Source organism: Globicephala melas, chromosome 10, assembly GCF_963455315.2.
Source record: "Globicephala melas chromosome 10, mGloMel1.2, whole genome shotgun sequence".
NCBI classification, from domain to species: Eukaryota; Metazoa; Chordata; class Mammalia; order Artiodactyla; family Delphinidae; genus Globicephala; species Globicephala melas.
Window position 1 is genome coordinate 75883652 of NC_083323.1, and position 255428 is coordinate 76139079.

Sequence of the window (255428 nt, forward strand, 5' to 3'; positions counted from 1 at the left end):
GTGGCACCAAAGGACATAGTCTTTTTTTAATTTGCTAATGGCAACGTTTAAAGAGCAAGCATACATATATTTCAAAAAGCGAAATGTCATGAATTTTGGATGGCATTATATATTTCCATTTAAATTATAAAATATCTGTTGGGATGGAACATAAAAAGCCTTGTATTAACATGCCTTAGGAACAATAGGGACTGCTTTTTAATTCTCTTTTTTTAGGAGAAGGAAGAATGATCAAATGGCCAGTGCTCAAAAGTCCTCCTGTCACCCCCACCATCACTTAGGTTAAAGCAGGATTGTCCAGTACTTGTCTAGACTCTAGAGCATTGAGTTCATCACTCACAGAGGAAAGAAAAGTGTTTGAGGCTGCAGAAACAGGAAGCGGCGAGGCCTTGAAGAAGAGTGTCTCTAATTTGATAACTTTTTTTAACATAAGGCAGGACACACTAAGTGCAATGTGTTTCATTGGAAGCAAACAAAGCAAACCTATTTGGATTTTCACATTTTAATTTCAGAACACTCTTGCTTGTGGGAAAGCCACTTAGCCAATTAGTAGGTCTTTCCTCATCTAAAGTAGAATAATGTGTTTTTGAGTGGGTTGCTATGAAATCACGTTAAGCTGTTATCAGATTCTGTCTCCAAAGTCTTTTATTTGTTTGGTTGCACTGGGTCTTAGTTGTGGCACGCGGGCTCCTTAGTTGTGGTATGTGAACTCTTAGTTGCGGCATGCATGTGGGGTCTAGTTTTGTGACCAGGGATTGAACCTGAGTCCCCTGCATTGGGAGCACAGAGTCTTATCCACTGTGCCACCAGAGAAATCCCTCCAAAGGCTTTTTAAAAACTTCTTCTCCTTCAGCCATCCCTCCCTCACTTTAGGTTTATGATTTAGGAAAGACAGTTTAGTTTCAAGTCACAGAAATTTAACTCAAACTAACTAATTTAACTCAAAAAGAGGAATTAACTAACTTGTATAACCATAGTGCTGACGTGGCCTTGGCCTCAAAAAATAACTGGAACTAGGGGCTCAGTTAGCATCAGAACTCTCTACCTTTTATCTGCTTCTCTCTGCATCATCTACCTCATTATCTCAAACCCCTGTATTCTTGTGAATGAGGAGGGTGGGCAGTGGGTGAGGCTGTTGGGAGATCTCACTGAGCAAGCTTCCTCAGGGCAGATGAGGTTGAGGGAATCTGGGGAGGAACTGACCCTAAGTTTCCACCCTATTTCCCTGGCATAGGAGTTTCCTATTGTTGTTTTAACAAATTACCACAAACTTCGTGGCTTAAAACAACAAAAATGTATTATCTTACATCTCTGTAGGTCAGAAGTCCAACATGGATCTCACTGGGCTAAAATCATAGTATCATCAGGGTTGCATTCCTCTCTGGAGCCTCTATGGAAGAGTCAATACCCTTGCCCTTTCCAGATTTCAGACCTCTCACATTCCTAGCTCTTGACCCCCTACCGACATCTTCAAAGCTAACAATGTCACATCTCTTTGACCCTGACCCTTCTTCTGGTCATCAAATGTCTCTCTAACCACAGCAAAGATAGGTTCTCTGCTTTTTAAGGACTCATGATTAGATTGTCCCACCTGGATAACCCAGGACAATCTCCCCATAGCAAGGTCTGTACCTTTAGTCCTATCTACAAATCTTATCTTTTGCCATGTAAAATTCACAGGTTCCAGGGATTAGGGCATGGACATGTCTGAGGGGCCATTATTCTGCCTGCCACACCACGTTAAGATGATTGGTCTAGGGATGGACCTGACCCAAATAGGGCCTTTGACCTGACCCAAAGAGGGCCTTCTCTGAGAATTTTTTAACTTGAGTTAGCCAGGTAATTTTCTCTCTCTCTGGTTATGGAACTGTAAGTATGTGAGTCACTGACTCCAGAGATCATTTTTCCTACCACTTGGTTTTAGAGAATAAAGTAGAATCCTCATTCAGCATAAAAAAATTCCCCAAATCCAACAATTGTTCCGTACTTCTAAATGTACATATATAGTACATAATCTTAGATTCTAATCTCCATAGTTAATCACTCCCTCTTTTCCTTGTTGCCCTTTTCACATGATATTATTAAACTATTATTTATTGAGTACTTGCTACATGTGAGGCACTGTGCTAAGCATTTTATGATGTAGAAACTAAGGCTCAAGGGGTTTAAGTAAAGTAGTACGTTTACATAGCTAGTATGTGGCAGAGCTGGGATCAAAACAGGCTATTTGGCAAACTCTTAACCTATACACATATGTTTGTTCATTCATTCCCTCATTTATTCAACACATATTCATCAAGTACCATTAGGCCTATGGATCTTAGCCAGACACTCTATTTGCTAAAGGGAGGGGGTACTGTGGACATGACAGTAACATGCCTTTCCCCCTTAGCCAACACTGAGCTCACTGAAGGTACTAGTGGTGTCTTATGTAGCTAGTTATCTCTACAACCTAGTCTGATGCTTGTTACATAGTACCACTCTAGTGGACTTGGAGTTTCCTTTTCTTTCACTTGGAAAAGCTGGAATAGCAAGGATTTAACCAGCTCTGAATAGGTACAATTGCAATTAGGATTTGCAGTCAAACCCAACAAAAACATAATGAAGCTGGCCTGGCATAGGACTCCTCATCATGATAGCTGCCAAGTTACTTTGCTAGGGAGCAGGCTGGCTTTGCTCTAACTTATAAAATCCCTAATGAGAGAGTTTATTTTGAATTAAATTAATAACTGGAAATTATTTTAATAGTTCTTGCAAAATATCATTCAAACTATTTTTTTTTTTTTTTTTTTTTTTTTTTTTTTGCGGTACGCGGGCCTCTCACTGCTGTGGCCTCTCCCGTCGCGGAGCACAGGCTCCGGACGCGCAGGCTCAGTGGCCATGGCTCACGGGCCCAGCCGCTCCGCGGCATGTGGGATCCTCCCGGACCGGGGCAAGAACCCGCGTCCCCTGCATCGGCAGGCGGACTCTCAACCACTGCGCCACCAGGGAACCCCCAAACTATTTTTAATAGCATAAGCATCCAATATCATTTTATGCCAACATTTTGATCATCAATCGTAGCAAAGCTGCCATCATTAGTGCCTTCAAATCATAGTGGAATGTGCAGATCTAATGTTAATATAAAATACACAACTCTGATGGGGAAGCCTCTTTGTCATATTTTGGAAACTGTCCATATTTTGCAAAGACAATAAGGTAAGCAGCTTTAATCAATTTGCGCTATTCCCCAGGCCTCAAGCTTAAGACAAACTTTGTCAACAAGTGCGGGGAAACTGTCGGCAGATGGCGGAGTCAGGTGGTTCAGAAGCCAGCAGTTGAATCTGGCAAGATACTGACAGCCCGTTAGAGGGCAGTGTGACAACACAATTAATAGTAAAGTCTTGTTTCTTCTTCCTATACTGTTTTCTTCCCTTTACTCCACACCCACACACCAGTGGAACTTAGCCCTTCCTTTAATCCTCCCACCCCCAAAACATGTGGCATATTTTACTAACTGTTTGAGATAATAGAGTGATTTTACATCACAATAATGCCAACAACAAAATAGTACATGTTAGGCAGCCCTGTTCTTAAATACTTCACCTACCCTGTCTCTGGGAATTTCTCATTAGCCTCTTTTACATGTGCACTTCAGGTTCCCAAAATGTTGTTTGGCATTCTTAGAAACTCTTCAAACCTCCTTTCTCCTCTGTTTTTCAGGATTCCTTTTCATCTCCCCTATACCAGCTCAGAGCCCACACTTTATGACGAAGAGAAATATAGCTTTTCAGCCCTTGGTTAGCTGCCTTTGCATATCCAAAGGCTCACTGGTACACTGTGGTATAAACAGAAGGGACACCTATTCAGGATTTCTTCCTTCAGCAGCCAGGCCTAGGAGAGACTTTGAACATCTCTCCTTTCTAATTCCCAACCAGTCCATCTAACCAGTAGTGGGCAGCATGAGTCATTTTGAGTTTTAAGAACCAGTTTTGGGGCTTCCCTGGTGGCGCAGTTGTTGACAGTCCGCCTGCTGATGCAGGGGACACGGGTTCGTGCCCTGGTCTGGGAAGATCCCACATGCCGCGGAGTGGCTAGGCCCGTGAGCCGTGACCGCTGAGCCTGCGCGTCTGGAGCCTGTGCTCCGCAACGGGAGAGGCCACAACAGTGAGAGGCCTGCGTACCGCAAACAACAACAACAACAACAAAAAAGAACCAGTTTTCTAGAAATGCTATACAGTTGTGATGGATGATAAGACTTACACATCAATGACACAGCAAAATTAGTGAATAAGGCAGCATATCATAAAGTACTAAGTATATTATATATAATATGTATAAAGGTTTATCCAACAGTTGACTTTTTGTTTCTTTCTGATGGCTTTTATTTATTCTCATTCCTCTTCAGTTACTGAATGTTTGACTAAATGGATAAATGTATGTATGAATGAATGAATGAATAAATGTTTTGCATATTAAATATACTTCATCTGGGCTAGTCAGGAACTACGAAGTGTTGTTTTAGACTTAGTATAACATGAGGGAAGAAGTTCTGAATTAATTATCCTCTTTAAGAAGCTGTGACCTTACTCCCAACTTCAATCTATGAAATAGGAATAGTAACATAACTACTAAGGATGTGACCTACTACCAAAACAAAAGTAAGTTTTTAAGCAGCATTAGCAGTACTAGTAAACTAATGCAAAGGTAGAAAATTATATACATCCAAATCCCTACAGCAGTCTTAAATGTGTGCCTCTGTTCACACCACTGGCAAAAACAAAAGCAAACAGAACAAAAATGAAAACAAAAGAATTAATTACTATATTAAATACTAAAGACAGAAAGGTGATCAAAACACATTCATTGGCATTCCTCAAAACTCCTCAAATCTATTCCCTTCTCATTCTTTCCTCTCAAGAAGAAAATCATCAAGTAACCAGAATTAATATGGAAGTCAGCACATAGGAGATGAACCTAGCCTGGGCTTCCTAGATTAAACGATGAGTAGGAGTTGACCCGTCAAAAAGAAGGGAAAGAACTTCCAGACCAGACAGAGGGAGCAGCCTGTGCAAAAGTGAAGAGAAAGGAAAGGACATGAGACATTCTGGATGCTTTAAACAGTTTCGTGTGTCTAAGTATAGGGCATGAGGTCTGTGAGGAAATGGTGAGTGACAAGGCTAATAGCCGGTCAGACCGAGGTGAACTCTTAAGAGTGAGGAGCTAGAGATGTATCCTGAAGGTAATGAAGAAAATCAGAAGAGTGACCAAAGAGAGACATAATCTTATGAATTTTACAAAGATCACCCCCATCCCAGTGAGTTGGGGTGAAGTAAGGGAGAACAGGAAACCACATAGGGAGTACTGCAGTAATTCAAGTCAGAGATGATCGTAATATATCCTAGGGTGGTAATGACGGAGATGGAGACACCTGAACAAATGTAGAATAGATGCACTTGTCCGGAGAACATAAAGAAGAAGAAAAACTACCAAGGGCAGAATGGGCAATAGTATTATTTAAGAGGAGACAGAAGAAGGATGTTAAAGAAATAAATCATAAAATAGTGACCAAAAAGATAAAAGGAAAAGTAAAAGAGAATAGCTTGTTCAAAATGTATTTAAACCTCTTTCTCGTGGGCTTTTTCTTTAATTTTTTTCTTTTGCTTCAGAAGCTAAAAACTAAAGGCTACATTTCCCAATATATTTGCAACAAAGTGCTCCAGATTAATTTTAGTTCCATAAAACAGATGTATTCACTCACGGCTTAAATTCTGAACTAAATTGTGAGAGGATGGAGTTACACAAGGCATCCATTTTGCTTGTGCAGATCCTGGGAAGCATGACGTGGCTCTGGAGCTGATGGTTCTGATAATGCTTTCCTGATTCTCAGATACTGGCTGAAGTGAAGAGATCCTGAGAGCCAGCTCCTGATTGTGGTACATATATCAGTAACCCTAGGTGTCCCAATTGTTCTGGGAGTAATTCCTGGATGTCTAGACTAGAGCCTGTTTTTCCAGTCATTCTAACAGATTCTTAAGCGTCTAATTCCATGTATTAAGTCTCTTTCTGCATCAATTTGATAGATAAGTGTATTCATTCTCTAGGGCTGTTGTGGCAAAGTACCACAAACTGGTTGCTTTATGACAACAGAAATTTATTGTCTCACAGTTCTGGAAGCTAGAGTCCAAAATCAAGATGTCAGCAGGATTGGTCTCTTGTAAGGGTTGTGAGGGAGAATCTGTTCCATGCCTCTCCACTAGCTTTTAGCGACCCGAAGCATTTCTTGTTTTGTGGCAGCATAACTCCAATCTCTGCCTCCATCTTCACATGGCAATCTGCTCCCTGCATGTGTTCTCATCATCTCCCTTCTGTGCATGTCTGTCTCTGTGTCCAAATGTCCTCCTTTTATAAAAGCACCAGCCTTGGGCTTCTCTGGTTGCACAGTGGTTAAGAATCTGCCTGCCAATGCAGGGGACACGGGTTCAAGCCCTAGTCCAGGAAGATCCCACATGCCGTGGAGCAACTAAGCCTGTGCGCCACAACTACTGAGCCTGTGCTTTAGAGCCTGTGAGCCACAGCTACTGAGCCCACATGCCACAACTACTGAATCCTGCACACCTAGAGCCCGTGCTCCGCAACAAGAGAAGCCACTGCAATGAAAAGCCCGTGCACCACAAGGAAGAGTAGCCCCCACTCACTGCAACTAGAGAAAGCCCACGCGTAACAACAAAGACCCAACGCAGCCAAAAATAAATAAATAAATAAATTTATTTTTTAAAAAGAAAAAGTACCAGTCTTATTGAATTAGGGCTCGCTCTAATGCCCTCATTTTAAGAGGAGACAGAAGAAGGATTTTAACTTGAAGGCATTTTTAACTTAACTACCTCTGTAAACATTCAATTTCCAAATAAAATTATTTTCTGAGGTACTGGTGGAATATCGTTCAATCCATAACAAGGAGTATGACCGAAATATTTGGTATTCTTCTTTAAATGTTCATGTAGTTCTCATAGTTCCCAGCTTCCTTTGCAACTTGGTTGGGGTCACGTGACTAGTTCTGCAATAACTATGAGCAGAGGTGTTGTGTATTTCTTCTGAGCTGGCACCCTGAACATGGAATTCTTGCCTCCAGAACTGTGAGAAAATAAATGTCTGTTGCTCAAGCCAACCAGTCTGTGGTATCTTGTTATAGCAGCTTGAGCTGGTTTCTGGTAAGACCCCTCTTTCTACCTTGCAGATAGCTGTCTTCTTCGTCGTCTTTTTGTGTGTGTGTTTAAGTGTTGATCTTGTTTTAAAAAATATGCAACGTTTCACAAATTTGTGTGTTATCCTTGTGCAGGGGCCAGGCTAATCTTCTCTGTATCATTCCAATTTTAGTATATGTACTGCCAAAGTGAGCACAATAGCTGTTTTCTCAGTGTGTTCTCACGTAGCCTTTCCTCTGTACACATGTGGAAAGAGAGAGCTCTCTGGTGTCCCTTCCTCTTCTTATAAGGATACCAGTCCTATCGGATAAGGGCCCCACAAGTATGACCATTTAACTTTAATCAACTCTTTATAGGCCCTATCTCCAATTACAGTCACACTGGGGGTTAGGGTTTCAATATATGAATTTAGAGGAGGCACAGTTCAGCCCATAACAATGTCATTAAATGAATGATATAAAATATAAAAAAGCTCACTGCAGAACGTACTCTCCAGATGAGTACCACAGTTAATAGCGTCTTTCTGTTCATACTTTTCACTGTCCAGATGCAAACATATAATATAAATTAGATCATACTATACATACAGTTCTATTTTTTCACTTAGAGTGAAAAAGTTCCTTTTATTATAGTTTTTCTTCACTTATTACTGTATTACAGATGTTTTCCATACCAGTGCATAAAAATAACAAAATATTCTTCCCAATGGCTGCATAGTAGTCTCTTATAAGGAATATTATAATTTATTTAACAGTTTTTCTCTTGGTAGATGATAGATCACTTAGAATTTTTTATTATGGACAATGTTGCAGAAAATATCCCTATACATTTGTGTATTCATAATTATGTTAATATTTCTGAAAAGTAGACTCCTAGAAATGAAATTGCTAAGTCAAAGGCTGTGCATCTTTAAAATCTAAATAGATATTGTGTGCTAGTTTAAGTATGTAGGAGTACCCATTTCCTCATACCCACCCTTGGGTAGTATCAATAATTTTACTTTTGCTAATTTAATCAGGTTAAAAAGGATTAATCTCCAAAATATACAGGCAGCTCATGCAGCTCAATATCAAAAAACCAAACAACCAAAGAAGATGTAGCACATATATACAATGGAATATTACTCAGCCATAAAAAGAAACGAAATTGAGTTATTCGTAGTGAGGTGGATGGACCTAGAGACTGTCATACAGAGTGAAGTGAGTCAGAAAGAGAAAAACAAATATCATATGCTAACACATATATATGGAATCTAAAAAAATAAAATAAAAAGGTTCTGAAGAACCTAGGGGCAGGATGCAGATGTAGAGAATGGACTTGAGGACACGGGGATGGGGAAGGGTAAGCTGGGACGAAGTGAGAGAATGGCATTGACATATATACACTACCAAATGTAAAATAGATAGCTATTGGGAAGCAGCCACATAGCACAGGGAGATCAGCTCGGTGCTTTGTTTCCACCTAGAGGGGTGGGATAGGGAGGATGGGAAGGAGACGCAAGAGGGAGGAGATATGGGGATATATGTTTACGTATAGCTGATTCACTTTGTTATAAAGCAAAAACTAACATACCATTGTAAAGCAGTTATACTCCAATAAAGATGTTAAAAAAAAACACGGAAATTTCCTGTTCTTTATGTGTTTGATTAAAAATCTATCCAAAAAATCTTGATGCCAGTAACACTATCTCTATCCCAGTTGTGACAAAATGTCTCCAGACTTTGCCAAATGTCCCTGGGGAGGGAGGAGAAAGGAGATAAAAAACCAGGTTGAGAACCACTGTTCTGGAGTGTGTGTAGGCAAAGAATAGGAATACACCCTGGCCACCCCCCAATTTCCTTTCTCCTTTACAAATATTTTGCTGCTTTGGAAAGGCTTTTTATGGATACCTTAATTCCTTTCTCTCTTCCAACTGGATAGCTGTTTCTGTTTTCATTCTAGTCACCCCAGGACAGGCTGAAGACATACCCTAGAGACACTTGGTGAAGTCTGCAGCTGAGAGGGGAGCAGGAGGGTGTGAGGTCATGGGAGCAGCCCAGAGACGGAGGTCTCCTCTAGACAGGGCTTGTGGTGTCTGGCCTGAGCACAACACTGAAGACTAATGTTCTTCCCTCAGTTTTGACGGTTACAGTGGTTCATAAAAGGGGGGTGGGCAGGTACAGGAAGAAAGGGAAGAATCAGAATCATTTGGGAGAAAATTATACATCCTTGTCCACCTTCCGGCACGTAGAATCAGGCACATCAAAATTGCAGCAAGGTGTGGGATAGGTATGCATGTTTTCAACTCCACACAGAGTAACAGTCAGGTGTTACTTCCTCCCACTCTCTCCTTCCAGTTGAACCACCTGCCTAAGAGGTTTTCTGTGATAGACAAATGGATAAAGAAGATGTGGTACATATATACAATCGAATATTACTCAGCCATAAAAAGGAACGAAATTGGGTCATTTGCTGAGACATGGATGGATCTAGAGACTGCCATACAGAGTGAAGTAAGTCAGAAAGAGAAAAACAAATACCGTATTTTAAATTTTTATTTAAAAATAATTTTATTTAAATTTATTAAATTTATTTAAATTTTAAATTTTATTTAAAATGGTACAGATGAACCAGTTTGCAGGGCAGAAATAGAGACACAGATGTAGAGAACAAACATATGGACACCAAGCGGGGAAAGTAGCCGGGGGGTGGGGGTGCGGGGGTGATGAATTGGGCGATTGAGATTGACATGTATACACTGATGTGTATAAAATTGATGACTAATAAGAGCCTGTTGTATATATATAAAAAAAGAAGTTTTCTGTGATATATAACCTATTGAGGTGTAGCCCTCAATAACAAGTTAAAGATTTTTTTTGAAGCATTATTCAAACTAGTGAAAAATGATGAAAACACTAATTTGAAAAGATATAGGCACCCCTTTGTTCATTGCAACATGATTTATTATAGCCAAAATATGGAAGCAACCTAAGTGCCCACTGATAAATGAATGGGTAAAGAAGGTGTGGTATGATATAGATAATGGAATATTACTCAGCCATATATGCCAGTGCTTAAAGCATGATGTTAAATGAAACTAATAAAACCTCAGACTACAAACAGTGGGTCCCTATTTTATAAACAGATACCTATAATTTGGGGATCAAAAATGAGCTGTGAAGGTCTATACCTTGGATTCAGGGTGGACATATTTGAGGAATTTACTCTGGTGTTTTTAAGGGAAGGAGAATAAGGGGACAGAATTGAGGGGGCAAAGGCAACTGGGAGGACCATAGAGCAGCTGCACTGTCAACTGTTATTTCCAGCAGAGCTGGATTAAGGGGTGGACCAGTAGGGGAGCTGTCCATGTTGCCATTGTAGGGGATGCTAAGGTATCAGTGAGCACTGTTGTGGTGGAAAACAGTGATATGGAGAAAATTGTATTTACCAGAATTCCTCTTAGGAACAGAATGTGGTTAAAATCAGTTGTCATAGCTCGAAACCCCCAGGGGGCACTCTTTAACAACAGTACATGGTCTCTAAGCTGCTTTTAGTGAAACTGGGTCCAGCTGATTTCCATCTTTTTATTTTGTGAATAGTAAGTATTGGGTTGGCCAGAAAGTTTGTTCGGGTTTTCTGTAAGATGTTACGGAAAAACCTGAACGAACTTTTTGGCCAACCCAATATATACAACTCTCTTGCCAAAACTGAAGAACCCAGAATACAGTAGAAGAGTTTGCCAGCTGCCCCAAAAGTCTTATTACTCAGTTCTTCCTTCTCTAAGTAAATGTTAAACAAGCATTTCAGTAGCACTAATTTTAAGAGGCACGAAATTATTACTGTACCTGGGAACCTGTATATCCCATTGGTCCCTCATCCCTGGCCTCCTTCAGAGCTCATAAAGATCAGGATTATTGGCAGAAACTGGAAGAATTTTTCTTTGTTGTAAGCTGGTTGTTATGTTGGCCAAGGAAACTTTTGAATTCTAAGATCTAAGCAGCCTATGTTGTATAATTGGGGCTCAGGTGACAAATAGTGATGCAAAATGCAGGAGCTGGGGATGCTCTCTTCTGTGTGGAGCCAAGCTTAACTGCCAGATAATACCCTGCAGCTCAGAGGAAGTTTGAATCTGCCGTGCTGCCGCCACGACTAGTAAATGATGGCAGGTGGTGAATGTCAGTAGCTCCTTAATAATGTCATGTTTCTTCTTAACTTCTAAATATATTTTTTAGGCTTCAGAAAAAAATGGAAAATACAGGGAAGAAAAGTTAGGAAAAAAATCACCCAGGATTCCATTTTATTTTTAAATTTCAGACATTGATCTTGGCTTTGGCTGCTTGAAGTCTGATTTTCTGCTCTAATCTCATACTGGTTTCATGGTTTTCTTGCTTTGGGTTCTGAATTGTGAAATGTGTAACTTGTTCTATTGCACCTTTTCTATTGTTGCTTGAAAACAGTAGCTCAGGTCCTCTGTGGAATTTAGGACTTTTAAAATAAATGAAGGTCTTCCCTGGTGGTGCAGTGATTAAGAATCCACCTGCCAATGAAGGGGACATGGGATCGAGCTCTGGTCCGGGAAGATCCCACATGCCGTGGAGCAACTAAGCCTGTGCAACACAACTACTGAGCCTGTGCTCTAGAGCCCGCGAGCTACAACTACTGAGTCCCGCGCACCTAGAGCCCATGCTCTGCAACAAGAGAAGCCACTGCAAAGAGAAGCCCGCATACCGCAATGAAGAGTAGACCCCGCTCACCGCAACTAGAGAAAGACCCAAAACAGCCAAAAATAAATTAAAAATATATAAATTAAAAAATAATAATAATAAAATAAATGAAAATACATTAATGAAGGTCACTGATGCAGCCCTTGGTCTCTCTGTGAGAACACCAAATGCATGAAGGAGCTCTGGAAGTTGGAAAGGTGAGAGATTTTATCAGCTTGTTATCTCTTTTATTCTCACATGATTTTTTCCTACTCGAATTCCATTAGCATTTCTTGGATCTCTTAAATAAACCAATCATTAATAAATATCAAAACAACCAGGAACAATAATAATTCCTTTAATAAGTTTGAAACAATGTGTAACTTTATAACGTTTTAGATATTGATTTGTTCAAATTTCCACTCTGATTAAAATAGGATGCTTCTCCTGTTTTTCATTTTATAAATCTTACATTAGGTTGAATCACAGATGACAAGTGTGGGATGGGTCAGAAATTTTCCTCGTGAATGTTGACATACACATATTTTGTGACAGTATGGCTAATATATTTAAAAATATCCAGAATATTTTGTTTACAAAGAACATATCTTCTGATTAGAGGAATGACAAAATATGGGGATAGAATTATTTGTATGCTAAGAGAAATTTTAAAAGAAATTTAAAAGGAAACCTACTTCAGCATATTCAAAGTAATCCTAGACCTTAAATATTGACACAATAAGCAACTAGCATATATACCCTGATACCAAAACCAGACAAAGATGTCACAAAAAAAGAAAACTACAGGCCAATATCACTGATGAACACAGATGCAAAAATCCTCAACAAAATACTAGGAAACAGAATCCAACAGCACATTAAAAGGATCATGTGGGGTTTATCCCAGGAATGCAAGGATTCTTCAATATATACAAATCAATCAATGTGATACACCACATTAACAAATTGAAGGATAAAAACCAAATGATAATCTCAATAGATGCAGAAAAAGCTTTTTACACTCATTTATGATAAAAACCCTCTAGAAAGTAGGCATAGAGGGAACTTACCTCAACATAATAAAGGCCATATATGACAAACCCACAGCCAATGTCATTCTCAATAGTGAAAAACTGAAACCATTTCCACTAAGATCAGGAACAAAACAAGGTTGCCCACCCTCACCACTGTTATTCAACATAGTTTTGGAAGTTTTAGCCACAGCAATCAGAGAAGAAAAAGAAATAAAAGGAATGTAAATAGGAAAAGAAGTAAAACTGTCACTGTTTGCAGATGATGTGATGTGATACTGTATATAGAGAATCCTAAAGATGCTACCAGAAAACTACTAGAGCTAATCAGTGAATTTGGTAGAGTAGCAGGATACAAAATTAATGCACAGAAATATCTTGCATTCCTATACACTAATGATGAAAAATCTGAAAGAGAAATTAAGGAAACACTTCCATTTACCATTGCAACAAAAAGAATAAAATACCTAGGAATAAACCTACCTAAGGAGACAAAAGACCTGTATGCAGAAAACTATAAGACACTGATGAAAACATCAAAGATGATACAAACAGATGGAGAGATATACCACATTCTTGGATTGCAATAATCAACACTGTGGAAATGACTATACTACCCAAAGCAATCTACAGATTCATTGCAATCCCTATCAAATTACCAATGGCATTTTTCACAGAACTAGAACGAAAAATTTCACAATTTGTATGGAAACACAAAAGACCCCGAATAGCCAAAGGAATCTTGAGAAAGAAAGATGGAGCTGGAGGAATCAGGCTCCCTGACTTCAGACTATACTACAAAGCTACAGTAATCAAGACAGTATGGTACTGGCATAGGAACAGAAATATAGATGAAGGGAAGAAGGGAGAAAGCCCAGAGATAAACCCATGCACATATGGTCACCTTATCTTTGATAAAGGAGGCAAAAATATACAATGGAGAAAAGACAGCCTCTTCAATAAGTGGTGCTGGGAAAACTGGACAGCTACATGTAACAGAATGAAATTAGAACACTCCCTAACACCATACACAAAAATAAAATCAAAATGGATTAAAGACCTAAATGAAAGGCCAGACACTATAAAACTCTTAGAGGAAAACATAGGCAAAACACTCTGTGACATAAATCACAGCAAGATCCTTTATGACCCACCTCCTAGAGAAATGGAAATAAAAACAAAAATAAACAAATGGGACCTTATGAAACTTAAAAGCTTTTGCACAGCAAAGGAAACCATAAACAAGACAAAAAGACAACCCTCAGAATGGGAGAAAATAAATGAAGCAACTGACAAAGGATTAATCTCCAAAATACACAAGAAGCTCATGCAGTTCAATGTCAAAAGAACAAAAAACCCAATCCAAAAATGGGAAAAAGACCTAAATAGACATTTCTCCAAAGAAGATATACAGACTGCCAACAAACACATGAAAGGATGTTCAACATCACTAATCGTTAGAGAAATGCAAATCAAAACTACAATGAAGGGCTTCCCTGGTGGCGCAGTGGTTGAGAGTCCGCCTGCCGATGCAGGGGACACGGGTTCGTGCCCTGGTCCGGGAAGATCCCACATGCCGCGGAGCGGCAGGGCCCGTGAGCCATGGCCGCTGAGCCTGCGCGTCTGGAGCCTGTGCTCCGCAACGGGAGAGGCCACAACAGTGAGAGGCCCGCATACCGCAAAAAAAAAAAAAAAAAAAAAAAAAAAAAACTACAATGAGGTATCACCTCACACCAGTCAGAATGGTTGTCATCAAAAAATCTACAAACAATAAATGCTGGAGAGGGTGTGGAGAAGAGGAAACCGTCTCGCACTATTGGTGGGAATGTAAATTGATATAGCCACTATGGAGAACAGTATGGAGGTTCCTTAAAAAACTAAAAATAGAACTACCATACGACCCAGCAATCCCACTACTGGGCATATACCCCGCGAAAACCATAATTCAAAAAGAGACATATACCACAATGTTCACTGCAGCTCTATTTACAATAGCCAGGACATGGAAGCAACCTATGTGTCCATCCACAGATGAATGGATAAAGAAGATGTGGCACATACATACAATGGAATATTACTCAGCCATAAAAAGAAACAAAATTGAGTTATTTGTAGTGAGGTGGATGGGCCTAGAGTCTGTCATACAGACTGAAGTAAGTAAGAAAGAGAAAAACAAATACTGTATGCTAACACATATATATGGAATCTAAAAAAAAAAAAAAAAAAAAAACGGTTCTAAAGAACCTAGGGGCAGGACAGGAATAAAACCTGGGACGAAGTGAGATGGTGGCATTGACATAGCTAGTGGGAAGCAGCCTCATAGCACAGGGAGATCAGCTCCGTGCTTTGTGACTACCTTGAGGGGTGGGATAGAGAGGGTGGGAGGGAGACATATGAGGGAGGGGATATGGGGATATATGTATACGTATAGCTGATTCACTTTGTTATACAACAGAAACTAACACAACATTGTAAAGCAATTATACTCCAATAAAGATGTTATAAATAAATAAATGCTGTAGTGCTTTACAATTTTCAAAAAAAGAAAGAAACCTACTGTCAGTATATTCAAAGTAATCGTAGACCTTAAATATTGATACAATAAGCAACCAGCATATAGGAAACACTCAATATTTATTTATTTATTTATTTTAATGGTGGGAGTATGGCATATTAAGCTGGTCCTTAGTAAAGGCACTGGGGCTTGCCCATGGTGCTCTTAATGTACAAAGCCTGGATGTTCCGCCAAATTTTTCTTGAGCAACGACACCAGGAAGTTGACAACTAAGTGGATGCTGTACACAAGCTCATATGTTATCTTCACGTGGCCAACAGCCACTGCCAGACACAGCACCTCCTTCATCTGGAGCTTGATCATGGACTTCATCAACTTTGACCACCATGTTCTCATTGTGGGTCAGCAAGGAAAGGAACTTGCCAGCCTTATTCAGGCCTGGGCCCAGTATTCGTGGGATCTGCTCGATCAGAGACTCTGAAGCCAAAGAGGCATCGTACTTCTTGGCCAGCTTCTTGACCAGTTTCTTATACTTGTTGAGTTTCTTCAGCACCTTGATGTCCATGCGGGGGATATCCACAGCCTTGGCCTCATCACAATACTGCTGGTCCTGCAGAACACATACGGAGAACTTGGGGCAGGGAGTGGACTTAAGCCTGACAGTGCCTGAGAAGCGTTCCTCTTACTGAGAGTCACAGTTCTTCAGGCTGATTTGAAGGGCCACTGGCTCCAAAACCTTCCGGCCCTTGCACTGGTTCCCATACAGGACTTCCAGCACGCCTCGTAGAGGGTGTCGTGGGAGACTTTGCTGCTCATGGTGCCTTGTGCCACGATAACCGGAAAAGAGCAACACTCAATATTTAAATGTTGAATGAGTGAATGACTCAAGACAAACTATCTCTTTATACTATTGTTTTTTCCTGGGACAATTTAAGTTGCTTTTCTTTATATATTTTTATGAAATAATTTTTATTTGTATGAAGAGAGATGAAGTAAAGGAAAGTTGCAATTGGCTTACAAAACATCTCAGGAAAATAGCTGGGTTAAACTCCATAGAAACATTAAAAAATTTTATTTGAAATACCTGTACATGTTTTGTGGGTTTTGTTTGTTTTGTTTTTCTCGGCCACGCTGAGCGGCATGCGGGAATCTTAGTTCCCCAACCAGGGATGGAACCAGTGCCCATTTCATTGGGAGCACAGATGTACATGTAGACCTAAACAGAAGTTAGAAATATATTACAAAAACTCTAGTTTACCCTTGTCTAGTTTCTCTATTAACATTTTACTTCATTAGCTTAATTATTCTCTCTCCCTCTTTCATCTCTGAACCATTTGACAGTAAATTGCAGACATGATGCATTTTTACCCTGAAATACTTGAATATTTTCAAGAACAAGGATATTCTCTTACATAACTACATTGCAACTTGCTGAAACAAGAAAATTAACAGATATAATGTGATGATCTAATCCAGATGTTATTAATTTCTCACCAATGGCCTCAATAAAAACTTTATAGTAGAAAAAAATATTCTGGCCTAGGTTCGATCCAGGATTACATACACATTGCATTTAGCTGTAATGTCTCTTTAGTCATTTATTCTGGAAAAGTTCCTCAGTCTGTCTTTGTATTTCATGACCTTAACATTTTTGAAGAATATAGACCAAGTATTCCGAAGAATATTTCTCAGTTTGGGTTTGTCTGTTATTTCCTTATGATTAGGTTGAGGTTCTTCACTTTTGGCAGGATTACCACAGAAGCGATGCTGTGTCCTTAGTGCTTCAGATCAAGAGGCCCATGATACCAGTTTGTCCTTACTGATGATATTAACTTGGTTAAGGTGCTGTCCACCAAGTTTTTCCATTGTAAAGTTATTTTTTTTCCCTTCTGTAATTAATAAGAATTTTGTGGGTACAACTTTGAGACTATGTAGATATACTTGTCTTCAAGAATTTTTTACCCGTTAGTTATAGTATCCATTGATGATTCTTACCTGAATTATTACAATGTTTTGTCAAATGCTATTTTTTTAACTTTCTTATTCCTTCTACATTTACTTGTTTGCATTCTATTATAGGGAAGAGTTTTTCTTTTTACATTTTTATTTACTTGTTGATTGACTGATTGACTGATTTTTGGCCACCCCATGCCGCATGTGGGATCTCAGTTCCCCAACCTGGGATCGAAGCCATGGCCTCTGCAGTGGAAGCACGGAGTCCTAACCACTGGACTGCCAGGAAATTCCAGGGAAGAGTTTTACATTTTTCCTCATTCATTCATTCATTATCAGTTTGAATCCATGTGTTCCTATTTTATTCAATGGATTTTAATCAATTACCATCGTTCCTTCCCCTTCCCCCTCCCACTTCAATGACATGTTCAACTGTCCCAGATTTTGCCAGCTGGAGCCTCTTCAAGCTGACTCCTGGGTCTTTTGACATGTCCCCATCATTCTTTGGGTACTTTTTCACTTTCTGGCATTCTAGAGCTAGAGCAGAGAAAATTCAGTTTTCTCTGCTCTAGCTCTAGAATCAGCTAGTTTTTCAGGGAGTTCTGGTTCCTTTTAGTGGAAATGGTATTTAGAAACCAACATAGGTATGCTCATTGCTACAGGGTTGTTATTGCTTCTAGACCCTCACAGCAGTCAGCTAGGAAATATATGCTCGTGTACACACACAAACACACACACATACACATATGTCTATAAATGTATTATAACTATCTATACCCAGTTAGCTAACTTTATAAAATCATGTGTTCATACTGATACCTGTAATTCTAGTCCAACAACACAGAATTTAGTATCACGTTCCTCCTTTTCCATATTGAAACTGCCTTCTCTGACACTGAGAAATTTGGCTCCCATTATGCTCAACCTATTATTTGCTCAGTTGAACTCAGTAAAAGTAATGTTAGAAATGCTAAGTCATACCACTGGGTAAAACAAACCAATGACCTAGAATTCAGTATTTATAATTCGATTTGCCTTTAGTTTAAGCATGTATAGTCAACATACTGTGTTCAAAAGTGTGTATTAGTTCTAATTTTTATCTTCAGAGTGGTTATGTTATTCATTTGCTATTATTTGACATATGTTCATTTGTATTTATATTCCATTTCAGATTTTTTTTTCTTTTTTCTTTTTTTTTTGCAGTACGCGGGCCTCCCACTGCTGTGGCCTCTCCCGTTGCGGAGCACAGGCTCTGGATGCGCAGGCTCAGCGGCCATGGCTCATGGGCCCAGCCGTTCCGCGGCATGTGGGATCTTCCCGGACCGGGGCACGAACCCGTGTACCCTGCATCGGCAGGCGGACTGTCAACCACTGCGCCACCAGGGAAGCCCCATTTCAGATTTTTTCATTTTTTATTATGTGTGTTTGTGTATATAAAACACTAAGATGGCTCAAAAGTCAAAACTCAACAAAAAAGGTATACTCAGAAAAGTATCAAGATTTTTTAGCAAATATTTTTTCTTTATTGAGCGTTCCTTCTCCTGTATTTACAACTGTGAGCCTGGAGCCTTTGGTTCATTCTCCCTGTAGTCTGTGCCTGCCTGCCTTCCACTCCCGAAGCACACACACAGACATACATATACACAAACTGATGGAAAAGATATTGAAAAACTACAAGATGATCTTTAGGATGAGGTATGTTTCTTCCACCTTTGGACATGATTCTATATAGAAACAATATACTTAATTTTGTTCAGTGTATGATAACCATATATGTAAGTGATCTAAAAATAATTTTTCTTGTGAAAACACCATAATGGACTACATGGTCCAATCTCACTGTATAAAAGCAGAGTTTCCTTTATTAAGACAAAGCAACCTGGATTTGTTTTTACTTAAATACAAGACCAAAACAACACATGAATCATTTCCTCTATAAAAGAGTGACTCCAGACTGGGAGCTCATTATCCAAACCCTGTGTCAGGTCCACTCTGCCAGCCCCACTTCCTCAGGACATGTATCTTTCATCACCTCTGGCTCCTCTGGAACAGTAACCAGCTGCCTCTAATTGCCTCACAGACCAGGTGTGGTGGTGGTAGTGGTGGTGAGAGTGGGCTGAGACATTATTTAAAAAGCAAGAATCCGTCATGCGAAGGTTAACTAAGATTTTCACCATTGTATTTTGAAGTCCTTGACTATGTTTTAAACGCTATCAGGAATCTAGCTTTGTTATTAAAACAATTTAGCTATATAAAATGTTGATTTCTTTTCCTCTCAGCCTCTATTCCAAAGGTCTATACCCATAACAATTTGATGTTTTGGAAGAACAGTTCTGTTCATTTTTGTAATTTTATATAACCTAGCTTTTGTGCAGCATGCAGGATCTTAGTTCCCCGACCAGGGATGGAACCCGTGCCCCCTGCAGTGGGAGAGCAGAGTCTTAACCACTGGACTGCCTGGGAAGTCCCACCACGTAAGTATTTACTGAGTGCCTACAATGTGCCAAGCAACCCCAAGTACTGCGGATTGGGGACATCAGTGGTCAAAACATAAAAATCCTTACCTTTATGGAGCTTATGTTCTAGCAGGTGTAGACAGACAATAAAAAATAAACAGCTAATTATCTAATTCATAACAAGATGTTAAGAGCTACGGGAAAAAAACAGATCAGATTAGGGCAGCATGGGGTGCTGTTGCAGCAGAGGCAGTTAAATGAGGTGGTGGTGAGATCCGAGCAGGCTTTAACTTGCAAAAGCTGTTCATTATGCAGACATCTGGGGAAGGAGCACTGCAGGAAGAAAGAACAGTGTCTGTGATGTAAGGCTGAAGTGTACTTGGCTTGCTTCAGTAAAAGCAAAATGTATGGTACGGGGTAGGAGAGTGGGGGGTGGCAGAGACATAGAACCATGTGAGGGCAAAGGACTTTGGCTTTTATTCTGAGTGAAATGGGAGCCCCTGGAGGGATTGGGGTAAAGAAGCAACATAATTTTTTTTTTTTTTTTTTTTTTGGCGGTACGCGGGCCTCTCACTGTTGTGGCCTCTCCGGTTGCGGAGCACAGGCTCCGGACGCGCAGGCTCAGCGGCCATGGCTCACGGGCCCAGCCGCTCCGCGGCATGCGGGATCCTTCCTGACCGGGGCACGAAGCCGTGTCCCCTGCATCGACAGGCGGACTCTCAACCACTGCGCCACCAAAGAAGCCCGAAGCAACATAATTTGATTTGTGTTTTAACAGACTCCCTGACTGCCTATTTAACAATGGAAGGGTGGAGGGAGGACTGGAAGACTTGAGACTAATTAGAAAGCTACTGAAATAATGTAGCAAGAGATGATGATGGTTTAGGCCAGAATGGTAGATAGCGGTGGAACTGGTGAAAGAGAATCTGAGTCTAGGTATATTTTGAAGGTGAGCTAATATAAATTCCTGATGTACTGGCTGTGTAGTCTCAGAAAAAGAGGAGTCAAAGATGAAAGCTTTTGGCCTAAGCAACTTGAAAAGCAGAGCTGCAATTAACTGAGATGGAGAAAATTATGGATAGAGTAGGTTTTATGGGGAAAGATCGGTTGTTCGGCCTGACTGGAGTACATTCAGGAAAGGATGGGAAGAGAGGAATTGGAAACAGATATAGAAAATTCAACTATTGCTCCAAAAGGGAGGGGAATATGGCAGCTGGCAGGGGAAGTGAAGTGAAGAGATTTAGGTTGGGAAAAATTATAACAGATGTGTTTGCTGATAGGCATATTCAGTTAAGAGGGAAAACTGATATCGTATAAGAAAAGGATAATGGCCGGAGCAGCATCCTTGAGAAGGTGCGTGGGGGTAGGATATGGCACTCAAGTAGAGACCAGATTTAAGCAAGAACATGGATGGGCAGGAAGATAGACTACGTGGAACCTGTGCTGGTAGATGGGTAGATTCGGTTGTGGGAGGCTGTGGAAGTTCCCTGACAATTTAATTTTCTGAGTAAAGTAGGGAAGAAGGTCATCAGCTGGGTGGAGGATGAGGGAGAAGGTGTTGGAGGTTTGAGGAGAAAGGAGGTGTGAAATGGTAATCTAGTAATGAATTTAAAATGAGACCAATCAGTATAGCTGTTCATTTTGTTCAGCTGCATGGCTGTAGGCATGGAGAAGACAGAGTTGAGTCAACCAGGTTTTGGTTTTGCCAAACAAGTAAGACAAAGCTAGAGAGTGAACTGAATGCAAAGGAGTGACTGTAATGACTGAACTGTAAGGGAGGGTTAAGGGAGGAAGAGAGGACATCAAGAGCTGAGTGACAAATTACTTAACCTCTCTAAACCTGCTTACTTATATGAAAATGTTAAGAGTGCTGTTGTGAGGCTTACGTGGGATAATGTGTTTATAGAATGCTTAACATAGGACCAAGCACTGAGTAAATATGCAATCAGTTTCTCAAGTGAGGTTTCCCATCAGGATCACCTGGGGAATTTTTGAAAATACTCATGCCCACAGCCCAACCCCCACAAATAGAATTTCTGAGGGTGAGGCCGGAGCATGGCTTGGTTTAACTACTCCCCAGGTGATTCTAATGTATAGTCAGGGTGGCAAACTTGCCTGTTAACTAAATGATCTCTATTAATAATACTAACAATCACTTACTGAATGTCTCCTATGGGCCAGGCAATATACTATAGTATTATCTCATTTAAGGGCCACAACTTTTCAAGGAGGAGTACGTGCCTGAAGTGACAAACAGTAAGTGACAGAGCCAGGGATTTCTAGCCAGTTGTCTATGACTAAGTCCCTTCCACTATAAGCTTGCTACTCCAAGAATGATTTGAGGAGCATCACCACCACCAGAGACCTTGTTAACAACAAATGCCTCATCACTGACCTTGCTAAATCAGAATCTGCATTTGAGTAAGATCTTCAGGTGATTTCTATGTATATTAAAGTTTGAGAAGCTCTGAAATAGGCCACACTGGCTCTCTCCGCCACAATTTCCATTCTGGTGTAAGGTGGATGCAAACAAGTTATATCGATGGACCAAAGGCAACAGCTGATGTCAACTGCTTGTAAGTATCAATAAATAGTTCTTCAAGGCCTGAAAAAGGTAATAAATGTCTAAAAAGGATTATCTCTGGAAATATTTTACTTATGAAATAATGCTGAATAATATTATTCTTGAAATATTTACACAGGTTTTGGTGGGATTGGAGGTGGAAAGGAACATCAGTACCTTAAGGAGTAACTTTTTTCTGAATCAACCAAAATTTCTGACAACCAAAATCATTGTGAACTGAACATATATAATCCTAGCTCAAATAACAGCTAAGTCTTTCGAATTCATTTAAAGATGTATTTATTTACAAGATACAAGTATTTAATATTTAATAGGAATTAAAGTGCTTAATTTTACAGTTTCCAATTCTCTGCCTTTATGACCAAATATACATATGTTACACAATATATACACTATCTGCAAGTATTTTACATTCATATAGCTAGAAGAGAAAAATTACTTTTTGTGTATACTTTCTCACATTTGAGTTAATTCTAAAATTTTGCTAATATACATTTCAAATTGATCAGTCAACAATTCAAAAACCCAGATAACACTTATTCAAGAATATCAGTCAATTGTCACTCATAAAATGAAATGCTAGTTTGGTACAACAAACAAGAACCTCCAAAGTTTTATATACAGACATGATTGCTAATGAAGGGAGACACCCCTCCCCAAGCGATACATTTCAACATCCATATAATGTGTAATATATAATGTAATTCTGTTATCATAATGGTCCCCATAGACTATTATGTCTCTTCCCAAACCCATATATATATATACATATATATATATATATATCACTCTATGTATTTGGTATTCACTTATTCAAATATGCTACAATATTTCTTGATTTAATTTCTCACTAAATCTACCTAATCACACTAATTCAATCTATAATGAATTTTAGGAAGGGGTAAACATCATGTAACTCTCAGTGACCCCCCAATGAGTTAAAAACTATCTTGTAGAAGCCATGTGCTATTTCATCTCAAAAGACAGAAAAGACACTATTTTCTGCCAAATGTTCAGTCCATAAAGTAGAATACAGACCATGATTGACTTTAGAGGGATTTTTTATGTCAGTAAACAGTGCAGAAAATAGTCCAATAGAATTATTTCTTTTTTTTAGGTCTAAAGAAAAAGTAATGACAAGATACTAGTGGTATAATTTAGAGGGCAAGGTGAAAGGCCCAGGTGTAATGGATCCCATCAGTGTGCAATTACATAGATTTACATCTTGTAGTTTATATCCCTCTGCAGTTTAAGTGTTTTTCATTTATCTTAGCATATATTGCTCTGATTTGGAGTCCAAGGGACTCTTTCTGTCCACCTCTCTGTCTGTTCTTGCTTGTTTCAGTTCCTAATCTTATTCCTCTCTACCACATCAGTAAAGAAAGCAAAGTTACCCTTTCATGACAACATGATTACAGGGCATACATAAGAATGAATTATACTAAAAATCCATGTATATAATTTATGTTAAAATATTTAAGTTAAAAAGAATACTTTCTATAAAAATTTCGTTCCTATGGAAAAACAGAATTGGAAATCAACATTGCTTTTACATATATACATGTATGCATAAAGTCAGAGAAAGGGTTTTAAAAGTATATCTAGTGGTCTTTTATATATCATACTCCTATTTTCTAAATCTGGAGACTCTATAGTAGATAGTAATATGAAAATAAAAAGCAATTTGATTTTACTAAAATTGGATGAGAATGAAAAAGTAACATGATCCACTACAGATGTCCAGTATAGTCCTAAGAATAAGAACAGGTTAGCCACAGATTTTATATTAATATATTCTTGAAGAATACAAAAGTTAAGAATGAAGACATTACGACATTCTTGCCTTTTGAATTAATTTTAGCTTATAAATACCATGTGATTAATCTTAGATCCGCTAACAGGAACATTATGTGATGTAGAAAGATTTAATGTATTTTCTACTGTGCATTATAGCAAGGATACCTGGAAAAGAAAAAAAAAAAAAAGAAAAAAAGACCTTTGTTCCCTAGAAGTTTATTTGCTCCTGTTGGTGTCTTTTCCTCAGGATATATCCAGCTCAGGAAAATCATTATTACATATGCTCAGAATAAGAACTTAAGGCTTTGAGTATAACCAGAAATGAGATCTAAAATTTATAGGGGAATTTAGATCTGTTTCCTGTTTCCACAAAGACAATAAAAAGTGTGGTAATTTAAAAAAACTGTTGTTGTTGTTGTTTTAATTTGGGTAGCTTACCCAGTGAGTATAAGTACACCAAGCTACATCAAACTTCATGGAAAATGAAATGTGTAGTGCAGATGTGCTTTAACTGTTTTAACCACCCATACATACCCTTTGCAAAAAAAAAAAGTCTTTAAAAAACTTTAAAGTAAAATAAAAAGGATTTTGATGGTTACTTGAATCCAAGGAATAATGTTGTCCCTCCCCCACCCCACCCCCCGCCACACATACGTTCTTTTCCCTGTACTGAGCAATTTGAATCACAGTATCACTCCTAGGAGTTAATTTTCTATACCCTTGTGGCTAGGAACATTCACATTAAAAGTTCAGTGTAAAACCTACCCTGTAGAGTTTTATTGCTTGCATACATGATGGCATTATAGATACCATTATTACAAAAGTGGCTGGTGGCATTTTTCATTATTGGGTCCCACTTAAAACCTGGAGATAAGTCTGCACTACATTTCATTGGTAGACTTTCAATAAAGCAAAATTTATGTTGAGAAAACTGGAATGTTTTATAAGAAATAGCAGTTTTATCAAAGAAGTATTTTGTTAAGTTTAGAGAAAGGGCACTTTAAAAAAAAGATGATTTAGAGAAAATAAAGAATAAGACCAGAATGGAATGTTGGTTTTAATAGTAAAACAACCAATTATTTTTCTAGGTTCAATTTGTCATGACTGCTCAGGTGTCTCAGAAAGCAAAAGACAGATTATTCTTGTAACCAGACAATCACATTTTGAGGTCTTTTGGTTGAGTGTTTTTAAATGGCTAAGAGTATTCCTTTGCCTTTCTCCAAGTAAAAGCATTCATGATTCTTTAATAAGAAACAGGTAAGGCTGCTTCATTGCTTCTCTTTGTGCTTGGCAAAAGAACATGTGGAATGTGAAGATGGTGACTGGACAAGCAGAAATTCTCTTCTAATACTAATATTTCTATTTTTTAAAACAAATTAAAGATAATGTTAAGAGCATGATAATAAATATTCTCTTTACATGAGTATTCTTTAAATAATCTAAATTAAATAACATTTGATATTTATTGAGCCAAAGCTTGAATGTGTTCATGTTACTTCCATTCCAGCAGAACTTATTTGTAGGGAAAGTGTAATCTTCTTGTTGTTCAAAATTGTTTTCAAAAATAATCTGGCTCATAAATCTTCTAATTGGCTTTTACATTTCCATTTTTCTATCCACATTTACAGAAGTCACCTTCTCCTGTTAATCATTCTACATTTTTATTGCTTCTCTTTTCTTGAGATTAAGAAAACCAAAGCATCACCTAGAGCCGTAGTTCAACCTCAATAACCACCCCTGAACACAAACACACACATGGTTGGCAACTAGAAAAGAGAATCAATGTAAAAAATTAAAAATTTGTCCTTAATTTAATAGGGCCTAAGAAGCTACCTTTATCTTTTTTTGGCTCTAAGTATTTGGTTTAATGTTGATGGATCATGGCTGGTGTTCCTTTTACAGACGAAGGCAACCTAATCATGCCCACTATAATTAGTTTATCTGCTCCTTAGGGGTGTGGGGGGAAGAAAAGAGATACTTCAAATATTTCTTAAAAAAAAACAGGGCCTGAATAGATGTGTGGCAATCTCAAATTCTGAGTGAAGCTAATCTACATTTAAGGTGTAATCCTCAAAGGCCGAGGATAGTGGGGCCATTCTTGTCGATTTCTAGCAGACAGATGCATTAAAAAGTGACAATATTTGGAAAATGACAGAGTAAATGAGAAAAACAAAAAAAGAGAGAGATATCTAATTTTGAGGAAAGGATGAACTTAAATAGCCAACTTAATGTGAGATTTTAATCACAATTACAATATAATAAAAAGCAGCCTTTGTGACAAGGAATCACATTTTGTCTATTAAAATTCCCCAGAGGATAAAAGGGAAAAGAATGCTCAAACTGTCGTCAATCATCTTGTACCCCCCAGAAAAACCTGCCATTAAAATATTGCTTTTTTATATTGTATTTTTCCCCACTCTTCTTTAATGAGGTGGTTTAAAGAGTTGAGGATAAACTTTCTTAATTACCTATCCATCCCCCTCAATCATAGGTTATCCCATGTGAATTTAGTTTCATATCTGACAAACGAATAGGCCCACACAGTTATCTTAAGTGTTAATTATATATAGTCCTCATTTAACCACAATTAACTGTCTTATGGGAAAGAAAAACATAACAATAAATGTAGCTTCCATATGTCCCAGTTCTGTGTAAGGTCAGGTATCTTGTACATGCTGATATTAACTGCTGCAACAATTAGAGGATTGTAAAAGGTAAAATAACCTGTATGACTTGACCATCCCAGTGACCAAAATGCACTTATCTCAGAATAATCAAGACTGAAGCATTAATTAAACCCTCATCTTATATTTAAGTAGGTATTATTAGCACCTTCAAAGAGAGGCACTGTTTTAAATAGGCACAGAACAAAGAAAAATAGTACTTTAAAAATACTGTTGGAATTCACTAATATATCCCATGCCACATAAATTACAGCTTTTTATTATAAAAATATCAAGACCCTTAGATGTCAATCAGTTAAACATAAATCACCAAAAACATTTCTTAAGTTTCGAACACTGGTCAATTCCAAGATAAAACATGCTGTGTATTTAAAAAATAAATTAGAGACAAATATGAACCTAAAGTTGAAGAGAAAAGCATGTATAATGTGTGTGTGTGTGTGTATATATATATATATATATTTGTATTTAATACTATATATACATAATTGCTATATACTTAAGATATTTTATTCTTAGAAGTATTTCTACAAAAACAAGTATCTTAATAAGTTGAAAGTTTGAATACCAACAATTTGTTCTTTTTCTTTTGTTTTAAAAGAATGTACATCATTTATGCAGCTTGAGCTTTATAAACTAAATTAAATAAGTTAATAGCCTAAACTGTCCCTGTATTTTTTATTTTTAACGTGGATCTATTTTGGCAACATGGAGGTATATCTTTCAAACTGTTATAAATCCTACATGTGTAAGTGAAGACATTAAAGGATTTCTTAAATGAAAGTGGCCTTTTCTAACCTGAAGTGATAGAATTGATACCAGTTTTTTCCAAGACAAAAGTACATATTCAAGGAATAGCTCATTAAAAAATGCTCTATTTTTCACATTATTTCAAACTTTATGGGTAGAATGGCTCTACACATTAATTTCAGTAAGAGTACATAAACATAGGAAAATAGTGCCCCCAAAGATGCATTTATGAGCCTGTATTTTTCAACATAAAGTGCTAAGAGATGAAAAAGGAGAGCTGAGAATGTTTTGAGCTGTAAATCTTGAGACCCCCCTCCATACTGCAGTAGGCCCTGGAACTCAGCATTCTGATTTTCTCTTAGGTTCAGGATGATCGTCCAAAGTGGCTGGATGCTTACTAGGGCCATCTGGCGTCTCACCTGTGACAGCTAAAAGGATGATTTTCAGCCACTTCTGTTTCAGTTCTTCACTGTCTGCAGCAAAGCTGTGCACAGACTTGGACTGGGTCAGTTTGAAACTGTGTGGCAGGTCTGCACTCCTCAGCATATCATCCACAATGTAGCCCAGGAGTGGAATAGTGGCCTGGGCTCTGACATCCTAAGAAAAAAGCATGGTACATAAAGAAAAAACATGGTGAGATGTGATCCGGCGCCCACTAAACCCCCTTTCTTACAACCATTCCACAGACTCGCACTGTGAACTCTCCATGGAGAGAGATGGGGATCCAGTGCTTTTAGCACAGTGCTTGTGTATGAGGCCACCCGTAACGTCACCTGAGTGAACTGATGAATGAGTGCTGACACCTAAATCAGCTAGAGTTCATTGACCCCACACCTCTTTCCCTGTGAGGGAGCCCATTCAGTTCTTCATTCAGTGTAAAAGGGAAGAATAGTCATCTTACTGTACAAAACCAGCAAATGTTAATGATGATTTCATTATCAAATGCAGTTCTATTTGTTGTTTCATTCATTCATGCATCAATTTACTTATGGACAGGAAAAGAATGTAGGAAAAACAATGAAACAGAATAAAAAACCAAACAACCCAATCAAAAAATGGGCAGAAGACCTAAACAGACATTTCTTCAAGAAGACATACAGATGGCCAAAAGGCACATGAAAAGATGCTCAACATCGCTAATTATTAAAGAAATGCAAATCAAAAGTACAATGAGGTATCACCTCACACTGGTCAGAATGGCCATCATCAAAAAGTCTACAAATAATAAATGCTGGAAAGAGTATGGAGAAATAGGAACCCACCTACACTGTTGGTAGGAATGTAAATTGGTGCAGCCACTATGGAAAACAGTACGGAGAACAGCTCTAAAAACAGAGCTACCATATGATCCAGCAATCCCACTCCTGGGCATGTATCCAGAGAAAACCACAATTCAAAAAGATACACGCACCTCAATGTTCACTGCAGCACTATTTACAGTAGCCAAGACATGGAAGCAACCTAAATGTCCATCAACAGATGAATGGATAAAGAAGATGTGGTATATATACATACAATTGAATATTACTCAGTCATAAAAAAGAACGAAATAATGCCATTTGCAGCAACATGGATGGACCTAGAGATTATCATACTAAGTGAAGTAAGCCATATAAAGACATATATCATAAAATAAATAAATTTTAAAAAAGACATATATCATGCGATATCGCTTATGATATATATGGAATCTAAAAGAAAAAAAAAAAGACAACAGATGTACTTATTTCCAAAACAGAAAGAGACTCACAGACACAGAAAACAAACTTTGGTTACCGAAGGGGAAAAGGGGGTGGGAGGAGGGATAAATTAGGAGGCTGGGATCAACATATATACACTACTATGTATAAAATAGATAACCAACAAGGATCTGTATAACACAGGGAACTATACTCGATATTATGTAATAACCTATAAGGGAAAAGAATCTAAAAAAGAAATATATATATATATATCTGAATAGCTGTGCTGTATACCTGAAACTTACCCAATATTGTAAATCAACTATATTTCAATTAAAAATACATACATACACACACACACATATCTCAGCATTTTTAGTCTATTTCTAAAATAAAGTTTTACTAGCACTTAATGTAGATATAGGCTAAAACACAAGAGGTACATGAAAATTTTTATATGTTTCCAGGTGAGTGCACAATTGATTTAAGTGTTGTTGGTTTTTTAAGCACAACACGATCCATAGTGCCTGGTGCATGTCTGCTGTTCCCATATATTTATCTCAGATTCGTTCACATAAGGTCTCAAAAAATTGTTATTGGATAATGTTAATCCAAGGTTGATTTAAATTCACCTTCTCACATTCCTTTCTTTTTCAAGTATCCCTCCATGCAGGGAAAAAAAAAAGGCTTACTAATATTTCCCATCATTAAAAATGCTCCTTCTTCTTGCCTCTCCCTCTGATTCAACCTCTTCTCCCCGTGCCCTTTCCTAATTCAACTCACATTTTCTCAAACCCACTAAATAGGAATGAGAGAAGGGGGCAAATGATTCACAAGCTGAAGAAATTATTGGCTATAGAAGGAATCAGTCTAAATAAACTTGAATTTTAGTTACTTATTATTTTTCAATTATAATGAAAAATAGTGAAACTGTGTGAATTCTCTTGTTCTACAGAGAAGTAATGGAAGGATTTTAAGTTCAGTGTCTACTGGCCTCCCTCCGTCCCTTCAGAAAGATGAAGTTTAGATACCTGGGGGGCACCATACATGTACAGCACAAGAGGGTCTTGTTTGGGGATCACACACCAAGCTTTCTGCCAAGGTTTTGACTTTTCCATATATTGAAGAAAACTGCACACCACACTGTTTCCAGACACTTCTGCAGATTCGATCTAGAAAATACGATGGAAAGAAACAGTGAGAGAGAGTGAATGAACACAAAATGAACCAGATAGAGAGGTAATTCAACTTAAGGTAACATTCATAAATTACAATGTGTTTACATAAAATGTCTCCTGGGATTGTCTAGAGAAGGTTATCTGCAATTATTATTTAAACATTCATCTAGATCCATGATGAATTAAGTCAATTTTAACTGTATTACCAGACCTGTAATTTAAATAAAATTAAACATTTATTGACTGCTTACTATGAAGGCACTTTTCTTAGCTCACTACTTATATCATTTAATCCTCACACCAACACCAAAAAGTTATTACTTGCATTATTATGAGGTTTAGAGATGAAATAGCTTTCCTAAGATTTAGGAATTGGTGTGCTCGGATTTGAGTCTGGACCCAGAGTCTGAACTCTTAGCCACAATGCTATACCAACGTCACTATGTAAGAATGCAATAGCAAAAAGGCAAATACTTACCAGCAACCTTTGTTCTATACCTGAGATAATTTTAAAGTTTTTTAAATTGCAATAACTCTTTGTGGAGCCATGTACGGTTTTCTGCTTTGTCTCCAAATACGTAAATCACTGGCTAAAAAGGGAACAAAACCCTTTGACTAAATGATGGTTTCTATTACACATATCATGGAAAGTAACTGGTTTGCATCTATTTTCTATCTCTCAAATCCAGTGTCATCCACTGAACAGTGCTGGTTTGCAAACTGCTTTTCTACCAGTTCGAGATAAGCACAGAAAGCAAGAGTAAGCATTTAGAAACTTTTATAGCAATCTGACTTGTGATGATACCCAAGCACATAATTGTGTATTTTACAAAAATACTGAGCTGTGATGGTTTAGAAAGTAAAACTGGCCCTTCATCACAGATAGTTTAAGAAGCATTGACTGGCAAACAATGGACTGCTAGCCCACCACCTGTTTTTATATGGCCTGTGAGGTAAGCAGAGTTTTTACAGATGACCATTTAAAATCAATCTGATGATCTAGAATACGAAAACTTTGGACTCCAACTAAGTGAAATGTTATCTCCCCTCCCCCAAAGGAATTCCATACTTCTTATTACCATATTACAAAAATTATACTAAATTATTACTTTTAAATTTGTCAATAAAAATTTGAGAAAATTTGTTTTCTCTCTTGTTTTAGAAGTAATATTTTCAGTTTTGCCTTTCAGCTTGCAAAGACTAAAATAGTTTCTCTCTGCCCTTTTACAGAAAAAATTTGTTGATCCTTGGTCTAGAGGACATAACAAACTAGTTGTTATGAGTAAGTTTCAAATATATATGTATGTGTGTGTGCATATGCACACATCCACACTTATCTTCTACTTACGGACTTCACACTATAAATACATTTGATTAAATGTGTTAACCTAAAAAGTAATTGATTAATTTTCCTCTAAGTACAGGTTTTTCTAGAAAACTACCTAGAGATTTTTATTTCATAGATACAGCCTGAAATGCACTTCTTAAAACAAGTTATTTGACTCATTATTCTATGCCAGTCTCATCCATTGCTGCTGTTCAGTCTTTCGAGACTGTGTTTCTGGAAGCTACTGAAGCATGTCTTTCCACCTTCCCTGCCAGAGAAAGTCCACTCTGGTCTGCCATACAAGCAACATCTATATCCTAGAAGAATGCAGAGTTATAGTTTGTGGGCCTGTACTTTAACCTCAAGTGGACCTTGAAGTTTATGATCCTTCTTCAGTTAACAGAAATGACTTTTTGTATGTTTATACAGTGTAGGGTTCAATAAACACTCATTGATTCTTAAATAAATTGTAGAAATTCTTAATAAACCAAGTCTGTCTATGATTTTAGATACATAAGAGTTTTTTTTTGATACATAAGAGTTTTGATCATGAGTTTATTCTTCACATAATTCCAGGCTATCTTGAACTTTCTGTCAAAAAGCCCTTATTATGTAGTTTATTACTTATGTTGTTAATATCTTTGGGTGTAAAACTTATTTCAGATACTAGTCGCATTACAGTTCCTAGGTTTGGGAGGTCTGAATTTATCTAAAACATGAATCAAACTTACTTGTGAGACATTTCAGTAATATTTCAACGTAGTTCTCAGATTACTGTCACTGGCCATTAAATGATTCTTTTAATGCAATAAGTTGGAAGAGTTTTTCAGGTAATAAGACTTTAATCTAAATTTTAATAATATCATACAGTATTTTCAAAGCCAATATGATGAAACTGAGAGAAAAGCTTTCCTCTTAAAAAAAAAATATAGTAGTAAGTTGGGCATTAGAAGAGATGTCAATTAATACTCTAATATTTGACCACAGCTACCTTCACAAAATCAATACACAATCAGCCCTCCATATCTGTGGATGTAGAACCTAAGGATATGGAGAGCTGGCTGTATCACGCCACTGTATATAAGAGACTTGAGCATCCGCGGATTTTGGTATCTGTAGGGGTCCTGGAACCAATCCCCCGCAGATGCCAAGGAAGGACTGGATTTACTCTCAAATGCACATTGGTTAACATAGCACTGTCCCTCATCTTTCTGTACAACTGAGCATGACCGCAAGAGTCAGCAATAGAACAAAAATATAAATCTTGCTCATCATAGTCCAAATTATTAAATACTAAGAGAAATAACAAAATATATTATTTGTATTCTTCAGAGTTAAAAAAATTCTGTTTCTAGTATAAAAATCTGAAAGATATCCAATATTTAATATTTCATACCTCTAAAATTCCTTTTCTTTTCTTTTCTTCACTGTCTGTGAATCCACTTATTATCTGATAACAGTCTTTACAAACTTTGCTCAATTTACCACCATCATACTCAAGTTGAGCTTTATAATCAGAACACTTCCAACAAACCACCTTAAATTAAGAAAAAATAAAGAAGAGTGAATAATCATATTTTAAAAATAACAAGATTTAAGCAATAATCAGTTATAGGTAATAATAAATGAGAAAAAGTTAAATGTAAAGGGCAAATTTTTATCAGACTAACAATATCCCCATGAACATTTGGAGTATTTGTCATGTATTATAATGCTGTTTGTGATGGGCTCTGCTTGCTCATCCTTCTCTTCCTGGCCCTAAAGGTAGGAGCTCTTCAAAGGCTTGGTCCAGACCATTACACTTCATACCTCTGGACGTTTTATATCTTCCCCAAGTGAATTCATGGTCTACCTTGCTCCCAGCTTTCTCCTTATCACACTTCGTCCCTCCCAACCTGTTCCCCTCTCAGAGTACTCTCTATCGCTGGAAATAGCACAGCCTCCTAACCAGTTATGGCAAGTCAGAAACCTAGGAGTCATCCCGATACCTCTCTCTACCTCACCCCGTAGATTCACCATGTTATAAAGTCCTGCTGATTTTATCTCCTAGATATTTTTTCAATCTGTCCATTTTTCTACATCTTCCTTGCAATTACCTGAGTCCAAGCTATCAATGTCCTGGTTTGGACCATTATAGCCTCACGACTGGTCCTTGTAGCATTCCTACTGGAGTCCAGGCCACTACTCTAAGATCCCCTCCAAGCTATTTTCCAAATGGCATCAGATGCTTCCTTAAAAATGCTAATCTGATATATTTCTCTTCTATTTAAATTTCTTTAAAGTCTTCCCTTTGCTCTTGGATAAGGAACAAATTCTTAACCATGGCCTATAAAGTCCTGCATGATTTACCTCTCTTACTCTATCTTCAGTGACACTGGCTTCTTACAGCTCCTAGAGTGCTCTGTTCCCTCCCTCTCTCATCTCTGCTTCAGTGAGTTAACTCTTGCTCATCCTTCAGATACTGACTCAAATTTCACTTCCTCAAGGAAGACTCCTCCAACTTCCAGAATACAGCCCATCTCTTATCACTGTGCTATTAAAGTTCCATGTGCTTTTATTTTTTTTTTTAGAAGATGTTGGGGGTAGGAGTTTATTAATTTTTATTTATTTATTTTTGCTGTGTTGGGTCTTCGTTTCTGTGCGAGGGCTTCCTCTAGTTGTGGCAAGCAGGGGCCACTCTTCATCGCGGTGCATGGGCCTCTCACTATTGCGGCCTCTCTTGTTGCAGAGCACAGGCTCCAGACGCGCAGGCTCAGTAGTTGTGGCTCATGGGCCTAGTTGCTCCGCGGCATGTGGGATCCTCCCAGACCAGGGCTCGAACCCGTGTCCCCCGCATTAGCAGGCAGATTCTCAACCACTGTGCCACCAGGGAAGCCCTCCATGTGCTTTTTGCATGCACTGATCACAATTTGTAATCATATACTTGTGTGATTTTTCGATTAATGTTTGTCACCCTAACTAGGCTGTAAGCTCTATGAGAAATTGTCCTTGTGTATTTTGCTATTTATAGTACCTGTTTAAAAAATAACCTTGCAGTTTAAAAAATTATCTTCTTGGGGACTTCCCTGGTGGTCCAGTGGTTAAGAATCTGCCTTCCAGTGCAGGGGACGTGGGTTCAATCTCTGGTGGGGGAACTACGATCCCACGTGCTGTGGGGTAACTAAGCCTGCGCGCTGCAATTACTGAGCCTGCGCACTCTAGAACCCATGTGCCACAACTAGAGAGCCCGTGCACCACAACTACTGAACCTGCATGCTCTGGAGCCCACATGCCACAACTAGAGAGAAGCCTGCGTCCTGCAATGAAACATCACACATGCCACAACAAGGATCCCGTGTGGTGCAACTAAGACCTGATGCAGCCAAATAAATAAATAAAATTATCTTCTTGCTTCTAGAAGAATATTTTCCCTCATTTATAGTGGACAAACTATATTTAAGAAATTAAATATTAGTAAAACTTTCGGTTTAGATTCATATCATGTAAAATTCATAATAAAAAATTGTTCATTGTTTTCTCATACTTCCAATGAAATTACACTAGGATTTAAAATTAGACATGTCTGTAACTGCAAATTCATATCAACTAATATTTATTTTCAAAGTATGTCACAGTACATTCATATTTTTGTTTGTTTACTGAAAGCAAGTATGTCAATATCTGAAATCATTTCAAGCAAACTCAATGAGAGATTTAAAAAAGTCTTACACTGAGGGGGGAAAAAAAAGATGTTTGCTACCAATTTGATTTTGATTATAAAACTGTCTCACTGAGTCAAAACTTAGGTAAAAAGGAAGAATAAATCTGCAATGTAATTGAGAATAATCTGAATGTACTATCAATAAAAACTGTTGCACGAAAGCATACTAATAATACATTCAGTCATGACACTACAATGCCTACCCTTCTCTATGCTTATGTGTTGCTTTTTAGAAGAAAGTATTAATCTTCAACTTGGTTTACAAGGCCCTCCAAAACCTACTGCTACTTCTCTCCAACTTCAGGTCATGCTTTCTTCCTTCTCACTCTTTCCATATGAAACAATTCAATCCCTGAAAACCTGTCAACTGCCTTAGCTGGCTTGAGTTGCTGAATCTTGTTAGAGATATTTCATTCCATTAAATGGACTAGTGTGTCCTTTTAAATTTATAACCATAAACCTCTAATAGGCATCTTTGTTTCTTTGGTAGGCTCATTTTTTCCTGCCCAGAGACAACTATTACATACTTAGCTCTCTTTCTCAAATCTCCCCCCTCCCTCTTACTTCCCCCTTCACTTTCAGATGATGACTCTTCCTCATACTTCAATGAATATATAGATATTATCAGACCTAAATTCCCTCATTTCCCACCACCAAATCAAAAACACACCCACATTTCCACTCATCTTTCCCTTTATCCTTTCCGTTATAATGGAGGGAAGTTTCCCTCTCCCCATCAAAAGTCTGAACTTCTACTTAAGCTACAGGTTCCATCTCATATTTTCTCAAAGTCATTGACTCCTTTGGTTATTATTTATCTTTCTATTTCTTAGATTGCTCATTATGCTCCAGCTACATGACCTTTTGGCAGTCTCAAGAATAGATCAGGGCTTCCCTGGTGGCACAGTGGTGGAGAATCTGCCTGCCAATGCAGGGGATATGGGTTTGAGCCCTAGTCCCGCAAGATCCCACATGCTGCACAACAACTAAGCCCATGTGCCACAACTACTGAGCCTGTGCTCTAGAGCCCGTGGGCCACAACTACTGAGCCCACGTTCCACAACTACTGAAGCCCGCATGCCTAGAGCCCATGCGCTGCAACAAGAGAAGCCACTGCAGAGAGAAGCCCATGCACCACAACGAAGAGTAGCCCCCACTCACTGCAAATAAATAGAAAGCCTGTGTTCAGCAACAAAGACCCAATGCAGCCAAAAATAAGTAAATAAAGTTATTTTTAAAAATAAAAAAATTGGGCTTCCCAGGTGGCACAGTGGTTGAGAGTCCGCCTGTTGATTCAGGGGACATGGGTTCATGCCCAGGTCCAAGGAAGATCCCATATGCCATGGAGTGGCTGGGCTCATGAGCCATGGCCGCTGAGCCTGCGCATCCAGAGCCTGTGCTCCACAATGGGAGATGCCACAACAGTGAGAGGCCCGCGTACCGCAAAAAGAAAGGAAGGAAGGCAGGAAGGGAGGGAGGAAGGGAGGGAGGGAGGAAAGGAAAGGAAAGAAAGAAAGGAGAGGAAGGAAGGAAGGAAGGAAGGGAGGAAGGGAGGGAGGGAGGGAGGGAGGGAGGGAGGAAGGAAGGAAGGAAGGAAGGAAGGAAGGAAGGAAGGAAGGAAGGAAGGAAGGAAGGAAGGAAAAATTTAAAAATTAAAAAGAATAGATGAAGCTCTATCTTACCTCAGGGCTTTTGACATACAACTCTCACTGCCTGAATGCTCTTCCTGCCTTCTTTCTTTTTTGTTTTTTTTTTTGCGGTACGCGGGCCTCTCACTGTTGTGGCCCCTCCCGTCGCGGAGCACAGGCTCCGGACGCACAGGCTCAGTGGCCATGGCTCACGGGCCCAGCCGATCCGCGGCATGCAGGATCCTCCCGGACCGGGGCACAAACCCGTGTCCCCTGCATCGGCAGGCAGACTCCCAACCACTGCACCACCAGGGAAGCCCCTGCCTTCTTTCTTATGGTTAGCTCTTTCTCACCTTTTAGGCATCAGCTTAAATATCAAACGCCTCAGATAGGTCTTCATTTTTCTAACTAAAATTGGTTCCAAATCCTCTTCCATTACCGTTATTCCCCATTTTAACTTCTTGATTTCTTATTGCATTTATAGTCATTTGAAATGCTTGTCTGTTAATCTGGTCTGTTTTCTCCATTAGAATGTGAGCTCTGTGAAGCTGGCTACCATTTTGCTTACCAGTTTTTCTCCAGGACCCAGCACAGTGCTTTGCATAAAGTTATCACCAACAAAAGTTTATCAACTAAGTGATTTATTGAATGATTTCTTTGTGTTTTTCCAAGTTAATGATTTTACAACACTTATATAGTGACTAACAACCTTAATGACCAAGAAAGCTCACATACATGTCCACATGCTCGACAATGATGCCTTCTCCTCGTCAGGGCATTAAAAGGCTCCTTGCATTTCATACACATTGTAACTTCATTATCTCGGATCCATCTTGGGGCTCTTTTTCCTAGCTCAGCAGTCTAAAAAGGAAAGAGATTCAATTTTAATGGCAAAAACTGTCATTTCCATCCATCCATCCATCCGTTCATTCATTTATTTATTTTAAAAAGAATTTTAACAACATTGCTCATACCATGTTCTGAAACTCAAGATCCAGAAAAAGAGAGAGAAAAAAAAAAGTTCAAAGACATTGAAGCAGCATGAAAAGGCACTCTATTGTATTCATCTAAGAAGAAATGAGATCCTGTCCAAATAGCCAGTTTTGGCAATGCACAGGGAAAAGACTGGGTAACAAAATAACTAGATAGATCTTCTGCAACTGCAAAGAGAAAAGAACTTAAAGAATTTAATTCAACTTACAGAAACCTCTGAGTGAATGTCATTATCCTTGGCAATTGCATTTCTGAAGGTTTCATGCCTCTGATGGAAAGCATCAATAGTCTCTTGAAGTGCCTAAAATATACATGAAATTCAAAGCAGATATTAAAGTATCACATGCAAATTAATAAAAACACTTTATTAAACAAATATTTAGGATGGAAATCACCTTAAAAATTAAATGACCTTATTCTGATGACTACAATATGTGCATAATACAACAATATGTGCACATCTGGTACACATACAGAGGTTACCACAAAACAAAAATGAAAATACAAATCAGGTTTACCTTGATCCATTCTTCTTTGTCTTGCTCAGAACTAAAACAAACAACAATGAAAAATTAAAGTGAATAAAGAGAACATTAATGAGTTATACCTGGTGCATACAACTGTATTTATGTTAGTCCAACTTTCTGGAAAATTCAGGGATGTCCAAGAAGGAGTTATAATAAAAATTAAACAGAATCTCTGGCAATTGAACAAATGAATTCATAAACATAGTTTTATACCATCCACTTACTTTGGTACACATAACTTTTTTTTTTGGTACACATAACTTTTGATGGAGAGAGTTAAGTTTGGCTTCTATTAGTTTAACCACCATCATCTAGTTGTATATATCAGGTATCTGTAGATCTAGCATTATACTAGATATAGGCCTAGTCTTCCAATTCACCTTTATGAAAACACATGAGGCTTTGAAAGGCTGCTAGTCACAACCCATCTTAGAAAAGATTGCAATTATCCTTGAGACTATAAATTACCTGTGTAAAGCCTTAGGGAGCTATGTAACATTTCCTTTGGTAAACAATTTAATTCTATTTTGCTAGGCTTCAGGCAATACCATACCTAATTCATTATAGATAAAACACAACGAAGATTTAAATGCCTGTAGGAAGGAGGTTTCACAGATTAATGAACCCCAGTATTTAATAATTTTCTGTTGGGAAAAAATTTCCCTTTTAGCAGACTTTGTACTCAGTAAGATCTCCAAACTGAGGGATTGTGAAGAGTGGGCTCTATTTGTTTGCATGTATTTGGTAGGCATGGGCTAAGTCTGAGTCCCTGTCCCAGCCTGAATGTCACATGCCACAGTCCCACAGGTATCACATATGTATAAGTCTGTGATCATACCATCCATGTGACACCATCCATCTTTCTCACAAAAACTGAGTATCATGATGTGCCAGGAATACTGCTGGAATCCGTGCATGTCAAATGTAAGATTCTGCTTATATTTCACCTGGGGATCCTGAACCAAGAACCTTGGTGGGGGCAGGGGCTTTAATCTTGCCCCTCAAAAAAGGTTTCTCCCTAATGCTATGCCCCGCCCCCACAAAATCAGCTCTATTGCTCTGGAAGCATAGTTATTTGCTAGCTGCTTTTAGCCTTTTAAATGCAAAGTAACTTGACAAGTCTTTAATGCCTTTTGTTTTACTTTCTCAATCATGGCAGATTTTTAAATTTACTCCTTTGTTTAATTTACTCATCACTATATTTTTATATCCATTTAGCAATAGAAAACCATTGAATAAAAACTACATAAAATAATTTTGTTTCAAAAGTTTATATTCTTTTGAATATGGAAGGGGAGGCAGAGTGTGAGAGGTCAGTCTTCAGGCTGACTTATTTAATAAGAAAAGTAGAACATTTTTTTCTGTGTTGGCTTCAGAAGTGAATTCTCTTTAAATATCACCAAATATATACCCAATTTGGGGTTCCATGTAATCCTTCAGACTTTCTGAGAATTTCAGTGTTTGTCTACATTCTTGAGAGAGTCATAATAGACCAGAAGATAAGTAATCACACTTCATTCAGATCTTCAATTCATCATATAATCATAAATACAACTAAAGCAATGAGATTAGGGGAATAAGAAATTTAAGAAAAAATGAATGTGTTTTCAGTACTAATTGGAATGTATCCAATAGTGCATATTGGAACTCTACAAAATGATAACTGCCTGTACTTAAGAAAAGTTTTCATGAATCAGCCCCATCCTGAAGCAAAAACAGCCCAACCTGCTAATGGAGGGGGGCTGGAGTCCGTCTCAACTCAGGCAACCCAAGAATCCTTGATAATCTCTCTTCTGCTGTTCAGACACATCTCTTGGGTTTGCAGATTTGGAACTATGCTGATATTCAGAGCCAGCAGAACCTTCATTCATCTGTAATGAAGACTTCTATGATGATCAGAACAATTGATGAGTCTTCTCTGTGGCCAGGGCCAATCATTCAGGGAGTCAACCACTGAGTGAGGACTTAGGTCAGGGGCTTCCAAGTACAGTAACATAAATTGTTCTCTTGGGTTTGATGTCTGGGGTCCAAATCCCACCATGATAAAGTAGGAAAACCATAACATCCAAGCCAAGTCCTCTACCATTTGAACTCATGCTTGAAATGCTGCCTCCTAATCCTCAGGGCAGCCTCCTGGCAGCTCCCTAAGTAATACAGCTTCATTATATATTTTCTGCGGGAAATCAAAGAACTGGCTAGGTATTTCTTCAAACTTTCCTAACCTGCCACATGTTCCATATCTATAATCACCAATTCCCTGGCTCCCTGGGTACAGATTCCTATTAAAATAATTTATTCTCTTTTGAAAATGTGAAGTTTAAGCTCGTACATAGTTACTAAACACAAATATCCAGGATGAGTTCACCTAAGCAGACAGAACCACATGCTATTGGTGCAAAGGAATAGAAAGGAACAGAAGGGCTCTCTGATTCTCCATGGATTCTAGGGTATGAAAACCATCAGAGCTGGGATCAGTAGTTAACCTCTGATCTGTGAACTTTTGGTGGATCTCAATTTTCACCATGCTAGGTTTTTTTTTTTTTTTTTATAGGATAAATGGATGACAGTTTCCTAAAGCAGATATTTTAAAACCTGACAGCACTCTGTCTTCTAGAGGTTCATGCATGAGGTAGCTGTGATCTACTACAGTGGTTCTCATGTTTTGTTCCGTTTTTTTTCTTTCCAAACAGGGTTACGCTAGGGGGATGGATGCTAGGCCTCCAGCTCTTTCTCTCCCACTCAATAAGCATATAAGAAGAGCCACCCCTTCCAGAAGTCCTGGTTGCTAGAGGCTACTAGAGCCCCAAATGGCCCCCCTTCATGTATCCTCAACTGTGGCAGGAGAATCATCTTTTCCAAAATGCCTCCCAAATGATTGATTTCCAAAATCATTCTCTCCATCAAAGTGCCATTAGGTCCTATAAATGCAGAGTCTCTGAAGGACAGATAGTTAAAGCTTCAACATTTATCATGAAATAATAAACATCAATAAACATTTGTGGACCAAAAGGAGGGATGGCGGAAAAAGGTTAGAGAACTTTTTCCTAGAAGACTCAAAACTTTGGCTTGAATGCAACAATTTGGTCACTTTAATTTACTGAATGCTTACTGTCTGAAAAACCACTATCCTAGGCACTACAGAGGAACCAAAAGGGAAGACATAATTCTTGACTTTCAAGAGCTTACCTCTTTACATTTATGTCCAACCAGATATGGAATAGATCCTCAGAATTATTTTGTCCTACGATTTATTCCGATTCTTTTGTAAAGTTGTGAGAGAGGAATGGTTCTCTTACCTGGCTTGCAGTTCCAGTGTTCTCTCTTTCCCAGATACCTGGAAAGTGTGTGGATATTCCTCATTGTGAGTCTCTACAATTTTCATTCCATCAATGCCAACCCTGGTTCGAACTGTGAATTTAGAGCCCACCAAGCTGAATCTTGGCACGCAGTACAGCAACATGTTGTTGAACTGCAAGAAGGCAGAACACATGTCAAAAAAAAGGAAAACGAAGACAGAGGAAAGTGACCAATATTGAAAGTAGCCCTAGACAAAAATTCCAGGGAATACCATACTTTCTATGTGAGAAAAATTACTTAAATACCAGAGAGCTTTTATGCTTGTATCAGAATTGTCATATTTTAAAATTTGTAACATATATTTCCCCTCTGTGTTGGTTCATAAATATTTTATTAATATTTAAGTAAACCAATCATCATTTTGTATTAGTAAGGAAATTAGTTAAGGAAATTAAGCTCAGCAATAATTTATTAAGGACCTCTATATACAAGAAACTGAAGTTCTCAACCATGTAAGTTGAAGACAAAAAAATTTCTAACTGTTATGTCAGGCAACAAGTCTACAACAGCTGTTAGAGGAAAAGATTAATATTTAGCAATTATTTTTACCAATGTGTTTAATGTTGTTTAAAAAAGTGGGCAAATTTTTTGCAGTATGCGGACCTCTCACTGTTGTGCCCTCTCCCGTTGCAGAGCACAGGCTCCGGATGCGCAGGCTCAGCGGCCATGGCTCACAGGCCTAGCTGCTCCGTGGCATGTGGGATCTTCCCAGACCGGGGCATGAACCAATGTCCCCTGCATCGGCAGGCGGACTCTCAACCACTGCACCACCAGGGAAGCCCCTGCCCCACATCTTGCTTAAGAATTCTTCATGTACGAATTAACAGAAAAGTCATTTATTTTAGCAAAAAGTCTTTATTTAAAATGAAGAAACTTATTTTGAAACTGAATCAAATTAGTGCCTCATTTCTAGTCAACCATGAACAGCTCCTGGTCTTCCCTGGTGGTGCAGTGGTTACGCATCCGCCTGCCAATGCAGGGGACACAGGTTCAAGCCCTGGTCCAGGAAGATCCCACATGCCGCAGAGCAACTGGGCACGTGCGCCACAACTACTGAGCCTGAGCTCTAGAGCCTCTCTAGTTTAGCCCGCATGGCTAGAGCCCACGCTCGCAACAAGAGAAGCTACCGCAGTGAGAAGCCCGTACACCACAACGAAGAGCAGCCCCTGCTCAACGCAACTAGAGAAAGCCCGTGCGCAGCAACAAAGGTCCAACGCAGCCCAAAATAAATAAATAAAAAATAAATAAATTTATAACAAAACAAAACGATGAACAGCTCCTGCTAATCAGTACCAAGCAATGATTTGGGGAAGGCAGTTAATTAACTTTTAAATATGTTAAAACATGCAAAAGGATGAAACTCTAAATATGGGGGTTAATTTGTAGGCAGATTCCTAAAGAAGGTCCATATTTATCTTTCTACTTCATATTTATTGTTTCTAACACTGTTTCTAGGCTTAAATATATTTTTGTAAGACGAAAGCAACTGGGAACTTAAAACACTTATGTAACCTCTCATGTCTCAGGATAATTATCTGTAAAAGTCACAGGTTGTTGAGAGGATTAAATGAGGAATAATGTCCTGTTTTGTCAGGTCCTCTTTTTAGCTCCAACCATGAAAGAAATGTTGATGGATATTTAAAACATTTCAACATGTTTATGTGACAATGTCCACTGTACTCATTCTGAAAGCAAATTTTTTACAGTTTGTTCCTCATACATTATTTTGCAACTTCCTATAACCAACATCATAAATTTCATTTCCACACTGGATAATGTAGAAATAAAAGGGCACTAAATACATTTTTTTTTTTTTTGCGGTATGCGGGCCTCTCACTGTTGTGGCCTCTCCCGTTGCAGAGCACAGGCTCCGGATGCGCAGGCTCAGCAGCCATGGCTCACGGGCCTAACCGCTCCGTGGCACGTGGGATCTTCCTGGACCGGGGCACGAACCCACATCCCCTGCATAGGCAGGCGGACTCTCAACCACTGTGCCACCAGGGAAGCCCAATACATTTTTATCATACATATCTGAGCACCACATTTCACATTTACATTTCTAGAAGGGAACATAATGCTTCATCATTAATTGTCCACTGTATTCTAAGTATGGCAATCACAGCCTCATTGTAGTACACAGAATTTAAAGATCTGAAAATACCCTTAAAGGTTCTCATCATCATCCCAGCTTGATTAAGGCAACAGCTTGCTAACTGTTCATGTTAGTATTTCTTTCTCTCTTCTATAAGGCCTTCTCAGGAGGGGATTTGGTCTGAATGGTACTGCAGGAGTTGTAAAGCGCCACCAAAATGGACAGGACTAGCCAATAAATACCCTTTTTCTTCTACTTAGAGGTGAAGGTGATAATGCTTACAAAGAAGATGCCATATACGTAAAGGAATTAAGTAGCTAGTCCTGTTCCCTCGGTGAACCTGGCTCCTGTGGCAAAAGCCACCATCACCTTCTCTGGGTTTTGCTGGTGCTAAAACAGGGAGTTATAACAACTGTAGCACCAAGTAGACTGACTTTCCCTTTTAGTGAAAGAAACTCCTTTTATTCCATGCCCGCTGCTCAGAAGTAGTTATTGACAAAGCAGTCTCTGGCTGGCAAGCTCTAGAAGTGCTAGGCTGTGCCGAAACCTAGAAGAAAGTCTCAACTTTATTAAAAATGTAGGGAGGTTCCTGTTTCTTGATCTCTAGGGTTCCTCGACTAGTTATTTTAAGTCTCTTTAAAATATATTATTTGATTGAAATAATTCAATTTCATGTCTCACAAGTGACAGTTCATTAAAGTTTGTTTTAGAAGGTAAAAATACATTGTTGGAGAAAATTTCCAGTGCCCGGCCTGTATTCAAAGTTTAAATAAGTCAAGAGAAAAAAATATATATAACTGTCAAAAGGTATAAGGAAATAAGGACTAGAACTCCAAAGAGGCAAGAATAAAACCTCCTATCACTCTATGGGATAATTCAGTGATTTTTTTTTTTTAACTTTCAGATGTCAGGTGTGGTTATTTACTTACTCAACAGAGTACCCTACATAACATAAAAAGCATGATGTGGAGGCAAGTAAATATACAAACACATGATGATCATTTGAAAGCTGAAATCAAATTCTAAATATAACTTGGTTTTTCAGATTTACACGTGTAATATCCCCAGAATAGGAAATAGAAAACTATTTTCCTTCTAGAGAGAAAGGAGAAAAAGTAAAAGGTACTTCTGAAGTTTCTACATATAAGAAAAAAAAGATGCTCCATGGGAATAAATGTGTGCTGGGGAGAGGAGAGATTCTGTGACAAGTACAGTACTAGAGGGGAAGGACTGAAGGAATGAACACTACAAGAACTGCTTCTAAGATGGTCTTCAAAAGATGAATAAGGCTTTCCTAAAGTTTCTGCTGTATGACTCCATTCTCCTGGAAGGCAATGACACGATATGTTTGATAGCTTATAATAACTGGAACAAGATGGGTACTTTTCTCTAAGTCACTACTGTTGTAGTCCCCCAAGGCTCTTTGCCATCCGTCCTCCAAATAGCTGTTTAATTTGGCTCTGAATTAAGGTATTCAATCCAAAACTATTTCCAGAATAATTCTCAAATGTGAAAATTAAACCAAGGCCATTGGTTAGACACAGAGCTGAAAGTTTAACTACAGAAACTGTGACACTGATGTTGAAGAGGGGAAAGGAAAATTACCTAAGCACCTACAGGTAAAGACAAAGGGAAGACACTGACTCCCAGGCATTTTGCCCAGAACAGTATATTAAGCATGTCTTTTTAATCTGGATTTTTGATGCTTTGACATCTTGGGGCCTTGCTGACATTGGAGGACTGCCCCCTCTCACGACTACTCAATTCTTTGAAGACAGTGAGTGACTCACCTGCAAGCATGACTTCCATATGGAAACCAACAGATCCAGAACTCACACCCCAAGCACCTCCTCTATTGAGCGCTTACACTCCGAACCAGTATTCCCCTTCCGTAAGAACCCTAAGGCTAGGTACCAGTCAACAGTCCCTGTGTGCTAGAGCCTGATGAAATTATTTAAACTAGCAAACTCTAAGCTGGTTTTCTCTGCCTTGCCTATTCCTTCTCGCAGAAACCACAGTACAGGCTCTTGCCCACATTTGCTGCTAGCTTTCTCTGCCTTCTGACCAACTCTGGTGCTTTTTCATGTAGCTCCTTCCATGGTGTGGCATGCCCCCTCCTTTTGGAATCTGCGAGTATAACTATCTTTTCAATGGCAATCATCTCCTGATGTGTTGGCCTCACCATATTTGAATAACAAAACCTACATTTCAAAATAAACAGCCCTCTGGACCCTAACATGACATCACATGTCCCTGATTTACATTTAGGTCTCTGTAAAGCTTCTGAAAGGTGAAGTTCTTCTTTTGAGCTCCAATGAAGATTTTTTTATAGTTAATTTGTAAAATATCTATAAATTTTTAAAGTTATTGAGATATAATTCATATACCCTTTTAAAATGTATAATTCATGGTTTTTATGTAGTTGTAAATTGTGCAGCCATCACGACTATCTAATTTTAGAACATTTCCTGACTCTAAATGGAAATCCTGTAACCATTTCCTCCTCCCCACCAGCCCTAGGCTACCACTACTTACTTCTTGCCTCTATGCATTTGCCTATTCTAGACATTTCATATAAATGGAATCATATCACACAGTGTGGTTTTTTGTGAATGGCTTCTTTCACTTTACACAATGTTTTCAAAGTTCATCCACGTAGCATGTATCAGTATTTTATTCCTTTTTACTGCCGTATAATATTCCAGTGCATGGTTATACCACATTTTGTTTATCCATTCATCAATTGATGGACATTTAGTTTGTTTCCACTTTTTGGCTATAATGAATACTTTTGCTATGAACATTCATGTATAAATTTTGTGTGGACATGTTTTCAATTTTCTTGAGTTATACAAACTTGAAGTAGAAACGCTTTCAAGAGAGATACTGAATATCCTTCTGCATGACAATTAGTTCCTGTAAACCTTCCTTTCAAAGGAAGCTGTAACCAGACAACAGAAACCTCTAAGCCCCCAACAACTCATACTAAGGCTAGTGAGATGACTGCCTTGCAGCAGAAAAGTCAGATGTGAATAACATCCTGAGAATGTGTCATGTGCCAGTTACCGGGCAGCCTCTTTACCAATGTGTCTGTTTCTTTGCCTATAATAACAATCATAGTAATAGCTAACATTTACTGAGCTATTACTCAATGTTAGCTCATTGTTAGCTATTATGATTATTATCATATCATTAGATATAGAAAGGAACTGGAATTAACAGAGACTAAAATATAATGGCCTGGATGCCCCAGGGAGAGCTCCTATATTTTCAATAAGTTCTAGACTAACTGTCATTTCCCAGAAGTTAAGGAAGGGATGGAGATTGATTGCAGTGAAAAGGAACTATGTAGCAAACTCATGTACTTTTACATAGATATTTGAGGCACGAGTTTTACAACTTTGTCTATATATTTCTTCAACTAGAAGAATTAAAAATAGTGGTCTCCACATATACACTGATGGCTACTATCATCATGGAAATGTTAAATCATCTTCACTACGAGTTACTGAAGTAAATTATACACGGTAAGTACACAGAAAAATTATAGAAAAATACTTGTCCTTGAAAGAACAAGTTTCAGTTACTAAGGACATTCCCTGATGTGGAATCCTGACAGTACTGACTAAACCAGATATAATTGTTAGATATAATTGTTCTGGTGAGAGCAAGCAAGCATCCTACTTTTCCAAGATGCATATAACAATGTTTATGGGTTATTCTTATGTGACTTGCTCATACTATAAAACTCACTAAGAAAAGGTAGCGTTCTTGTGCCGATGTGTTCCGAGCAGCTAGTTTGAGGATCTGTCCTTCTTTTATTAGTTCATTTGAAGGATTTACAATGTCTTCTTCTTCTCCCAACATTTCATAAATCTCTAAGAGTTTCTTTAGGTTCTCCTAGGAAATTAAAACAAAACACAGCAAGATCATATAAAAGGAGGTTTCACCTTAGTTCCTTTAATCAATGACCTTAGCTAAAATATACATAATTCAGAAGGGATTGGAACTAAGCATAAATTTTGGTATAAAGTATGTCAGTTATGACCAAATTAAAACCTGGGAGAAGAGGGATAACACTAAACATTTTATAAACAATGTTTTTTGTTCACTTGTATCAACTCATTTGGGTCCAAACCTGTAGATAATATCAGACTATATTATTGGCAATTATCTAACTAGAATATTCCCATTTCCTCTGGAAACCACTTACCATTTTTCTTATTGCACTATTAGAATGACTTGCTGCTGTAGATATAATTTCAAGTGATTCTAAATGGAAAAAAAGAAAAGTAAATACATTTTGTCCTTACTATGTTACTAGATAGCTGAATAATATACAGTACAATAAGAAGAAATCTGAGGCCGAAGATACACGATAAAAGCAGGGGGCAATTTGCATTTATAAGCTGGATACTTTCAAAAGTTCATTTGTAAGCAGATTATTTAGAACTTGAAGGGTATCTCCTCATTAAAAGTCATATACAGTGAGTAGGCTCTCAGGTACCTTTAATCGATAAGGGACCTTCAAAATAACAAACACCCTGACACTAGCTTGGTACAAGGAACTTTGTCAGGGGCTTTCATATATATTAGGTCAATTCATTCTTATGCAACCTTGAATGGAAAGTATATTAGCTTCATTTGGCAGATGAAAGAAGTGGAGAGTGATGTGACTTGGCTAAGGTCACAAATTATGATACTGAAGGGCTACATTAGAACCAAAGTCTTCTGACTCAAATTTCTACAACATTTCAGCAGTAGTAAGTATTTCACTAGTTTTATGAGCAAATTAACCACCAAGCACAATCATTTTTCCCTGCGAAAACACACTCACATTTCTAGTCTAGGTGAAAGGGAATTTTCTGATGCCAATGTTGATGGAGGGTTTTGTTGCTAGGGCAGGTGGTAGCGAGAGATGGGAATGGGAACTCTGATATGGGCAAGGTAGGAGCTTCGGGACTACTGGTGAAGAGATGTGGAAGCTAAGGCTTCCTGCTGGATTAACCTGAGGGAATGTTCTCAATCCTACAACACGTCCTGCTCTCTTCCTTTCTTTCCTATCTTATGAATACTGGTTGGGTTAATTCTGTTACCACAACAACCTCATTATTCTGAACCAACTTTTCTGTCTTCTTCGTTCTACTGCTGAACAAAATGCACTTGTGTTGCTTTCCCCTCTACTTTTAGGTCTCTAAAAGTACTTCTGTGATTTCCTTACAATTTTAGTGTAAGTAGTAATGGGAAACCAAAAAGAGTAATAGAATACCCTATTACGTTGCTGACTCTCTGATTTTTGACATAGCTACCTTAGCAGGAGTCAAAGTCTTTTGAGTATAGAAGAAGCAGAATTGTTATTTACATTTTAGAGAACTATCCTGATTTTGACAATTCTTTGCATTCCACATAGGATCCAAGGTAAAGGGAGACAAATTAAGATGGGCTGGGGCCACCACCCAAGAGACTAGTTTGAGTAGTAGCAATGGTGATCCAATCTCCAATCCTACCACTACTAAAACCAAGCACTCAGGCCAGGTGAGTGGAAAGTGGAGATGAAGTGGAAAGTGGAAGAAGACAAGTTAGGATAATTCTAAACTTTAGAGGAAGAAAGGGGAGATGAGAAGTTCCTGTGGTCACCAACTCACTTGGATGGTGGGAGAAACATCACAGATAGCCTATGTTCAGAAAAAGACCCAGTCTCTAAGACCAAACATTGTGTTTTGTGTTCATCTCTCAACAAGGTTCACTTATAACAGCAGACAAAAAATTATTAGAGAAAGTAGCAATGCTTTAAGATTGTACACCAGTATTGTTTGTACATGTTGATTACTAATCTAAGTTAAATCTTCTCTTCACAGTTAACTGATTTTTTTTTAAAGTATACAAGAAAACAAAATTCTTATTGAAACTCTTAAGCCCTAAAAAGTCTTCCATTATGATCTAATGTAGCACAGGAGTAGAGCAGGAATAAAGTTTTCCCAGGGAAGATGTTAACTGACACTAAACAGCACCATTGCCTCTTCTGTCTTAGAGTAGAGAAAGGTAGAGAGATATCACTTTGCTTAGGCTATTTTTACATAGTAAATATCATCTTAGTTTTCTTGGTATGTATCAACCTACCTAATTAATCAGCAGCACTAGTAATTCTGAATGGTTGTATTCTTCCTGTGAGAAGGTAATTGTGTATTGCTATTCCAGATGTCTCTAAGACTACAGTTTTATATTTCAGAGTTAATGATTAACGTGAAACCAGCATGAGAAATGTGATTTGCATTGCTCCAAGCCTATGATTTGGGCTCAAAAGTGTTTGCCTAATTGAGGTACTGATGACAATTTCCAGTGAGGTTATTTTCTGGCACCAATATTTTACTAAAGTGGCTATGAGACCTATCTCACTTTGAAATCACAAGCCTACTTGGCCACTAAATTATCCCAAAATGGAAAGGAGGGGTGGGGCCGGGGTGGGGGGAGTATTTACTTTTAGCATCATTCCAGTCCGGAGAACCAGGGGGCAATTTCCTTAGGTAGTCCTTAAGGAGCATCTCATACCGGGGAATCCGCTGAACAGGTTCTAGCATGTGATGCTGCAAAGTCAAGCTCCCACAGATCTTCTGTTTCTGTAATGAGAAAGGTTTTTAAAAAAAGATTTAAAAATTAGGTTAGCCAGTCTAAAAAAGTTCAACGTAACATAGAATTTTCATTAAGGGCAGCATTTCACTACGAAGTGTGGTCTGTGCATCACCTGCATTAGATATACCTGGGATGCTATTAAAAATGGAAATTCTGAACCCCATCGCAATCTATGAAACCACAATTTTGAGGCATATGCATAAAAACGCCTCCAATTCTTCCATTAAAGTTTGAGGACCACCAATCTAATGTTAAGAACAGAAAGAAAAATCAAGCAGAATTTAAGCAAGAAATTTCCAGATTGATGGCATCCACTTCGATTAGTCACTACAAGGGTTTGTCAGGTCACATTATTAAATCATACTCCAGAGATTTTCAAAAGAAGCATCTATTTAATGAGGTTCACTAAGTAACACTGCATTAAATGACTCTGGACTCAGCAGAAACTATTTCATAATAAGGCTACCATAAATGTCATTTCCTTTTAACTTAAAAGACTCCACATGTAGAAAAGTGACAAGATGAGAAAATTTTAATTTTTCATTAGGTCATGACATTCTTTTCCATTAGAAACCAAACTCTAAACAGATCTCCTTTGCTTAGGGCAAAACTGAGTCTATAGAACATGCTTTCAGTAAGCTGTCAACATGGAAGGAGAGAAAAAAAGATTACTTGAAAAATAAGGTGTGTTCCTGTTCATATTAAACAAAGAAGAAACCCTCTTACTATATTTATTGATGACCATGATCAGGGCACTCCAGGGTAAAAAATATTGTATTAAGACATGATGTTTGCATTCAAAGCAAACAAGAAACTAAAAGCTTCATAGAGAATGGAATATTTACACATAAACTCAGGTGAGGTCAGGCTTTGGGCAGGGAAATGAGGAATACCAGGGGGTAAGTGCAGGAAGAGGGACCTTGGAGAACAGGCCCAAGACAGTGGGGCATGAAGCATGTTTAGTGAAAGGGGGCAGTTGAGTTCTGCTCGGAAATAAGATATTTATAGGGAAATAGGGGATAAGGAAGAAAATGTAATCTGGGGCAATAATGTCAAGCTGGGTTTAGATTTACTTCATCTAATGCAGGTTTTCATGCAGGGGAGTGATATCATTAGATATGACGGCTATTAAGATTAACCTACAGCAATGTGGCTTTAGGCAGATGTCGGGAAACTAGTTTGGAAGTTATTGTAGACCAGGAGAAAAGTAAAAAGAGCCTGAAATTAGCATGGAAGCTGAGGGTTAATGGCTTTCCTTAATAAAGTGTAAGATATTAATATTATAAGTTTAGTTATTGCATTTGATTTTCTCCAGCAAGCCTATGGTATATATACACACACATGCATATATATGTGTGTGTGTGTGTGTATATATATATATATATCTCCAGGAAAATATTACTGATCCCCAAATTTTTACATGAAGAAACTGGCTCAGAAAAGTTAGGGGAGTTTTCTAAGGTCAAGTGGCTCTAAGTGGCAGACTAGAATCCTAAACTAGATTAGTTGATTCTCAATCTACCATTCCTTTCACAACTCCATCCTTTCTTCATAACATGGAGAAGACAGACGTTGCTGAGATAGTTTTAAAATTTTATGAAACAACGATAATGACCACCATTGTGTAGTGAGCACTTACTATGCAAAAAGCTCCATGCTAAGTCCCTTGAAAATATTATCTAACAGGCAAATGAACACATACAGAGAATGAGGAAAAGTGACAAATCAAAGATAAAGCCAAGTGGTCAAATTCTGGTGAATAAAAGAATATTGGTGCTATGTGATAAATCCAATCACATAACCACAAGCTACTCTATGCAAGGCACAAAAGGTCAAGTGGAAAAATGATTGTAAGCTAAAGACAGGAATGGAAGATGTTGACTTTGTATTGACAACAAGATGTTCATACAGAATTGTGTAGCCAGCACTCAGCATTTTGTAACTGGAGTTCAGGGGTAGAGGAATACACTAGAAATAATGACCCTATAAGCATCTGTATGACATGATGGTTAAAGGCTTGGGAAACTATGACAATATTGAGAGTGTGGAGAGAAAGAAGACTATGAAGGGCAAAAACCTTGTATTCTGCCCACATTTCAATATTAACAAAAGGGGTTAGTGAAAGAACCAAAGAAGGAGCCAGTGTTCAGAAGGGTAGATGAGTGCTTAATCATGAGAGAAAAGAGACGTTCAGTAAAAGGAGTGAAGGGGAAGAGCAGGACTTTTGGCTATGGCTGAGTGAGGAGACTGGCAAAATCCTCCCTTTAAAAAGCTACTTCATAATGAGAACCTACTATAGCACTGGGAACTGTACTCAATGCTCTTTGGTGACCTAAACGGGAAGGAAATCCAAAAAAGAGGGGATATATTTATACCTATAGCTGATTCACTTTGCTGCACAGTAGAAACTAACACAATGGTATAAAGCAACTATATTCCAATAAAAATTAAAAAAAAATAAAAAGCACCTTTAAAGCTGGATAAAATTGATTTTAACAACAACAGCAATCATTTCAGCACTTTGGAAATTGACCAAAGGCACAAAACTATCTGAAAAGTATTTCTTTTAAAAACTGCTGAACTTTGGGTAAGAACAGCAAGAAGCTGTGGTATTCTGGCCTGGGGCTGCCCCTCTTCCTCTCCCAGCTCAGTCAATGTGAAGATTCTGCAAGGGTGGGGCAGGCTGTGAGGACTGGCAGTTTCTCTGCTGAAGTTGAAGAGGGCTCATCTGATTTACAGCGGTGAACCATATGCCCAGCAACACTGTCAGTGGAAGTGATGGTCTCTGAGGTGGGCAAGTGGGGAAGACCAATGACTTTAATAGCCTGAAGCTGTGTTGTGGTCAGACAATCATTTCCTTGGCTGAGGCTGTGTGAATAACCAGCAGAGACAGAAGAGAGCCCAAGCCAGCAACCTCCTGGCCACTCTGAGGTTGTGGAGATGCAGACAGAAGATACAGATAGGAGATGGGAAAGGGCCACAAGGACTTTGGAAATGGCCCGATCTTTAAATAAGTGCGTGCCCCTCCACACACAATTATAGGGCCATCAGCAGAGGAGAGAAGCTAACTGGATCTAGGTAGTTAAGCACCTGTGTTTAACAACTGTTTGATCTTTAACCTACACAGATAGAGGGGCAACCCCTATAAAGCCAAGATCACATACAAACACAAGAACATTCAACAAAAAACTGAATAGAGACATTAGTGGCTGCATACCAGAGGAGAGATAAAGTTCATAGATTTAGTCTAAGCAAGTTAATAAACAAACAAAAAAAACAAAAGTAACCGCAGCCACTCTCAGTAGGGAAAATACAAATCTAGAGTTCCCACAAAATAGGTTATCTAAAATGTCCAGGGCTTCCCTGGTGGTGCAGTGGTTAAGAATCTGCCTGCCAATGCAGGGGACACGGGTTTGAGCCCCGGTCCGGGAAGATCCCACATGCCGTGGAGCAACTAAGCCCACGTAACACAACTACTGAAGCCCGCGTGCCTAGAGCCCGTGCTCTGCAACAAGAGAAGGCAGCACAATGAGAAGCCCACGCACCTCAACGAAGAGTAGCTCCCGCTCACCACAACTAGAGAAAGCCCATGCGCAGCAGCAGACTCAACGCAGCCAAAAATTAAAAAATAAATAAACAAACAAATAAATAATAATGTCCAACATTCAGCAAAAACAAAAAGAGATATTCAAATAAACAGTGAAGTATTAACCTACACTGAAGAAAAAAGGCAGTCAAATAAAATTGTCTCTGAGTGAACTTAGATATTGGATATAGCAAAGATTTCAACATAGCTATTATATGTATGTTCAAAGAAATAAAGGTAATCATATTTGAAGAACATGAAAAGTATAACAACAATACATGCATACATAGCAATTTTCAAGGAGGAATCAGACAGTATAAAAAAGAACCAAATGAAAATTCTGGAGTTGAAAAGTACAATAACTGAAATGAAAAATTCACCCCAGAGACTCAACAGAAGAAATAAGATGGCAGAAGAATCAATGAACTTGAAGGAATATTAATTGAAATTATACAGTGTAAAGAACAAAGAGAAAAAAGGAAGAAAATTGAACAGGTCTCAGAAACTCGCATAATGGGACTTCCTTGGTGGAGCAGTGGTTAAGAATCCGCCTGCCAATGCAGGGGACACGGGTTCAAGCCCTGGTCCGGGAAGACCCCACATGCCGTGGAGCAACTAAGCCCGTGTGCCACAACTACTGAGCCCACACATTGAAGCCAGCTACTGAAGCCTGCGTGCCTAGAGTCCATGCTCCGCAACAAGAGAAGCCACCACAATGAGAAGCCGGCACACCTCAACGAAGAGTAGCCCCTGCTCGCCACAACTGGAGAAAGCCTGTGCACAGCAACGAAGACCCAGCGCAGCCAAAAATTAATTAATTAATTAATTAATTAAAAAAAGAAACGTGGGTAATGAAAATATGAAATTCAAAGAAACAATGGCTGAAAACTTCTCAGACTGATTTAAAAAAATCTACACAACCAAGAAGCTCAAGCTACTCCAAGCAGAATAAATACAAAAAAGATCCACATCATTTTCAAACTGCTAAAAGCCAAAAACAAAGAGAAAACTTTGAAAGCAGCAAGAGAAAAGTGATTCATTACATATAGGAGACTGTCAATACAATTAAGGGCTAACTTCTCATCTGACACAAGGGAGGACAGAAAACAGTGAAATGACATTCAAATTGTTGAAAGAAAAAAGCTATCAGCCAAGAATTCTGTGTCTAGCAATGCTATCATTCAATAGTGAAGAAAAAAATATTTTCCAAATAAACAAAGCCCAAGAAAATTCATTGCTATTCACTCTGCCTCACAAGAAACACATCATTTTCATGCTGAAAGGAACTTATTCCAGAAATGGTAAATATATGGGTTAAAAACATATTTGTAGGGCTTCCCTGGTGGTGCAGTGGTTGAGAGTCCGCCTGCCGATGCAGGGGACACGGGTTCATGCCCCGGTCTGGGAAGATCCCACATGCTGCGGAGCGGCTGGGCCCGTGAGCCATGGCCGCTGAGCCTGCGCGTCCGGGGGAGGCCACAACAGTGAGAGGCCCGCGCATAGCAAACCCCCCCCCCAAAAAAATATTTGTAGACATTTTTCTTTTTTCAAATTGAAGAATAGTTGATTTACAATGTTGTGTTAGTTTCTGGTGTACAGCAAAGTGATTCAGTTACACATATATATTCTCTGTCCATATTCTTTTCTATTGTGGTTTATCACAGGATATTGAATATATTTCCTGGTGCTATACAGTAGGACCTTGTTGCTTATCTATTTTACATATACTAGTTTGTATCTGCTAATCCCAAACTCCTAATTTATCCCTCCCACACCCCTCTTTCCTCTTTGGTAACCATAAGCTTGTTTTCTATGTCTTTGAGTCTGTTTCTGTTTCATAAATAAGTTCATTTGAGTCATATTTTAGATTCCACATATAAGTGATGTCATATGGTATTTGTCTTTCTCTTTCTGACTTACTTCACTTAGTATGATAATCTCTAGGTCCATCCATGTTGCTACAAATGACATTATTTCATTCACTTTTATGGCTGAGTAGTATTCCACTGTGTATATATACTACATCCTCTTTATCCATTCAACTGTCGATGGAGATTTAAGTTGCTTCCGTGTCTTGGCTATTGTAAATAGTGCTGCTATGAACATTGGGGTGCATGTATCTTTTCGAATTAGAGTTTTCTCTGGATATATGTCCAGGAGTGGGATTGCTGGATCATATGGTTACTCTAAGTTTTTAAAGGAACCTCCATACTATTCTCCATAGTGGCTGCACCAATTTACATTCCCACCAACAGTGTTGGAGGGTTCCCTTTTTTCCACATCCTCTCCAGCATTTATTTGTAGACTTTTAAATGATGGCCATTCTGACTGGTGTGAGATGATACCTCACTGTAATTTTGACGTGCATTTCTCTAATAATTAGTGATGTTGATCATCTTTTTATGTGCCTTTTGGCCATCTGTATGTCTTCTTTGGAGAAATGTCTATTTAGGTCATCTGCCCATTTCTTGACTGGGTTGTTTGCTTTTTTGTTATGAGTTGTATGAGCCATTTGTATATTTTGGAAATTAAGCCCTTGTTGGTTGTACCACTTGCAAATATTTTCTCCTAGTCCATAGGCTGTCTCTTCATTTTGCTTACAGTTTCCTTTGCTGTGCAAAAGCTTATAAGTTTGACTAGGTTCCATTTGTTTATTTTTGCTTTTATTTTTATTGCCTCAGGAGACTGACCTAGGAAAACACTGGTACGATTTCTGTCAGACAATGTTTTGCTAAATTCTCTTCTAGGAGTTTTATGGTGTCATGTCTTATATTTAAGTCTTTAAGCCATTTTGAATTTATTTTTGTGTATGGTGGGAGGGTATGTTCTAACTTCATTGATTTACATGCAGCTGTTCAGGTTTCCCAACACCAATTGCTGAAGAGACTGTTTTTTCTCCATTGTATATTTTTGTCTCCTTTGTCGAAGATTAACTGACCATAGGTGTGTGGGTTTATTTCTGGGCTCTCTATTCTGTTCCACTGATCCACGTGTCTGTTTTTATACCAATATCACAGTGTTTTGATTATTGTGGCTTTATAGTACTGTCTGAAGTCTCGGAGGGTTATGCCCCCAGCTTTGTTCTTTTTCCTCAGGATTGCTTTGGCAATTCTGGGTCTTTTATGGTTCCATATGAATTTTAGGATTATTTGTGTTAGCTCTGTAAAAAATGTCATGGGTATTTTGATAGGGATTGTATTAAACCTGTAGATTACTTCCGGTAGTATGGCTGTTTTAACAATATTAATTCTTCCAATCCAAGAGCATGGGATAGTTTTCCATTTCTTTGAATCATCTTCAATTTCCTTTATCAATGTTTTATAATTCTCAGAATATAAGTCTTTTACCTCCTTTGTCAGGTTTTATTCCTAAGTATTTTTTTTTTTGGCTGCAATTTTAAAAGGAATTATTTTTTTACTTTCCCTTCTTGATATTTCATTGTTAGTGTAAAGAAATGCAACAGATTTATGTATGTTAATCTTGTATCCTGTTATGTTGCTGAATTCATTTATCAGTTTCTAGTAGTTTCTGTGTGGAGTCTTTAAGGGTTTTCTATATACAGCATCATGTCATCTGCATATAATGACAATTGTACCACTTCTCTTCCAATTTGGATACCTTTTATTTCTTTTTTCTTGTCTGATTGCTGTGGCTAGGACTTCCAAATACTATGTTGAATAGAAGTGGTGAGAATGGGCATCATTGTCTTGCTCCAGATTTTAGTGGGAAGGCTTTCAAGCTATTCACCATTGAGTGTTATGCTGGCTGTGGGTATTTCATAAATAGTTTTTATTATGTTGAGATATGTTCCTTCAATACCCATTTTGGTAAGAGTTTTTATCATGAATAGATGTTGCATTTTATCAAATGCTTTTTCTGCATCTATTGAGATGATCATGTGGTTTTTGTCTTTTCTTTTGTTGATGTTGTCAGCATCACATTGATCTGCGTATAGATATTTTTTAATATTCTCTTAACTTCTTTAAAAGACATAAAATTGTACAAAACAGTAATCATATCACTATATTAATGAGTTTAAAAAACATATAAAAATATTTATGTAACACAGGGGCTTCCCTGGTAGCGTAGTGGTTGGGAGTCTGCCTGCTAATGCAGGGGACACTGGTTCGAGCCCTGGTGCAGGAAGATCCCACATGCCACGGAGCAGCTAGGCCCGTGAGCCACAACTACTCAGCCTGCGCATCTGGAGCCTGTGCTCCGCAACAAGAGAGGCCACAATAGTGAGAGGCCCGTGCACCACGATGAAGAGTGGCCCCCGCTTGCCACAACTAGAGAAAGCCCTCGCACAGAAATGAAGACCCAACACAGCAAAAATAAATTAATAAACTCCTACCCCCAACATCTTAAAAAAAAAAAAAGAATCCCCACCCAAATAACCTTATGTGATCTAAAGAATTCCTTTTCAATATTTAAACTTCAGCAAAGAAGAAATGATTAAAAGTTTTGACTAGAGAATCAAACAGAAATTACTATGATACTATTAAAATGTATTATCCAGGTTTGATGAAATTTTAAAAGTCAGGACACATATATAAAATGACCAAAAAAACACCCCAAAATGAAATAAAACAGAATACAGTTGATCCTTGAACATGGGTTTGAACTGCACAGGTCAACTTATATGCACATTTTTTTTTTTCAGTAAACGCGTACTACAGTACTAATCCATGGTTGGTTGAATCCATGAGGCATAACCACAGATATGGAGGGCTGACAGTAAAGTTATACTGGGATTTTCAAACACACAGGGGATCAGCACCCATAACCCTTACGTTGTTCAAGGATCAACTGTAATTATGTTTCTAAAATGTCAGGGTTTATAGCAATCATTCTTTATATTCATTTATAGTCATTCCAACATCTCAACCTCTGAAAGCAAGCAAGAGAGACACAGAGCTGAATGGGAACTTACTTTGTAAATTAACGTGGACCCTGATAAAGCCAGACTTTCCTTGCTTCAAAAGCAAATGGAGAATTCACTGTTCAGTATATTGCACGTGCTCAATAAATATTTTAACTTTGCAGAGATGATTTCTGCATAATTCAGACCAGAATGGAATTTGGCCAGGTGTCTCAAATCTCTCAATCTAAATTTTAGATCTAGAAGACCTTATGATTTGTACAGAAAAAGTAATTATAGCCTTGAACAAAAGAGTCCTATTACCTGAATTTCTTCAATTATTGATTTGAACTGGGGAATACGCTCTGTCATGTTTTTAACCAATTCCATTGCGTTATCAAATCCCTTCACATATTCTCCATACATCTTAAGGAATGGGGCCAATTTCTGAAGGATGTCACCAATTCTAGGGGTAGTTTCCCTGTATAAAACATAGAAACAAGTTGTTAAGATTTCTTATAGAATGAGTGAATTAACAGGACTCCAAATGAAGTAATCACTTTCTACACGTACCCTGTGCTTTGTCAGATCCACTTTGCTGTGAGATTGAGAGAAAGCGAAAAAGCACCTTTTTACAAGGAGTTTAGGAATAACACAGTAAAGAGAGATGCTTTACTCTTGGAAATCTTGAAGCTCCAGATTACCCTTAATATCTTGTCTCCACTAATCAAACTATAGCTTGGAAAGGAGAGATGAAACCTTTTTCAACTAAAGACAAAAATGTACCACACGGTCTTTCAGTGATCTTTAACATAAAAACTTTGCGTAAATGTTTGTTTACAGCTCTGTGTAGCATTATTATTTCAAGTTAACAGCTGAATAACACAGGTTCTAGTATGACTGCCTTAGATATATTATTTGCTATCTACGCCTCTTACCATTCTTGCATTCTTTTCTCCAGCTCTGGCAATAGGAATTTACTATGGAAGGCATTTATTGATGAAATATTAGAAAAGATTTTATTCACCATCTCTGCTGGAAATGAGCCTCGATTTGCTTCTTCCAGTAGTTTGCAATAAAATACCTGAATAAGAGAATTAATGCAAACATTACTTCAAAGTTATTGGTTAACCATCTAGCACTGTGCTAAGGCACATAGTGGGCTCTTAGTAACTTTTTGTTGAATAAATGGAAAAGTTCGTGATTCAAGAAATCAATCATTTTTGAAATGTAGAAGTGAGTATATGCTTTAAGAAGAACCAGGAATTAGAATTAGGAAGCTTTGACTCTAACCTAGGCTATGCCTCTATCTGTGGGATGTTAATCTTTTCTGTTCCAGAGAATTTCCAGTTGAGGGTAACAGGATTTACCCTTCCTATCCATAGGTAGAGTTAAAAGATGGAAAACTATACAGATGCATAATAACTGTGGTATTTTCCACTCCTCTTTATATTTTGAGTGACTTCTATGGCACATATTACATATTGCCCTTTATTATAATTTGTTGGCATGTATCTCATTTTCCCTATTAAAACTGTACACTCCTTGGGGAGGTAGAACATTGTGATTTACTTCTCACAGTAGAAAAGGTGCTTAAAAAATACGTGGTCAATGCATGAACAAAAGAGTATTTCAGTTCTCACATGTTTTCCTGCTTTAGTAAATAATAATGCATGGTAACTTAAAACTCAGAAATGAGGATCAAAAGATCTTCTCTTGTACATAATAACAGGTATCTTAAAGACAGTAAAAAAAATTTTGCCGTCTTAGCTCTACTCTAGTAGGGCTACTATACCTCTTAATTGCCATTCTGTTAAATGTAGGCAGAAGGAGGTCTGTTCTTTCATAATGTCCAGATGGTTGTTTGTTTTCTAAATTCACCTCCATTGCATTTTCTTGAGAGGCAAAAAGAATACCAAATTATGTCCTTAGAGACTCCAATAGGATATTTTAGTAATTATGATTAAATTCTAGAAGGTCAGCAACAGTAGCTGACAAGATAATATGGATGGAAAAAAAAAGAAAGAAAAAAAAAAGTGCAACTTGGTAAGTGGAAAAAACACATTTCTACTATGGGAATACCTAAAAGTTTCAGGTCTGTAATCACCATGAGGAGAAACATTGTTTCAAAGGCACAAACCAACATGAATTGATTGACTTATGGCGAAATTCTTTGGAAAATGAGTATCTGAGTCACAAACACATTATCTCAGAGAACACAAGTCTTAATCCGGACCCTTAAGGCTCACCCTAACAGGCATGTAGTCTGCTCTAGGAACTGATAAAAAGGTGTGCCCAGGATGGCCTGCTCCCACGAAGTTCCATTTTTCCAACTGCAGTAGCGGGACATCTTCTTGCAACTAATTTACTCAAAGTTGGCAACTTTATCTTTTAATAAGAGGAGTCTGTATCAGCAGACAATCTACCAATTATCTTGATCTTTTATCACTGAAACAGGATTAAGAGGCCATCATGTTTAACAGTTATTCTTAATGATGCATTTTAAAACTTTCTTTGCAAATGTATATTTGAGATGATTCACAAGCATCTACCATGATGAAAGTACAAAATGTTTTTCACATATTCAACAAATATTTACACCTGGCACTGTTTTGAACGTTTTATGCAAGGCCGAACAAGCGAACTCTCAAAATTCCTTCTGGCCCTATGACTGCAGGAATTCAGATCATTTACAACAGCAAGTGAGACAAGAATCAGTGATGTATTCATGCCAGCATCAGAATCTCCTATTTACTAACACGGCCTTCAGGATCACAGTAAGTGGGCAAGAAACAGAGTAGTGTTTAGGATTGAAAGACACAGATAAATGCATTTTGTGACTCCTACAGAGAGTCCTTCAATCTGTTTTTTATGAATTATGAAAACTTTATACCTAATGAATTCACTGATAGAGCTGAAAATGTTAGAGATCTCCTTGAGGAAGTAGCTTTCACTTGCCAAAAATGGCTAGGTCCTTCTTGCAGTTTCTAAAACACTTAAATTACTAAGTTAAAATGATGTATAATGCCAAAAAATAAAATACTGAAAGGGAAAATATTACCTGATCTAAGAGGTCAAGTCGGCTGACGTAAGCTCTTTCTGTAAGCAAAAGTTCATTGGCTATTTTGTGAAGTTTTTGCTCATTAGTCTCCTGAAAACAGAACAGATATTCACATATCAGGAAATAAAGCTTGTACAGTATTTCTCAAGTAATAAATATTATCAAATGGTTTCATCAAGGACTTCCCTGGTGGCGCAGTGGTTAAGAATCCGACTGCCCGTGCAGGGGACACGGGTTCTAGCCCTGGTCCGGGAAGATCCCACATGCCGCAGAGCAACTAAGCCCGTGTGCCACAACTACTGAGCCTGCTCTCTAGAGCCCGCGAGCCACAACTACTGAAGCCTGTGCACCTAGAGCCTGTGCTCTGCAACAAGAGAAGCCACCACAATAAGAAGCCCGGGCACCGCAATGAAGAGTAGCCCTCACTCACAGCAACTAGAGAAAGCCCACTTGTAGCAATGAAGACCCAATGCAGCCAAAATCAAGCAAATAAATAAAACTTTTAAAAAACTGATTAAAAAAAATGGTTTCATCAAAAGTTTTCCTAAGCTTCTCAGGTACCCAATTCCTTTCAGTCATCAAGGAACATCCAACCAGAAATGAACAAAATTAGAAAACAGCTAGATTTAATCTATGATAACGTCTTTGATCTCTGTATCGATTAACACTATCTTCCACCTTTTCTTTGAAACTTCTTTTATCTTTTTTACTTCCCAGACACTATACTTTCCTCATTTTCCCCCTACCTCTCTCAGGCTACTCTTTGGACATGTTTTTATCACTCTCTCAAAGATCTTGTTTAATTATTAGCTCTATGCACAGAACTTTTTACCTTAAAAAAACTTTTTATTATGGAAAATTTCAATCATATATAGAAGTAAAGAAAATAGTAAAACAAACCCCCATGTGTCCATCACCAAGATCCAACATCAACTCATTGTTAATCTTTCACCTATTCTCGCACCCACCTCCCTCTATCTATATCACTTTTAATTAAATCTAGACTTTAATATTTCTTCAGTTTGTATTTACTTAACTCTTAAATATCTTTGTATAACCTTGCTAGTGCCATGAGGACAGGAACATTTTTTCGTTGTTAACTGCTCCATCTCTTGTATCTACTGCAGTGCTTCAATAAAACACTGGCACTCAATAAAATATCACTGAATGAATGAATGAGAAGCAGTCTCACATGACTAACTATTGCTGGACATTTATTACCACTCTGACATGTTGTCAATCTAAGACCAAACTCATCATTTCTGTAAAATCTCCATTCTACCACCACCCTCCAACCTTACCATCCTAGCAATGGTTCCATCCCTTTCCAGTTAGCTGACTTAAATTACTTTAAGCTTAGTTCCCTACCACAAAATCCAGTCAGCCACCAACTCCTATTCATGGCATTTTGTCTTTAGCATCCATCTTTTAAGCTCTCATGACTGCCACCCTGTTTTGCTCATACCTTATCTCAAGCCCAGGCCAATCAATAGTTAGTTGCCCAATTAACTGATTCCATTATTTTTTTTGGCTCTAACCCACCTTGAATACTATCTTATGAGGAATTTTTCTAAAACTCTGCTCTGGGGACTTCCCTGGTGGCACAGCAGTGGTTAAGAATCCACCTGCCAATGCAGGGGACACAGGGTCGATCCATGGTCCAGGAAGATCCCATGTGCTACGGAGCAACTAAGCCTGTGCACCACAACTACTGAGCCTGCGCTCTAGAGCCCCCAAGCCACAACTACTGAAGCAAGCATGCCTAGAGCCTGTGCTCCGTAAGGAAGAGTAGCCCCTGCTCGCCACAACTAGAGAAAGCCTGCGCACAGCAACGAAGACCCAACGCAGCCAAAAAATAAATAAACAAATAAAATTTAAAAACAAAACAGAACAAAAACTCTGCTCTGCTCTCCTAATGTTAGTTCCCATAGGAAAACCCAAAATTCTTCAATAGAACTCTTCTCACTGACAGGATAAAATCCAGACTCTGCGTACCATCCAGAGTTGTTTCTACCTAGTTACTTTACTGAAATACTTTTCTCATTCTAGGAGACTACGAAATATAATAAGAGTTTAGTAAAAACTTTAGTACCAAAGCAGACCAAAGTGTACTTTAAACCAGTGTCTGATTTGTGTAAATGCTACATTTTAAACTATGTATAAAATGCTATTAAGTTGTATAAATGCTTCATTGTGTTAAACACATATGACATCTATTTTATGCTTTATATGCAATATATGTTCTAACGTGGTAAGTTACCACGTTGCTTCTTACAGAACTGAGGTATTTTTATGTGAAGTCTTTAGGGTAAAGTAATATAATACGTTTAAATAATTTGTGGTCTCAGAAACACTGAAATAAGAACTATGTAGTAATCGGGACTTCCCTGGTGGTCCAGTGGTTAAGACTCCTCGATCTCATTGCAGAGGGCCCAGGTTTGATCCCTGGTTAGGGAACTAGATCCCGCATGCCACAATTAAGAGCCTACATGCTGCAACTAAAAGATCCCGCATGCAGTAACGAAGATCCTGTGTGCCACAACTAAGACCCGGCGCAGCCAAATAAATATTTTAAAAGAAACAACTATGTAGTAGTCAAATTCCATAATTAGTCAAAGTTTTGGTTTAACTTAAACTCAGAGTAAAGTACTAGCATTGTTGCTTGCCTACCTGGCATCCCTTCCCCGCTATCTCTTAATGGTATCCAGATTTGGTTAGTGCGTCTACCTACTATGTAGCCCTTTCTTTGGGGAAACTGACCTTATCCACAGATCAAAAGGGGAGCCCTCAATGGTGTCACACTCAGGAGTATACAGCGATAGGTTCAGGGGCCAATGAGACACAAGGGAATATGCACTGGCAGCTTTGGAAAAGGAGGCTCCCTACTCTTAGGAAGAACCATGAAAAAAGAGATCTCTCTTTGCTGCTCCACGTAAATGAGGGTACATGTAGTCTTGAGTGCTATAAGCAGCCATCCCATAACCACAGAGATGAAGCCAATAAACTTCCTTATTGTTTAAGCCAGGTCGAGTAATATTGGTGTTATTTGTAGCATCCTGATTAATATAAAAAACTTAAATACTAAGAAACATATGTAGTATATTCCATGAAACTGATAAACTTTCAAGAAATTTTTAGACAATCACTATTTATAGAGAAGTAAAATACTTAATGAACTAAAAATGTGAATTTCAAAGATGTAATTAAGTGTAATAAGTAAATACATAAGAATTACATCAACATTTCAGAAAAAGTGATATGCTGTTCTACACACTCACAGGAAATACTGACCTGCACCAACACTACAGCCATTTGTTTTGGTTTTTTAAGCCAGATTTACTGAGATGAAATTTACAATTAGTAAAAGTCACCCTTTTGGTGAATAGTTCTAGGAGTTTTGATGAATGGTTACAATCATGTCACCACCACCACAATCAAGATACAGAACATTTCTATCGAAACTTTTCTTAGGTCTCTGCAGTCAACCCCACTCCTCTTCCACCACCAGCTCCTAGTAATTGTTGATCTGGCTTGTTCCAGAGTGTCATGTAAATGAAATCACACAGCATGTGCCTTTTGAGTCTTGCTTTATCAAAATGCATTTGAGATCGATCCAAGTTGTTATTAGTAGTTCATTCTTTTCAAGCCCTTCATTTTATTCTAATAGTGGAGATATCTTTTTGACCCACTATACTCTTTTGTATATTCTAATTCTAGTTCTAGCTAATATCTTTAAAGAAAACAATCCAGCAGATTTTGTGCCATGATAAAATAATACATCTTTTGTAAGTCAGAGAATTCATTAAACAATAAGTCATAATGTCTATTATTGCTATGCAATGAAGTCACCCCAGAGGTCTTCCATATCCTACGAGATCTTAAATAGGAAGCTTCTAAGAAACAATCTTTTTGCTGACCGCAAATTATACTTTAGCTGAACGTGGCAAATTGTGGGTATCCTGGTCATATTTTGCAAAATCCAAGGGTATGCCAGCAGTTATTAGTAAAAGCTATATTTCTTCCACACAGATGGTCTTCTAACATTAGGTCCCTGACCTTGCCAAAGTCAACACAAAGTAAACTTGCTGACATATGGTTTAATCACTCACATATAAGGTTTGTGAAAAGTTACTAGGGATTTTGTGGTGGAAGTGAGGACATCACAGACTCATGGAGCCTTTCTTTAGGTTAATCACAACAATAATAGCATCACCATAATAAGAACAGCTAACAATTATTCACTCATTGCTTGTTATATGCCAGACTGTTAAAAGTATTTTACACAGATTGATTGGTCCTTACAAGTCTATAAAATGGGTGCCATTATTATTCCTATTTTATAGGTAGTATACACACACAACAAAACAAAATTCCAGAGCTTAAAAAAAGACATCCAAGGCTCAAAGAGGCCAGGAAACTTGCCCAAGTTCACACAGAACCCAAATGAATCAGATTTTATTCACATAAGAGAGTATGTGATTTTTGAGTAACTCTTCAGTAAATAGTTGGCTCTCATTCTAACCCTTCTTTGCAACAAAAACCAAGATTGTATTAAGTGCCTACAAGTGAACAGACTAACAAAATACCAACTATCCACTTAAAAATGGAATGTGCATTTTAATTTATATACTGATTATTTTTCCAACATAAATTTTATTTAAAGCAGACTTTTTAGCATTTAGTAATAATTATCAGGTATAAAAAATTCAGTCATATTTGATGTAACAATATGATGGCTTCCAAATTTTAAAAAATTAGTTTAGTTTCTGAAACTTACCTATAATGTACAGGGTCAACTACTCTATCAGACTTATGCTTAAATAATGCACAAAGTAGTTTTAAAGCTGCTGGTACATTGGGGCTGTAGCCTGATATTTTTTAAAATAGCACTTTACTAAGAAGTCATTTATTTTTGTGATTCTTTGGAAAACAATAATGGTTACACAATACTGATTTGATGAGTAATCCCATTGGATTCTTTTGCAGCTGAATACACAGGATTGACTTTTCAAAATAATTATAACTATGCTATTTAAAAAGTATCTTACTTTTGATATTCCTCTATAAAATAAAGGGATTGGTTTTCTGTCTTTTTTTACCTGCAAATATATACTCTATTGAAAGCTGATTCTCAGAGTATTGCCTCAAACAAAAATATACTAGAGTATACCTAAACTATCAGAACTGAGAAAGTAAGATACACTCCTCTTACACTAATAGACTATACAATTTATTTTCCCCTGCTCCTCTCTGCTTAATGCATTCCTAGGCTATTACTGTGTACCTTTATACCTCTGAGAATCTTTTCGTAGAGATCTGCTCCATTTTCACTTGGGTTAGGGTCAGCCTAGTTATTAGTCACTGTACCCACTGGCACATGAAGCATTGCAGTGTCAGTTCTGCCTCCTTCCTTGCAGATGTCACCAGCTCCTGCAGGTCTTTTCAGACCTTTTGGCATGACTCTTCCATATGGCGGGAGCCAGGACAAAGAGCAGCTCTCAGAGTTCATTAACTGTATAGGCAGAAAATGCTTGTGTGGAGCCAGCAATTCACTCTTCAGAATCTTAGTGCCATATGCCCTGCACATGTCTCAAAACCCCAAGCAGGGGAGTAGATATTTTGAAAAGAATTTCACAAATGCCAGTGAGTAACTGTTTCCTGAAAGATGCTTTAAGGGCAGAATCTTAAACTGTTTAAAAAGGAATCAGATATTGATACTATGCTTTATAACTCTTCAATACATGTTCTCATGTGATTTCATTTTAAGCAGGAAGTTTTTCCCCTAAAAACACTGAATCAAAACTACTAAAAGTTCTTATAGCCTTTTCCATATGTATATTTATAACATATTCCATATGTTATATTTAAAATAATATCTATATAAATTATCATGTTTTATAGGACCAGAATGGATGTTTCTTGCTCGTGCGGAATTTCTATCCAAATCTGTCATCAGTTAACTGTATTCTACCATGCAGAAGGAAGATGTGGTTTTGTATAGGTATGTGTCCCTGCATTCCCTAAAGTCCATTCTCTCATAGCAAGATGAGTCAACTTAGGAAATAAACACTTGATTTTGTACCACAATTCATGAGATGCATCAACATTTTGATATGTCATTTTTTAATGTATTTACAGACATCAAAATCTTCAGTGTGGTTCCAGGTGATAATTAAAAATTAGATCACAATGATATTTAAATGTCACATAATTAGTCTATCATCTCAAAACACAACTTAAAATCTTTAATTTTGTGTTAGACACCTTCATTACAGTATTCTTTCTCAGTATACTGAAGAGCAAGGTAATCAAGGGAAGTTATATCATAAGTGAGTGACAGGGGCAACTCCCACTATTTATTGGCACTATTCTACGTTCTTCACATGAATTATCTAATGTAACCCTCTTAATACTCCTGTGAAGCAGGTAGCGTTATCCCCTCATTTTATAGACGAGGAAGCTGTGTCCTAGTGAGGCTGGGTAACCTGCCCAAAGTCACACAGCTAGTAAGTGACTAAGCTAGGATTCAATGCAGGTCTGTGAAAACAAAGTTCGTACTCTGCTACCACCTTTTAACTAAGAGAACTCCCCCTGGATCTGGGGAACAAGAAAATGAAAAGCTAAGGGAACAAAACACAGATTTTGTGTTCTATTAAGATCATGCAATAATGCCATAAGTAAGGTCACGTGGTCTCAGGGAAGAGTTGTAATCAGGAAGAAATTTATCACCAGGTTCACATTACAAGAAAAAGAGAACGCCCACTATGACATGCAGGCATTATTCCTATCCCTGCTGCATAATATAGTGTCACAAGCATAAACAGTCTGGTACTTTAACATGATCCTTCAGGAAGCTTTGGGAGCAAAATCCAAGCCTAATTGTGACCAGCACCAATATTTTTCAAATCTATGTCCTCTATACTGTTTACCCAATTCGAAAGAGGAGAAGAGGCAAGTGAGAGCTTTTAATCTGAAGGTTTAAATTACATCCTTTTAAGAGAGGGTGGGGAGGAGGGAGAAAGAGCCTGCACTGGGACAGTTTGGTTACTTGCACAAGATCAGACAGGAAGTGACAGCAAAGAGAGAAGAACTTTGCTCTTCTTACACCCAATTTAGTATATATTAGACTAAACTGTCCTTTGGGTTTAGCAGAAATTAAAGATCAGACACCAAGAAAATGTAATATATACTCACAATCAATAACTGAATTAAACTATCCGAAGCCTAGGCAGAATATCAAAGTAATAAGGTCACATAAATATTTCTGGTGATGATTCCCCAGAGTCAAAACTTTGTACACAGTAGTGAGTGCCTCACATGGCATGAGGCATGCAAACTTATCTCTGTGTATCCTGTAAGGGAGCACCTTAGTTTAAAATAGAACTGAGAGAGAGGGGCTGGGATCTTCAGCAGGTAAGCTATGTTGAATTTTGGTCTATTAAGGGACATCTCAGGTCATGAATCTATTCATCTAGATTTACAAATGAGGAAACAGGATTTTTATTTTATGTTTTATTTAACAAACACAGCTCACATTGTTTCAAGGCACTGTTCTATGTACTTTACAACTATTTAATGATCTATGCCTTGTAAAAATGTTATGAGGTAGGTAATATTACCTCCATTTTACAGATGAGGAAACTGAGATACAGAGATGTTTAAGTGACCTGCTCAAGGCCACATAGCTGGTAAGTAGCTGAGCTGGGATTCAAACATAGAGAGTCTGGCTCTTGAGCCTATCTTCCTGACCACCAGGTTATGCTGTATCACTCTGTTTTGTTTTAGTTTTTTTTTTTACGCTACATACAACAACCACTGTGTTTTCAAGATCTGACCTTTCCTTTTCTCTCACACCCATACTGAATCTTTGTGTACCCTGTGACCTCCAGGCACCTGACTTTCCAGACTCTGCCTGAGTTCTCCATTTCTGCTAACAACAGGTAATTCATCCTCTCAGCCATGCTCCAAACCTTGGCTTTATCTTTGAGCTCTCCTTTCCCCTTTACCCCATGATATCTTAAGTAATGGTCATTTATTTATCTTAATCCTCCTTCTCGACTGGTAGTTTCCTCTTTGAATTTACTGCAGTGACTTGAACACAGTATATGTGCAATATAGATTCACTGTATTTAATCTGAATACCCAGGTTTACTGAGCTACTTAGCTATAATGTGCCAGTAAAGGCCTAGGTCTCCAGGTTAACTTCTAGTTCCACATTCTAAATGATGACCATCCTCACAAGCTCACCAATACCACCCCCCCACCGTCTCCCACCCTCTCAACCCCAGTGGTTCTCATGACACTGCTCTCTCTTCTTCTTTCCCCTCTCAGACAAATCTCTATGTTCCCCTTTCGATTATGCTTGTACTCTCTAGGGCTCAGTTCTTGGCCTTCTTCTGGTTCCTACACATTCTATTTCGGCAATATTAATCACATGCTTATGTACATCCTTTTACATTCCTACCCTCTTTCCTGAGCTCCAGATCCATATTTCATCTGCCTAATTAATATCTCCAAATGGATGTCTTGCAGGTACCATAAACTGAGTAGCATAAAAGTAACCTAATCAGCAACTCTACTCCCTCCCCTCATTCCAAACACAATCACTTTCCTTCTTGTCTGTCATCTCAACCAAGGCCTGCAGAGTTATACTAAAGTGCAGTGTCTGAGATCACATAGCTGGGAAGTAATGGGGCTGGGATTGGAACTCATCTCTTAATTCTAAAGCTTTCATCCTTAACCAATAACCCATAATGTCTCCAGAATATTCCATTTTTGTTTTAGGTATCTTTACCTGGACATCCCACAAGTCCTTTAAATTCATTATGTCTAAATCCAATTAATTTTTTTGCCCCCCAAGTATGTTGTTCTTTCTATTCTCTTGTAGTTCAGTAAATGGTACACCGTCTGCCTCTTCATCCAAGCTCGGAGTTGAACATGACTCATTCTCTACATCCAGCCACGCAGTTCTCAGCAATCTCTCTCCCTTGCCCTAACCCTCTGCTTCGTCCAGGACCTCTTCCTTTCACACCTGGACTACAACAGTTGCTTAGTAACCATGTTCCCTGCTCCATCTGTTTTTCCTTTCATCTGAGTCATTTTTCTAAAACCCACAGATGTATAATCATGTCACTTCCATGCTTTAATTAAATGCCTCTTAGGCCAGATAGTATTAGGCTTATGGAAAGTTTGAAATAACATGGGAAAATACCTATGTTTAATCCTACAAAACAGGATGCAGAATGACCATACATTATGCTACTGACATATTTTTTTTAAATATCAGCTGAGAAAAACAAGCTGGAATGTTAGATATCAAAGCATTTTTCTCTGGGTGGTAGAACTATGAGTGATTTTGTATTCTCTACTCTTTGCTGCATTTTCTTGATTTTCTATAAGGATTATTAATTTTTATTCAGACTTTAAAAAAATCTTTAAAAAAAAGTCTCCATTGTTTTCAGGGGAAAAAGTACAGCTTAGGCACACAAACCCATTGCAATTTATCCTTAGCTTACCTTTTCTTTTTAAGCCTATCCTTCTACTCCCACACTCATTTCACTAGCCCTTCTGGCCTCTATTATGAGACCAGAAAACCCCTAAACACGGCAGCTACCCTCTTGTTTCTACTTCTCACACCTGCTCTCAGCCTAGATGCAATCATCTTCCCTACCTCCCTGTTACTGCCTATTCTGGACCACCAGCACCTCCCACTCCTCCTTCAAGCCCAATTCTGCTGCTTCTCAGCAGCCTGCCCCTCACCAGCATTCCTCCAGGCACAGCTTTTTTCTCATCTGTGTTTCCCAAGCCCTTTTTGCAACATATCATGCTGATTTACTTATGTCTTTCTCCCCTCAGCAGACTGAGGCTTTGTGGAAAGGGCTTGCCTTGTTCATTTCTGTTTCCAGCACCAAGGAGAGTGAGCCTGCATACTGAATTTTTAAAGTGAACAATAGGTGGTTTTATTCAGGTGCAGGCTCTCTGAAGCACACTTTTTCTCATTTCTTTCTTATATCTTTCCAAAATACTAAACGGAGTCACCACAACATAAAGAAGTTTCTGGGGCTTCCCTGGTGGCGCAGTGGTTGAGAGTCCGCCTGCCAATGCAGGGGACACGGGTTCGTGCCCCGGTCTGAGAAGATCCCACATGCCGCGGAGCGGCTGGGCCCGTGAGCCATGGCCGCTGAGCCTGTGCGTCTGGAGCCTGTGCTCCGCAACGGGAGAGGCCACAGCAGTGAGAGGCCCGTGTACCGCAAAAAAAAAAAAAAAAAAAAAAAAAAAAGAAGTTTCTGAGTTCCCCATCAATTCTAACTGAATAATGAAAAGCTACCCTCAAGGCATTTATGAACTATCCACATGGTTAGTGAGGAAACTTTTCCATTATTCTACACATCATTTTAAAATGCCTACGACTTTAGTTGGAGCTGTCATTACAATACTAGCAACAATGAAAGATCGATTAGTAAAGCTGGATAATTTCTTCGCTTGTGTTGCCTTTCACTTTCTTGGAATTAAAGCTGATTTGGCAAAAGAAGAAACAAGAGGTGTAATTTAATACTTGCCTTCAAATCTAACAAGACCTCAACAGTTGTCCCCTTATCTTTCAAGAAGTGAACCAAAAGAAATTTAAAGCTTTATGCGGGCGGGGGGGGTGTATAAATTGGGAGACTGGGATTGACATGTACACACTACTATATATAAAATAGATAACTAATAAGAACCTACCATACAGCACAGGGAACTCTACTCAATATTCTGTAATGACCTATATGGGAACAGAATCTGAAAAAGAGTGGATATATGTATAACTGATTCACTTTGCTGTACAGCAGAAACTAACACAACATTGTAAATCAACTATACTCCAACAAAAATTAATTAAAAAAATAAAAAGTAAAGCTTTATAAAAAAAGGACTTGTAGCCCATCATAAGAAATGGATGAGCAAAGTAAGCATTATGTTTTACCTCTCAGAAAACTTTGATATCTCATATTACACCCTATAAAATTAATCAACAATTTTAAGAAATACAATTAAACTTAGTGAGGAGAAATTGAAGGAAAAAGGAAAAGTGAGTTAACTTGTATTACACCACTGGTTTTCTGTTTGCAATTTACTTCTTTTTGTTTTTAAAATCAAGCCTCACTTTCTTTCTTTTTTAAAAAATTAATTAATTAATTAATTAATATATTTTAATTTTTGGCTGCATTGGATCTTCGTTGCTGCGCGTGGGCTTTCTCTAGTTGCGGCGAGTGGGGGCTACTCTTTGTTGCGGTGCGTGGGCTTCTCACTGCGGTGGCTTCTCTTGTGGCAGAGAACAGGCTCTAGGCACACAGGCTTCAGTAGTTGTGGCACGTGGGCTCAGTAGGTGTGGCATGTGGGTTCAGTAGTTGTGGTCCACAGGCTCTAGAGCACAGGCTCAGTAGGTGTGGTGCACAGGCTTAGTTGCTCTGCGGCATGTGGGATGATCCTGGACCAGGGCTCGAACCCATGTCCCTTGCATTGGCAGGCAGATTCTTAATCACTGCACCACCAGGGAAGTCCTGAAACTTACTTCTGAATGTGCTTTTCCGTCATTTTTTTCCCCTAGGAGATAATTATCTTCCTTAACTTTTGAGTATGTTCAAAAGTTATAAACCCTCAAGGCTTATATAAAAACATAATAAGTAAAATAGCAATTAAAAAACCAGAAATAAGCAGGAAATAAACATTTACGTTTTTTAAAAAATATATGTTTCTATAAGTCTCTACATTGTGGACACCACCTTCATCTATCTGCCAACTTCATTACATAATTTCTTTCATTTTTGGTGAAAGGAAAGATTAACTTTTAAAAAATCTGCTTCTTTTACATTCTTGATAAAATTGCTATTATTATAGTTTTAATACATTGCTACTTTGAGCTTATGTTGGCAATAACAGAGATTTGTTATTTATATAAACATTAGTCTTAAAAAGTGCATATCTACACACTGATATTTGGCTTGCTGTATGAAATACAGAGGAAGGAAATACTTTGAATAAATCTCAGAAAAAACTACCAATCAACCCATGGAAATATAACCTGGATATTAAAAGACTCGTGAAAACCGTGAAGAGAAATTTTCATTTCCACGGCACAAATTGATGAGTGCAGCATTCAACACAGTGCATTTCTACTAAAGTTCACCCACTGAAGCCTACAAATCTGAGAAAAAATAACTATTTTTAATGAAATTCATTCTAACCCATTTACCTGAATCTCCTAATATAGTTTAAGCTATTTATGATAACCCAAATTCATCATGACAAACAAGAATTATAATACTGTTTTTATCCCCTGATGCCCTCAAGTACCATCCCTGAGCGCGCACATGCATACACACTACGATAGTCGTTGACCCCTACTTTTCCTGTACCTTACGGATTTTAGTATGTTTCCTTATAATATTGTATAGATGTTATGGAAAAAACCTAACAAACTTTTTGGCTCACCCAATGACATCTTCCTTTTAGCAGATTTCAATCTGTAATCTACTGTAATACATGATTAACCTTAATTTAAAGATACCATTAACACATTGTGGTGAAAACTAAAGGTATCATAAGGTGCTAAAATTTTTCTTTGATTCTGAGATTTTAAAGAATTATCTGATTACTTTGAGGTGTCTGGCTATATTTAGATCACTGGTGCAAAAAGTTTAAACATTGGAAAAGTGTTGCTTTGCTAAAGTATAGTAGAGTCAACAGTTTCAATGAGGTAGGTATTATCTTTTACATGGTAAAAATAACAGTATTCTATATTCACCACTGTAAGTGATTCTTGATCAAAATACATCAGATAATCAGTGAAAGAGTTACACAAGCTGAGACTACTTTCAAGTCTGTACTCAATTATTAATGATGATTGTTCAAGATATATTTTAATATGTATCTACTTTCCTGAACTATCTTTGCAATTCTATTGTACCCCCACTTTCCATCCCCCAATCCCTCATTCTTCCACTCCTGGTGCACAATGTCCATTAAATTTAATTCTGGTTTAAATGAAAGCCAATAAGACTATTCTGATGTAAACCTCTATATCAAGTTATATAAAGACTGAGGTAACTTTTTTTCAGTTGTCTGCATGAATAAAATACTCCATGAAATCTTAGAAGTTCAACACATTAGATGGTTTAAGAAGCAGCTGACAATCTGGAGGGCTATGCTAACAAAGGAATATACCTACATACAACAGCACAGAATTATTATATTATTATCACTAAGGAGAGACTTAAGATCAGACTCAGTTTATATTCTTCAACTAAAGAATTTTAGAACCCTTTAATTAGAGGATTTAATTGATTTGTTCAAGGTCATAATGTTGGTTAGTGGATGTATAAGAAGTAGCATCAAGATTTCCTGGTTCCAATTGTTTAGTCTACTATATACTACTAACTTAAAATTTTTTTAAGTTTATTTTTAATTGTGGTAAAATACACTTAACATAAAACTTATCACCTTAACACTGCTAACATTTATGTTTGCATTTTGGAACAAGGAAAGGCAATGTAACAAGCACTAATGCTTGCTACTCTAAAGCAGCAAAAGAGAACACATTGTTACCATGAAGAAATTACATTCTAATATTCGTTTTTGGATGGGAGACTCATGTAGTATTTAGATCAACAGCTCTGCAGAGAAAATTTCCTTTTTCTTCCCACATATAGCATGTGCCAACCACTGCTTAAATGCCCATTAGGAGAAAGACCAGATGTACTATTCCATGTCTCACTAATTTAATAGGAAGCCCTATTAAGTCTCTCCCAAACCAAAGAAGACTCATCTATGAAAATGTATACATAATAATATATGACATGGGAAAAAAAGTAGTACCCAGCAACCACAAGCATCATCACCAATTAAAATATTTCTCTTAATAAAAACAGCTCTTACTGTTTTACAAATACTTGCTGGTGGCATCATCCCAAGTGTAAAAGGACAGATGTGAGTCTTGAGTTCCTTGGTTCTAAACTTCTTTTCCATTCACTGTGATTTAAACACAGAGACACTAAAATCTACTACTATATCAAGATGTAAAGAGATTCACTTTGCAAAGTCCTGTTTCTTTAATGTTTCAGATATTGTTACCAAGTATGATTCACTTTCTCCCACTCACTTCCTTATTTAAACTTTCTCTGCTTGAGTCAGCATTTAAAATTAATTCACTAACTGGAAGAAAATAAGCTACTGGCTCTTTGCCTAGTTGTGATTTTTTTCAGGATCACTGTAAATTGAACTATAAGATAGACTTCACTTTAAAGTTCTGAACACATCAGTCAATCATTTTTTACTCTAATATTTTAGTATCAGTCCTTTTGAATTTCTGGCTATGTTAGTGCCACTTAAGATACAGCATCATAAAAAAATTCTAAATAGATTTAGGACTTGGATTTATCCTTTACAAATTTTCCTATAATTGTCCGATTTTCAATTATCAGCTCTCCTACAAAGATTGTTATTTATAATATATGAGAGACTAAACAATGGAAACTTTTTTCTTGTCTTCAGAATTATCAACAACTCCCCACTCCAGGGAATGCTATGATAATGCTTATATACCATCTTTGATCCAAGACATTCCAAGTGCTTTGTAAAAGCCATATTTATTGATCTTTCCAAAGCACTATATTGACCTGAATAAAGAATACAAATGCAATCGTCTTGTTACTGAAATTGTATAAAAGTTTCTGCTATAGCCCAGGTAGATTATGAACATATTTCACCAGCAAATCAGCTCTTCGTTAGCTCAGAAATGCTGCTCTGATTAGAAAGGAAATGAACTTCTAGTTTGCCACAGTCTCACTTCTCTCTAGTCTATTCCTCATGGCCGCTGCATTCATTGACATTTCCTGCAATTAGGCAGTTACACTTGTGACTTCTTGCATCAGGACACAATACCGGCCTGAGAGTCAGGACACAAGGAGTCTGGGCTTTTACTGTGAGCCTGGAAAATCACTTAAGCTTCCTGGGACTGTTTTTTCTTCTATAAATGAACTATGAACCAAGATGATCTTCAGCATTATATAATTTCCTGTTACTTAGACCATAAATATTAGGGATGCAGCCTTAACATTTGGGCAACAAAGAACATTTTCTTCCAATGTAAGTAAAAACAGTATGTTTGTGGTTTTCCTATATCAAAGTCTTCACACTGTTCTGAATCTTGAAATCATAATAGAGAGATCAACAGAAATTACATAGAAGAAAAAGTGGAATATCTCCTCAGAGTAGGGAAAACATGCATCATCAGCTAGAGCTTGAAAACTATTCAACCAGTGGTATGGGTGATCTGACTTATTCATCACATAAGTGCTATAAAATAGTTTTCAAACCATAGTGGAATAGTCAGTCAGTGCTTGAGACTTCCCTGGTGGTCCAGTAGGTAAGACTCTGTGCTCCCAGTGCAGGGGGCCTTGGTTCAATCCCTGGTCGGGGAGCTAGATCCCACATGCATGCCGCAACTAAGAGTTCGCATGCCGCAACTAAGTCCGCATGCCGCAACTAAAGATCCCGTATGCCGCAACTAAACATACTGCAACGAAGATCCCGCGTGCCGCAACTAAGACCCGGTACAGCCTAAATTAAAAAAAAAAAAAAAAAAAAAAAAAAAAAGTCAGTGCTTCTTCCTACTTATGCTTTACCTTCATCTCATGGTGCTGGTCCAGCTGTTCCAGTTCTAGGGGGCTTTCTCCATCTTCCCTCTCTTGTACCTTGGCTTCTGTGTCTGCCCTTCCTTCTTCCAGGGGGAGCCGTGGGCCGACATGTAAAGTCCTGCAGCTACTGTCAGAAGCATTTTCATCACAGTCATTTGTTGTGGGGGATGCAGGGTCTGTGGCTGTTTCCTGTCTTTCTCCATTCACTAAGTTTGTATCGGGCAAGGGCTCAGAAGTTTGAATAGGAGTATCTGGGCTAAGAGTGGCCGCTTTATCTTCCTCACATTCCATCTGGTTTTGTGCTGCTACCATACCGTTAGCCACACAAGTCTGTGCACCCTGAGACTGATCTGTATCATTTCCCTGCTTCTGTGGTGAGTGTTGGGAGAGGAGTTTTTGCTGAGGTGTGGTTGTCAATCCATGCCTTCTCGGGGTTCTAGGAGCATTTAGGTTCACAGCAGAATCTTTTTTCAAATCACTGTAATTTGATAATGAGCTAAAAGATAAAATACAAAGGAAGTATGAAAATGTTGGCATGGACAAGTTCTAGAATAAAAACAAATTTATTCTAGCTGTTTAGGGATATTTAGTGAAGACATTTTTTTTTCCCTCTGATGGTTTTAGAAACATAGGTAAGAATATTCCAGAGTAACTCTCTGTCTTTTAGGATGCTAAACATTTAAATAAAGATAAGCCTGAGCTTTATGTATAGGGTTGAAAACATTTCCTTGGGCTGTTTATTAATATAGCTAGTTAGTAAAGACTTAGATGTGTGAAATATTTAATAAGGCCATCTTATCCCAAGATTTTTACTTTCTTAACATTTTAAAAACAAGTATAGTTAGCCCTCAATTTATGGACAGGTTAGAAACAAAGGTTATTTTTCTTTGGAAAGCAGAACACATTTCTCAAAAATTTTATTGCACATGTTTCCATAGCCTCCTAACTTGTCTCTCTCTCTGCTTCCACACAGATCCCCTTCAATCTAGTCTTCCCAAGTTGGCCACAAAGATCAAACTCTCAGGGTTTGCCCAAACACTTGAAGGTAAAATCTGGCATCTTGATCATGGCCTATAAGACTCTATATACTATAGCCCCCACTAGCCCTGGCCTCATTAAATGCTATTCTCTCCTCACTCACTGTGCTCTTGTCATACTAGTCACCTGCTGTTCCCATCCCCAATAAGCAAATGTGCATATCTAAGGGTATTTGTAGTTGCCATTCTCTCTGTCCAGGGCAATCTTCCCCAAGTCAATGGTGTGGTTTACTCCTTCCCATCATTCAGGTTTCTGCTCAGACGTCACCTCAAAGAGGCTTAATCCTAATAGTATGTTGGAATTTAACTGCCAATATATTACAATGTTCCTATGGAAATATTTATATAGTACTTTAATCTAGGATTCCAGTGAGGACAAACACAAAACTCTGGACTTCAGTCTTGAAGAGATTCTTACGACCTAATGAGGAGAAAAAATTAAAACAGACTAATGCTCTGTGACAGTACAAAATGTGCTCGTCTTGTTCTCTGCTTTATCCCCACCTCTGAGCACAGCACTTGACATGTGACAGTGCTCAATAAATAGCTGAGGAGCAATGAATAACTCATCGTGATAGTGATCATGACAGTAATTCAATAATAGCAGCTAACATTTATTAACTGCCAGAAACTACATTAAGCCCTTTACATTGATTATCTTGTTTCATACTGATAATAATTCCAAAATAGGGACCCCACAAATAGAGAAATTGAGGCTTAGAAACTTATATAATGGGGCCAATGTAACGTGGCTAACAAATAATAAAGCCCGTGTTCAAACCGTGAAGTCTGACTCTAAATTCTGTAGTCTTAACCCCACATTATAATAATACACTGGAACAGGAAGGATGGAGTGAGAAACAGGTGAGCAGGCCACATACAAAACGTGGGAAGAGGGCTTCCCTGGTGGCGTAGTGGTTGAGAGTCCGCCTGCCGATGCAGGGGACATGGGTTCGTGTCCCGGTCTGGGAAGATCCCACATGCCACAGAGCGGCTAGGCCCCGTGAGCCATGGTCACTGAGCCTGCGCGTCCGGAGCCTGTGCTCCGCAACGGGAGAGGCCACAGCAGTGAGAGGCCCGCGTACCACAAAAAAAAAAAAAAAAAAAGTGTGGGAAGAAAGTCCAGGGCTGGCATCTTCGTCAGCACAAGCAGAGGTTATGGGGTGAGGGCTCATGAGGGATGTGGGGAAAGGGCACAGCAGAAAGGTCCATGGACAATGCTGAGATGTGTGTTACTGTCTCCCTTCACTGTACTCCTCCCAGATACTGCTGATCTGGACTGGAGAACGGGAACAGGGAATAACAGTAAGAAAGTAAGTAAGAAAGCAATAAGAGAAGAAAAAAGACACAGTAAAGTTTATCAGCACAGGAAGGAAAGGAAAAATCTGGTACGGGAAAATGTCATATAAAAGTTGGAGGTTGTCAGTATAAGTAAATGTGACACACTCCACCGTTGATATCTGCCTTCTAGGAGCGTATACCTTAGGCCTAATTTCTCCAAAAGTCCTTGAAGATTTGAATCAAACTGCCCTCCTTTTCCTGAACACATCAGTGTCCAGCAACACAGTGGAAAGATCCTTAGCAGATCCTCTGAACCAAACTTTGGACTTACTTAGGATTTTTGGAAAGGACCACTTTGGATGACAAGTAAGAATTTCCTGTAATAAGTGATATCCAGGGGATATGTGTGTGTGTGGAGGGGTATAGGATAAGGTGGGGAGGGAAGGTTTAGTAAAAGCAGTGGTTCAACCAATAAGTAGCAGATTCCTGTAGCTGACAAACCATGGGGAGAAACAGTTGGCCTTGCAGTGTCATTGGGAAAAAACAATGTTCAGTTTTGTGAGAAAATGTTATTTACTTCTTCTAAAATCCTAAAGTCTTTCATAGGTCAAAAATCCTAGTTTCTCTTACTCTCAAAAAATGAAAACAAAAACAAAAAATGGAATAATAAACCACAGTAAAAAATAAATAAATAAAGTTCACTTGCTCCAAATACATCCTCCAAATCACTCCTATTAATAAACCAGAGGGCTTCCCTGGTGGCGCAGTGGTTGAGAGTCTGCCTGCCGATGCAGTGGACACGGGTTCATGCCCTGGTCCGGGAAGATCCCACATGCCGCGGAGCAGCTAGGCCCGTGAGCCATGGCCACTGAGCCTGCGTGTCCGGAGCCTGTGCTCTGCAACAGGAGAGGCCACAACAGTGAGAGGCCCGCGTACCACACACACACACAAAAAAACGAAAGCAATAAACCAGAGCTACTTAGATTATTGCAAAGAGCAAAACTATGACGCATGGGTAAGGTTTTAATAGTGCCATATGGTCTTACATGACCCCACTGGAACAGACATTGGTTCTTCCTGTCAATTTACTGTGGTAAATCAGAGCCTGCAGAATCTCCCTCTATTCCACCAAGTGCTAGTTTAAGCTGTAATAACTGGGGTAAAATCAGACAGCCACACTGCAGGCACATGGACCTCACTGAACAAGGAATAAAAACTTCCATTCAAGTCCTATAGATCCAATGCAACACTAACCCATACTTTTTAGGGCCTGTTCCTACTGGAAATACCTCATTAAAAACATATAATTATTTTTCGTACTGGCAGTGGACTCTGCCACAGGTAACATCCCTTCAGCAGACTGGCCCAAATGCTCACATTACATCCTATCTGCTCTTAGCCATACATTACATCTCTCCTTAGAGCCAACCTTCAAGTTTTGCATCAAAAGATGACTTTGAATCTGTTAACGCTGGAAGAGTGAAAGAAAACTGATTTGGAAAAATATATTGAAAAAAGTTGATATGGAAAAACTGCATGTTTTGTGTATGGAGAGGAGGAATACAAACAGTGGGTTACCAAAAATAGTGAGGATCAGAGGACTCAGTCTTTGGAATACTGACCCATTCAGGGCTTCCCAAAGCTACCCCCAAATCTGAGGATACAGGCTCTGGCATGCACTATGGATAGGGGTCAGTGCTCCATCCCCTCCTTTTATTATGCAGTCACTGGACATGGCCCTGGGAATCTGCAAACATGCTATTGAATCAACTTGCCATGAGAAACAAAAGAATTTTCAATGGAAATAAATCATTCTAGGAAAGATTACTATAATTTAAGATATAAAAGGTATTAAAAATCCTACTTCTGAGGGGGAGATGTTGAAGTTTAAATATTTATGACTCAAGTTCCCATAATTGATTAAGAACAGAAACTACTTTTCTCTAGAATTTGTTAGTAAATATAGTCTCACAAATGAGGGACACTGCAGTTTTGTACTTGGTCACAATTTCCAGAAGATCTTAAAGTATTTCTAAGCTATGATTCATTACATAAATAATGCACCCTGCAAATAACTATTGAAATCACCTAATGGGAAACCATTCCCAAATATTACACTAGAATGAATGGAAATATTTGGCTTCAAGGATGAAAGTGAAGTTATACATACTGTTTAATTATATACAGACTTTTGGTGATATATAAAAAATCCTTCTGATAAAATTTTTTTAAAATTCTATTTAAGTCAGTGATGGGAATTCTAAGAAAAAAACAATTGAGTGTCATATAAGTAGAAAAGCAACTTATGTGAGCTTTTTTTTATCTTTAAGTGAGAAATATACATTTCGGCTACCTTTGTGAACCGTCAGGACTAAAGAATATAAAATTATAGCTAATAAATACGAATGGAAATTTAGCATGAATTTTGTTATTGCCAGTATCTCTTCACAATCCTAGTACAGTACAGGGGTATGGGGAGAGGGGAAACAGGGACGGAATGGATACAGAAGACCCACATTAAATAAAATGGGTCATAAAGAAGAGATGGGACAGGCCCACAGGAGTTAAATTCAAGCATATGAAGTGAGAAGCAAAGAAACAGAGACAACTTCCTGCGTTTCCAACCCAGATTATCTAGTGACCAATGGAATGACCCCAAGGAGTAACAATACACAGAGTGATATACGCAGATACGCAGGAAATGAGATCTACACAGCACACAATGTGATGAGAAGGCTGGGGCACAGAGCACTGCACACAGGTAATATATAATATAATATAATATAATATGAATGAGAATTCATATTAGGGCAAGATTAGCATTTTAAAAATTCACTCTTTCTAAAGGCCTACCAAACCTAATGGAATAAAATACTCTATTTTTTATTTTAAAATCTGTAACTATCATACTTTTTAAAAAACCAGCTTTCTTCTCCCCCCTGCCTTCTCCCATTGTAAGTTAGCTCTTACCTGCCTCCTTCAAAGCGACTGATGAGATCTGATATCTTACTGGGTTTTTCTTTTGAGACACAAGAAGCAGAGGCAGGTTTAACTTCCTCCATCCTTGGTTTTGCACTAGATAAAGCTTTATGCCTGGGGGTTTGGTGTATATTGGACGAAGGTGAATTCTGCAGGTGTAGTGGCTTTGGAGGCACTGTAGAAAAAGAATTAATAGAATTCAGTATTTCACTGATATTTGTTCCTTAACAAAAGAATTCTGGTGTCCTGAGTGTAAAAATCTTTACCATTATCAACCTTTTGTAAAGGGGTCTGTCAAATTTGTACTGAACCTTAACCAAGAGACCTTTATCTATCTTGATATTTACTCTGTGTCCTGTAGAAATCCCATCTCCAAGATTCAAGTGGTTCTTTTAATTTTAAGTGACTTTAAATATGGCTTTATTAAACATCTATGGATCTACATATGGCTATGACATTCCAAACTCTATTAGAGATAACATAGCAGTTATTTATCTACACAGAGAAAGGAAAGCACTAAATTTGAAACTAATTCCTAGACATACATTGCTTGCTATAAAACAGATTTTCTAATAACAGGGTGATAACAGATACACCAGAAACCAGAGCTAGTAGGTTAGACATAAAAGCCAATAAAAAACCCAACGAACAACAGTAATATAATATTGCACTACTTAGAGCATCTTCCCAGTTAAAAGCACCTTATCTCATTTGACCTTAGATGAAATTTTTTCTTTACAGTCCTCTGAGGTAGATCATTATTTGCCTCCTATGTCTATGAAGTCTTAGAGAGCTTAAGTGATTGGCCTGGCGTAACAAGGTTGATCATATTTCATAACTGGTACCCAGATTCTAGCTCCTTCCATTATTAGCACTGCTCCTCATAATACATCTGCAAAAGGTGGTTATAGAAGTTCTATTACTATTGTCTGCTACATTAATAGTTGCCTAGCATTAATATACCACAAATCATTTGGTTACTAATAAGTCCTCCACTCAATTAATAGAATAGTAACAGATCATTTCCAAAATACTAAAATCTACAGGTTTTCCCTAACAGATGAGAAATTCTGTAGATGAGAAAATATAATATGTCACAAATGTTTAATCAGTACAGGAATTACTTCAATTTTGAAAACCAACACAGTATCATTTTTCTCTTCAATTAACATTCTGGGTAAAAGAATATATAACTATACATGTTTTAACAAATCAACTAGAATCATCTCCTTTTTTCTTTTTTAAACCCTTTTCCTAAATTCTGGAAAAAGGGTGGGGAATCATGTCTTCTTCTAATTACATGCCCCATTTTCCCAGAGCTGTTTACCCTGGTTTTCAGTAATCTCATCTCCTTTATGAACTTAGCCAGCTGACAGCTGCCTGATGCTCACTGGCCCAGATTTCATCATTTCTGTGCCAGTTATCAATTCTTACAGAGAAGGGAGAAAAAAACATATACACACACACATATATACGTGTGTGTGTGTGTGTGTATATATATATATATATATATATATATATATATATATATATATATATATAAACACAATGAGCTACAGGTATAACAATTTACCTCTTTCCCTGTCAACACAAACCAGAAGAAAATTCCAGTGAAAAAATGAAATGCTTCTTTTTATGAAAATGATACTATTTTCCAAGACGTACTTGGGGGTGGGGGTGGGATGGTTAGTATAGTATCCATTGGAAAGGAAGAGGCTTACACAAGTGTGGCATTTGTTCATTTTAAGGAAAAAGTTCCTGTGTAGAACAAATATATACCAAATAGTAAACCAGGACAATATTCCACCCCCCCCAAATAGTTTTAATATTAGGAATAATTTCAATTTCCTAACTAGAATATTCAAAGAAGTGAATGTGTTCTTTATCATTCTGTGTGTAAAGATTGTTATAAAATAACTCTTCCATCTAGAGTTTACTCAGTGAACATTCCTTCTTTGATACTTGCAAGATGCAAATAAAATGATATGTATCAGCCAGTCAGTTTCTCAGAGATGACTCCACCGACTTTTCCCATCTCAATTATGCCTCTTTTAAACTGCATCATAGCACTGTGTACTTTTTCTCTAAAGTGCTTATAATAAATTATTATATAATTATTAAGTAGTAATAAGCAGCACTAAATAATAGATCAGCAATAAAATATTAAATACATTATAGATATAAAGCTTTCCACAAGTCTGGAGTCCTGTTAGGGTAAGGAATATGTTTGTTTTGATCATAACTATATTCACAGTAACTACCTGCACAGAGCTTGGCAAATTTGTGGACTACATGAAGAAACTAATGTGTCATCAAGGAGCTCATATTCTAATGGGGAGACAGTTTAAAGATGTTGATAAAGCAGAGCACGGGGTACACAGTTAATTTAGAGGCACAGAGGAGGCATCTATTTCAGCAAGAGAGACAATCCAAATGTGTATATTCACTGGTTTATGATACATTTTAAATAAAAGAGCACAAATGCTACATGGTATATGACAAAAATCCCAAGAGGGTCATGAATGGCTAAAGTGTCAGAAACACTGTCTTAGAGGAAAACAATGCATACTCTGATGAAAAGACATAACTGACAAGTGAAAATGATTCTTTTCTCTTACTCTCATCATTTTTGATTTTTCTTTTACACTATGGAGGTCAACATTTCCAAATGCTCTCTGGACATCTCCTAGGTGTCCTATCAGCACCTCTGGTTCATTATGTCTGAAACTCTACTTACTACTTCTTCCCCCTGCAGTCCAAAGGATGTAAACAGAAAAAAGTGTTCAATCTAACCAATAATCAGAGAAATGCAAATTAAATCCACAATACCACTTCAGCCCCATCAGATTAACCAAAATTTCAAAATCTGACAATACCAAATGTCACTGAGGCTGTGAAGAAATGTGAACTAATACATTTTGAGAGGGATTATAAATTAATACAACAGCTAAGATCTCTCCCTCCCTCCCTTCTCTCTCTCTCTCTCTCTCTCTCCATATATATATATATATATACACACACACACAAACTTACACGCATATATATATATTTCCAAAATATATATCATAGAGAAATTCTTACATATCTACATAGGGTTTTTAATTTTTTAAAAGTTTTTTTTTGATCCCAACAAATATTTATTGAATACCTATTAAGTTCTGTGCACTTGACCATATCAATGAACAAAGGGAAAGATAAGAAACAAAAAAAATAATAAGTAAACCATGTATCAGAAGGTAGTAAATGCTAAGAGGAAAGGGGAGGGGCTAAAAGAACAACACAGGGGATCTGGCGGGTAGGGAGTGGGGGAAAAGGGCATACTGCAGTATTAAGTAGGGTGTTCAGAGTGGGCCTCTTTGAGAAATTCAGATTTGAACAAAGACTTAAAGAAGTTGAGGGAATTATTTGGGGAAGAGCATTCTACCAGGTGGAGTGAAAGCTAGAGACTAGTGCAGGGCAATGTGACTGGAGCCAAAGGAACAGGCAGAGCAGGTATTGAGGTCAGAGGGAGGGCCTGAGAAGGCAGAACCTGTGGAGTGCTGTAAGGATTTAAATTCCTGTAGAGTTCTGAGCTGAGGGATGATATGATATAGCTTAAATTCCAACAGGACCACACTGGCTGCTAGGTACAGAATGTAGGGAAGTAGGGTAGGATCAGGGTAGGAACAGGGAGAAGGGTTAGTGATGCTGAAAGCTCGGCTTCTGTGCACTGGTGCCGTATTGAATCTCAGAGACAGAGTTTTGGGTGAAGTATAAAAGAATCGCTTTATTGCTTTGCTGGGCAAAGGGGGCACAGAGGGCACCTGCCCCAAAAAGCTGTGTCCCAACCTAGGAGGATTTGACGAGGAGTTTTATAGCAATGCGTCAAGGGTGGGATTGCTGATAAGATTAGGGTGTGTGCAGGGCCTGCACTCCTCTAATCTGGTCTCAGGTAATCTTGATGAGTTTCTCTGGTTCCTTTAATGCAGCCTCAGTTGGAATTCTCTGGTATGAAGAAAGCTGACATCTAAAAAAGCTTAAAGACATAGTTCTGTGTATCCCTTGAGGTGGAACCAGGACTTTTCCCCAAGGCTGCACTGTTGTTTCTTGGCTGCCTCTCCCTTGTCTTTGCATCCCTTCCCTTCCCGGATTAGCAAAGGATTAGCAACGGTTGGAATCTGTCCTTTGGAACGCAGAGAAGGTCATGAAGGCTGGAGTCAAGAAATGGGGGACAGAAAGGCTTCAGTGCCCAGGAGCCCCACAGGGTCTTGCTTGGTTTCATTATGAGGTTACTATATAATGGTGTTTAAAATGAGGCAGTGAGAAATAGATTCCAGATATATTTTTAAATTAGTTTTCCTGGAAAAAAAAAAAAAGTAGTTTTCCTGAGAGATTAAACGTGAGGTTTGAGAGAAAGAAAGAAGAATCAAGAATGACTCAGACATTTGGCCTGCCCAACTGGCAGGATGGAACTGTCATCAACTGACACAATAGGTAAAGCAATTTTTGGAGAGATCTGGTAGTCTAGTCAAGGACATGCTAAGTTTGAGATACCTAGATGACTATAAATAAAATGGGCTCTACTATAGCCAATTTTACGGATAGTAAATAAACCAAAAAATTTAATTATTCAGAAATTTCCAAGTATGCAAAATAATTATTGAGAATGAAAAAGAAACTAATTGCCACTGTCTACTGAAAGAAAAATGCATAAGGAAAAGTTATAAATTAAGTTTTATTCAGGGACCTTACTAAGGACTCAAGCCAGGGAGACAGCCTCTCAGCCCTGAAGAACTGCTCCAAAGAGGTAAGGGAAGAACCAAGATATATATGAACTTTTTTTTGCTGGGAAAAACATGTAATCAAGCACAGAATGATTACTGCTCATCACAAAGAATAGACAGACATCTCATGTTAATGATTTTAGTGCTTTTCTATGTAGGGAAGATTCAAGAATCTGGGGTCATTGAAATTTTTCCTTAGATAGGTATCTTAACTTTCTAGGGTATGGTATATCCAAGCAAAGAATGCTTCCTGTTTTTCTCCATCCTAAATTCCCCTCAGGGTGTGCAGTCGGTGGGTTATTAGCTTGATTCCTGTAGAATTGGCATGGCAGTGACACTTTTTTTCTTTACACCAGTTGAAGTTTGGGGACTACCATTTGTAACATATTATACTTTAAGAATGAAACATTACACATAGAATGCTTTACTTTAGAAGCAGATGAAATGAATTACTAAGTTGAGTAAATTGAGTGTATTTACTTAAATTCTTTGAACAATAATGTGGCTTTCAAAGTTGACGAAAATTTTTTAAACATTAAGGCTTAATGATTGAGAAGTGACACTATGTGGACTTTATCAAAATAATTAACTATGGAGAATGTTGTGGATCAAAGCTCCTAAGAGAAAAAGTACAACTATCTTTAATTGCTAAGAAGTTTCAATTATATAATACAGTATTATTGACTATAGCCACTATCTAAATCCTCAGGATTTATTTACTTATAGGTAATTAATAAACACAAAAACATAAACTTGATGTTGTTCCAGACACATTACTACATAATCACCACTAATAAGTCAGTTCTCTCCTTTTAAACATCACCAAAATAAATTGTAACCATGATATTATCAGCACTCCACATGAGAAGCAAACACATAAATAAGATTCAAGTATGAGCCATTTTAGGATCTAGATCAGAGTTTCTCAAACTACTGACATTTCGGGTCAGGTAATTCTTTGTTAGGGCAGAGGAAAAGGCTGGTCTGTGCATTGTAGGATGTTGAGCAGCATCCCTAGCCTCTACCCACCAAATGCCAGTAGCAACTCCCAAATGTTGTCGCAAGCAAAAAAGCCTCCAAGTAATACTCATGGGGTCAAGAGGGGTGCAACAGGCCTGCAAAATTATCTCCAGCTGAGAACCACTGATCTCGAATAACCGTCTTCAACTGAATGAAAATTCCATAATGGACCTTGAAGCCTCAACAGCCTCATCATGCATAACTTATAAGGGATTTGCAAGGAAGTGGGCAGAAGGGTGTCAGTGTGATAATCCCGAACTCTGAGCAGGAAGTCTCCGCTAGCATCCCCTTCATTTCTCAGCCTCAGTCACCAAAATGGTCCTAAGGATTTGGAGAAATTAAAAGTAGCTTCTCTCTACTAGAGGGTGGGAAATACTATCTGTCAGCAATAAGTAGTGCTCAGTCTATTCGGCAGCTGATCTGACAAAACCAAGATGTAGCCTCATTTCAGGACACTGCTCTCTTTATGGCACACAGTCTAAGTTTTAAACAAAGAACAGCCGAAACTAAAAGAGACATGATGATGGAGCAGGATTCATTCAGTAAGTATTACTGAAGGCCTACTATGCTGTGTGCTAGGCACAGGGGATGTAGTAGTGTAAAAGGCAGATAAAATAACCAACATGGATGAGTTACATATATACTAGACCAATCTGTAATGAATGAGAAAAACCAAAGCAGGGATGATCAAATATGAGATTTAAGGGGTGATGGTGGGGTTAACATTTTAGCTAGGGGGGCCAGGGAAGGGCCAAACAATGAGTGAGAATATTTTGAAAAAGAAGTATAAAGTACTCTATGTAGTTTATTTACTATCTGGAAATACTCTGTCGTTATGTAAAATTATATATATAAACCCATATTCAAGATAGGAAGTAATTATATATATTTAAATAGCAATACATTGACTTCAGTATAACTACAAACAGCAAAAAGCAAGGTCAGTGTTTTCTCCCCTAAAGAATGGGATTATTTGGCACATGGCAGCTCAGAAAGGACACTGCTAGAATTTATCTCAATGAACTAAAAAAACAATGAAGTAATGCAATGCATCTTTCCAAAACAGTCTTTATAAATAATGAAATTCATGCTTTTGATCTGGGCAATTACATAAAATTAAACTGTATTTATTTCTTATATATATTTTTTACCTTATTTGAGGTCAGCTCAGGTCTAATGAGCAATATGGAATTTTGTATTATGCAAATAAAATGGCTTAAATCATGATCAGAAAAATTTCTATTTTCATATTCACAATGTTATAAGGAATATGGCCAAAGATTAAGGTTATAAACTCATGAATGAGCTAGTCATTTGAATCTCTAATTATCTGACCTTGTTTGATAGCCATATCCCATACCACCACCAATAGAGCTAGCAGTGAGAACAAAAAGAAAAATATCCCATAACCTGGAAGACTCCATTTTACCCCCATTAAAGATCTCTTTCAGAAATTCTTAAAACATAAGAACAAGAAAGAGACCAAAGTAAATACAAAATAATCCAAATAAAAATTGATTTTTCCAAAGTATAGTGATTCTGAAAATGTCTAGTATTGTTTCTTGGCTGAATGTTCAGCATTTGATATAAATGAAAAGATATTAGAAAGAAACTACACATTAAGCCACAGTGTAGCATAGTTTTGTGTTTGTTACACTTCAAAAGGCCTTGCTCTCAATCATCAGAATTATAATTCTGTGCTTCTTAAAGTTAATGCACAGTTTACTAGAAATTTATTTGTAAAAGAAAGTGGTGACTGAACAAAGCATTCAGAGATTTCCACCATATAATTTTTCCCCTTGTTGGATGCTCAACTCCTGGATAGAGGGACTCTTTTAATTTCTGTGGATGACTTTACTAGGAAGCCTGAAAAGCCCCAGTTCCTTAATATTGCAAAATCACATTCTTGCTAAGTATATTAAAGCACTGTTTTAGAACAATCTGTTTCACAGACCCTCTGACATCTAGCAAGTCATGATGACTTTCCGACACACACGTTAATTTGTTACATATTTATTATGCAAACGGTAAGTTAGGCTCTTGTACTATGTCACGCATAATGCATGAAGAGATCACGTTTCCACTAAGGGGACATGTAAACAATTTATGTAATATGAAAAGAACCATAACAGAGAAATATATAAGATGTTTTAGGAGTAGAAACCCCACCTGAGTAGGTTCACAGACTGACTTTTCTCCTGAAAAAATAAATGCACCCAGTTCCTCCCATTTAGAGCTTAAAACTCTTTCTTAGTGATCATCATTCTTCTGTGTTGCCTTCATCAATGAAGAAAGCATACAACCTGATCAAAAAAACCCCATCAGCATACCTTGTGGCTTTGGACTTGCAGCTGAGTGTTTTGCTGGAGTTTTCCCATTTATTCCCTGAGCCTCTTCATCATATACATTCTGATCAATCAGTGCGGTTGTGCTGCTTTTCAAGCAAGGTGAAACTATAGTGATCTTTGGACAGGTACTGCTGCCTGGGAGAGTTCAAAAAGAAAGAACAGGTAAATGCAGAGGTGGAACATAACTACATCTCAGGACTTAATTTCTTCTGACTCCATAAAACAAAAACAGTCACAGTTACAAGAGTATGCATTGAAATAATTTTCCCACGTGTGCTGGCCTTGACAAAGAGATTTCCTGAGAAAGATCTCATTCCACGTGCTTGAGAAACCTTATAATACACGCCGACAGAGACTGCTGACTACTACACACACACACACACACTCTCTCTCTCTCTCTCTCTCTCTCTGCTCTCTCTCTCTCCCCCCCCCCACCCCCCGCCCCTTTCCTTGCAGGGCCATGGAAAGGGCAGAATGCAGCTGCTATGATGCAGGTGAAGGAGAGGACCAGAGGGCCCCAGCACTAATCTGTTAAAAGCGTTCCTTTCCAGCATCCAGTCAGTCACCAGTCATTGAGTGGTTCAAAAGAACAAAGCAGGAAAGCATGAACATGACAGCTGACCTAAAGACTCTAGAAGAATGGTTTGATTAAAAATGAAGAAATCACACACACACACACACACACACACACACACACACACACACACACACACATGACCCTCTTTCACTAGCTTACTCAGACTCCAAATCAACGTATTATTAATACCCATGTTTTCAAAAAAAAAAAAAAAAGAATGACGAGAGTATGTAGATAATATTCATATTTAGTTACAACTCAAAAATCTTTGAAACACTGCAGTGCTTTAAAAAACTGAAATACATCATGAAGCATAGATGGAGAACAGATCAATTCTTAGTTCAATTTCTGATACAAGAAGTTAAATACTGAATTTCAGAGACTTTTAAAGAAATCATAAGCCAGTGTTTTCTCTTTAAACGCATGCTAAATTTTCCTTTCTTCTAGTTGACATGGTGATATTAACAACAGATTAGACCCTGTTTAGGAGAAAATAAAATTTCTACCAGGAAATTCACTATCGTTAAATAAAAGTATGCCATTTAAGAAACTATCATTTGACTAAGAAACAGTTACATTTTTACAGAATCCAAATATTTAAAATGAGAACTATTAGAGATAAAAGGCGTTAATAATTATTCAAAACAAGAAAAGCTAATAAAACCCAATCAACTTTTTGTTGAGTAAAAAAATTCCCTTTTACTTCAATTGATTGGGTAATATTGATTAAAAACTACAATACTGCTTTATTTTCTGTTCTCCCCTTAAAATATATCTAGGTAAAACAAATTTTAGAAGATATTAATAGTTCCAAGTATTGTCTGAGAAGTTATTAGAGACCCAATGCTAAAACACATTAAATGAGTTTCATCAGACACCCTTCTGCTAAAATGGGCTGCCAACTAAATAAAGCATTGTTTAGCCAAATAAAGGCCTTGAATGCAAGATTTAAGGAACATTTGACAGCATATTATAAATTATAAACAGAAGAAATTATAAACAGAAGAAATAAAAGCTCAGTCTTTGAATGTGTGATCCTATCTACCTTCTTAGAAAAACCACATGAAGTAGGCAAAGCATATTCCTAAAATCCACAGTGTACCATCCAACCACTTAGCCTTTTAGGGGCATTAGGATGTTTGTTCCACAATGATCCCAAGAATGGCTTAGTATCTGAAAGGCCACCTGCTGAGGTCTAGTGAAGGATGGCCTTGGGGCAGAAACAGTGAAAAGCCACAGCCCAACTACAAATCAGAGGCAGAAACTGTAACTTGACAGTAAAATGAGACACTGTGAAAGCAAGAATGCAGCTTTAGAGATGATTACAGCAACAAAACTATAAAAGGAGGCAGCTAAGGAGTAAATGAGAAAACAAATTAAACTGAATCTTTAAAAAATAGATCACCACTGTAACATATTAAACGATGAAACTACTTTAATAATTAACCTATTTAGAAACAAAACATGTCTTGAATAAATAATAATTTTTAATTGAAAACTAGGCACTTAATTTCTGGATAGCAAGCTTGCAGGATCTGATGGGTTTACAAGATCATATTTATTAGATAACATCTCAGATGAATGTGATGAAACGCCTGCAGTAGGAGATCAAGTACACATCTATTTTCTTTTGAATCCATTAAAGTCATGATTACATATATTTTGCCAGTGATAATAAATCCACAGCCAGAAACTTCATTTCAGATCATTATTTAAAACCCATCTCCAAACTTCAGCCATTATCACAAGGTATGAAAATATGGTGAAAGACACAGAAAACACATTCTTAAAAGGTTGTTAAAAAAAAAAAAAGCAAAGACAAATATGCAACAGAGACCATGCAAAGCCCAAAATCTTTACTATTATTTACTAACTGGTCCTTTACAGGAAAAGTTTGCTGACCATGGTCTAGGTCAAACATATAATGGTAAAGGAAGTTTGACTAAAATTAGGCAGCACCATTTCATTAAATCATCTTTTAACATCCTGGATATTAGCAACACAGAGGAATACTTCTTTTTGCTTGTTTATGACTGACTCAGCCTATTCACATTTGGAGACAGTCCTTATTTGGGTACCAGTTGCATAACAGGGACTTGAAACCAAAATTGTAACCAGATGGTCTACCTATTCAAGAAATTTTATATTATAGAGGCTTTCAGATTCCAATTTACCAAGAACCAGTATGAGTGATTAAACACGTATCTCTGGACACAGATACAACCAGTTACATTATGTTAGCACAGGGAGAGGGGTCCTATTTACTGTCTCTTCTTGAGGATTGGTAATCTATTTAGGTACTGGTCTTAACCATTTTGCATTCCTCTGTCTTATGCTTGCTGGGTCATATCTCCTGTAAGAACTGCCTAGACAGATGTAACTGCAGGGTATCCTCAGATATTCTCAGTTAATCCAGCCTCATCTTTGACTGCATAAACCTCCCTGTTCCAACTGGAGAGGTTCCCACTATGGCTTAACTTTCATTTATGTGTCTTTTGCATAGTACTTGTGAGTGGCAGATAATCTCTCTGACTGGTTAGGGTAACTCTGTCTTCTATTTGCAACATTTTGTGTTGGGTTTTGCCAACTTATTCTTGAATGGCTCTTTCACAAATTAAGGTTGGATTTACTCCAAAGCAAAGTCCGTTCACTTCTTGATTCTTCAGGCCTGATCTCTTGTCATGGTATCCATGACCTCAGATCACATCTTTATGACCATGTCTATAGTGCCTCACCCAACCATAATCTCTCTCCCAACTGCACCAAGTCTCTAGCCCAGAAGATCTCCATGGACTCCACCCCTCAGGACAAGAGGATCTCTTGATTTAAGAGCACAGAGTAGTTTTCTAAGAGAAACAATCTTCCTAGGTGTATATTGTCCAGAAGAAAAGTGATACTTAAAAAAGAAAAAAAAAAAACTAACAATATTTTGAAATAATCTTAGATTTACAGAAGAGTTGTGCCCAGGCTCTTAGGTTAGCATCTTATGTAACTACAGTATGTTATCAAAACTAAAAATTTAATATTGGTACAATACTAGGCCACAGATTTCATTCAGATTTCACCATTTTTTTCACTAACATTCTTTTTCTGTCACAGGATCCAAACCAAGATATCATGTTGCATTTAGTTCTCCAGTCTGTGAGAGTTACTGAGTCTTTGCTCGTCTTTCATGACCCTGGCAGTTTTGAAGAGTACTGGTAAGTATTTTGTAGAATGTCCCTCAAACTGGGTTTCTCTGATGTTTTCTCATGATTAGACTGGGTTTACAGGTTTGGGGGAAGAACATCACAGAGGTGATGTACCCATCTCACTGCATTACATCACTGCATGATACCAACATGATTATCATGTGGTATTAACCTTGGTCACTGAGTAAGGTGATGTCTGACAAGTTTCTACACTGGAAAATATTCTATTTATAAGACATTTTTCAACAGTCTTCTCCTATCATCCCTTCAAAGTTTCCCCACCTGTCCCACAGTTCTGGATATGGGTCATATCTCCCATGTGCTATTCAAAATGCCTGGATTAAGAGATCAATTGCACTTTTAAAAAAGCAATTAAAATTATAAAACTCATGGTTCACAACTCATTTTTCAATGAGGAACAAATCCTGAGCAAGGAAATTTATTTCAGAAAACGACTTCAGTTTCCCAAACTTCAAGACCTCAATAATAAAATCCATACCCACATCCACTCCACCCTGCCAAATAATAAGCAAACCACAAAGGATCTTAAGAAGAAAATATGATGGACAGTTTAAGAAATTTCCTTGGACCTAGAAAATCTAATTCTAGGAATCTAATCTACAGAAACAATCTTGTGTGTGTAAAAGTATATGCATATGGACAGTCAATGCAACATATGCAGCTGTGAAAAACAGAAAAACAAAAATAAGACTGGGAAGATTTCCAAGATATTATTAAATAAAAGACAAAAAACTAGAAAAATATGTACAATATGATCCCACTTTAAAAAAAGAAATAACATACATACAAACGTGTATAACTGTACTGAAATGAATGTAAGGTAATATGGCAAGGGGACAGGGGTAGGGTGAGAGAATGAATGAGAACTTTTATGTTTTGCTGTCTATACAGCAATATCATTTAAATCTTTTATAATGAAAATGTACTTATTAATTATTTATATAAAAAAGAGAAAAATCGGGCTTCCCTGGTGGCGCAGTGGTTGAGAGTCCGCCTGCCGATGCAGGGGACGCGGGCTCGTGCCCCAGTCCGGGAGGATCCCACATACCGCGGAGTGGCTGGGCCCGTGAGCCATGGCCGCTGAGCCTGCGCATCCGAAGCCTGTGCTCCGCAACGGGAGAGGCCACAACAGTGAGAGGCCCGTGTACCGCAAAAAAAAAAAAAAAAAAAAAAAAGTTGAGATGGTAAACTTTATATTATGCATTTTTAACATAAAAATTTTAAGTAAAAAAGCATATCCCTTGCTTAATAAAATAAAAAGAAATACTAATATATTCAATTGCCTACTTAGCATCTCTACTAGTATGTGTAAGAACTAACTCACACCCAAATCTGACACCCTTGTCTCCCAACTCTCACTCAAAATTAACTGACTTTACCATCCTCTCCATCTCAGTTAATGGCAACCTCATCTGTGCTTAGGACAAAAAGCTTGGAAGTGTCCTAAAGTCCTCTCCTTTTCTCTCAGACTCTACAGCCTATCCATCAAGAAATTCTGTTGACTCTACCGTCTACCACTACCACCTGCTCAGCTACTATTCTGGCCTAAATTACCACAATCTTTGACTGGATTACAGCAAGACCTTCCACCTGGTCTCCCTGTGCCTATGCTTGTCCTCTGTATGTGTTTTCAAACAGGCCACAGAGACCCCTTTTAAAACCCAAGTCAGATCATGTCCCTCCTGTGCTTAAAATTCTTCCATGGCTCCACATTTCACTCACAGTTTAACAACTCAACTCTTCACAGTGGCTGACAGGCTCTACATGATCTGACCTTAGTTCCCTTGCCACTGACCTCATTGCCTAGTATTGCCCCCTTGCTCACTCCGTGCTAGTCATACTGGTTCCCTGCTATTCCTCCAACAGGCCAAGCATGCTTTACAGCCTTTGGTCTAGCTGTTTTCTGCTGGAATGCTCTTCCCCCAGATAACTGCTTTCTCCTCACATCTTGGCTCAAATTGCATCTTGTCAACATGGGCTACCCTGACCACTCCATCTAGTATTACTGTTACTCACAGGGTTTCCCGCCCCCCACCCCATAGCCTTTATCACCTTCTAAAAGACTACATTATTTATTTTCTTAATTGTCTGTCTCCCCTGGTTAGAATGTAAGCCCTGGGAACATCTCAGGAATACCACCTGCCACATAAGTAGAGGCTCAGTAAATAATTGTTGAAGAAATGAATTCTAGATACTTCAGGAAAGTTTCTCTTCATTTGCTTTACATTCTCATTTTCTATTTCATGAGAGGTGCTTTCTAAATTCCAACAATAAAGGAGACATGTAGCTGTTTGAGAGCTTAATCTATACAAAATTTCAAACATTTCCATTCTTAGGTAAATTTTTAAACATTCTAGGTTATTTATACACAAATTCTAAATATCGTGGGGGAAAAAAAAACAACAAAAAACTTTACCCAAGTAAACTTCCTCACAACCCAGCAGATTTCTAAACATCTGGAATTGCAGAACTATCCAGATGTTTGTCTTGATAAAAAAAAGTAGCAGCCAAAAATCCCAGCAACTGACTGAAATACTTTTATTTATTATAATCTGTAATTTTATTTACATTTATTAGAGTCACTAACTCAAATGCACTATGGCTGCCAATGTTTCAGACTCAGCATCTGATGCTACCTAAAATTATAGTATAGTACAGAGTTATACTGTCAGGAAAAGCAGATTGCTTTAGGTCTTTGAAGTTCAAAAGTAATATGAACTCAAAATAAGCCTTGAAGGTAGGTGACTGTAGATATTCATTATTTTTAAAGGTCCCATTGCTGTATGATAAAATAAAATATGTAAAAAGGCAACTGTTACTATTGTATCTAAGGTATATGCAACAACATATGTAATGAGATAAGATAAATGCAGCCTCTAAAAACACAAAAGTCATTTGTTTTTAAACTTGAAATATTTTATTTTCCTGAAACATGCTCCATAACTTTATTGAAATTTTTGCTACTCAAAAGTAGTGAAAAGGATAGTAAAATTTCTAAAGAATGCTACTGTGACTGAAGAATGCTATTGCGACTGATCCTTTCAAAGGTAAAATCTATTAGATGAACTGAAACACATCTCACTAAGATTGTCAAAATTCCAGTTTTGAGTAGGAGCTCACAGATGAGGCCCACAGCCATAGTACCTGTTATGTATTAATATATGTATGTACAGCAGACTATGTATATCACTACAATTCAACCATGGGTTCTAGGGGTCTGAATCCCTGCTCCCCACTTTCAGAGTGACCATTCATTAGGTGCCATGAGTCCCCGCATAGAAAGTGTTGAAAGTGCACATTCCACGATGCCTTCTGGGTTGGTGTTGGGCCTGGTTGGTCAGTGTGTTTTGCTGTGCCTTGGCATGGTGTTTTTAGGTAGAGACCAAACTTCCTCTGCATACCCCTGCACAGGGAAGGGAGCTGGTGGCAGCTCTTCCACCCCCAACCATACACCGATGGAGATTTCCCTTTCGGCTATAGTTAACTAAGAATGTTGGTCCAGATTACAGAAAAGTTCTTGCCATTTAAAGCACAAAATATTACTCTATGCCTGCAGCCATGACCAGAGGGGAAGGTGGGAGTAAAGAGAAACCACAATCAATTACATGCTGCTCCTTCTGCCTGCTTGCAAAGGGTGGTTCTAGTTGACACCATCTGAGTTGGAGAGGTTCATAGCCTGCTGTGCTTTACCCGATAAACTGATGCCAATTTATAATAACACCCATTTCTTGGTTCCTTCTTTTTTATAACCAAGTGGAAGAAACTGGGGCCTAGATTTATCAAAAGAACCTGCATTACTGCTGTACTGACAATGAGAAATATCCCTGAGAAGCTGCCCATCCATGTAATCAAGTAAGTGCTGTTTTGAAGTCATCAAACTTTTTGCCAGAGCCTAAGGTTCGTAACAGTTTTAAGTTTTGAAATCTATGAACATACATACTATAAAAGATCTCTAAGTATATTAATGTGCATATGGGCCTGCTAACTGGTGTTAGATTTCCCCAATATGATCATCTGTATCAAAAAGTCAGCTCAGGGACTTCCCTGGTGGTGCAGTGGTTAAGAATCCACCTGCCAATGCAGGGGACACAGGTTCAATCCCTGGTCCAGGAGGATCCCACATGCCATGGAGCAACTAAGCCCACGTGCCACAACTACTGAACCTGCACTCTAGAGCCCGTGAGCCACAACTACTGAAAGCCTGAGTGCCTAGAGCCTGTGCTCTGCAACAAGAGGAGCCACTGCAGTGAGAAGCCCATGCACCGTGATGAAGAGTAGCCCCCGTTCGCCACAACTAGAGAAAGCCCACACACAACAACGAAGACCCAACACAGCTAAATAAATAAATAAATACATAAATAAATGTCGGGGGGAGGGGAGTCAGTTCAGATGCTGCACATATGCACACCTAGGCAGCTTTCCTTGATCCCCAGAAGCACAACACTTGGCTGTTTCCAGGTCAGTTGTACTAGTAATTATATACACTAAATATATCCTTAGGGCAATATAAACATTCTTCAGGGCATGTCAGTCATATAACTCTAATTTGCCTAAATTCAAATCCTGGCTTCACCGTTTAATAGCTGATTGACTTACTTCAATTTCCTGATCTGTAAATGAGAATTCATAGGATTCATAACAGTACCCCTCTCATAAGGCTGTTGTGAGGATTATGATTTAATTAATTCTAGTGAAAGTACTAGAGCAGTAGCTGGCACACGGTAATTGCTATATAACTACTTGCTATTACTGTTACAACTTGTATAATATGCAATGCTGTATAATGCCCAATGCTGTATAATGCCAGGGTAGTGGATCAGGGGACCAGATCTTTACTCTCTCCTCCCTCCAGCCTCTTAAGAACCCTACCTTTTGCCTCCTTCTATGCCCGCCCTATCTGCTTATATTTGCCCTTACCATTGCCTAAATTATGATTTACTACCACCCAGCACTTGCTCACGCTGGTTTACTGTCTTAGCAGCTGCCATTTGCTTCAGTGCCTCTGCTACGTTCAGGGATTCCCAATAGGTCATTTTGGATAAATTCCGGCCAATTAATGACTCTTTTGCAAGTTAATACAATAATGAATTATTTACAAATATGTGGCCTGGTGCATTAAACATGGTAACAGTATTAGTAATGACAATGTGATGTCTGACTTTTTTTTTTTGGCCGCACTGCGCGGCTTGTGGGATCTTAGTTTCCTGACCAGGGACTGAACCCGAGTCCTCAGCAGTGAAAGCGCAGGGTCCTAACCACTGGACCGCCAGGGAATTCCCTAATGCCTGACATTTGACGTGGAGTAGAATTTACTACAGACCATTTTAATCCCAAACAATTTAATAATTATTCTTCACCCTTTACCATGATTGTAAATATGTGTCCTGGATTCCATAACTTTTTTCATTTTTCCTCTATTTGACATTTCTTCATTTACTATGAGGCACAATTGCTGGTTTTTAAACAATCATTTTCTGAAAAGCACATTTAAGTGCTTATGACCACTTAAACTCAGTATTTAATAGCTCTCATCTTTATGCTTCCAAAGTACAAAGTGTTTTTGTAAGCTCTGAGAATATCCAATGATCAACTGCAAAATGAGTAAGAAAACTTATCAAGCTTCTACTTTATTCTATTCTTTCTTTTTTTCTTTTTGTTCCTCCTTACATGTACTGAGTGATAACTCCCTAATTAAAAGTGCCAGGTACTCTGCTAATTACTGGGGACAGGAGGACAAATAAAACATAATCCTTACTCTCAGGTAATTCCTAGAGATATGCACAATTCCATAGGTGTCAGTCCCCCTGCCCCCAACCCCTTGCTAACTGCAACTAGGAAGCAACTGCACTATTCACCCTATCAGCAATGGCAGAGGGTGAAGAGGAGAGGAATGGATCTGAGGCTTACTGAGGAAAGAATCAGTAAGGGACTGGCTTAAGAAGGAAGGGACAAAGAGGAGGAAAGGATAACACTTACTTAAGCTTCTGACTAACATGACAGGAAAACAGTGCCTTTCACTTTAAGAATGCAAGAAGATGGGGCTTCCCTGATGGCACAGTGGTTAAGAATCCACCTGCCAATGCAGGAGACACGGGTTCAAGCCCTGGTCTGGGAAGATCCCACATGCCGCGGAGCAACTAAGCCCATGCGCCACAACTACTGAGCCTGCACTCTAGAACCCATGTGCCACAACTACTGAAGCCCAGGAGCTTAGAGCCCATGCTCTGCAACAAGAGAAGCCCGTGCACCGCAACGGAGTGGCCCCTGCTCATCACAAGTAGAGAAAGCCCACGCACAGCAACGAAAACCCAACGCAGCCAAAAAAAAAAGAATGCAAGAAGAATAGAGTTTTGAGTTTTGTGTGAGATATTTTAGGAGCCTGTGAGACTGTTCAGGATGAACAGTCTGCCCTGATGTTCATTAGGTTTGGCCAATCTTAACGCTCCACTTGCCTCATTTTCCAATCTCCTTGTTAAAGTTTTCGGACATATTCCCTTTGATATTTTCTTTAAAATATCATTTTATTGACTATTAAGGGAGGGGGGGAAAGCCTATTTGCCCCATGCAGGGCCAGCTATAAGAGACTCTGACCCATTTTGTTGTTGTTTTTGGTCTCAGTAATTATGGGTTAAATCACCTGTCTTTCCTTCTATAAGAAGAACTGATTTCCTTAATTTTATTAATAACAGTAACAAATATCAGTTTCCCTGGAGGGAGGGAAAAGGCACTTATTGAGAGAACGGACAGGTTTCTGGGTGTTTGTGGGTTCCTTCAGGACTGCATAGGGCTCAGCAGTCCATTAAAGAGCCCAGGTGAAAACGTAAAATAGATAGCTAGTGGGAAGCAGCTGCATAGCACAGGGAGATCAGCTCGGTGCTTGGTGACCACCTAGAGGGGTGAGATAGGGAGGGTGGGAGACGCAAGAGGGAAGAGATATGGGAACATATGTATATGTATAACTGATTCACTTTGTTATAAAGCATAAACTAACACACCATTGTAAAGCAATTATACTCCAATAAAGATGTAAAAAAAAAAAGAGCCCAGGTGAAAAGTCACAGGAGTCTTCACAGCAGGTGTCACATGTGCTAGGACAACTTTCCCCAAAGTGTGTTCTGTGAACAGGATTTCTCAATGCCCCCCTCCACCACCCCACCACAACTAACCAACCAACCATGATTCTATATGAAGTATTTGTGACCTGCCAAATTTGACAGTTTTATCTTGCAGACTCATGATGCCAGTGGGCATACTAGAGGCCAATGCAGAGCACTACAGTAAAAAACAAAAACAAAAACCTATTTAACTTTGAACCCAGTATACATCCATGAAAGCTTTCCATCATTTATTACAAATTAACATCCCATGGAGCATGGAACACATTTTGGGACAAGTTGCCCCAGGGACTCCTCCCATTCTAACAAGTTGCTTGGGCTACTTCCCATACTTTCCCATCTCTACTGCTCCTGACTTCCCCATAATCATCTTGGCTGCCCTCATGACTGTGACTCTCAAATTATGAACTGAAACTCCAACCCGGCCTTGGCTTTTTAGACATGACCCTGCTGTCCCCAGCTTCAATGCTGCCCAATCCCATAATGTGCTGACCACAAAAGCAGCATTAGGGGCAGACCCAGGATGCTTGAGTCCTGCACGTGGAGTCTAAAACTGGAGCAGCGCTCAGCTTAAAAAATCAGATGAAATTACGTTCTGTAATCCTGCCAGTCTATACTTCCTCTCCATTCTCTCCACCTCCCTCTTCCTCTCACATGCATAATCCCACAGCCTAGCAGACAAACGCATGTAATTTAGTAAACACAAAAAAATCTCCAAAGGGGCTTTTTCTTTTCTTAAAGTGGTTATAAAACAGGATGTAAAGTATTATAATAATTAACAATGCAGAGAACAGTAATATGTAGAATAATGCAGGCAGTTTCATTTCATTGAGACAAGTATCATAAGACCTCTGAATATAAAATTACATCACTGGGGCTTCCCTGGTGGCTCAGGGGTTGGGAGTCCGCCTACCAGTGCAGGGGACACGGGTTCAAGCCCTGGTCCAGGAGGATCACACATGCTGCGGAGCAGCTAGGCCTGTGTGCCACAACTACTGAGCCTACGCTCTGGAGCCCGCGCTCCACAACTACTGAGCCCGCATACTGCAATACTGAAGCCTGCGTGCCTAGAGCCTGTGCTCCGCAACAGGAGAGGCCACCGCAATGAAAGGTCCGTGCACTGCAACAAAGAGTAGCCCCCACTCGCCGCAACTAGAGAAAGCCCACGGGCAGCAACAAAGACCCAACTCAGTAAAAAATAAATAAATAAATTTTAAAAAAACCCAAAAGGACATCACTGGCCTTTAATTTGGAGAGTGGCAAGCAGATACAACTGTTCCTTTGTTCTGTGACTTCCCTGTGTGTTTAAACCCCAAGATCAGGCAAAACATTTTATAAGAAGCTTGACTTTTTCCTAAAGACTTATAACCCACATACAACAGGATATTAGGACAGACTGTGCTCCCTGAAAAAAACAATTTTTCAAAATAGGCTTTTCTTAACTGATTTGTTTTCTAGACATCAAGAGGAGTTTGTATAAATGCAGTGCAATGCATAGCTTCAGACAGGGATGCACTGATGCTAAGATGTCCTTCAGTAACACACACACACAAATATCTATCCTGAATGTCACAAAAAAATTAACCATCATAACTTGGGATTTCATAGTGCTTTAAAACATACACAATATACAACCAGTATGCTTGCAAATGCTAGTACTGTTCTTACTACTAGTAGTAATAATGGTAGTAATAAAATCGAACAATATTGTTTATTCTGAGCCAAGTATGAGGTATGTGAAGTACTTTATATGCATTATTTCATTTGTTCCTTTTAAGAATCCTATGATAGGATAAAGTAAGGTAGGCATTTTAATGTCCATTATAAAGATGAGTCAACTGAGGTGGTGTTAAGTGACTAGGCTGGTGTTAGATGTCATATCTACATATAGTTTGTAAGTACCTTCGGGGCTGGGACCCTAGCTCATAATCCTTTGGCTTCCACTCAGCGGGTAACAAAGTGATTACATCTGTTATAGTATAGCTATCTGCCATGACTCTGTGCCTCTATTTCAGCAAACACTATGCAGCCAGGAGCTTCCAAATATCCAAGACATTAAAAAAAATATCATACGAGATTAAAAAAGAAGTATGAGATAAGAATGGGAATCTTATCTGGAGTCACTAAACAGCGTCCCAGACTTCCTTGCCTCCTCCCAGCTTTGAACCTCCTCCTCACTTGCTCTTCAGTTCTTCCAATTTCTGATCTCTTTGCTCTAGGATGAGTCTCTCCATTACAGACTCTTAGACATTCCCTCTGGAAACCAAGGGGCATAGTCCCTTAGGTTCACTCCATGCTAGTCTAGTCCTACTTAGCTCTTGGCTACACGGCTGTCGCTTCTGCTAGACCTGACCCGGACCTCTTCAAGGAGAGGTCAGAAAGACCCCATGAGGCACTTTCACATGTCATACCATATTTCACCTTCAGCATCCATAAAAGGTATGTAGGACAGATATCTGCATATTATAGTTGAAGAAAGTAAGGTTGGTAAATAGTGGTAAATCTAAGAGTCACACCAGGTTTTTGATTCCAAGGTCAGTGCTCTTTCCACTACAACTGATGGCCCTGTTGTCAGGCTTGTTTGTATTTTGCACTGGAAATGAGCTCATGATCTGGGGCTGTATTTCCAGTATTTCTGGGGCTGTGAGGGCTCATCAGTATTTGCTCTGCTTGGCCAAAGACTCCACTCACCAGATACACTACAGTGATCTTAAATCCAAATGAATTGAATTGTTTTGAGAAACTAAACATACTCTTTAAATTGTTAATGACCCGCTAGTTGTCACAAAACCAAGTTTAAGAAATATTTTGAGTTTTTAAATAAAGTCTTAGAATCTACTCTAAGAAATTAAGATAATAATAAATGTCCTCAGGGAATCAGGTCTCTATTCCTTTCAAAAATTCTACTAAACCCAGCAATTACAACCTGCCACAGACCTCAAAGAACTAAAGTGCGTTTCTTCTTCATAGCCGGAATATGTGCCAACTTTTCTCCTACCCGAAGACTGGTTATAAGAGTAGGCTGGAGATAAAAGTAATAAAAGTTAAGAATTGCATGTATTCAGTAAGCATTTACTTAATAATGCTTAATAAATGCTTAATTCAGTAAGCATTTATTTAGCACCTTGCTAAACTGTGCAATATGGGGAATATAGCCAATATCTTATAACTATAAATGGAGTATAATCTTTAAAAACTGCAAGTCACTATATTGTACACCTATAACTTATATAATATTGTACTTCAACTATACTTCAATTAAAATGAAGGAAATGAAGAAAAATATTTAGCACCTTGCAAGAATCAGTTAACAGAATCAGTGCCAGGCACTGCATAGGATCAGTAAGATCTTCAAACTGCTTTCAAGTAGGAAGATTAGAATGCCCTTCAATCAGGGAACTGCAAACTACAGCCTGTGAGTCCCTCAGAGATCTACAATCCACAGTTCACAGGCCAAATCTGGTCCACCACTTATTTTTGTTAATGAAGTTTTATTGGAATACAGCCACATTCGTTCTCGTACATACTGCATATGATGTTTTTCGCTAGGTTGGCAGTTAAGTAGTTACAACAGAAATCATATGGCCCACAAAGCCTAAAATATTTATCATCTGGCCCTTTACAGAAAAGGTTTGCAGACCCTGACCTAAATAATCAAGGCAACAAACCATGGATTAGTACTATAAATGATACAATGTTATCACACTATTATTATAGCACTATGTTATAATACATTTGTACTTTAATTTTCCAGAATCAATCTTGGTTCTGTCCCCAGCTAGCAATGTGACCTTGGGCAAGGAAAACCCTCTAGGTTTCAGGGAACTCACTGACAGCATCACAGCACAATTGATCTAGCACAGCTGGGGTTACAGATGACTCTGGGATGTATTTGGTAAATTAACAATGTTATAGGGTATAACCTTTAGTTTGTTATTGGTCTAAATCCCACATGCCTAGCATGCTAGTGATTCTTTTGTCTTCCAAATATTTTTCACAAGAACTATCTTCCCCAGCTACCTATTGCGTGTGAACAAATAAGCCAACAGGTCATACTTCTTGGTCAGTGCTGCTCAACCATGAATCACCTGTGGAGCTTTAAAAAAGAAAACTATAAATACCTGGGCTGAAACCCAAGCCAATGAAATCACTATCTCTAGGGAGTGGGACCCAGGTATCAGTGTGTTTTAAAGCTTCCCAGGGGATTCCAATGTGCAGTTGAGATTGAGAACTACCATTCCTGGTATCCTGGTAACAGGCTTGGATCAAATTGGTATTTTCAGTAGAAGCCATATAAAATAGATTTCATAATTTTAAGCTGTTAAACTAAAGTTCCACCGAATTTATATCATAAAATGGGGATTCCATGAAGACTCTGAAATTTTAATAGAAATGATTTAGGGTTGCAGCATCAACTGACTCCTGTTTAAGTCACAGCTAATAATTATATGCTGAGCGTGAGGCTCTCTTCAACATCTGGTTGATAAAGTTATCTGATTTTAGAATCTACTACTGAAAAAAAAATAGACATCCCCTGGTTCATATGAAAAGCTACTAATTAGGAACCTTGAGAATTCAAAAGAGAGATTATTTCTGGCCGATGGAGAGTATGGCAAGCTTTGCTTTGAAAGAAGAGACTTCTGAAAACAATAAAATTAAAAATTTTATTGCCTTTATAAACTCTGAAAGAAATAAAAACAGATGTAAGAAATGAACTTGAAGGGCAAAAGTTAGTTTTTCTCCTAACAGCTACAGCCAACTCATTTATTCAAGATGTCTGGTTTATAAATTAACCAGAATCTTGGCTTTTGCTCTTCCTTTTACCCACTGCCAAACTATTTTCCATTTATTCACAGTAAATTTATCTGCAGGTCCAGAGAGAAGAAGAAAATCAAACTGGTCAAAATGTTTCATAAGGTTTGACAAGGATGTTGTTAAAACCACATAGAATTGTTTTTCATAATGTCAATCACAGCAACCAAGAATGGACTACTATTTCTCTTCACAAAGGGAAAAATACACCCTTTTCATAAGCAAATCCTTCCTGACCTAGCTCGATTTTCATTAATTTTGTATCTGCTTTTCTGGTTTATTTTTCTGAACTTGATTTCTCTAAACCTGGTTCCCAATGGCCAAAACATTCTAGCTTAACGCTCTCTATAAACTTAAGTTCTATGAGCTTCTGCCTACTTCACGTTGCCTGTTTAAAATTACTGGCTGAGTTCTGCTTCTCAGCCCACTTTGTTTTGCAGTTATTGACACAGTTCATTCATTTTTCAAACCTAATTTGGCTTCATGGTAGTAATGGATAAAATGAACTCTACCGAGTAGGAAAATCTCTTTAGGGCCAGCCAGTCCTTCAACCTGAACTGCTATTTCAAATGCACCAATCCTATCACTGTAGTCCAAGGCCCAGATCAGCCAGGCCTGGGAAGGAAGGCTATGTTTATCTGGGAAGTGCATGCCCCCCCTCCCCACCCCCACCAGGAGGAAACAGGGTGGATTAGGAAAACTAGAGGTTGAAAGGTCAAAATTTTGACATGATTATTTATTTACTTTGTGACCATGAGAAAGTTACTTAAGTTCCTCATAAATTAGAGAAATTTTTACTGCTCTAGTATCATTGCTTAGGCACAGTTCACAGGTAGATGCAGACCTTGATTATTGGTAGTTTTAAAAAAATCTGACAAGTTAGGTGGTTTTAGAAAAAGGGCTTGGTGACAATCTCTAATCTATCCCAACTCTCCTTTTTATTTTGATATTCTTTTAAGACAAACATTAATATAAATCTCATTTTACTAAAATTTAATATTTAACAGCTTACATGGATATTTGCTTTCCTTACTCGTTGCTGTGTAATCAGACCAGCAGGCCTCATATTTTTCCCCTGGCTACATTTCTAGACCAGGAGCACAATAGCATTTGTGTTTAGCTTCTAACAGTGTAGGGGATTGTTTCAAGTCATGCAAAACTTAAAAAGCAAATACTGATCTAGCTTATCGTTTATTTCCTATATATATTTTTTGGCTGACAGAGGAAGGAAATTAGGAAGAAAAATAATCCAATTAATCAAATATAACCATTTTTCTAATTCTGAGTTTTAAAACTGCATTACATAACTCATGTTTAGTTATGTCTAACATGACTGATCCTACAAAGAAAAAGTTTGTTTTATTCACTGAATGATGAAACAAATCTTATTACTCCCTTGCTTAAAATCCTTTAATGGGACTGCAAGATCCATAGGAAAAACTCTACCATACCCTTTACCATCAGACATAAGCCTGTAAATGCTTCGTATCCATCTTCTCACAGCCATGCACCCCTAACGCTCTAGCCACATTCTGACCTTTGCGGTTCCTGTAACACATTATACTCTTTTCATGCCTGTATGGTTTTGCATATGTTGGTTCCCTTAGCTCAGTAAGGTATCTTTAAACACATTAACCTAGTTCCAATGTCACCTTTTTGAGGAAGTTTCCTTGAGTCAAATAAACAGTCAGTTGCTCCTCTTTTTCTGTTCTCCAAACACGCATTTTGTACCTATACTATGACATTTGTCATGCAGTCACTGCTTTTACTGGTTTCCTACCCTTTCAAATCAAGTTTTACAAGAACTGTTAAAGAGGAAACATTTCTAGATTGTTACATTTTATTCTGTTTCCTTTCTTTTCCTATCATCCTCATAACAGGAGAGTTTCAAAGAATTAAATGTCTTAAACACAGGAGGGGAAAAAAAAGAAAAACAAAAAAGGGAGGGAGTATACCCTTAGACCAGAACAAAATATCTTAAATATTTTCTCTTCATCTTGCCACAATTTTCTCCATGCAAACTATTCCCCAAATTTCTTGGTCTCCCACTCAGAAACGTCTCCCATCTACTTCCTCTCTCAACACAACCCCGTAATAAAAAACCAATTATGGAGCCCTCCACAGGCTCTTCATTACCCATGCCCAGCCCACCCCCAAAACTTTGTCTCAGTTCTTTATAATTGGGATCAACTTGGCCTCTCAGACTTCACGGACAGATCAGAATGAGCAGGGAACACATTGAGGTCAGAGAATTAACAGGGTAGAGGCTGGCATCAGGACAGGCAGGGCCTTGCAAGTCACTGAGAGGACACAGGCTTTTCCTCTGAGAGAGATGGGAATCCACTGAAAGGTTCCGAACAGAGGAGAGACAATTTCTGTTTTCTTTTTTTGCGGTACACGGGCCTCCCACCGTTGCGGCCTCTCCCGCCGTGGAGCACAGGCTCCAGACGCGCAGGCTCAGCGGCCACGGCTCATGGGCCCAGCCGCTCCGCGGCACATGGGATCCTCCCGGACCGGGACACAAACCCTCATCCCCCGCATCAGCAGGTGGACTCCCAACCACTGCGCCACCAGGGAAGCCCTCTGTTTTCCATTTTTAAAGGAGCACTCAGGCTGCTGGGTGGAGAACAGACTTCAAGAGGCCAAAGGTGGATAGGAAGGTACTGGAATAATCCAAGGAAAAGTTGAGTGTGAACTGAACCAGGGTAGTAGCAATGGAGGCATTAAGACATGCTTAGTTTGATATCTTTCAAAGCAGGACTGATTGACAGATTGGATTGGCAGACTGGTAAGAGAAAAAAGATTCAGGAAAACTAAGGTTTTTGGTCGGAGCATAAGAAATAACTGTTGCTATATTATGACATGGAGACGACCAGGCTACAATGGCTTAGTGGTTCTTTTAAGAGGAGAAAGAGAGGTTTTCTCCAGGCCAAGTTTTAATATAACCATCATGTAGAATGACCAGCTTCCATGACTAACATTATTTTTCTTCTCAGAGGCGCTTTCCTTTGGTCTGCTTCAATATATGACCGACCAACTACAGACCCTGGGTCAATTAGCAGAGGAAAAACCCTTAGAAGGATCTGATCTAAACAAGGCTTAACAGGGATTGTGGGAGGAAATAAGTTTGAGAACATATTTAAATGAGAGTGAAGACCTTACAAATATATTTCAGACCAATAAAAATTAGCTTCCTATTTTATATATAAGAAATAGCACAGAGAGTAAAGATGACTACCAGAGGGTAGATCAGAAAGGTGGTAGCGATGGATAAGCCTATAACCACCTAGGAAAAGGCCTTTTTATTTTTTGAATGAATGGTATATTCCAGTGTCTAAGGAAAACTGTTCAAGTTTAAATCTTAATCTTGAATTAAAATTTAATTTACCTATACTTTGGATGAATATCAAATGAAGACCATGTTATCATCCCTGCAAAGACTTAAGAATACTTCCCACTGAGTCATTCCTCACATTCCATTTTTCTCTTCAATTTTTATGTGAGTTTGTCTACAAGCATAAGTTTTAAAAAGGAAAGTTTCTTCAAGTCATAAAAAAAGATAAAATGTTTACAAATAACATGTACACTAAATGCACATATTTACAAATTTTCTTGGACAACTTAATAGCAATAAAATAACCCAGTAGTGTGTGCAGGAAGTGCTACATTATTGTCTTTTCAGTTTAAAAACCGTAAAAGGAACTTCTAAAGCCTACATTATTGTAGTGGCCACTCACTGTAGGGAGTTGTCCATTAGAGCAGAAAATTCGAGTAGCACTTCTCTCTCCAATTGAGGCTGCCTTTCAGGAAGGAATACTACTTCTCTCCAATCATCCCTAACTATTTAAAGGTGGAATGAGAAGGGACAGAATTGTTCTAGGGAAAGAGAGAACTCACTAAAGGAGAGTGAATTCATCCCTTTTGCAGCTTTTTAAAAAAGTTTCATATTTAGGGGCTTCCCTGGTGGCGCGGTGGTTGGGGGTCCGCCTGCCGATGCAGGGGACACGGGTTCGTGCCCCGGTCCGGGAGGATCCCGCGTGCCGCAGGGCAGCTGGGCCCGTGGGCCATGGCTGCTGGGCCTGCGCACCCGGAGCCTGTGCTCCGCAACCGGAGAGGCCACAGCAGTGAGAGGCCCACGTATCGGAAAAAAAAAAAAAAGTTTCATATTTGGAGTGTGATGGTAAACCATACAACACACAAACCTTGGGGAGATCACACAAACCTTGAACTTAGAATCCCTGCGAAGGAACTGAGGCTTCTTCCTGGATAATGGAGGGAGTCAAGGCAGATATGGGCTGGGCTACTCAATCTCTAGCAACTACTGGAACCTGGGAACAGAGCCAGTCAAGGCCTTCTAGCTGGGGGAGGGAGCCTCAGCTTCCCAGCTGCAGTACTGTGACTGGCCCCACCCCTGGGCTTCCAAGCTCAGTGCAACTGCCGTCCCTCCCCCCCCCACCGTCCGCTGCCCCCCAGGCAAAAAGAAGGAAACAGTGACACCACAAGGAAGAGAATCTTGGTAACTATGAAGACTTGCCTGTTCTAAGTTTCAGTTCATTTTATTTAATTAACAGTGTAGACAGCAGGGTAGACATTCCTCAAGAAGGTTAATATCCATGCACAAACAATGGGAAAATAGCATCACAAAATGAACCCATTTCAGTTTTAAAAAATATTTTTAGCAGAAATTTCCTGTCACATGATTACATTTCTACCACACAGTATTTCATTCCTCTTTGAAAGAATCAACTTCTCATTAATATACTCTCTAGAATATTGTAGGAAAAAAACGGTGTCTTAATACCACTAACAACAACAACAAAAAATCCATGCCTGTCTCTACGGTGTTATTTTATATTGAAAAATAAGTAATATTCACTGTTCTGAACTTTGCTGAAACGAGAAGACTGGGATGGTGGGGATGTGTGTGTGTGTTTGCTTGAACAGAACAGTATTCCATGCAGTAGTACTAGAAAAGGATTAGTGGTAAACATTTCTTAGCTTTGTTCACACCAGAAATGGAAGAAAAAACTTTTGCTTTCTTTGTCTGTATTCTCCCGTCAGTGACTAACTTTTCAAACTTCTAATGTTAGTAAGAATGAGTCAGAGAAACAGAACTATTAAATTTGTATTTCGCTAAACCCAGAAACAGCCTCCTGGAAGAAGCAGAAACTATGAATACAGTACATATTTTAACATTAAAGTTGAAAAATAATGTGAACCTTATTCTTAACTTAAAACCAAACTCTGCAACTTTCATGTCCCTCAGCATGCTGTTATAAATTGACCCACAGGAACCGGGTGAAAAAAACAAAACAAAAACGAGAAAGATACACCAGAAAATGAAACTACTTACCTTGATCAGTGGACATGATTTCACACATACTGATAATTAGTTTACTTTGGTTTGATAAGAAAATATTTGGCTTTACTCTTTAGTTCATGTGATAAAATCTCACTCCTGGCTCTAAAGCCTCTCACAGCTTGCAGACCCACAGGTTAGCCAGGAGCTCTGATGGTGCACTGCTTACTTCAGGACCTTCTTAGACCTTCACTGCTCAAAGACAACCTCATGCATAATATGCCACACCTCCCCAGAGGAGGGCTGCTGCAGTGCTTTTCATGAGACCAACTTTATGAGGATGGAGAGAAAATAAACAACAACGGAGGCCCATGGAAGCAACAAATGCACTAGAAATACATTTGGGAATAGGACAGTTTATAAACTGAATAATTCCTTAACGATTAGTAATGCTCTAAAAAAGCCAACATGAAAACAGTTTGTTTCCACTTGAACTGGGTCCATGCTCTAGACCAAAGAGGTTACAGATTCAGGATTCACAGGCTTAAGATGTTAAAACGTCACTTTAAATTATTTCAAATGCTTTTTGTGCCACTTAATACTTTCCATTTTACCATAGTTCATTGATCTTAGTGCAGAGTGAATAACTACTACTCATAAATGTCCTAAGGAAGTCAAATCTTATGTTATTTCAGAGCATTGTTTACAATCACAATGAAGTAATGGGCTATAGACATCACGCTCACAGTTGAAAGTAGCCTCTCCAAACCCCTCTTAGTGTGTCCAGATGCAGTGGTTCTCACATACCAGATCATCAGGATGGCATTTTAAAACACACACTGCCTGGTCCCATCCCAGGAGTTGAATTCAACCAATCTGTGGTACAACCCCAGAATCTGCACTTCTAACAAGCTCCCAGGTGACGCTGACACTGCTGGTCTGGGACTGCACTTCAGGGACCAGACAAGGAGAACCACTGGGGCAGAGACTTCACACTCACTGGTGGCCTAAAGCTCTGGCTCAATTGCACCTGCTTAGGAACTGCTTAATGTCAGGGCAGGGGGGCAACACTCAAGATACAGTATTGGGGACTATGTATTATATATTCAGATAAGACACAGTAACATCCAACTGCATATCAGGAAATGGACTTATCAACTTAATTATTAATAAATTTGCATACTAGGCATGAATAGGTTTTAATCTAAAAAGTATAGACAATTAGAAAATGTAGAAAAGGAGTCAAAGAAAGAGAAGAAACCTGAATTGCCCTTTATGTCTGTCAGGAACTCCACCAGTGTTTAAAATTCACTGTGACAGGAAAACTATTAAAATTTGATTCCAAAGACCACTTAGCCTGGGCAAGTTTCAGTACCATAAAAAGTAGAATGTTTCCCTGTCATAAAAATGCACCAATTCTCTGCTTCCTGAATTTTGATAGCAATGTTTAAATTATAATCTCAGGTTAGGTTTCCAAAGAAATACCTTTTCTTTTTTTTTTTTAACATCTTTATTAGAGTATAATTGCTTAATATTGTTGTCTTAGTTGCTGCTGTATAACAAAGTGAATCAGCTATACGAAACCATATATCCCCATATCCCCCCTCTCTGGCATCTCCCTCCCACCCTCCCTATCCCACCCCTCTAGGTGGTCACAAAGAACTCAGCTGATCTCCCTGTGCTATATGGCTGCTTCCCACTAGCTACCTATTTTACATTTGGTAGTGTATATATGTCCATGCCACTCTCTCACTTCATCCCAGCTAACCCTTCTCCCTCCCCGTGTCCTCAAGTCCATTCCCTACATCTGCGTCTTTATTCCTGTCCTGCCCCTAGGTTTTTCAGAACCATTTTTTTTTTAAGATTCCACATATATGGATTAGCATACAGTATTTGTTTCTCTCTTTCTGACTTACTTCACTCTGTATGACAGACTCTAGGTCCATCCACCTCAATACAAATAACTCAACTTCGTTTCTTTTTATGGCTGAGTAATATTCCATTGTATATACGTGCCACATCTTCTTTATCCATTCATCTGTCAATGGATACTTAGGTGGCTTCCATGTCCTGGCTATTGTAAATAGTGCTGCAATAAACACTGTGGTACATGTCTCTTTTTGAATGATGCTTTTCTCAGGGTATATGCCCAGTAGTGGGATTACTGTGTCATATGGTAGTTCTATTTTTAGTATTTTAAGGAACCTTCATACTGTTCTCCATAGTGACTGTATCAATTTACATTCCCACCAACAGTCCAAGAGGGTTCCCTTTTCTCCACACCCTCTCCAGCATTTATTGTTTGTAGATTTTTTGATGACAGCCATTCTGACCGGTGTGATATCATACCTCACTGTAGTTTTGATTTGCATTTCTCTAACGATTAGTGATGTTGAACATCCTTTCATGTGTTTGTTGGCAATCTTCTTTGGTCTTCTTTGGAGAAATGTCTATTTAGGTCTTCTGCCCATTTTTGGATTGGGTTTTTCATTCTTTTGATATTGAGCTGCATGAGCTGCTTATATATTTTGGAGATTAATCCTTTGTCAGTTGCTTCGTTTGCAAATATTTTCAGCCATTCTGAGGGTTGTCTTTTCACCTTGTTTATGGTTGCCTTTGCTGTGCAAAAGCTTTGAAGTTTCATTAGGAGCCGTTTATTTTTGTTTTTATTTCCATTTCTCTAGGAGGTGGGTCAAAAAGGATCCTGCTGTGATTCATGTCATAGAGTGTTTTGCCTATGTTTTCCTCTCAGAGTTTTATAGTGTCTGGCCTTACATTTAGGTCTTTAATCCATTTTGAGTTTACTTCTGTATACAGTGTTAGGGAGTGTTCTAATTTCATGCTTTTACATGAAGCTGTCCAGTCTTCCCAGCACCACTTATTGAAGAGGCTGTGTCTTCTCCACTGTATATTCTTGCCTTCTTTATCAAAGATAAGGTGACCATATGAGTGTGGGTTTATCTCTCGGGTTTCTACCCTGTTCCACTGATCCATATTTCTGTTTTGATGCCAGTACCAAACTGTCTTGATTACTGTAGCTTTGTAGTATAGTCTGAAGTCAGGGAGCCTGATTCCTCCAGCTCTGTTTTTCTTTCTCAAGTTTGCTTTGGCTATTTGGGGTCTTTTATGTTTCCATACAAATTGTGAAATTTTTTGTTCTGGTTCTGTGAAAAATGACATTGGCAGTTTGACAGGGATTGCATTGAATCTGTAGATTGCTTTGGGTATTATAGTCATTTTCACAATGTTTATTATTCCAATCGAAGATCATGGTATATCTCTCCATCTGTTTGTATCATCTTTAATTTCTTTCATCAATGTCTTATAGTTTTCTGCATACAGGTCTTTTGGCTCCTTAGGTAGATTTATTCCTAGGCATTTTATTCTTTTTGTTGCACTGGTAAATGGGAGTGTTTCCTTAATTTCTCTTTCAGATTTTCATCATTAGTGTATAGGAATGCAAGAGATTTCTGGGCATTAATTTTGTATCCTGCTACTTTACCAAATTCATTAATTCCAGTAGTTTTCTGGTAGCATCTTTAGGATTCTCTCTCTATATAGTGTATCACGTCATCTGCAAACAGTGACAGTTTTTCTTCTTTTCCGATTTGGATTCCTTTTATTTCTTTTTCTTCTCTGACTGCTGTGGCTAAAACTTCCAAAACTATGTCACATAACAGTGGTGACAGTGGGCAACTTTGTCTTGTTCCTGATCTTAGTGGAAATGGTTTCATTTTTTCACCATTGAGAATGATGTTGGCTGTGGGTTTGTCATACATGGCCTTTATTATGTTGAGGTAAGTTCCCACTATGCCTACTTTCTAGAGGGTTTTTATCATAAATGAGTGTAAAAAGCTTTTTCTGCATCTATGAGATTATATGATTTTGATCCTTCAATTTGTTAATGTAGTGTATCACATCAATTGGTCTGTGTATATTGAAGAATCCTTGCATTCCTGGGATAAACCCCACATGATCCTTTTAATGTGCTGTTGGATTCTGTTTGCTAGTATTTTGTTGAGGATTTTTGCATCTATGTTCATCAGTGATATGGGCCTGTAGTTTTCTTTTTTTGTAACATCTTTGTCTGATTTTGATATCAGGGTGATGGTGGCCTCGTAGAATGAGTTTGGGAGTGTTCCTCCCTCTGGTATATTTTGGAAGAGTTTGAGAAGGCTACGTGTTAGCTCTTCTCTAAAAGTTTGATAGAATTAGCCTGTGAAGCCATCTGGTCCTGGGCTTTTGTTTGTTGGAAGATTTTTAATCACAGTTTCAATTTCAGTGCTTGTGATTGGTCTGTTTATATTTTCTATTTCTTCCTGGTTCAGTCTTGGAAGGTTGTGCTTTTCTAAGAATTTGTCCATTTCTTCCAGGTTGTCCATTTTATTGTCACATAGTTGCTTTTAGTAATCTCTCATGATCCTTTGTATTTCTGCAGTGTCAGTTGTTACTTCTTTTTCATTTCTAATTCTGTTGATTTGAGTCTTCTCCCTTTTTTTTTTTTGATGAGTCTGGCTAATGTTTTATCATTTTTGTTTATCTTCTCAAAGAACCAGCTTTTACTTTTATTGATCTTTGCTATCATTTCCTTCATTTATTTCTGATCTGATCTTTATGATTTCATTCCTTCTGCTAACTTTGGGAGTTTTTCATTCTTCTTTCTCTAATTGCTTTAGGTGTGAACTTAGATAACGTTATCTGAGATTCTTCTTGTTTCTTGAGGTAGACTTGTATTGCTATAAACTTCCGTCTTAGAACTGCTTTTGCTGCATTCCATAGGTTTATGGCCATCGTGTTTTCATTGTTATTTGTTTCCAGGTTGTTTTTTTTTTTTTTTTTTTTTGCAGTATGCAGGCCTCTCACTGTTGTGGCCTCTCCCGTTGCGGAGCACAGGCTCCGGACGCACAAGCTCAGCGGCCACGGCTCATGGGCTCAGCCGCTCTGTGGCATGTGGGATCTTCCCGGACCAGGGCACGAACCCGTGTCCCCTACATCGGCAGGCGGACTCTCAACCACAGCACCACCAGGGAAGCCCTCTAGGTATTTTTTGATTTCCTCTTTTATTTCTTCAGTGATCTCTTGGTTACTCAGTAGCATAGTATTTAGCCATCATATGTTTGAATTTTTTACAGTTTTCTTCCTGTAATTGATATCTAGTCTCATAGCACTGTGGTCGGAAAAGATACTTGATACGATTTTCAATTTTCTTAACTTTACCAAGGCTTCATTTATGACCCAAGATATGATCTATCCTGGAGAATGTTTCATGAGCATTTGAGAGGAAAGTGTATTTTGTTGCTTTTGGATGGAATGTCCTATAAACATCAATTAAGTTCATCTTGTTTAATGTATCATTTAAAGCTTGTGTTTCCTTAATTATTTTCATTTTGGATGATCTGTGCATTGGTGAAATTGGGGTGTTAAATCCCCTACTATTATTGTGTTACTGTCGATTTCCTCTTTTATGGCTATTAGCCTTTTGCCTTATGTACTGAGGTGCTCCCATGTTGGATGCATAAATATTTACAATTGTCATATCTTCTTCTTGGATTGATCCCTTGATCATTATGTAGTGTCCTTCTTTGGCTCTTGTAATAGTCTTTATTTTAAAGTCTATTTTGTCTGATATGAGAAGTGCTACTCCAGCTTTCTTTTGATTTCTATTTGCATGGAATATGTTTTTCCATCCCCTCACTTTCAGTCTATATGTGTCCCTAGGTCTGAAGTGGGTCTCTAGTAGAAAGCATATATATAGGTCTTGTTTTCGTATCCATTTAGCCAGTCTATGTCTTTCAGTTGGAGCATTTAATCCATTTACATTTAAGGTAATTATCGATATGTATGTTCCTATTACCATTTTCTTAATTGTTTTGGGTTTGTGATTGTAGGTCTTTTCCTTCTCTTGTGTTTCCTGCCTAGAGAAGTTCCTTTAGCATTTGTTGTAAAGCTGGTTTGGTGGTGCTGAATTCTCTTAGCTTTTGCTTGTCTGTAAACGTTTTAATTTCTCCATGGAATCTGAATGAGATCCCTGCTGGGTAGAGTAATCTTGGTTGTAGGTTTTTCCCTTTCATTACTTTAAATATGTCCTGCCACTCCCATGTGGCTTGCAGAGTTTCTGCTGAAAGATCAGCTGTTAACCTTATGGGGATTCCCTTGTATGTTATTTGTTGCTTTTCCCTTCCTGCTTTTAATATGTTTTGTTTTTAATTTTTGATAGTTTGATTAATATGTGTCTTTGCGTGTTTCTCCTTGGATTGATCCTGTTGGGACTCTCTGTGCTTACTGCACTTGATTGACTATTTCCTTTCCCGAAGTTTTCAACTATAATGTCTTCAAATATTTTCTCAGTCCCTTTCTTTTTCTCTTCTTCTTCTAGGACCCCTATAATTCGAACGTTGGTGCATTTAATGTTGTCCCAGAGGTCTCTGAGACTGTCCTCAATTCTTTTTATTCTTTTTTCTTTATTCTGCTCTGCAGTAGTTATTTGCACTACTTTATCTTCCAGGTCACTTATCTGTTCTTCTGCCTCAGTTATTCTGCTATTGATTCTTTCTAGAGAGTTTTTAATTTCATTTGTTGTGTTATTCATCATTGTTTGTTTGCTCTTTAGTTCTCCTAGGTCCTTGTTAAACGTTTCTTGTATTTCCTCCATTCTATTTCCAAGATTTTGGATCATCTTTACTGTCATTATTCTGAATTCTTTTTCAGGCAGACTGTTTCCTCTTCATTTGTTTGGTCTGGTGAGTTTTTACCTTGTTCATCTGCTGCGTATTTCTCTGTCTTCTCATTTTGCTTAACTTACTGTGTTTGGGGTCTTCTTTTCACAGGCTGCAGGTTCGTATTTCCCGTTGCTTTTGGTGTCTGCCCCCAGTGGATAAGGTTGGTTCACTGGGTTGTGTAGGCTTCCTGGGGAAGGCGACTGGTACCTGTGTTCTGGTGGATAAGGCTGGATTTTGTCTTTCTGGTGGGCAGGATCGCGTCCTGTGGTGTGTTTTGGGGTACCTGGAATTTAGTATGATTTTAGGCAGCCTCTCTGCTAATGGGTGGGGCTGTGTTCCTGTCTTGCTAGTTGTTTGGCATGGGGTGTCCAGCACTGGAGCTTGCTGGTCATTGAGTGGCGCTGGGTCTTAGCGTTGAGATGGAGATCTCTGGGAGAGCTCTAACCAATTGATATTACGTGGGACCAGGAGGTCTCTGGTGGTCCAGTGTCCTGAACTTGGCTCTCCCACCTGAGCTTCAGGCCTGACACTCAGCTGGAGCACCAAGACCCTGTCAGCCACATGGCATCTTGACCCCTAAGAAAGCTGCTCACTGGACGTACCACCCCAGTGGGGATCTGAGGGGCTCGCTGGGAACAGGAAATGACGCCACTGCTCAGCCTCAGGCACCTGAGGGATGACCTGGATGCCCCAGGGGCACCGTCTAGGGCAGGGCAAGAAGAGCTCCCACACCAAGGGACGCCCCCCCACCCTCTTTTTTTTAATATCTAACATTTACTTTGTGCCAGGTGCTCTGGTAAGCACTTTCCATGCAGCATTTCTTTAAATCCTCACTGTGAGGTAATAATTTATCACTATATTACATAAGAGAACACTTTCCTAGAAAAGGAATAAATAATACAGGTAAGATAAGGAATAATAATTACCATTTTGTACAAGAGAAAACTAGGTTTAAGATGTTAAAAATCTTGGCCAGTAACACAAGTAAAATGATAACCTTTAAGAAATTCAATTCTCTTTTGCACAATATATTAAGATATAATGGAATCCACATTTGAATCTATATAGTGAAAACCAAAATATGATTTGCAGCTAGGAAGTGATAAGTAAAGTGAGAAATAAAGTATCATTGACTCTCATTGTTCACTGTGGATAATCTGAAATTATATTTGGAATCTACCACAAACTTGTGACTAAATTTAAGCTACCCAATAAGAGCCACGGCACTTTCTTATAAAGTTAAACAAGCATTTCCATATGACCCAGCAATGACACTCCTAAGTACTTACCCAAATGAAGTGAATACTTACATTCACACAAAAAGCTGTACATGCATGTTTACAGAGGCTTTATTCATAGTTATCAAAAGCTAGAAAATACACAAATGACTTTCAATCAGTGAATGGATGAGCAAACTGTGGTAACTCCATACAATGGCATAACACTCAAGAAATGAACTAAGGACACTTGCATGGGCATTAGAAGGAAGCCAATGTAAAAGGCTACATATATAAGATTCCATATGACATTCTAGAGAAGGCAAGCACACCGGGACAGAAAATAGATCCCAGGTTGCAGGGGGCTGGAAGAACTGACTGATTACAAAAGGGTATGACAGAATTTTCAAAGGTAATGGGACTGTTTCTTATCTGCATTGTTGTGGTGGTTATATAACTGTAGGCATTGTCAAAACTCAGAATTGTACCCTAAAGAGGGTGAATTTTACTGTATCCCTTAATTTAAAAAAAATAATGATTTTTGGTACAACTATTGCCTTTCTTGTAATCAACAGTAGAGATAATCACTGGTTCATTGTATCTGTTTCCTGTGATTTTTAAAAAATATTGAAAAATTGAAAAGTGACTTAATTAGCTCCCCACACAAAGTCCATTTGTGAACAATGAAGTTTATGATAGTGTATTTAAAAGCATCTTTCAAATTAATGTTTAGATAATTTAGTTAATTAGATCATTTGTCATAGACATCAGTCCTGAAAAATACCTGAAATCCATGCTAACCAACTCAGTTATTCACAAAATTCCCTGTGCACTGAAGACTTAATGGGCTCTTTCCCTGCTGTTAGGCTTCTCCTCCTTGGAGAGAGATTATTTCTTTACAAATTGTGTTGAGTGAGTAAGGAACATAGAAAGTTCTGCCAAACATTCACACGGTATTTCATAACCACCTGCTTTTTCATTATATTAAACTTAGTTTACTTTTTATTAAAGGCTACCTGTATTATTTTCAATAGCTTACCATTTCTAATGGAAATTATCTAAAACAAAAATTTCACCATGTAACCTGTGCTTCCTGAATTAAAATTTATTAATTTGTAATGCTAAGGGGTGGGGGAGAGACTGAGTTGGTCTGCTCCAGCTTTTTTTTTTTTTTGGCCAAGCCACGTGGCATGTGGGATCTTAGTTCCCTGACCAGGGGTCAAACCCATGCCCCCTGCAGTGGAAGTATGGAGTCTTAACCACTGGACCACCAGGGAAGTCCCTGCCCCAGCATTTTTTTTTTTTTTTTTTTGCGGTACGCGGGCCTCTCACTGTTGTGGCTTCTCCCATTGAAGAGCCCAGGCTCCGGACGCGCAGGCTCAGCGGCCATGGCTCACGGGCCCAGCCGTTCCGCGGCATGTGGGATCTTCCCGGACCGGGGCACAAACCCGTGTCCCCTGCATAGGCAGGTGGACTCTCAACCACTATGCCACCAGGGAAGCCCCCCAGCATTTTTATTTAAAGGTACCTAGCACATCATCTGTCATATAATTGAAAACTTCCATGTATCCATACTAACGGCAAAGTTGGCTTAAGTAATTATTTACTAATAAATATATTTTGGCAGTATAATAACAGGACAATTATACCAAGTGAATATTCAAACAGAACGAGGAGTAGGAAAAAATAATTGAAGTACTTCTGACTTTCAGTTATCACACCTAAGGAGTAAAATCCTCAGACTGATTCTCCAATGATATTTAACTGGGGGGCAATCTCCATTTTCATAGACTGAAATCTGAATCTTAACCCATTTTGCACACTTTAGTGTTCTAATAAAATCAAACAATTTGGTATTAAACTGATTTCCTCAGTGGCTTTAAAAAGCCACATTTTAATTTAAAAATCCAATCAAATGATGTTTAATTTCCATTTTGTATGTCTGTGAGTCTTAATGAAGTAAGGCCTGTAAGTTCTTGAATACATGCCAGGTAAGTCTTGTTTCTTTTTTTTTTTTAATTTTTGGCCACACCATGCAGCATGTGGGATCTTATTTCCCCAACCAGGAATCGAACCTGTGCCCCCTGCATTGGAAGCACGGAATCTTAACCACTGGACCAGCAGGGAAGTCACTAAATCCTGTTTCTTGAATACTTCGTTCCAAACTAGTTTTATACAGATCTTCAAAGCAAGCTTATTATCCCTGAATCTCTATTCTTTCAAAAAAATTTTTTTTTAATTTAACATATGTTAAAGTTTAACATATGTTAAACTTTATATTAATTTTATATTAATTCTTTGGTTAAATGTTTAGTTAAAGTCCCAACCACACAGTACCGTTAAAGCAGACAGTGACCCCAAACCAGGGTTTCTGGATGGATGACAACACAATCCTAGATTAAACTGTTGCCCATTCTGGGTTTTAACTCAATTCTATTACTCTTCTACTTTGGAAGCCCATGATGAGAAGCTATACATGTTTTTAATGACATGTGGATCGGGATAGTTTGTATATTTTAGGTATGCAGTTTAGGAGAAGAAACCTTGTATCTGACGTGTCATCTCACCTTAATAATTCTCTTCTAGTTAAAAATATTTAATCCTAGAGAATAAAACCACTCCTTCTTAACCTAAATTATGGAATTGATCCTCACCCCAACTTATAGTTTGTCTGACCTTATCTGTACGGATTTCCTGCATCACACCACTCATTTCATCTGTTTACATAAATAGCTTAGCAGTAAACACACTTTTAGGTTGGTGATATTTCAGCATTTCCCCCCATTGTGGTCCACTCTTTAAAATAAAGGCATACTTTTTATCTAATTTTGCTTTTGTACTAATCCTAGGTCATTGATATTACCTAAATTCAAAGCAGGAACAAAGTTAATTGATAAATACGGTGTTTCTTCTTTAATTATGACCTTTTTTTTTTTTTTTGCAGTACGCGGGCCTCTCACTGTTGTGGCCTCTCCCGTTGCGGAGCACAGGCTCCAGACACGCAGGCTCAGTGGCCATGGCTCACAGGCTTAGCCGCTCCGCGGCATGTGGGATCTTCCCGGACCAGGGCACGAACCATGTCCCCTGCATTGGCAGGCGTACTCTCAACCACTGCGCCACCAGGAAAGCCCCTCTCCAAACTTTTTGATGGCACATCCTCTCAGTATGGAATCTGGGCACTGCACTCCCAAATATGTATGTATGCATACACACACGCGTGAATGTATATACGTTAAATACAAGTATGACGGCACTAAAATGCATACTGTAAAACACAAAAATAGAAACTAAAATAGGATGTGGTAAAGATAATATACTGTTTTTGAGAAAACAGTATGATTCAATCTGCTTTGCTTTTTAAAAATGTCTTGGTTAAATATTTCATGATACAGACATTTGAAAGAGTGGATCTAAGTCAATTTACTTCCATACATCGTTTTAATGATTGCCCCAACTGAGAAAGATTCACTGTTCTAAAGGGAAGAAGTACATCATCAACTGCACTTACTAAATCATGTTATACATTTTTCAATCCTATCTACCAATTATGCAAAGGTTTTCCTTGAAATTCTTCTAGTAAACTTCCACCTTCCCAGATGTCTTGAAAGGTGTTACATTTCTTAATTTTGAAAATATGGTCTAAAGTCTACTAAAACTATTTCCAAAATTTTTAAACAAGGTATAAAAGATCTATATTTAATATATACTACTATATATAAAATAAATAACTAGTAAGAACCTGCTGAATAGCACAGGGAACTCTACTCAATACTCTGTAATGGCCTATATTGGAAAAGAATCTTTAAAAAAAAAAAGAGTGGATATATGTATATGTATAACTGATTCACTTTGCTGTACACCTGAAACTAACACAACATTGTAAATCAAATATACGCCAATAAAAATTAAAACAAAAAAATCTGTATTTAAGTTTTTATGTGTGCACAGAAATGAGTTTGTTTTTTTGTTCCTGTTTTTTCAACTTTAAAAAGGAAAAGATACACATATCAATTTTGGTGGTAAAATGACACAGTAATGGAAACGTTTCCAAACAATCATTTAAAAAATGCTCTGTCCATAGAGCACTTTCCCTCTGCTGAATGCAGTTACTTTCTCACTGATTCAAATGTCACCTTTACCTGAAAAAGATAGGTTGTGTTTATTTTTGTCAAATATATCTGTTGGTTAAGAACCTGCTAATTATGTACTGTGCCTACTTCTCTTCACATGAAAGGCTAGTAAATGGGGATCATTTGTGGTTTTTGTTAAAAGAAAAAGATACAATGTCTGACAACTCATTTAAGTACTATGTCATCTATAACTCGCAAATCTCTAGGTGGTGCAAAAGATGTTTATGGTCACTTATTACTAAGTATTGCCAGAATTCCACCATCTAAGATAATGTAATCTCAGTCTATTTAACCAGCAATGCCTAAAATGTCACCGGCAGAAAGGAGACAGATGAACCTGTCACTGCTCACCCCTCAGTTTTCCCTCAGAATTCCTCACTTGTACCTGAAACACTAGGTGTATTTGACACATGGACTGAATGAAAGTGCAAGAGTAAGTCTATATATATTTGGAATGTTAAAGTGTTTTTTTTAAACTCCTTAGGCAAAATGTTCTAAGTTCTAGGATCTGCTTCCCACACTGCAATGGTTAATTTTTTTGTACCATGGGGGCACATAACCCTTTATAGACAATTGCTCTGGAGAAGGAAACTTCTGGAAGACAAGTAATATTTATATTCCTAGGTAGTTTTTCACAGGATCTTTCATCTAATAACCCTTCAATCTTCAGGTTATTCCTGAAATTAAGATAAGTCATAACATTGACATAAGTGTACTGTACCAATGTTAAAATTATGACTTTAGAAAGTAGGCAGCACAAACAGTAAATGCATTACAGTAAATTTAAAAGTAAATACATGAAAGTAATTTGAAAAAAATCTCCAGAACAATTTTAAGTTGAATTCTTCCAAAATTTTAATCATATTCTCTAGATCAGTCTAGGTAATATGAAGACTACCTAACCCTATGGTTTGATTCTAAGGATATTATGATAATGAAAATTCCATGATTATATTTTCATCTAAAAGTAACTGTGAATAATATTGGTAAAGAAATATTTCAAAAAGAATGTCATCACCATAATAAAAAGAAAAAAATTCAAATAGGGCTTTCCTGGTAGCGCAGTGGTTGGGAGTCCGCCTGCCGGTGCAGGGGACACGGGTTCGTGCCCCGGTCTGGGAGGACACCGCGTGCCGCGGAGCTGCTGGGCCCGTGAGCCGTGGCCGCTGGGCCTGCGCGTCCGGAGCCTATGCTCTGCGGCGGGAGGGGCCGCGGCAGTGAGAGGCCCGCGTGCCGCAAAAAAAAAAAAAAAAAAAAAATTCAAATAATACAATTTTTTAGCCCTGGATTAGAATAAATGCAATTGAATTATAAGATCCAATCCTAAAGAAACCGTCATCTCAAGCACACCCAGTGGCAGGTAAAATGAAATAGCCATTAAGGAGGCAAAATAGTAATGCATATCAAATGCTAGAAAACTGCACATCACCTAGCTCTGCCACTTTGGGCAAGCTATCCTAAACAATGTATACACATAAAGATGAATGCATATGCTTTGCGATAACCTAGAGAGGTGGGATAGGGAGGGTGGGAGGGAGGCTCAAGAGGGAGGGGATATGGGGGTATATGTATGCATATGGCTGATTCACTTTGTTGTACAACAGAACCTAACACAGTACTGTGAAGCAATTATACTCCAATAAAGACTATTTAAAAAAATAAGAAACAAACTATATATATAAAAAGAAAAAGATGAATGTATAACACCATTTAGAAAAGGAGAAAATTAGAAGCAATCTAATAGTTTAATAAATTAACGTTATAACTTTAGTCCTTCCCCCAAGACAAGGTCAGTTCAAAGTAGAAAGAGGCCACACAATATTTGCTTATTTGCTAATCTGAATGAGTTAATAAAGAAGCTTTACTATGCACTTAAGCATTTTTTGGGGTACTCACTAAAAACATACTAGACCTGAAATTATGGTAATTTCCAGGCCTACTACAGTATTATGTAGTAATATTCCCAATATTGTGTCATAGATACGTATTCATTAGATAAATTACCATCTCAAACCAAAGTGCTAAGTTTCCCATTCTTTTCTTCATTTAAATAATGAATTAAAGTTTTGGTATGCCCAAAACAGTCTATTAGAAAAGAATTTTTACTCTTATCATTTATATATAAATTATTTAATAACTACCCTGGAGTTTGAAATGAGAGATTTTATTCTATTAATATAAACTTTATTATATTTTAAATGTAAGAGTTCATGTTAAAAGATCACTTTATAATTTACACATTTCACAGTTTATGGTATGCATCAATGTAAGCAAGCATTCATGTTTAGAACAGATAACCTTTGTCAGTTTCACCATAATCACTATTAACCAGGATGGTGTCTAAAAGATCTTGCAAATGAAGTGCAAATAGAAAATGCTAACTATATTAAACCCCAGCTGTAGATAGGGAAATTAGTTCCACACCCTATAACTTTTCAAAGGGCTTTTTTTCCTGATTACCATTGTTATTTTTCTTCTGGTTTCTGAGAAGAGTTTAGGTTTTGATTTTGACACTTTTAATTATTACATCATATACTAATTTGGGATTAACAGCACATTATTTATTAAAATCAAGTTGCTGGTTGTAGACACATTTCTTGCCTCAACATTCACACTGCTTTAGTAGTTTATTACTGAAATATACATAACTAATTTCCTGCTTGAATATATTTTAGAAATTTTGCATAAACATTGGTTTTTCAAAGTTACACTGTGAACTCAGAAGAATCCTGTGTTAATTTTGGCTTTCACTTCACAGCATGTGTTTAACCACCTGTTGATAGGCAAAAATTAATTTTAAATGGTAGAAAGTGCTAGAATTTGATGTATGATACATGAAGAAAAATTAGGAGCCATTTTAAAACATCTGATTATTTTCCTTTTGCTGTCATAGTTCCCTTTTTTAAAAGATGGAAACATACATTTTATCATACTAAGAATTTGTGGCATGTTTTTAAAATTGTAAAAAATATAAAGTTCACCCATAGATTTAAATCAGCTAGACATGTAATGAAGATATCTAATATAGTTCCTGAATCAAAAATAGGATTCAAGCCTGCTTCCCCCGTGGCTAACGATGTAACATCTAGGCAGCTATCCAAGTTGGACACTTCAGAGCTGTCCCTGACACTTCGCACTCCTTCATCCCATCCACACATCCAGTTAATCACCAAGTCCTAACAATTCTACTCCTATATACTTTTCAGTTCCTTATCTCTTCTACATCTTTGTGCCACTGTCTTAATTCAAGAAGCTCATCATCTATTTAGCATCTATTGCAGATGTATTTATTATTGCAGATTGTATTTGCTTTATCAATGTCTTTGCTTTAGTAATCAAAAAATAAAATAAAATCTCACAAAAAAAAAAAAAAAGAAGCTCATCATCTCTCTCCTGGACCATCTGTTGCCTGTCAAAATGCCACAGCTCCTGCACCTTGCTACACTAGCCCTTCCTCTATAGTGCTATTAAGGTCATTTTTCCAAGATGTATAAAGGACCTTCTGTTTGCCAGTTTAAAAATCCTGAAGAGCTTTCTCCACTGCCAACAGGATAAAGTCCCACCAAGACATGGTTTACACTAACACAATCTAATGCCATTTATCTTACAAATCCTAACCACTCGACTCCTGTACCCAATCCCAATTCCCAATACTCTAGTTACATCAACTTTCTTGTATTCCAAATGTGTATTGTTCTTTTGGTGGGTTGTTTTTTTTTTTAAAACAGTTGTTAAAGTCGTCGTTGTTCCCTTGATAGGAAATGCCCTTCCTTCTCCACCTGGCAAATCCCGCCCTTCACCCTTAAGATGCAGCACAGAGCTGGCTCCAGAGTGACATCTTTCAGATTCTCTGGCCTGGGCATGAGTCCCTCCTCTCTGTGAAATCACAGCACTTTGCACACACCTTTGTATATAGTCTTAGGACCTTGCATTATACTTAGTTACTCAAGTGAGGTTACTGAGAGCAAGACCATTGCTAGACACAAAGAAAAACACTTAAATGTTTATGAAATGAATGTCTGGGAAGCCTGGACCAGGAGATAAACCTATCTAACTTTATCAGAAGGAGATTCCATTTGATCTGTTCTCCACTAGAAATTTTATGCAAATATCATGCCCTTCCCCCTTTCTGCCAGTGTTCACAAACAATAGAATAACTTTTGTGAAAATGTATTATACCTATGGGCAATCAAAAGGGATAGTTCTGGATGGCTGAAAAAATGCAGGAAAAGTAGGGAGCCATTGCATATACTTCAAATCATCCTCCTTTACTCTGTCCTCTTGTCATTTCCACCTGGTCAAAATAACTCAATTTTTACTGATGTTAAAATGTATATGCTCCCTGGGAGGCAAAGAGCTCAGTCTTTCACAAAGTCAAACTACTGAATTAGCTAGTGCCTGTTTTACATGATACAGAACTGGTTCTTCTGAAAGAAGAAACAACTATTCTGGTAATTTTCTGTGACAAGAAAGCAGTAACAAACTCTAATATGGAATGGGAGTGCTAATGTGAAAAGAGGAGTCCCAAATATTGTAGCACCAATAGATACCTGAAGGTTGAAGCTAAGTGAGTTTAAACATAAATATGCCACTCCTTGAGCCCTCAACGTGGCCATGGCCTTGAGTTTAGGATGTACTCATCAGTATTAGTCTAGAAGCTGTTAATCATCACAGAAGAGACTTAATGTATACAATGATCAGAAAGCAGAAAAATAAATCAAGGAAGAGCTATATTATTGATCATTTTACAGCAATAATTTTATGTCTATTCCAATTTTTTAGAGAGGGAAAATCAGCTTTACAGAAAATGCTAAACTAAGTTTCAACCCTGAGATCAACTTACTCTTTAAGGAGCTATGCCTTTTTGTAATAAACAGAAAGAATATACCTTTAGTATTACTTTACTTTGGCAAAAAGATGACGACAACAACAACACATACACACACACCTCAGTAAAATTAAAAGTCTGACTCCTGTGCAGTTCTTTGTAATTTCAAAGACTTTTAATGTCTGAGAGTTAAACGAGCAGGTTCAATTTATGGAATAGCTGTTAATGTATTACTGCCATAATTTAACATAACCACCAAAAGATAAAAATCATGGCGGCTAATCCTAAAGTTTCTTTTCTAGAATGCAGTTAGGCCCACAAACAAGCAGACTGGCTTGACTTTGCTCTCTTTTTCTAAAGTGTAAGTTTTATACCACTTCACTCACTAGAGGATGAACAAGGAAAATGTTCTCCCATTTGTCAAGTCAGTTTGGGTACTCTCCCTTATCCATAAATGGCCAGTGGAATCGTAATTCTGCCTTAGTGTCAATCACTGTAGACCTTAAAAGAATTTCCATCACATAATCCAATCCCTGCATATCACCTTTTTCAAGATGTGAGTGAAATTCATTTCCTCCTGCTTAATCCCACAGACTCTGGCATCTCCTATGAGAATTTCATATCTCTTTCACAAAAGCTACTTGCTTTGTATACCTTCCCCTAACATCTAATTGAATTTTTTAAAACAAGCACTCCAAAGTAAATCTGTTTTCCTAACAGAACATGGGGGTTGAAAAAGACTTTAGAAGTCATCTAATCCTTCATACCTGATAGATGAAGCTTTTCTACAGTACCTCTTATAAATGCTTGTCTAATTTCTATTTGAACAACACCAGTGATAGGAAAATAGCTCTTGAATAGACCATTCTACTTTTAAAAAGTCTATTAGGAAATCCATCCTTAACTTTTTATTACACGATCTATAACACTAATACATACTAGTTATTGGTTACTATTGGTTACTATTGGTATTGGTTACTATTACTATTACTTTACCTAGAACAAGTTTATCCTTCCTACCAAATTGTAATTTGCTTTTTTGAGTATTTTTTATAAGTATAAAATTACTATATGGGCTTCCCTGGTGGCACAGTGGTTAAGAATCCACCTGCCAATGCAGGGGACACGGGTTCGAGCCCTGGTCCGGGAAGATCCCACATGCCGCGGAGCAACTAAGTCCATGCACCACAACTACCGAGCCTGCGCTCTAGAGCCCACGAACCACAACTACTGAGCCTGCGCTCTAGAGCCCGCAAGCCACAAGTACTGAAGCCAGCACGCCTAGAGCCCGTGCCCCACAACAAGAGAAGCCACTGCAATGAGAAGCCCACACACCACAATGAAGAGTAGCCCCCGCTCTCTGCAACTAGAGAAAGCGCACGTACAGCAACTAAGACCCAACGCAGCCAAAAATAAATATATAAATTTTGATAAGTAAATAAATAAAATTACTATGTGGCTTTTGTTAATCATTTAAAATCTATAGAAAAATTATAAAGACAAAAAAGTGATTCTAAAATCTAGTAATAATGTTTGATGTAATTACCTCTAGTATTTTTCTATGTATTATATAAAATGTAACCTAGTACAGCATACATACAACATGTATATACATTTACATTTCATTGTAAGCATCTTCCTATATATTTTGAGAACATGTTTTTAATATTTGCATAATTTACAATCTCATGAACAGATCATAATTCATTTAGCCATTTTCCTGTTGTTGAACATGTCAGTGTTTTCCCATTTCTTCCCATTCCCACTGGAGCACCTGATGTGATGTGATAAATCATTCACTAGATTACTTAATAACTTACTACTGGTAGATTTCTAAAACTGGAACTGTGAGATCAAAGGACATAAACATCTTTAGCTCTACTGACACATGGAGTAAGTGTGTTCTTCTATTTCCTTGTTTTAATTATTCCCCTTTCAAAGAGTTCCTGTTTCACAGGACATTCTGAGTAGGTAGTTAAGTCAAGTGACCTTGTGTTCCATGGTCACATCTGATGGGACCAAGAGTAAGTGCTGACCAAAGCTTAGCCCATCAGAGTCTAGCTCCAAGGAATCAGTAATTGGAACTTCTGTTTCTGCTAGGCACTGGTACTAAGAACTGGTATAACTGAGATTTGTGGTAGCCATGTTTTTTTTGCCATCCACACAGAGATGCAGAAGGGGCCGGTCTGAAGGACATGGAGTTGTAACTGTCCTGGTTCCAGGCTCCTGTGAGGCCTGGATGAACTTACTGTCCCTTGGCTCCTAGAGACACTTTTTTTATTGTTTCTATATATCCCCCTTTTCTCTTGAGTTATAGTGGGATTCTTTTATTCCTTGCAACAAAATGTTCTCTAATTCAAATAATACATATTACTACATTGTTTCCCAAAAAGTTATATTAATTTACACTGTCATCTGAAGTTATTGTTATCTGACGTATATAAGGGCGCCAATCCAAAATATAACCATTCAGGAAATTTTTCCCAATGTAATAAAAGAATATTTTATATATTTCTTTGACTGCCAGTTATATAAAACTTTTTTCTCATTTATTAGGCATTTGTGTTTCTTCCTTTTTGAAATATTTGTTCATGTTCCTGGACAACTACTAACTACCTAAAGGCTTCTTAAAGACAGTAGTTATTAATTCTCTTCCTTCATCTCTTTGGAATCTTGTTTCTATACAACTATGCTACTATGATGTTTAAGTTTCTTATATTTTTTTGACTAGGTTAATGCAATGGCTTTCTAATTGAAACTGAGCTTTTAAGAATATGAGATTGAAGCAGAATAGATCAGGGTTTTAATCATTTAATTACTAGTGAACTTGAAAATAGTATGTATCTAATAGCAAGTTTTATTTGTTCAATGAGGATAAATTCCAATTATCTCAAATGCTTGTTAAAGATTAAATGAGATGATAAATGTACTTTGCATTGTCTGACATACAGAAAACACTGAAAGTCGGTATCGCAATTACAGCAGTTGTGTTATAAGTGTATTTAAACTGGCTCGAATTGAACTACATATGCTTTGCAAATATAAAACAGCTGCACAAGAGAGCGCACAAACACAGTTGCAATAGTTTAAGTCGTTCAGGCAACAGTGTTCATGTGCTCTGTTGTAGGAGTGAGACCCAGAGATCATGAACTTGCTGCTCCCTCATACTGCATACAGCATGACCCCGAAATACGAAAGAAATTATTTCGTCTGGTGCCAAAGCAAAGAAGCAGCAATCTATTCCAATCCTGAAAAAAACACACATACTGGATTGGTCTTAACGAGAGAGCTGATCTCCAAAGCTATGCCTTCCTAAGGGAATTCTCAAGGACTTTTTGAACTCTATACAAGTTTTACTTAATGTGCTGACTTTAGAATCTAAATATAAGAATAAGATATGACTTAATTATATTGTGGTGGTAATGATAGAAGAAGAAAAATTCTGGCCTGCTATGGATGAAGATGAAGAGGAGAAAAAGAACAACTCAGGCTGCCTTGGGTGTTGTTCTCTCCAACGTTTCCATCATTTTAACTGCCAGTTATCTTTTTAGATGACAAAACTGAAGATCTATTCCTTGAATGTTTAAAACTATTCAAAGGTTCCTCATTCTTTAGAGTAAAAATTTCTATGCAAACCAAGGTCTCCATTCTCAAATCCTGCCCTACCTTAGCTCAAATTCTACTCAGCTACCAGCAGTTCCCAGGCCCATCATGCCTCCTTGCTTTTGCTGCCTCAGACTATAATTCCCAGCCCACTTCATCTGTCGTCAATCACCTGTTCCTGTCTCCTACACCCCTCCACTGTGTCACCAATCATACTGAATGCAACTGAATGGTTAACAGATTGTTAGTCGAGCACCATGTGAGTACAGACCGTTCTAATCATGTTCTTTATCCAGAACCTAGCAAAGGCAGATGGACATGCAAAAAGTCTTCTTTTGGAGGTGATGAATATGTTTATGGCATAGATTAGGGTGATGGTTTTACAAGTGTATACTTATCTCCAAAGCTCGTCAAGTTATATACATTAAATATGTTCAGCCTTTTGTATGTCAATCATCCCTCAATAAAGTGTTGTTTTCTTTTAATCACTTGTTGAATAAATGAATGTGAGGAGTGAGAGGGTGAATGGAAGAGATCAAAGAAAAATTTATCCTATAGAGAGAAGGCAAGTAGTACTCCCAGGTTTTCACTGCCAACCGTAGAAATTACACTGTTCATTTATTTGTTTAATTGTGTATTATCTGTCTCCCCCTCTGTTATGTAAGTTCACTAAAGACCCTGCACCCATTGTGTTCCATGCCCTGTCCTCCACACCTGCAACACTGCCCAGCATAGAGTACAGGTTCAATAAATATTTGATAAGTGAATGCAAGGTTAACACTGATAATAGTAACACAGCCGATGAAGCAATGTCTCAACAGGCAGTAGAGTGGTCCTGAGCAAGGTGAAGCAGATGGGTGGGGTGAGCAGAGCAGAGGGAAGGGAGGCTGGATAAGCAAACACAAGTTGTATGTCTCCAGCAATGTCCACAGAAGAAAGTGCATTAACTCACAACAGAAATATACTAACCAGGTGACAAGTGTGCCCTAGAATGGAACTGTATTTGTCCTTCAGGCTGTCCTTCCTCAGTGCTCCACCGCTACCTGCTCTGGGCGCCATAATCACCAAGCAACGTCCTGACCATGATTTTACTTCTATAGATACAGATACAAGGGCGAGACCCTGCAAACTAAAAAACACAAACATCTAGTTGGCTTGGCAGTTACAGTTTAGGCAGTTATGAAAAATATGTTTCTTATGGCCTTGGTTACTGAGGGAATCATCTTTCAAAGCTGCCCTCCCCCTGGGCACACTGAAAATTGCATTTGTGAGGCTTTAGGGTGATACCCCCAATGTTCTGTGCCTCATCAAGGTAACAATGTAGGAAGTCAGTTGGCTTTACCCATATCTTTGTATTCCTCATGCAATACTGAACATTAGCTGTTTCTGCAACTCAAGTTCTGTGACCCTGGACAAGCTGCTTAATCTTTATGGACCTCAGATTCTTCTCTGACAGATCCTCCCAATCTCTAAATTACGTGAAAATAAACATCTAGCGATGTATAATAGGGATCTAAAAAATCTCTAATAGATTCCATCTGTTTGCCTTATGGAAATACATCTTTATGGAAATAAATCTGGGTTCAGGATCAGGAAACTGGCAAAAATTTTAAAAGAGCACAGGGTTTAAGCAGACAGGGAGGAAGGAAACAACTGCTTACAGGGGAAGTCAGTAACTCAACACCTTTATTACAATAGAACAATTACAGCCCCCACAGAGTAGGGGTTATTTGTAAAAATATGGAATTTTTCTAAGGATAAGGTATTGCTAGATACCCTCATACAACTCTATCAAGCCATCACTGGGCTTAAAGTGGCGACAACTGAATGAGAAAGGTATGAGTGTGTTACGCAGAACTGTTCCAAGGATCTGCTGCTGCCTACATAGACCCATTGCCAATTTATAGAAAGTTTGCCTTTTTATTTTACAGAAGCATAGGAGCAGGTATAAAAACAGAAGAAGAAATATCTCAGAAGAAACTGATGATAATCAAATATATGGCACACTCACAGAAAGAAAAATCCTGCCAAATGCAACCACCTTTGAGCCATAGCTTTTGGGTGAGTTTACAACATTCATGTGCACATTGTATATAGGTGTCACACCCTGTAGCTCTACAACTAACACAGCAATGCAAAATTTTTACTGATGCACAAAATTAACTCATTCTAAGCATTTCTTGAAACCATGGCAATATGGAACTGTAGGAGAGGGCAAAAGAAGGCAATTTTTACTACATCTATTTTAAAAAGTCACATTTTTATGCAAACAGCTTCAATACCAGGGACATGTGAACAAAGCAGCACCAGCAATGACAGCATCAACAGGCACTCCTTTCCTTCAAATCCCTAGTGTTCCATCGTCTCAGCGCAAGGGCCAAATGGACCACCATGGCCAAAAATAATGAACGGCAAAAATGGATTATAAATCTGTATCCCAAAAGCAAAAAAGACTCAATTTAGAAGTTAGACAGAATGTGGCAATAACAGGAAGAAAAATGTAATAATTTAACTGCTGTTTATGAGCTCTTTGGTCTACTTATTCAAATAGTTAAGTCAGGCAGCATTCCAGCATAATGTGTCAAAGAAGCAGAAAGACTTGACTGTTTGTCCCGAACTAGTAGTGGGTTGACATGCTGTCTACTCAGACTGTTATGGATTTGAATCATTCCAGGCACTTTATTCAGAGTTTCCAATTTGTCATCTATATAATACTTTTATAAGAAATAACTCTAAATAAGGGTTGCTTTACATATTTACAAACATAAAGCTAAACTTGCCATTTAGTAAAATCTTAAATTGTACTGAAGGACTGAAAAGTGTCATGCCATCGAAGAGTTTGAAGAGTTGGAAGAAGGGTCACAAAGCACTGAAATCTAGCACCTCCCTCCACCCTCAGAGACAAGGACAGTGGGAACCAGGAAGCAGTGCTTCACAGCTGACCTGACATTCTCAACTTGTTACCACAAGACTGTGGACATGGTGGTGGGTCTGACCACTGACAATGTTTGTAAATGGAAGTGAACACATCACCATGAGCAATAAGAGATACCAGGTCCAAAACCCACACCCCCTCGAGGAAACTAACGTCATGGGACTCACTAGTAGGGATCACAGGTGCTTCAGGGACTGTCCCACTGCCCATTCCTCTTCACCAATGTCAGAAAGTGTAACCCTAAGCTTCTTGTCTTGTCAGTGGCTGACGGAACAAAGTTTTTCAACACATTTTGAACACCCCTGTGGCTTTATTCTTTATTACTCAGAAAAATCAGGCAAGAAACATATTAATAGGAGACTGCTGAGCCCCATCCGTCCTTCGTCACCCACTCAGGACACAGAACATCCAGTCATGGATAAAAATGAGCCGGTGTAGAAGGCCAAACTGGCCGAAGAGGCTGAGCGATATGACGACATGGCGGCCTGCATGAAGTCTGTAACTGAGCAAGGAGCTGAATTATCCAATGAGGAGAGGAATCTTCTCTCAGTTGCTTATAAAAATGTTGTAGGAGCCCATAGGTCATCTTGGAGGGTCGTCTCAAGTATTGAGCAAAAGACAGAAGGTGCTGAGAAAAAACAGCAGATGGCTCGAGAATACAGAGAGAAAATTGAGACTGAGCTAAGAGATATCTGCAATGATGTGCTGTCTCTTTTGGAAAAGTTCTTGATCCCCGATGCTTCCCAAGCAGAGAGCAAAGTCTTCTATTTGAAAACGAAAGGAGACTACTACCGCTATTTGGCTGAGGTTGCTGCTGATGACAAGAAAGGGATTGTGGATCAATCACGGCAAGCATACCAAGAAGCTTTTGAAATCAGCAAAAAGGAAATGCAGCCAACACATCCTATCAGATTGGGTCTGGCCCTTAACTTCTCTGTGTTCTATTATGAGATTCTGAACTCCCCTGAGAAAGCCTGCTCTCTTGCACAAGCAGCATTTGATGAAGCCATTGCTGAACTTGATACATTAAGCGAAGAGTCATACAAAGACAGCACACTAATAATAATGCAGTTACCGAGACACAACTTGACATTGTGGACATCGGATACCCAAGGAGACGAAGCTGAAGAAGGAGAAGGAGGGGAAAATTAAAAGGCCTTCCAACTTTTGTCTGCCTCATTCTAAAATTTACACAGTAGACCATTTGTCACCCATGCTGTCCCACAAATAGTTTTTTGTTTATGATTTATGACAGGTTTATGTTACTTCTATTTGAATTTCTCTATTTCCCATGTGGTTTTTATGTTTAATATTAGGGGAGTAGAGCCAGTTAACATTTAGGGAGTTATCTGTTTTCATCTTGAGGTGGCCAATATGGGGATGTGGAATTTTTATACAAGTTATAAATGTTTGGCATAGTACTTTTGGTACATTGTGGCTTCACAAGGGCCAGTGTTAAAACTGCTTCCATGTCTAAGCAAAGAAAACTACCTCGTATTGCTTTGTCCTGGTGGGGAATAAAAGGGATAATTGGTTCCAGTCACAGGTGTAGCTGTGGGTACTTTTAGGTTTGGAGCACTTACAAGGCTATAGTAGAAATAGATATCCCATGGATATTACATGTTAAACCATGTGTTATCTGTGGAATACTCAGTCTCAATGTGCACACCATTGACTACAGCTACAGAAGTGCTCCTTTAGTTGTGACCCAATTTACTCTGGATAAGGGCAGAAACAGTTCACATTCCATTATTTGTAAAGTTACCTGCTGTTTGCTTTCATTATTTTTGCTACACTCATTTTATTTGTATTTAAATGTTTTAGGCAACCTAAGAACAAATGTACAAGTAAAGATGCAGTAAAAATGAATTGCGTGATATTCATTACTTCACGTATATCAAGCGAAGCAGTAAAACAAAAAACCCATGTATTTAACATTTTTTAGGGTTTTTTTTGCTTTTGTGGGGTTTTTTTGTTTTGTTTTTGTTTTGTGTTTTTGTGTGTGTGTGTGTGTTTTGATACTTGCCTAACATGCATGTGCTGTAAAAATAGTTAACAGGGAAATAACTTGAGATGATGGCTAGCTTTGTTTAATGTCTTATGAGATTTTCATGAACAATCCAAGCATAATTGTTAAGAACATGTGTATTAAGTTCATGTAAGTGGAATAAAAGTTTTATGAATGGACTTTTCAAAAAAAAAGAAACATATTAATAAACATATTTATAAGTGAAAACAAATGATTAAATGCCTGCCAATACCTATAAAATACTGGGATACATTCTGACATAAATACTCACTTAAAAAAAACACAATCTTATAACTTTAACTTAGTAACAATCAAAATAGTAAAGAAATTCACAAACACTTAGAGAACTTTAGAAGTGTACTGATTTGCCCAGTTCACCTTAACTGCTTGAGTAACCACATCCCAGGCACACAGATGCTCACACACTTCATACCCATTCACTCATAGGCTTTTCAGGTTTCTAAGACACAAGGTAATTAAGGCAACATAAACAGCCTAATGTTCTTAAATTATCTCATTTCCTCCCCAAACTTATATTGCTTATGAACAATTGTTTTATGGGTGAAAATTTCATCTAAACAATACAATATTCACTTAAAATTTTTTACAGATGCTGCCAAGGAAATTTTCAGGCAGATACATATCTATTATTACTGAAAAAGATGCTTTTTTAGAGCCAGTATGCACCTAATCTAATTTTGCATATTAAAAAACTTTAGAATAATAAGAATAATATAATGTATTAATTAGACCAGTAAGCACAAAAGAAAGTAAGAATTTTAGCTACAATAAGTCAACTACAATAAATACCAAGAACCCACAATTAGCAGTCAGGCCTGAAAACCTGTTCTTGAAGTAAGAACATGAGTCCTTGACCAATTCAAGGTTATCTAATTTTATATTATAATAAAAAAAATCAAACAAGTAGGGCCTGTTGGCAATGACCCTTTCTAGCTCTCTGGGCGGCCACTGACCCACTGGCATGAATGTCCAAAACGACAGCAGAACAGCAGAATTAGAGGAACTAAAGCTGCATTAGCAAATCCTCTCCTTGCAACCCCTTCCTATATCAAATAAAAATGGCAGACCCAGCTAGACTCACAGATCCCTGGCGCTACGGTTTAAATGATAGGAAAACTTACACAAAAGAAGTATCCAGAGTACAGACAGCACTCTTTTTGTTTTTCACTTTCATGTTTTAGGGCTCAGTTTTGGGGAAGGGGATACAATGCTGCTTTACAAAGGACATAGAAGTCCCTTGTTTGAGCTACCAACCTCTTAGCCACACAGAAAAATGTCAGTCATCCATTTGTTAGCACCAAAATCTCCTTCTACTGCTTACAATATGCACCACACATTTTAAGGGGCTGTTCAAACAGAAAAACAAAGGCAGCCCTTGAAATAGAAGCAGATCTTCCTAGCTTTGCCCCTTCCTTTATCACTTATGCCTACATGCCTGCCGTTAAAGCACTGTCACATTGTTTCCACATGCTCAGGCCCTTGAAACTTGTGCAAAAGCATTGCAAAATAAAACTGCATAAACATCACATTACAAAACATGAGCTAGTAATAAATAGTAGGTCAGTCATGTGGGCCAGAATAATGATTAATAAAATCATAACTTACAAATGTCCCTGACCTGAGACTTTTTTTTTACTTGAAGAAGACATTGAACACGTTGTGGTCATGGGTGTATTTCAAAAAGCATATTGGTACAATTCACTCTGAGAAACCATTTAAAATGATTGTCTTTTTGCCAATTTCAGTGGTCATAATACAATTTCACAGGCATGAAAAAATTTTAAAGATTAGAGAATAATTCTTTCATTTTTCCAACATCAACTTGTAATTGTATAGGTATAACTGAGCTGCTTAAAATCAATCAACAGAAGTGTGTAATGCTGGAGGCTCCTTCCAGAAAAGCTTATAGCTCCCTTTCCTTGGACCACATAGAGATAATGCCCCACACCAAATGTAGTACAAACTGGATACACAGTACTAGGATTACTTACCTTATAAAAGCTGAATTTATTCCTCTTGGTTAGAAGTCACAAATGGTTAAGAAGTAAAACTCCCTTCATTTGTTCTTCTAGTGAGCCAAATCTAGCCTCCCATTAACCCAGTCCATTGCAGATAATTTCACACAGCACACGCTCCCGGTTTCCAGCCCAGCAAGGATAATCACATTCCGGCGGGGAGTGAACAGATGGTGGATTCCATGGTAACCAGCCCTCCTAAGGCGATTGGTAGAAGTGTGTGACTACTGCTTATTGGGTAACAATCGCTGTCTTTGTGCTCCAGCCTTGCAAATCCTAAAGGAAAGAACGAACATATAGCCACTCACATGCGCAGGGGCTTGCCTAGCAGGTGTTTGGCTATTTAAACAAGGCAATACAGGCCAATTAAAAGCTGTCCTGTAAATCTACCCTTGAAGGTACAAAGTCCTAACATGTCAGATAGCGTCCACTGCTCATTCAGGGAGAAAGGTCACATGAGGCTTAACTTGACAAACAGAAAATAAAACTTGAAAGTTAACTTGAAAATTCAAGATAACGCATTCCAGAAATCTAAGCTGCATCAGTAAGTTCTTTTCCGATTTACAATCCACATCAGAAGTGAAACTGGTTTTACATTTAGATCTTCTTAAATAAAATTTTGAAATTTGCAAAACTTAGTTTGAAAATAAAAGTTTTCCAAATCAATTATAAATGTACACGTAATAATTTTTTTAAACTTACATAAATTCATTTTTACTGTTTTTGTTGATGTGGAAGGAGAGGGAGAGGCTACTAAACTTCAAATTTTCATAAGGGGTTTATGCAATTATAGGATTGAAATCTCTTGGTTACGTACTCTCTACTGGGTTTAATTTGTTTCTGCATCCATGAAAGTCAATTCAGCAGGAAAAGAGCTTTCCCCCAATCCGTGGTGCTCAAGGAATCAGAGAATACGTCCTTGGAAGAGCAAAATGGCTGAAAACCAAATATATACCACACCTAAACCAACTACTGGAAATAATGCATAAATCTAAAACAGATAAACTCTAAGCACTCAAAATAAATCCATCAGAAATAAATTTTTTAAAGGCAAGGAAAAGAAATAATTAGGATATAAGCTTAAAGCAAAAACTAAATAAAACAAAAATTGTGAGCTGTGACTAGACCTTTACGTCTTAATTACCTCATTACTCTATGGTTACCCACTATCCTAAATTTAGGACTTCTTTTCTTGGCATGAACAGAAATGAGACACAAATGTTGAAAGGAAAAAGACAAAACTATTATTTGCAAATGATACAATTCTACTGTAGAAAAATAAATTCAAAGAAATCAAGGATATTATTTATAATACCCGAAATTTAGTGATGTGGCCAAACATATCAATATAATTCCTTTATAAGGCAAAAACTATCAGAATACTGGTGAAATTTACTAACAAGGGCACACAACACTTGGGGATAATATCAAGAACTGTGTATGAACTATTTGGGGAACAAAGAAATGAACTCTTATCAGAAGAAATAAAACTAAATGGAGAGAAATAATGCACTGCTAGATACAAAGATCCATTTTAAAGATGCCAATTCTTCTCAAATTACCAGATAGTCAGTCTTCTAGTAAATTTATATATATATAACATATATATATGTATATATGTGTGTGTGTGTGTGTATATATATATATAGTTTTCCAGTAAAATTTCCAACATACTTTAGGAAATAAATTAAACAAAGTGACTCTAAAGTTTATGTGGATTAAAAAAATGAAAATACCAATGAAAATTCTATGAGAGGAGTAATAATGGGTAAAATAACTGTACCAAGTTTTTTAAACATGTTAAAAATACTATAAACATACAGCTATCTCCCAAATTTATAACTCCAGGACAAATCTCTTTCCCCGTGAATTGCAGATTCCTACATCTAACTACTTACTGAACATCTCTGCCTGATTAATGTTTAATAAATATCTCCAACATAACATCCCAAAACTCAACTCCCAATTTCTCACCCAAACCTGCTCCTCCTGAATCCCTCCTTGTTTTTGGAAACAGCAACTCCAACATTCCAATCACTCGAGCTGAAAGCCTGAGAGCCCATCTTTGACTTCTCTCTTTCACTGACATCTTCACATACAACCTGACAGCTCGTGACATGGGCTATTTCTTCCAATACGGCCACTTCTAATATGGCCCCTCCACCACTTCCACCTGGTCTAGGCCATACCACCTCTCACCTGGATTCCTTAATAATTTCCTAATTAAACTCTCTGCTTCCACTTTGCCCTGTACAGGCTATAAAACCTAAGCAGATAATGAGAATTCTCTTCTCAAAACTGACTTTCCCCTTGCACTGAGGATGAAAGTTCCATTCTGTATGAGGGCTTAAAAAGCCCTTAATAGGGCTTCCCTGGTGGCACAGTGGTTGAGAGTCCGCCTGCCGATGCAGGGGACACGGGTTCTTGCCCCAGTCCAGGAAGATCCCACATGCTGCGGAGCGGCTGGGCCCGTGAGCCATGGCCACTAAGCCTGCGCGTCCGGAGCCTGTGCTCCGCAACGGGAGAGGCCACAGCAGTGAGAGGCCCGCGTACCGCAAAAAAAAAAAAAAAAAGCCCTTAATAACCTGCACCTCACCCCCATTAACTCACTTGATTCGTCTCCCACAACCCTCTCCTCCCTTCTGTGAGCTCTCCAGGCAGAGTCTGACATTGTCTCTTCTCAGCACCTTTTCAGTAACTTGGACAGTGACAGTGTTTACTACAGGCCAGAGTTCTCTGCACACATCTCCATTTACAAACCGATAGCCCCTCAAAGCCAGGGACTGTGCCAATCTGATCTTTGTGCTCCTGGTGTCAAGCAAAGGTCCTTATACACAGTGAGTACTTACTGAATCTGCTGAATGAATAACAGCTTGCTGAAGAATTTTTTATTCTAGGGAAAATTTAGAGGCAACTTAAGAATCTAATAATAGATGAATGGTTATGCAAATAAGAATGTATTCAACTTGATAGAATATCATGCAGTTATTAAAAATACGGTCATGGACTTCCCCGGTGGTCCAGTGGTTAAGACTCCGCCTTCCAGTGCAGGGGGAGTGGGTTTGATCCCTGGTTGAGGAATTAAGGTCCTACCTGCTGCAGGGTGCAGCCAAAAATTTTTTTTAATAAAATTAAAATATGGTCACAAAGACTATATGGCATAAGGGAAATGTGAATGGTATAATATTAACAATGGGGACTTCCCTGGTGGTGCAGTGGTTAAGAATCCACCTGCCAGTGCAGGGGACATGGGTTCGAGCCCTGGTCGGGGAAGATCCCACATGCCGCGGAGCAACTAAGCCCGTGCGCCACAACTACTAAGCCTGTGCTCTAGAGCCCAGAGAAAGCCTGCATGCAGCCAACGAAGACCCAACGCAGCCAAAAATAAATAAATTTATAAAAAAAATAATAAATGTTCTATTTACTGAGTCCCTAGTATGTGCTAGGAACTATAATAAGCACTTTACAAATATTTTATTTAAACCTCACAGAGATTATGAAGTAGGTATTACTATCCTCATTTTTCAGTTATGGAAACAGACTCAGAAACTAAGTTCTTTGCCCTACATCTCACTGCTGAGACTAGAACCTCATGTAAGACCAAAGCTTGGGTCTGATCATTAAGCCACACTACCTCCTGGAAGTGTAGGGGAAAAAAATACATAACTGAGTACTAACTATGAACAACTACATAAAAAAGAAAAGATTCTTAGGAAGAAAAGTCTAAGCCTCTGTATCTCAAAATTATAAGAGCAGCTGTGAGGAAGAAATATTGGTGATGTTTTCCTTTTTCTGTTTTCCAAAATTTTTAATGTCATAAATGATAATTTTCTAAAAATAATATTTATTCTTCCTACACATATTTTTCAATGTTCACCCCACTATGTTCTTGGGTGGATCTACTAACTATCAAGACAATAAAAAAAAAACTAAAAAGGGGCTTCCCTGGTGGCGCAGTGGTTGAGAGTCTGCCTGCCGATGCAGGGGATACAGGTTCGTGCCCCGGTCCGGGAAGATCCCACATGCCGCGGAGCGGCTAGGCCCGTGAGCCATGGCCGCTGAGCCTGCGCGTCCGGAGCCTGTGCTCCGCAACGGGAGAGGCCACAACAGTGAGAGGCCCGCATACCGCGAAAAAATTAAAAAAAAACTAAAAAGAATCTGGCTTATAGTTTCTAGGAAATTGATTCTGTCAGAATTACTCAGAAAGAAAAAAAAGGCAGATCTAAGAAAGGCAAATTAGTAGTGTCCTCTTTAGCTCCAGGTTCACCTCTGGCTGTTCTAACATTGTCTCCACAACAGCATCTCAAGCCACTCTGCTCAGAATCTAATAATAGGGTCCCCAAACTTAAGCTGTAGGACACGTGTCAAATAGTCAATAATCCCCATAAAGGTTCTTGAGATAAAAAGGTGTTGGAAGCAGAGACGCCTGATAATTTATCTTCTTCAAATACTGGGCAGTCTGCAGTGTTGCCTAGAACTTGTTATAAGTAGCCACTGTGCCAGCTGAGCAGTGATCAAATAACCTTGGGAGTATTGTTCTATCTCCCTTCACTATTGAATCTATACCTAGGCACATATTTTTGGAATGTTTTTAAGCCCTTAGCTTTTACAAAGCTCAATAATAGAAAGACTCCCTAATTAGAAATTCAGAAACCTGGACTCTAGTCCCTGCTTAACCGCTGGTATGATATGGCAAGCCATTGCCCTCTCTGGTCCTGTGCACTGCAGTCACAGAATGAGAGCACTAGGTTAGATCATCTTCAAAGATCTCTTCTATTCTAAACTAATGAGAATGAATGTTGGAGGAAGGAGGATCCCTCCTCATTCTTACTGGTTTCAGCAGAAAAGGAGAAAGGGGCTAGAGCAACAAGGACAAGAATAAATATTTATTTGTTTTCCAAAATGAAATGGCATACTAAAAATTTCTGGGTACAACCCTTAGGTGTAGTATGACTGAAAGGTCTGAGCAGGAGGTATTACTGAAGTACCAGGTGAGATGGCAATTGTACCCACAACAAAGATGCCCTGTGCAGGTGCACTTCGAGTAACATTACCACCAGCTCAGTTCTCACCACATTCTCTTTTTCTTGCTGAAACTCCTTCTTGACAAATAGTTCATATTATGAAGTGACTGGATATTGTTAGGGTTTTGTCCGTGAATATGAAACAGACTCAAGTTACCTATCCTAATTGGAGATAAATTTATCATGTAAGCCTAAGAAGCACCAGGTTAAACAACAGAGTTAACCAGTCACAGACACTGAAACACAAAATGCAACGTCTGAAAAAGGTGACATTTTCTTAGATATTTTCAGTGTGTACCAAGAATTTTGTATTTTTGCTTAACATTCTATGTAAGAGTTTTTTTATTTGACTGTTTTGCAATTAGTTCTATGAAGATGATTTAGAGCAAAAATATATTTGCAAGGTACGAAGTACCTGACAAGCAAAAGAAAACATTGAAATAAATGGAACTTCTCTGCCCAGTTTGCAAAGTGTTAACAACGATGCAGTAACAAATTCCCTGGCGGTCCAGTGGTTAGGACTTGGCTCTTTCACTGCTGTGGCCTGGATTCAATCCCAGGTGGGGAACTAATATCCCTCAAGCCACATGGTGCGGCCAAAAACAAAAAACAAAACAAAACAAAAACAAAAAACAATGATGGAGTAAAAAGTCTACCCTGATTTGGTGGAAGCATTTTTTTTTAAAGGAAACAATGTAAATATTTTAATAAAAACAATCCCACAGCATTTATTGTCATCTGGTAACAACACAAAGGTGAGCAAAACAATATGAATAAATGCTTCAGAACTACACTTCTAACAAAGGACACCTAAAAAAACTGTATTGCCTTCTCAACAATTTCTCACTTCATTGATCATTTCTAGTTGGAGACACTCTGGAGCAGAGTAATGTAATCTCCTTTTAGCATGATCCGACCCAGTTGTTTTCTTGACTTTGTTTTAGAATGAATCTCTTCTGCATCATCTAATACGAGGTTCATATACTCATCAAAACCAATGATACAGCCCTCTATCCGCATATTCACTTGCTCATAAAGCCACACCTGAATCCGAGATTTTGCAAGAATCTGAAGATGAGATTGACTGGCTGCACCATCACCTTCTGCACCTTCTGGCCCTGGCCCCAGTATGCCATGGTGGAAGCTCACAAAGACCACACTATCCCGCACACTACCTCAAAAAGCAACTTCCGGAGTCAGAAGCATTTCTTTTTAATTGCCCATCATTCCTCTGATATGGTTAGCATATGAGAGAAGTACTTTCCCTTCCCAGCTACCACACTGCAAAGAAAACAAGTGTTGAAGATAAGTCTATGTCAGAGGGTCTCCAGCCCTTTTTCGTCAAAGTCCAACCATTGGGACTTGAACCAATGCCCCAGGGATATTTTTTTATTAAAATCAGAAGGATAATATATCTTAGTCAAATGAGAATAATGGGATCCAATTCTTCACATCATGAGATCATTGCTATCTTCATTAGGGTAATATTCCCTCTCTTTCCATATATTTAACGTTGACTCTAGAACAGAGGCTGGAGGAAAGTATACAAATATCTGGGTCCTAGTCTGTTGCCTTCCCCATTCTTCATTCTTAATCCACATTCTTTTAAGAAGTGATGCATCTAAATCGGAATCTAGATGTTTTCATTCTTTTTTCTTTGTCTAAGAAACTTTCTGAAATATATGAAAGTGAAGACTCTCTTTGGGGAGTACATATATATAACATAATAAATATTTATGTTAATACATTAATTATATTAGTAACTATATTTTTACAAATATTTGTGACAAGTGGAAAAAGGATTAAGAACAAAGAATGTTCTATAAACAAGACTTATTGGGGATCTACAATTTGCAAAGTTCCAACCTAAACTTTACAGACAAAAAAAGGAGACACTGGTTCCTTTCTCTTGATGAGTTTTTAATATGTTCACACAACAAAGACTTTCACCTCTTTGAGAGGTGAGGGGTGGAAACGTGTTAACAACTGTTATAGATGTCTAGCACTAGGTAAGTGAAAAAGATATACCACACAAACATCACTCTGTAAAAATTATCAAAATATCAACATTATGAACCTTCTTTTTTATACTTTAGGTGCTGAGATCACGCCACAATGAAAATTATGTCAATCCCAGTTTTGTGCTCATAAAATCCAACGCTGAACAGTTAATCCCCACAACTCAAAAATTATCCTGAAGGACCAAAGCATACAAACATCTATTGCTCTAGATCAAAGCTATGCAAAAACTGTTTAGCATAAGTTCTACAGGGTCCTCTTTGGGAACGAAAGCAAATTCAGCAAAAACTGAATGATTCAGCAAAAACTGAACTCTTACTGTTGAAACCTAAGGATTTATAGGCATGCCTCTGAGATAGTGCAGGTTTGGCTCCAGACCACCATAATAAAGCAAATATTGCAATAAAGCAAGTCACATGAATTTTTTGGTTTCCCAATGTATATAAAAGTTATGGTTACACTATAGTGTAGTCTGTTAAGTGTGCAATAGCATTATGTCTTAAAGAAACAATGTACATACCTTAATTAAGAAATACTTTATTGCTAAAAACTGTTAACCATCATCTGGCAACGCAGGGCTGCCACAAACGTTCAGTTTGTAAAAAATGCAATATCTGCAAAACTCAATAAAGTGAAGCACAAGGAAATAAGGTATGCCTATATTTATGGTCTCTCATCTGAGCTCATAAAATCAATTCTTTCTAACATAACTTTACCTTTTTATCCCAAATCCAACCCCAGAAAGAGGAAAGTAGTCTAGTTTTGTGGGCAAGGGTCCTTTGAGACTAGGACTAAGGTGTATCAAACTGTGAACATTTGAGGCTGTGTGTGTGGCAGAGATATGTATGCAGGATGAGTGGTGTGTGTGTATATATGAGGGTGCACAGGTGGGTGAGAAGGGTGTGTGTGCAGGGGGATTTGGGAAAGCTTCTTAGTTTGCCTTATGAATTATATCTAAACACCCTGGATTTACTTTTGGGGTAACCAGAGGATAACCACTTGAATACGGGGCAAATCATGGTCAGTTAATGCTGCAAATACAGATTCCCAAACTCTGGGCAAGATAGGGTATACTTAAAAATTTCTTGCCCCACAACTTATCAGTGGGGAATGACTTCTCAGCTACAACTTCTGAGCTTTGAGGCTTTCATCTAAGAAACAGGTAGATTAATATTTGGTACCTCCCTCTCAAGAAGATCAGTTAGACCACATAGGTGAACCCCCTATGAATACCTAGAAAACTACATAGTTGTAAGAAGTTTTAAACATGTTTAAAGGGGCAGGGGGGAAGGGAGACACAACTGTCTACTCTGAGACAAGAAGAGCAAAGGATGACTTCCTGTTACAGGAAAAAAAAAACCTTAAGTCTCTTTCAAACCCCCCCTTCCCCCAAAACCCAAAATATCAATAAAACAAAAAAGTCCTTTCTTGGCTCCATTTATATTCTTGTCCAGCTATCTAATCGCATCGCTTTTCTTGTTGACAGTTCTCAAAAAGTGGGAACTCCAAGGTCACCGCCTCCACTTTCTCACCAGTTAGTTGCTCCTTAGCCTACCAGTCTAACATGCACCTGATCCTACTCCCACCAAGGCCAGTGGGACATTGCAATCAGCAAACCCACAGGTCACCATTCAGGTTTTCGTTTTTGTTTTTTTTTTTAATTTATGTATTTATTTTTGGCTGCGTTGGGTCTTTGTTGCTGCGCGTGGGCTTTCTCTAGTTGTGGCGAGCGGGGACTACTCTTCGTTGCGGTGCGCGGGCTTCTCTAGTTGTGGCGAGCGGGGACTACTCTTCGTTGAGGTGCGCGGGCTTCTCGCTGGTGGCTTCTTTTGTTGCAGAGCACGGGCTCTAGGCGCGTGGGCTTCAGTAGTAGTTGTGGACTCTAGACCACAGGCTCAGTAGTTGTGCCGCACGGGCTTAGTTGCTTCGTGGCATGTGGGATCTTCCCGGACCAGGGCTTGAACCCGTGTACCCTGCATTGGCAGGCGGATTCTTAACCACTGTGCCACCAGGGAAGTCCCACCATTCAGTTCTTGAACCCCTACACTTCTCTGGGAGCACCTGACAGTGCTGACCTCGTTCTCCTTCTTGACATTCTTTCCTCCTGGGCCGCCTCACAACCAACTCTCCTGGTTCTCTAGGACTCTCTCCAGTAACTCCTTTCTTCTTTGCTTTAATCAGCAACTCTTTCTCCACCTTCTCCCTCCTCCATACATCCAATCAATCACGTCTGTCCAATAAATGTTCACTGAATAAACATTCATAAAACATCACCAGTAAATGTGTTTCGATATTATACAGCAATTAGTTGGCCAAATATGAAGTTATTAGTTCAAACATGAAACCCCACTGACGGAATAAAAGCCTTTGATCTTTATAAACAAGAAAAAAAGCCAAATAATATCTTACTGAGTGTATGGTTGGAGGTGGGTAAAAGTAAAGACCTTCCCTTCCCTCATAAACTGAACAGTTGTGTAGGAATTTAAATACTTACTTCCCTGCCAAGTTCTTACTGCCAAACCTCATTCCTGCCTCAAGTCCCTTGCACTTGCAGTTCCCTCTGCCTAGAACGTTTCATCTAGATTTTCCTCTTGCTTCTGTAACACAATTCATGCAAATCTGCACTTCGACGCCACTTTCTCAGGTAGGTCTTTCCTTCCTCACAACCCCATCTGTCCGTTTCTATCGATCCTAGTACCTTGTTCTTTGTTATTTAATAGCACTTATCACTGCTCAACTTTATATTAAATGTTTCTTTTTCACTCTTTTTACTTTCGGCTCCCACCCTATTTTTTAATGGACAAAAGCTTTGCTTGGGAACCTCACAAAAGGTCTCCAATAAGCATATAAAAATCATTAATCAGAGATGTGCAAATTAAAATCACAAAATGATACCACTAGATACCTGCCACATGGCTAAAATTTTTTTAGACAAGCAAAGTATTGGCTAGGAAGGGGAACTAGAATATTCACACCTTAAAACCACTATGGAAAACCTTTAGGCAACGTCTCCTAAAGCTGAACATACGCATAACACAATAATTCCACTAAAAGATGTAATGTTCATAGAACCTTTCATTACATAATAATTGATGGTCATCAACAGCAAAATGGAAATAAAATACTATTCATACACACAAAAAATGGCTGTACAGTGTGTAATGGATAGGCTACAATCTTTGGGAACAGATGATCTTGGACTTGAATTCCAGTTCTGCTATTTACCATGTAATACTGAATATGTAGATATGGGTATATAACCTCATTGAGTCTGCTTTCTCCACCTGAAAAATATGGTCATATCAGCTATCTTACAAGATTATTCTAAGGATTCGAAATAATGTGCATATAACACCAAGCACTGTGTCTAATAGGTACTCAGTAAACAATAAGACTAGGATTTAGGAGATATAACTTATATCACTCAGTATCAATTACCAATACTTTTTATACATAAACTTTCTTCCTGTAAAATAAAGATGATGTTTCACCTGACCTGCCAAACATATCTGCAGCATTTCTGAGTTACCAACACAGTCATCATTGAAACTATAGAAGAACCAGGTCATAGCATTTTATTATTCAGCTACTTTACGGACCCCATGTGCAACTGCAGCTGTTGGTCCTAATGCCAGAGGAGCAAATGAGTTGGAAAGATGAAAACAAATGTGCAGGAGAAATGCCAAGAAGTGTGTAAACGGTGGACAGGAGTCCAATTGGTTCAGTGACAAAGCTGATCCTGAGAACACTGTGTGCACCGTATGCACGCTCTGAAGAAGCATACACAGGTTGGCATGCCTAAAAAACAATGGGGGCCAAAAAAACCCCCCTTGAACTACTGTGGTTTTCAGCCTAATTCTGAGTCCCCTTTTGTCTTATAAATAACTCTATTTATACTTGTTATTAGAGAATAAAACCTACAGGTCCTATAATAAATCCTACTTTGACTTTTTTTTTAATATAAAATATATATGTATACATATAATCTGGTGTTTAATAGCAACCAGATCCTAAATTTTAAAGTTACAATAAAAATTAGGAGAAATGACTATTTCTAAGTATAATACATGTTCAGTAAAATTTTACTCATCATAATAAAGAAAAGTCGGATAGTAACTTATATTACCATCTAAACTAGTGAGGAGGACGCAGAGCAGGGCAAAGAAAAAATAAATCCCCTAAAATCCTGAAATCAAATTTTCCAATCCAAAATAATTACTTGAAGAATAAGACTCCAAACTTCCATATTTTGATTGTATATTCACATTACTCTAGCTATTTGTATTCTATTAAAATTTATCATCATGCCTATAAAGTTTTAAATGCAAGACACATTTAAGAATTTATAAGTAACTCAAAGTACTCTAAACTCAGTTCCATTCATTCCACAAGGTAGGTCAGTACTCCACGTTGGTGCAAGTCTGTGACACAGGGGCCTCTATACAATGGGAACGAAGAACAACAAGCTTTTTCTTTCTTTTGTGGCTGAATTATTGGGAGAATCTCAGGCCATTTCTAACCTAGTGAAACAAAGAAAAACTAAAGGCTTTGGCTAAAGTCTTGTGAATCTGTGTTTTTCCCAGCACCAGTATTTTCATAGCCCATGCTTTTATGCATCGATCTAGTTTTCCATTCACATGAGGCTTGTGGCATAGAAGAACCTGCCTTAGTTAGGGAAGTTCTCTTTCAATGTTCTTCAGTGATCACCTATCTGCAAATATTCTATAGAAACCACTCCAGTTTTTCTCTATGAAGAAAGCAATGTCATCTACATTTGAAAAATAGCTAGCACATAGGCTCCCTGCCACACAGAAGTAAAAGTTTTTAAAATGTGTGATTCGTAAGTTTAAACCAACATGGAACCTAACACGTTCGTTTAAAATCCTAATTCAATGTCCTTAAAATTCTAAGGTATAGCTATTATTAATATCTTAAATCAAGAATACAAACACAATGGGATTTTTCCTCCCCAAGGCACCTTGCAAAGACAGTCTTCAAAAAATGGTGGTGTTCTCTCAGTTATTTATAATCCAAAAACTTGAAAGATGTTAAATATCTAACAATGGAGGATATATTAACTAAATTAAAGTACTACTTTTTAACAGAATATCATACAGCTATTGAATTTTTACTAAGAAGTTTTGTAATGTGAAACATCTAATGTTATGTGGGAAGGGGAAAGCATGATTTTAAAAATCCATGTAAATTACGACCTCAGCTTTGCCAAACAACAGATTCAAAGAGGAAAAACACATCAAAATGTTATCAGTAGTTACACCTAAATGTTTATTTTCTTTCTCCTTACTACAAATCAAAAATCTGTTTAAAACTGTTTTTCTGAACAAAACATTCATCTAACGTTGTTTTTCAGTTAAATAGAAAAAGACCATGAGAACATTATAACGCTAGGAGGATCTAGGCAAGTCAACTGACTTCAGAGTCCAATAAATCATATGTAATTTCAGGAAATCCTTAACCTTGTGCGTTACCAATGTACCTTGCTGATGTTTTAGAAGTAGAGGGAATCTTTCCCCAAATAACTGATGAATGAGAGAATATTAAGTGCACAAATAAGTTCTAAGAAACTTGAAGTGTAGCTTTTACATATTAGAAACAGAAGGAAGGAGGAGAAATAGAAACAGAAGGAATGAGGTTATAATAAAAAGGCTCAGCTAAGAAAAGTCAACAGCGATTGCACTTAAAGCACAGTTCACTTTCACTGCTCTCAGGGAACACTGCTATGCTATGAATCCTCAGGAAGAAATGCCATTATCTCAAGTAATCGTACTTGGGCCATGAAAACAAGAAAAAGTGTACCTTTGTGCTAAAATCACAGTATGAAACCATTCTAGACAAGAGCCAGGATAATTTTTCAATAATGATACAAATTACTTACAATTTAGTAGTAAACAAAGAGACAAACACCAGTTACTTCATCTACTCATATACTTTGCATACTCAAAAATTTCAAATGTTTTTAACCTAAGATATTTCAAAAATGGAAACTGCAATAACAATACTCACAGCCCCCCATAAAGGATTCCTTTCAAACAACATCCAGCAGTGCCTTTTATTCTTCTGATTAATCATACTTATTTCCTGCTTGAGGAATTCGTCGGATATACAACTTGTAGGTACAATCTATAGGCATTCTGTATTTAGACACCAAACACGCACACATCTTCTGTTCAACATGGTGAAGAACTAACTAAGGGGAAGTGCACAGCTATGTTTCATAACTCCTCTTCTAGCACTGATGCAGCCTCAAAGAACTACGCAAGTAACGAATTTCAAAATTCCACGAAGGTATTTCAAAATGTGGTGAGAGAACTCTAGAATACTGTGGTAAAATGGGAAGGATGGGGCCAACTACCTGTGATTTTATTGTAGTTAGAGTCTTTAAATTTATAACAAACTATCCTTTAAAACTAGGTCATAAAGAATCTTAGCATATTTTTTCATGGTCATAAGAAAGTCATAAGAAATGCTGAATAGCAAAACCAAGGTCCCCCCAAGCAAAGGGACTTTGTTTCCTTCCCAGGTTACTAGCAATTCCAAATGACTTCTTCATTTAAAAAAAAAAAAAAAAAATCAGGATTTTAAAGGAGAGGCACCAACGAGCAAACTTTCCATCCCTGCCATGCTTGTAAGAGAAAATTACTAATTAAAGTCAATGTTTTAGATAATGTATCACATAACATAGACGTCTCAAAACATCTAAGGTTTATCACCACATGGATTTAACATTTACATAATAACCCAAATTCTAATTTCCCTTTCATGTGATATTTAGATGGTGTAGTCAGAATCAAACTATAATATCTAGACTCAGTACAACTTTGCAACAGCACTTCTTCAAATTATTCTGTTTCTGAAAGAATAACAAACTGAAAATAGTGTATTACCTTAAAGTACTTGAGGAAATTTTGACAGGTAGAATAAAATAAACATTAATGTAGCTTATGAACCAAGAAGTGGAAACATGGAGAAAACTACTTGGAGAAACACATGCTAAAATCACAAAGCCTTAGAAATTTAGAAATCCTCCCTTTGTATGGATAAGAAAACTGAGGCCAGGAGTGTTAAGGTAGGATAGATACGGACATACTGATATTAGAGAGACAAGATATATACATTTCAGATATTCTGATACATTTTTTTCATTTCAATTTCCATAGCATTATATTTCTAAATTAGCTCTTTCTTAAACGTGCTGTCATCCAGTATAACTTTCACAGGGTGGTGGTCTTGAGAGCTACTAACTGGCCTGTAACAATCACTTACTATCAATGAATATTGTTATTATAAGCTTTGAAAGCTTATCTCTATGAAATGAAAGGCATAGTAATGAGACATGGCATGTTCATACAGTGTGAGGTATCCAACCGAGGGCTAATGCTTTCCAAACTTCACCAACCCAAGCCAGCATCCCTACCCAGATCAGCTGAGGGCTGAGAGTGTCCTCTGCAGAGTCAGGGTAGGTTTTGCACAGGAAGTGTTGGTGTATGTGCTCAGGCATGAGTGATGAAGTCAAATGAGGATGTCAGCATTTTTGGTTCCTTCTCTTTAGTTTAGAGGAATACAGCAGGAAACTTCAAACTGACCACATGCCAGTGAACGACTGGCTGAAACTGGAACTGTTCTGCTCTGCTACAGTGTACCAGGGCTGGAAGGATCCAAATAAGTATGTTGGCTCTGGTTCTTGACCTCTTTTTCAATGGTTTAGCAGTTTAGCAGGCAAAGAAAAAGAAAATTCATATGGAACGTTTTCTGATAATTTGACATTGTACATTGTAGATTTTTAATATATCTTTATAATTAAGTAAACCCTTTCTTTTTTTTCTTTTTTTTTTTTTTTTGTGGTACGCGGGCCTCTCCCTGTTGTGACCTCTCCCGTTGCAGAGCACAGGCTCAGCGGCCGTGGCTCATGGGCCCAGCCGCTCTCTGCGGCATGTGGGATCTTCCCAGACCGGGGCACGAACCCCTGTCCCCTGCAACAGCAGGCGGACTCTCAACCACCGCGCCACCAGGGAAGCCCCTAAGTAAATCCTTTCACTGTTCATTCAGATATTATGTGAATATAGCTGTAGAAACATGTTACAGGTATTGCACTGAAATAAAATTTCATAAATGTGTGCTTTTATTTGTCTTAGTTTTCTGCTTATACTTTGGTCTGCTAGATTTTACAAAAACAGATTTATCCCTCTTGGCTTTAAATCAAATGATTTTGATCAATTTAGCCACACATTAAGAACAGCTTTAGGAAGCACAATATCAACCAATTTGTTATAAAGCCAAAATTAGTACTCCCCCAAGAAAACCATTATGTGGCTAAAAATAAATCTTCATAAAAGAGCAAACAAAGCTATTTGTTTGCTCCTAACACCACCGTCATTCCATTCCATGTCTTGATAAAATTAATATTATGATCAGTAATTACAGCTCTGTATTATTATATACCCTTCTCATAACAACCCTAACAAAAAGGCATTAATTAGCCCCATTGTATAGATGGTAAAACTGAGAACTAAAGTTAAATAACTTAGACAGTAACTGGCAGAGCTGCAATTCAAACCCTGGACTTTTTAACTTCAAAATCTGATATCTAAAATGCAAACTGCCTGCCATTCTCCCAAAGTTTTCCCAAAATTACTAACCTGTGAAAGGATTAAGAAAAACTTTTACCCTATGTCTGAGTTTTCTTGACTTTAACCCCCAAACTCAAATACTAAAACTGTTCATGCCTGCTAAAACAAACTTCCTCTTTCTACTTCATGTGACTCTTGCCATGAGTAAGTTCCTCAAAACTTTGTATTTAATCTACTTGTAAGTGAAGAGTTTTATACATAGCCTAAAACATTAGAATAATTTTAGAATAACATCCTATAGTCCACCAGAGCAATAGTCAGTTTTATCTTAATTTGCTTATTAGTTATGAGAATGAGAAGAGTCACTTCCCTCAAGGTCACTTTGAACCAGAAATAGAATTCTGGTTTAAGGTCTGGTCGCTAAACCATGCTTCCTCTGCAATAGTAAGCTACCATTGGTAAACTGGTCACTAAGAAACAGAAAATAACAAAAAATATGGGATGTTTAAAGTATTTTTCCTGCTGATACCTCTTTCCCCTACCTGTCCACCCCTTCTATTTTGCCCATTGCCTATATATTCTATATTGTGATTATGGAAAGAAAGTGCAACTGCCTTGGCAGATAAGGAAAAAAACCTATTCCTATTTCAAACATGAAGCAAATGTTTCATTCCCTTTTCTTATTAAAATATGGGGTATAGCCTCAAAAATCATGGTAGCTTTTAAAAGCATCACATTAAATCCATTTTTTTTCTATTTAAATTTTGCTGGTACATACTAATGTCTTTTGATTTATAATTTTAAGATAGTTCACTAAGAAATGTGTAGGTGCCCACACGTATGGCAAATGGCATTATTGATTTGTCTAAAGCAGTTGTGCCAGTTGAACTTTCTGTGTTGATGGAAATGTTCTATATTTGTGCTATAGTATAAGGTAGCCACATGAGCATTTGAAACATGACTTGTGTGATCAAGGAACTAAAATTTTATTTTAGTTAATTTTAATTTTAAAAGCAACTTGGGGCTAGTGGACCACACATGGCTAAGTCTGGGTATATGTATATATATTTTGAATAAAATATATAAAGTACATAAGTGTATTTTGAAATAATTATTGACTCATAGGAAGTTGCAAAAATACTACAGAGAGGCCCAGTTTCCCCTAATCATTATGTCATATTATATAACCATAAATACAATACCAAAACCAAGAAACTGACATTTATACAATGTGTATGTTTAGTTCTATGCCATTTTATCACTTGAATAGACTTGTGTAACCTCCGCCACAATCAAGATACTGAACAATTCCATTATCATGAAGAGCTCCCTCATGCCACCCCTTTCTAGTCATACCCAACACCCTTCTCCTCACCGTCCCTAATCCCTGGCAGCCACTAATCTGTTCTCCATATCATGCTGTCATTTACAGAATGCTTTGTAAGTGGAATCATACAGTATGTGACTTTTTGAGATTGGCTTTTTTCACTCAACCTAATGCCCTTGAGATCCATTCAAGTTCTTGTATGCATCAATAGTGTGTTCCTTTTTATTGGTGTGTTGAATTCCATAATGTGGATGTTCCACAGTTTAGCCATTCACGTTAATGAACATGAGTTTGTTCACAACTTCGGGCTATTACAAATAAAACTGCCATGAACATTTTGCACAGGTTTTAGTGTGGATCTAAGTTTTCATTTCCCTGGGATAAATGCTCCAAAGTGCAAATGCTAGATTATATGATGAGTGTCCACATGTGCTTATTTTCATTTGTCATCTGTATATCTTTTCTTGGTGAAATGTGTCTTCATGTTGTTTGCCCATTTTCTAATTAGACTGTTTGAGTTGTTTCTGTCGAGTTTTTTTTGTTTGTTTTTGCGGTATGCGGGCCTGTCACTGTTGTGGCCTCTCCCGTTGCGGAGCACAGGCTCCGGATGCGCAGGCTCAGTGGCCATGGCTCACGGGCCCAGCCACTTCGCAGCATGTGGGACCTTCCCGGACCGGGGCACGAACCCGTGTCCCCTGCATCGGCAGGCGGACTCTCAACCACTGCGCCACCAGGGAAGCCCTCTGTTGAGTTTTGACAGTTCTTTATATATTTTAGATAGGAGTCCTTTGTCAAATATAGGGTTTCCAAATATTTTTCTAGTCTATAGCTTTTCTTTTCACCCTTTTAACAGGCAAAAGTTTTAAATTTTGATGAATTTTTTCTTTGGCTGCATTGGGTCTTCGTTGCTGCGCGCAGGCTTTCTCTAGTTGTGGCAAGCGGGGACTACATTTCGTTGCAGCACACGGACTTCTCACTGTGGTGGCTTCTTCTCTTGTTGTGGAGTGCAGGCTTCAGTAGTCGTGGCATGCAGGCCCTAGAGCGCACGGGCTTCAGTAGTTGAGGCGCGCAAGCTCTAGGGCATGTGGGCTTCAGTATTTGCACTGCATGGGCTCAGTAGCTGTGGCGCGTGGGCTAAGCAGTTGTGGCTCGAGGGCTCTAGAGTGCAGGCTCACTAGTTGTGACACATGGGCTCAGCTGCTCCGCAGCATGTGCAATCTTCCCAGACCAGGGTTCGAACCCGAGTCCCCTGTGTTGGCAGGCAGATTCTTAACCACTGTGCCACCAGAGAAGTCCCTTGATGAAATTTTATTTATCAGTCTTTTCTTTTATATTCATGCTTTTGGTCACATGGCTAATAACTTTTTTTTAAATTTTTTACTGGAGTATAGTTGATTTACAATGTTGTTAGTTTCACGTGTACAGCAAAGTGAATCAGTTATACATGTACATATATCCACTCTTTTTAAATTTTTTTTAATTTTTTTTAATTTTTATTTTTTGCGGTACGCGGGACTCTCATGGTTGTGGCCTCTCCCTTTGCGGGGCACAGGCTCCGGACACGCAGGCTCAGAGGCCATGGCTCACGGGCCCAGCCGCTCTGCGGCATGTGGGATCTTCCTGGGCCGGGGCACGAGCCCGTGTCCCCTGCATCGGCAGGCGGACTCTCAACCACTGCACCACCAGGGAAGCCCTCTGCTCTTTTTTTAGATTCTTTTCCCATATAGGCCATTACTGAGTATTGAGTAGAGTTCCCTGTGCTACACAGTAGGTTCTTATTAGTTATCTATTTTATATGTAATAGTGTGTATACGTCAATCCCAATCTCCCAGTTTATCCCTCCCGCCTTATTCCCCAGTAACCATGTATGTTTTCTACATCTGTGACTCTACTTCTGTTTTTATTTTAACTTTTTATTTTATATTGGAGTATAGTTGATTAAAAATGTTGTGATAGTTTGAGGTGTACAGCAAAGTGATTCGGTTATACATATACATGTATCCTTTTTCAAATTCTTTTCCCATTTAGGTTGTTCATAGTTCCTGTACTATACAGTAGGTCCTTGTTCGTTATCCATTTTTATTTTCTTTTAATTTTATTTAATTTTGGTCATGCCACACGGCATGTGGTATCTTAGTTCCCTGACCAGGTATCGAACCTATGCCCCCTGCTATGGAAGCGTGGAGTCTTAACCACTGGACCGCCAGGGAAGTCCCGGTTATCCATTTTAAATATAGCAGTGTGTACATGTCAGTCCCAAACTCCCTATCAATCCCTTCCCCCCGGTAACCATAAGTTCATTCATGAGTCTGTTTCTGTTTTGTAAATAAGTTCATTTGTACCCTTTTTTAAAATTCCACATATAAGTGAGATCATATGATATTTGTCTTTCTGTGTCTGACTTACTTCACTCAGTATGACAATCTCTAGGTCCATTCATGTTGCTGCAAACGGCATTATTTTGTTCTTTTTTATGGCTGAGTAATATTCCATTGTATATACGTACCATACTTTCTTTATCCATTCCTCTGTTGATGGACATTTAGGTGGCTTCCATGTCCTGGCTATTGTAAATAGTGCTGCAATGAACATTGGGGTGCACGTATCTTTTCAAATTATGTTTTTTTCTGGGTATATATGGCTAATAACTTTTTGCCAAGCCCTAAAGATTTTCTCCTATGCTGTCTTTTAAAAGTTTTGCAGTTTTATGTTTTACTTTTTTTTTTTAAGATTTAACTTTTTTTTCTTTTTTTTGTGGTACGCGGGCCTCTCACTGTTGTGGCCTCTCCCGTTGCGGAGCACAGGCTCCGGACGCGCAGGCTCAGCGGCCACGGCTCACAGGCCCGGCCGCTCCACGGCAATGTGGGATCTTCCCAGACCGGGGCATGAACCTGTGTCCCCAGCATCAGCAGGCGGATTCTCAACCACTGCGCCACCAGGGAAGCCCTATGTTTTACATTTAAATTGATAACCTATTTTGAGTTAATTTATGGATATATTCTAAGGTTTAGGGTTTGGGGGTTTTCTTTTTTTTTTTTTGATCTATAGATATCCAATTGCTCTAGCACCATTTGTTGAAGAGACAAACTGTATTACTCTTGCAGCTTTGTCAAAAATCAGCTGGCTCTACCTGTGTGAGGCTACTTCTAATTTCTCTATTCTGTTGCATTTATCTATTCGTCTATCCCTCTGGCAATACCATAGTCTTGATTGCTGTAGCCACATGTCTTAAAACTGGATAGAGTGATTCTCCCAACATTGTTCTTCTTTCTCAAAACACTTTTAGCTATTCTAGTTACTCTGTCTTTCTATGTAAATTTTAGAATAATCTTATCCACACCTATAAAAATTTTCCTAGAATTTTGATAAGAATTGTGTTAAACCTTTATATTAATTGGGGAGATCATCTTTACTATATTGAGAGTTTTCCAATCCAGGAACACAGTATGTCTCTCCATTTATTTAGATCTTTGATTTCATTCATCAGCACTTTATAGATTTCATGGGTATATTTTTTAAAAGCAACCCAAATGAAGAACTAGAAATAGCTTGTAAATGCTACCAAAATAAAAAGTGGTAGTTCAAACAAGTTCTGGGAGTCAAAATGATCTTGTTTAACTAGAGTTAAAAATCAAGAATACCACAAGAACAACAAATATACCCATTGGGGCAAATAAGCAGATTTTGTTGAAAGACTGGCTTTATATAATTTACAAAGAAATGAAAGGGCACCATAGGGCGTTTTGCAATTAAAACAATAAACAAGGCAGATTAAAGGTATAAAACAGATAAAGTATCCTCCAATTACATGCAGCACTGTCTTCCTCCCTTTTTTGATTATATTAATTCTATGTATCAAACCTGTGCATTACTTATGCAACAATAGAAGAGAAGGGCTCTAAATCACATAATTTCAAAGGTCCCTTCCAAGTCCTACATTAAATTATTTTACGAATTATATTTTTAAAGAGTTCATGGTTAAAAAGGTTTTATGAATTTTGCTGCTTAGGTATCTACGGAGGGCAGGTCAAGTGGAAAAATAATTCTGTTGAATGTAAATATATGTAACTATTTGGACAATTTACTAAAGCTATGGGGAAAAGCGGGATATGAGAAAATCTGAAGGGGATTAAAATTAGTTAGTCCAGAAATGAGTATTCTATGAAAATACCTGGAAGGTAATCAGGAACTACCCAAGGGAAATAAAGGACAATTTTTAAATACATACAAAAATACATTCTTAACAACTGGAGTTCAAAATAGTGAGACTACAGTAGGCTGTATAAACCCTGAAATAAGTAAGATCCTATTTAATGACTAGTGAAGTACAGTTGTGAAGACAGGAGAGTACCAAAATAACTCAGCAACCTCACTCCCACCCCCCACCAACATTCTACAGGTGTCTAATCCAAGCCTTCAGAAAACCATGCCAAGCTTTCAAATCTGACTGGGAAGGAAGAATTTGAAGACTGGAGAGTAAGAAGCAAATAACAGTGACCATTTCCTATTCACCTAAGTGTCCCCAGAATGCTTTACTAGTTCTCACACTCACACTAATTGCTTGATGGATTGATGAGTACCTAAGACACCCCAAAACAAGTGGAACTTTAATTTGTAAAGAAACAGAAGATGATATTTTCTGACAACGAAGAGCATAGGCATCATTTTCCAAACTGTTGGTAATGATATCATGCCAGGGAAGTTTGACGCTGAAGAGTATCAAGAAGAAGCTAGGGGCTTCCCTGATGGCCCAGTGGTTAAGAATCCACCTGCCAATGCAGGGGACACGGGTTCGAGCCCTGGTCTGGGAAGATCCCACGTGCCGCAGAGCAACTGAGCCCGTGTGCCACAACTACTGAGCCTGCACACTAGAGCCCGCGAGCCACAACTACTAAGCCCACATGCTGCAACTACTGAAGCCCGCGCACCTAGAGCCCATGCTCCACAAGAGAAGCCACAGAAATAAGAAGCCTGTGCACCGCAATGAAGAGTAGCGCCCGCTTGCCACAACTAGAGAAAACCTGCACGCAGCAAAGAAGACCCAATGCAGCCAAAAATAAATAAATTAAAATAAATAAATTTTAAAAAGAAAAATGAATGGTGGACCTTCTGGGCTGGAAAAAAATTAAAAAAAAGAAGAAGAAGCTAGAAGGATCCCTCATACAGAATCATAAATACATGTATAATAATCATCTCATCCACACCACCCATTATCTCATTCCTGAATATATCATTGCACCAGACTTCATAGGGTAGTAGGAGAATAAAGAAGAAAAACATAAAAAGAAGAACGAAGGAGAGACAGAAAGAGGAAGCAAATTATTAGTCACACTTGACAACTACTGTGGAAGAGTAAAACTAAAAGCAAGTGAGGGAAACCAATGTTGCCCCAAACATTTTTATAAACAATCAAATTAAAGAAAACATGCTCAAATTATTTCAATATTTAACAACTTATCAGTGCTATCAAGATAACATATAACGAAACCCCAAAGCATGAAATCAAAGCTAAAAAAGGAACTAAAGTTAAAGGTCAAAGATTTAATACCAGTCAGATTATATGAATTTTAAAGCTACAAGATGTATTTAAACTCTTTTGAATCACTATTGTAATAGAGCATTAATTTGATTTTAAGAGCTTCAAATTGGATAGCGAAAAATTTACTAATGTAAGTGCTTAACAAATTCAGGAAGTCATTTACTAGCCTGTATGACCTTACCTAATAGATGATTTGGGTGAATAAGCAAAAGCTTGGGCAACCATCGTCTGTTTTGTCCTCTCTTGCCAATCTGGAAAGAGTTGCACGCAAAAGTTCCAAATGATAGAAAACCTTGGGATCCTTTCATCCCATTATTCACCCTCTGCTTTACCACAATCACTTCAACAAAGCATCCAGAGTCCCCCTTTCATTGCACACAACTCTTAAACAGCATTTTGTCCCTATTTCAAGAAGGGGAATCTTTGGAAGGGGACTATTTCTCTACATGTGGTGACACAGAAGGCAACCTTTACTAAAAATAAACAGGTCAGTGTTAAGACCAAATAAGATACATAAGTGCATTCAGACATCCCTGTCGCATACAAATCTTGATACCAGAGGTGCTTAAGAGTAAATAAATAAATAAATATTGGCTACCCAATGCTTAGTGCAGTGCCTGGCACAGAGTTCATAATTAATAAACATTTGTTAAATGAAAAAAAAAAGTATTATTCTGATGAGAAGGAATTTTTTTTTAAACATCATTATTGGAGCATAATTGCTTTACAATGGTGTGTTAGTTTCTGCTGTATAACAAAGTGAATAAGCTATATGTATACATATATCCCCATATCCCCTCCCTCTTGCATCTCCCTCCCACCCTCCCTATCTCACCCCTCTAGGTGATCACAAAGCACCAAGCTGATCTCCCTGTGGATGAGAAGGAATTTAAAAATTAATTCTACCCCCCAAAAATGACTTTTGTCCACCAGTAAAATATACCATTTAAACTTTTCACAGATATTGAAATGCTCTTTATATATAAAAGTTTTCTTTTAACCTTCCAGAGCTCACGACTTTACTTCAAATAATAAACAATTATTTTTCACCATCTCGTAACTTGAGCCAAGAGTGCCTTTTCAATACTGTCAAAAAAAAAAAAACCCCTAACAGAGTAGAGTGGACTCATGACAGCCACATACTCTCTGTCACTACTCCCACCAAGAGGTGGGGTCTATTTTGCCACCTCCTTGATTCTGGATTGGGCCTATGACTGTCCAAAGGAAAAAGGGCAGAAATGACATTGTGCCAATCCTGGGCTAAATCTTTAAGAGGCCTGGCAACTTCTGCCTCCTTCTTTTTGGAGTCCAACTGCCATGCTGTGAGCAGGTCCAAACAGCCACATGAAATGAGAAAAGCCCACATGGAAAAGAAGAAATACCCAGCTGACAGCACCTACTTGCCAGGCATGAAAATGAGCTATCTTGAAAATAAATCCTACAGCCCTAATCAAGTTGTCTCAGCTGACAGCACACAGACTGTGAGATACGGTGAGCTGTCCTTATCAAACCCTACCAAATCCCAAAATCGTGAGCAAAAACACCATTGTTGTTTTAAGCCACTAAATTTGGAGGTGATTTGTTATGCAGCAATAGATAACTGAAATAAAATTTGGTACCAAAAGTGGGGTTCTGCTGCAACAAAAACCTAAAATATGTACTGGCTTTGGATCCACGTGGTGGGTGGAAGCTGGAAGAGTTTTGAGGAGATTGCTAATAAAGATTTGAAAAAGGTGAAGAAGTGTATCAGTGCCTGAAGAAAAGGGACCCAAGTTATGTACTATGAGAACAATTAGCAAAACATTGCATGCAGTGATGTGGAAGGTGGAAATGGTACCTAATGAACTCAATGATCTGACTAAGGAAAATTCAAGGAAGAAAGTTGAAAGTATCAACTGATTCATTTTAACTGCCTATATAGTGAGATGAACTAAAAAAGGCACTGTTTGGTTCCTTTTCAAACAGAATTTAGAGGAAATATAAAGGGGTCAGATTTGACCGGTTCAAAAATAAAACCATTGCTCATTTCAGCATCTTAGCAAAAAATAAGCTCAAAGTAAGAAATGGCTCCAGGTAGCTCTTTCCCTGCTGTGGCAGAGTCCCGCGGAGGTGGAGGCTCGGGTGCATTCAAGATTCACCTCCACCCGTAAGCCACTGCCATAGCCACCACCATAGCCGAAAAAAGCACTGCTGCCAGAGGTATAATGGATGTTAATACTGCTCTGCAAGAGGTGCTTAAGACCGCCCTCATCCACGATGGCCTAGCATGTGGAATTCGTGAAGCTGCCAAAGCCTTAGACAAGCTCCAAGCCCATCTTTGTGTGTTTGAATCCAACTGTGATGAGCCTATGTAAGTCAAGTTGGTGGAGGCCCTTTGCGCTGAGCACCAAATCAACCTGATTAAGGTTGATGACAACAAGAAACTAGGGGAATGAGTAGGTCTCTGTAAAATTGACAGGGAAAACCCTGTAAAGTGGTTGGTTGTGTGGTGGTTAGGGACTATGGCAAACAGTCTCAGGCCAAGGATGTCATCGAGGAGTACTTCATATGCAAGAAATGATCAAATAAAAAAAGCGGGCTCTTGGGACTTTCCTGGTGGTCCAGTGGTAAAGGATCTGCCTTACAATGCAGGGCACATGGGTTCGATCCCTGGTCCCACATGTGGGATCCCTAAGATCCCACATGCCGCGGGGCAACTGAGCCAGCGCACCACAACTACTGAGCTCGCAAGGCTCAACTATAGAACCCGTGTACCGCAACAAAAGATCCCGTATGCCTCAATGAAGATCCCGTGTTCCACAACACCAATGCAGCCAACAAGACCCGATTCAGCCAAAAATATAAAAATAAAATAAATAAATAAATAATCTTAAAAAAAACACAACTGGGGTCTTGTGGAAGGGAGGGAGGGAGGAATGGCTCAGGGCAAAGATCAAATCCTGCATTGCCAGTAAAATGTGGCCTTGAGGATGTGGCTGTACAACCCTTTGTTGACCCCTCATAAAGATTTTAGGTTCCTCATAGACTTTTTCCTTTAGACCAGTGGTTCTAAAATTTTGTGTACACACTTCTAGGTACTCATGTCCTTGTAGAGTCCCTTCCCACATTGACTCTGGGCTGAGCCTATTACTGCTTAGACGATTAGAATAGGACAGAAATGATGCAGTACCAATTCTGGGCCCAGACCTTATTTGGTTGGGCAGCATCTATTTTTTCCATTTTGGAACCCAGACACCTCAGGTGACCTAAGCAGCCACTGGGTCCTAGCTGAGCTCCTATCCAAACCTCAGAGGATCACAGCCTTTCTAGCAACCAGCTGACAGGACATGAAAACAGAACTGCCTGGTCAACCCACTGAACCACAAAATAACAAACTGCTGCTTTAAGCTACTAACAAGCTTTGGAGTGGTTTATTGCACTACAATAAATAACCGAAACACAGGTCCCTTTTAGTGGTATTTTAAACTTCACTTCTCTCTAGTCATGATAGACTAGATAATTATGAAGAAATGTAATGGAAACTTTTTGTTCTAAAAATTTAATGTCCAGCATGGATAGATCTAGAGATTATCATACTAAGTGAAATAAGCCAGACAAAGACAAATATCATATGGTATCATTTATATGAAGAATTTAAAAAGAAAAAAAAAGAAAAAGATACAAGTGAACTTATATACAAAACAGAAATAGACCCACAGACATAGAAAACAAACTTATGGTTACCAAAGGAGAAAGGGGGGAGATGATAAATTAGGAGTTTGGGATTAACATATGCACACTACTATATATAAAATAGATAACCAACAAGGACTTACTATATGGCACAGGGAACTATACTCAATATTTTGTAATAACCTATAAGGGAAATGAATCTGAAAAAGAACATATATATATATATATGTGTGTGTATATATATATATGTATAACTGAATCACTTCGCTGTACACCTTAAAATAACACATTGTAAATCAACTATATTTCAATTTAAAAAATATATATATTATACCTAAGATCAATTTAACCATCATTTAAGCAAATGAAACATACCTTCTAAGTCTCAGGAAACTTTTTTTAGAGGCTATCTTACAGACAGATCTTAGAGTCTAAGCCACTAATAATAACAAAAACTTAACAGCTTCCATTTTCAGTAGAAAACAATAAGCACCTACACAGGCCATCAGGGAGGACTGACCAGGGAAGGAGATCTTAGCAAGGCATACCAGGGGTACAGACAAAACTGAGGAAGGCCCTGTGTATCAGATAAATTCACAATAGGAATTTGGAAGTCAGCAGGGGATACACAGACACCAAACAATCTGTGGTAACAGCCAGGGAATCCTCAAGGCACAGTCACAAGAGTGAAGATGGCAGGTCTTCCAAAGCCTGTTGTTATGGCAACCAGCAAAGATTTTTAACATCTGAAACTCCAATAAGAATTTGTAAGCTCTGCTTTCTCTTGTGTTGATGCAGTTGCTACCCATCTGCTTAGCTCCTTTGGATTTAAAGAGCCCTAAATGTCTGAGCCATCACCCCTCTTTCAGTCCATCCTATGGATGACCATGATGGCATATAGGGAGCCTGGAGGCTTTCTGCATCTTGAGAATAGGGACAATAATAGTAAATCCCTCATAAGATGGTAGCATTATTCTTCTAATTTTCACAGAACAGTGCTTAGAAGAGTTCTAGGCACATAGTAAACTCTCAATATGTTACACTATCAACAAATTACATTTGGTAAATTTGTTCAATTACAAGTGCATCTGCCCTAAAAACAATAACTTTCAAAGAAAAAAATTAAAAGAATATCAACTCATAAGCCTATTAATAGGGAACTGGTTTAAACAAATTGTAGTACAGCTATAAAGTGAAACACTATGCTGCCTTAAAAGAGATAATAAATAAAATAAAGGAAGAGGATTTTAAAAGATTCGATGTGGGAAATTTCTAATATAAGTGAAAAACCAAGTTGAAAAAAACATATAATTCCACTTTTAAAGTAAGTATATACTGTTGTATATGCATAGAAAAGAATCTGTTAGAAGCCACCAGGCTAAACAGACACCATAATCTGGGTGGGAATTCCACTTTCTACATAATATACCACTATAACATTTGTTGCTGTTGCTGTCTTTTAACAGTAAGAACAAATGACTCTTATAATCAGAAAAACATTAATGTGAAGGCACACAGATCCTTCTTAAAACAAAGCATGCTTTTACCTGAGTTTGTTCACAAGTTTTCAGTGCTCATTCTTATTCAGCATACAAGCAGCTCAGGTCTGTTTTTAGAACAGTGTCAGAAGCTGCTATATGAGCTGTTTCCTGTACTGGGCAGCTATTTTTAATTAATGAACATTTTGTTGTTAAGAGTTCACTGGAAAAATAGAAACACCACCATTGCTGCAAGTTAAACTAAAGAAAGGCTTATTCTCTAAAATAAAATGAAAAGTTTAAGTTATAAAAAAAGTATTCCACTTTAAAAAGTATTAAGGTATATAGTATTTAGTATTAAATATTTCCACTATGATATTGAGATAAATTAGTTTCATTTAAAAATTCCTGAAGGAGATCTAATTCTATTTACTTAGCTTCTCCTAAAAAATAATACAGAATTCTTTATATAGTGGAGACTCAAAGGTGAGCTGTGGAAAAATCAGAGGTAAGAGAAAAGAGGATGAATACAGAAATAGAATAAGATTTCTTTCAAACAAAATATTTATTAAGCAACAATGTGCAAAATGCTGCCCTATACTGACTAGAGAAAGTAAAATTGTGGTTACTCTGTCGGTATGAACAGCAACAAAATCACCCTGTCCATTTTATTATTTTCTCCCAAGGTTTATATGAGATAATATGGCTCAAAAGATAGCTGCTATGTAAACAAATAATATTTTTCATCTATTCAGTTGTTCAACCCATGGGTCACATAGCACCACAAGGAGTCCTCTGGAGAACCAGCAGCAGTGAGAGTTGGTGAGAATTCAATAGCTGGGTAGCAGAACAAGAATTCCCAGGTCCCACCCAAGCCATCCTCCCATAGAATGAAGATGGGATTTTACTGTAAACCTAAGAGAAGGTTCTAAGAAGGCCTCACTGCACTGGGTATGATTATGTGCAGTCCAGTCACAAAAAGAAAGGTTTATTGTTCTCTTGCCAACCTATAATCCTCACGACAGGTGGCAATCCACCCAATTATGCTAAACTCTACCCACACCCTCTTCACTCACCACATCCCTAAATTCCGTGCATTTGTAAACTGCTTCACAATTTTTTAAAGTGCTTTCTTATCCATTAATTTGATTCAGAAAGGTTATAAGATTTCTTCCTAGTGTGTTTAGTTAAAATTGTTTGCATTTGAGAGAAGTTTTGAGAATGGGATAGGATGAACATCTGGCTCCCAAGGGGTGGTGAGGGCTCCCAATATCCTCTAAGGAGGCCTTGCTTTAGCATGTCCCATGGCAGGGTGTGAGGGGGAGGTATTAACACTATGCATCAACTTGGAGGGTGTTTTGGACAACATAAACATTTAAACCAGTGAACTGTGAGTAAGCAGACTGATTTCCATAATGTGGGTGGGCCTCATCCAATCAGCTGACAGCCCAAATAGAACAAAAAGACTGGCCTCCCTGAGCAAAAGAGAATTCTTCAGCAGACTGCCTATGGACTCCATCTGCACCACTGGCTCTCCTGGGTCTCTGCCTGTTGGCCTTTGGACTGGAGCTGCACCACCAGCTCTTCTGGGTCTCAAGACTGCCAACCGACACCGCAGACTTGGACTTGTCAGCCTCCATAAACACATGAGCCAATTCCTTATAATATATATATGTATACACACAACCTATTAGTCCTGTCTTTCTAAAGACTCCTGACTAATACAGAGGGTCCTGCAGTTTAATAACTACACAGGAAGAGTCACTAAATGAGGGACAAGTGGCTTCTCCTGACTAGGGGATGCCTGACCTTTCTCCCTACCATGGTGCTCTCCAGAAAACCATACTGTTTAGAGATGCATGAATATGCCTGGAATGGATACACACATTATTATTCCTTACTTACTAGATTCCTGAGAAATGAGTCCTGAAAGCAGTTCACACTCTGCTCAAAGCTTAAAAACACAAATATAATATAAAAATCACATAATTAGGCCCTGGTGGCGCAGTGGTTGAGAGTCCGCCTGCCGATGCATGGGACACGGGTTCATGCCCCAGTCCGGGAAGATCCCACATGCCACGGGATCCATGAGCCGTGATCCCATGAGCCATGGCCGCTAAGCCTGCGCATCCGGAGCCTGTGCTCCGCAACGGGAGAGGCCACAGCAGTGAGAGGCCCGCGTACCGCGAAAAAAAAAAAAAAATCACATAATTAGCTAGACAAGTCTCAGTAATGACCTGCTGAGGTCATTGTGGAAATGAGAGTAAAAGAAAAAAGGTAAAGGTGACAGTGTAGGAAGCACAGTGACGTCTGATTCGGGGCATCACACACATTATTCTCCCTTATAAGGACTGAATTATTCATGCCTGCCTCAAAACACCTCAATATTATCAAATATGTACCTAAATAGTTATGGAACTTCTCTACCCAGTTCTCAAACCTTCACCAACATTTACCATGGGTCACTTGCTTAACTAGACAAATGTACCACTTGTGGTTACGCTTCATCCTAACTTCCCGGATCCTCTTGAGGCTGTCTAGTCTGGCCCACCCTCTGCAGGCAGCAGCACGACAGGGGAGCCCTTTACCTCAGTCCTCTGATCTCTGACAGATCTACTTCTACTTCTGGAGCTCTACTTCTGGCCCCTCCCACTCATCATCCCATGAAGGTAGTTCTTACAGCCTACCCTGACAATTTACGTATTTGCACTTACTTTTCCCTCATCAAACCAATATTTTGAAATATTTTTGCATATAAGCTTTTAAAAAATATACTTTCTTTCACTTTCTATTGTCTTTACCTCCTTGCCTTTGCCTCTCGTTTCACAATGTATCCTTCCCCATGGCCACTATACCTCTCCAGCTTTAATTCCCTCCACAAAGTAGAGTTGTAGGTAGAACAGATACTATCACACAATTTAGAGGTGAGGACATAGGCAAAAAGAGATGAAATGACTTGTACAAGTTCAGACTGTAAATTAATGGTAAAACTACAGTCAGGACTCATTTTCTATTAACTCTTAGCTTAATGTCTGTTACACAGGATGGCAATACAACAGTTATTAAAAGCACCGGATCTCAAGTCAGATTATACCTGCTCCACTACTTATCAAACTGTGACCCTCACTATTAAGCTAAACTATTAGTGGTTTGGTTTCCTCACCTATAAAAACTGAAATAATAATGTTACTACCTTCACTGGGGTTTTGAGAAGATTTCATGACATGAAATGGGTAAAATACTTTGAACACTGCCTAGCACCCAGGAAACTCTCAGTACACTTTATCCATTCTTATTCTTATTTAATCATCTTTTCAATGGGTATATAAAATTAATGCTCTCAAAATTGTCCTTTTTCTTTAATCTTTTGTAGAATCATGAATTTCAGCTGGATGAGACCAAACACACATAAAAACCAAGGCTAATCCACTGTTTATTTACATAGCATGTTTCACTGGGTCACATGCAAAATTTTAAGTGTTTAGCAAAAACTTTAAAAGAAACTTGGGGGGGCTTCCCTGGTGGTGCAGTGGTTGAGAGTCCGCCTGCCGATTCAGGGGATACGGGTTCGTGCCCCAGTCCGGGAGGATCCCACATGCCGCAGAGCGGCTGGGCCGGTGAGCCATGGCCGCTGAGCCTGCGCGTCCGGAGCCTGTGCTCCGCAACGGGAGAGGCCACAACAGTGAGAGGCCCGCGTACCGCAAAAAAAAAAAGAAACTTGGGGCAGAAAGGAAAATCACAACTTAAAAAATATTCCTATGTTATTGGCTATGTGAAATAGCTGGTAAGTGCAGAACTTTAACCTTTCCCTCGTGGGATTACTTTATTGAACACTGACAAAACAGTCTTGACACGGCTTCATTCTAAACCCAAGTAACAAATGCAATGTGAGGTCCTCTTCCTCTGTCGTTTTTAACCTTGGGTCTTTACCCAAAACACTCAATTACTCTGCCCACATGGATTAATGCCTCTGCAAAGAAGTGGGCAGGCCGTCAGAAGACCAGAGTTCTTATTTAAATTCCCACACAATCTTTTCAGATCTTAGTGTTGCCAACAATATCATCACCACATGTCCCCTTACCTCACAGGCTTTTCAGAACAAAAACGGGAAATACAACAAACCATAAAACATGGGCATTTACCACAGGTTTCCAGGTTTGCAGCACAGAGGAAAAAAAATGTATTTATGGGGATAGTATCAACGTTCCTCCAAATGGAAGGCAACTTGAATATCTGAAGTACAAAGTTGAGAAGAATGGTTATTTACCTTTAAACAACGATAGTTGAATAATTCTTTCTTGTGCTATACTCTTTTAACTAATTTGTCTCCCAAAGAGTATTTTAATTAGTACTTAATACACAACAAAGGTACTCCTGACATTAACATTTTTAATTCTGAAGGGTTTTGGTATCAAGGTTTTTAGTAATAAGGCAGACCTGGTTGAAGCTTTACTCTCCCCTATAGCTATGTGACTTTGAACAAGCTAGCTAACCTCTTGAATCCTTGGATTTTATTTGCTTGTTTGTTTTTCAGTGGTGATGGTGGTTTTGAATAAAGAAGACGATTTCATCTCTTCTCTCACAGGGCTATGGGGAGCAAATGAGATCACACACCCCAGGGTATGAACAAGAAGGCACCAGTCAACACTGCTGCCCTAGTCCATCAGCAGCTGAGGCAGCAATCTGTTTTATTCAACAGTTTATACCTTAAAGCACAGGGAACTATATTCAATATCCTAGGATAAACCATAATAGAAAAGAATATAAAAAACAATGTATATATGTGTATAACTGAGTCATTCTGCTGGATAGCAGAAATTAACACAACATTGTAAATCAACTACACTTCAATAAAAAAATTAAAAAAAAAAACAACAATTCACACCTGAATTTCCTAAGCTGTCTCAAGTGGGTTTGATAGGTGATATGAGTTAACACAAGCCCATTGATCCAAAAACTGAAAGAAATAAGGTTAAAATCGACCCATGAAAGAAAAACAGGGTGAGTAAAAGTTTTAGCAGAAATGTTGGCTGTGATTCACAGTACCTACGTTGCATTTTCTTTCTGTTCTCACTGCCTTTAATCATGGCTATGGCACAACTAAGTGTGAGGTGAGCTAATGGAAATGTCAATACCCCTCAAGTACTACTGGAAGCACCAAGGTCTACGATCCAAACTTACATGTTCTAAGAGGTATAACCTTCTCATTTTGAACTTGACCCTGGATTTGCCAACCTGAAAGGTCTTTAGTTAAGATAGAAAAACAAGCCCAGACGAATGTTTTCTTATCTTTCTTTAAGGCAGAAGATTTTTTAAACTGTGGTCACATCTCCTTAGTGGATCTGATAGAAAATAGCAGGGTATATAAACACACAGAAAGGATTAAGTTTTATTTCAGACACAAATACACATGTACATGGACACACAGAGTTTTGTACTGGGTTGTGGTTAAAATGTTTGAAAGCAACTATTAAGAAGCATAGTTATGGACTGTTCTCCTTCTGAAAACAAGTAGGAAAGCATTATGTATTCAGTTTCCACAGTAACACTACTTTTTTCAAAGTCCATTGCTGTGACAAAGAAAAGGAAGACAATTTAAAAGCCTGGACTCTTGAAAAGCAAGTTTTTCCCCTGACTTCAGCATGTTGGTTCCAACTAATCATTAATATGCCCAGATAACTAATATATTTTCAAAACAAGAGACAAACACGGGGGGAGAGGCAACTACAGAGGGAAAAACATTTTATTAAATTCAGGTATTATGCTAGGTTATACGCCAGGCACACGTATAGGCTTCCTCCCTCAATCTTCACAATTCTGTAAGCGTCACAATGTGGTAGCTGCTATGACTTCATAGGTTTGCATTTTAAGTGACAATCTAATGAAGGTTGTTTTCTTATAGTCACAGGACTGGCAACTTTGGTCATTACTACCTGCCAGGTTTGGGTTGCATCAGGGCGTACATTCAGAACTATGGAAAAGCAGAAGGTAGAATCCAGAACGTCTTCTAGTCTCTACTTTTTCCCATAAATAGACTGCACTTAAAAGAATAGCTTAACTGGCACAGAACTGTAATTCAAAGAACAAGACCAGCCAGTGACTTACTGTGAGATCTTGTAAAAACCAACTTCTATGGACATCTATTTGTGCATCTATAAAATAGGGATAACACACACGCACTTAAACTTCGGTTGGTGTATGTCGAAGAAACGTGACTACGACCTGAGGAGACCAGTGAAGAGGGACCACTGAGCCTCGCGAAAGGTCCACTGAGTGGGCTCCCATCCAGAGCTACTCCAGGCTGCCGCGCACCCAGTGGAGCCCACGCCTGGCACAGGTGTGGGACCCCAACCTTACTGTCTTCGCAGAGGAGTCCTCACGTAAAACAAAATTTCTGCAAAGAAGATACACAGATTGCCAATAAACACATGAAAGGATGCTCAACATCACTAATTAGAGAAATGCAAATCAAAACTACAATGAGGTATCACCTCACACCAGTTAGAATGGGCATCATCAGAAAATCTACAAACAACAAATGCTGGAGAGGGTGTGGAGAAAAGGGAACCCTCTTGCACTGTTGGTGGGAAAGTAAATTGATACAGTCACTACGGAGAACAGCATGGAGGCTCTTAAAAACCTAAAAAAAGAAAAAAACCTAAAACTACAACTACCATACAACCCAACAATCCCACTACTGAGAAAACCATAATTCAAAGAGTCATGTACCACAATGTTCACTGCACCTCTACAGAATATGGAAGCAACCTAAGTGGCCATTGACAGATGAATGGATAAAGATGTGGCACATATATACAATGGAATATTACTCAGCCATAAAAAGAAACGAAATTGAGTTATTTGTAGTGAGGTAGATGGACCTAGAGTCTGTCATACAGAGTGAGGTAAGTCAGAAAGAGAAAAACAAATATTGTATGCTAACACATACATAAGAAACCTTAAAAAAAAAAAGGTTCTGAAGAACATAGGGGACTTGAGGACACAAGGAAGGGGAAGGGGAAGCTGGGACAAAGTGAGAGAGTGGCATGGACATATATACACTACCAAATGTAAAATAGCTAGTGGGAAGCAGCGCATAGCACAGGGAGATCAGCTCAGTGCTTTGTGACCACCTAGCGGTGTGGGATAGGGAGGATGGGAGGGAGATGCAAGAGGGAGGAGATATGGGGATATATGTATACGTATAGCTGATTCACTTCATTATAAAGCAGAAACTAACACACCATTGTAAAGCAATTATACTCCAATAAAGATGTTAAAAATAAATTAATTAAATTTAAAAAATAGGGATAACAGTGCCTTACCAACCTGATGGTAGAGCTTTTTTTTTTTTTTTTTTTTTTTTGCGGTACACGGGCCTCTCACTGTTGTGGCGTCTCCCGTTGCAGAGCACAGGCTCCAGACGTGCAGACTCAGCGGCCACGGCTCACGGGCCTAGTCGCTCCGCGGCATCTGGTATCTTCCCGGACCAGGGCACGAACCCGTTTTCCTTGCATCGGCAGGCGGACTCTCAACCACTGCGCCACCAGGGAAGCCCTGATGGTAGAGCTTTGCAAAGTTTCTAAAAACTAAGATTTTATGATTTATGCTTTTTAAAAAATTAATTAACTAATTTATTATTTGTCTGCGTTGGGTCTTAGCTGCGGCAAGTGGGATCTTTGTTGTGGCACACGGGCTCAGTAGCTGCGGTGCGCAGGCTTAGTTTCCCCACAGCACGTGGGATCTTAGTTGCCCAACTAGGAATCGAACCCACGTCCCTCACACTGGAAGGGGGATTCTTAACCACTGGATTACCAGGGAAGTCCTGTGATTCATGCTTTTAAGATGACACATTCTATACTCTAAACTCCATCACCAGAAACTTCATTACCAGGGGTAGAATTAAAATTAGTAGTAGAGAAATAAACTCTAGGGCACAAGTTCTTTCCCTGTGGCACCCTGACTGGCCACACCCTACCTCCAAAGCCTGAAGTATGGCTAACCAGGCTTCCTAATCTTATAAATCTGCCTGGAATTTTTGCCTCTATCTTGCCACCTAGTGGCAGCAGGATTCACACCACTATAACCAAATGTTGATTCCTGGTGAAGGAGGGTTTGGGCCAAGAAATTGGTTCTGAGCCAAGAAATTCTTTCCTCAGTCACCAGGCAGGAGCCACAAGCCTGGAAGCCCTGCTCTCCCGGCTGGAGTCTAGCCTTCAGATGCCTCCACCTTCCAAAGCTTGTCTTCATTAACAGAAACTTCATTGTTAGATAGCCTCATCCACCAGAGGGCAGAGAGCAGAAGCAAGAAGAACTACAATCCAGCAGTCTGTGGAACAAAAACCACATGCAAAGAAAGATAGACAAAATGAAATGGCATTTCATTCATAGAGCTAATCAATGAATCTGATAAAGTTGCAGGATACAAAATTAATGCACAGAAATCTCTTGCATTCCTATACACTAATGATGAAGGAACAACATAAAACCCCAGAAGAACAACTAAGTGAAGTGGACATAGGCAACCTTCCAGAAAAAGAATTCAGAATAACGATAGTGAAGATGCTACAGGACCTCGGAAAAAGAATGGAGGCAAAGATCAAGAAGATGCAAGAAATGTTTAACAAAGACTTAGAAGAATTAAAGAACAAATAAATAGAGATGAACAATACAATAACTGAAATGAAAACTACACTAGAAGGAATCAATAGCAGTATAACTGAGGCAGAAGAACGGATAAGTGACCTGGAAGACAGAATGGTGGAATTCACTGCTGTGGAACAGAACAAAGAAAAAAGAATGAAAAGAAATGAAGACAGCCTAAGAGATCTCTGGGACAACAATAAAAGCAACAACATTTGCATTATAGGGGTCCCAGAAGGAGAAGAGAGAAAGGACCAGAGAAAATATCTGAAGAGATTATAATCGAAAACTTCCCTAACATGGGAATGGAAATAGCCACCCAAGTCCAGGAAGCACAGCAACTCCCATACAGGATAAACCCAAGGAGAAACATGCCGAGACACATAGTAATCAAACTGGCAAAAATTAAAGACAAAGAAAAATTATTGAAAGCAGCAAGGGAAAAATGACAAATAACATATCAGGGAACTCCCATAAGGTTAACAGCTGATTTCTCAGTAGAAACTCACAAGCCAGAAGGGAGTGGCATGATATAATTAAAGTGATGAAAGGGAAGAACCTACAGCCAAGATTACTCCACCCGGCAAGGATCTCATTCAGATTCAATGGAGAAATCAAAAGCTTTACAGACAAGCAAAAGCTAAGAGAATCCAGCACCACAAAACCAGCTCTACAACAAATGCTAAAGGAACTTCTCTAAGTGCGAAACACAAGAGAAGAAAAGGGTCTACAAAAACAAACGCGAAGCAATTAAGAAAATGGTCATAGGAACATACATATTGATAATTACCTTAAACGTGAATGGATTAAATGCTCCAACCAAAAGATACAGGCTTGCTGAATGGATACAAAAACAAGACCCATATATATGCTGTCTACAAGAGACCCACTTCAGACCTAGGCACACATACAGACTGAAAGTGAGGGGATGGAAAAAGATATTCCATGCAAATGGAAATCAAAAGAAAGTTGGAGTAGCAATACTCATATCAGATAAAATAGACTTTAAAATAAAGAATGTTATAAGAGACAAGGAAGGACACTACATAATGATCAAGGGATCAATCCAAGAAGAAGATATAACAATTATAAATATATATGCACCCAATATAGGAGCACTTCAATACATAAGGCAACTGCTAACAGCTATAAAACTGGAAATCAACAGTAACACAATAATAGTGGGGGACTTTAACACCTCACACCAATGGACAGATCATCCAAAATGAAAGTAAATAAGGAAACAGAAGCTTTAAATGACACAATAGACCAGATAGATTTAATCGATATTTATAGGACAATCCATCCAAAAACAGCAGATTACACATTCTTCTCAAGTGCACATGGAACGTTCTCCAGGTTAGTTCACATCTTGGGTCACAAATCAAGCCTCAGTAAATTTAAGAAAATTGGAACCATATCAAGCATTTTTTCTGACCACAACGCTATGAGATTAGAAATGAATTACAGGGAAAAAAAACGTAAAAAACACAAAAACATGGAGGCTTAACAACACATTGCTAAATAACCAAGAGATCACTGAAGAAATCAAAGAAGAAATCAAAAAATACCTAGAGACAAATGACAATGAAAACACAACGATCCAAAACCTATGGGATGCAACAAAAGCAGTTCTAAGAGGGAAGTTTATAGCTATACAAGCCTATGTCAAGAAACAAGAAAAATCTCAAATAAACAATCTAACCTTACACCTAAAGGAACTAGAGGAAGAAGAACAAACAAAACCCAAAGTTAGCAGAAGGAAAGAAATCATAAAGATCAGAGCAGAGATAAATGAAATAGAAACAAAGAAAACAATAGCAAAGATCAATAAAACTAAATGTTGGTTCTTTGAGAAGATAAAATTGATAAACCATTAGCCAGAATCAACAAGAAAAAGAGGGAGAGGACTCAAATCAATAAAATTAGAAATGAAAAAGGAGAAGTTACAACAGACAACACAGAAATACAAAGCATCAGACTACTACAAGAAACTCTATGCCAATAAAATGGACAACCGGGAAGAAGTGGACAAATTCTTAGAAAGGTATAACCTTCCAAGACTGAACCAGGAAGATATAGAAAATGTGAACAGACCAATCACATGTAATGAAATTGAAACTGTGATGAAAAATCTTCCAACAAACAAAAGTCCACGACCAGATGGCTTCACAGGTGAATTCTATCAAACATTTAGCGAAGCACTAACACCCAGTCTTCACAAACTCTTCCAAAAAATTGCAGAGGAAGGAACACTCCCAAACTCATTCTATGAGGCCACCAACCCCTGATACTAAAACCAGACAAGGATACTACAAAAATAGAAAATTACAGACCAATATCACTGATGAATATAGATGCAAAAATCCTCAACAAAAGACTAGCACACAGAATCCAACAACACATTAAAAGGATCATACACCACGATCAAGTGGGATTTATCGAAGGGATGCAAGGATTCTTCAATATACGCAAATCAATCAATGTGATACACCATATTAACAAATTGGAGAGGAAAAACCATATGATCATCTCAATAGATGCAGAGAAAGCTTTTGACAAAATTCAACACCCATGTATGATAAAATCTCTCCAGCAAGTGGGCATAGAGGGAACCTACCTCAACAAAATAAAGGCCATATATGACAAACCCACAGCAAACATCAATCTCAATGGTGAAAAACTGAAAGCTTTCCTCTAAGATCAAGAACAAGACAAGGATGTCCACTATCACCGCTATTATTCAACATAGTTTTGGAAGTCCTAGCCATGGCAATCAGAGAAGAAAAAGAAATATATGGAATACAAATTGGAAAAGAAGAAGTAAAGCTGTCACTGTTTGCCGATGACATGAAACTATACATAGAGAGGCCTAAAAATGCCACCAGAAAACTACTAGAGCTAATCAATGAATCTGATAAAGTTGCAGGATACAAAATTAATGCACAGAAATCTCTTGCATTCCTATACACTAATGATGAAAAATCTGAAAGTGAAATTAAGGAAATACTCCCATTTACCACTGCAACAAGAAGAATAAAATACCTAGGAATAAACCTACCTAGAGAGACAAAAGACCTGTATGCAGAAAACTATAAGACACTGATGAAAGAAATTAAATATGAAACCAACAGATGGAGAGATATACCATGTTCTTGGATTGGAAGAATCAATATTGTGAAAATGACTATACTACCCAAAGCAATCTACAGATTCAATGCAATCCTATGAAATTAACAATGGCATTTTTTCCAGAACTAGAACAAAAAATCTTAAAATTTGTATGGAGACACAAAAGACCCCGAATAGCCAAAGCAGTCTTTTGGGAAAAAAACAGAGCTGGAGGAATCAGACTCCCTGACTTCAGACTATACTACAAAGCTACAGTAATCAAGACAATATGGTACTGGCACAAAAACAGAAACATAGATCAATGGAACAAGATAGAAAGCCCAGAGATAAACCCATGCACCTATGGTCAACTAATCTATGACAAAGGAGGCAAGGATATACAATGGAGAAAAGACAGTCTCTTCAGTAAGTGGTGCTGGGAAAACTGGACAGCTACATGTAAAAGAATGAAATTAGAACACTCCCTAACACCATACACGAAAATAAACTCAAAACGGAATAGAGACCTAAATGTAAGACCGGACACTATAAAACTCTTAGAGGAAAACATGGGAAGAACACTCTTTGACATAAATCACAGCGAGATCTTTTTTGATCCACCTCCTAGAGCAATGGAAATAAAAACAAAAATAAACAAATGGGACCTACTGAAACTAAAAAGCTTTTGCACAGCAAAGGAAACTATAAACAAGACGAAAAGACAACCCTCAGAATGGGAGAAAATATTTGCAAACGAATCAATGGATAAAGGATTAATCTACAAAATATATAAATAGCTCATGCAGCTCAATATTAAAAAAAAAGAAACCCAATCCAAAAATGGGCAGAAGACCTAAACAGACATTTATCCAAAGAAGACATAAAGATGGTCAAGAAGCACATGAAAAGCTGCTCAACATCACTTATTATTAGAGAAATGCAAATCAAAACTACAATGAGGTATCACCTCACACCAGTTAGAATGGGCATCATCAGAAAATCTACAAACAACAAATGCTGGAGAGGGTGTGGAGAAAAGGGAACCCTCTTGCACTGTTGGTGGGAATGTAAATTGATATAGCCACTATAGAGAACAGTATGGAGGTTCCTTAGAAAACTAAAAATAGAATTACCATATGATCCAGCAATCCCATTACTGGGCATATACCCAGAGAAAACCATAATTCAAAAAGACACATGCGGGCTCCCCTGGTGGCGCAGTGGTTGAGAGTCCGCCTGCCGATGCAGGGGACACGGGTTCGTGCCCCGGTCTGGGAGCATCCCACATGCCGCGGAGCAGCTGGGCCCATGGGCCATGGCCACTGAGCCTGCGCATCCGGAGCCTGTGCTCCGCAACGGGCGGGGCCACAGCAGTGAGAGGCCCGCGTACCTCAAAAAAAAAAAAGACACATGCACCCCAATGTTCATTGCAGCACTGTTTACAATAGCCAGTTCATGGAAGCAACCTAAATGCCCATAGACAGATGAATGGATAAAGAAGATGTGGCACATATATACAATGGAATATTACTCAGCCATGAAAAGGAACGAAATTCGGTCATTTGTTGAGATGTGGATGGATCTAGAGACTGTCATACAGGGTGAAGTAAGTCAGAAAGAGAAAAACAAATATCGTATATTAACGCATATATGTGGAACCTAGAAAAATGGTACACATGAACCAGTTTGCAGGGCAGAAACTGAGACACAGATGTAGAGAACAAACGTATGGACACCAAGGGGTCAAAGCAGCGGCAGTGGGGGTGGTGGTGGTGTGATGAATTGGGCGATCGGGGTTAACATGTATACATTGATGTGTATAAAATTGATGAATAAAAAAATAAAATAAAATTTAAAAATTAAAAAAATAAATGTATAAGACACAGTTACAAGAGCTTACAGTTCCTTGATAAAATATATGTATATATGCATATATACACATATGTATATACATACATATAAAAGAAAAAAGGAGAAACTTCATTATCCAAGAAGCCATCAATTTGCAAACATTTTTTTAATGGTAAAATATAACATATAGAGGGGGTCTTAAAGAGACTTAAAGACCCATACAACTAGAAAGTGAACTCTTCTTAGAATTTATCCATCTATTAGACTCAAGGCCACTGTGCTACACAACTCTGGGGGACATGATGGGGCATTCATACTTAGTTTATGTGAATGGCACCCCACCCTGATAAGACTCGCTACTACTCAATACATCTCTGCATTTACTAAGCAAAACCTGTCAGGGCTCCCCCTTAACTGCTTTCTTTGTATTAGGAGCCTCCTTGCCTTAAAAGCTAATATCTAGAAATGCTTGATTAAAAAAAAAAAATTCTTCTAACAAACTTCTAACAGAACCCTTGTTACCAAAGTGTCAAATTGGCTCTAGCTTTCTACAGCTCTCAGTTGGCTCCCACTTAACACTCAAAATAGAAAAGCTCTCTGTGAGCGGTCCCCCCATGGTTAGCCAAAAACGGATAAAGCAGCATAGGGTTATGTAGGACATTTCACTTCCTCAAGTTGCCCCTTCTCCCAAAGGAGGAAAGGAAACACAGCAGCTATCCCCTTTGCATCTTTTTAAATTAACTGCTTCACTGAGAGGCAGAAAAGTTCAGAAAAAGAGAAAGAGAGGAAAAGGGAATCTACTATTATTAAGAATCTATATCAACTATATTTCAATTTAAAAAGCCAACTACATTAAAAAAAAAAAAAGAATCTAATATGTGACAGACACCAAGCTAAGGCTTTTTTATATTGTATATAGGTTACCTTTTTCAAGAAAAAGTACAGCAATGGTACCAGAGTCAAGAGATCAATCCCCTCTTTGTCAGTAACTAGGGGTACAACCTTGAAAAGCCTGTTATTTATATTCTCTGAAGCCTAGCTTTCGCCAGTGTAAAATGGGGATTAATACATTCTATTTTTACTAAACAGCAAAGCACTGTGCCAGGGAAGTGTTGACTGCGTTCTCTCCCTTACTACCGCCCTGCTTCTACTTAAAACAATGGGGAAGGGGTGGGGGTTGGAGAGTCCCAAGCACTTTTGCACTGATAAACTGCCTCCAGCCTTTTGTCTATTTTTAGAAATATTTGGAATTAAGTTTCATTTAAAATAAAAGTACATAGTAGCTTCCTCAAAGATCAAAAAGAAGGCAAATGTTAGTGCACGGTAGGAGTTCAATGGCATTGATTTAAAAGGTAAGCAAACCCTGGAGAGAAAGTATAAGCAAATAGTGAAAATTAATGGCCTTCAACCAGAAAAGGGAGAGAGTCAAATACAGTAGAAAACAATGTAATAATAGCAATTAATTACTGAGCACTTAAAAGTTTTGCATGCACACTGCATTTGATACTCACCAGAAAAGGCCAACCATGGAACAAGCTGTGAAAGCTTTTAAAGCTGCCACACTGGAAATGGAAAAGCAACTTATCTACCAATTTTCCTATGACAAATATGTAGTGTTTACTTGTTATTAACCACCTGATATAATGCAGAAACCAAACCAAATCCATAACTAAAAAAGTCACAGTGAAAACCTTTAAAAAGCCCAAAAGGAAGGATAACAGTCACAGGGCAAAGGGCAAAAACTGGAAACAAGAAAAGCAGATACTTCCATTTTAAATGCACAACATTCTTGAAATTGCCCCAGGAAGGTGTCTGTTTCCCTTATAGCATCTCTCACTGCTCTGTGCAAATATGTGGATTCAAATTCCACTCTGCTAGTTGTATAAATTTACAGCAGATAAATAAACTACCTGGCAAAAAGACATCAGAAGAATCAGAGAAACAGATGAATAAATCGAATTATTACTATTAAACTCAACAGGTAAAAGCCTCTTATGCATTGTGGCATTTTTCTGCATCTTGTTAGCTTCTAAGACTGAAGAAAGAAAATCTTTTGAAAGTTTTTGTTACAAGCCTGGAGATATATGAATCATAAGTGGGCATGAAAATCTTTACCTGAAAGGGCAAAAAAAAAAAAAAAAATCAGTAAATTTGTATTAATATAAGTTTTAATTGCTTGAATAGTTATAGTTTTTCCCACATGATCCTGATTCAAAATATGATAATTTACCAAGAGTAAAATATTTTTTCCTAACTGAATATGTTATTATCAAACACAAACTTAGAAGAATCAGTATTAACTTTGAACATGATGAATAAGTTATGGACCCTCAGACACAGAAACAACACACATCCTGTATGGATTAGATGTCTCATCTAATAGGTAGAGTAATATGATAGGTAGGGTTACTATACATATAACTTCATTAAAAATTCACTAGTAATCTACTGGAGAAAATGAGTTATTTATATTCTTTATTCAGCTAATAGCACTTTCAAATGCCCAGTTATTCAATAGAAACAATATGTAGAAAGAGTGTGGGGATTTTTTTAGTTATTTTTTTATTCAAGTATAGTTGACTTACAATATTACATTAGTTTCAGGTGTACAACATAGTAATTTGATATTTTTATAGATTATATTCTGATAGAATAATTTTTCACACATTGAGGTTAGAGAAGTCATTCTGACTTACACATTATTTAACTTAAACTTTATGCTAATTGGTACAGCCTGTTTTGGAGCATGGGTTGTTTTTGTTTTTTGTTTTTTTTTTTCGGTACGCGGGCCTCTCCCTGTTGTGGCCTCTCCCTGTTGTGGCCTATCCCGTTGCAGAGCACAGGCTCTGGACGCGCAGGCCCAGCACCCATGGCTCACAGGCCCAGCTGCTCCGCGGCATATGGGATCCCCCCCGGACCGGGGCACGAACACGTGTCCCCTGCATCAGCAGGCGGACTCTCAACCACTGCGCCACCAGGGAAGCCCGGAGCGTGGGTTTTAAAGTAAGAGACCTAGGCTGAAATACTGAATCTGAAACACAAGTAATTGTGATCTTCGGCAAGGTATCGAACTTCTCTGAGCCTCAGTTTTGCCATCTATAAAATGGCAATATCTACTTCACAGGAAAACCGTTATCATTATATCACATGATATATGCGAAAAAAACTACATAGTCTGTTAATACCTAGTGGAATCTAAATAGATACTTACATGACCTCTTTGCCTTAGTTTTTCAGCATCTTTCTCTAAGCCACTCATCTCAAATTTTTTTCATCATACAACCCATTAAAACTTTTGGCTCTGCACCCCAGGAATGTACATTTATAAATTCTGTACTATGTACTATTGTGCTATTACAAAATACACAAAAATAGAACTTTTAACAAGATGATACAGAGACAACATGAAAAGCAGTTTTAAATATTGGCCTCATAGTATTACTTAATACTATCTCAAGGCATGATAAAACTTAAGCCAAAATTTATACTTAACAAAAGCAGATGTAAATTTAGACTTCAAAGAATCTTCATGGTAATTCTGATTTTTTGTTTTTTTGGGGGTCACATTCTTGTCCTATTTGGTTAGACAGTCTGATTGTTTTTACATCATAATATGACTCAGAGTTACCAGAAGTATAAACTGTACTGTTTACTTACTGTTCATGTGTCTTATATTCTTAGGCTTATCTTCAAACTGTGGTTTCTTTAAGAGAGGCTTTGAATTTGATATCATGTATCATTTTATGAGAGTTTAGTTAAAGCTAAACAATATATCCTGTAATCCTGTAAGTCCACTAAACCAAGCACATATAAACTACAATGTTTAGCAAAATGCTAAAAAGAAAGGGCAAAAAAGGCCTGCCATCCCTCTGAGTCATGCAATTGCCATTCTCCTTTCAGGAAGCCTTCCCTACCATATGGGATGTGACATGTGGCACTGTGACATTCAGACTAGGAAGTCACCATCAACATATAAAATTATGATTTTTCAACATGTATAACAGCTGTTAGTAAGGCTTATTTTTTAAACAATAAACAGAAGTTCTAATGTTTTCTCCTAACACCTGGATTGTCTAACATACATTGTGTATATACATCCTACACCCCACTTGGCCTTCAAATCTTAAAACAGCCTCCTGACCAATGTCAGCCTCTCCCCTCTTCCAGTCTATCTTCTACACTGCTTACAACTGTTCCTTTCTAAATTATAAATCTGATCATTACCCGCTCCCTCTCAGAAATCCCCAATGGCACTACTCTTTAGCATGGCATAAAACGTCTAGCTCCTAACTCATGTACATACAGCTTCATCTCTTATCATCTCTTCATCTTACAGCTCACACTATGCCTTATTCTGGAGCCCCACCAAAAGGTTAGATGTTTTCCCCAAGCATGGTCTCACACACCTTCCTTCATTCAGCAAGCATTTATTGGCTACCTACTATACACCAAGCACTGGGGAAGATAAGACTACTCGTTGCCCTTGAAGGCACCAGTCTCCCAACACAACAATCAAGTAAATAAAATTGCAGCATAATGCAAAAAGTACTCCGATGGAGATTTATACCAAGTACGTACTTTGGAAGTCTGGGGTCAGGAACGCTTCTTGGTGTTGCCAGAGCTGTGCCAGGTCTTTGCTCAAAACCTGCCAACACCCACCTTTAGCAGGAGTTAACACAAATCTTTAAGTTAAAGGATCCAGAGATTCAAAAAAAAGGAAGCTACAAACAAAAAAACAGACAGAGCCATCTGGAACCAAGAACGTGAGGAACCTGACGTGCAACAGACCCCAAGTCTCCTTATATGCTGATTTTACTACCGGCAGCCATGACAGGCCATTAAGGACCAATAAATGGTAAAAAAGGGGTGGCACCCTACTCCCTCAAAAAGTCCTGCCCCTTCCCCTGGTAGACTAAAGCATAATGTCTCCCCATCATTAGCCTCACTCCACTTCCCTTTGTCTTTACTCTTTACAATTAAATCCCTCTCGCCTAGTAGGTTGATCTGTGAACAGTTCCCGCTTCTCTGTTCTCTGGTCACTGAACAAAGCTTGTGCTGCATCAATCTCAGCTTCAGTTTTGTTAATTCGGCTGCTCGAACCCAATCCAAAAAAGAACCATCCCCTGCCGCCTCAGCTGCGGAGACATTTGCTCCTTGTATCATGTAGGTGCTATTCCTTCACCCAGAGTATACTTACCTACCTTATTCCTTGTATGATAACCTCTTACTAATCCTTCAAAAATGTAAATTTTTACTTCATAAACTGCCCTGGAAAGATGTGGTCTCTTCTTCCCAGAAGCTCCTGTATCACTCTGTCATGCTGTTATAACACCTACTGCTATTTCATAATGACATCTTCAAAACAAGTTTTGTACAAAGGAAATCTTCAAATGTTAGTTAGGGGAAACCTGCAAAATAATAACTCCACTTAATGACAATTATCAAATTTTTAAAGATAAGATTAACCATTCAAGAAATATACTTGCTCCTCAGGGGTTTTACGTTTCCAACCTTCAATGAAAGTATAATATACATAGAGAAAAGTGCTCATATAATGCTCAATGGATTTTCACACACTGAACACACTCCACCAGCCTTACACCCATCCTTAGGTCTTTATGAGTCCCAGCAACTATCTGACTATCCATTTTTAGACACTATGAAACCGATAATCTAGTTTTTAACCATTGGAGCTTCTTTAAAATAAGAACTCTTTTCGGCCTTAGCGCCATCTTCGGAGAAACCTCCGCGCCATGAGAGCGAAGTGGAGGAAGAAGTGAATGCACAGGCTGAAGCGCAAAAGAAGAAAGATGAGGCAGAGGTCCAAGTAAACTTGTACACCCATGGAAGCCACAGGAGCAGAAACAAGGGAAGCCAGAGGCCAGGGACGCTGGTACAAATTGTTGGACTGCTTGCCTACTGTCTAGAACTTGTCTCAGTGGATCTGGAACATCGATGGCCATTTTGATTGCCTCGACCACCTTTGAGAGACCCACCTTGCTCGTATCAAAACGGGCCCTTTTGGTCCTTTGCCCTAGACCTTTGATATACTGGACTAGTTCTATTTTCAGTTGTGGCTGAATGTAACATGTAACAATAACTTATCTCTTTTGCTGTCTTAGCTGAAGAAGAAAAAAAAAAAAACTCTTTCTTTTAAATATTAAATTGAGAATTCAAAGAACAGAAAAATTATAGCAGGAAAATATTTTGTGAATAAATATGACACTTTAAGTAAGCTGCATAATCAATGTTTTCATTTCTCATATTCGTCTAAGATAGTGTAATTTATTTCAAAACAAATATCTTTTTTCTCAAAAATACTTTGATTTTTAAATGCATATGCTTCCTTTTTCAAATTTTTACTTTTGTTGAAGGAGATAAATCTAAATGTAGAAGTGTCTTTAAGTGCCTTAAAAATATTTTTTATGATCCTTATAATAGCAATAGTCAAACATTCTCAAATAACCAACCAAACTGATAACCTCTTTCAAATAACCATCTGCTGGCCCAGCTCTTCCTGCCATCTAAATCCTTGAAAATTTTTAATTTTAGTAAGTCGGTGACTCAAGAGATTTCTGAAAGTATCATCACTCCTGTTGATAATTTCTAGCCAATTATATGAAGAAAGGAACAGCAATTTCAGTACAAGACCTGACTTCTTTAACTAGCAGAGAAACTTTAGCAAACTTAAGCAAATCCCTTAAACTCTATGAGCCTGTTTCATTGTAAAAATGAAAATTACATTAGTGAAGAATAAGTAAATGCTTCTCAAACAAAAATGCTCCCTCCAAATTCAGTTATACTGTCTGTGAAGTATTGCTGTTAAATCTAGAACAATGAATATAAAGTTAGAAGCGGTATGATAGCACCATTGATTTCTTGGGTGACCTTAAATCGAGTCATTAAATCTCTCTGGGCCTCACTGCTAAGTAAGAACACTGGACCAGATCACCAGTTGTAGTTAACTATTGGGTAATGGAGACTTGAAATTCATGATGCTCTTTGCAGAACATGTTCTTGTAAAGTATTGATTTACCAGCTAAGTTCAGTTTTATCACACACAAGGGACTTATTAGCAGAAAATATAATTATACCTATTAGAAATTTTAAAAATTACAGCCACAGCAAACAAGGTCACAAAAAATAAGCTGTTTGAATACAAATTAATTTTCCCATTAATTTGTATTCATTTGTACAAGTACAAATTTCACATTGAATTCAGTTAGTGCTCCCAAGCAGACTGATAAAAACGGCAGGAAATGATTTAAAAAAAAAAAATTGAGTGAAAAAAATGTAAATGAAGAAATTTTATTAATTATCTAATTAACAGAAAGGAAAGCAATCCTGTCATTATTTAATTATTAAACATTTAGTTATTTAATTTCAATAGCAGAACTCCTGACTCCAGCTCCTGGGAACAGAGCTAGAGGAAGGAAGCACCAGAGGCTCTCCAAGGTCCCTTTCAGCCCTAGGACTCTGGTTTCCACTGAAATTTGCATTCTATTTGTACATGCTACATGCTGTTCTGGGTGCAAATAACGATATAATACTTTTTTTTTTTTTTTTTTTTTTGCGGTACGCGGGTCTCTCACTGTTGTGGCCTCTCCCGTTGCGGAGCACAGGCTCCGGACGTGGAGGCTCAGCGGCCATGGCTCACGGGCCCAGCCGCTCCGCGGCATGTGGGATCTTCCTGGACCGGGGCGCGAACCGGCGTCCCCTGCATCGGCAGGCGGACTCTCAACCACTGCACCACTAGGGAAGCCCCGATATAATACTTTTAATAGTGCCTAATAAGCTGATTATTTTTAAGGAAATAGCCCAGCACACTCATACATAAACACCCACAAAACTCAACCCTTGAGTACTGGGTCCACTGAAGACATCTTTAAGCTCAGTGAATACTGTACCAGTGCATATTATTCCATATTAATTTGACAGACCAAGTAAGACTGTCTTTTCTTGCAAAAGACCCTAGTGATTAGATGTTAGAAATTTCCCTCCACAATCTATACACACTATGGCGTATTTGTGATGTATGCTTGTGGCACTGGATAGTTCCAAAATGAGGACAGTTTTTTGTAAGGGGGGGCGCTGTGAAGCAAGTAGAATCTTAGTTCCCTGACCAGGTATCGAATCTGTGCCCCCTGTGTTGGAAGCATGGAGTCCTAACCACTGGACTACCAGGGAATTCCCAAGGGCTACCGGAAGTTGATTTTTTTTTTTTTTTTTTGGCTGCGTCACATGGCATTCGGGATCTAGTTCCCTGACCAGGGACCAAGGATCGAACCTGTGCCCCCTACAATGGAAGTGCAGAGTCTTAACAACTGGACTACCAGGGACGTCGCGAGGACAGCTTTAAGTGGTAAGAAAAGTAATCTAGTTACTGCAGTTCCCCATCTTAAGATCGTGACACCTTTAGGCATTATTATTTCAGTGGTAGTGGTCCTGAATTAAGTTAATGGACAAAAATAACCCTAGACACACTTTGGCTAAAATATAAAATATTTCACAATAATTCTCCTTCACGTAACTCTGATTTCTAGTTAAAAACAGAAAACTTATGGTTATCCAAGGGAGAGGGAGAGTGGGAGGGACAAATTAAGAGGATGGTATTGGCAGATACAAACTACTATACATAAAATATATAAGCAACAAAGATTTACTGTATAGTACAGGGAATTATATTCACTGTCTTGTAATAACCTATAATGGAATATAATCTGAAAAAAAATAACTGAATCACTATACTGTACACTTGAAACTAACACAATATTGTAAATCAACTACACTTCAATTTAAAAAATCTAAAAACAAACCAAAAAAATTATAAACAATATTGGAATAGAATACTTCTTTAAATTACAGTTTTTCTTGTTAGAAATTACATGTTTACCTAAAAGTAACCTTTTAATGACATAATGTAGAATACATGGAAAGTAGAGAATAGAAACCCTGTTTTGCTTTTTAAAATCCAAAGGTTTCCAAATAATTTAATTCCTTCATCAAGTACATGCCTACTCATTACAGAATTCAGAACAGGTTATACCAGTTCATGTTCTCCATTTCCATTTTGTCCCAAATATCACCCAGTCAATATAGAAACAATGAGCATTTATTTATTTATTTATTTTAAAGCAAAAGCAGCCCAGCTCATTAGCTGACTGAAGACCTTTGTGTCTCAAATTCTAAAGGGGAGGCGGAAGTCTCAGACCATTCAAACAAGAAAATGTCAGATTATTTGTTCACAGAGACTTCCATTTTACAGCACCCCATCCTTTTTTGGAAACGGAAGTAGTGAACTTCTTTAGAATATATGGCACTCTAATTTTTCTTAACATTTATCACTTCTTTCAGTATAACTTTTTATTACTTTGGTTAATTCTTTCTGCATTAAGCATATTCAAAGGTAAAAGAGCACGCTGAACTTTATGAGGTTTTGGTTGAAAAAAGATCTAAAATTAAATTAATGATAAAAACAATATCAATCTCATAAATAAGGTTATAAATAAATCCTCCCACCAGTGCCTTTGCCTTCTGAATACCTTTGAATTTTGAGCAGAACAAATTCTTCTAAAAGTGGTAATTCCAGGAGAACCAAGGGGCATTATCCTTTTACTACAATACTCTCAGCCAAGTCACTAAATAGCCATTATTCAGGTGTTGTGAAAACAGGAAAAGGAAGGAAAATAGACTAAAGGACTACTGCTCTCACATTGTCCTCATACAACACATTCACAATCCCTGTTCTCCTGAAGCCAGCAAGTCACATGTCACAGTATATTTCGATCACATGCAAAAGTATCTAATTACAATGAAGAAATTGGCATAAGGTATCTCCTGAATTTCAACCAATGTTAGATAGCTTTTAATAATAGCTGTAGAACTACACTTGCTAATGTAGGAGAGCTATAACATTTGCTAATTTAAATATGATTATCTAAATTTTATACAGGGGACTGCCCTGGTGGCTCAGTGGTTAGACACCACGCTCCCAATGCAGGGGGCCCGGGTTTGATCCCTGGTCGGGCAACTAGATCCCACAGACATGCTGCAACTGAGAGTTCGCATGTCGTAACTAAGGAGCCCACAAGCTGCAACTAAGGAGCCCGCCTGCCACAACTAAGGAGTCCGCTGCAACTAAGCAGCCCGCCTGCCCCAACTAAGACCTGACGCAACTGAATAAATATTTTAAAAAAATAAAACAAATTATATTCAAATCAACACTTAACATAGTACTTTAGCAAAAACACCAGCTAGAAATGAGAGCCCTGAACTGTTAATGACAGTAATGCTCATAGAGCATTTACACAAGAGAACTGTGGTCTGCAAATGGAAAAGTACCTATCCATTAAAATTATTAATTCCTTTACTTTCTCAATCATTAGGCTACTGCTATGGCAGTCACAGTAATTCCTTTTCAAGTAATCACAAAGTGAATGACATACTCACCAAATCTCCTTCTCTAGGACTCTATCAGCTGTAATTTTATTCATTCCCAGTGTAACGGTATGATTCAGAGGGCAAATAATTTCACACAGGAAAATTCTTCAAATGACAAAAGACCAAGTTTCCTTATTCAGGATCCAGAAGTTTTACACTGGATCATGCTGCCTCCTAGAGGCCAAGGTACATAAAAACACCTCTACATTCATCATATTGTCTTAACAAACATCACATATCTTTGAAGTCAAATCTTGATGATGACCAAAGGGAACATGCCCCGCTTATTTTATTATTTTAAGTGACTCTTTTTCTAATTTCTATATCTACTTGCATTTAAAACCTTGAAACGATTAGGAAAAAAGTCTACTGCAAATGACCCAACCCTAAAGAAAGCATATGACATAGATATTCTGTCAATCAAAACATCAAATATTAATAAGTACAAACATTTAAAAATGTATACAGTATACATTTTTAAACGTATACTGTAAGTTAAATACAATCATCTTGATAGTTTATCTTTAAATATCTAAAAGGACTAACTGCTATATTCTTTAAAATGTCAATTTTAGGCACAGAGCCATATGCCTAAAAAAGATCTAAGTACAAAGTAAAATTTTCTCTATATGCATAATGTCCTATTAAACAAAATGCATAAAGATGTTTCTCAAAACAGCAATCATATTGAGATGGAACACATGTAAGCAACTGCTGCTGTGAAATCCTCGTTCAAAATATTATTGTTAGAATCTGTAGAACTGAGATGAATAAAACTTCTTAATTTAAGGAAGTCAAGTACAATGCAATCTTCCTCACTTCTTTTTGGCTGCATGAAGCTTCATTGTGTTTGTGTAATAAAAAGACTTTGCAAAGTGGGAAGTTTCAATGCATTCACACGGGGCAATTCTGTAGCAGTTACCCTGGGGATAAACATGCTCTCCAACACAAAGAACCATTCTAAGTAGGTCAAAGCACCCCCAAAGAGTATTGAGATCACCAGGACCTTCATAAAAGACTTTAATACTCTGTTACTTCACCCAGAAAGGAAGAAAATTACAAAGAATCACAAAATACATTGTTAGAAATAAGAACATTGAGGAATTTTTAAAAAAAGGCACCTATTAAAAGAATTTTCTGAGATTCTAAATTGGAGTCTAGTGAATTTAAGATATTAACCAGCAAAATATTTGGTCAAAAGCATGCTTATGATCTTATCGAATTAAATAAAAGGCTTGTTTTTTTCTTAACTATTAGGTTAGAGATACAGACAAACAGCAATCAAAACTTGTTTAAGGGCTTCCCTGCTGGCACAGTGGTTAAGAATCTGCCTGCCAATGCAGGAGACACGGGTTCGAGCCCTGGTCCAGGAAGATCCCACATGCCGCGGAGCAACTAAGCCTATGTGCCACAACTACTGTGCCTGTACTCCAGAGCCCGCGAGCCACAACTACTGAGCCCACATGCCACAACTACTGAAGCCCACGTGCCTAGAACCTGTGCTCCGCAACGAGAAGCCACCGCAATGAGAAGCCCATGCACCACAACAAAGAGTAACCCCCGCTCGCCGCAACTAGAGAAAGCCTGCGTGCAGCAATGAAGACTCAACGCAGCCAAAAATAAATAAATAAATTAAAAAAAAAAAAAAAAAAACTTGTTTAAAACAGGGACTTCGCTGGTGGTCCTGTGGGTAAGGCTCCACGCTCCCAATGCAGGGAGTCCAGGTTCGACCCCTGGTGGGGGAACTAGCTCCCACATGCCGCAACTAAACAAGATCCTGCACGGGGCAATGAAGATCCCGCAAGCCGCAACTAAGACCCGGCGCAGCCAAATAAATAAATATTAAAAAAACAAACCACGAGTGATTTTAAAAGGATTAAAAAGGCTTATAAAAGACTAGTGATTAATGAAAAGGCAAAATCAAAGATGCTATCTAATAACAATCAAAACATAGGGCATTTTGTAGAGAATGCTAGAAAAGCAAATAGTGCATATACAAAACCCTAATTTTTCTGGTACACTCACACCAACGTTGACATTGAGGCACTTGCCACTGTTTTCCTCATTTCTTCAACAATTTCTGGCTGCCTGGGCACTCTAGATAGTGAGAAAAGGAACTAACTTTAAAAGCTATAGCATCTTTTTCCTCTATGACTTAACAGAAACCCAAGGCCTTAAAGTTCCCTAAGAAAACGTGTTGAGTATCCCAAAGATGATGGGCCTAGAACGGCTAAATACTCACAATTGACTATTATTTCTGTTCTTATGTCTAGATTTGACAACCTCATCATTTATATTTACCCTAAAATAAACAAGAAAGAAAATTTGGAACTTTTTTTTTTTTTTGGTGACAAGTTCCAAGAACATGTAGAACTAGCTTAAAAACAGCTAAGTCTACTCTAAAGATGAAATGGTTTTCTCACAGAAACCAAATGTAGGGCTGCAACTCAGTCTCAGGAAAGACTGTAACAGGAAATTGGAAGACCTCCAGAAACCAAGGGAGGTTTTCTGGCGTCACCTTTGTATCTCATTTCACGGACTAGTCTTCCTCTGCTCACAACCAACCTTCTGTCGTTCAGTCCCCTTGGCTTAAATGTAGGCCCCAATTTCATACAGTAATATGCTTTTCTCAGTCCAAGTTCCTCATTCCTAGAAACACATTCTGAATGACCAAGCTAAGGTCTGCCTGTTTATGATCAAATCATCTCTGCCCAATCAAACAGGGAACCTGAAAGCCCATCCATTTGGTGATGAATTCTTTAGGCTTTTGTATGTCTGAAAATGTCTAAAATATGTCCTTATTTCACCTTTATTTTTGAAAAATATTTTCAATGGGTATAGAATTATGAGTTAATAGTTTTTTTCTTTGAGTACTTCAAAGATGTTGCTCCTTTGTTTTCTTGCTTTCGTTGTTTCAGAGGAGAAATCTGCTGCCAAAGATCCTTATCTCTATTACTGTATATGTAATACATCTTTTTTTCTCTGGCTGCTTACTTCTACTTATGATAAAAACTCTCAACAAACTGGGCATAGAGGGAATATACCTCAACATAATAAAGGCCATATAACAAGCACACAGCTAACATCATACTCAACCATGAAAAGCTGAAAGCATTTCCTCTAAGATCAGGAAGGAACAAGACAAGGATGCCCACTCTCACCACTTTTATTCAACATAGTATTCGAAGTCCTAGCCATGGCAACCAGACGAGAAAAAGCAATAAAAGGAATCCAAATTGGAAAGGAAAAAGTAAAACTGTCACTGCTTGTTGATATGATGCTATACACAGAAAATCCTACAGACACCACCAAAAAAATACTAGGTAGGACTCATCGATAAAATCGGTTAAGTTACAGGACACAAAATTAATATACAGAAATCTGTCGAATTTCTATACACTAACAACAAACCATGAGAAAGAGAAATTAAGAAAACAATCCCACTTACAATCACATGGAAAAGAATAAAATACCTAGGAATGAATCTAACCTAAGGAGGTAAAAGACCCATACCTGGAAAACTATAATACACTAATGAAAGAAAATGAAGACAACACAAAGAGATGGAAAGACAGTGTTCTTAGATTGGAAGAATTATCATTGAAATGACCATACTCCCCAAGGCAATCTACAGATTTGATGCAATCCCTATGAAAACACCAATGGCATTTTTCACAGAACTAGAAAAAATACTTCTAAAATTTGTATGGAACCACAAAAGACATCAAATAGCCAAGACAATCTTAAGAAAGAGGAACAAAACTAGAGGTATTATGCTCCCTGATTTCACACTATATTACAAAGCTACAGTCATCAAAACAGTATGGTGGTGGCACAAGAACAGACACATAGACCAAAGGAACAGAATAGAGAGCCCAGAAATGAATCTACAGTTATATGGTCAATTAATCTATGACAAAGGAGGCAAGAATATACAGTGGGGAAAACTTAGTCACTTCAGTAAATGGTGTTCAAACTGGACAGCTACATGCAAAAGAATCAAACTGGACTACTTTCTCACACCATGCACAAAAATAAATTCAAAATGAATTAAAGACTTAAATATAAGACCTGAAACCATAAAACTTCTAGAAGAAAACAGAGGCAGTATGCTCTTTAGCATCAGTCTTAGCAGTATTTTTTGGATATGTCTCCTCAGCCAGGGGAAGCAAAAGCAAAAGCAAAACAAGTGGGACTATATCAAACTAAAAAACTTTTGAAAGCTTTCAACAAAACAAAAAGGCCGCTTACTGAATGGTAAAAGATATTTGTAAACGATATACCCAACAATAGTATTATGAAGACTAAATTACATAAAAATATAATAGTGTACTTTTGGGGAGAAATATAACAAAATATATTAATTTATAATCCTACTTTAGAAATATTCTGTGTCAGGAGACGTCTTATGGTTTCAGGTTTTCCCCAGTTTTTCTTCATATCCTTCTTGCACATCCTCTCCTATAATTCAGCCTACAGGAGGTGATCAGTCTGCTCCTATGTCCCCCATGATCTGCCATTCTCTTCCTTTCAACTTCCTTCCCTTCCCCTTGCTGAATACACATTAATATTTCAAGACCAAGCTCAAGACACTCATTTTTCTATGAGCCCATCCGACTCTGCTCCATCTGCTCAGACAGAAATGAGGTCTCTCTTATTTGTATTCCTACTATACCTTCTACATACATTCATCACAATACTTCTAACACCACATAGCGCTGTGATCTGCTTCTATTCACTGTTCTACTACGATGATGGCATGGGCCCAAATTCATCATGCTTAAACCAGGGCTTGGCACCTATAGGTGCTCAATAAGTGAATTCTGACTGAATGAATCAACCAAAGTGAATGAGCAAGTGAGGGCAAAACGAAAGGCGCCAAGGTTACAATTTGAGGAACCTGAAGATCTGAGGACAGATCAGGCAGGCATTCACTTCTCATTTTTGCCAAACAGTTTTTTGTCTTATACCTGTGTTATCTCCCTCTTAATGAGTGGTTTGGGGGGGAGGGGTTGTTTGGTTTTGGTTTTGTTTTTTCCCTCTCCTAACACCACAGGGGGGAAAAAACGATTTCTCTTCTACATTGATTTTAACCAATAAATATCTGAGTGCCTGTTATGTGTGAAGATTCCACAGTGAACATATCAGACAGTGTCCTGGGGGAAGGGACAGCATTTTTGTTTGTGTATTCCAAACCTTGCCTTATTAAGTATTTAGCCAGGTTACATTCTATTTAACAGGTGAAAAACAAAGCAAGTCATTCAAATGATATGCCCTGTCACTGGGCAAGTTAATGGATAACCCAGGACTAGAATGTTAAGCCTTTCACTGTAAATTTAATTAGTTGTGTCAGATATCTCTCATATTTCAAATGGACAGTCTCATTTAATACAGCACAACTGTGTACATATAATAGTGTCACCTTAAATCAAAAATCTAATGCTTAAAGGACAATAAACTTTAACTCTGGGAAGGTGAAAGAATAACTTTAATAGCCTTTATTTGAGTCATTCCAACCATACCCCAGAGACTACTCCTTGAGAAACATAAAGGTAATTCTAAATCATGAAAATATAGTGAAGGAAAACAAATTTTAAGAGAACAAAGACTTAAATTCTTCTAGTCCTGAGCCAATATCTTCTTTACTTAAGATGTGTGAAGGTTTTATTTTCAGTCCAGTGACTCCTCAGATGAAAACTGGGTGACCACTTATAGAACAGTAGACCAAATAGCAGTTCCCCGATAGAAAAGTGCATGGTTCATCTGGGGAGGTTTGGGGGGTTTTTTTGCTTTTGTTTTTGCTTTTGGTGGGAGAGGCGGCTTATGCAGATTATGGGAAGGGCTTTGCTTTATCCTTTACTTGGAATATCTCTATAGCCCAGGGCTGGTGGCTAACTAAACTAACTGCACTCACCATAACCAGCCTGTGCTTTCCCACTCTAGGCAGGGCAAACTTCCCCCACTGATCCAAGGCTAAATCTCACCTTCAGGGGTGGAACTGGTGCCACCTCCTCCTCTGTGGACTGTTCCTGTGGCCCCTGCTGCAGATTTTTGGCACCTCTACGCATTCTAAGTTGATCACTTTCTAGTTTGTGTAACAGGTATTGATGTTCTCTCCATTGAGGGCAGAATCATGCCCCACACTGCCTAGGCTAGGGAGTGCACATGAGCAAGACAAAACAACATTTTAAAATTAATTGGCGCAGTGGTTGAGAGTCCGCCTGCCAATGCAGGGGACACGGGTTCGTGCCCCAGTCCAGTAAGATCCCACATGCCGCGGAGCGGCTGGGCCCGTGAGCCATGGCCGCTGAGCCTGCGTGTCTGGAGCCTGTGCTCCGCAACGGGAGAGGCCACAGCAGTGAGAGGCCCACGTACGGCAAAAAAAACAAAAAACAAACAAACAAAAATTAGTTGCAACCACTAAAAAAATTTTACATAGCCTTTAGGCTTCCCTAGAAAAATTGTAAGTTCTACAAGCAGGAAGTCCTTACAGAAGCTGTTTGAAACTGTGTTTAACAGATAAATTTTAGACTCTTGGAAATAATATGTATCTTATTCACAACTCAAATTATGCCTCATTCTCCAAATAATTGTTTGCATGAAATGTGTAAGTTCATTTCCAAAATAACCAATGCATAAAGACCTATTGATGGAATGCAATAAATATGTTTTCCGACTGCCATTTTCAGCACTCACAGAAACAACAGTTTTTATTCAGTATCCTAGCATGGGATGTTTCCTTCAGTTCTTACCCATATAAAAAGCCATTGTACTATAGGCACCCCCCAATCTGCTATCTAATCATTCCTAAGCAATGGTCAAAGGGTAAGAATTATGTAAGTCAAAGTCAGATTTCCTAAATACCTATTTTATACCACAGAAATAGCAAACTAAAAAGAAAAGAACTTCAACATGGGCTTTTACAAATATTAAGCATGTAGAAACTTATGTTTAGCGAGCCATATTATAAATATTGTATATTTTTAAAGGATTTTTTTCTTGTAACAACTAGACAAGACTGAGTTTTACTAAAAACTTCACTGAGGACCAACTTCTTTTTCTAACAGATCTTATTATAGCAACTGCAGGCTTTCTTATCTCTTAAAGGACGTCTGAATCATCTTTCCACTTCATTCACCTCACATTCTTTCATGGCCAACTATGAACACACCCAAAAGTCTTCAACTGGTAAATGTTAGAGGAAGGTACATATTTCCATAGGTGCTTACTCATCAGTGACCCTTGCTCTTCTATCCCACTTTGCTAAGCTTCTGTGCAAGATACCACAGTAAGTCAACGCATCTATTTACATTAACAATCACCTCAACGTATCTATTTCCATTATCAATCACCATTTCAGTGTTACACAATTTGGTAGAAAGCATTAAATGGTTACAAATTTGAGACAGAGTGTCTTCTTAAAGGTTGCCAAACCTTTCTGAATTCTGAAGAAATGCCCCCCATCCTTTGTTTGATCTTTACCTCAGTTCTTACCTTGCCAGGATTAAGCACCTTTGAAGAGAAGAAATTCCTGTCAAAAATCATCGCCTAATTCAGAGTTCTATGGGACAGTATTGAAACAATTCAAAGTTTTTCCATCTCAGAAGTCAGCCTGTCTACTTTATTTTTTATTTATTTATTATTATTTTTTTTTGGCTGTGTTGGGTCTTTTTTTTTTTTTTTGCGGTACGCGGGTCTCTCACTGCTGTGGCCTCTCCCGTTGCGGAGCACAGGCTCCAGACACGCAGGCTCAGCGGCCATGGCTCACGGGCCCAGCCACTCTGCGGCATGTGGGATCTTCCCGGACTGGGACACGAACCCGTGTCCCCTGCATCGGCAGGCGGACTCTCAACAACTGCGCCACCAGGGAAGCCCTGCGTTGGGTCTTTGTTGCTGTGCACAGGCTTTCTCTAGTTGCCGCGAGAGGGGTCTACTCTTCATTGCGGTGCACGGGCTTCTCATTGCGATAGCTTCTTTTGTTGCCCAGCACGGGCTCTAGGTACGCGGTGCCTCGTAAGCTCTAGAGCGCAGCCTCAGTATTTGTGGCACAGGGGCTTAGTTGCTCTGCAGCATGTGGGATCTTCCTGGACCAGGGCTCGAACCCACATCCCCTGAATTGGCAGGGAGATTCTTAACCACTGCGCCACCAGGGAAGACCCAGCTTATCTACTTTATTTATTTATTATTTTTTTGGTATATCTCTGTTGGCTTTTTTTTTTTTTGATTGATTGATTGATTGGCTGTGTTGGGTCTTCGTTGATGTGCACAGGCTTTCTCTAGTTGCCGCGAGCGGGGGCTACTCTTTATTGCGGTGCGTGGGCTTCTCACTGCGGTGGCTTCTCTTGTTGTGGAGCACGGGTTCTAGGCGCACGGGCTTCAGTAGTTGTGCAGCCTGTCTACTTTAAATGGCTAAACTGTACAGTATCTGAACTCTACCTCAAAAAACCTTTTTTTTTTTAAAGTCAGCCTGTCAACTTATTTTTTTGATCACAATGTATTACTTTAATTTTTTTAGGTCCTTTTTAAATACTGTTCCTTCTTCAAAACTGTCATCACAGTCAAATGCAAAAAAACTGAACTTGAAAGCTGTATCATTCATTTTCACCTGGTCTTTTGATCACTATCAGTACTATGCTCTCCTAGGATAAAAGATTTTCTTGACTTGACATTCTGTTTCTCACAAACTCTTTTCTTAGTCATAAAGAAAAGGGAAAACTTTTGAGAAATGTGACAATTTACAAACAAGAGCTTTAAAGATAAAACTTTTTTATTAGGAATAGTCGGGGACAGGAATGAGCTGAGCCACTGTGACCAGATCCCAGGGCTGATGGCTCAGTGAACTTTGCTTAACTAGAGGGACAGAGGAATTTATTTATCATAAAACATACCATAAAACCAGAGGGCTACTAGCCTATTGTTCATAAATTGGGATCACCTGAAGTAATTCTCTAAGAATGATGCAGAGATTTTATTTAAGCAGATGACAGTGGGCAGGAACAATGGTCTGAGATATATCTAGATGATTTATACATTTATCTTATCATAAATCAACAGTTAACAGTGCATGTAATCTCCTTTCTAGCCTTAAAAATATCTAACCAAAAATATTTTTAAATCTACCTAAATATCCACCTAAATTAACAAGCTACCAACCCAAACCAGGAAGCCACGTACACACACACAAGGAGGAAAGGAGTAAGAGTGGTATTCTGCTAGAAGACATGGGCTCTCACAAGGCCAGGGAGCACTCTATTTCTCTTCTCAGTGGTCTGATAAATGGAATATTGCCTGCCGTATCAGTAAACAAAGGATGTCACAGTCATCAGTGACTGCAACCATTGCCATAGGTGAGCTGCCATAGGTGAGCCCTGAGGGAACTCAGGAAGGAAAAGAACACTTACCATCTAGCAGTCATCAGACTGCAGCCACTCCCCACAGTGAGCCCTGAGGAAACTCAGGATATGAAAATACAGGATACAGGCCCTAGATAGCTGAGACGCATATCAAAGGAATGATTTCAGTGAGCCCAGACTCTTGCATGAACCATACATAGAAAAGTGCTAAGCTTGAGACTTCTAGTTTTCTTTAACTAACAGTAATCTTTTGTTCCTACTACCTGCACTTTGTTGTAAAACTCCTATATATCCTAGCTCCCCCCTTGGCCTGTTTGGAGCAGTTCTCTCAGGGTTACTTGAGATGCTGCCTCCCGTAAAAATTCCCACTGAATAAAACATAACTCTTGGGGCTTCCCTGGTGGTGCAGTGGTTAAGAATCCTCCTGCCAATGCAGGGGACACAGGTTCGAGCCCTGGTCCAGGAAGACCCCACATGCAACAAAAGAGCAGCCCCCGCTCGCCACAACTAAAGAAAGCCTGCGTGCAGCAACGAAGACCTAACGTAGCCAAAAATAAAAATTAATTAATTAAAAAAAAAACACCGTAACTCTCAACTTCTAGGGTGCACATATTTTTTAAGTTGACAGGTCCAAAGTATTTTAGTTTCTTTTTATTTAATTAGAATAAAAGATAAGTTTCCACTATTTGTGTCTCTAAATCTCACAAACTAGAAATGTAGTATCTAGCAGCATATTAACTGAATCTGTGGTTACGACTGCAGGCTTCATACCTGGACCAGCCTGGATGTGTCCTGGTTCTACCACTTAGTAGCTGTGAGCCTTTGGGCCAGTCAATCACCCTTCTGAGGCCTTGGCCTCCTCATCTGTTAAATAAATATAACAGTACATGCCTCAGAAAATTGGTGGGAGGACTAAATGAAGCTGTGTATATAAAGCTCTTTGCTTAGCACCTGGCATGTAGAAGGCCTTCAAATATGAATATGAATAAAATGTCCACTCTATAGCAACATCTCAAATCCCCTCTGATCGCCCGTGCACTTCTCACACTCTGCCATTATTTCTGGGCCTATTTAAAACTCCCTCAAAGCATTCCCATAGCTCTAGCCTCCTCTGGTGCTTTTGTGCATCCCTTTATCTGGTTCATGCTACTGCAAAACCAATATGGAAATGATAAAACTCTTGATGGAATGAGAAAGAGGAGAAAATGAGATAGCAAGGCCAGCAGCACCCTCTCTGGCCAGGGCAACAAAGGCTGGCAACATTCATCTCTCTCATAGATTCTCTGGTGCTCTCTCCTGCTGCGTTCAGCATATCCAGAGACTGAATTCAAGAGCACCAGCTATTTTAGGGCACCAGGTAAAATTAGGCAAGTTGCAAGTGCTCTCCCCTTCAACCAGCACTTGGCACTCTACTAGGAATTATATGGCCCACCAAAAAGTCTAGAAGCTCCTATAATGTGAAGTTAAAACAATGATGTACACTTCCCTGTGAGTCATAGAAATCTTTTTCAGTACTTTCACGTTACAATATGGAAAATGTAAGAAACACAGGCAGTTCTCTCCTCCATTCAACAACAAAAAAAGTGAGACCAGAAGGTACCCAAAATGACCAACCAGAAATGATGGTAACTGGATATTCTGCATAGCTAAAATGATTAATGATGCATTTGGTTCATACCTAATTTATTTTTTTTAATACTTACTCATTTTTATTTATTTATTTTGGCAGCGCCGGGTCTTAGTTGCAGCACACGGGATCTTCATTGCAGCATGGGGGCTTCTTAGTTGCGGCATGCATGCAGGATCTAGTTCCCTGAAGGGATCAAACCCGGGCCCCCTGCATTGGGAGCACAGAGTCTTACCCACTGGACCATCAGGGAAGTCCCTGGTTCGTACCTAATTTAAATTTAAGTTCACACCCAACTTAAACGCATTTACACTAAACCAATAGTTCTCAACCTGGGGCAATTTAGGCTCTCTAGGTATATTTGGCAATGCCTAGAGCTACTGGTATCTAGTGAATTGAGGCCAGGGATGCTGCTAAACGTCCCTCAATGCACAGAAGAGCCCCTCACAACAAAGAATTATCGAGCCCAAAACGTTAACAGTGCTGACTTGAGAAATCCTGCACTAACCAAATACCTTATTGATAGTCATCTGAAACATCATAATCAGTATCAAAAAAGAAAATTCTTTGTTAACCAACCACATTCATTTGTAGAGAATTTTAAGACCCTTTAATTAAACACTCTTTTGATCTCACAAAGACTTAAGAGGTGGGGCCAATGGAAACCAAAGAAGAAAAAAGATGCCTGGTTGTGATATAATGGTCAGAATGCTATTTCTAATTATGTTACACTCTATGTGTAGTCTTCTATATGAAGGTAAAATTGAAAATATTTCAGTTGAAATTTCTAGGAAATTATATACTATCTTGCTTTCTACAATGCTGAATATTCTTTAACATTTTTTTGATGACAAGGATATAATTATGACTGTCCATTACTGAAATGTTGGGTGGTATTTTGAGTTTTTTCTACTCTTGATATCAGATTGTCAGACAATTTCCACTGTCATGTCTAAAAGCATACTCCTGTAGCCACTTCCCATCAGATCAACTCTCATCCCTTTCCTCATTTGTGGCATTTTATTTGCCATGCATGAGCAGTGAAAAATTAAAACCAAGCTTATTAAAGAATTTGCTGAGTGAAGGCTAACATGAATAAAGTACAGAGCTTTCAACATTATTTTAAGAGCAGATACTTTTTCCTTTTTCAAGTTGGGCTGATGTTCTAGGGGTTAATACTGTTATGCCAAGAATGACCTATGGAAGTGCAGTGTTATTAGATACTATAATTTCCAAACCATTTCTATAACAAGTGAGATATTAATGTTTTCTAAGATGTGAAGAAATGGTTCAAGGACACATTCCTACCTGCCACAATAGAGAACAATAACATTGTGAAAAGTAATTTTTACAGTGACAAAGGGTACATATGTGGTATACAGAATGTATATGTGGTAGGGTGAAATAATGTGCAATAGTAGGGTTGTGTGTCTAGAAAAGATATTTCACTTTTATCAAAAATAAAAAGACTCTGGTCAAATGGGAAATATCCAAAAGGGTAAAGGGGAATTCATACGACATGTAAATGTAACTTCACTTTGTAAGAGTTTAGGAGCAAATAAAGACATCTGCTAATGTGAAATCAGCTGATTGTACTTATTTAAATAACATGGGTATCTGCCTAGAAGTTTTGCTACATTAGTTTTATGAGACATCTTCAAAAGGGCCTGGCCCAATTCCAGTATACATACCACACATACACAAAATATATATATAATTTATAGTTAGCATTTATTGCATACTGATTATGGAAATGTATCAAGCTTTACATGCATTACTTCATTTAATCCTTCACAACCTTATGAAATAAATACTTTCATTATCCCAGTTTTATAAAGGAATGGCCTTAGGGAGGTTATGCAGCCCTCCCAAAGCTGTAAAGTGGCAGAGGCAGGCTTTAAGCTAAGGCCAGCCTGATTACTGAACCAGATCTCTCAACCACTTTTACCCCAGTTTCAAGAAACGAAGTTACTCCTCTCAGAACAGAAATTTCTATCATTCACCATTATATTTGATTTTTTTTATCTTGTGCATATTCCATGACTTACATACAGTGCATGAAATTCAGTCAAACACTATATTGTACCTCATCATACTGTGCAGATTTTTGCATTAGAATAAAGTTGAACCTTGTTCACAAGTTTAATCATTTTAAATGTCAATACCTACAAAAGTTTAAAATAGTTCCCATTTTCCTATCATAAAGCACTGAGAAGGCAATTAAGTTAATTATACCCATAAAGAAACCACAGAGTGGACCCAGATGCAAAAATATCCTAATTTACATGAAGGAAGTGACCTTTTGTAAGGAAGACAGTATGATTAAAGCTTTCTTTTTTGAAAAGGCCAGACTATTTCAAAGGAGCTAAGAAATGAATTTAACCTACAAATTTAAAATTATTTTCATGTGCATGAAGTTTACCCATGGAGGGAGGGAACAAAACTATTTTAAATATTCCAGCTGTAAAAAGTTATTTGTATTTAAACTATTACTGCTCACCTGAGCCTCATATTTTAGTTACAGGATAACCAACTTTTCTGTGGCTAAGGAATATCTAATGCAAGCTAATAACACAGAACATATTACTGTGGTTTAAGGTTCTCCTCCATCTTGTAAGTGTAGACATAAAGTCTGAGAATATAGCATTAATTAAAAGAGCTGAAAAGGAACAGAGTGTGTGAAGAACCTTAGAAAACCAAGGGAAAAGGCTCAGCTTGTTATGCAGTTCAGGTTAAATTTACAATGAGAGAGCCAGTCCCTTTGCTTTGCCAAAGAATTTTTTTTAGTTGCACCCCACCCCCAACCCATGAGAGAGATCCTCACAGATGTAACTTTGTCTCAAAGAAACAATTAACAGTAATGTTAACTCCAACAGCTATAATTAGAGAATACTTTGTTACATAAAACATATAGTTTTGAAAGTTATATAGTTAATGCACTTTTAAATTGAATCATCTCTCAAATATACCAAGGAAACTTATTTAAAGGAATGCTATGTTGGAAAAATAAAGAAACTGAGTAAAGAAAAAATTGAGATAAGATGGTGATAAAGCTTGCATATTAACGAGATTTTTATATATCGGGCATAAAATATGCACTTTGAATTTTCTTTTTAATTGAAGTATAGTTCATTTACAATGTTTGTGTTAGTTTCTGGCGTACAGCAAAGTGATTCAGATATATATACATATATTTTTTTCATATCCTTTTTCATTATAGGTTATTACAAGATACTGAATATAGGGCTTCCCTGGTGGTGCAGTGGTTGAGAGTCCGCCTGCCGATGCAGGGGACGCGGTTTCATGCCCCAGTCTGAGAAGATCCCATATGCCGCGGAGCGGCTAGGCCCGTGAGCCATGGCCGCTGAGCCTGCGCGTCCAGAGCCTGTGCTCCGCAACGGGAGAGGCCACAACAGTGAGCGGCCCACATACCGCAACAACAAAAAAAGATACTGAATATAGTTCCCTGTGCTATACAGTAAGACTTTGTTGTTTATCTATCTTATTTTTTTATTGGAGTACAACTGCTTTACAATATTGTGTTAGTTTATACTGTACAGCAAAGTGAATCAGCTATACGTATACATATATCCCCTCTTTTTTGGATTTCCTTCTCATTTAGGTCACCACAGGGCACTGAGTAGAGTTCCCTATGCTATACAATAGGTTTCCATTAGTTATCTATTTTATAAATAGTATCAATAGTGTACATATGTCAATCCCAATCTCCCAATTCATCCCACCTCCCTCTATTTTATATATAATAGTTTGTATCTGCTAATCCCAAACTCCTAATTTATCCCTCCCAGCCCTTTTCCCCTTTGATAACCATAAGTTTTCTATGTCTGTGAGTCTGTTTCTGTTTTGTAAATGAGCTCATCTGTACCATATTTTATATTCCACAAATAAGTGATATCATATGATATTTGTCTTTGACTTACTTCACTTAGTATGATAATCTCTAGGTCCATCCATGTTGCTGCAAATGGCATTATTCCATTCTTTTTTATGGTTCAGTAATATTCCATTGTATACATATACCACATCTTCTTTATCCATTCATCTGTCAATAGACATTTAGCTACTTCCATGTCTTGGCTATTATAAATAGTGCTGCTACGAACATTGGGGTGTGTGTATCTTTTTGAATTAGAGTCTTTGTCTTTTCTGGATATATGCCCAGGAGTGTTGGATCATATGGTAACTCTGCTTTTAGAGAAACCTCCATATTCTTCTCCATAGTGGCTGCACCAATTTATATTCCCACCAACAATGTAGGAGGGTTCCTTCTCTCTACCCCCTTTCCCGCATAAAATATGCACTTTGAAATGTTGCACTCAACGTGGGATTTCATTCACTCACTCACTCAATTAGAATTTCACAAACACCTAACACGTACCAGAATTCTGCTAAGTGCTGGACAAACATCAGGGAACAAGAAAAGTATGGCTACTGCTCTCATGATGCTAATGGAAAGTTTCATCTTCATGTTAAAATTATTCAACAAATTACTAAAAGAGGTGATGAAAAAAGCTCCTCTGTATACACAGCTCAACTTGATGAACTGAAGGCCTCCTATGTCTACCTTATTCTCAGCTTGGTTTGATCCCACACTGACTTCACCTATTCCCGTTAAAACACCAGCCCATGGTGTCTCTGTTGCTGTGACTGCTGGTGCTTTGGTGCAAAGGGCCCAGACCTGGCACTTTACCTCTAAGATGTGTCAAATGCTCACCTTCACCCCAAACACAAACACCTGCCACCTCCTTCCCTGTCTCACAGACCAGCCGCTGAGAACAAGTCCTTAGGCCCAAGCTCGGCAGCATCCATATTGAGCTTCCTGACTGTACCCTGCCTTTGGAAAAGAGAATGCAACAGACAAAAACCCCTGCTCTCACGGGATTTAGTGTATATTGGGGTGGAGATGGAGGGACAGAAAATAAGATTTAAAAAAATTAAGAGTTAGTGGTAAGTGTTGTAGAGAAAAATAAAACAAGTAAAGGAGTACAGGAGCGGGGCTTCCAATTTTAAATAAGATGGCCAAGGAAAGGCTTCAGTGAAGTGTACTTAAGTAAAGATGTGAAGCAGATGAACTCAATACTTTTTAAACATTGCAAGTAAGGTTTCAATTGACTGAAATTTTGTATTAGTCAAGCCTTTCAGGTCTACAATAAAAAGTTGTGTCATTTAACACATGAGCAAAAGGAAAATATTAAAAGAAAAAATGTAATAAAGAGAAATTATTCTCTTTTAATCTATTCTGAGGGGGGCAGTTTCTGGATAAAGGAAAATAAGCAGACACAAACTATTCAACTTTTCCAAATGTCCATAACAAAGCCTATTTTCTCAATGAGCCAATATAGCATCTGCAGGAACTAATGGTAAGGAGCTAACTTTGAGACCCAAAATAAGGAGATTAAAAATCCCTTTTCTAGATGCAAAAGTATAAACTGTAGTGACCCAGGAATCTATGCCAGAAATGAACAATTAACAAAAGATATGCAGGAATGACTATTCTGAAATAAGTACATTTACTGCAGCAGTGATAGATGGAATTGGCAGTACAATTTTTTTAAGTTTACAGAAATGAGCCACCATCAAGACCATGAGGGAAAGAAGCACCTCCACCATCCCTGCCAGCTGCTTCATCAGAGGCCTCCAGACATTGTATGATGACAGCTGCCCACTGAAGGTGGGGATTATGTGAATATCTTTCAATTTTCTATTTCTTTTTTCTACCTCCCCAATGCCCACAATGTGGTTAAGCAAATCTCCCAGGTTAACAAAAACATACAAGTTGGTCATTCAGTTCCAAAACTCAGAAACGGGCATTAGTTCTCAATGAGAATGAGCTTATACTGGGCACCAAACCGACTTCAGAACGGTGACTGCCATCATTGGCAGTTTCCTCCCTGCTTCCTCCTGAATCCTTCTCTTCCCTTCTTTTCACTGTTTTCATAACCAGTGGCATGAGTTTACCGCTTTCTGTAAAAGGACTATAAAGGGTTCTAATTAGCACCCTAGTCAGTTCCCTAGTTCTTCCATGGGGGACAGCCTGTCTGAGTGTAACCACTCACATCCAAGTTTTTATTACACTAAGATGTTAAAAGAGTGAAAAAAGCTATGCATAATTCTCTTAATTAGAAAAATTAAAGTTGTTTGCCAACATATACCAATAGGATCATGGTATTGATATATTAATACTATATATACATATGTACCTGTATATATAATAGTATTATGTTAATATATACATTCTATATTATTCTATGCACTGTTATATAGCTATCCATTTTCGTTTTTTTAATGGAATAAAAGAGGAGAAAGGCAGTTTTGCCTGTTTTTTCAGAACATCTCAAATTTAACAGGATTCTTGAAAATTAATACTATTTACATAATTTCAAAGTTTAGTAAATAACCATCACCCTGCTAATGAGATACGACAATAAAGCAGTAGAAGCCTGAATTAGGTATTCCCAAGAGGTCTGGTTGCACAGCAAAGGCCAAAAAGCTACTTTTTGTTTCCATCTTCAGAATCTTTTTTAAGAATATTGGGCTTCCCTGGTGGCACAGTGGTTGAGAGTCCGCCTGCCGATGCAGAGGACACGGGTTCGTGCCCTGGTCCGGGAAGATCCCACATACCGCGAAGCGGCTGGGCCCGTGGGCCATGGCCTCTGAGCCTGCGCGTCCAGAGCCTGTGCTCCGCAACAAGAGAGGCCACAACAGTGAGAGGCCTGTGTACCGCAAAAAAAAAAGAAAAAGAAAAAAGAATATGTTTCTCCTTTTCCTTGAAATGTCTCTTTTTCCTCTTCCTCACTAGCTGCAGTTGACCAGAGTTACTCTTTTTAATACTCTGGATAAACTAGACAAAAATATCAGAGACAGTAACTTCCCCGTTACTAAAGATCAATAATTACTATCCTTATATTCAGAGATGTTAAAAAAACGGGCAATAAGGGACTTCCCTGGTAGCGCAGTGGTTAAGAATCCACCTGCCAATGCAGGGAACACGAGTTCGAACCCTGGTCCAGGAAGATCCCACGTGCCGTGGAGCAACTAAGCCTGTGTGCCACAACTACTGAGCCTGCGCCCTAGAGCCCACGAGCCACAACTACTGAAGCCCACTGCCTAGCTCTGCAATGAGAGAAGCCACCGCAATGAGAAGTCAGCGCACCACAACAAAGAGAAGCCAGCGCACCGCAACAAAGAGTAACACATGCTTGCGGCAACTGGAGAAAGCCTGTGTGCAGAACAAAGACCCAATGCAGCCAAAAAAAAAAAAAAAAAAAACTGGCAATAAGAAATTTATGGGAGGTAGGAAAGTACATGGGTTAAGACCCTGCGTTTAAAATCCTGGCTCCCCAGCCAGGTAAACTTGGACAAATTATTTAATCTGTCTGGACTTCTGGTTCCTCTTCTGTATAATGTGGATCACAGATCTTACTAGTGATGATTGAGTTTATGCATGTAAAGCACTTAGGACGTCTGACCAAAAAAGTAATTGCTCAATAAATGATAGCTATTATTATTTTGACTCTTATGATTGTTAATTATAATTAAGAGGCTGAAGGAGTAGTCACAGATATAGAAGATATAATCACACATAGTATGTTTGGGTTTAGAGAAGGGGGGTGGGGATGTTAGTCAATGTTTTCAGTTATATATTCCACAAATTCATAATCTTTGCTACTATTCAGAGGCAGTAAATATTTTACAGTTATGTTTTAAAATTTAGGCCAGTCTATATTTCAATGTCTCACAATTTTTTAACCAGCACCAACTGAAAAAAGCATCCCAATTTCAGAGATGTTAAAATGTTAAAAAGACTTGATAAAATATTTTAGATTTTATGAAATACATTAAGAGACAGAAAACAATACAGTGATGCTTCAGGTCTCAGATGTTCTACAATCTCATCTTTTTGTATGAGAGCTGGAAATTAAAATCTTGCTTCTGATCATGCCTAGTTTCTACATGTCAGATTGCTTTTTAAAGTATGCCCTTTAGAGATGGGCAGAAGAAAGGAGCACTATTAGAAGTTTTGACCTTAAAAGCCAAGTCCTAATACTGAGAAATAACAGGCAAAGAAAAAAAAAGACTGTTCAAGGAGAGGACACCTGGAATGGTAAGTGATAGGTATAAGATAATGAAACTCCTGACAACATGACGAAGCATTCTGAGGCCTTTCAGTGGAGGAGCAACCCAGGGCCTACAAACTCCAGTATACTCTCGAATCAAGACATATAACAGCATCAGAAAGGATGCCAGGAATAATAAGAACTGTTACACTAAAAGGGATATCTAGTCCATGAAATCTCAAGGAGAACAAAGTACACTATTCCCACGCCTTTCCTCATAATACACCCCTGCACAAAACTAGCACATATTGCTGATAGGAGAACATGAATGGTGCAGACACAGGACAGCTGAGACCACTGACAGAATAATTTAGTGTGCAGGCTGGGATTACTGGTCAGAAAAGGTTACATCTGACATTCTGTCTCCTCTATAGCCACGAAGGCATCTTGCCTCTCCTTGAATATCCTCATTAATAAGGAACTCACAACCACCAAAGGAAACCAATTCCATATTCTTTCAGCATTGTCAGAAAATTCTTATGTTGAAGCAAGATATGCCAAGCTAGTTTGGGGTTCTTCTGTTGACAATATTTACTGAGCCCTTGAGTGGACTCTGAGGGGCCCTTGAGGAGCAATGGCAATGGATGACTCAAGTTAGGGACTGGTGGGACAGGCACAGGAAAAACAAGGAGAAATTTAGTGAAGAAGTTGAGGTGGCTGGCAAGAGTGAATGCAGGAGGATTTTTTTCCAGGAGGGTAGAAGACAAATGTCAGGAAAAGCTAAGAGAGAGCTGACCACAGGTCCTGACCAGCAGCTATGTGGACTGTGGAAGATCAACTGCCACTTGAGTCACCAGGGAACCAGCATTAAAGGTGAGAGCCAGGCTTCAGTCAGGAAAGAGAGGCAGGGTGTGGTTCTGTGATGCAATTAAGGCTCTGAGGAAGTCTGACATAAAAGTGGGGCTCAAGACAGCAGAGGAGGAAATACTGAGGAGAGAGGCCAGCAGTAAAAGGCAGTTCTGGCAGGAACTAAGGGGAGGAAAAGACTAGGCAGGAAGTGGATAAAAGGGGGTGGGAAAGTATGTGCCTAAAAGAGCTTGTACCTTGGGCAGTAACTTGTACTCAGTAGGTACAAGTGTAAACAACCAATCACAATCCAGAGAGACAGCGCTAGATCAGAGATACACATAAGATGAAAAAGGAAACCGGAACTGTGAGAGTAGTATTTGTGTTAATCCTAACAAAAACACCGAAAGTTATTATTTGAACATTTCCCAAGCACTGTTCTAAGCCCTTTAAAAACAATAATATTTTTATTCTTCCGACAACTCCACAATGTAGGTAATATATCATGTTATCATTTTATAGATGAGGAAACTGAGTCAAAGAGTTCCAAGTCACCCAGTTAATTACTAGAGAAGAATTCAAACCCAGCCAGTCCAACTCCAGAGCCCACACTCTAAACCACTAGTGTGTATTCTTCTCACCTTGATTTCTAGGTCCCAACACAACTGCCTGGTCCATAGTAAACACTGAAACACTTGTTGAAGGATTGAAAGATCCAGCTTTAGTGGGGTCTTAGGAAGGAAAATTTATAATGAAGGCATAAGGGTCTGCAAAGAGAACACAGAGATACTGATGGAATTAATTGGCTAATGGCTCTGAATGGAACCTGTGGGTAGATTTGTTTTTCCAGCCTGCCATGGATTTTCAGCTTGTGTCAGCAGGAAGGTGCTCCAATCAGATGCATGAACCAGCACACGGGCTCATGGGTAACTCCAAAGGCACGAGTCAGATGTGCAGTCCTCCTCAAAGTGAAGACGCAGCACAGTTAAAAACGTGCCTTCCGGGCTTCCCTGGTGGCACAGTGGTTGAGAGTCCACCCGCCGATGCAGGGGACACGGGTTCGTGCCCCAGTCCGGGAAGATCCCACATGTCGCGGAGCAGCTGGGCCCGTGAGCCATGGCCGCTGAGCCTGCGCGTCTGGAGCCTGTGCTCCGCAACGGGAGAGGCCACAACAGTGAGAGGCCCGCGTACCGCAAAAAAAAAAAAAGTGCCTTCCTCTGAAATATGATCACTCTGATCACTGTTCTTACACCCAATGTGACCTTATACCCTGGTGTTTATTATACATCATATCCCCCTTCTAGGATGGAAATTTGTTCCATTCATCTTTGGATTCCCAACATCACTTATCAATATTGGTTCATCATCAATATGACACCATTAAGGTAAGGTAGCATGTTTTAGGAAAAGAAATGTTACATGTTAGTCAATTTTCTGCAGAGGAAATAAAGATGACTTTGTTTAAAAGTTGTATTTTTCTACAAGTGGTGTTTAGTAATTAATTTTAACTGAATTCGTCTATAATTTGATAACTTCCCATACATTATACTACACTGCACTTGAAACTATAAGCGTATTCTTCAGCTGGGGTATCTTATAATTTATTTGGCTCTACATACTGACTTTTCACCTCCTAAACATACTCACTAGCATATATTTTAAAAATACAAATAACATATGGTAAAGTCATGGCACTTTTAAAGGCTACTTATTAACATGTGTCCTAACACAAAATTCTGCCAGAGGCCCCAGTGAACAACCCAGCCTTGCAGAGCAGACTAGATACCTGTCTGCAGCAAGGCTTCACTGCAGCTCAGTGCAGTCCCCAGAACGGAAGCAGCTCCCTGGTTTCTGCAGATGCAGCAGTTGGTGAAGTTGACAGTTTAATTCCAGTGAGTGGGTATGTGTATGAGAGGGGCACAGAGGTTGGGTTTGTATTCACTCTGTTCCTGCATAAGTGAGGCAATAATACAAAACAGATTATGGGCTCTAAGAGTACTTACTGGTGCTAATGTCCACCCACTATTAACTGCATTCCAAGGACAGATGACTAATTCTGGACAATGCTCTACAAACAATGCCAAATTTATTCCTGAAAACACACACACACACACACACACACACACACCTAAAGCATGACTAATGCATGATTATTCTAGGTTTAATATTGAATAGTTCAAATAAGATTAAATGTTTGTATGAATTTTGAAAGGTCCATTTCTATACTGAAGGGTTACTGGTAAAGGTTTAACCAAAGTCACTAAAGTGGATATAGAGTACTCCATTATAAACATCAATAACAGGCAGTTAGGAGGCATAGAAAGCTTTGACCATGGGAAGGAGATGAACAATACCCAGATTTAAGAAAATTAATTGGGGGAGGGGGGCGATGTAACGTGGATAGCTGGTGGGAGAAGTGCCCTGAAATAAGACAAAGGCCACCATCATGAAATGAAGAAGAATCAATAACTGGGTGGCTAACTCGGTAGCAAGTAGATAAGAGGGAAGAGCAGATTTAAAATAAACTTTGAAGTCTAACAAAAGCAAGGTTAATAATTCCTCCAAGAAAGTCAGGAGGATGGGCTAGATTGCAGCAGAAAAAGGAGCTGCAATTTGGTACCCTTAGGACATTTACATTTATTCAGCAGTAAAGAGAAAGAGAAAGAAGCCCAGAGGGTGGATGACACCACCAAGTAAGAGGTGGCAGGAAATAATGGGAATGCCGGAGGAGAGAAAGGAGAAAAATGACCTAGTCAAAGGAATAAACTTGGAGATCCAGTTGAAGTATGAAAATCAGGACCAAGAAAAGAGCTTTAAAAAGAAGCAAATAGTTTAAAAAAAAAAAAAAAAGAAGCAAATACCGGGAATTCCCTGGCGGTCCAGTAGTTAGGACTCTGCCCTTTCACTGCCAACATCGCGGGTTCGACCCCTGGTTGGGGAACTAAGATCCCACAAGTCACGTGGCATGGCCAAAAAAAGAAAAAAGAAGGAAATACCACCCAGAAATTATGAATAAGGACCGCAGAATTCCCTGGCGGTCCAGTGGTTAGGACTCGGCGCTTTCACTGGTCAGGGAAGCCTCGCCGCACGGCCAAAAACAAAAAAAACAATAAGGACTACAAACAGGCTACTGGATGATACGTAGGAATTCACTGCTGACTTAGAACACTGATCAAGTTTAGAACAGAAGCCAGCCTAGACCAAGAAAAGGAAGTAGGGAGAAGGATGGGATGAGGGGATGAAGAAGCGGAGGCAGCAATGGAAGTATATGTAGCAGTTTAAGGAAGAAAGCTCCAGAGAATATCAAAGTTTAAAGTCTTGCAAGACCTCCTTTGGAGAGAAGTGGAGGTGTAGGACAAGGAGCCTGTGAAATGAGGAGTGGATTCATCCTCCAGATTCGGAAAGAAAGAGAGGGCAGCAATAAAGGACACTAAGAAACCAAGACTGAAATGAAAGGTCACTTGTGTTCACGTCAGATACTCCAGTCGTATATAAATTGTCTATCAGCATAAATTAAAGTCTACTTCAACTTAACGGGTTAAGTCGAGAAAAAAGAACCAAGCAAAATAGTATACCAAATGTAAAAAATACAATTAGAAACCAACCGGAAATGGGCAAAAAGTTTGCCAAAAATACAGAGGGCCAATATGATGTGTTAGTTGAGGGACAATCTATATCATTCTTTGCCTTGCACCTAAAAAATATTGGTTGTCTGGGCTCAGGACCAAAGGTGGGGTTTACCCTAGCTTGGAAATGCACAGTAGTTGATGAAGTTGGTTGCACATCAGAATCATCTGGGGCTCTTGTCAAAAATACAGCTAACCCTACCCCCTGGAGATTCTGACTCATTCTATCTAAGGTACTGCTGGTTTTTAATTAGCACTCCAAGTAATTTTGATGCAGTTGGTAGGATGGCATTTGGAAACCAAGCTGATTATCAGAATTATCTGATATACTTTTAAAAAATACAGATTCATGAGTTTGTGTCTAAACCTACTGAATCTCACACACAATACTCACATCCATAAAAATTAAATGCATTATGTTTAAATCCTTTTTCAATCAACTTTCCAGCAAATGCATGTAGAAAAGAATTTTCAGGCAAACCTTGGAGATATTGCGGTTCAGTTCCAGGTCACTGCACTAAAGTGAATATTGTAATAAAGCAAGTCACAATTTTTTGGTTTTCCAGTACATAAAAACTATGCCTACAGTACACTACAGTCTATTAAGTGTGCAACAGTATTACATTTCCAAACACTGTACATACCTTACTTTAAAAATACGTTATTGGACTTCCCTGGTGGTGCAGTGGTTAAGAATCCGCCTGCCAATGCAGGGGACACGGGTTCGAGCCCTGGTCCGGGAAGATCCCACATGCTGCGGAGCAACTAAGCCCATGCGCCACAACTACTGAGACTGCACTCTAGAGCTCGTGAGCCACAACTGCTGAAGCCCCCTCGCCCGAGCCCACGTGCCCCAACTATTGAGCCCACGCACCACAACTACTGAAGTCCGTGTGCTCTAGGGCCCATGTGATGCAACTACTGACCCGCATGCTGCAACTACTGAAGCCCATGCACCTAGAGCCTGCGCTCCACAAGGAGAAGCCACCACAATGAGAAGCCTGCGCACCGCGGCAAAGAGCAGCCCCCGCTCACTGCAACTAGAGAAAGCCAACAAGGAGCAACAAAGACCCAACGCAGCCAAAAAATAAATAAAAAATTTAAAAATACTTTATTTCTAAAAAATGCTAACCATCATCTGAGCCTTCAGCAAGTCGTAATCATTTTGCAAGGTGGAGGGTCTTGCCTCGATGCTGATGGCTTCTGACTAATCAGGGTGAGGCTGGAGTGCCTGTGACAATTTCTTAAAGATAAGACAATGAAGTTTGCTGACTTCAATTGACTCTTCCTTTCATAAACGATTTCTCCGTAGCATGCAATGCTGTTTGATAGCATTTTACCCACAGTGGAACTTCTTTCAAAATTGGAGTCAATCTCAAACCCTACCACTGCTTTATCAACTCAGTCTATGTATTGATCATATTCTAACTCTTTGTTGTCATTTCAACAACCTTCACAGCATCTTCACTGGGAGTAGAGTCCATCTCAAGAAACCAGTTTCTTTAGTCATCCATAAGAAGTGATTCTTCATCCATTCAAGTTTTACTATGAGACTGCAGCAACTCAGTCACATCTCCAGGCTCAATTTCCACTCTAATTCTCTTGTTACTTCCACTGAAGACTTGAACCCCTCAAAGTCATCCATGAGCGCTGGAATCAAGTTCTCCCAAATTGCTGTGAATGTTGGTATTCTGACCTCTTCTCATGAATCACAAATGTTCTTAATGGCATCTAAAATGGTGAATCCTTTTCAGAAGATTTTCAATTGACTTTACCCAGATCCATCAGAGGAATCACTATCTATGATAGCCTTATAAAATGCATTTCTTAAATAATAAGACTTGAAAGTTGACATGACTCCTTGGGGAATTCCCTGGTGGTCCAGTGGTTAGGACTCTGCACTTTCACTGATGAGGGTGCAGGTTCAATCCCTGGTCGGGGAACTAAGGTCCCACAAGCCACACTGCACAGCCAATTAATTAAATTAAATTAATTAATTTAAAAAGAAGAAGAAATGACTCCTTGATCCATGGGCTGCAGAATGGATGTTGTGGCAGCAGGCATGAAAACATGAATCTGGTTGTACATCTCCATCAGAGCTCTTGCGTGACCAAGTGCATTGTCAATGAGCAGTGATATTTTGAAAGGAATATTTTTTTTGGAGCAGTAGGGCTTAAAATATTCAGTAAACCATGTTGTAAACAAACGTACTGTCACCAGGCTCTGTTGTTCCATTTATAGAGCACAGACAGAGTAGATTTAGCATAATTCTAAAGGGCCTTAGGATTTACAGAATGGTAAATGAGCACTGGCTTCAACTTCAAATCACCAGCTGAATTAATCCCTAACAAGAGGGTTACCCTGACTACACCAAGATTGAATCCACGTGCCCTTTAAGTACAGAGCTAATGGCCTTGGGCCAACCCCTAATTCCTACCCCAATAAGTCCAGGTCCTCTTCTCTGTCACCAGTTAGATCCATGACCCTGAGTTTTTCTCAGTAGAGGAAAGGAATGCAAGCAAATAGGTGATTGTGGATTAAAAGTCTCTCAATGTTCCTAGGTTCACAAGTTTACATGGCTATTCATTGAAAGACGACTGACTACTCTTTAAACTGCTCTTGGCCTTCCAAGAAATAAGAAAACTTCCTGGTTCCTGATTCTCTGAAGGACTTTCCTATTTCAAAGTCCATCTTAAGCAGCTTCTAAGAATCACTGATGAAATTAACATCACCATTTTATTATAAATCTTTAGATAAATTGTGTTTAGATCACTGTTTCAAATATAATATGCATTCATTAATGTTACAAACAATATTAGCCCTAACGTATATGAAACACATATATGTTATATGGAGGCTTTGCCTCCAAAGCCCTGGGAAACCTTAAGAACTAGTATTATAAGCATGTGAGTACTGAAGCCAGAGAGACCTGGTTCAAATCCTATCTCCGAAGCTTAGGCTGGTTGTAGAGCACTGCAACTTGGTTTTTCTTTTTCTCTAAAATGATAATACCATCTATCTTGCAGCGTTGTCATAAGAATAAGTAATATACATATAGTCCTGGTTCAGAATCAGCATTCAATAAACAGTAATTACTCTTATTGGTATAACCCAAATCTTCATCCCTCCTCCTCCAACAAAGGTAAAATTAGTTCTCAAAAAGTGCTCAGGGGGCTTCCCTGGTGGCGCAGTGGTTGGGGGTCCGCCTGCCGATGCAGGGGACACAGGTTCGTGCCCCGAACCAGGAAGATCCCACGTGCCACGGAGTGGCTGGGCCCGTGAGCCATGGCCGTTGGGCCTGCGTGTCCAGAGCCTGTGCTGGGGGGAGGCCACAACAGTGAGAGGCCTGCGTACCACAAAAAAAAAAAAAAAAAAAAAAAAAAGTGCTCAGGATATTGGAGTATGTGTTGAAAATCGAGTATTCTAACCATGGTGAGAATTGGAAAAAGGAATTCTACTTATAGAAAGTCTGCACAAATAGTGTAAAAAGTCCTTCACCACGAAGCACCCAGATGCTGAATAAATTACAACAGATATACTTTTAAATGTACTGCTGAAATCATAAGAAAATAAAGGAGATTCCCAAGGACAAGAGAAAAAAAGAAAAAGAACAATAAACCTAAACTCTAGTGGGGGAACCTAGAGCCCAGGAACTGCAGCTCTTGCAGTGGAAGGGGAGACATGGGCCTTGAGCTTGTGAAATGGGAAAGGACTGAACCTGGGACCCATACTGAAGAGGCTACACCTTGGATAAAAGGATGGTGTAGGAAAAATCTGCCTTCCATCCAAGCCAACTGATAAGAAAGTCTGCAGACCTACACTAATCCAAAGTGGAAAAATTAATGACAACAATGCTGATCTCCCCTTAGCAAACCTGAACTAAATTTACACCTTCTTCAAGTCAAAGAAATGCTTGGCTAATCAAAGTGGTCATGGGTTGGAAGTAGAAACAAACATATTTTATAAAGAAAGGCATCTTCAATAAAGATCCTTCAGGATTCCCATAAAACGAAGGAATAACTGAGGAAATAAGATATCTTCAGTGATATTCAATAGACAAACTCTCCCCCAGCCAAGGGTCTCAGATATTCAGACTACAGAAAAGAAAAAAGGGAAAGGCACAGAAAAAAGCTGGACCCCCCCCAAAAAAAAAAAACCACACACACATACACAAAGTGACAAAATTTTCATCCTGTGTGTGTATAAAATATCCCTTTAAATGTATGTTCTTACCATAAAGGAATTATATGCTTTATGTGATGTGTGGTAAGAGCACTGCCTTTAATGCCAGGCACACTTGAATTTGAATCTAGCTAAACAAGTACCAGTTTACGATTCCAAGCAAGTTAGTAAAACTTTCTGTGCCTCAATTTCTTTATCTGGAAAATGGGCATAATACTACCTACCTATTAAAATTGCTGTGAAATAAATTCATACACAAACATATTCAGGTGTGTATGTATCACAAAGCACAGTTCTTAGATATAGAAAATGCACTCAATAAACAGTAGCTATTATGAACACCACAGGGGAAGGATTTTCATTCATCCAACAAGTATTTACAGTGTCTCTTATGTGCCAGTCCTAGTGCCAGACATTTTGGGAAACAGAAACGGATAATGACTCCTTGTTATGATTCTAACCTGCATACTTGTTTTGTGCCAGCCATTTATCTATATAATCTTACTTTATTCTCCCCACAATCTTATAAAGTACTGTTATCTCCATTGTCCAGATGAAGAAATTGAGAAATTAAGAGACTTGATTCAATTCATAAAAATGGTAGTATAAGGACTTGAACTTGGGCACTATATGACCCCAAAGCCTATGTCTTAATTTAATTACCTCACCTAGACGAGGACATTGCCATTCAGATATATATGGAGGATGTGGCTGGTAGACTTTTTTCTTTGTCTTTCCCTTTCTTTTCTTTTTTTTTCTTTTTTTTTTTTTTGAGAAAAAGCAAAGAACTCTAAAAATAATGGATTTCACAGTCATGGAATATAACACAACACCACTAAACTGAATTCTTAGTTTTTGTTCCTTCTTCAAGAGGGAAGGTAACACTTCGATTATGAGTAACATCCACTATACATGTAATGGGTCTAAATGTTGTAGTTTCCATATATAAATACTTTTCTAGGTACTACAGAGTAAATTGGCACTTCTTGGGAATTTAAACCTGGTTTACTTTTTGATGAGGGGAGGATCCTACTTATATATCCTACTTATATAATGATCCTACTTATATATCCTACTTATATAATGATCCTACTTATATCCTACTTATATAATGATCCTACTTATATAATGATCCTACTTATATAATGATCCTACTTATATAATGATAATGATAATGGATGAAACTTAATAGGCAGGCAGATTAGATTCAAAGAAGGAAGCAATTTCTAAAATGTTTTTACCTCACCAAATTGAATGGGGTGTGGTCACTCAATAGTGTCAGACTACTTTTCAAAACATTAGGTCACTCTCCAACAGATACTATAGATTACATCATGGTAAAGAGGAATAATCATACCTAGGAAGATTGAGTAATTAATTTTCAACCCTGAAAATAATGGCAACAAGAACTTTGAGTTCTTTTAAACAATACTGAGACACCCTAACAGATTAGAAAAGTAATTGCTAGGTCCTCCATCTTGTCAAAAAAAAAAAAAAAAGAAAGTGTTCTGGATTTTCTCTGTAGAAAAAAGAGAATAGAAAAGAAAAAAGGACTCTTCCATAAGCACAGCTGCCTTGTAGAAATGATTTATACTGCTCGCTCCTACTTCTAGGAGGCAATTCATCTTTTGCTCACCTACTCAAAGAGTTTGAAACTAAGTACGAGATTTTCAGTAAAATAATGACGTAAAGAAATTGGATCCCTTTACCCTCCAACTGAAAACTGCTGATGATTAAGAAATCGAGTAGGGCTTCCCTGGTGGCGCAGTGGTTGAGAGTCCGCCTGCCGATGCAGAGGACATTGGTTCGTGCCCCGGTCCGGGAAGGTCCCACATGCCGCGGAGCGGCTGGGCCCGTGGGCCATGGCCGCTGAGCCTGCGCATCCGGAGCCTGTGCTCCGCAACGGGAGAGGCCACAACAGTGAGAGGACCGCGTACCACAAAAAAATAAAAAAGAAAGAAATCGAGTAGCTCAAACAATCAAAAAATTCATAAATAAGTAACTTCAAAACAAAGTAACGAATTTTCACTTAAAAGGAAGAAAACACTCCTCTACTCATTTTAGAGTGAATCTGGGAAGAGATTTTAGAGATTATTTCACCAGAGTCTTCATTTCGAAGATGAGGAAATTGAGACCTAAAGCATTGTGATTCGATTACTTGTTTATATATTTTCTCACATCACTATTTCTGCCCTTACCTAATGTGGCTATAAATTTGTAATTCATCACCCACCATGCTTTTCTGTCCTATGAGTAAATACTACAGCTTCAGGACGGAACAGAAAAAATTTTAAAGCTCCAAGACTTCACAGTTAAACCATCATAACAGCTTTGCTTAATAAGAATAAAATGAGTGTAAGTGAATAAAAGCATTTGTATTTCTGCTACTCAAATAAGGTTTCTACCTCATAACTGGTCTATACACAAGCCACCTCTGCTTATGGCACAATAGGAGCTCAAAAGCCGTGGGTGGGGGTTAAAGAAAAGTTTTGCAATTCAAGAAAAAAAATCCCTAATGTGTTCTACGTAGCTTCAAGCCCGCCTAGGGAGAACAGAATGCCTTTAAAGAGCGAAGAAGTTGTGGGCTGCAACAGATCATTTTGAGGATTTCTTCCAAGACTAAGAGTCGATGGAGAATTCAGAATTCAAAATACCGCATTACTGATATCTTAATTTATCAATACAAAACCACAATAAAAACTGAATTTCTTGAGAGTAGGAACACGTTTCCTTCTGAGAGACCTACAGCTTTTCATACTCAAGCGTCTTTTTCAAAAGGAAAAACCGGAGCACTCAGGATTACTGGTCCGAGGTCACTCAACAGGTAGGCGGCCGGACCAGGACGAACATCGGCCTCCCGCATTTATTGTACTAGTCCTTCACAAGGTCTGCCGAAAGCAACTTAGCGAAAAACCTTAAACTTCAGTATCTAGAAAACAGGCTATTAATTCCTAATCAAACTTAAAAAAAAGAGTTATCCTTTACTTCCGGAATTCCCTGGTAAGTGACCTCCAGGACTGATAGTTCAGCCTCAGGCGCGCTCCCGCCAAGGACCTTTGGGGGAAGGGACAAAATAGGTAAAGTGGGTGGGCGGCCCGGCGCAGCCCTCTTGGGAAGGTTTCCGAACTGGTTCACACCGCTGCGGTGGACGGGGCGCACCTGCAGGGCGCTCGGCTGTCCATCAACTGCGACAACACCCCCGCCCACCCCTTACCTCCCGAGGCGCTTACCTGGGGCGTCTGCGGGTGCCTGGCCCCTGAACGTGGCCGTCTCGGCCCATTCCAGGTGCGACGAGGGCCGACTCCACGGCCGGGGGGTCCCAGGAGGCAGGTAGGAGGGGTTGGACTTCCGCCGGATCGCCACCCGTCTGAAGTTGTAGTCGCCCTCGCCGCTCATTTTGCTGCGTTCGCTCGCGGCTCGGCACCCTCGCCCGCCCTCGTCCGGCCGCAAGCGCGCGCTCGGCGGGTTCCTGAGGGGCGACCGGACCCCCGGGGGCGTCGTTTGCATGCCCAGGCTCGGCGCGACTCGACAGAGACAACTTCGGGGCTGCTCAGCGCCGGCGCCCTTCTGCTCCGGCGTCTCCTCTGCAAGTGCTTCCTCGTCCCTTCCTCCCGGGACTCCCAGGGCCGCGCCGTGAGTTTGGCTCCGACTCCCTGTGCGGCAGCCGCCACGCCCGGTCTCTGCGGCTTGCGCTCTCACCTGACGCCGCCACTGCAGCGGCTGACTTGGGCTGCCACCACCCCCTCCTCTCTGGACCAATCGCCAGCCAGCGCCCGAGAGCGCCGAGAGTTCGGCCTGTGGTCGCCGCTGCCGCTACAGCAGCCGCCGCCTCCTGGTCCCGCCGGGGCAGCAGCCTAGCACGCTCGCGCGGTGCCGCCGGGAGCGTGCGCGCGGGGCCGCCGGGAGCGTTCCGGGCAGCTCCTCCCTCCCCTCTCCCCTCCCCCTCTCCTCTCCTGCCTCTTCTCTCTCTCCTCCCCCGCCTCTTCCCTCTCTCCTCCTCCATCCCCAGCGAGCCCCGGCTCGCCCTCGGGTCTCGACCGGAGCCACGAGGGCGAGGGCGCTCACCTGCGGACGCATACCTGGGGTGCTCCGAAGGTCAGCCGCGCTCACCTGTGGGCCACGCCCTGGACTCGGGGAGAAAGAAGAGATTATTACAGCTACTCCGGACTCTGTACAGGGCCTGCCATTCTCGCAGAGCCACACGGCAAGGGTCACACGTATGTCTCAAGCTGCTTCTGAGCCCTTGATAATGATCTTACCAGTGAAGTATTTCAGATAAAGAAACCGCGGTGCGGAACCTACACAGAGTCACACAGTACTGCAGAGCTAGAATGCTTACCCGAGACTCTGCCCCAAAGTCTGTCCTTATCTCACTGAACTAAAAAATCTTGTCAGGAGCTTCGAGCCAGAGAAAGATGAAGAGGTGCGTGGAAGTAAAAGAGAAGGTGGAGCTGACCGTCCACAGGTTTCCTGAAGAGCATCACCACTAACAGTTTAGGGACTTCATTAGTAATGCACTTTAGAGTCCTTTAATTTGTCAAGTCATTTTTTTTTAACTTCAGCTAAATACTAAGTTGAAAAAATTTTAAACTGGTTTGCTCACCTGCTTTTTAAAACTCATTACTCTAATAAGAGGCTGTGTTCCAAAACCACAGAGGTAGGAGGGGAAAGAGCAGCGTTCCGAGTATACCAGCTGAAGCAGAAAGAATTCCCCAGCCATCGCTCCCACCTTAGAAGCCACCCCACATTTTTTCAGATGGACTTTCATCCAGGTAACTTCTTATCCAGCTCCCTGAAGTGTATCCCATAACCCAGTCCTCAAGAAACCTTTCAGAAGGCAGTTCAACTGTCTCAGTCTCCTTGGCTGTTACTCCAATAAATGTACGCCTTAGGAGAAGGAACTACCCCCATAATTTCTAATGCATCCATTCAGACCTTGTTAAAAGGAGCTTTTGCTCCCTTTGAATTTCTTATCCCTGTATCACTATATTGTACCTAATTATTGTTTCTCTGTAATTGTGGTGTTATCTACTATGCTATATAGTATCAGAAATAATTTAAACAAGTGGTTTCAAATATAAATTAATAATGAAAGGGGTTTTACCTCCATATGCTAAGATAACTATAATTTAAGTGCAGGTTTTTGACGTAATTTATTTGGTTCAATAAAAAGGTGGTGTTGCAATCAAAAACACCATACTAGCAACCTAGCTCAGACCTATCTATTTTTTAATTAATTAATTAATTTTTTACATCTTTATTGGAGTAGAATTGCTTTACAATGGTGTGTGTGTTTCTGCTTTATAACAAAGTGAATCAGTTATACATATACATATGTTCCCATATCTCTTCCCGTTTGCGTCTCCCTCCCTCCCACCCTCCCTATCCCACCCCTCCAGGTGGTCACAAAGCAACAAGCTGATCTCCCTGTGCTATGCGGCTATCTATTTTACGTTTGGTAGTGTATATATGCCCATGCCACTCTCTCTCTTTATCACAACTTACCCTTCCCCCTCCCCATATCCTCAAGTCCGTTCTCTAGTAGGTCTGTGTCTTTATTCCTGTCTTACCCCTAGGTTCTTCATGACATTTTGGTTTTTTTCTTAAATTCCATATATATGTATTAGCATACGGTATTTGTCTTTCTCTTTCTGACTTACTTCACTCTGTATGACAGACTCTAGGTCCATCCATTTCATTACAAATAGCTCAATTTCGTTACTTTTTATGGCTGAGTAATATTCCATTTGTATATATGTGCCACATCTTCTTTATTCATTCATCCGATTATGGAAACTTAGGTTGTTTCCATCTCCTGGCTATTGTAAATAGAGCTGCAATGAACATTTTGGTACATGATTCTTTTTGAATTATGGTTTTCTCAGGGTATATGCCCAGTAGTGAGATTGCTGGGTCATATGGTAGTTCTATTTGTAGTTTTTAAGGAACCTCCATACTGTTCTCCATAGTGGCTGTACCAATTCACATTCCCACCAGCAGTGCAAGAGTGTTCCCTTTTCTCCACATCCTCTCCAGCATTTATTGTTTGTAGATTTTTTGATGATGGCCTTTCTGACTGGTGTGAGATGATATCTCATTGTAGTTTGATTTGCATTTCTCTAATAATTAATGATGTTGAGCATTCTTTCATGTGTTTGTTGGCAGTCTGTATATCTTCTTTGGAGAAATGTCTATTTAGGTCTTCTACCCATTTTTGGATTGGGTTGTTTGTTTTTTTGTTATTGAGCTGCTTGTAAATTTTGAAGATTAATCCTTTGTCAGTTGCTTCATTTGCAAATATTTTCTCCCATTCTGAGGGTTGTCTTTTGGTCTTCCTTATGGTTTCCTTTGCTGTGCAAAAGCTTTGCAGTTTCATTAGGTCCCATTTGTTTATTTTTGTTTTTATTTCCATTTCTCTAGGAGGTGGGTCAAAAAGGCTCTTGCTGTGATTTATGTCATAGAGTGTTCTCCCTATGTGTTCCTCTAAGAGTTTGATAGTTTCTGGCCTTACATTTAGGTCTTTAATCCATTTTGATCTTCTTTTTCTGTATAGTGTTAGGGAGTGACCTAATCTCATACTTTTACATGTACCTGTCCAGTTTTCCCAGCACCACTTTTTTTTCTTTTTTTTTTTTTGGCGGTACACAGACCTCTCACTGTTGTGGCCTTTCCCGTTGCAGAGCACAGGCTCCGGACACGCAGGCTCAGCGGCCATGGCTCACAGCCCCAGCCGCTCCGCAGCATGTGGGATCTTCTCAGACCAGGGCACGAACCCGTGTCCCCTGCATCGGCAGGCGGACTCTCAACCGCTGCGCCACCAGGGAAGCCCCCCAGCACCACTTATTGAAGAGGCTGTCCTTTCTCCACTGTACATTTTTGCCTCCTTTATCAAAGATAAGGTGACCATATGTGTGTGGGTTTATCTCTGGGCTTTCTATCCTGTTCCATTAATCTATATTTCTGTTTTTGTGCCAGTACCATACTGTCTTCATTACTGTAGCTTTGTAGTATAGTCAGAAGTCAGGGAGCCTGATTCCTCCAGCTCCGTTTTTCGTTCTCAAGATTGCTTTGGCTATTCGGGGTCTTTTGTGTTTCCATACAAATTGTGAAATTTTTTGTTCTAGTTCTGTGAAAAATGCCAGTGGTAGTTTGTTAGGGATTGCATTCAATCTGTAGATTGCTGTGGGTAGTAGAGTCATTTTCACAATGTTGATTCTTCCAATACAAAAACATGGTATATCTCTCCATCTATTTGTATCATCTTTAATTTCTTTCATCAGTGTCTTATAATTTTCTGCATACAGGTCTTTTGTCTCCTTAAGTAGGTTTATTCCTAGATATTTTGTTGTTTTTGTTGCAGTGGTTAATGGGAGTGTTTTCTTGATTTCATTTTCAGATTTTTCATCATTAGTATATAGGAATGCCAGAGATTTCTGTGCATTAATTTTGTATCCTGCTACTTTACCGAATTCATTGATTAACTCTAGTAGTTTTCTGGTAGCATCTTTAGGATTCTCTATATATAGTATCATGTCATCTGCAAACAGTGACAGCTTTACTTCTTCTTTTCCGATATGGATTCCTTTTATTTCTTTTTCTTCTCTGATTGCTGTGGCTAAAACTTCCAAAACTCTGTTGAATAGGAGTGGTGAGAGTGGGCACCCTTGTCTTGTTCCTGATCTTAGTGGAAATGCTTTCAGTTTTTCACCATTGAGGACAATGTTGGCTGTGGGTCTGTCATATATGGCCTTTATTCTGTTGAGGAAATTTCCCTGTATGCCTACTTTCTGGAGGTTTTTTATCATAAATGGTGTTGAATTTTGTCAAAAGCTTTCTCTGCATCTATTGAGATGACCATATGGTTTTTCTCCTTCAATTTGTTAATATGGTTTATCACATTGATTTATTTGCGTATATTGAAGAATCCTTTCATTCCTGGAATAAACCCCACTTGATCATGGTGTATGATCCTCTTAATGTGCTGTTGGATTCTGTTTGCTAGTATTTTGTTGAGGATTTTTACATCTATGTTCATCAGTGATATTGGCCTGTAGTTTTCTCTCTTTGTGACATCTTTGTCTGGTTTTGGTATCAGGGAGATGGTGGCCTCGTAGAATGAGTTTGGGAGTGTTCCTCCCTCTGCTATATTTTGGAAGAGTTTAAGAAGGATAGGTGTTAGCTCTTCTCTAAATATTTGATAGAATTCGCCTCTAAAGCCATCTGGTCCTGGGGTTTTGTTTGTTGGAAGATTTTTAATCACAGTTTCAACTTCAGTGCTTGTGATTGGTCTGTTCATATTTTCTGTTTCTTCCTGATTCAGGCTTGGCAGGTTGTGCATTTCTAAGAATTTGTCCATTTCTTCCAGGTTGTCCATTTTATTGGCATAGAGTTGCTTGTAGTAATCTATCATGATCTTTTGTATTTCTGCAGTGTCAGTTGTTACTTCTCCTTTTTCATTTCTAATTCTATTGATTTGAGTCTTCTCCCTTTTTTTCTTGATGAGTCTGGCTAATGGTTTATCAATTTTGTTTATCTTCTCAAAGAACCAGCTTTTAGTTTTGTTGATCTTTGCTATCGTTTCCTTCATTTCTTTTTCATTTATTTCTGATCTGATCTTTATGATTTCTTTCCTTCTGCTAACTTTGGGGTTTTTTTGTTCTTCTTTCTCTAATTGCTTTAGGTGCAAGCTTAGGTTATTTATTCGAGATGTTTCCTGTTTCTTAAGATAGGATTGTATTGCTATAAACTTACCTCTTAGAACTGCTTTTGCTGCATCCCATAGGTTTTGCGTCATTGTGTCTCCATTGTCATTTGTTTCTAGGTATTTTTTGATTTCCTCTTTGATTTCTTCAGTGATCACTTCATTATTAAGTAATGTATTGTTTAGCCTCCATGTGTTTGTATTTTTTACAGATCTTTTTCTGTAATTGATATCTAGTCTCATAGTGTTGTGGTCCAAAAAGATACTTGGTACAATTTCAATTTTCTTAAATTTACCAAGGCTATATTTGTGACCCAAGATATGATCTATCCTGGAGAATGTTCCATGAGCACTTGAGAAAAATGTGTATTCTGTTGTTTTTGGATGGAATGTCCTATAAATATCAATTAAGTCCATCTTGTTTAATGTATCATTTAAAGCTTGTGTTTCCTTATTTATTTTCATATTGGATGATCTGTCCATGGGTGAAAGTGGGGTGTTAAAGTCCCCTGCTATGAATGTGTTACTGTCGATTTCCCCTGTTAGTATTTGCCTTATGTATTGAGGTGCTCCTATGTTGGGTGCATGAATATTTACAATTGTTATATCTTCTTCTTGGGTCAATCCCTTGACCATTATGTAGTGTCCTTCTTTGTCTCTTCTAATAGTCTTTATTTTAAAGTCTACTTTGTCTGATATGAGAGTTACTACTCCAGGTTTCTTTTGATTTCCATTTGCATGAAATATCTTTTTCCATCCCCCCACTTTCAGTCTGTATGTGTCTCTAGGTCTGAAGTGGGTCTCTTGTAGACAGCATATATATGGTTCTTGTTCTTGTATCCATTCAGCCAGTCTGTGTCTTTTGGTGGGAGCATTTAATCCATTTACATTTAAGGTAATTATCAATATGTATGTTCCTATTCCCATTTTCTTAATTGTGTTTTGGGTTTGTTATTGTAGGTCTTTTCCTTCTCTTGTGTTTCTTGCCTAGAGAAGGTCCTTTAGCATTTGTTGTAAAGCTGGTTTGGTGGTGCTGAACTCTCTCAGCTTTTGCTTGTCTGTAAAGGTTTTAATTTCTCCATGAAATGTGAATGAGATCCTTGCTGGGTTGAGTAATCTTGGTTGTAGGTTTTTCTCCTTCATAACTTTAAATATGTCCTGCCAGTCCCTTCTGGCTTGCAGAGTTTGTGCTGAAAGATCAGCTGTTAACCTTATGGGGATTCCCTTGTGTGTTATTTGTTGTTTTTCCCTTGCTGCCTTTAATTTGTTTCTTTGTATTTAATTTTTGACAGTTTGATTAATATGTGTCTTGGTGTGTTTTTCCTTGGATTTATCCTGTATGGGACTCTCTGTGCTTCCTGGACTTGATTAACTAATTCCTTTCCCATATTAGGGAAGTTTTCAACTATAATCTCTCTTTTTTCTTTTTTTTTTTTCTTTTTTTTGCGGTACACGGGCCTCTCACTGCTGTGGCCTCTCCCGTTGCAGAGCACAGGCTCCAGACGCACAGGCTCAGCGGCCATGGCTCATGGGCCCAGCTGCTCTGCAGCATGTGGTGTCTTCCCGGACCAGGGCATGAACTCGTGTCCCCTACATCAGCAGGCAGAAACTATAATCTCTTCAGATATTTTCTCAGTCCCTTTCTTTTTCTCTTCTTCTTCTGGAACCCCTATAATTCGAATGTTTTTAATGTTGTGTGTTTAATGGTGTGTTTTAATGTTGTGTGTTTTTAATGGTGTGTTTAATGTTGTCCCAGAGGTCTCTGAGACTGTCCTCAGTTCTTTTCATTCTTTCTTCTTAATTCTGCTCTGCAGTAGTTATTTCCACTATTTTACCTTCCAGGTCACTTATCCGTTCTTCTGTTTCAGTTATTCCGCTATTGATCCCATCTAGAGTATTTTTAATTTCATTTATTGTGTTGTTCATCATTGCTTGTTTCATCTTTAGTTCTTCTAGTTCCTTGTTAAATGTTTCTTGCATTTTCTCTATTCTATTTCCAAGATTTTAGATCATCTTTACTATCATTATTCTGAATTCTTTTTCAGGTAGACTGCCTATTTCCTCTTCATTTGTTAGGTCTGGTGGGTTTTTATCTTGCTCCTTCATCTGCTGTGTGTTTTTCTGTCTTCTCATTTTGGTTATCTTACTGTGTTTGGGGTCTCCTTTTTGCAGGCTGCAGGTTCGTAGTTCCCATTGTTTTTGGTGTCTTTCGCCAGTGGCTAAGTTTGGTTCAGTGGGTTGTGTAGGCTTCCTGGTGGAGGGGACTAGTGCCTGTGTTCTGGTGGATGAGGCTGGATCTTGTCTTTCTGGTGGGCAGGTCCACATCTGGTGGTGTGTTTTGGAGTGTCTGTGGACTTATTATGATTTTAGGCAGCCTCTCTGCTAATGGGTGGGGTTGTGTTCCTGCCTTGCTAGTTGTTTGGCGTAGGGTGTCCAGCACTGTAGCTTGCTGGTCATTGAGTGAAGCTGGCTGTTGGTGTTGTGATGGAGATCTCTGAGAGATTTTCGCCCTTTGATTTTACATGGAGCTGGGAGGTCTCTTGTAGACCAGTGTCCTGAAGTTGGCTCTCCCACCTCAGAGGCACAGCACTGACTCCTGGCTGCAGCACCAAGAGCCTTTCATCCACACGGCTCAGAATAAAAGGGAGGAAAAGTAGAAAGAAAGAAAGAAAGAAAGAGGATAAAAGAAAATAAAGTAAGGTAAAAAAAATAAATTTATTAAAGTAAAATAATAATTATTAAGAAAAAAAATTTTTTTAACTAAAACAAACAAACAAAAAATGGACGGATAGAACCCTAGGACAAATGGTGAGAGCAAAGCTATACAGACAAAATCTCACACAGATGCATACATATACACACTCACAAAAAGAGGAAAAGGGGAAAAAATAATCTTGCTCTCAAAGTCCACCTCCTCAATTTGGGATGATTCGTTGTCTCTTCAGGTATTCCACAGATGCAGGGTACATCAAGTTGATTGTGGAGATTTAATCCGCTGCTCCTGAGGCTGCTGGGAGAGATTTCCCTTTCTCTTCTTTGCTCGCACAGCTCCCGGGGTTCAGCTTTGGATTTGGCCCCGCCTCTGCATGTAGGTCGCCGGAGGGCGTCTGTTCGTCACTCAGACAGGACGGGGTTAAAGGAGCTGCTGATTCGGGGGCTCTGGCGCACTCAGGCCGGCGGGGAGGGAGGGGTACAGAGTGCGGGGCGAGTCTGCAGAGGCAGAGTCCAGCATCACGTTGCACCAGCCTGAGGCGCACCGTGCGTTCTCCTGGGGAAGTTGTCCCTGGATCCCAGGACTCTGGCAGTGGCGGGCTGCACAGGCTCCCCGGAAAGGAGGTGTGGAGAGTGCCCTGTGCTCGCACACAGGCTTCTTGGTGGTGGCAGCAGCAGCCTTAGCATCTCATGCCTGTCTCTGGGGTCCGCGCTGTTAGCTGCGGCTCATGCCCGTCTCTGGAGCTCCTTTAAGCAGCGCTCTTAATACCCTCTCCTTGCGCACCAGGAAACAAAGAGGGAAGAAAAAGTCTCGTGCCTCTTCAGCAGCTCCAGACTTTTCTCCGGACTCCCTCCCAGCTAGCCGTGGCGCACTAACCCCTTCAGGCTGTGTTCACGCCACCAACCCCAGTCCTCTCCCTGCGCTCTGACCGAAGCCCGAGCCTCAGCTCGCAGCCCCGCCCGCCCCGGTGGGTGAGCAGACAAGCCTCTCGGACTGGTGAGTGCCGGTTGGCCCTGACACCCTGTGCGGGAATCTCTCCGCTTTGCCCTCTGCACCCCTGTGGCTGTGCTCTCCTCTGCGGCTTCGAAGCTCCCCCCCTCTGCCACCCGCAGTCTCCGCCAGCAAAGGGGCTTCCTAGTGTGTGGAAACCTTTCCTCCTTCACAGCTCCCTCCCACTGGTGCAGGTCCAGTCCCTATTCTTTTGTCTCTGTTTATTCTTTTTTCTTTTGCCCTACCCAGGTACGTGGGGTGTTTCTTGCCTTTTGGGAGGTCTGAGGTCTTCCGCCAGCGTTCAGTAGGTGTTCTGTAGGAGTTGTTCCACGTGTAGATGTATTTTTGATGTATCTGTGGGGAGGAAGATGATCTCCGCGTCTTTCTCTTCCGCCATCTTCCCCCTCTCCCCTGAGAGCTATCTATTTTTAAGTAAGAAGATGATGGCAATCTTCTCTTTTAGAGAACTGGTTACTCAATGAATCTTAAAGGTACTCCCCTACTGCCCCCTCTCCCACTACCTCAGTAGATACTTAATCTTTCTGTAGAGAACTGCAGTAAACATACTTGTATGGGGCAAAAAGGTATCTTACCCCAAGTATTTGCAGCAGCAGTTTAATGCTTCCTCATTTGGATATTTTGACTTGTTTACAGTATATGTATTTCTATTTCTTTCATGGCTCAAGTTGTTCACATTACCTAATATAATGTTAGTTCACATCAGTGGATGTCTGTATTTTCAGACATCATCTGACATTTCCTCTCTCAATGTTATGATGCTTAATATTTTCTGATAGAAACCATTTCTCAGGGACTTTGCATTTGATGACTATGTTTTTGCAACACTAAATGAATGGATCAACAGAACTTTATTTGATCTCAATTTACCATAGGTTAGAGCAGAACAAGTTTTTTGTGTATCATCTTATACATATAGTCCTTATATAATATTTTATTTGCTTGTATAGCTAATAGAAAGTTTGGTAGTAACTCACTTAACACATATTGAATGAGAACCGTGCTGGGTCCTGAAATACAGAGATGCATGCAATACACAGGTGCTTATACTCCATGTCTCTGTGACTGAAACAATGCTGAATGCTGACTAAATCAGGTATCATTTTCCTTGGGCACACAAGGAGACATTTAAACCTTCCCTTGCAGTTAGGTGAAGCCATGTAACTGGATTCTTCAAAATTTTGTGGGCAGAAGTAATAATGTGTCACCTCCAGGCCTGGCCATAAAACTCTGCTCCTCTTCTCCAACTACCAGTTAGAATGCAGAGGGGCCAGTGGAAGGACCTGAGCCCTAGACCATGTGGAGCCACTGTATGGAGAGGAGCTGACAGTCCAGAATCACCCCTTTCCTATGAATTAACATACAAGATCAGACTAGCAAAATGCATAGCAAGGCTATGAACTAATTCATATTCCTTAAATTTTGTTTTTATATTTTCCAGTGTAGAAAAGATTATATACATTGATATGTCTTTTTATTCTAATTAAAATGTTTTAAACAAACATTCAATTTAATTTTAACAACATAACCAGTCTCAGATTGATCTAGTCCCTAATAAATAAGATAAAACCAAAAAAGAACACTCAGGTGAAAAATTATGAATCAATAAACTGCTTCAACTGCTGACAGAACATCACTTCCAAAACTAGAGTTTAAGAGAAATCAAGGGGCTTCCCTGGTGGTGCAGTGGTTAAGAATCCGCCTGCCAATGCAGGGGACACGGGTTCAAACCCTGGTCCGGGAAGATCCCACATACTGTGGAGCAACTAAGCCCATGCGCCACAACTACTGAGCCTGCGCGCTAGAGCCTGCGAGCCACAACTACTGAGCCCGCGTGCCACAACTACTGAAGCCCGAGTGCCTAGAGCTCGTGCACCACAACAAGAGAAACCACTGCATTGAGAAGCCCATGCACCGCAATGAACAGTAGCCCTCACTCACCACAACTAGAGAAAGCCCGCGCGCAACATCACAGACCCAATGCGGCCAAAAATAAATAAATAAATTGTATATATATATAAAAGAGAAATCAACACTTTGCAGCAGATTCACTCATTTTAATCTCACTAGAGAAAGAAAAAATTTCTCATGCTTTAAAATAGTGTTATTTCCTCAGTAAATGAATTATAAATTTATTAATTATTTTGATGCTGTCACTGGGTAGGAATTTATATATCATTAAAGTAGTAAAGGCCACTAAAAGGCATGAATTACACTGACTTTATGTAGTAGTATTATGGGCTGACAAACTTTTGACTTAAAGTAGAACACACAACATGAGTGTTAAGAGTTTTAAGTTTTATTCAGGGTCTTGCTGAGGACTATAGCCAGGAGCAGCCTCTCAGCAGCGCTGAAGAAACTGGTCTGAAGAGGTAGAGGAGTCAGCCAGAATTTTTTGCATAGGAAATACGTGTAGTCATGCATACATCCTGGCAAAAGATTACTACTACAGTAGTTACAGTGAACAGATATATATATTTTTTTATGTATAGCTGATTCACTCTATTATACAGCAGAAACCAACACAACAATGTAAAGCAATTATACTCCAATAAAGATGTTTTTTTAAAAAAAGCAAAAAAAGAAAGAAAGAAACTCCCTGAGATTGGGAACCAGCAAACAGCAGACATAATTTCAGGAGAAGCAGTTTGGTCACAAGATAACTTTTCCCCGTGAGCCTTTTATTCCCTCTGAAATCGTCTGGTCACAGGAGAGAGGGCGTCTGGAGAGCTCCGCTCTCGGACTCACCACCACGGGTCTGGCTGGGCCAATGGAGCCTTCCTGCAGGACTGGACCCAGGCTGCAGACAGTGTCCCAGAGCAGTGCCCCGGACAGCCCAGTGCTGATGCCCGTGCTCCGTCCCTGGGCACCGACCGGAGTGAGCGTGCCAACCGGGGTGGAGGGAGGGGCCATAAGTGTCTATACAACTGAGACAGTTCTGACCCCCCAGGGGTGCTGTGAGCCGCACCTTAATCTGGTCAATGTTGTCACCAGATAACTCTTGAATATGCTTGAGACTGTGTGTCACGCCAGAGGGTCTGAAAAACGTGATGCTGGCTGGAATGCCCTGCTGGGAATAGTAGCTGTTGATGTTCCCCTGGATTCCTGGGTGTGGGATCATCTGGTAGACGGTTAAGCTCTCCCCGGGAATCCCTTTGTCCTTGAGCATTTTCGGCAGGATTTCTCTTTTGAGGGTTCCACAGAGAAACAGAAGAGGCAGTGCTGACGACTCCCTAGAACAAATGCACTCTGCAAGCTTTTCTGCATTTCCACAGTTTTCTCCTTCTGTATGCAGGCCAATTTTATTCACTAGAGAAGCAGTAGCATTTCCCACCACATACACTGACTTGGCATTCCATTTTTCTTTCAGAGACTTTCTCCAGACTTCGGTTTTATTGTCTTTCTCCAAACACAGTTACACTGCTTCCACTGCTCTGGGGCTGGTAAAAATGAGGCCCCCGTAACCTTCAGGGTGAGACAGCTTCTCCGAAAAACCGGGAAGAGACAAAAACTCAAATGATAAAACAGGGATCAAAGTGGCTTCAAGTCCATATAATCCTAATTCCCTGATGTAGGGATCCTGGCCACAGTCGTCCTCCTTAGGGTCTTCCAGTAAAAGAACCTTCATTATTGCCTGGCAGTCTTTACAGGGTGCTTGTCTGGCTGGTGAGGCACTCAGCAGGCACCCAGTCGGGGGCGAAATCTCAAGGTTCCTACCAGCAGGCAGCGAGGCTGCGGGAGCAACCAGCAGGGAGGGCGGCCCCCTCACCGCGTGGCCGGCGCTGCCATGGCGACGGCCCTCCCTGGGCCCCAAGCACCAGCACTTGCGCCGGGGGTCGCAGAGCCCCAGCCACACTCAGCTGGAACTCACGCATGCGCACCAACACCCCGAACAGATAAGATTACTACTACAGTAGTCACAGTAAACAGATATCTTAAGTTAATGATTTTAGGGCTTTTCTATGTATGAGAAGACGCAAGAATCTGGGGTAATTTAAATTCTTCCTGAGATATACATCTAACTATCTAAGGGCCTGTTTAGCCAAAGAACAGAGTGCCTTATCCTGTTTCTTCATCCTGAATACATCTCAAGGTGTACTGTCAGTGGGCAACTGCAGTGGGTTGTGACTTAACCCTTGTATAACTGGTTGGTGAATGATGCTTTTTGTATTTTGTTTTTGTTGTTCACAATACAGAAGATAACCTCCCAAAGACCTAATTGAAGAAGATGATACATTTATTTTAACAGAAACTTAGTAAATAGTATGATATTTTGAGTTGGTACAAGTTGAGATTCCAATTGTTTTATGTATATATAAAATGCATAATTTATAACATGTTAATTTAATTTCTATGTCTATATTTTGACCAGGTATTGCATATATTAATGACCTTTGTAAGGAAGTATATATACACACCTCTTAGAAGATTTGCATAAATTTGAGGTGTCACCTGAAAGTGTCATGGTACAAGTTTGGCCTTGTACTTAAATTGACAACTATTGCTTCTTAAAGGGAAGTGATCAGTCAATATCTTTTTTTAATCATTTGGAAACTGGAAAGAAAGCAGTTACTTTCTAAAAAACACAGTACGTGACATAATGGAGCCTGGAGTTTCATGAGATTAGGAGAGAGGCACCCAACTTGAACCTGGCCTACCAGGAGAAGTTTCCTAAAGGACTTGAAATTAAAAGAGACCTGAAAGTGAGGAGTTGGCCTGGTGGAGGAGATAAATAGTTACCCTAGTGTAAGAAGCAGGACACACAAGGAAGAAAGGCAGAAGGGGCAGGGTTCAGGGGAGAGAGAGAGAGAAAGTTGCACTTACAGGGCATGGGAAGAGAGAAATGAAGCTGGAGAAAAAGTGGGGTCAGATCATAAGAACCATGTATGTCATGGTAAAGAGTTAGGACTTTAAACGAAATAATACCATTTGCAGCAACATGGATGCAATGAGAGATTATCATACTAAGTGAAGTAAGTCAGAAGGAGAAAGACAAATACCATATGATATCACTTATGTGTGTAATCTAAAATATGACACAAGTGAACCTATTGATAAAGCATAAACAGTCTCACAGACATAGAGAACAGACTTGTGATTGCCAAGGAGCAGGAGGAGGGGAGGGATGGACTGGGAGTTTGGGGTTAGTAGAAGCAAACTATTACATATAGAATGGATGGACAACAAGGTCCTACTGTATAGCACAGGGAACGATATTCACTGTCCCGGGATAAACCATAATGAAAAAGAATATAAAAAATATAACTGAGTCACTTTGCTGTACAGCAGGAATTAACACAACATTGTAAATCAACTACACTTCGTTTAAAAAAAAAAAAAAAAAAAAAAAAGAGGACTTTATTCTGATGCCAGGGGAATGATTTTTAACTTTTAAGCAAGAAGTGATGTTATCAGATTTGCATTTTAGCAATCACTTTAGCTGTCCACATCCCTCATTTTTAGCCCATTAGATAAAAAAATACTGATCAATACTGAAATGTTTCATTTCAAATGATATACCACCTCCAAGAATGAATGAATGAAATATTGGGGAAATTTACTTAAATCTGGCACATATAGGAAGTTTTGGTTTTTTTTTTAATTTTGATGTCGTTTATTTATTTCTTTTTCTTTTCTTTTTTTTTTTTTTTTTTTTTTTGCGATTACACGGGCCTCTCACTGTTGTGGCCTCTCCCGCTGCGGAACACAGGCTCCGGACGCGCAGGCCCAGCGGCCATGGCTCACGGGACCAGCCGCTCCGCGGCATGTGGGATCCTCCCGGACCGTGGCACGAACCTGCGTCCCCTGCATCGGCAGGCGGACTCCCAACCACTGCGCCACCAGGGAAGCCCTAGGAAGTTTTAAAACTGCTACCTACATCATGGGTTTTGTTTTGTTTTGTTTTGTTTTGTTTAATTTAGTTTTTGTTGTAGTGGTTTGGTTATGATTTGTTAAACATCTCATACATAAATGCTGCTGAACTATCACTGGTTGCCAGGACAATAAGAGCATGGAATAACAGAATGCAATTCTATACTACTACATTCTTCTTTCCTGACCAGGAAACACAACTCTAAGATTCTGAATACTCAAGCTTTCCATATGTTATTGACTACTTTGGTAGATTAAATTGCATAACAGAATGCAATTCTATACTACTACAATCCTCTTTACTGACCAGGAAACACAACTCTAAGATTCTGAATACTCAAGCTTTCCATATGTTATTGACTATTTTGGTAGTTTAAATAGAAGTAGGTATTGATGTATACGCTTTCCAAAGACTAGTGCTATGAAACAGTAACCCATGAAGTGGGCAGGTCCAGAATATAAAGATAAATTTATTAGTTCCAGGAGCTACATCCCATAAAATGCTTGGTTTTTTTTCAAGGAAATACAGAAATGCAGTCAGTCCTCTGACAAATATTTGCTAGTATCACATTTGCACCCATTACTAATGTTAATATCACATTTATACCTGTTGCTCTGTTTCTGTATCTTTCTAAATACATTCTAAGATTTTTGTTTTATTTCCACATTATAGTGGAATCTCTTTGGAGACATTTTAAATGCATTTAAACCCACCATGCAGATATCTGCAATGCACAAACTCAATGATCATGAGGTATTTAAAGTAGTCAAGGGACTTCCCTGGTGGCGCAGTGGTTGAGAATCCTCCTGCCAATGCAGGGGACACAGGTTTGTTCCCTGGTCTGGGAAGATCCCACATGCCACGGAACAACTAAGCCCGTGAGCCACAACTACTGAAGTCCACGCGCCTCAATGAGAAGCCTGTGCACTGCAACTAGAGAAAGCTGGAGTGCAGCAACGAAGACCCAATGCAGCCAAAAAAATAATAAAGAGTAATAATAATAAAGTAGTCAAACTCTTAGAAACAGAAAGTAGGATGGTGGTTGCCAAGTATTGGGAGGGGTGGTTGCCAGGTGTTGGGAGAGGTGGAAAGGGGAGCGATTGTTCAATGGGTATAGAGCTTTGGTTTTGCAAGAGGAAAAATGTCTAGAGTCTGTTGTGCAATAATGTGCAGAGAGTTAACACTACTGGACACTTAAGATGGTAAATTTCATGCTATGTATTTTTACCATTATTACAAAAAAACTCCTCAATGACCAAGTTTACAACACATGCACAATGATATATTTTATCAGGAGCTATTTGGTTTTCAGCAATTATATGATGCCATAGATTATAAGATGCAACCCAGTTTTGGAGATGTTAAAAAGTAAAAAAAAGAAAAATGTGTCTTTTTTTTTTTTTTTTTTTGCGGTATGCGGGACTCTCACTTCTGTGGCCTCTCCCGTTGCGGAGCACAGGCTCCGGACGCGCAGGTTCAGCAGCCATGGCTCACGGGCCCAGCCGCTCCACGGCATGTGGGATCTTCCCGGACCGGGACACGAACCCATGTCCCCTGCATCGGCAGGCGGACTCTCAACCACTGCGCCACCAGGGAAGCCTGAAAAATGTGTCTTAAGATGGATGAAATGTTGTATACATATATTTGTGTATAAATACCTTTTTTTGCACTTTTATAAATTAAAATAACATTCTGGTAGACTTCTTCTAAAGCTTCCTATATGTGCCTGATTTAAATAAATTTCCTTCATCAAAATTTATTTATTTTTATTTACTTACTTATTGCTAGAAGAGGTATATTCTTTGAGCTGAAATATTCCAGGATTGATCAAGAGTGAATTAGTGGTGGAGTATATAAAGAAGTCAGAAAATTTATTACAGAGTTACAAGAGCCCCATATCTCATCCAATAAAGTGTGTTTTTTCCTATTTGGTTTTATACACCTTAAATACATCACTTCAAAAATTAATTACAAATTAAAAGAATGTGACAAGCACTCTTGGCTACCTACTCAACTGCCATCCCCACTTTTCCTTGTTAACAAAACCCAGTTTCATTCAAATGTTGACATCAATGTGGTCAGGCAAGTTGTGCTTCTTCGTAGAAAAACTGGATGAGATCAGGCGATCACGGTGATCTTATTTTCTTTGCCAGCTGTTGATTTAGGGGAGCATATGATCTGGTTCTGGGTCTAGAGAGGAAATATGCTGTGGGTTTCTGAGAAGGATTTTCTTCCTCAATAGGAGAAGAACTTATTAAAAGGAACCCACTCCATACCCACCTTCTCCTTACCCTCCTGCTTTTAGATGTGGTTTTGTAAAGATACAGACATAAGTTCTGAACTGCTGTAGCCATCTCGTGACCAAGAGGGAAGATGATACCCATCTACTGAGGGTGGCAGAACAGAATGATGGAAAGAGTCCTGGGCATTGCTATGTTTAATACGCTACTGAATCAACCCTGAAACTTCCTGCCTCTTGAATCCTCGATAAGTGACAAGATAAACTGTCCTAATTGTTAAGCCACTGTTAGGCTTTTTTGTTACCTGTAGCCAAAAGCAAACATACGAACCTTCAAGTTGCAAACTTTCAAAGATGCGAACGTGTGTTCGAATGTCGAATCACGTAAGTTCACGTGTCTGGCATACATTGTCACGTGCATGCATCCTCTACAAGTGGTTGTGCTTTTGTGTACTTTACTATACGGTACTGCATAGAGTACAGTAGTACAGTATCTTTATTTCAAGCCCAGAATGTCCAAAAGCAGTGGTGTTGTAGCTGGTACTGAGAAGAAGCACCAAGAGATAACGATGGGAACAAAAGTGAAAAATTGAGAGTGGAACGAGGCAAAAAGATGGTAGACCTTGCTCATTATAACCATGAATCGTTCAACCATCAGCACGATTCTGAAGAAGAAGGACAAGATCATGGAACATGTGAAGTCTGCTGTGCCTTGTCAACAATAATATCGAAGAAGGGTGGAAAAGTGATGGAGGAGATGGAGAAACTTCTCAGTGTGTGGATGCAGATCAGCATCAGCATCGATTCCTGCTCCGCTTAATGCTGATTCAAGAGAAAGCTAAAAGCCTTTATGAAGACTTGAAGAAGAAACAGGGGAAAGAATCAGAGGGTGCATCTTTTACTGCCAGCCATGGCTGGTTTCATTGGTTCAAGGCTAGATCCAACCTTCACAATATAAAAGTAAGTGGAGAGGCAGTGACTGCAGATAGGGTAGCTGCCTGGGAATTTCCTGAAATGCTTCGAGAAATTATTGATGAAGGAACATACTGTACTAATGAAGACCTGATGGAATTGGAGGCCCAGAGAAAGGACAAAGAAAGACAAGAGGAAGAAGAAGTAACTGAAGAACAAAAGAGATTCATGGGAATCACGGGAAACAGCAAGGGAATTTTCATTTGAGGAGGCACTGTTAGTTTTTGAGGTACAGGACCTGAACGTAGAACGGTACATGAAGGCTGCAGCAGCCATTCAGAATGCAATCCGGTGCTACCGTGTCATCTATGACAAGAAAAAAAAAGAGCCACTACCCAGATATAACTGGATCGTTTTCTCAAGAGGGTAGATAGAATTAAACCCAGCAAGGGACCAGTACCTGTGCCAGAAACGTCAGGCGTGAGTGAAATTGCCGCTTGCCCTCCATCTCCTATTGCTGACGATCCTTCAGCTCTACCATCTCCCACCTCCCATCCCTCCTCCAGTCAGTAACTCTTCTTGCCTGTTCACTCGATAAAAGCCCCTGTAGGCCAGCTGTTGTACTATACTACTGTACTTTTCAAGGTAATGTACAGTAAGATAAAAAATCTTTTCTTTATTTTTGTGTTTGTTTTTTATGTATTATTGGTGTGAAAAGTGTTATACACCTATTACAGTACAGTATTTTATAGCCGATTGTGTTAGTTGGGTACCTAGGCTAACTTTGTTGGACTTACGAACAAATTGGACTTAAAAACATGCTTTCAGGGCTTCCCTGGTGGCACAGTGGTTGAGAGTCCGCCTGTCGATGCAGGGGACACGCGTTCGTGCCCTGGTCCGGGAAGATCCCACGTGCCGCGGAGCGGCTGGGCCCGTGAGCCATGGCCGCTGAGCCTGCGCATCCGGAGCCTGTGCTCCACAACGGGAGAGGCCACAACAGTGAGAGGCCCGCATACCGCAAAAAACAAACAAAAAAAACCCCGTGCTTTCAGAACGAAACTCTTTTGTATGTAGGGGGCTTTCTGTACCGATACAGGAAAAATGGTTTATCCAAATTTTAAGAAAAACTCCTGAGAGACTTCCCTGCTGGTCCAGTGGTAGACTCCACACTTTCTTTTTTCTTTCTTTTTTTTTTTTTGGATCTTTGAATTTTATTATTTTTACTTTTTGTACAGCAGCTTCTTATTAGTTATCTATTTTGTACATATTAGTGTATATATGTCAATCCCAATCTCCCAATTCATCCCACCACCACCACCACCCCCCACCACTTTCCCCACTTGGTGTCCATACGTTTGTTCTCTACATCTGTGTCTCTGTTCCTTCCCTGCAAACCCGTTCATCTGTACCATTTTCCTAGGTTCCACATATATGTGTTAATATATGGTATTTGTTTTTCTCTTTCTGACTTACTTCACTCTCTGTATGACAGTCTCTAGATCCATCCACGTCTCTACAAATGACCCAATTCCATTCCTTTTTCTAGCTGAATAATATTCCATTGTATATATGTACCACATCTTCTTTATCCGTTCGTCTGTCGATGGGCATTTAGGTTGCTTCCATGACCTGGCTATTGTAAACAGTCCTGCAATGAACATTGGGGTGCATGTGTCTTTTTGAATTATGGTTTTCTCTGAGTATATGCCCAGTAGTGGGATTGCTGGATCATATGGTAATTCCATTTTTAGTTTTTTAAGGAACCTTCATACTGTTCTCCATAGTGGCTGTATCAATCTACATTCCCACCAACAGTGCAAGAGGGTTCCCTTTTCTCCATACCCTCTCCAGCATTTGTTATTTGTTTTTTTGTTTGTTTGTTTGTTTTTGTGGTATGTGGTCCTCTCACTGTTGTGGCCTCTCCCATTGTGCTCTCTTGCGGAGCACAGGCTCCAGACACATAAGCTCAGTGGCCATGGCTCATGGGCCTAGCCGCTCCATGGCATGTGGGATCTTCCCGGCCCGAGGCACAAACCCGTGTCCCCTGCATCGGTATGTGGACTCTCAACCACTGCGCCACCAGGGAAGCCCCAGCATTTGTTATTTGTAGATTTTCTGATGATGCCCATTCTAACTGGTGTGAGCTGATACCTCACTGTAGTTTTGATTTGCATTTCTCTAATAATTAGTGATGTTGAGCAGCTTTTCATGTGCTTCTTGGCCATCTGTATGTCTTCTTTGGAGAAATGTCTATTTAGGTATTCAGCCCATTTCTTGATTGGGTTTTTTTTTTTTTTTTAATGTTGAGGTGCATGAGCTGTTTATATATTTTGAAGATTAATGCTTTGTCCGTTGATTCGCTTGCAAATATTTTCTCCCATTCTGAGGGTTTTCTTTTTGTCTTGTTTGTAGTTTCCTTTGCTTTGTGAAAGCTTTTTAGTTTCATTAGGTCCCATTTGTTTATTTTTGTTTTTATTTCCATTATTCTAAGAGGTGGATCAAAAAAGATCTTGCTGTGGTTTATGTCAAAGAGTGTTCTTCCTATGTTTTCCTCTAAGAGTTTAATAGTGTCTGGTCTTACACTTAGGTCTCTAATACATTTTGAGTTTATTTTTGTGTATGGTGTTAGGGAGTGTTCTAATTTCATTCTTTTACATGTAGCTGTCCAGTTTTCCCAGCTCCACTTATTGAAGAGGCCTGTCTTTTCTCCACTGTATATCCTTGCCTCTTTTGTCATAGATTAGTTGACCATAGGTGCATGGGTTTATCTCTGGGCTTTCTATACTGTTCCACTGATCTATATTTCTGTTTTTGTGCCAGTACCGTATTGTCTTGATTACTGTAGCTTTGTAGTATAGTCTGAAGTCAGAGAGCCTGATTCCTCCAGCTCCGTTATTTTCCCCTCAACACTGTTTTGAGATAGCTAGTGGGAAGCAGCTGCATAGCACAGGGAGATCAGCTAGGTGGTTTGTGACCACCTAGAGGGGTGATATAGGGAGGGTGGGAGGGAGGGAGACACAGGAGGGAAGAGATATGGGAACATGTGTATATGTATAACTGATTCACTTTGTTATAAAGCAGAAACTAACACACCATTGTAAAGCACTTATACTCCAATAAAGATGTTTTAAATAAAAAGACTGCTTTGGCTATTTGGAGTCTTTTGTGTCTCTGTACAAATTTTCAGATTTTTTGTTCTAGTTCTGTAAAAAATGCCACTGGTAATTTGATAGGGATTGCATTGAATCTGTAGATTGCTTTGGGTAGTACAGTCATTTTCACAATAGTGATTCTTCCAATCCAAGAACATGGTATCTCTCCATCTGTTTCTGTCATCTTTGATATCTTTCACCAGTTTCTTATAGTTTTCTGAGTACAGGTCTTTTACCTCCTTATGTAGGTTTATTCCTAGGTATCTTATTCTTTTTGTTGCAATGGTTAATGGGATTGTTTCCTTAGTTTCTCTTTCTGATCTTTCGTTGTTAGTGTATAGGAATGCAAGAGATTACTGTGCATTAATTTTGTATCCTGCAACTTTATCAAATTCATTGATTAGCTCCAGTAGTTTTCTGGTGGCATTTTTAGGCTTCTCTATGTATAGTATCATGTCATCGGCAAACAGTGACAGTTTTACTTCTTCTTTTCCAATGTGTATTCCTTTTATTTCTTTTTCTTCCCTGATTGCTGTGGCTAGGCCTTCCAAAACTATGTTGAATAATAATGGTGAGAGTGGACATCCTTGTCTTGTTCCTGATCTTAGAGGAAATGCTTTCATTTTTTCGCCATTGAGATAAATGTTTGCTGTGGGTTTGTCATATATGGCCTTTATTATGTTGAGATAGGTTCCCTCTATGCCCACTTTCTGGAGAGTTTTTATCATAAATGTGTGTTGAATTTTGTCAAAAGCTTTTTCTGCATCTATTGAGATGATCATATGGTTTTTATTCTTCAATTTGTTAATATGGTCTATCACATTGATTGATTTGCATATGTTGAAGAATCCTTGCATCCCTGGGATAAATCCCACTTGATCATGGGGTATGATCCTTTTAATGTGCTGTTGGATTCTGTTTGCTAGTATTTTGTTGAGGACTTTTGTGTCTATATTCATCAGTGATATTGGTCTGTAATTTTCTTTTGTTGTCGTATCTCTGTCTGGTTTTGGTATCAGGGTGATGGTGGCCTCATAGAATGAGTTTGGGAGTGTTCCTTCCTCTGCAATTTTTTGGAAGAGTTTGAGAAGGATGGGTGTTAGCTCTTCTCTAAATGTTTGATAGAATTCACCTGTGAAGGCATCTGATCCTGGACTTTTGTTTGTTGGAAGATTTTTAATCACAGTTTCAATTTCATTACTTATGATTGGTCTGTTCATATTTTCTATTTCTTCCTGGTTCTGTCTTGGAAGGTTATACCTTTCTAAGAACTTGTCCATTTCTTCCAGGTTGTCCATTTTATTGGCATAGAGTTGCTTGTAGCAGTCTCAGGATGCTTTGTATTTCTGCGGTGTCTGTTGTAACTTCTCCTTTTTTCATTTCTAATTTTATTGATTTTAGTTCTCTCCCTCTTTTTCTTGATGAATCTGGCTAAAGGTTTATCAATTTTATTTTCTCAAAGAACCAGCTTTTAGTTTTACTGATCTTTGCTATTGTTTTCTTTGTTTCTATTTCATTTATTTCTGCTCTGATCTTTATGATATCTTTCCTTCTGCTAACTTTGCGTTTTGTTTGTTCTTCTTTCTCTAGTTCCTTTAGGTGTAAGGTTAGATTGTTTATTTGAGATTTTTCTTGTTTCTTGACATAAGCTTGTATAGCTATAAACTTCCCTCTTAGAACTGCTTTTGTTGCATCCCATAGGCTTTGGATCGTCGTGTTTTCATTGTCATTTGTCTCTAGGTATTTTTTTATTTCCTCTTCGATTTTTTCAGTGATCTCTTGCTTATTTAGTAACGTATTGTTTAGCCTCCATGTGTTTGTGTTTTTTACGTTTTTTTCCCTGTAATTCATTTCTAATCTCATAGCAGTGTTGTCAGAAAAGAGGCTTGATATGATTTCAATTTTCTTAAATTTACTGAGACTTGATTTGTGACCCAAGATGTGATCTATCCTGGAGAATGTTCCATGTGCACTTGAGAAGAAAGTGTAATCTGCTGTCTTTGGATTGAATGTCCGATAAATAACAATTAAATCTCTAAGGTCTACTGTGTCATTTAAAGCTTCTGTTTCCCTATTTATTTTCATTTTGGATGATCTGTCCTTGGTGTAAGTGAGGTGTTAAAGTCCCCCACTATTATTGTGTTACTGTCGATTTCCTCTTTTATAGCTGTTAGCAGTTGCCTTATGTATTGAGGTGCTCCTATGTTGGGTGCATATATATTTATAATTGTTTTATCTTCTTCTTGGATTGATCCCTTGATCATTATGTAGTGTCTTTCCTTGTCTCTTGTAACATTCTTTATTTTAAACTCTATTTTATCTGATATGAGTATTGCTACTCCAACTTTCTTTTGATTTCCATTTGCATGGAATATCTTCTTCCATGCCCTCACTCTCAGTCTGTATGTGTCCCTAGGTCTGAAGTGGGTCTCTTGTAGACAGCATATATATGGGTCTTGTTTTTGTATCCATTCAGCAAGCCTGTATCTTTTGGTTGGAGCATTTAATCCATTCACGTTTAAGGTAATTATTATTATTATTATTATTATTATTATTATTTTGCGTATGCGGGCCTCTCACTGCTGTGGCCTCTCCTGTTGCGGAGCACAGGCTCTGGACATGCAGGCTCAGTGGCCATGGCTTACGGGCCCAGCCGCTCCACGGCATGTGGGACCCTCCTGGACCGGGGCACGAACCCGTGTCCCCTGCATTGGCAGGCGACTCTCAACCACTGTGCCACCAGGGAAGCCCCGTTTAAGGTAATTATTGATATGTATGTTCCTATTACCCTTTTCTTAATTGTTTTGGGTTTGTTTTTGTAGGTCCTTTTCTTCTCTTATGTTTCCCACTTAGAGAAGTTCCTTTAGCATTTGTTGTAGAGCTGGTTTGGTGGTGCTGAATTCTCTTAGCTTTTGCTTGTCTGTAAAACTTTTGATTTCTCCATCAAATCTGAATGAGATCCTTGCCGGTTAGAGTAATCTTGGTTGTAAGTTCTTCCCTTTCATCACTTTAAGTATATCATGTCTCTCCCTTCTGGCTTGTAGAGTTTCTGCTGAGAAATCAGCTGTTAACCTTATGGGAGTTCCCTGGTATGTTATTTGTCATTTTTCCCTTGCTGCTTTCAATAATTTTTCTTTGTCTTTAATTTTTGCCAATTTGATTACTATGTGTCTTGGCGTGTTTCTCCTTGGGTTTATCCTGTATGGGACTGGCTGCGCTTCCTGGACTTGGGTGGTTATTTCCTTTCCCATGTTAGGGAATGTTTTGACTATTACCTCTTCACATATTTCCTCTGGTCCTTTCTCTCTCTCTTCTCCTTCTGGGACCCATATAATGCGAATGTTGTTGCGTTTAATGTTGTCCCAGAGGTCTCTTAGGCTGTCTTCATTTGTTTTTTCATTCTTTTTTCTTTATTCTCTTCTGCAGCTGTGAATTCCATCATTCTGTCTTCCAAGTCACTTATCCGTTCTTCTGCCTCAGTTATTCTGCTATTGATTCTTTCTAGTGTATGTTTCATTTCAGTTATTGCCTTGTTCATCTCTGTTTGTTAGTTCTTTAATCCTTCTAGGTCTTTGTTCTTTAATTTTCTTGGTCTTTGTTAAATATTTCTTGCATCTTCTTGATCTTTGCCTCCATTCTTTTTCCGAGGTCCTGGATCATCTTCACTATCATTATTCTGAATTCTTTTTCTGGAAGGTTGCCTACCTCCACTTCACTTAGTTGTTTTTCTGGGGTTTTATCTTGTTCCTTCATCTGGTACAAAGTTCTCTGTCTTTTCATTTTGTCTATCTCTCTGTGAATGCGATTTTCCTTCCATAGGCTGCAGAGTTGTAGTTCTTCTTGCTTCTCCTTTTTTTCCCCTTAATTAACCATTTTATTTAATTTTTGTTGTTGTTTATTTTTGGCTGTGTTGGGTCTTCATTGCTGCATGTGGGCTTCATCTAGCTGCAGCGAGCAGGGGCTACTCTTCGTTGTGGTGCACAGGCTTCTCATTGAGGTGGCTTCTCTTGTTGCGGAGCACGGGCTCTAGGTGCACGGGCTTCCATAGTTGTAGCATGCAGACTCAGTAGTTGCAGCACATGGGCCCTAGATTGCACGGGTTTCAGTAGTTTTGGTGCATTGGGTTAGCTGCTCCGCGACATGCAGGATCTTCTCGGACCAGGGATCGAACCTGTGTCCCCTGCATTGGCAGGCAGAGTCTCAACCACTGTGCCATCAGGGAAGACCCCAAGACTAGTGCAGGGGGCACGGGTTCGACCCCTGCTCTGGGAACTAAGATCCCACATGCCACATGGCGAGCAGCCAAAAAAAAAAGCACTTGATGTTGTAACATTGCAAAACCGTATATTTAATGTTTTTATTATTATTGCTTGGAAAGCTTTTATTTCAGGATTTATGCATATCTCTTTTTTGTTGTTGTTGTTTTTAAACTTTTTATTTTATATTGGAATATAGCCGATTAGGAATGTTGTAATAGTTCCACATTTGTTGTTTTTGAATGATATCATCTAGATAAGAGGTCAGTGAACTGTGACCTGTGGGCCAAACCCAGCCCACAGCCTGTTATTTTAGTATGGCCCATGAACTAACAATGTTTTTTTTTTTTGTAGTTTTTTTTTTTGGCCCCACTGCGCAACCTGTAGGATCTTAGTTCCCCCACCAGGGATCGAACCCACACCCCCTGCTGTGGAAGCGCAGAGTCTTAACCACTGGACTGTCAGGGATGTCCCTTAACAATAGGTTTTAATTTTTTTAACGGTTGGGGAAAAATCAAAAGAAGAATATTTCATAATATATAGAAATTATGTAAAACACTAATTTCTATGTCCAAAAATAAAGTTTCATTGAAGCCCAGCCAACAGTTTATGGCTGCTTTTATATTACAACAGCAGAGCTGAGTAGTTTAGACAGAGACCAGATGAACAGCAAATCTGAAAATATTTACTATCTGGTCCTTTACAGAGAAAGTTTGTTGACTTTTGATGTAGATGGAAATAAGAATATAAGAGTTCCATTTGATTTTGAAAAATGATCAAAATATTATCAAAACTTATAACTTAAGCTCTGCTGTATTTTGCATATGTATGTATATGCCATAACAATGTCAATAGAAAGTGACACACACAGGCTATATGACTAGTGCCAAACTATAATTATAAATTTATATCTTTCTCCAATGACACCATTGCTTTAATACAAGGCTCACACCTCTATAGGCATTTGCAGTAGCCCACATAGCTCTGAATCATTACAATAGAAAATAACCATATTCAATACATCCTAAAATTTCCCATGAAAGAGATAAAGTATAAACTTGAAATCAGTGATATTATTTACGTGATACTTCCAATAGAGGCCTTTTTCAAAGTAGACACAAATAGATATATGATAACATTTTAATGAGAATACTGGGCAATCAGAAATATTTTTAAAGCAGGGAATTAACATTTTCATGTGGATGATTTTCAGTTCGTTGTGAGAAAGCAGACTCCTAATTTTTGAGTCTCCAAAGCACAAATCAAAACCTTTGTTCATGGAATGTATCACTTTCCACCATGTATTACAGTTATATATACTTTGTCTGGTTTTCCTTTCTAGATTGTAAGCTCCTTGATGGCAATTCATCTAATTCATATTTGTATCCTCTGTAGCATCTTGCACAGTGACTTCCACATAGTAAAATACACAGTGAAATTTACTGAAGAAAAATGCTTGAAAGGAAAAATATTCATGACCATTAACAGTATTCCTCCTAAAGGAATGGTCTGTAAGTAGTCAGAAATTTAGATGACAATTTCTGTATAAAGATTTTAATGGCATCATTATTTAAAATAGTCTGGAAGTAACTTAAATATCCAATAATAGGACAGTATTTTCTTTTTAAAAAGTATCATTTATCCATCCCATAGAATATTATGCCAGCCTTAAAAATAATATAGTTGAGGACTTTCCTGGTGGTCCAGTGGTTAAGACTCCGTGCTTCCACTGCACGGGGCATGGGTTAGATCCCTGGTCAGGGAACTGAGATCCCAAATGCCGCACGGTGCAGCCAAATAAATAATTAAATAAATAGAATAATAATAATGTAGTTGAAAACTTTTGATAACTTAGGGGAAAAATCGCCATAAAAATGTTCAGAGAAAATTGCAGGATTCAGAATTAGGTATTCAGTATGATTTCAAGGAAAGTCACCAAAATGTTAACAGCAGTTTTCACTGAGAGATAAGATTATGGGTGAACTTATTGTCTTCTTTCTACTTTTGCACATCTTCTAAATTTGCTACAATAAGCATGTGTTGCTTTTGTACCTAGGAAAAGAGAAATAAACATTTTGGAAATAAATGCGTGGGGTTTGCAGAAACTCATCAATGACTAATCTGAAGGAAAATAATCTGATTTGTTTTTTTTATCCTGAACTGAGCAGGTTTTCCCAAACTTGCTGGCAGTGAGGGAGAGATGAAACTCCCATCCAAGTAAAGAGAAGCTCTGCCAGGGACAAGTATAATGAGCAAGGCTGGGCTGTGAACAGGATCTTGAACTTAAAAAGCTGACACTGCCTCCACAGCCTCACTGGTATGATCATCACTTACCCAGCCAATTATCACCCTGTGTCGTTGCTGATTCGAGAATATTTAAGAACACAGTCAGTGCTTGAATAATTTGTTCAATATCATAGACGCCATTTTTCCACCTGAAAATAGATGCAGTCGTAGGCTTTCTGTGCTTGTTTTCAAACTTTATCAGATGTATTCTGGTACATATTATAAGAAGTATATTATGTTGCAGTCATATGTCCTAAATAATAGGACTGCTCTAGAAGCATCAGTATTGTTCAGTGTAGGGTTGCAAATGACAGGAGAATGCCATTATTTCAGCACATGTTCTAGTTTTTACTGTTTGGTAGCTGTTATAATTTTGCTCAGTTGCAATCTTAAAGAAATCTTTGAGGTTCTGTTGATGCATGTAGTATGCAGTCAATAAATGTTCATCTACTAACTGCCATAAGAACTTTTAGTAGTAACTAAATTGTTTATAAGAGAAAACTGCAGTTTTAATGTTCATACACAAAGTGAGAAGAAGTTACATCATTAGGGCTCATTTAGTTTTTAATTTCAACAGTAGAAGAAACAAGAAGTTACTCCATTTCACTGATCTGATCTCACCTTCAAAGTTCTAATGAAGTACATTGAACAAGAAAATATCTTTTAAATGTAAGGTACTTATCTTTTAAAATATAAAATATATAGAAATTATATAGTAATGTGCATGACATATTCAAATGTGGACTTTGGAATATTCAACATCCAATAAAAATGTGTTTCTAAGGAGTATTTCAGAAAAATCTTGTTTTTGCCATCAATCATTAGATGTGGAAATCAAATGATATTACAAATAATGGTAGGCTGCCATCATCCAGTCCAAAGAACAGCCACTTTCCAGATAAAGCACACTTTTAAAAGACAACTTTTGGGCTTCCCTGGTGGTGCAGTGGTTAAGAATCCGCCTGCCAATGCAGGGGACATGGGATCGAGCCCTGGTCCGGGAAGATCCCACATGCCGTGGAGCAACTAAGCCTGTGCACCACAACTACTGAGCCTGCGCTCTAGAGCTGGTGAGCCACAACTACAGAGTCCATGTGCCACAACTACTGAGCCCATGTGCCACAACTACTGAGCCTGCACTCTAGAGCCCGTGCTCCACAACAAGAGAAGCCATCGCAATGAGAAGCCCGTGCACTGCAACGAAGAGTAGCCCCCGCTCTCCACAACTAGAGAAAGCCCGCACACAGCAACAAAGACTCAGTGCAGCCAAAAATAAATAAATAAAATAAAAATAAATTTAAAAAAATAAAAATAAAAGATAACCTTTGACTGGTTTGATGTATGTAATTAAAATCACATAATCATAATTATACCAAAATTCAAGTCAGCTTTATTTTTGCATCTGCTAGAAAGAAGTGACATTAAAGGACAGTTCACAGGAGATAATAAACACTTTTAATAGGTAATATTTTTATCAGTTGGATTTTATTTTCATCCTTGATATTTGTTAAGTATGCATACTTATCTAGGCATGTAATTTGATGAGATCCTTTCCATATTACATAAATATATTCAGTTATATGGCCTTTATTTTCTAATACAGTAACCCAGAATTAGGGCAACTATTCATGACAGAAGGTTGAGTTTTAAATATATATTACTTTCTGTCAATTCTAATGAAATAGCCAAACTTGAATTCTGGATCTCTATAAATCTAAGAAAAATGGCAACACTCAGCAGCAAGTTGATGCAAAGCTTAGCAATGTGATACTATCCCTCTTACCTTTGTATTAGGAAGAAAGTCTGTGAGAATATATTTTAAAAGATGCCCTTGATTTTACAGAAAATTTGGATGAAAGGGTCATTCAAGGAGGAGAGAGTTGGAATTAAGGACCAGAAGAAAGAATAGCTTAATCTCTGACTATATATTGAAAAACAACTTTGAGTTATTTTAAGGATTATTTATAGGGTCAATTATAAGTTTATTAGAATTGACAATTATTAATAAGACTGATGAATAAAATTATTTGACTCAAATTTTTATTGGCGAAGCACAAATGAACATGTCCTACAGCTTCAAGAAGGCATATCTATTTGTAAAATAAATATTGGAATTTTAAAGCAACATTGTCATGAAATAAAATATATGCATATTGTAATGGTTACTCCAAATTATTAGAACATTTTAAGACTAGTTTTTGAAAATCCTATTGCTTAATGTACATTGCTGTTTGATATTTTAGAATAGTAACTTCTAGAAATTTGAACAACCTATGTAATTTTTTTCAACCTATGTAATTTAATAATTTTTAAAACTGAAGCAATCATGATGTAAACAGAATGATTTTTATCATATTTATTCTTCTTTTTAATAAGGCCCAACCTGACCACACCATTTAATATTGTAATCTGTTTCACTTTCTCCCCACTCCAACCCAGCACAATCTCTTTTCCCTGTTCTACTTTTTAATTTTTCCATAACAGATTCACTAACATACTTTGGTATTTCCATATTTATTATGTTTGCTGGCTTTGTATGTCTCCCTCATCAATGCTACATAAATGATACAAACTTCAAAAAGGCATGAACCTCCTTTGTTTTGTTCTGCTGTATCTTAATCTCCTGGAGCAGTATCTGGCACAAGATACGTTCTCAATAAATATTTGCTTAATTAATGCATGTATAAGTGAATGAATGAATTTCATTCATATGGGACTCCAGTAGCCTATGCACTGTGTTATTGGAAATAATATTAGCTACCAAAGGCTAAACACTGTTTGGAAGATGTCATGTATGTTGATCTTGGCAATAACCTTGCCAGGTAAGCATTTTTTTTTTTTTTTTTTTGCCAGGTAAGCATTTTTATCCTCTTTTTAAAAATGAGACAGTTGAGCCTTGAAGACGTTAAGTACATTTCCAAAGTCTCAGAGCTGGTAAGTAAGTGCCAGAGCTAAAATTTGCACAAAATTCCGTGCTTTTGAAAATACTTCTACTGACATAGCCTGCTTTAGAACAATTATTTCTCTAGAATTTATGCTAATTTTAATTTCTGACTTCATTGTGAGAAGTTTGAGAGCACCTATTTTCTTTTTCATTTTTGTATAGATACTATATTTCCATGGTTGAAATAGGAAAACAATATAAAAACGTACTCACCTACTGAGGAATCTGGCTACCCACTTGTTCCCTTACACCAACGCTTTGCTCTTTTACAGATAACCATTTCTATAGGTTTCCACTGTTACTTTATCAAAAACAGGCAAAATTACATATATTTTATTTTCTCCCTTTCTTACACATAGGGTAGCTTATTTTCAGTTTCAATAGGTTTCATGAGGTAAATAATTTTTCCCCTTTGATTTATTTAGAAGAAAAGTTGATATGAATCACTTATTAATCTTGGGCTAATAGATCTTTTAAATGAGGTGACTATTCCTGTGACATTTGACTGACATTAATAATTTATAACTTCAAAGGAAGTCAAATGATGAAGGTATCAGTAGGGTTCTTAAATTAGTTTTACTTTAATATACATTAATTAAAATGTCTACTGCTGACAATTTTGAAGATTTCTTTTAATGATTTGTATAATCTCTGTGCAACTTGGTACGTATGTGAGAGTTCAGAAGTTTTGAGTTGAAAAGTATGACTATGTTGGAATATGGGAGTATTGCAAGATTGATTTATAACTCTTTGAGGTAATAGCATTAATTTTTTTTCCCAGAACAAAAGCACATTATTTTTTCTTCCAAGCACAGAAACTGGAAAATTCATTCTGTTAAAAATAAAGCCCAGGTTCTGGATAGCTACATTGTATTGTGGTTCTGAATCATTATTTCAGCATATTCTGGGAAAAGGCTGGCTTCATGGGCATGTGGACTTCTACAGTCACACAGGGCCCTGTGCCTAGAACTCCCTGTTAATGTCTGCTGTCACTGTCTTGAAATTCTTAATAATTTTTGAACAAGGAGATCTGCATTTTAATTTTGCACTGAGTCTCACAAATTATGTAGACCGTTATAACATTTCTTTACTATTTAACAGGATGTCACTAGAGTTATGATTTGTTTATATTGCTTTTTACATTTAAATTACATTATACATTTTGTTTACTTTTGAAACCGGCAATATTTTTTTACAGTGAGATTTATCTTCCTTGACAGTTATGTTGTAGATGAATTATCCTGAGTTTCTTCTTAAGGTATTTAAGCGATAGTTGATTCATAAAATGTTTAAGAACGGACTCAGATTATTTCACTGTACACATTAAGGCTCCTTCAAATACAGCATTAGAGATACAGTTTTTAGATTGACAAGGAAAGAATGATAGGAATAGCCATTCACTTCATTTAAACACCATTTCCCCCAGTGAGCTGGCATTTAGTGCCTGCTCATATTATAGTAGGTGACATTAGGTTCCATAACAATTCCACATGTGTTATGAGAAAAGCTAGATGGCAAGGAGCCAAGGAATTGTACTGAGTTCCTACAATGCGCTAGTCAATGTGTGTATAACCAAAAACTAAGAAAACCCCTTGCATGAAATCCCATCAGTTCTGGCCTCTTCTCCTCAGTGGGGTTGCAGGAAACCTCCACATTGCTCTCTGTATAGTGCTATCCCAGTTGCCTACAAAATGTAGGAAGACGAGAGACGATGCTCCTGGAGGCTGATCCAGTTTTTCTAGCTTTTGAATATAGCAGGCTATCAGCTTTATTGTATATGAGAAGATCAAGGATCAAATACACTTATAATATCAAAGAAAAACAATAGCTTTCAGAGACAAAAAAAGATTGTTAGGGAAGTTTACACTATTATTTCTAGTGTTGTATTTATTCAACAGGTAAGCAGGCAACTTTAGCTGGGACCGTTGCAGTGCCCATGGTGGGTTAATTTGATTCATTAAAACGAGGATTGCATTAGAGGTTTCAACTCCTTGGAACCTCACGTTAAGTCCATATTCTGGCTCTCCCCGCCTCCAGAAATAAAGCCAGGTCAGAGCAGGTGGCTCCCA

At 38.6% G+C, this 255428-nt stretch overlaps 1 protein-coding gene, 1 non-coding gene and 5 pseudogenes across 9 annotated transcripts; 2 read left to right on the forward strand and 5 right to left on the reverse strand.

Annotated features, from left to right (window-relative positions):
• Positions 1-7273: 7273 nt before the first annotated feature.
• On the reverse strand, positions 7274-7380 carry LOC115839177 (U6 spliceosomal RNA). The gene has a single exon (XR_004033947.1). It is a non-coding gene; the product is annotated as a U6 spliceosomal RNA (small nuclear RNA).
• Positions 7381-15582: 8202 nt separating this feature from the next.
• LOC115839111 (large ribosomal subunit protein uL1 pseudogene) lies at positions 15583-16228 on the reverse strand (annotated as a pseudogene).
• A 10193-nt stretch (positions 16229-26421) lies between these two features.
• Positions 26422-223440, reverse strand: FGD4 (FYVE, RhoGEF and PH domain containing 4). Of its 8 annotated transcripts, none has more exons than XM_060306017.2 (18): positions 222507-222621; positions 139849-140148; positions 91343-91495; positions 83221-83404; positions 77921-78428; positions 62259-62348; positions 60136-60281; positions 59522-59678; positions 50599-50737; positions 48334-48392; positions 47874-48020; positions 41968-42140; positions 38663-38693; positions 38353-38445; positions 37887-38012; positions 33220-33360; positions 30350-30490; positions 26422-28233 (listed from the first exon to the last, which is right to left on the reverse strand). In XM_060306017.2, exons 4-18 carry the CDS (start codon positions 83310-83312, stop codon positions 27976-27978), a joined length of 2301 nt encoding a protein of 766 aa, XP_060162000.1. In that variant the 5' UTR covers positions 83313-83404; positions 91343-91495; positions 139849-140148; positions 222507-222621; the 3' UTR covers positions 26422-27975. The 8 variants fall into 8 exon arrangements, with proteins under 8 accessions (XP_060162000.1, XP_060161999.1, XP_060161998.1 ...); XM_060306016.2 differs by lacking the exon at positions 222507-222621 and adding an exon at positions 191574-191613; XM_060306015.2 differs by lacking the exon at positions 222507-222621 and adding an exon at positions 152940-153095.
• On the forward strand, positions 136204-137729 carry LOC115839113 (14-3-3 protein zeta/delta pseudogene; annotated as a pseudogene).
• Positions 145714-146076, reverse strand: LOC115839112 (small nuclear ribonucleoprotein E-like; annotated as a pseudogene).
• On the forward strand, positions 163734-164929 carry LOC115839114 (small ribosomal subunit protein eS12-like; annotated as a pseudogene).
• A 10962-nt stretch (positions 223441-234402) lies between the features above and the next one.
• Positions 234403-235348, reverse strand: LOC115839079 (uroporphyrinogen-III synthase pseudogene; annotated as a pseudogene).
• Between the last annotated feature and the right edge of the window lie 20080 nt (positions 235349-255428).

Bases quoted from the DNA above. Each gene is read 5' to 3' on its own strand.
- FGD4 (XM_060306013.2), bottom strand. From the start codon at position 222,783: ATGCAAACGACGCCCCCGGGGGTCCGGTCGCCCCTCAGGAACCCGCCG. The intron at 59,679-60,135 runs GTAAGAGGCGTA...TGTTTTATACAG, and splicing joins GAGAAAAGAATGCAAGAATG to GGAAACTACCCCTAGAATTG. The intron at 33,361-37,886 runs GTATGTGAGCTT...TCTTAATTTAAG, and splicing joins ATTGTCGAGCATGTGGACAT to GTGGTTTGTTGGAAGTGTTC.